Genomic DNA, 288,358 nt, shown 5'->3' on the forward strand with positions numbered 1-288,358 from the left:
ACTGATTGAAATGATGTTATGTATTTATTTTTGGCCTATATCTACGGTGGCCCTGAGAGGCCAAATGGACTGCAACTTAAGAAAACACCAGCAATAACAAAAACGCTGCAAAAGCATAAAAAACACAACTGAAATAGGAAAAAACGACAGCAGAAATGGGGAAAAAAAGACAAATGCAAAAAACAAAAACACAAATAGGAAAAAAGAAAACGGAAGTGTTTCTGGGGGAGACAATAGTAATTAGTAATAAACAGAGCCAGTGTGACTAAGTGGAGCTTGTGAGAGTGAGTGGATTGAAGAAAGTGAGGGACTCAGATGTGTCAGTTGGTTTGTCTTTGTTTGTGAGTGTGGAGGAGAGTTAGATTGGGTTGGTTTTAAAGCTAAGTTAAGAATATTCTGAATTTCAATTCAATTTTATTTATATAGCACCAAATCACAACAACAGTCGCCTCAAGGCGCTTTATATTGTACAGTTTAATTTCCAAAACTTGCATATGATCTTCAGTTTGCAGCTGGACTATCACATAGCAGCTGGAGCAGTCTCAAATGGAGGCCAGTCCACTGCTGCCACCTGTGGCCAAGTGCCATAGCCTACTACTAGATGAACTTGTGACACACATCTGCAGTAGAGGCTGAGTGGCTGCTCTCACACCTGGAGCATCCAAATCGACCCACAAACACGCTGAAAGATGCAATGCCATCAATGTGGATTGTCAAGACTGAGAGACCTCTTCCCTCTGACCCCTCCCCAAACCCTCCTACCCACCTCGGCATATAAACTCTGTGTGGCTTCACGTGTTCTGTTGATGTTTACATGATCGAAATAACTTGAACACAAACACAAACAAAGAGGAAGACCGCACCGGAAGGAAACAACTACAAGTCCCAGCATCCTCTGTGTTTAGGGAGCAGCAGTGAAAGTGAAAGTATTGAGCCTCCGTTCAGAGCAGCAGCAGGAGGAAGGTGGAGCTGAGGCAGGTGAGTGTTAACATGAATATGTTTCTTCTTATGACATAAAATAATTCCACGCTGTTCGTGTCTGTGGGTGAAATGTGAGGCCGGTCGGCTCCTCTGAGCGCTGGTTTCCTGTAAGTAGAGAGGAAGTGAGTTTAGCTGAGCCTCCGTTTAGTGTGAGAGAGCAGGAGGAGAGTGAGAGCTGTGCTGAGGCAGGGTGAGTGTTAACACCGCTCTGACATTACTGTGTCTCTGTGGCGGGAACAACAGGCTCCGTCAGTGGAGGCAAAAATAATCAGACTTTGGTTTTTCAAAGGAAACAACTTTATGTCGGAAGTTCCCGCACGCTCATTGGATAACGATGTGTCAATCTCAAGTTATTAGCCAATGAGCGTGCGGATTCACAGAAAGACCCGCCTTTATCACGGGACTTTAAAAACTACAATGGCGACAGAAACTCCGTGAGTGGAGTTCAGGGTGACGTCATGAAACTGTGACGTTTGAGCCACTTCCTGTTCTCAGTCCCAGCGTCCTGATCACCGAGGTTTCTGTTGCTCTGATATCTGATATTGATTATATTGGTAAACAGGCTGTAGCATAAACATCAGGTCTGTTCTGAAAACTGGCTTTATTTTTTCAAAGTAAGGGAATATCTATGGTCTCATTTAGGTGTTATTTTGGTACTTTACACATCACACAGTTTCAACAACTCCTTATATGGTACAAGTTCCTCTATTCTGTCTGGCTTCCTGTATTTATTAATATACTTGTATATTTCTACACTAACTTCCTGTTTTTCAGTCTGGCTGAGCACTTAGTTTGTGAGTCAAAAGTGGCCTTGCTTTACAAACCTTCATTATTAAAGTACATAAAACAATATAATCAGAAAATAAGCACTAAGAATATATTAATTACATGACAGTTCTCCCCCTTTTGGTGTTTTCTAAGAAACACACATAATTCCTAATTTATCCCATTAAGTTTACTTGCATGTTAAAAGGCTAAAATATAACAAAAGAGATTATTAAATTAAATGAAACCTTTCAATTGTTCAACCCTATCTGTCCCCTCAACAGGTTGTATGTTTTCAATGTTTCCTTATTATTTTGTCATAACTACTTCTATCCACAACAAATAAATCAAGCTCTAAGACAGCACCTGTGAAATGTAAAATGTCCTAAATCTACTTCCTACACCCCCTTTTTTACCCAGAATCCCAGTTTAAACCCACTCCTGACTTCTCTCAGTGCTCACTGTAAACTCCAAACAGATACAATTAGCTTTTTCTGGTAAAAGGTCCTAGATCAGTAGTTCCCAAACTACCGTACGCGTACCCTCGGGGGTACGCAAGTGGCTGTAGGGGGTACGCGTGGGTTGGGGTTGGAGTGGGGATCAAAAGTTTTAAAAGCCGAAATTTGCGCTAATGCAGTTTTTTTTGCCTGTCAAATACATGACTATATACCACCCTCTGGTGTTCAGCAAAAAAATAGCTCTGACAAAATACATGGGCGTGATTTGCCCAAATGACTGACACCTAACAGTTGAAGTTGCCTCCAAGCATTCAGTGCAGCGCGAAAATGGACAAGTGGTTAACAAGAAAAAAAGGCCCTACCACAGAGACACCGGCCACAACAACCAATAAGCTCATATCTGAAGATGCATTTTCCAGTGACCGCACAGGTGATTGTTCAACAACAATGTGTTCGTCAGATTTGGATGCTAGCAGTGCTAGCAGGGATGTATCTGTGGTTACTAGCCAAGTGGCTAGCATAGCTGGAGCCAGCCATGTGGAAAGTGATGAAGTGTCTGATGCGGAGCGTCAAAGTGGGAGAAAGCATGACAGCACGGACTGTAACACAACCTCATCAAAGAAGCGCAAATATGATGACAATTATATTTCGCTGGGGTTTACGTGTATAAATATCGGTGGATTTCCCCGGCCACAGTGTGTTATTTGTGCAAAAGTATTGTCTCAGAACTCAATGAAACCTTCACTTTTGCGCAGACATTTAGAGACAAATCATCCCCATTTGAAAAATAAACCAAGGGAATATTTTGAGCGACAGCTAAAATCACTTTCAACAAGTAAAACCTGCATTCAGGTGCCAGATCTTATGAATAAAAACAGACTACAAGCATCTTACATGGTCAGTTACAGAGTGGCTAAAAACAACAAACCCCACACTATTGTGGAGGACCTCATTCTCCCTGCTAGATATGGTAGGGACAATGTTGGGGGAAAAGGCAAAAAAGACGATACAGTCCATTCCATCATCAAACAATACTGTCTTACGGCGCATCAATGCAATGTCAGAAAATGTTTTACAGCAGCTACTTCTGCGCATACGCCACAGTGAATGTTATGCAATACAGCTAGATGAGTCCACGGATGTGGCTGGCCTGGCGCATCTTCTCGTATATGTGCGCTACATTCATGAAGGAACCATCAAGGAGGACATGCTGTTCTGTAAACCGCTGGAACAAAGGACAACTGCCGCAGATATTTTTCAAAAGCTGGACACATTCATGAACACACATGGACTCGTGTGGGACAGATGTGTTGGCATCTGTACTGATGGCGCACGGGCCATGACTGGGAGACACGGAGGTGTGGTTTCGCGTGTGCAAGCAGTCGCGCCAGATGCCTCCTGGGTACACTGCAGCATCCACCGAGAGGCTCTTGCTGCAAAGGGAATACCTGTCCGTTTGAAACATGTTTTGGACACGAGTGTAAAAATGGTTAACTTTGTGAAAGCCAGGCCGCTGAACTCCCGCTTATTTGCTGCGTTGTGCAATGAGATGGGCAGCGAGCATGAGACATTATTACTCCACACAGAGGTTCGCTGGCTATCTAGAGGGAAAGTGCTGACCCGTTTCTTTGAGTTGAGGGATGAACTTAAAGTTTTCTTCAGTAACCATCCCTTTGAGCTGTCTGAACATTTGCATGATGAAGAGTACCTTACCTGCCTGGCTTATCTGTGTGATATATTTTCTCGTCTGAACGAGCTCAATCTCGGATTACAAGGCGTTTCTGCAACTATATTCAATGTTCAAGATAAAGTTGAGGCCATGATAAAGAAGTTAAACCTTTGGAAGAACTGCTTGGATACAAACAACACTGAAGTCTTTCCTGTGCTGCATGATTTTCTGTGCTCTAATGATCTCACACTATCTAAAAGTGTAAAGCGCGAATGTAACGTGCACCTTGAGGAGCTGGCGGTGCAGTTACGCCGATACTTCCCAGAGACGGACGGCTCAAATGATTGGATACGTCACCCGTTCACCGCCGTGCCTACTTCGTTATCACCGTCTGACCAGGAGAGCCTAATTGAAATCGCCACAGATGGATCTCTAAAAGTTGAACACGCTCAAAAGAACCTGGCGGATTTCTGGATAGGGCTGCGCACTGAACAGCCCGCACTGGCTAAGCGCGCTGTCAAGACTCTGATGCCTTTCGCCACCACATACTTATGCGAAAAGGGATTTTCTGCTTTAACAAACATGAAAACAAAATACAGAGCAAGACTTTGTGTGGAAAACAATTTAAGACTCAGCCTTTCCCAAATTGAGCCAAACATTGAAGAGCTGTGTGCCTCTGCTCAAGCACATCCATCACATTAAATAAAGTTCTGTTTAATGAAAGTTCATGGCCTTTATGCTCTCGACAAAAAAGTGAATTCTAATAAATCCTTTGATACACTGCTAGTATTAAGTAGTAAAGTTTGTTATTAAAACTCTGTCATTACTAAAAAATATTGATAAATTCATTTGGTGGTGAGAAATAATCGACTGTGCAGTATTTATCTTTATGCATGCGATATTGCAATGTATTTATAGACACTAATTAAGAGTCGTTCGTAGTAGGGGGTATGCGGCTGAGGGTGACATGTCTCAAGGGGTACGTGGCTGGAAAAAGTTTGGGAAGCACTGTCCTAGATTATTTTGTCAAATCTTTGGAAACATCCTCTATAGAGTTAACCCATTTCATCTTCAAAACGTAGTCCTGGTTTCTTCGCCCCCTTTAACGGGTAGAGCATATCCGGCCTGAAGACTGTGTTTGGGCAATTTACATAACATAGAAATCCTACAACTATTCAATCTAAACAACAAATTTTCTGAATCTGGGCGATTCTCTGTGCTTCTTTTGAGTCCCCCTTTCTGATGGTTGGCTTCTGGATTCTCGCTCTGGTCCTGAAATCTTCTCCTGTAAAGGATAGAAAACAAAATGCCTCTCTCTGCTACGCCTCAATAATCTACTGTGTTCATCTATTGTTCTCTTAATTATTCAAAGTTGGTTCAAAATATCATGTTCTGGGCTCTACCCTTTATATTAACTTTACTTAATCTTTACTTAATCTCAATGTTCTTTATGTGTGTGAGCAACACTTTTAGTTTTATTAAACACACCCAGGGCCAGATATACACCATCACCATATCAGCATAAATCTCCGCTAGAAAGCACACTCCAAATTTTTGTCTATCAGGGTTTACGCTTCTTTTTGCTTCAAGCAGATACATAACATGCAAAAGTTACAGCTAATGACAGTTAGACAAGTTTCCATTATCTGCAACATTTTGTTTCAACCGTCTCACCCCCCCACGTTTCCTGTTGACTTATTCATGGCATACTTATCTTTAACACCTTCTGCATCACTAGTTGCTAAGCAAAGATAAAGCAAAATGTGTTTCACCTTTACCCTAGAAAATAAATCTATGTGATGTTTGTGTATGTAAACATGTTATGCATTCATTCACTACACTCGTCATCCCTGCAATATATCAGTTCAGACAGTCACGCTGAACGAAGCTTTTGACCTTCTTAGGGCTGAGTGCTTAACAACTCTTTATGAGCACACGTTGCAATATGTATAAGAAAATGATTATAACTGCTTATTCTAATAAAAATAGATCAAAGAGAAAACAAACATTTTCAATCAGTTAAGCTTAAGAATATAAACAATTACTTATGCCTAAGTTTTACCGTAGCTAAATGATCAAACACCCAGAAAGTCATAAAATGATCATAAAGCCCCTTATTTCAAATTAAACCCAAAATCCCCCCTTTGACACATTTTATGTGTCAAATAAGCTAAAGACCAGCTACTGAAACTGAAAATGCTTCACCACATCTTAGGAAATTAAAAGAAAAAGGTTAGTCATATTATTTCTCTAAAAACCTCAGCGATTCTCCTCTCGAGTATATTTGCTCCGGACCTGCAAACCTGTGTTTAAATAATAAAATCAGTTTAATTATCATGTTAGATCTTTTGAACTCCTGGCTCCATCCAGAGCCTGCATCCTCGGCACTTCCTAGAAAAAAACCCTGTGTGTTAACCTGAACTTCACATTTCATTACTCAGTTCCCCCCCTGTCCTTCTTTCACTGTGATCCACTCTGTGCTATAAGAAACAAAACTTGAGACAGAACAGTTATCAGTCATGTGCTTCATACAAAATTCATATTTTTAATTTCATGTTGCTCCTCTGAGTGTATGTAATGGTACTTCTTTTAATTTTGACTTTATCAGAGCTAACCAAAATGTGTTTTCTCTCTTTACTTTGCTCCTGTTTTCCTCCAGTACCAGCTAGTATCACCTACCCTTACCGATCGTGCTCTTTTTAATAATTTACTGTTTTAAAGGGAAAAAACCTCAGTCACTTGGACCAGTGTTTGTTATTCCATAACTGTATTTTCAATGTAAGAACTCTACCAATCCCCTATATACTTCCTAAATTTTGCTTTGGTTCTAACTATTTTCCTTCTATAAAATGTCATTGACTTCTACAGTGGCCTGCTTTGGTTAATGGTAACATCAGTAATATCAAACATTTTCTCCCCTTCAGCATTTGGCATTTTCCCAACAATATAATGTGATACCATCATCTAAACCCAGTCAATAAAACAACATTTTCTTAAAGCAAACATCAGCAACCCAAAATTAGCCGCCCAAGGGTCGAGTCTGCAGCTCCACTCTCATGTGAACCTTTCGGTCTCCCTCTCTCTCTTGTGCTCCTGCCAAAAGCAAAGCAAAGCAAAGCATCCACCCTTTTCTTACCGGCGTCGTGAACTGTTGGTCAACATCTACTCATCCTAACGTTGGTCCAGTCTTTGTCTCAGTGTCAAGTTAGTCAACACTTTAGTCCACATGGTCAGTCCAGTCACAGTCCAGTCACACACATCATGCACACGCATTCACACTAGATCTTGCTGATAGTGGAGCCTCACGCGCAAATAATCAGATTCTCCACCCTCATCAATATGAGCTCATTTATTTGTTCTTTCTTTTGTTTTTAGAAAAAGAGTTCTTTATAATCTTTAACTGGATTGACTCGCTGCAATCCTTTTAGACAGGAACTCAAACGCTCATCAGTTCCCACAGGTGACCTTTTCCTCAGCCCATTATAATCATAATCATTGTAATCTGGAAAAGCTCACCTTATATTTGCTCTCACAAAAATGTTTTACAGCGCTGTTAATTCAATCTTGCAGGCCTGCTTAGAACAAAAGATGAGAAATACGAGCTGATTATTAGCTCATCAGAGCACAAAACATCATCACCTGACAGGTTTTCTCTAAGTGCACTGTTACAACTTTAAAAGCCCATTGTAGACATGTCCATGTTTAACCCTTTAAAACCGGTCAGAGCGGGCACGCTCCGTTTTGCGTAACTATTTTTAAATCCCGGTAGCACTGCAACCACATGAGCTAGCGCAATATTTTTTTTTGCATATGAAACCGGAGGAGTTGTACTTACATCTTTTGCCATCAGCTTGTCCTAGGTCACAGTTTCCTTCCAAATATAGCTTTGCAAAAATTGCATAAAAAGCACTTGCAGCAACAAAAACATAATATTCCAGAAACAGGCTTTGCCGATCCGATCAGCTGTTCATAACACTTCCTATCGCATGTCCGCCATGACCTGCCCAAAACCGGAAGTGACGACATTTTTGCGGAAATGTAGTTTTTTACCACCAAGGCCTCATGAGCTTATACTGGTGCTTTTAAAAGTTATCTTTGACTTTATGACTTTCTGTGTCGTTTCTGGGATGCTTAGGACTCATATCGCACTGCTGGAAATAGTTTATTTTGATGCACATGCTGCTTTTTTGCAAATTTGCAGTATAATATTTATTTTCGTTTTTCCTGCAGTGTATAGAAATTGGTGTATTTCAAAAATAAAAGTATGAAGACACTCAAAATAAATTTCCTGTGGTGGGAAACTATTTTGTATTTACAGTTTTGAGGGATAAGCCTCTTAAATTTCTCTAACTAGAAATATATATTAAAAAACAAACTATTTTAAATGTTTTTGTAGTTTATTGCTCTTTTTTGCAATTTATGTAGTTACTATGCACTTAATGCATACATATTATTAAAATTTTGGCTATAATGGTTGTATTGATGTATAGTAACTTGAAATCCTCCCAAAAATGGCTCTACAACATGTAAAAATATAATATAAGCTCTGGCGGACTTGGTTCTATGGTAGGTCTTAAAGGGTTCATAAAACCCCCTCTATTAAAATAAGAAAAGAAGCCAAACCTGTCAGAATCAACCCATCACTCAAACAACAACCCCAAAAATCTCAATCACAGAAAAGTTTTGCCTCAGGTTCTTCAACGTCCTGACATAATGTTGCTTGTTTCTCCAAATGTAATTCAAATTAATTCGATTTATATTATTGATTAGACTATTGGAAACATAAAGTTTGTGATGGATAAATCAATCGAGAGATACCTTCTGTTTTAGTAAGCAAGATGCGTCCAAAGATGGAGAGGTGTCTTTGCAGCCAGCTATTTAAAATCTGTCAGGTTAGGGCTGTGTGCAGGCAGGAGTGGAAGTAGAAGGACCCAAAATGCAGACACTCGGAGGTGGAAAGTAACTCAAAACTCAGCTTTTATTGCTGGATGGCAAAAAGTGGCAAACATAACAAAAATCCAAATAAACTTACATGACCAGGCAGACAGAACACACAGCCTAAATGAGACTAGATCACAACACAGACACAGAGAAACACAGGGCTTAAATACACAGAGGGAGCAATCAGGGAATGGGTAACAGGAGGGACACACAGCTGGGGCAAATCAGTCCTAACGAGACAAGGGGAAGCAAAACCAGACACATTAACATCAGACATGGACTTTCAAAGTAAAACAGGAAACATAACACAGACTCACAGGCAGGCACTATAACAAAGGGAACAGAGACGTGGGACGAGGGCAGTCACAGACACTGACTGGACGTGGGGATACAGCAGACAGGGGAGACAGCAACTATGGAACACAGACAGAAAACCAGAACACTAAAACTCTAATCAAACCCCACCCAGAGAACCTAAACTAAGAATAATCTTAAAACGCATAAAGCAAAGCTAGAATATAATGAAATAACAAAATCAAAGAACCAAAAACACAAAACACTGGGTCAACGACCCAGGGACCCTGACAAAATCTTTTTATATTTCTGGGTAATATGCTCAAAATTGAGATTTTCTCTATTATTTGTGTTGTTTGACATTATAATACCCAAATATTTAATGTCAGTTTTAATAGCTATGTTAAGAGAGCTACTAGGTCACAATCATGAATAGTTAATAATTCGCATTTTCTAATATTCAGGTACAAACCAGAAGCCTTTGAGAAAAGTGAAATTTCATTCATGTTCTATAAAAACTGACGATTCCTCGTCTAACATTAAAGCGTTTAGATGTTCCAAAAGGTAAAGAAACAGAACTATTGAGTCAGAGTTTAATAAAGAAATTAAATCTATGAAGTTTTGTTTACCAAAACCAAAATAGGGTAGAGCTTTTAAAATAAAAGGATGTTCGACCGTATCAAATGCCTTATAAAAGTCTAAAAAAAGAATCACACCATCATCTTCAATTAAGTGATTAGAATCCAGTAGATCTACAACCAATCTAATATTATTGGTCGTAGATTATCGATTAGTCTTTTATCTTTACCAGGTTTGGGAATAAGGGAGATAAGACCCTGTTTCATTGTCGTTGCTAACATTTCATTACTAATGATTTCGCTAATAGTTTTGAAGAAAAACTATTTTATTTCTTTCCAGAAGAATTTATAAAAGATTGCAGTCAAGCCGTCCTGACCAGGAGCTTTGTCCATTTTCAGTTTGTTTAAGGCTTGATCTCAGTCATCCAGTGATATATCAGAATCACACATTTCTCTGAATACAGAATCGATTTTTGGAGTATAAGGTTCAATCTGATCAAAAAAACTTAATGAATCAGTAATTAAATATTTTGAGGAGAATAAATTTGAGTAAAATTTATGTTTTTCTTCCGCTATAGTCTTATGATTTGTGCATTCCTCCCCATTTACGATTAATGTATTAATAGATTTCTTTTCTTGCCTCCGTTTCTCCAAATTGTAGAAATATGAAGCACTTTTTCACCTTCTTCTATCCATTTTGCACGAGCTCTAATGTAAGCTCCATGAGCCTTTTTTCTTGTATAGATCATCTAATTGAGTAAAGACAACAGGGATTTCTTATCAGCAGTTCCTTCCTCAGCTGACTTTCAAATTCCTTCTGTTGTCTACTTTTCATTTTACTAAACGTAATTGAAAATTCTCTAACTTTAAATTTAAAAATTCCCATCTATGTATGTAATTGCCAATTGTTACATTGTTGTAAATGTTATGGAGGAGCTCTTTAACTATCTTAACATACCCGTCATCAATTAATAGATCTGCATTAAATTTCCAGTAATCTTTTTTAAATTGCATTTTATTTTCAGGGTTAAGTTTAAAAGTAATAATACTGTGATCTGTCAACGGGGCTGCTGAGATGGAAACATGTGAAACATCTATATAGTAAAGTCGACCCAACCACAGTATGGAACGCCAGGAGTGCCATAATGAATTAATGAAATGCACCATTAAATAATAAATTAAATGTGACAATAATAAATTTAAATTTAAAATAATTAATTAAAATGGGAAATAAATAATTAAATAAATATTTTTTGACATATGTAATTAATTAATTATTTATTTCATGCTTTAATTAATTATTGACACATTTAAATAATTATTTAATGGTGTATTTAATTAATTCATTTTGGCACAGTTGACTCCTTCAGGTCTCACCATAAATTTATTTTATCTGTCAACCTCACCCATCAAACCCAGGGGGCGGGGTTAACGCTGATCGAGTCAGAACCATTGCTTTGGCCTGGTGGCCATTGTTTTTAGAAGGCGTTTACTGCACACCAACAACTGCCATGTGGAAACTAACAGAACTGAACTTTGAAAAACCCTGTTTGTGTGTCACCAAATACCGTTTTAATATTTTTTAGCCGAGAATGTAGTGGTTTAATCTTCAGATGTCTGGTCGGTTTGTCAAGATACAGCCTCTTTGCAAAAGTGCTTCGATGATTTTGGAGATGTCTGCCCAGCCCAGTCTCACGGCAAAGCGTGGGACAGACCCGCTCGCCTCGCAAGCAATCGAGCTGTTATTACCATCAACAAAGCGCAGGCCCCGGTACACAGCTGTAATAACCCCCGCTGACACTGACTTCATTTACTGAGGTTATATTTATCGAGTTTTTATCTCCTGATGTTCGTATGTGTCATACGTGTTCCAGTCGCCAATTCTGAATTATAACTAACATTAAAAACATGTTTAAGGAGGAGAGAGAGCAAAAAGATTTGATTAACATCTGATGTTTGGGTTTTTGTTCAATAATCAGCATGACCTGATAAACGCATAAAAGAAATAACGTTGGTGTTTCCGTCATGTAGTAACTGTTAGGTTTAACTGTACAAAGGTGGTTCGACACTATGAAACACACACAGACTTCATGATGTTTGCCTCATTTTTTTATTGTGAATATTAATCATGAGGGTAAACGGCCCTGTACACCACGGAGCGAGGTCAGCATGTCCACCATATCTTCAGCTCTCTGAGTTAACCCATCAAACTAATCTAACGCTCATCTACGAATAATTCACGGCTCATATCAATATTATTTTACAGAAAATCATCCTTATTACTGCCAACTATTCCAGATACCATCAAATGTTAAAGGAAAATATCAGGATGAGTGTCTGTGAGCTGAGAAAGGACGTGAAGCGAGCAGTTTATCCCAGAGCTGAAGCTGCTCTGTGTGCAGAGATGAGCTCAGATTCCTGCTGTGATTGATCAACAGTCACAGAAATGTAGACTTGTAGTTATTACTGCAGTATGGTCACAGCAGATACTGATAAACATGTATTATGAGGATGGATGATCAAGTTTCTCACTCTCTCCTTTAAATCTCAGTTTTTTTCTTCTTCACAGTTTATCTGTTAATTTATTAATGAATAACACTGAAAGAGTTTCTGTTATATTTCCCCTTGAACATCACCTTATTAGGGCGGCATTAGGAAATAGCCCCCCTCCAAAGAATGAATAAATGAATGATGATAATAATAAAATGATTCAAAAGCAGAGCTCAGAGTGGTAGAATGGTCAAACATGGATCCACGGGTGGTTCAACTGCATTTGGTGACGTGACTAAAGCAAATCTTTCAAATAATCCCACCATCAACGGGATGTTGTCTCCTTTACTACGGTTACTTTACTTGGTCGCCGTGTGAATTTCTTTGAAATGAACCAAATTCTTTTATTTGTTGGTTGTTGCATATTTAACCTCTACAGTCAGGAAAGGAGGAGATGAGGCCTCAACAATGTTGGGTTGTAGCTGTGGTTCAGGTTAGAGTGAGTGTCCATGGACTAAATATAAGTCAGTGAACTGGAAACATGACTGTGTTCAAACTTTGTTTCCTTTTTATAATGAGTCTAATCAAAGGTGGACAGAAGTATCTCCACTGTGACTTTTCTGTGTCACCATCAGAGCTTCTGCACAGTGTTTCTGGGGCAGATAACATTGCAGCATTATGGAGACATTATGGAGACAAAAAGAAAAGCGTCTGGACTTCTTTAAGTTAAACTTAAAGAAGTCCAGACGCTTTTCTTGGACTGTTGGTTTCAGTGTTGAGTCTCATTCACACACTCCCTCAGACTCTTCACACACACTGATTTGCTGACATAAACACACTCCTGTGTGCTCTCTTGGCTTCACACACACACTGAGGACCATCTACAGACTGTGAGCTCCGTCTTCTTTGTCTTTGGAGACGAACTCTGACAAAGTTAGGAACAAAACTTTCTCCAGCGTGTGAACTTTCCTCCTAGACTCAGTCTGAGCAGTCAGACCACATATTTCTAAAGCAGCACATGAAGGAGTGGCTCACACACACACACAGGTGAAGGAAACAGCTGCAGTATTAAAAACTGCTTCACTGTCTACAAATATATGAACTGAATGTTTCTTTCAGGCTGTAAAAACCTTATTTATCCTCCATTACAGTCCTGCATTCAGAGCATTACTTCTGTTATATTAGTACATGTATTTTATTCCGATGAACACATGAAACTCTAAGCTGGATTGAATCCATTGAATCAGAGTCCAGGACTCAGACTAAACACACTGAATGTGTCCTGAGCTCGGCCGCTGTTCCACAGTAACTGCTGTCAGAGTCACTGTTACTGAGTTAGCTTAGCTAGCAGAGCAGCTAGCAGTTAGAGTATGAACTCTGTAAGCAGTCAGCTCGGTCCTGGACATGGTTACTGACATAAAGCTGCTCTCTGCAGCCATGTTTGACCTGCTGCTTTGTAGGACTACAGTAATGGAGGATTTGGAGGCTGAACTCGGCTCTGTGACACTTTTTGTAGTGAACTGATGAAAGCTGCGTCTCAGATGGATGTTAGTCCAACACATCAGACACAACCTCTGCAGCTCTCAGTTAATGTGCACATGAATGATTTGTGTTTCCTCTGCAGGTGAAGGTAGAAAGTGTGTGTGAGCTGATGTGAATTGAGCAGCATGGATCAGTGTGAGGACAGAGAGGAGGGAGTCCCTCCCTCTAAAAGCACTCTGTGTGGGGAACATGAGAGCCAGACCAAAGCTCAGAGGTGAGATGACCATCTCTAACTGTCCATGACTCTTCTCCATGTCACAGCTCAGCACTCACATCACTGCTCCATCATTATTCACAGGAACCCACCTGGACCTCCACCCAGCTCTGTGTCCTGTAAGAGTGACGTGTCTAAAGATGTCATCAATGATTTCAAAGTCTCTGCTGCAGAGAGGTGAGCTGTTAGTAACAAGAACTCTTTGAGTTAAATGATTTTGATGTTTCCTGGTTTCTAAAATGCATCTCTGTAGCAGAGCAGTGTCTCCAAGGACACACAGGCTCAGCTGTAACTGTCAGTTTATCTGGTTTAAGACACATTTGGACTCCATTGGCTGTTTTTAACTATGTATTTTAATCAGAGGTGTAAATCTAGACCTCACACATCTGGATCCTAAACTATGATAGAAACAGCTGCTAGCAGTGGGTAGTTTGACTTTGAGACGCTGCTCTAGAAAGCAAACAAAGGTTTGTGCAGCTCCTCTTCAGAAAAGTGTTCAGAGAGCAGCTGCTGTATTAGACAAAGGCTCGTCGTGTGAGCCCAGATGTGTGTAACAGCTGGATGAAGGAGAACCATCACAGTCGCGTCTCCATCCCGCCTTTATTAATGAACTTCCTGTTGCTTGCAGATGACAGGAACGCAAAGTGTTTGTGCCACGTGATGCTGCAGGATTTGTTAACATGTCCATGATGGTAACATCTCCTCGTCTAACTGCAAACACATGAGCGCTCCTAACGGCAGCTATCACAGCCACACAGGCAGACTGTGTCTCACTGTTGCATTCAGGGACATTTGTTTTCCTGTAAAAAGCTGAACTCTAATCTAAGAGGACTGTTACTGACAGCAAACAGCTGCATTATCTGCAGTCTGTGTGATCACAGCTGCTTCAATCACTTTATCAGATAATTTATCATTGAATAAAACATGTTTGTGTCTGCAGAGGTCAGAGGTCACAGTCTGCAGGATCCAGCTGTCCATCTGTGAGGAGTGATAAATCCAAACATCACCCTCTAAACTTCAGCGGTGAACCTGGACCAACGAGGTCAGAGAACTGTGATGACTCCTTTACATGTTTGTGTTTTCCTGGATAAATATGACCAAAGATTCATTAAAAAGATAAAAATATTAGACTTTGTCCTGTAGCGCTGTGTGGCAGGCAGGATTGGCCCCAAACACAACAGGATGAAGTCAAAGAGGCAGCTTTATTTCAGCTGTGAACATGCAAACAGCAGAAATAAGAAAACATAACTGTAGGTTTGCAGTGAATGAAGCCTCAGCTCGACGCTCCACTTTGTCCCTCTTTTCCTTCTCCAAACAGCCACATCAGGAGTCTCTCATGGAGTTTTAAAATATTTAATTACAAATGTCCAAAGATGGGTTCAGGATACCTGAATCCACAGTTATTAAAGCTAAAATAGTTCATAGGGTTTGGACTTTGTTAGGTGACGAGAGAACATCAAAGTGTTTTTTATCTTTAAACAGTATTTTTATCACTTCAGTTGCTCTCACAGCCCTGTTTGTAATTTTACCAGAGCTCTTATGTTTCACTCAGTGCTCCCACCAAACACCTTGGAGGACACATTAGTGTGATTTAGATTTCATTGGTGCAAACACCAGTCACACAAGCTAACCCATGGAGGCAGCAGCAGGCTTTGTGTTTGGTCTGTTGGCTTAAACTAAGAGAGTTTAGTTTGTTAGCACAAAGAGCTGTCAGCTAAAGCCCCGAATGCATTTTGAATACAGATGAACTGAGAAAAACACTTTAAAAACAGCAAACAGTCAAACTGACAACATGTTTTTCTGCTGATCATCCACAGCAGTACATTTAGCATTCATGCTAGCAGCAGGCTATGACTGTCCACTGAGCACCAACACAGGTAGGAGTGAGCAGTGATGAAGCAGGACTGTGGGCAAGTTTGAGCTACAATCCTATTGGCTTCTCAGTTTCTCCAAAGAAAAGGGGAAAAATTCTTGGTGTTGTGAAGATGTGAGTTGGTCTTGTTGTCGTGGGGCTGGAAGGATGCTGGCAGTGAGAGGCTTTTCATACAGTGTTGAGTAACAGAATGAGAAGAAAGCCACTGCACATGAAACAAGGTGCTCGTAGTGTTTGTTTACTGTGTTTGTGCCACAATGTCAGATCAGTTGTAGATTCACATGCAGACTTGTCCAGTGAAACCAATGCAAGTACTGCAGTACAGAGCAAAGACTAAGCAAGCCAGGAGAGCTCTCCAACTTTCTGAAAGTATCAGGATATTTGAGTGATAAGAAAAAGTGGATCATGCAACAATGTCCCTCAGCACACAAAACAATCAAAGCAGAATAAATATAATGTTTTAGATCAAACACTTACAGGGACCTGAAGAGAGAGAACCAACAAAATGTCATGGCTAACAGAGGAACTCAAGCACAGACTGAGTTCTGACAAACAAAAAGGTGACAGTTTATTTACCAAAGGGGTGAACCACAGTGCTCTATATATGTACAGTGAGTTGGGGAGGGGGTCCAGGGCTCCAGGGAAAAGAGGGAAGGGAGTCCACACTCGCTCCTCTTCAGTCACTCTTGTCCTGCTCTCCACTCACACAGCCACACACAGGAATCACAGGTAAGCGTCTGTAACCAGGTCCGGGGAAATATTTACTCAAAGTATACACAACGTTAACCCAACTGGTGAATTTAGAGAGAGATTTCTTAGCAAAGAGCTGAGATCATGAACACAGGAGGGTCAATGTCCCAGCGACAAACTGCTCCATGCCGCAGCGTTAAATGGTTCCCGGTAAGCCCAGGTGAATCAGCAACAGGTGGTGTAATCATCATAACTGTGTGGACCAAGAGCGAGAGGCCATTACAAGCTCCACCCAGGCAGGCAAAACGCTAGCAGGAGAGAGCAAAACATAAAACCTGAAAAGCCATCATGAGCCAGCCAGAGAGACACAGAGTTTTATACTAGAAAAGAAACCTGCTCATCTTCATCATGTTTATTTAATTAGAGAAAATCAGAAGTCTCTGTGTGTCAGACCACAGCTCTACACGGACACTTCTAAGCTGCTTCAGAGTGAACTGACCCAGATAATCTGCACACAGCGGCTGTAAAACAGTGAAAGTCATATCTGTCTCTCTCTGATGGAAAGCTTTTATTGTGAAGTCAGGAAGTCTGCAGGAAGTGTTGAGTTTGTATTCATCACTCAGTGTTTAATGAGACAGTCAGACAGGAAGAGCAGCTCATTAGTGTTGATGAAATCAAAGGAACTGTGAGGAACTGCAGTTTGGTCACATCTGGATGTTTTTCACTGACAGTAAATGTTTTAGTGATAAAGAAATGTGTTCACAGAGCGAGGAAGAGGAGTGGTGTTTGTGAGGAGGAGCAGCTGTCCTGCTGTGCTTTGTGTCAGGACGTCCTGAAGGATCCAGTCTCTACCAGCTGTGGACACTGGTTCTGCAGACAGTGCATCTCCTCATACTGGGACCAGTCTGCTTCATCAGGAGACTCCTCCTGTCCCCAGTGTGGAGAAAGATCCAGAAGCAGAGCTGGACTGCAGACAGCCAGTCAGAGCAGCTGTGTACAAAGTAAGACTGAACATCTGTCTGCTGATGGACTCATTTCTGAAAACTGGACTTCTTGTGTTGTTCAGACATTGAAGAGTTTTCTTTCTCTTTAGTCTCATTGTTTTTCTTTCTTTCAGCAGATGTTGGTCTGCAGGAGGTTTTAGATGAACATAAGATCAGTCTGAGGAGGAGATGTGAACGTGTGACTGAAGGAAGTGATGAAACAGGAAGTAGAACCCTCCTCAACAGGATCTACACTGAGCTCTACATCACAGAGGGACAGAGTGAAGAGGTTCATACCCAACATGAGGTGAGGCAGCTGGAGACAGCTTCCAAGATGGACGCCCTCCATGACGCTCCAATCAGGTGCCAGGACATCTTTAAAGCCTTACCTGACCAACAGAGACCCATCAGAGTGGTTCTGACCAACGGCGTGGCTGGTGTTGGAAAAACCTTCTCAGTGCAGAAGTTCACTCTGGACTGGGCAGAGGGCTTGGAGAACCAACATGTCAGTGTGGTGGTTCTGCTTTCATTCAGGGAGCTGAACCTGATCAGAGATGAGCAGTACAGTCTTCTGGAGCTGCTCCATGTTTTCCATCCAACATTACAGAAGGTCACAGCAGAGAAGCTGGCTGTCTCTCAGCTTTTGTTCATCTTTGACGGCCTGGATGAAAGCAGACTTTCATTGGATTTCACCAACAGGAAGCTGCTGTCTGATGTCACACAGAAGTCATCAGTCAGCCAGCTGCTGACAAACCTCATCCAGGGGAATCTGCTTCCCTCGGTTCTCGTCTGGATAACTTCCCGACCCGCAGCAGCCAATCAGATCCCTCCTACATGTGTTGACAGGCTAACAGAAGTACGAGGCTTCACTGACGCCCAGAAGGAGGAGTACTTCAGGAGGAGATTCAGTGATGAAGAGCTGTCCAGCAGAATCATCTCCCACATGAAGACATCCAGGAGCCTCCACATCATGTGTAGTATCCCAGTCTTCTGCTGGATCACTGCTACAGTTCTGGAACACATGTTGACTACAGAGCAGAGAGGAGAACTGCCCAAGACCCTGACTGACATGTACTCACACTTCCTGCTGGTTCAGACAAAGAGGAAGAAGAACAAGTACCATGAGGGACATGAGACGAGTCCACAGGAGCTGATGGAGGCTGACAGGAAAGTTCTTCTGAAGCTGGGGAGGCTGGCGTTTGAACACCTGGAGAAAGGAAACATCATGTTCTACCAAGAAGACCTGGAGCAGTGTGGTCTGGATGTGACAGAGGCCTCGGTGTACTCAGGAGTTTGTACAGAGATCTTCAAAAGAGAGTGTGTGATCTTCCAGAAACCAGTCTACTGCTTTGTTCATCTGAGCATTCAGGAGTTTCTGGCTGCTGTCTACATGTTCCACTGTCACACCAACAGGAAGACAGAGGTGCTGAAGAACTTTTTGGGAAAAGAATACAACGTGTCCTCTCTGGATGATTTACTTAAACGAGCCATGGAGAAATCCCTCCAGAGTAAAAATGGCCACCTGGACCTGTTTGTTCGCTTCCTTCATGGCCTCTGTCTGGAGTCCAACCAGAGACTCTTAGCAGGTCTGCTGGGCCAGACAGAGATCAGTCCAGGAACCATTCAGAGAGTCATCAACAACCTGAAGGAGATGAACAGTTATGGAATCTCTCCTGACAGAAGCATCAACATCTTCCACTGTCTGATGGAGATGAACCACCTCTCAGTACATCAGGAGATCCAAGAGTTCCTGAAGTCAGAGAACAGATCAGAGAAGGAACTCTCTGAGATCCAGTGCTCAGCTCTGGCCTTCATGCTGCAGATGTCAGAGGAGGTTCTGGATGAGTTGGACCTGCAGAAGTACAACGCATCAGTGCAGGGACAACAGAGACTGATTCCAGCTGTGAGGAACTGCAGAAAGGCTGGGTGAGTCCAGATGTGATCATTAACATCATTGATCAGTGTAGGTTAGTAGTTTAATTTTTGAAAATAAAATCAGATTGTAACCACAAAGTGTTTGTGTCCGTACGCTGCAACCTTCCACACCATTCCTTTATTGTACAGACTCAGCAGCAGCTCCATGGATCCCAAATCCAAGAGTGGAGAACAGATTTGAAGTGTGTCACATCCATGCAGTCACAGCTGTTTCCACCATGTTTCCACTGATATTAATCCCGTTCAATGACACGTTTCATATCAGTGAATATGTTCTTTAGGACGTCCACTGACATGTTTAAGTGTCCTGCTGGAAATCACTCAAATCATCCATGAAATCCATGAAAAATCCTTTTAGTGTTTCTAACTTCACCCTCTGTCCTCTCTCTCTCTCCATCCTCCTCACTGCTTCTTTCACTGATAATCACACAAACATCGTATTCAGCTACAAAATAACACAATAATATCATCTGATGATCATTATTATAAGAGCAGGATCCATATTTGATATCAGAGTAACACACTGCTTGGTTATGTGCAGTCATCATCAGTGACTGTGGGTCAAACAGAAGCTCTCTGATTGGTTGCTGACCTTGGTCACCTGTCCACTCTCACCTGTTTGTGTTTGCTCTCTCTTTGCTGTCTCCATCCTCTCTCTCCTTTCTCTCCCTCTCTGTCTTTGTACGTCACTCAGGTCCAATGGAAACAGTGACATTTACAAACCAATCAAAGACAAACTGATCCATGTCAGGTTATAACAATATTCAAAGTGAATACAGGCTGCTGCTGGACACAGACAGGTAACATCATTTTGACTTGCTGTCACCTGGATCTGGACTCATAAACACTGAAGCCCTGAACAGGAATACAAATCATTTTCTGCCAACTAGCGACACAGCAGCAGATAATGGCTCAGAAAGCTCAAATGAGCCAATCATTTCTGTGTTTAGTTCCCCTGAAATCAGATCTGATATCAGCAGCTCTGAGTTCATTCATCATTATTGTCCAGTGATGAGATTTCTGCTCCGTTTGGTAACAGTCAGCAGGTTTTTCCTGCGTGTGGACGTGAACAGTCGTACCTGACAGCAGGTAGCAAACAGAGATCATCTTTCCAGCTGGAACTCTTCACTGAGCTGAACTCATTCAAAATGTTCTGGAGTCAAAACAGGAAACAGTCCAAATGTGTGTCTTCACTCTGACTCTGGATCAGATCTCAGTGACAGACTGTGGACATTATGGAAGCCTAAATGTGACACCATCTTCCTCCTTCACCTGCAGATTAAAGCCAAACAAAGATTCTCATTAAAAGTCTGCAGGTCTGAGAGAGACTCAATCGTTGTGTCATGTCAAACACAGTAAGAGGAGCTGAAGCACAGATGTGAAGAGCAGATTCATCAGATTATGACCTCACTCTGTTTTCTCTTCATATACATTCAGTCTGTGTTTATAATGCAGATTTTCTGCTTTTATAATAACACATTTTATATTTTCTATCATCACAGACTGACTCAGTGTCGACTCTCAGAGTCTCACTGTGAAGTTGTGGCCTCAGCTCTGAAGTCCAACCCCTCCCATCTGACAGAGCTGGACATGAGTGGAAACTACAACCTGCAGGATTCAGGGGTGAAGCTTCTATGTGCTGGACTGGAGAGTCCAAACTGTCGACTGGAGACTCTGAGGTGAGTTCACTGACTGCGGCTGTTGTAGTTTTTCTATATTTCAGGTCTTTGATTGATGTTTGAAACTTTCTTTAGTTCCTAAATGTTCAGGATGTGTCTGAAGACAAATGTGAAGAAGTTTGAGTGCTTTCAGAAATGTTGTCTTTCCAAACGACTGAACAACAGTTTTTCCTTTTGGCTCCAAACAGAAGTGACAGACTTGAGCAGGGTTCATTTAAAGGCTGACAGAAGTGGAGTGGTGACGGGGAGATGTTTGACAGGACAGTGTTTCAGCCTCCACAGGTTCATGTTGTGCTCCATCAGTCAGTGAAGATGAAGTCAGTGCTGATGAGGCTGTAGAGTGTGTGAGGGATGTGAATGAGGATGATGAAGATCTGATGATAGCAGATAAAAACAGGCTGCAGAGACTTTGAGCCATACAGGGCACACAGTGTGTGTACAGAACAGCTGAAATCATTATGGAGGCCTCACTGGAATATGGAAGCATCACAGTACAGCTTCAGTGAAGCATTAAAGTCTCTGATATGAGATGAGAAATGAAGCAGCCAGAGCTTTTTCATGAGTGGAAATCCACTGTGACTGTGAGCTGCTGCTACAGCCTCCAGATTAGCCAGCAGCTCATCCTGCTCAACATTTCCTCACCAACTTTAATGGAAGTGTGATGTTTTCAGCTGGAGTGATGGTCAGGGTGGCCTCCCTCTCCTCTTCTTCTCCTCTTCCTCTTTCATTTGTAAAGCCACTTCTGCTGCTTTCATTCATTTGGAAGTCCTGTAGCTGAGTTTGGGAGAGACTAACAGCCTCGGCAGCAGAGGGGAGAAAGGCTGTAACACCACCACTTTACTCTGTTCTACCTGTCACATCATTTTATCAGGAAACAAATATGCTCATGTTTTTACTATGTTTGTCTTGAAGATGTAAGAAGATCACATGGTGCTTTTTATTATTGTGTTGGTTTGTTTCCTGTCTCTTGGATGGAGCCCAGCTGTGCGTGGCCCCTGGGCCTGTGGTCAGAGTGTGTGCTGGATAATCCGGCCCAGGATGAGGCCAAACTGACATGGGATGAAATGTCTGTCACATAATTGAGCTTAGTGTAGTTTCATTTCTGCACAATTTAAAAACAACCAAAACTTTTTTCTGTCTTTTCTATGTTATACTGTAGACTTTCTTTGATACTGTGTCCAAAAGGAGCAGCTTTTACTTTGAAGGGGAGCCGTCTCTGTTTCCTCTTCAGGTTGGATGATGGAAGCAAATTAGTGTGTGATGTTCTTTCAATGTTGCACTTTGTAGACGCTCCCTGAGCACTGGTCTCACAGCCAGCTGCACATAGAGACCAGTGTTGTTAGTCCAGGTCAGAAGATGACTTGTTGGAATGAAAATGAGCTTGTAGTTTGTCTGCTTTAATAATGTGACTGGAAAAAGGTGTTGGACTTCAAATATGTCCATTTCTTTCACACTTCACCTTTAAAAGTGAAGCCTTGTGGTTCCTGGAAGGAAAAACACGACTTTTTCAAGTCTTTGTCCTGTTTTTATGATAAATGTACGACTTTAATGTGAAACATTCAGAGTTTTTTCTCTTGTTGTGTTTGTTTGAAGCTGCTTCCTGTTGGCTTCAGCTGTTTGGAGTTTCCATTTTCTAAACTTCTACATTCTGAACCTTCTTCAGCTCTCAACAGATGATGAAACACTGAATGATTTCAAGCTCACACTTTGTCTAATAAACTTACATTTTCCATTCTTAATACAGATTGAAGGACTGTGGTTTGTCAAAGATCAGCTGTGATTATCTGGCAGCAGCACTGAAGTCCAACCCCTCCCATCTGAGACAGCTGGACCTGAGTAACAAGAACAAGCTGCAGGATTCAGGAGTGAAGCATCTGTGTGGATTTCTGGAGAGTCCAGGATGTGGACTTGAAACTCTGAGGTCAGTCAGCATGTTTTAGTTGTGCTGAGATGAATATGATGTGAAAGTTGTGCTGACACTAAACTGCAGACATCAGGCTGATATTATACTGATCCACACTGAGGATCTTCATGGTAAAGTCTGTTTTCCTCTTCTCTGGTTTAGTCCATTGACAGCAGCAGAACAATGTTCACATTTCAAACAGTGATACTCAACGTATGGCCCGCGGCCCACACGCAGCCTGCCCACCTTTCCTGATTCAGAGAGAGGGGACCCTGATTAACTGTGTAGTGTCCTTCCTCACAGTTCTAAGTATCAGAGACAACAATGAATAATCCACAGCTGACTGTCTTTAGCAGGTCAAAGGTCACGGCACACATCAGACAGTGGGAAATATTATAATTCTGATCATTTATCAGCACATATCCATATGTATAAAAACAAAGCTGACACTGTGAGACTTGATCAGAGGTGTGATCATCACAGCAGAGGCCTTTGTGTCAAAGTCACTGAGGATCAACCAGAAACACATGAAGCAGATTTTCCTGTTCTGGCTTTTTATAGCAGATAACCTTCAAAATATTCTGCAGTCGATCAAAAACTGAAGCAAACCATGAATCAACATGTGAACATGAGCTGATGCTGCTGAAGTGAAGCAAAGTTACAGAGGTTTAACAACCTTCGTCCGATTTCCAATCTACCCTTCATTTCTAAGATACTCGAAAAAGTGGTTGCAGCTCAACTTCATTTACACCTGGTTAATAATAACATCTACGAGAGATTTCAGTCTGGTTTTCGCTCATGTCACAGTACCGAAACTGCTCTACTTAAAGCCCCTAACGATCTTCTAATCGGAGCTGACTCTGGTCTTCTCACCATTCTCGTCCTTTTAGATCTGAGCTCAGCCTTTGACACCATTTCTCACTCTGTCCTTCTAAGCAGACTTTCCTCTCTCGGCATCTCTGACACACCCCTCGTCTGGTTTCAATCATATCTCCTCGACCGCTCCCAGTTTATTCAACTAAGATCATTTCGCTCTCGTCTATTTCCCGTCACCTCTGGTGTACCCCAAGTCTCAGTTTTAGGCCCTCTTCTCTTTATAATATGCATCCTCCCTCTAGGTACCATCTTCCGCAAATTTGATCTTCAGTTTCACTGTTTTGCTGATGACACCCAGTTATATCTCTCTTGCAAACCTGATTCCTCCCTCCCACCTTCTTCCCTTACAGAATGTCTATCCGAGTTAAAATCCTGGTTTACCTCTAATTTTCTAAAGCTCAATGAGGATAAAACTGAGATCCTCCTTATTGGCACCAAATCCAACCTTTTGAAGGCAAACCATTTCTCACTCACCATCGATAACTCCACAGTTTTCCCTTCTCCTCAGGTTAAGAGCCTTGGTGTCATCCTAGACAGTACACTTTCTTATAAATCACACATCAATAACCTCACCTGTTCTGCCTACTTCCATCTACGTAACATTAACAGATTGCTTCATTCTCTTTCCACCCAGTCTACGTCCATTCTTGTACATAGTCTTGTTACCTCCCGTATTGACTACTGCAATTCTCTTCTGCATGGTCTCCCCCAAAAATCCCTCCATAAGCTTCAACTGGTTCAGAACTCTGCTGCTCACATTATCACCAGAACCCCCTCCTACCAGCACATCACCCCTGTTCTTCAGGAACTTCACTGGCTCCCTGTGAAATTCCAGATAATTTTCAAACTTCTTCTGCTCACCTTCAAGGCCATTCATAACCTCGCTCCTTCATACCTTTCTGACCTGTTAACCACCACTTGTTCTGCCCGTTCACTTCGTTCTTCTTCTTCTATCCAGCTTACTGTACCTTACTTCCGCCTCACCACCATGGGAAGCAGAGCTTTCAGCTGCTCTGCTCCCAGGCTGTGGAACTCTCTGCCCCCTGAAATAAGAAATATTGGTTCTCTCCCCCAGTTTAAATCCCAACTCAAAACTCATCTGTTCAAATCTGCATATTCACTGTGAATCCACTGTTTGTTCATTTTATCTTGTGCTTGTATTTTATTGTTCTTATTCTCCCATTGTTTTACTAAGTGTTTCATTCTATTGTAAAGTGTCCTTGGGTGACTTGAAAGGCGCTCATAAATAAAATAATAATAATAATAATAATAATGGATACTTTATTGATCCCCATGGGGAAATTACTTGTTTTTCTCTGCATTTGACCCATTCACTCTGTGAAGCAGTGGGCAGCCCACTAAGCAGGCGCCCGGGGAGCAGTGTGTAGGGACGGTACCTTGCTCAGGGGTACCTCAGGGTAGCCGTTAAGTGGATTCGAACCGCCGACCTTCCGATCATGGGGCGACCACTTTACCTACTGAGCTATCCCTGCCCCAAAAATTATTATTATTATTATTATTATTGATTACAGACACAGCTGAGAGTTTGTAATCTGTCATCATTTTAAAAGGTTTAAATTTCTTCAGTATTGAACAGCAGAAATGAGGCTTTGTTTTGGGAGGCCGACAGCAGTGAACACAACAGCAGACTGGTGCGTAATAAGCAGTGAATAATGCAGGAAACAGATTTTTGAAGGTAAACTGTTCTTGAAGTACACTGAGAGAGAGAGAGCTGTGCAGGAAGTAAACGTCAAAGTCAAAGAGAATTCATGACGATGTTCATCAAACGTAAAGCGTAGTTTGGATCTTCTTCTGCTGCTGGTTCAGTCAGTTTTGGTTGGAGACAGATGAAACCTGCAGCTCCAGGATCTGTGAGCTGTCCACTTTCAGCCCCGACGGCGTGTCCGTGTACGTGCCGTCGAGTGAACGATCCACGCTCTGTGTTTCCATCTTTGTGTGTTTAGCTGCTCTCATTTACTGTTTTATCTGTTTGCTTGTTGTTGAAATACTTTTGGGAGCTTTAACCTGAGATTCTGGCAAAATACATTTATATTAAAAATCCATTCAGGATTGAATGAATCAACATCGCTTTATTCAAATTCAAACCATTTAAATAGGAAAATCCATTTTTTTACAGCCGCCTCTAATGCTGGGTAATGTCAGCTGGTCCATGTGCAGCTGGCTGTGAGGCTCAGGGAGCGTCTACAAAGTGCAACACTGAAAGAACATCATCCATAAATATTGAGTAATAACTGGACTCTCATACAGCGAGACTCAAATGCCTTTAAACATCATCTTATCCTGCTGATCCAAGTCCAACACTGAGTTTGTAAAAACATGTTTGTCAATCATTTTGTTTGGTTTCTTAGGAAAATGATTCAATAACTTGCTGCTAATACACAACATTTCATCATATTTCCTCATAACCCTCTTTTGTCTGACCATTTGATCCCATTTGAATTTGCGATAAAGGATCCACAGAGTTTGTTGAGAATAATGACAGTAGATGTTTGTGTGAAAGTGCTGGAAGCAAATTAGTGTGTGATGTTCTTTCAGTGTTGCACTTTGTAGACGCTCCCTGAGCACTGGTCTCACAGCCAGCTGCACATAGAGACCAGTGTTGTTAGTCCAGGTCAGAAGATGACTTGTTGGAATGAAAATGAGCTTGTAGTTTGTCTGCTTTGATATCGTGACTGGAAAAAGGTGTTGGACTTCAAATATGTCCATTTCTTTCACACTTCACCTTTAAAAGTGAAGCCTTGTGGTTCCTGGAAGGAAAAACACGACTTTTTCAAGTCTTTGTCCTGTTTTTATGAGAAATGTACAACTTTAATGTGAAACATTCAGAGTTTTTTCTCTTGTTGTGTTTGTTTGAAGCTGCTTCCTGTTGGCTTCAGCTGTTTGGAGTTTGCATTTTCTAAACTTCTACATTCTGAACCTTCTTCAGCTCTGAACAGATGATGAAACACTGAATGATTTCAAGCTCACACTTTGTCTAATAAACTTACATCTTTCATTCTTTATACAGATTGAGGAAGTGTGGTTTGTCAGAGATCAGCTGTGATTATCTGGCAGCAGCACTGAAGTCCAAACCCTCCCATCTGAGACAGCTGGACCTGAGTAACAACAACCCGCAGGATTCAGGAGTGAAGCATCTGTGTGGTTTTCTGGAGAGTCCAGGATGTGGACTTGAAACTCTGAGGTCAGTCAGCATGTTTTAGTTGTTCTGAGATGAATATGATGTGAAACACAAGTGTAACGTATAAATACATGTTCATACTTTTTGTCACGGCTGGCGGAGGGAGCTGTGTGGTGTGGAGGAAAAGGAGGACCCAAGATGCAGCAAACTGATGATACGAGTGATGTTTTATTTACAAGGTGGAGGTGGCAAAAACAGGCAACGCAGCTTGAGCAATTACAAACCTAAACTGGGAGAAACTAAAGAGCAAACCTGAGACCATACAAAGGGGGTGCGGGGCAGAGGGACGCAGAGACAGGACACCATGAAACGCAGATGAATGCAGAGATACGCAGAAATACACGGATGAATGCAGATAACGCAGAGGTAGACTGATGAATGCAGATAACGCAGTGATACATGGATGAAGGCAGACGAGTCGACAAAGAACACAGACCGACACCCACTAAATATACACACACACACAAGGTAATCAGGTAATCACACACAGGAGGGAAGAACAGCTGAACCTAATACACATGAGGACCGGAGGAGACACAGACTTTCAGAATAAGACAGGAACTCTAGGACACGAGCCTACAAAGTAAAGCAGGGAACACACAGACTGATTTACAACACAACACGGGGACAAGAACAGAGCACCAAGGACAGACACAGGTAGGGCGGGCTGAATATACACTAACTTCAGGGTCAACCCTAAACTAATACAAATCAGAATAAACACAAAACGCTGGGTCAACGACCCAGGACCATGACACTTTTATTCCACAATCAGAGAGAAAGAAACAGAGAGAGAGTGCAGGACAGACAGACAGGTGACAGTCTCAGGTGTATACATTGCTACAAAACAGCACAAAAGAAGGAGGATTTAGTGTTTGTGTTATTACGAGTGCTAAACAAGAAGAGTTCCCAGATGTTACAGTGGACACATGTGTGACTCCTGTGATTAAAGCAACTTTCTTTCAGCTTAACGAGTGAACCGTCAGCTCGTTCAAACACACGTTAAAGTCCGTTTGGCTCGACACCACCGAACAGAGGCAGCAATATAACATAGCTAACATTAACAGTGCAGTGAATCCTGCTTGTGCCGTGATATTCAGGACTGCAAACCGAGCAGCATCACTGACTTTCAGCTTGTTGTGTTTGTGGATATATGACTGACTTTAATTATCCACAAAATCATCAGATTCTCTGTAAGATTAAGGTCGACTATCGAACGACGTATAAAGTAAAGGCTTTAAAACAAAGTAAACGCTGAAAGTACAAACTTCGCTAATGTCACATAACTTGGCCGGCATGTGGCCAACAGTAATGTTTTAATGTTCTTCATTATTAAACATTTGCACATAAATAAGTGCAAGTGTTTTTCTTTTTGCAGCATTTTTCTTTTTGAAGCATTTTTCATTTTCCAAGTGTTTTCTGAAGTTGCAGTCCGTTTGGCCTCTCAGGGCCCACCTAAATATATTATCATGCTGTTTACAACTACATGAATGTGATTTATTACTATTACTGAAGGTCCGCGGCTTGTAGCCGAAAATTAGCTTTACTTTGTTGTCTGGGTCAAGTTTGCTAGCGAGAGAAAGAGAAAGGCTGTTCCAACGGAACTTATTGTTTCAGAGGAAAACACGAACACAGTGTACAGTCGAGTCTTAATAGCTTACTTACAACTGGGCTTATCAGGCACTCTTTTTGGCTGCAGTGGTTATTATTATATTTACATGCTTCCAGCTCCTGTTTCTGCTCGATGACAACTCATACTTTTCCTTTTTCTCCCTCCTCGCGCTCACAGACACATAACGGGTATGGCAGTCCATTCTCCCTGCAGCACGGACTACACTGCCAATGAGGCTACATTCTTTAGGGCTATGCCTGTAGCATTCTGCCTATTAGCTTAGCACAACAACAACAACAAAAAGGCGCTCTCTCACCCAGGAAACACACAGTCGCAGAGAGAGCGACACCGTGTAACCATGGCAACCGTAACGCTGCCGCCTGGAACAACGGAACATAACTGTCAAACAAAAGAGTCCTGACCCGCGACAATATGAATCAGGAAAATACCGCCGTGTAATCCATTTATTTCAACAAAGTAACTGTATTCTAAATACCACATGATACAGTTACGGTAACTGTAACGGAATACAGTTACTCTTATTTTGTATTTTAAATACATAACGGCGGTATATGTATTCCGTTACTCCCCAACACTGGGTGTTACCTCCTTTACACAGTATCACCTTAAAGCACTTGTTGCAGGCTGCTGAGTTTGGATCTTTTGCTGAGAAGTACAGCCAGACTTTTGACCGCTTCGTCTTGGGCATTTTTAATCTGTAGCTCTGCTCTAAAAGAACATATGTACCTGGGCCCGCCTACTATCCTTGGAAAGGTAAAATGATTGGCTAGAATCTAAAGTGTATGACATGTCAGGAAAAAAAAGCACCGAAATGTGTGCTGCATTTCGGTCTGGTTACTGCCGTTTATGTCAGAACTGGTGCCATAATGGCACCGGATACTGGTGCCCATCCCTACTGAGTGCCATAGGACACTTAACCTTTGTTTCCATATGCTGGGAACTTCCTATTTTTTCCAAGGAGGACGGGAAAATGTGTGAAAATCTCCCAGTCAGTTCCTCACAGCACACTTCAATCACTTCCCTCCCACAGCATCAGGACCAGGGCTTTTTCTCTCTTTGGTCCCACTAAGAGATTTCCACACAAACACCTCATCAGTGGGACTCTCAGAGCTACCAGCCCTTTGCTATAATCACAAAGCTCTTCATTGAAATCAATGATATCAAAGCTGGAATCAAATGAGTCCAAGTCTTCTGCTGATTCAGCATCACATTCATCTTTGCTCCTTGTTCTGCATCCCCACCATGGACTTCATTCCTTTCCAAGCCAGCCTTGAGTGTCCTTTATTCAGCTCATCCTCTGCTTTACTTTTACACCTGATTTTAGCTGCTTTTAGCTGTGCCTCAATCTTTTTCTTCTCTCCCTCATAACAATACAGCTTCTTCTGCCTGAGAGTGATTTACTAATCCAGGGCTGCTTATCACTTTTCAAAGTAATCCCCATTTTTCCCAGAAAGAAATGTAAGTAGAAATCGATGATCTAAGTGAGAACATGAGCCTTTTGACCAGGACATGTCCTTCAACGCACATATTAAACAAATATGTAAGACTGCGTTCTTCCATTTGCGCAACATCTCTAAAGTTAGAAAAATCCTGTCTCAGAGTGACGCTGAAAAACTAGTTCATGCATTTATTACTTCCAGGCTGGACTACTGCAATTCATTATTATCAGGATGTCCAAAAAACTCACTGAAAAGCCTTCAGCTAATCCAAAATGCTGCAGCAAGAGTACTGACAAGGACTAGAAAGAGAGAGCAGATTTCTCCTGTTTTGGCTTCCCTTCATTGGCTTCCTGTTAAATCCAGAATTGAATTCAAAATCCTGCTCCTCACATACAATGTCTTAAATTATCAGGCCCCATCTTATCTTAATGACCTTGTAGTACCATATCACCCTATTAGAGCACTTCGCTCTCGCTCTGCAGGCCTACTTGTTGTTCCTAGAGTATTTAAAAGTAGAATGGGAGGGAGAGCCTTCCGTTTTCAGGCCCCTCTTCTGTGGAACCAGCTTCCAGTTTGGATTCGGGAGACAGACACTATCTCTACTTTTAAGATTAGGCTTAAAACTTTCCTTTTTGCTAAAGCATATAGTTAGGGCTGGACCAGGTGACCCTGAATCCTCCCTTAGTTATGCTGCAATAGACGTAGGCTGCCGGGGGATTCCCATGATGCATTGAGTTTTTCCTTTCCAGTCACCTTTCTCACTCACTATGTATTAATAGACCTCTCTGCATTGAATCATATCTGTTATTAACCTCTGTCTCTCTTCCACAGCATGTCTTTATCCTGTCTTCCTTCTCTCACCCCAACTGGTGTCATGGTCCTGGGCCATGTGGGCCCAGTATTCTTAGTTTTCGTGTATTTTTGTATTTTGTTCTTTATTTAGGCCATGCTTCCTGGGTTGATCTGTTACGTTGTTCCTTATGTGTTTTCCCTTCGTGACTCTTACCCCCTGTGTGCCCCTCTGTGTATTTATGAGCCCTCGTCTCTCTTTGTGCTTTATTCTATGTTTTCCCCAGCCCGTTATGTCTGCGTTCTCCCCGTGCTCTCTCTCCTCCTGTTTGAACCTCTGTGTACTTCCTGCTTTACTTTGCCCATCTCCCATCAGTGTTACGTTCACTCCTGCCGTGTCTTGTTATGATTATCAGTGTCACCTGTGTTCCCCGTGTGCATCCACTTCCCCTGATCATCCCTCATGTGTATTTAGTCTCTGTGTTTCGTACAGTCTGTGTCGCGTCGTCTGTGTTCCCACCCTCCGTGTTTCCATGCCCGGTCTATTGTATTCCAAGTCATAGCCTTACTTTAGTTTATTCCCAGTTTAGGTTTCTGTTTAGTTATTGCTCTTGTGCTGCCCTCATGCCGTGTGTGGTTCTCCCCGTGTCTTCCGGTATATGTTACTTTAGCTTTTCCCAGTTTAGTGTAGTTTTGCATTGCTTTTGTATCATCGTTATTGTTTATCACCTGTCAGCAATAAAGCTGCATTTTGAGTTTATCCCCCGTGTCTGTGAGTTTGCGATTTGGGTCCTCATCCTGCCTGCCACACGGCCGAATCATGACAGTACGACGCGACCATGTCGGACTCAGCGGACATTTCGGAGGAGGTGGGAGAGGAGCTGAACAGGCTCTGCCGCGTTATGGATCGCATCATCGGATGCACGGATCCGAGAGTGGTTTCCACGGGATTGGCGGCCGTGGACGCCATTATGTTGCGGGAGCCGCGGTTGCGACAGCTCCCCCGCCTCGTCGAGGCATTTGACTCCCTGGGCCCCCTGAAGGAGGAGCTTCGTGCCCGTGTGCTGGCCCAGAGGGTCCTGGATGCCGCCTCAGCACCCACACCTCCACCCCGTAAATGGGTGTCGGCGCCGCTGCCTCATGAGCCAGAGGCTGCGACAGGGGGAACGCTGAGGCCCACTTCCACTCAGCCATCGCCTCACCGTGGATCGGCTTCCTCGTTTCCGCCACCGTCATGCTGCACTAACCGGCACACGGAGGCGGTGGAGGCCATAGACTTCGGGGACGATGAGCGTCAGCAGGTGTTACGGGCTTATCGGGAGGACGAGCTCCGGTGGAAACCCTGGCTCATCCCAGAGGAGGAACTCTCACCTGCTGCACCGCCTACCAGCCGCTCGCCGTCTCCAACCCGCTCAGACTTCGCTTCCCTTGCCTCGCCGTTAGCGAGGATATGGGCAGAGGAGGGTGTTGCCGCTACGCCACCCTCTGCAGTGGTGGCATCAGCGCCCATCGCGCCAGCTACCAGAAGGGGGCGGCGCCGGCGCCGCCGTTGCACCGCACTAACTCCGGTGAGTGACTGCTTTTTTGCGCCTCACGTCCCTTCTATGAAGCAGAGTGAGATGAGTGTTGATTTGCCGGGACCGGAGACTATAACGGAATTGGGCTCCAGAGCTGAAAGAACTGTGTGTAACTGTTTTGAAGGAGCACACAACGAAACCACAGACCATGTTCTTGTCTCTGTAGAATCCAGGACTTTTTCTAGCGTTGCTCTCATAGTCGTACCACATGAAGCCCAGGTTCATGAGACAGCGAAAGGGGTTCACACGTCGGCTGTACAGTTTGCTTCTGAGCCTGCTAGGAATGGCGTGAGCTTTCTCTCCGCCTCAGACTGCTTTCTGCCCCGGCCGCCTATCTCCGCTGGAGGGTCCGAGGGGCCCGTTCAGCCTCCTGTCTCCGCTGGAGGGTCCGAGGGGCCTGTCCAGCCTCACGCCTCGTCAGCTGGAGGGTCCGAGGGGCCCGTTCAGCCTCCTGTCTCCGCTGGAGGGTCCGAGGGGCCCGTTCAGCCTTCTGTCTCCGCTGGAGGGTCCGAGGGGCCCGTTCAGCCTTCTGTCTCCGCTGGAGGGTCCGAGGGGCCCGTTCAGCAACCTTCCTCGTCAGCTGGGGGTTCTGGAGAACCGCACCAGCCTCATGCCACGTCAGCTGGAGGGTCCGAGGGGCCCGTTCAGCCTTCTGTCTCCGCTGGAGGGTCCGAGGGGCCCGTTCAGCCTCCTGTCTCAGCTGGAGGGCCCGAGGAGCCCGTCCGGCCTCACGCCTCGTCTGCTGGAGGGCCCGAGGAGCCCGTCCAGCACCATGCCACATCAGCTGGAGGGCCCGAGGAGCCCATCCAGCCACCTTCTGCTACGCCTGGTCCAGCCTGTGCTTCGTCTGCTGCAGCTCCGGCCTGTGCTTCGTCTGCTGCAGCTCCGGCCTGTGCTTCGTCAGCTGCAGCTCCGGCCTGTGCTTCGTCAGCTGCAGCTCCGGCCTGTGCTTCGTCAGCTGCAGCTCCAGCCTGTGCTTCGTCAGCTGCAGCTCCAGCCTGTGCTTCGTCAGCTGCAGCCTCAGAGCCGTCATCCTCGCCTGGTCCGGCTCCGGCTTCAGCCTCAGAGTCTTCGTCTGCTGCAGCCTCAGAGTCTTCGTCTGCTGCAGCCTCAGCCTGTGCTTCGCCTGGTCCCGCCTCAGCCTGTGCTCCGCCTGGTCCCACCTCAGCCTGTGCTTCGCCTGGCCCCGCCTCAGCCTGTGCTTCGCCTGGTCCCGCCTCAGCCTGTGCTTCGTCTGGTCCCGCCTTGACTGGTCCCGCCTCGACTGGTCCTGTGCCCACCGGGCCTCGGCCAGTACGCCTGACACTGGAGAGCCGCCGCCGCTGCCTTGCGCACTGCCGGCCCCCTGAACTGCTTCGCTGCCGCCGCCGCCTTGCGCACTGCCGGCCCCCTGAACTGCTTCGCCGCCGCCGCTGCCTTGCGCACTGCCGGCCCCCTGAACTGCTTCGCCGCCGCCGCTGCCTTCCGCGCGGCCGGCCCCCTGAACTGCTCCGCCTTCGCCGCCGCCGCTGCCTTCCGCGCGGTCGGCCTCCGGATCTGTTCTGTCACCGTGGCCACCTTTCCCGTGGCCGGCCTCCGGAACGGTTGGACTGGACTTTTGTGTTGTCGCCTCTCGGGTTGGCCTTCGGGCCTCTTTGGACATTCGCCTTCCTGTTCTGGACTCTTTTGTGTATTTGTGGACTCAGTTTTGTTCTCGTGCTCCTTGTTTTTGGTTCGTTTTGTTCCCTCCGTCCTGGTCCCCCGCCTCCCGCCCTGGGTGGGGTGTTTTCTGTTTCGCTTGTGTTTTGTTTCTCGGGTTTGGGCTGTCGGGAGCCAGCCCTTTAGGGGGGGGTGGTGTCATGGTCCTGGGCCATGTGGGCCCAGTATTCTTAGTTTTCGTGTATTTTTGTATTTTGTTCTTTATTTAGGCCATGCTTCCTGGGTTGATCTGTTACGTTGTTCCTTATGTGTTTTCCCTTCGTGACTCTTACCCCCTGTGTGCCCCTCTGTGTATTTATGAGCCCTCGTCTCTCTTTGTGCTTTATTCTATGTTTTCCCCAGCCCGTTATGTCTGCGTTCTCCCCGTGCTCTCTCTCCTCCTGTTTGAACCTCTGTGTACTTCCTGCTTTACTTTGCCCATCTCCCATCAGTGTTACGTTCACTCCTGCCGTGTCTTGTTATGATTATCAGTGTCACCTGTGTTCCCCGTGTGCATCCACTTCCCCTGATCATCCCTCATGTGTATTTAGTCTCTGTGTTTCGTACAGTCTGTGTCGCGTCGTCTGTGTTCCCACCCTCCGTGTTTCCATGCCCGGTCTATTGTATTCCAAGTCATAGCCTTACTTTAGTTTATTCCCAGTTTAGGTTTCTGTTTAGTTATTGCTCTCGTGCTGCCCTCATGCCGTGTGTGGTTCTCCCCGTGTCTTCCGGTATATGTTACTTTAGCTTTTCCCAGTTTAGTGTAGTTTTGCATTGCTTTTGTATCATCGTTATTGTTTATCACCTGTCAGCAATAAAGCTGCATTTTGAGTTTATCCCCCGTGTCTGTGAGTTTGCAATTTGGGTCCTCATCCTGCCTGCCACACGGCCGAATCATGACAACTGGTCGCAGCAGATGGCCGCCCCTCCCTGAGCCTGGTTCTGCCGGAGGTTTCTTCCTGTTTAAAGGAAGTTTTTCCTTCCCACTGTCGCCAAAGTGCTTGCTCATAGGGGGTCATATGATTGTTGGGTTTTTCTCTGTATCTATGAAGCGCCTTGAGGCGACTTTTGTTGTGATTTGGCGCTATATAAATAAAATTGAATTGAATTGAATTGAGGGCAGCACGGTGGCATGGTGGTTAGCACTGTTGCCGCACAGCAAGAAGGTCCTGAGTTCAATTCCCCATCAGGCCGGGGTCTTTCTGTGTGGAGTTTGCATGTTCTCCCCGTGTTTGCGTGGGTTCTCTCCGGGTACTCCGGCTTCCTCCCACCGTCCAAAGACATGCAGCTTGTGGGGATAGGTTAATTGGATAATCCAAATTGCCACTAGGTGTGAATGTGAGTGCGAATGGTTGTCTGTCCCTGTGTGTTAGCCCTGCGACAGACTGGCGACCTGTCCAGGGTGTACCCTGCCTCTCGCCCTATGACAGCTGGGATAGGCTCCAGCTCCCCCCGCGACCCTGAAAAGGATAAGCGGAAGCCGATGGATGAATTGAATTGAATTTAAGACGTCCTAGTAAAGAGTCTTTGGTCCAGACTGGAACAACTGTGTGCCCAGTTTGAGCTCTCTTCAGTCCTGTGACCTGACAGACCCAGAGGGGCCATCACATCACATTTAGAAGCTCCCCTAATGGAGCCACAGCACATGTCCAATACTTAGTCTGTCTTGTTGGACAAACTGGAAGAAATGATTCAAGGACTTAGTCACAGAACAGAGATTCAAATCTCCAAAATCCAACTGGCTGCATCAGGACATATTGTCACGGCGGGGTGCGCCGGTGTGTTTTTGAAACAGGACCCAAAAGCAGATGTGGACGAGGTGTTGCAGGTTTAAACAGAAAGCAATCCTTTATTTGGATGATTACAGGGGTTAACCAAGGAACCCTAAGCAAACTAAAAAACACTAAGAAACAAATACTACAAAGTTCTATGACTATGACTCTGACGGGGATAACAGGCAAAGACTATGACTATGACTGAGGTGGCATAAACAGGCAAAGACTATGACTAACGTAGGATAACAGACATGACTATGACTGCGGTAAACAGACGACCCGACAATGACATGCAGAAAACAGAAGGCTTAAATACACACATGAGGTGATCAGGGGAAGTGGAGACACATGAGGAAACAGCTGACTGACATGAATCTAATGACAGGACCAGGAGGAGTGAAACTAAATACAATGACCAAAGAACACATGACACTGTCAGAATAAAACAGGAAACACTAAAACTAGACATGACAACACAAACTTAACATACCAAATACGTGATGAATAATGCAAGAACTCAAACATAGAAAACCCAGGAACAATAACTGCCTAAACTAAAGGCAAATAGGAAATAACACAAAAACTAACAACATCTCAAAAAATAAGAACAATACAAAGAAAACTCAAAGTGCTGGGTCGGAGACCCAGCCTGTGACACATATAGTCTGAAACTCTGCACAGTTTCCTGTTTGAAGCTGCGTCCCGTTGGCTTCAGCTGTTTGGAGTTTCCATTTTCTAAACTTCTACATTCTGAACCTTCTTCAGCTCTGAACAGATGATGAAACACTGAATGATTTCAAGCTCACACTTTGTCTAATAAACTTACATCTTTCATTCTTTATACAGATTGAGGGACTGTGGTTTGTCAGAGATCAGCTGTGATTATCTGGCAGCAGCACTGAAGTCCAACCCCTCCCATCTGAGACAGCTGGACCTGTGGGGAAACAACCTGAAGGATTCAGGAGTGAAGCATCTGTGTGGTTTCCTGGAGAGTCCAGGATGTGGACTTGAAACTCTGGGGTCAGTCAGCATGTTTTAGTTGTGCTGAGATGAAGATGATGTGAAAGTTGTACTGATTCTAAACTGCAGACATCAGACTGATATTATACTGATCCACACTGAGGATCTTCATGGTAAAGTCTGTTTTCTTCTTCTCTGGTTTAGTCCATTGACAGCAGCAGAACAATGTTCACATTTCAAACAGTGAGACTCAACGTATGGCCCGCGGCCCACACGCGGCCTGCCCACCTTTCCTGATTCAGAGAGAGGGGACCCTGATTATTCTTTCACCATGTAACCGTGTTCTGTTTAAATAGATTTTCCCTGAGAAAGTTACTCTTTAGTGCCCACTTCTGGCATGACCTGGTGTAACATGCGCAAATCTGTCTCTGTTCTATGATGTCATCAGAAAGTGCATGCTATAGGGCTTTGGAGTTGACGTCATGCCGCAATGCATTGTGGGAGCGCGGCGCCATTTTCGGGGTCTACGATCCAAACAAACTCACTGTTGGAACGGCGACGACGACAAGAAACATGCTTAAAAGCAGCTCAAAAGAAAACGGACGGTAAAGAGACCGATTGCGTCCAGAGGTGAAGCAGCGGTATTTGAAAAAAATAGAGTGCATCGCAAATCTGGACCCATACGACATACGGCAGTGGAGTAAAGACCCAGACGACTTACCGCCACTGTCCTACCTTGATATCTTCACGTATCTTGTTTGTGGAGTAAGCGCTTACACTGCAAACCAGTTTCGTAATTACAAGTCACTGGAGGCGCACATCCAATTTACAAATGGCTGGGTGCAAGATTTGGCTATTTTCAAGCCGCCAAACTCTGAGTACGTCGTCATTCATACCAAGGTAAGTCAGCTGGAGTGCATCAAGTGAAACAGCCATTTTCCACACCCCACCATAATTAATGTTATACATTTATTATTGAACTGCTAAAATATCGTTATCATATTATGTGCCCATAATTGTAAAGTAGATGAAAAGTAACACATTGATAATTGGGCAAATTATTAACGCCAATTTGTGTCCTCCCTGTCTCATTTCATTTATTGTCTTTACATCAACCTTGTCCTTGCATGTTACAGGTACTGCACTCCCAAAGATTGAATGTTTGTACAACACAGGTGCACAGTCCCTTGGCCTTACAGAGCTACAACTGCACTGCGTAAAGTACATAAACGCAGCAAAAGTTACTGAAGAACAGGCAGAAGCTATTGAGGTACGCACAAGACTGCAACACAAGAGCCCAGAATGGTATGTTTGGCGTGCTGGGAGGATCACAGCTTCAATGATGCACGCTGTGTTTGCCACCACTGTAGAAAAACCCGCCATTACTGTGGTTAATCGTGTTTGCTACCCTGTTAACTCAGTCTGTAATGTGCAAACAACTTGGGGACTGGAGCATGAACAGGACGCTCGACACGCCTACACCCAGAAAATGTCAGCATGTCACAAAAACCTACAGGTCCGTATGTGTGGTTTTCTTGTTAACATGGCTTTTCCTGAAGTAGGAGCATCTCCTGATGGACTAACCACATGTGAATGTTGTGGGAAGGGGTGCCTAGAAATTAAATGTCCATTTAAATACCGATGTGACAGCATTCAGCAAGCATTGGATGCACATGACAAAGACTTCTGCCTCGAGTTGACAGCAAATGGACTTAACTTGAAGAAGACACATCACTTTTACTCACAAGTGCAAACACAGGTCTTTGTGGCCAACGCAAAGCACTGTGACCTCGTGGTATGGACACAAAAAGACATGGCAGTTGTACGCATCTTCCCTGATGTGCACTTCTGGGAATCGCGTTTAAAGAAAGCTCAGGAGTTCTTTCAGAAGGTGTGCCTTCCTGAACTAGTAGGAAAACATTTCTCTAAGCGAAAGGCAGCCCCGAGTGTTCACAACGTTTTTCCTTCTGGTGTCTAGTTTTTTGGAAGAAGTGCATTGAAATATGTATAACTTGATTTCAAACGTGCAGCACTTACCATGTACCAATTGTCAAAGTGTGAAATAAAGAGTGCAATGCAGTTATTTGTTATCTTGCTTTTATTATAACGTAATTTTAGTTAAACAAAGAGTTCAAAGTGATGATAAATTTTCGATTATAGTATACAGGTACAGAAATGGTTACATAACGCTATGTCAATGTGTTCATACAATCACACATACCAAAAATTAAAAAGGTTTTCCTGGTTTAAACAATTATTAATTAACAAGTACAAGTCTCATGTGTGCCTGGTTTCACTACCACACTGGGGCACATGTTAACCAAAACACAACACACCCTCACAATTTTATCAAGGAAGGTAACGTCTTCACCCTCACATGGAAGAAGAGAACGGATTGGCATGGTAGTGTGTAGCATTTTGAACTTGTTGCGCAAACTGCCAATTACTCGCTCGACATGGATTCTTAGGTGTGCAATGGCTCGTGTATTTTCTATGTCCTTGGCATCTAGTTGACAGAAGCCCCTTGTAAATGCTGGGATCTTAACCTCTGCACACATCATTCCCACCGCATCTCTGATGTCAAAGCCTCTGTCAGCCAAAACTACATCCCCTGGTAACAGCTTGTTAAGTATGCCACATTGCTCTGTGATGTGTTTATCAGATGCACGGCCCCCCCACCCCTTAGAAATGAATGAAATTGCACCTTGTGGAGTAATCCCGATCAGATATTTCATGGTGTGTGTACCCTTGTAGTGTGAGTACGTTTGAGCACGAGCCTTTAAATTAGATGGTCGTTCTGTACGTATTTCAAAACAGTCTACAATGATGGCTACCCGATTTCCAAAAGTTTCCGTAAATTGTGGAGGCATTGTTGCTTGCAAACAGTGCCTCTCTGGCCAGTGTACAAGTACTCCAAAGCGGGCATACAAAACGTCAATTGTATCAGAAAAGACAGAAGAAAGAGTTTTGTGAGAGACATTGAATAGATAACTAAGATGCTGGACAGGAAGATCAAGTCTAAGTCACATAAGTGTGAGTAAAAGCATTTGGAAATGCGACAGTTTCTTTGATGCTGGTAGGAAAGCTTTTACATTCTCGAGCACGGACATGAAAATAGCAAAACAAGTAAAACCGGTGTAATATTTCACTTTTTTCCGTGTCACCCTTTAAAAAGTTTTCATTCAGCTCTGTCTTGTCCAACTTTGATTTAAGCTTTCTGTTCTCCTCCAGCAGCCGGTTTATTTCTGCTCTGCTCTGTACACAGCGCACACAATCACTTGTCAGTCTTTGATCTTCTGTCTGTTTCTCTCTGATATCAATGTTTTCTGCATCAGCACCCGTTACCTCTGCTTCTACTTGTCCAACACAAATTTGGCCCTCAGCCAAAATAACAAGGTTGTTATGGTGTTGCTCTTCTGTGGTGTCAATCGCTGGCTGCTCTTCTGTGGTAACTTCTGCTGAGGCTTCACCTTCACACTCTGCTGCTCCATTGTCAAAGCCTGTCCAATAAAAAGAGTGCAAATACACAAGGGAACTTTTAAATGGTTTATACATTAAGGCCGTATGAATACTCAAAAATGTTTGTGTTAATTGACAAAGATCAACTTTTAAAATAAGAGATTGTGGTTGGGGGTGCGGTTTTTGTTTACCTCCAACTAGTACTTTATTTTGTTGCCGTTGTGTTCGCCTCCTGTGACGGTCTGAATGTGATGTTCGGATTTCGGAGTGCCCCATGTGTAGCGTTGGTACCCAGTCTGGATTTGTTTGATCCATTTCATAGGCAGGCTTCCCTACAGTTGTGCGAAATAATTAGCGAATCTTTACATAGCACATATGTTTGCAAAGTCACTCCATTCGATGTTTGATCGCAATTTCTATAACTTCCGAGACCACCAACGATGACATTATTCAGCTATAAAGTGTGATAGGAACATATTTAGAACTTACCGGAATGAAAATGTCTTGAGCACACCAGCTGATATCTGGAGACGTAACAGAACTTGATATCAGCTCGTCTCACGGCTGCTATCCAGGCTAGACGCCTTCGTTTGGTAATGTCCGATACATGAGCTCCTTCATGTTGCTTCCAGGTTGGGAAAGCATAAAAAGACAATCCAAACTTATTCCCGTGCCGGTCGTAAGATCGAACATTGCAGCCGAGCACACAGCAAGTACGAACCATGGCTATGCTTTCGCTCCTTACTAAGACCCCCAAAATGGCGGATCGGGCCAAAATCCTTTCCACGCCCACCCCCGTGACATCACGCTCCAAAGCCCTATAGAGATTGAAAATGTGACGTCACTCAGGGGTAAAACCGCAAAGAATTCTGGGAACTCGTGGCAAGAGGTAATAGCGCACGCAGGCTTTCAATTGAAATCAGTTATACAGCGATAAAAAGAAACACAAAAAATGGCAAGAAGCTGTTGTATTATTAACTGCAATAGCCGGTCGCATGACAGCCACGGAAAGCCGACGGGTAAAGAGATCGGTTGTTATCGGATTACATCGTTGAAGAGAAATTGTTCGAGCCATGTTTCCGAAGTAACAAAGAGGCGACTGGATTGTAGCCATTCAAAGACCAAATATAACGTCCCAGAACACTCCAGCTCACAGGTTAGTCTGCTCCAAGCATTTCCACAAAGGTCAGTCTGCTGTTGTAGTTAATACGTAATTTTTCTTAACATAATTGGTGATATAGGTTACAAGCAAGTCTGGCGCTGAACAGAAATTGTCGCGCTATGCTCCTTTGTTTATTGTGCATAAATAGTGAATTGTCCTGACACAATATTGTGTTTCGCTTCTGTTATTACCATGGTACACTGACAAAAACATATACTTTTATTCACAGGATAAAACAGTTGTTTTGTATCACTAATTGCCCAGTGCGATTACAGCATACAATATTATTGTCACTGCTACATTTCTGTGATGGGTACCAGAAATTATTTCTACTACTAATTAATTACCATTGAGCTCAAAGGTCCTATTAATAAACGGTTAACGAATGTGTATTTATGAAGACGATTTGTGAGACTGGTAAACTTATGATATGTACGATGGTCTTTACTTTCTACACGTTGCATTTCAAGGTCCTGCACCCATCCGTCGGTAAATTGTACCTGGGCTTGTTGCAGTGACCTGAAGTTACTAAACTTCACGAGTGTATGCGCTCACTCAAAGAACCGTATAATTATAAATATGAGCGTGGTGAAGTTGGGCAGCACGCTAACGTATTTTGTCCACTCTGTGTGCTTGTAAGGATCTAACACTTTCACTGGTTTGATTTTTTTCCTCGTATCTTTTCTTTGACTTTTCATTAAGTCTGTCTTTGTACAGACCGGCATTGTTCTCCTTCGTTTTGTACATACCCTTTTGGGGGGCAAAGAAAAAGCAAGAATTTATTGGAACCGAAGAATGAACGTTTTGCGGTGCTGCAAATGCTTGCAATTGATGCAGGTACTTGGATTGTTTTGCCACGAGTTACCGGCATGCAATGCGCGAAAGTCACGTGGTCTGTCAATCTCTATTGTTTGGGGAAAAGACTTCTCCTGTTCTCCTGTTCTCTGCTGTAGTGGCAATTGTCTCCCTTAAGATGGTCTTTAAGGGCATTGTCGGTGTGTAATTCTGTTCCATCCTTACTAATGAACAAATCTACTTGAAGAAATGTGATTGCAGTGTTTACTTAATAGAAATGTTTGTAAAGAGAGGATTCGCTAACGCTTTTGGCTAAACAAGTCATTTGTACTGTTATTTCAACTGGCCTAAGTAAAGGGAGTGAAGTCAAACCCTCTTGCCTGCGTGGTCATTTTGAAGAGAAGTTTAGTCTGAATGTCGACTCTAGCAAGGCGTTAGAGGCAGAGGACATTACAGTAAAACGACAACCTCTCAAAGACCAGTCTCGTGAGGAACTGGACAGCAAATAGAGCTATCCTCCAGAAACAGCTCAGCTCTAACATTCAGCTGCAGATGTTGGAAAAATCCAATCGACAGCAACATGTCACCGAGAACCAGCGCATCAATGAAAACCAGATCTAATATATCTGACTCCTCCAGGCATTCCAGGAGTTCAGCTGCAAGTAAGGCAGCCGCCGCACAAGCACGTGCAGAAGCTCAGGCAGCTAAGGCTGAAGCAGCATTTGTGGATAAGGAGTATGCTGTCCTCGCCCTGAGTCTCTTAGTTTCACCAGCTAGACAGTGAGATAACGATGCTCCAATAACCAGACTTATTTTCCTTTTTGCGCTGATTTATTGAAGAATGGCCTCTGACCATTGCCTTCTCTTTGACCATCGTAAAACTGAAAGTACAAAATACTGTATTAGCTAACTAACATTGTAAACTAGCTTGTTACACTCTTACTGCAAGCTAACAAGATAAAACTTTCAAATGTACAAATTATCGTGCCATTTCTACACAAAACAAAAGACAATTATTTTATCGATACTCATACTTACAGACATATCTTGTCCAAGGCAACAACATTTTAAGGTCCGTATCAGCTTAGAACGATAACATTACGGTATCACTTTCCGCCATCTTTTATTTCTTCTTCACGTTCTCATTTTTTTTCCTTTCCCAAAGTAACCGAACCCAAAGCAGCCACTAGAGGGAGCTCTAGGGCAGCTTACAACTATAATATCCGATTTAAGTTATAAAAGGCAGAACAAGGAAAATGATCTGAAGTTGCAGCAAGCAGAACTGGAAGCTTCTATGTAGCTTCGAAAAATGCTTCTTGAAGTGTCATTGGATAAAGTACGCATGGAAAAAAAGGCTGCAGCTGCAGAGCAAAGGCAGAAGTTTTGGAGGCTGCAGTGATTCAAGATAAAAGCGAGGGTCTTAGTAAAATAGATGTTCCTGCTGATGACCCAGTAACACGCACAAGGGAATATGTCAAGGGTGCCACACATGGCAGCCAAACCATGCCCATTCTAGAAACCTCCAATGATAACACGGAGATGAAACTCCCTCAGCATTCACCGTAGACTCCTACCCCAAGATCTTTACGCCAGGATCTGATTTACATTTTCGACCAAGCCTCAAGCCAGTTGTGGCACCACACATCCAAACACAAACCACACCCATAGTAGCAAATCTAAAGGATCATTTCCCAGGCAAAGCTGACCAAAGTGAGACCTACACCCCTAAACAAGAACCAACGGTCAATTATGCACGACAGTCTCTGGACAGTGGCTACACCGGCACCGCCTATATCACAACCCCAGACAACTCCAGCCACCCACAGGAGACCACATACCAAGAAAGGGGCCCACTGTACACTCCACTAGAAATGGAGCAGAACATGTCAGACCTTGTTAGATTCATGGCTTGACGTGAACTGGTGTCTACAGGGCTCATTCACTTCAACGACCGTCCCGAATGCTATAGAGCCTGGAAAGCTTTGTTTATGAATACCATCAGGGGCCTCAACCTCTCACCAAGTGAACAGCTTGACCCCCTTGTGAAATGGCAAGGTAAGGACTCAGCTGAACATGCTAGACGAATACGATCTGTGTATGCGAACCAACCAGCAAATGGACTGAGAGCTATGTGGGATAGGCTCAATGAATGCTATGGTGCACCAGAGGTCATCGAGGGTGCTTTTTTGAAAAGATTAAACAACTTTCCCAAGATTCCAAACAGAGACGGTCACAAGCTAAGAGAGCTGGGAGACTTGCTGTTGGAAATACAGGCTGCCAAAGAAGACGGTGACCTGCCTGGCCTTAGTTTTTTGGATACTCTTCATGGTATTACACCTGTAGAAGCTGCCATTTTATCTCCAAGAAAAATGGCTTTCTCTAGGCTTCAAGTACAAAGAAGATCATGGGGCTCTCTACCCCCCATTCAGCTTCTTTGTGGACTTTGTGTGTCGGGAAGCACGGATGCGCAATGACCCTGGTCTCACACAGACAGCACTCAGCAGCGAGTTATCAGGCGCTAAGCAAACGTCTGAAGCCGAAGGTCACAAAGCCATGGCAGTCTTTAAAACGAGGTTCTCTCCGAACCCTCTGCCCCCTTCCAGTGGTACAAGGACTGTATCACTTGGCACCCGATTTGGAAGTGAGTCATCCACTAGAGAGGATCCAGCCCGCTACACAATAAACCCAACTCCTTACCAAGGTGTCGTGGGTTTAGAGAGACGCCAATAGAAGAAAGGAAAGCACTCCTAAAAAGGCACGGAATATGTTACAGGTGCTGCAGAGCCACACATTTGGTAAGGAATTATGAAGATGACATCTCCTGCTCAGAGTGTGGGAGCAGGAGCCACATTGCAGCCCTCTATCCTGGATTTGCCCTATGGTCCACCAACACAGCATGTTCCGCACCAGATCAGGGCGGGGAGGGAAACTCCAACCTGATTGAGACTGATGTTTCTCAGTGCACAGCATGCACTGAGGTCTGCAGAAACTATTCCGCAGGACATTCCTGCTCAAAAATATGTCTAACCAGGGTCTACCCGACTGGCTGCCCTGACGCTGCAGTTACATTATATGCAATATTAGATGATCAGAGTAACAGATCACTTGCATGTACTGAGTTTTTCCGATTTCAGGTTCTCCTTCACCATACACTTTGAAGACATGTGCTGGAACACAAGAGACAGAAGGCAGGCAAGCACATGGCTTTGTGATCAAACCCATCAACGGCAGTGTCACACTTTCTTTGCCAACACTGATCCCAAATAACCGTGCAGAAATACCAACACCAGAGGTAGCATTAAATCACAGTCATTTGAAGGCCCTTGCAAAACACATTCCAAAGCTGGACTCCCAAGCTTCCATTCTGCTCTTGTTAGGCAGAGATATCATTAGGGTTCATAAGGTCAGAAGACAAGGGAATGGCCCACAAAATGCACTCTATGCCCAGAAGTTGGACCTGGGTTGGGTTATTGTGGGAGATGTGTGCATTGGAGATGTCCACAGACCTACTGTTATCAGCTCTTGCTACACTAACGTACTGAAAAATGGACGCCCTTCTCTCTTTCAGCCATGCCCAAACAAGTACTCTGTAAAAGAGAAATACAGTAGTGGTGGGTCCCCTTCATTTCCCCTGACATGCAAACATCCCCTTGCCAGTGAGAAACGGGCCACTTTAGACTGTAATGTGTTCCAGACAACAAAGGACGATGACAAAGAAGCTCCTTCAATCGAGGACGGACAGTTCATCCACATCATGGAACAAGAGGTTTACAAGGATCAAGAAAACAGTTGGGTGGCTACCCTGCCTTTCAGATCTCCACGACCAAGGCTCCCTCATTACCATGAGCAAGTACTTGAACGTCTCAAATCTTTACAGCAGTCTTTCAGAAGGAAGCCTAAAATGAAAGAAGAGTTTGTCTCGTTCATGGCAAAGATCTTTCAGATTGGGCACGCTGAAGAAGCCCGACCTCTGAAGCCTAATGAGGAGCATTGGTACCTGCCTTGTTTTGGGGTTTACCATCCCAAGAAGCCCTCTCAAATAAGAGTCGTCTTCGACTCCAGTGCCCAGCACAAAGGTTTGTCTCTGAACCAAGTACTCCTAACGGGACCAGACCTCAACAACACCCTGGTAGGAGTCCTCTTTCGGTTTCGGAAAGAACAGATCGCCTTCACTGTAGATGTACAACAGATGTTTCATTGTTTCATGGTGCAACCTGAAGACTGGAACTTCCTCAGGTTCCTCTGGTTTAAAGAGAATAACCCAGAGAAAGAGATTATGGAGTTCCGTATGAACGTGCATGTCTTTGGAAATAGTCCTTCACCGGCTGTGGCTATTTACTGTCTTAGACGTGCAGCACAGGAAGGCCGGAAGGAGTATGGGGAGGATGCAGAACAGTTTGTCACTCGTGACTTTTACGTAGATGACGGGTTAAAGTCCTTGCCCACAGCAGATCCAGCTATTGATCTGCTCAAAAGAACTCAAAAAATGCTGGCTTGCTCTAACCTTTTTTTTTTTTTTTTCTTTCGCCTGTCCCGTTTGGCTCTTTTGCCATCAGAATTGTTGTCTAAAGGCAAAGAAAGATGCCCAACGGATTTACTTTACCAAATTGACCATCCCAGCCTTGCCGTAATGGTCCATTTGATTCACCTTTTATTGTTTATTTTATTTTCACTTACTGAATACGGGACAGACTTGACTGGGGGAAAGAAGGGGAGAAAGAAAGAGGGAAAGAGAAACAGCTGAGAAGAGGGACGGGGGAGAAGGGCAAAAAACAAAAACCAACAGAACGGGCAGAAAAAAAAAGAAAAAAGAAAAAAAATGCATCTATCAATCACCTGGATCACCTGCTGAGAAAGAAAAAAGAAAACAAGCAGAAGAGAACAAGAGTAATAGAATAAACAACATCACAATGATATATGGGAATATGACAGTAAATACTAAATATTAAACATTATTGTGCAGCACATAAGATCAACAGAACACAGTGTGCTTTGAGGTAGGAGCCAAAAAGGGTGTAGTTTGTGGGTGTGATCACCCGTGTGTACACCTGTGAGCATGGACGCGCTTGTTTTTAAAAGGTTCCTTCATGTAATGATCTGCTAGAGGGTGTGGGGAGCCACTGCCCCGTCCTCCAGGGCATGAAGCAGGTATGGAGGAGATCAAAACTCCAGACATCCAGAGGCCCCCAGAACACAAGAGACCAAGGAAGACCAACAGAGGGGCAGCCGCGCCACTGTCCCAGAAAGAGCTGAGGAGAGTCCCAGATGAGGGCTCACTCAGCAGCCGCGGAGCAGAAGCCAGGGGGGAGTTGCAGTGACGCGCCCATGAGCTCCACCGGCAGCCAGCCAGGCTTGCTCTAACCTTAGGCTGCATAAGCTGGCTTCGAACAGCAAGGAGGTCATGAAGGCCTTTCCCAGTTAAGATCATGCCACAGACCTGAAGGATTTGGACCTTACTGCTGACACTCTACCAATGCAGCGTACCCTTGGGCTGTACTGGGACTTGAATTCAGACTGTTTTACTTACCGTTTACAGGACGAGAAAAAGTCATTCACTCAACGTGGAGTTCTCTCAACGGTGAACAGCCTGTACGGTCCTCTAAGATTTGTTTCCCCTGTGACAATTCAAGGAAAACTGCTGCTTCGAGAACTAGCCTCACAGTCTTCAGACTGGGACACTCCATTGCCAGCAAAAAAAGGAAAAGGTGTGGGAAAGTTGGAGAGATTCTCTGCAGGAGTTAAGACATCTGAGGATACCCCGACCGTACTCAAACATGTCACCATCTACTGTCAAGTTAACAGAACTCTGTGTCTTTTCAGATGCTTCAGAGAAAGCAGTAGCTACTGTTGCCTACTTGAAGACTGTGGATGCAGATGGGGGATGCTGCACTAGATTGGTTGCAAGTAAAGCCAAACTGGCCCCACGTCCAGAGCATACTATACCTCGGTTGGAGCTTTGTGCTCCTCATGGCAGTAACTCTGTCTGAGGTCATCACCTCCGAAATAGACATTGTATTTGACGCAGTCACCTACTACACACCTACTACTGAGCAATCAAGTCCAGAGAATCAGACGAAGCACAATGCCACAGCAGTGGCGATATGTCTGCACAGAAGACAATCCCGCAGACATTGCCACACGGTCTATCACAGCAGACCGCCTTGAGAACACAATATGGTTCTCTGGACCGGCATTCTTGTCTCGACCTGAAGGGGTGTCACCTGTGGTACAGAGGTTTGACCTTTTGGAACCAGATCAAGACAGTGAAATCAGGCCTCAAGTCACAACACTGTCGGTCACAGTCCTCAAACATCTTGGCTCTGGGTGGTTCAATCGCTTCTCATGCTGGAGTTCCCTCATAAGGGCTCTTGGTACCCTTATTCACATTGTTCAGAGCTTTAAAAAAGGAAAGGAGTGTGTCGCTCAAAAATGTGAGGGTTGGCATTAGTGGCCCCCCCCCCCCACCCCCCCCCACCGGGGATATTCTTGAACAGAGTAAGCTAGTCATTATCAAAACAGTTCAACAAGAGGTCTATAGAAAAGAACTGGAGCGTCTTGCATCAAATGCCAACATTCCCAAGAGCAGCTCACTCGTTGCCCTGGATCCTTTCATTGACTCATACGCGCTATTAAGGATTGGGGGTCGTCTCATTGGGGCAAAAATAGGGTTCCACGAAAAACGGCCACTGGATCTGCCTAGACGGCATCACGTAACCACTCTCATAGTGCGCACTTTCATGAGCAGGTACGTCACCAAGGACGTCTCTTCACTGAAGGAGCTGTCCGATCTGCAGGTTACTGGATCGTTGGTGGCAGGAGATGCATTAATAGACTCGTTTTCGAGTGTGTCACTTGTTGAAGGCTGAGAGGGAGGTGTGAAGTTCAAAAGATGGCAGACTTGCCACCAGAAAGGCTCAGCATGGAACCACCTTTTAGCAACATCGGCATTGATGTGTTTGGGCCCTGGTCTGTATCAGCCCGTCACCAGAGCTTGCAAAGATATGTGGATTCCTTCAAATCTTGATGGGAAAGCCATGGAGAGGTTTCTGTCAGAACACGGATGTACTTGGACCTTCAACACACCACATTCCTCTCATATGGGAGGAGCATGGGAAAGGATGATCGGCATCACACGTCGTATCCTGGACTCGATGCTTCTTCAGATGGGCTCCTCCAAACTCACACATGAGGTACTCACAACATTCATGGCTGAGGTCTCAGCCATAGTGAACAGTCGACCACTGGTGCCTGTGTCAAATGATCCTACAGATCCTTTCATTCTTACACCGGCTTCATTGCTTACTCAGAAAGTAGGTCCATGCCCAGTACCAGAAGGAGATTTTGGACATAAAGAACTATTGAAGCAACAGTGGTGCAGGGTCCAAAGCTTGTCTAACACATTTTGGGACAGGTGGCGGAAACAGTATCTGTCAACACTACAGTGTCGAACAAAGTGGACTTCTGACCGGCCAAACCTTAAGCAAGGAAGTGTGGTGCTTCTTAAGAACAGTCAGTGCAGTAGGAACGACTGCGCATTAGGTATTATCGTTGATGTGTATCCCAGTAAAGACGGAAGGGTGCGCAAAGTGCAAGTAAAGGTCATTAAGAAAGAGGGATCAAAGCTTTACGTCCGACCTGTGAATGAGATGATCTTGCTCATTCCTCCAGATGACTGAAATGTGTTTGACCTTGTCAAATTAGTAGGTGAAACTTGCTGAATTTCAGACGGGGAGTGTTCTGTCACCATGAAACCGTGTTCTGTTTAAATAGATTTTCCCTGAGAAAGTTACTCTTTAGTGCCCCCTTCTGGCATGACCTGGTGTAACATGCGCAAATCTGTCTCTGTTCTATGATGTCATCAGAAAGTGCATGCTATTGTTTGGGGAAATGACTTCTCCTGTTCTCCTGTTCTCTGCTGTAGTGGCAATTTTCTCCCTTAAGATGGTCTTTAAGGGCATTGTTGGTATGTAATTCTGTTCCATCCTTACAAATCTACTTGTAGAAATGTGATTGCAGTGTTTACTTAATAAAAATGTTTGTAAAGAGAGGATTCGCTAACGCTTTTGGCTAAACAAGTCATTTGTACTGTTATTGTGTATTTGTCCTCATCTATGATTTCTACGAACATTTCATGTTGTTTCTCAGTTTTACCCTACTTCAACAGGCCTAAGTAAAGGGAGTGAAGTCAAACCCTCTTGTCTGCGTGGTCATTTTGAAGAGGAGTTTAGTCTGAAGGTCGACTCTGGCAAGGCGTTAGAGGCAGAGGACATTACACTGATTAACTGTGTAGTGTTCTTCCTTACATTTCTAAGTATCAGACACAACAATGAATAATCCACGGCTGACTCTCTTTAGCAGGTCAAAGGTCACGGCACACAGCAGACAGTGGGAAATATTATAACTCTGATCATTTATCAGCACATATCCATATGTATAAAAACAAAGCTGACACTGTGAGACTTGATCAGAGGTGTGATCATCACAGCAGAGGCCTTTGTGTCAAAGTCACTGAGGATCAAACAGAAACACATGAAGCAGATTTTCCTGTTCTGGCTTTTTATAGCAGATAACCTTCAAAATATTCTGTAGTCGATCAAAAACTGAAGAAAACCATGAATCAACATGTGAACATGAGCTGATGCTGCTGAAGTGAAGAAGTTACAGAGGTTTGATTACAGACACAGCTGAGAGTTTGTAATCTGTCATCATTTTAAAAGGTTTAAATTTCTTCAGTATTGAACAGCAGAAATGAGGCTTTGTTTTCAGAGGCTGACTGCAGTGAACACAACAGCAGACTGGTGCGTAATAAGCAGTGAATAATGCAGGAAACAGATTTTTGAAGGATTGAATGAATCAACATCGCTTTATTCAAATTAAAACCATTTAAATAGGAAAATCCATTTTTTTACAGCCGCCTCTAATGCTGGGTAATGTCAGCTGGTCCATGTGCAGCTGGCTGTGAGGCTCAGGGAGCGTCTACAAAGTGCAACACTGAAAGAACATCATCCATAAATATTGAGTAATAACTGGACTCTCATACAGCGAGACTCAAATGACTTTAAACATCAGCTTATCCTGCTGATCCAAGTCCAACACTGAGTTTGTAAAAACATGTTTGTCAATTATTTTATTTTGCTTCTGAGGAAAATGATTCAATAACTTGCTGCTAATACACAACATTTCATCATATTTCCTCATAACCCTCTTTTGTCTGAACATTTGATCCCACTGACTTTTATTGTGATTTGGCGCTATATAAATAAAATTGAATTGAATTGAATTTGAATTTGCGATAAAGGATCCACAGAGTTTGTTGACAATAATGACAGTAGATGTTTGTGTGAAAGTGCTGGAAGCAAATTAGTGTGTGATGTTCTTTCAGTGTTGCACTTTGTAGACGCTCCCTGAGCACTGGTCTCACAGCCAGCTGCACATAGAGACCAGTGTTGTTAGTCCAGGTCAGAAGATGACTTGTTGGAATGAAAATGAGCTTGTAGTTTGTCTGCTTTAATAATGTGACTGGAAAAAGGTGTTGGACTTCAAATATGTCCATTTCTTTCACACTTCACCTTTAAAAGTGAAGCCTTGTGGTTCCTGGAAGGAAAAACACGACTTTTTCAAGTCTTTGTCCTGTTTTTATGATAAATGTACAACTTTAATGTGAAACATTCAGTTTTTTCTCTTGTTGTGTTTGTTTGAAGCTGCTTCCTGTTGGCTTCAGCTGTTTGGAGTTTCCATTTTCTAAACTTCTACATTCTGAACCTTCTTCAGCTCTGAACAGATGATGAAACACTGAATGATTTCAAGCTCACACTTTGTCTAATAAACTTACATCTTTCATTCTTTATACAGATTGTGGGGCTGTGGTTTGTCAGAGATCAGCTGTGATTATCTGGCAGCAGCACTGAAGTCCAACCCCTCCCATCTGAGACAGCTGGACCTGAGCTCCAACAACAAGCTGCAGGATTCAGGAGTGAAGCATCTGTGTGGTTTCCTGGAGAGTCCAGGATGTGGACTTGAAACTCTGAGGTCAGTCAGCATGTTTTAGTTGTGCTGAGATGAATATGATGTGAAAGTTGTGCTGACACTAAACTGCAGACATCAGGCTGATATTATACTGATCCACACTGAGGATCTTCATGGTAAAGTCTGTTTTCTTCTTCTCTGGTTTAGTCCATTGACTGCAGCAGAACAATGTTCACATTTTAAACTTTCAAAGAAGAAGAAAAATCCTCCACTGGATAATTCACTGTGAAACTCTCAAACTCTTCATTCCACCTTAAAGTCTGTCTGACACTGAAATCCAAAGCAAAATGTCCATTTGCTTTACAGACAGCAGTCCAACACAAACATACACACATCATCCAAAACACAGTCCAACATCCAAATCTCCTCCACTGCCAGCATTAAAGATGGGAAAGAGAAGGAGGAACTGTGAGGAGAAAACTATTAGGAGGCAAAGAAACACAGACTCAAAGATTTTACATGTACATGGACGATGCCCCGTCACAGAGGGAATCGCGCGGGGCTTCCAGCACACTCTTTATTTATACTTCAAGTAAGCTTTCACAGCAGTAGGTGTGGCATGTTCAGAATCCAAAAACATTTCCATAAAAGGAAAGAGAGAGAGAGAGAGAGAGAGAGAGACCGTTAACTTGTCTGTTAACACAGGAAGCAGTATGGTATGTCACAGCACTCTTCTGCACATATGGTTTCCCTTTTCCTGTGGTTTCCAATTCCAATTCTTCTTCCTTTAACTGAAGCTACAACTAAACATAATCACAAAACTAAAAATCTTCCATCAGGAACGCTCTGACATTCAGGGTTAGAATGAGTTTCATAAAGCAGACTGTGAAGATCAAAGCTGCATTAGAAAGCTTACATGAATGAATGAGTGGACAGAAGTGGACAGAGATCATCTGAAGCACTTCAAAGGCTTTAAATCAGCACATTTCTCTTTATTCTTTATCAACTCTGTTAGTTTCTCTGTTTTCTGTGGAATGAAGCTAACAGCAGGCTAATAAGATGCTGACCAATAGGTTTCTATTAAAGGTTGTAATTTGCATATGAAAAAGTGCTTTGGCTCAGCAGGGATCAGCTTACTGGTAGGATACAGCTGCTGGATGGGATTAGCATGTCATAGCTATCTACCAAATTGCTAACTGGGGGATTTCAGGCCATCTATGAATCATTTTTGCTACTGTTTATTCAGCTTAGGCTCACAGGGCTGCAACCTGTGCCCTAGCTGTCATAGGGCAAGAGGCGTGGTCCACCTGCACAGGTGAGCAGTCCATCACAGGGCCAACAGAGAGACACAGAGAAGCACTCTCTCACATCCACACCTACAGCCAATTTAGAAGCACCAATGAACCTAAGCAGCATTTCATTGGACTGTGGGAGAACATCCAACCTCCACAGAAAGGCCAACAAGCTTCAACCTACAACCTTCTTGCTTTAATAAATAATAATAATGGATTGCATTTATATAGCGCTTTTCATGTGAAAATCTCCCAGTCAGTTCCTCACAGCACACTTCAATCATTTCCCTCCCACAGCATCAGGACCAGGGCTTTTTCTCTCTTTGGTCCCACTAAGAGATTTCCACTGTCCTGAATTCGACAAGTGGCACAAAAACAAACCAATGGAGGACCCAGTAGAGTGCAATCAGATAAAGAGTTTATTAAGAACACACGTACGGGAAGAAGTACACAGCATCACATCTGCGGACTTCTTCTGCCAAAAATACACAGGGAATGGTTTATATATCATCAGGGTTTGACGCCCCCTCTTGCGTTCTATAATTCTATAACATATTTTTGTATTTCTAAGAACATCATTTGCATCTTGTACAGACAATGAGACAATTTTAGAGCTACGGTCAGACACAGAAGTTCCTCTTTCTAACATCTTTTCCCAAATATGGCGATGATTACAGGCCCTGGAGATACCCGTGGACTTGTCCTCCTGTTTTATAAGGAAAAAAACATGAAATTAAAATAATAGCACATAGTAAGAAATTAAGAAAAAAAAATTCTTTTTTTTCTTTTTCTCCTGTCACCTGTTACTAAGTAAACTCAAATGCCACAGGTTGCAACAAGAAGCTGAATACATTCAGGCCTTCACTCAAGCTGGTTTCTAGATTATATGTATGTGTTTTGTAAGCGTGTATGCAGTTTTAACCTTCTTTAACTGACCACAAAATGCAATGTGTATAAAATGGTCTTAGCTGTACCTGTAATAAAAAGGTTAATGTAAAGTCAGCAGGTTTTAATAAACATCTTAATGCAGTATCAATACTATAGATTATATCATTAATGATGCAGAATGTATTGAAGCCATAAAATAATTTAGGACCATGACACTTTTATTCCACAATCAGAGAGAAAGAAACAGAGAGAGAGTGCAGGACAGACAGACAGGTGACAGTCTCAGGTGTATACATTGCTACAAAACAGCACAAAAGAAGGAGGATTTAGTGTTTGTGTTATTACGAGTGCTAAACAAGAAGAGTTCCCAGATGCTACAGTGGACACATGTGTGACTCCTGTGATTAAAGCAACTTTCTTTCAGCTTAACGAGTGAACCGTCAGCTCGTTCAAACACACGTTAAAGTCCGTTTGGCTCGACACCACCGAACAGAGGCAGCAATATAACATAGCTAACATTAACAGTGCAGTGAATCCTGCTTGTGCCGTGATATTCAGGACTGCAAACCGAGCAGCATCACTGACTTTCAGCTTGTTGTGTTTGTGGATATATGACTGACTTTAATTATCCACAAAATCATCAGATTCTCTGTAAGATTAAGGTCGACTATCGAACGGCGTATAAAGTATAGGCTTTAAAACAAAGTAAACGCTGAAAGTACAAACTTCGCTAATGTCACATAACTTGGCCGGCATGTGGCCAACAGTAATGTTTTAATGTTCTTCATTATTAAACATTTGCACATAAATAAGTGCAAGTGTTTTTCTTTTTGCAGCATTTTTCTTTTTGAAGCATTTTTCATTTTCCAAGTGTTTTCTGAAGTTGCAGTCCGTTTGGCCTCTCAGGGCCCACCTAAATATATTATCATGCTGTTTACAACTACATGAATGTGATTTATTACTATTACTGAAGGTCCGCGGCTTGTAGCCGAAAATTAGCTTTACTTTGTTGTCTGGGTCAAGTTTGCTAGCGAGAGAAAGAGAAAGGCTGTTCCAACGGAACTTATTGTTTCAGAGGAAAACACGAACACAGTGTACAGTCGAGTCTTAATAGCTTACTTACAACTGGGCTTATCAGGCACTCTTTTTGGCTGCAGTGGTTATTATTATATTTACATGCTTCCAGCTCCTGTTTCTGCTCGATGACAACTCATACTTTTCCTTTTTCTCCCTCCTCGCGCTCACAGACACATAACGGGTATGGCAGTCCATTCTCCCTGCAGCACGGACTACACTGCCAATGAGGCTACATTCTTTAGGGCTATGCCTGTAGCATTCTGCCTATTAGCTTAGCACAACAACAACAACAACAAAAAGGCGCTCTCTCACCCAGGAAACACACAGTCGCAGAGAGAGCGACACCGTGTAACCATGGCAACCGTAACGCTGCCGCCTGGAACAACGGAACATAACTGTCAAACAAAAGAGTCCTGACCCGCGACAATATGAATCAGGAAAATACCGCCGTGTAATCCATTTATTTCAACAAAGTAACTGTATTCTAAATACCACATGATACAGTTACGGTAACTGTAACGGAATACAGTTACTCTTATTTTGTATTTTAAATACATAACGGCGGTATATGTATTCCGTTACTCCCCAACACTGGGTGTTACCTCCTTTACACAGTATCACCTTAAAGCACTTGTTGCAGGCTGCTGAGTTTGGATCTTTTGCTGAGAAGTACAGCCAGACTTTTGACCGCTTCGTCTTGGGCATTTTTAATCTGTAGCTCTGCTCTAAAAGAACATATGTACCTGGGCCCGCCTACTATCCTTGGAAAGGTAAAATGATTGGCTAGAATCTAAAGTGTATGACATGTCAGGAAAAAAAAGCACCGAAATGTGTGCTGCATTTCGGTCTGGTTACTGCCGTTTATGTCAGAACTGGTGCCATAATGGCACCGGATACTGGTGCCCATCCCTACTGAGTGCCATAGGACACTTAACCTTTGTTTCCATATGCTGGGAACTTCCTATTTTTTCCAAGGAGGACGGGAAAATGTGTGAAAATCTCCCAGTCAGTTCCTCACAGCACACTTCAATCACTTCCCTCCCACAGCATCAGGACCAGGGCTTTTTCTCTCTTTGGTCCCACTAAGAGATTTCCACACAAACACCTCATCAGTGGGACTCTCAGAGCTACCAGCCCTTTGCTATAATCACAAAGCTCTTCATTGAAATCAATGATATCAAAGCTGGAATCAAATGAGTCCAAGTCTTCTGCTGATTCAGCATCACATTCATCTTTGCTCCTTGTTCTGCATCCCCACCATGGACTTCATTCCTTTCCAAGCCAGCCTTGAGTGTCCTTTATTCAGCTCATCCTCTGCTTTACTTTTACACCTGATTTTAGCTGCTTTATCTCTCTTTCAACAAGTTTCTGTGCCTCAATCTTTTTCTTCTCTCCCTCACAACAAGACAGCTTCTTCTGCCTGAGAACATGTTGGAGTGATTTACTAATCCAGGGCTGCTTATTGGGGGAAATACTTCCTGTTTCCAAAGTAATCCCCATTTTTCCCAGAAAGAAATGTAAGTAGAAATCGATGATCTAAGTGAGAACATGAGCCTTTAAAAAGTCCCAGTGGGTGCAGTCAAAGCAGTCCCTCAGTCCCAGTATAGAGTCTTTGGTCCAGACTGGAACAACTGTGTGCCCAGTTTGAGCTCTCTTCAGTCCTGTGACCTGACAGACCCAGAGGGGCCATCACATCACATTTAGAAGCTCCCCTAATGGAGCCACAACACATGTCCAACACTTAGTCTGTCTTGTTGGACCAACTGGAAGAAATGATTCAAGGACTTAGTCACAGAACAGAGATTCAAATCTCCAAAATCCAACTGGCTGCATCAGGACATATAGTCTGAAACTCTGCACAGTTTCCTGTTTGAAGCTGCTTCCTGTTGGCTTCAGCTGTTTGGAGTTTCCATTTTCTAAACTTCTACATTCTGAACCTTCTTCAGCTCTGAACAGATGATGAAACACTGAATGATTTCAAGCTCACACTTTGTCTAATAAACTTACATCTTTCATTCTTTATACAGATTGAAGGACTGTGGTTTGTCAGAGATCAGCTGTGATTATCTGGCAGCAGCACTGAAGTCCAACCCCTCCCATCTGAGACAGCTGGAGCTGCAAGGAAACAACCTGAAGGATCCAGATGTGAAGCAGCTGTCTGATCTTCAGCAGAGTCCAGACTACAGACTGGAGACTCTGGGGTCAGTAGAGTGATGGAGTGAGTGGGTGGTGCTGTCAGCAGTATTGTACTAAACACAGTCAGTATGAAACAAAGATCCAGTGTTTCCTGTAAACCTGCAGCTTCTCAGTGAAGCTGTGAGAGGAGAATGGTGACAGGCTTCAGGATTGGACACAAACACTTCCTGTTTCTGACCTTTATGGTCACCATAGTAACGGCTGACACGCTCTGATCAAACGCTGTCAACAGCCAATCAGCTCTCTGAACAAAGCAGCACGCAGACCAATGACTTCATTCATTTCCAAGTTTAAAGCAGTGAAGAACACAGTCTGTAGGTGAGGAAGAATTTAGTGAGAGCAGATGTTTGGATGGAATTCCTCCAGTTAACAGCTGGAACCGTCCATCTGGATTGTTGGGCTTGTTGTTGGGGTTCCTACAGAGCTCAGAGTGGACACACCAAGGTTCTTCTAATGAATGAAAGTCCAAACTCAAACTAGGAGGGAAAAACATTTTCATCAACTTCAATAAAAATCCAAAGATTAGAAAAAGTGAAGCAACAATGAGTCCTAGTACAGTCCCAGCACTGAAGTCCCTGCTGCTCTTTATACTGGATGTGCTGCATCACTGACTGACAGCTGATGAAGAGTCTCTGGAAACACTCGTTTATCTCCTCTGCTCTTCCTTCTTCTCTCTGCAGGTGGAGGCTATGATGGTAAACAGGACGGTGTGTGTGCTGAGAGAGGAGGAGCTGTGTCCTGATGATCCAGAGAGGTTGAAGCAGCAGCAGCTTGTGTGTAGAGACGCTCTGACTGGGCCATGTTACTGGGAGGTGGAGAGGAGAGCTTCATCCAGCAGTGACTGACAGAGGAATGAGAAGAAGTGCAGATGACTGTCAGTGCTGCAGAGTGAACTGCTCTGAGAACAGCTCCACTGTCAGACACAATGTAGAGTCCAGCATCATCCCTGTGTGTCCCTCTGGATCTGACAGAGGATCATCAGTGTATCTGGACTGCTCTGCTGCTGCTCTGTCCTTCTACAGTCTCTGCACAGTCTCTGTCTGACTCTGGCTTCAGACCCTCCTGGATCAAACTCGCCTGGAAAGACTTTCAAATTCAAATTCAAATTTTATTTGTCACACACACAACCATACCCAGTATGACATGAGGTGAAATGCTTGTAGCTGTGCAATGCCCGACCATTAAATGACAGTGGTTTTACACTATTTACAATTTACAGGTTATTACAAAATGTACAGATTTAACTTAGAAATTTACAGTAAAAATGTGCAAATAGCAGAAAGAGATTATAAGGAAGTGTACATGAAGAAAAACCAGAGTGCGTGTGGTGATGTGATGTGTGTGAGAGTCCAGTCTTATAGTGATGTGATGTGTGTGGGAGAGTTCGGTTCTAAACCTGGTTCACGCCGCAATGTATTGCGCCATTTTCCGGGTCCACAAATCAAAACAAACGCACTGTGTTGGAACGACGACGACAAGAAACATGTTTAAAAGCAGCTCAAAAGAAAACGGACGGTATAGAGACCGATTGCGTCCAGAGGCGAAGCAGCAGCACTTGGAAAAAATTAGAGTGCATCGCAAATCTGGACCCATATGAAATAGGGCTTTGGAGTTGACGTCATGCCGCAATGCATTGTGGGAGCGCGGCACCATTTTCGGGGTCTACGAATCAAAACAAACACACTGTGTTGGAACAACGATTACAAGATGCTTAAAAGCAGCTCAAAAGAGAATGGACTGTATAGAGACCGATTTCGTTCAGAGGTGAAGCGGTGGTACTTGCAGAAAATAGCGTGCATTGGAAATGTCGACCCGTATGAAATACGGCCGTGGAGTAGAAACCCTGAAGACCAACCGCTATTGACGTAGCCTGACATATTTTCGTACCTTGTCTGTGGAGTCAGCACATACAAGTCGTCATTCAAACAAAGGTAAGTCAGCTCGAGTACTGCGAGTGAAATGCGTTTGATTTCCCTGCAAACTTTCACATTAGTGCAGCATAAATTCATTCATGAGGGGAAATTACAGTGAGAACATGTGGAGGCTGTTAGGTGGATAACATAGTGAGTTCAGTGCATTGATGTGACATTGTCCTGAAGGATTTAGTTATTCTTTATGGTTAAAGAAATTGCACTAATTTATTCATATTTATTATAAATAATCCTAATTATACATCTTGCTTCCATGTTTGTATCCTGTGTCACTAAAAATACATTTTATTTTAGTTTTATACATTGATTATTACCTGCAGAATCTCCTTATCATATTAAGTGACTCATAATTGTCACTTTATGCTTTCTCCATCTCTAAAGTGATGACATCCTTGCATTACATACTTTAGGTTCATTTTCTGCAGGCAGGTTTCTGACAGAGAACAGGCAGATTTACACTATAACATGCAGCGTTCTATAGATGGACACATAAAGAAATGAAAAATTACATGTATGTGCTAACTTTCTAAACACTTTGTTACATTTAGTTTCATAACTACAAGTCACTGGAGGCGCACATCCAATTTACAAATGGCTGGGTGCAAGATTTTGCTATTTTCAAGCCGCCAAACTGTGAGTACGTCGTCATTCATACCAAGGTAAGTCAGCTGGAGGACATCGAGTGTAAGAGCCATTGTCCACCCCCCACCATAATTAATGTTATACATTTATCATTGAACTGCTAAAATATCGTTATCATATCATGTGCCCATAATTGTAAAGTAGATGCAAACTAACACATTGATAATCGGGCAAATTATTACTTATCGCCAATTTGTGTCCTCCCTGTCTCATTGAATTTATTGTCTTTACATCAACCTTGTCCTTGTATGTTCCAGGTACTGCACTCCCAAAGATTGAATGAACCTGCATTACGGCCATGAGTAATTGTAAGCACCACGGGGAAGGTCGAAGCCGCACACTGAACATGCTGAACATCCTACCTAAATAAATCCCAGCAGGAAGCATGTTTTAATAGTGTGATTGGGCCATCTGAACATGCTACCTATATAAATCCAAGCAGGAAGCATGTTTTAATAGTGTGATTGGGCCATCTGAAGATCCTACCTATATAAATCCAAGCAGGAAGCATGTTTTAATAGTGTGATTGGGCCATCTGAACATGCTACCTATATAAATCCAAGCAGGAAGCATGTTTTAATAGTGTGATTGGGCCATCTGAACATGCTACCTATATAAATCCAAGCAGGAAGCATGTTTTAATAGTGTGATTGGGCCATCTGAACATGCTACCTATATAAATCCAAGCAGGAAGCATGTTTTAATAGTGTGATTGGGCCATCTGAACATGCTACCTATATAAATCCAAGCAGGAAGCATGTTTTAATAGTGTGATTGGGTCATCTGAACACCCTACCTATATAAATCCAAGCAGGAAGCATGTTTTAATAGTGTGATTGGGCCATCTGAACACCCTACCTATATAAATCCAAGAAGGAAGCATGTTTTAATAGTGTGATTGGGCCATCTGAACATGCTACCTATATAAATCCAAGAAGGAAGCATGTTTTAATAGTGTGATTGGGCCATCTGAACATGCTACCTATATAAATCCCAGCAGGAAGCATGTTTTAATAGTGTGATTGGGTCATCTGAACATGCTACCTATATAAATCCAAGCAGGAAGCATGTTTTAATAGTGTGATTGGGTCATCTGAACATGCTACCTATATAAATCCAAGCAGGAAGCATGTTTTAATAGTGTGATTGGGTCATCTGAACATGCTACCTATATAAATCCCAGCAGGAAGCATGTTTTAATAGTGTGATTGGGTCATCTGAACGTGCTACCTATACGACAGAGCCATTATCCACGTAAGGTAGAATATTCTGATAAGTTAGCACGGATTGATAGACAAGACTATAAATTTACGCTACGGTAGGATGTTTTGACAGAACACCTTTTCTCGTCCCCAACATTTTTCTTTTGTTAAGCTTACTGTTATCAAGGCATGGTAAATGAACAGTAAACCTTGCCTGATGACTAATCTTCCCGTTTCCCTCTCATTGATTTATTTGGGTTGTCATGGCAGAAGTATTAAACGATGCCTTTTATTAGAACATAAGCATTTAAATGCAGTAATTGTATTTGAATTAGTTAAACATGAGTGGGCAACTCTGACCATGACAAGACTGCATTTGCTCTAAAGAATTAATAAAAAATTTAGACATATTGTTGTCATTATTTTTACTCTTCAATTTTATGTGTTTTTTCTTTAAGATGGTATCAGAAGTTGCTCCTCCACCATGAAAAAAACATCTGCATGTATTCTTTCACTACATCCACGATTCTCCTCTGTGGTCTTCCTCATTCATCCTGTTTGGAGCTTAATGTTCAACATCCTTTATCTGTTAAAATTACAGAAGGAGAAGAAAGTAATCATCAGAGCAGGAATCATGATAAATGATAAATAGATTACCAGTACATATTGTATTGTATTGTATTGTATCTTTATTTGTTTCAGACATATAAAACAAAAAACAATATATACACACTACATATATTTTCATTTACAGATACGAATATATATGTAGATATACACACACACACGTATGTGTTCAGATAAACAAAAAATATATAATGAAAAACAAAATCGTCTGACATAATGTAACAATGTTTGGTCTGAAAAGGAGTAGGAAGAAGTATGAACATACTTATTAATTCCTACCCCTGCTCAACATCTTATTGATCCCACATAATTCACCTAATTCCCATCATCACATACTCCACACGATACACGAGGAGAACCTATATAAACATGGCTACCGTGATTGATATAATTTGGATATAATTTGATATTTTTATACATACAATGGGTGATCATCTTTATCGGTATCATATTCTTCCAAAATCAGTTTTCGAAGTATTTTCATGAACTTACTAATTCCTGAGCATTGCTGTAGATCTATAGTAAAACTATTCCACAGTTTTACCCCATAAATAGTGACACAAAAGGTTTTAACCTTTGACCGTGCTTTAAGAATCCTTAGATTCAATTTCCCCCTCAATTCATAGTCTCCTTCTCTGTCATAGAACATCCTCTGTATATTTCCTGGTAACATATTGTATCTGGCCTTGTACATAATTTTTGCAGTTTTATATTTTATAAGAGCCATAAACTTCAGTATTTTTAATTTCAAAAACATGATGTTAGTATGGTCTCTAAATCCTGCTTTATTAATCATCCTGATTGCTTTTTTTTTTAATTTTACATATTGGTTGAAGTGCAGTTTTATATGTGTTTCCCCAAATTTCCACACAGTATTCCAAATATGGCAATATAAGTGAACAATAAAGCACCCGGAGTGATTTGGAAGGCAAAAAATATTTAACTTTACTTAGTACGGAGATGCTTCTTGACAGTTTGGCTTGTATATGCTTTATGTGAGGTTTCCAGCAGATTTTGTTATCTATTATCACACCCAGAAATTTTGTATCCGAAACTTGCTCTATTTCAACATTGTTTACTAATAATTTTGCTCCTGCATCTTTTTTACAATTTCCGAATAACATAAATGTAGTTTTTTCCAAATTTAATGATAACTTATTTCTATCAAACCATGTTTTCAGTTTAATCATTTCTTGTGTGACAATTTCCAAAAGCTGCTGTAAGTTCTCTCCAGTACAAAAAATATTTGTATCATCTGCAAATAGAATAAACTGTAGTATATCTGATGTTCTGCATATATCATTGATATAGAGGATAAACAGCTTTGGTCCCAATACTGACCCCTGCGGAACTCCACAAACAATGTCCATACACTCTGATTGATATTCCCCAATTTTCACAAATTGCTGCCTGTCTCTCAAATAACTCTTTACCCATTCTAACACCACTCCTCTAATGCCGTAGTACTCCAGTTTATCAAGTAATATGTCATGATTAATTGTGTCAAAAGCTTTTTTTAGGTCAATGAATACACTAACTATACATTGTCTTTTATCTATATTGTTGGTGATATTTTCGATCAGTTCCATTAATGCCAATGATGTTGATCTATTTGATCTGAAACCATACTGACTATCCATTATTATTTTGTGTTTATCTATAAATTTGTCAAGTCTATTACTAAAGACTTTTTCCAGTATTTTTGAAAATTGAGAAAGTAGAGAGACAGGCCTATAATTTGTGAATTGGTGTCTGTCACCATTTTTAAACAGTGGTGTTACTTTAGCTGTTTTCATTTGTTTTGGGAATGTACCAGTTTGTAAGGACAAATTGCAAATGTGTGTTAAGGGTTTGGAAATGCCCTCTATCACTCTCTGAACGATTTCCATATCAATGTCGTCAGAGTCTGTAGAGTTTTTTGTTTGTGATTTCCCAACAATATCAATGATTTCCATTTCTTCCACCACCGTTAAGAACATTGAATGAGGATTGCGGTCAATGAGTCTAGTTTCTTTCTCTACAGAATCTGTTATATCAGGAATTGTTTCAGCCAAGTCTGGCCCAACACTTACAAAGAATTTGTTGAAATCATTTACCACATCTCTCATATTAGTAATATTTCTATCATTATTTGCGAAATACGAAGGATAGTCTGCCTGCCCCGAGCCCTTTTTGATGATGGTATTTAATGTTTTCCAGATCCCTTTAATATTATTTTTATTCATAATCAGTAATTTTTCATAGTATTCCTTTTTACATGACCTTAAAATACTCGTTAATTTATTTTTATATTTCTTGTATTTATTTTCAGCTTCTGTACTTCTGTTCATTATAAATTCTCTGTATAAGGTATTTTTCTTCTTACATGCATTTTGCAATCCTTTTGTAATCCATGGGCACTCTGCATATTTTTGTTTTTTACTATATTTCTTTACTGGGCAATGACTATTATATAACAGTTTAAATTTTCCTAAAAAAAATCTCATAAGCTTTATCAATATTTTTTTCCTTATACAGCATCTCCCATTCTTGCTTGAGTAAATCACTTTTGAATGCGTTTATTGACTCTTCTGTTCTCACTCGTTTGTATTTGATTGTGTTTTGCTGTTTAACCTTCCTGTAATTGCTGTTATACACTATAAAAACAGGTAGATGATCACTGATGTCATTAATTAGGAGACCACTTATGGTTCTATTTTCTATTTCATTAGTAAATATATTGTCTATTAGGGTTGCCGACTGTGCTGTAATCCTGCTGGGCTTAGTGATCACTGGAAAAAGTCCCAAGCTATACATTGTATTAATAAATTCCTCTGTCGCTCTCTGCTTGTTTGGATTTAGTAGATCTATGTTAAAATCCCCACAAATGAACATGACTTTTTGATTTGTCCTAATGAATGTTTTATCTACCCACTCCTTAAAATTTTCAATATTAGAACCTGGTGTTCTGTATATACAGCTTACAATGACATTTTTCTCTTTTCCCATACTAATTTCTATTGTTACACACTCTAATATATTATCTACCGCCATCGTCATTTTTTCTACCACCTTGTATTTTAAATTTTTATCCACAAACAAGGCCACACCACCGCCATTCTTATTCTTTCTATTTGTAAGATTTAATTCATATCCATCTATTACAAAGTCCTCTCCTTTCTGTTTATTAATCCATGTTTCAGATACTGCAATCACACTGAATGGATGTGTAAATTTGCTTAAATATTCCCTTGTTTTGTGAAAATTTGCATATAAACTTCTACTATTAAAGTGGATTATAGATATTTTGCCGTCGACCTTGACAGTTTTGTTGAATTGTTCTTCAGTATGATAGTAGCAGGTATTTTTGATGTTAAAAAAGTTCAGTTCTGGATCAATGTCCTGCTCTGTGAAGTGTGTTTTGTATTCCGTGTTTACTGGTGAATTTATCTCCTGATTAGCAATCCTTTGTGGTAGCAATGTATAATTCCCAGATAATGAATTAATTGATTGTTTCATACTTGAATACGTTACGCTTTAGCTTCCGTTGTTGTCTTCTATTGCCTGCTTTGATGACTGTAGATTGTTTGTCCCGCTCCTTGCCTTTGTAGTCAAGTGACCTGTTAATATTTTTCCAGATCCTGGATGCATTTGATGACCAGCACCTTGGCTTCCTCCGGTGTACCGTTGAGCTTTATAAATATTTTACAGTTTGCAGTCCAGGTGTTCTGAATTTTACCAAGTTTCTTTAGGTATCGTGCTTTCTTCGCTATGTCAGCATTGGATTTGGTTAGATGGTCATTCATGTAGACGTTCGATCCTTTTAGTTTCCTCCCCTGCTTCAGCAGTGCATTCTTGTGTTTCCTGTTTACAAATCTTATGATGATAGCTGGTTTATCACTAGCATTTCTCCTGGGCAAGGGGTGGCATGCCTCGATGTTATTACAGTCCAGGTCGATCCCTTTCGACTGCAAGAAACCAGCTACTTGTTGCTCCGCAGAGCTCCCATCCAGATCTCCTTGCTCCTCTTTACTGCCAGCAGTCACAGCCCGAGCATATGACCGGGGTTTTATGTACAGCCCTGTGATGATCACGTCGTTCATTCTGGTATATTGCTCCAGGTCCGCGACCCTGCTCTCCAGATAGACGATCCGTTTCTCCTTCTCTGCATTCTGGTTACGTAGCGACCTTATTTCCTCGACTAAGTCTAGGATATATTTCTGTTGTAGCTTGATAGCCGATGTTTCCTCAGTTAGAAAGTCCAATGACTTTTTGATGTCCTCAATTTCATCGGCGTTCGGTGTTCTCTTAGGCCCCATTGAGCTTGTTGTCTTGCTCGCTCCGTTCACCGTCTTGTCACTGTTGATTTACTTGTTGGTGCCTTGGTAGAGGATCCTGGGCCCAGTGGCTGCTGGAGGATCCTGGGCCTGGTGGAGCAGTAGGATCCTGGGCCTAGTGGCTGCTGGAGGATCCTGGGCCTGGTGGAGCAGTAGGATCCTGGGCCTGGTGGCTGCTGGAGGATCCTGGGCCTGGTGGAGCAGTAGGATCCTGGGCCTGGTGGCTGCTGGAGGATCCTGGGCCTGGTGGAGCAGTAGGATCCTGGGCCTGGTGGAGCAGTAGGATCCTGGGCCTAGTGGCTGCTGGAGGATCCTGGGCCTGGTGGAGCAGTAGGATCCTGGGCCTAGTGGCTGCTGGAGGATCCTGGGCCTGGTGGAGCAGTAGGATCCTGGGCCTAGTGGCTGCTGTTGAGGCTTAGGGTCTGCCTGCTGGGCAGATGGCTTCTGTAGTCACTGACTACACTGTGTAGATTGTACTTACGCAGAAGTCAATATAATTGCAGTCTGCAAGCGATCTGCTGCGAATGAGACGTCAAACACACACTGTGGCATATATGCGAGTGGACTCCGATATGTTCGCATGCCCTAAAGTGAGGCTGGCGAGATAAGAATCACACCATCCCATCTGCTGTACTCCCTGTCACCAGATCTTGTTTTTACATACAAACATAACACATAATTTCTCTGATAACGCTGCATTGGATGGGTTTATTAATGGTGGGCTGAAATTGTACTACAGTCTGCTGGTGAGGAACTTTTTTGAGTGTTGAATAAAATGTCCTCCACAATCTGTATATGAATTGTCATTAAAACCACAGAGATTCTTACTTATAAAGGAAAGAAAAGTGGGACAAAGCCCATCAACATATAGTGTATATTTTCTGAAACATTACAAAGATGCAGGTAATTCTGGGTTCACCTGAATTACAGATTAGACTGGTGGACAAACAGAGATGTTGTGTACAACTGGTGACAGCATCAGTGACAACAAATTAATCAGCGAGGCTGGAAGCAGAATTAGGAGGCGTCAGAGTCAGCGAGGGTCAGAGATCGACGAACAAATTTCCCACCTTCATGGATAATGCATCACCCTCAAAAGGATTCAAAATTTGGGCCACGAAGAACAGTTCAGGAAACCTATTTTGTTTCGTCTGTGAAACTGTATAAATGAAATGTAAATTATGTTAAAGGCAAACACATTTGTAAGCCATAAGAAACAAACATGCTTTGCATTATACCTTCAAACATCTGTATAGATTTGATACAATATTTATTAACTGAATTTGCTAACATGTCTTACATAGTGAGAGTGTTTCTCTTACTGATGATATTTCAATGATATGTATTTTTATGACTAAATAATGCTCTATCGAACACCTGGCAATAACAGCAGGTGTGGCAATTTTGTAATTTGTTGTTTAAATTTGATATTATTTCAGGCAGTATATTTTCTTAGCCTTTGTCATACTCATGCTTAACCCTCACAGGCTCAAATTAAGTTTTTGTTGCTAATGCACAAAAGAATACCTGCAGTGGTGCTTCTGAGTAAAAAAAACTCATAAAATATGTATGTGGGGTGATCAGGTTGTTAGCTTTTAACTGTTGCAAATCTGCAACGCCTGCCTTGAGAGGGTTAACACAGCAATCTCAGAAACAGTACAGTAATTTGGGGTGTGGATCACAGGGTGAAGAGTGGGGGTCACCCAGAGTCAGAATCCAGTGAAATATCAGTGTCACCTCTTACAGTTTTCCTGTAATCTGAGCTCAAAGATGAGAAAATATATAGTACAGTACTGTAAATTGGGTAAAGTTTACTGTTGATTTTCTGGAAAACCGTACAGTAATTTTGGGTGTGGATCACAGGGTGAAAAGTGGAGATGAACCAAAACTGGGAGTGGATTGTGAAGTACAATAGTGTCAGGACACAAAAGACTGCTTTTCTAAGCCAGTCGGCACCCGTACCGTAATATGCATAAGAATAGTGCAACAACATTTTAGGTGCAGCTGGCTTGACTGTGTGGTCGTAAGTGAGGGCTCACTTGACCGCGGTCAAATATGGTGCTGGAGAAACAAACTACAGAGAACTTTGTAAAGAGAGTATTGAGTGCTTTGGCGATGTAAATGGACTGGTTCTTATATAGTACTCAAAGCACTTTAAAGAACTTGCCTCATTCAGGTGTACACAAGCACTTTTCTCTGTAAGCACTTTCTGTGTAATGTTCACACATTCGGAGAGCAACTCTGGGTTGGTATCTTGCCCAGGGATATTTGGCATGCAGACGGGGATTGAAGCACCTTCCTCTACTACCTGAGCAAAGCCACCCCATGTTCGTCTGTGCACAGATTTCTTTCAATACAGTATTATCACAATTGTGCAAAAATACAGGCATGAAAGCTTAAAGTGCGCGATCACAATAAAGGTGACGCTCAGAGACTGACTGAGTGATCTGAGAACTCATCAGCCCTCATCACTGCCTTCACTTACTTGCTGCTATGGGTGCAGGAATAACACAGTTATGCAGTTACTTTCTCAGTCTGCTAGAGCCTCCACTTGAACGCAAGAACCTTCATTTATCTTCTCAAACGGAATTCAAAATGTTTTTTACAAATTGAAGGATTAAGGGCAGCACGGTGGCACGGTGGTTAGCACTGTTGCCGCACAGCAAGAAGGTCCTGAGTTCAATTCCAACACCAGGCCGGGGTCTTTCTGTGTGGAGTTTGCATGTTCTCCCCGTGTTTGCGTGGGTTCTCTCCGGGTACTCCGGCTTCCTCCCACCGTCCAAAGACATGCAGCTTGTGGGGATAGGTTAATTGGATAATACAAATTGTCACTAGGTGTGAATGTGCGAGTGAATGTGAGTGTGAATGGTTGTCTGTCCCTGTGTGTTGGCCCTGCGACAGACTGGCGACCTGTCCAGGGTGTACCCCGCCTCTCGCCCTATGACAGCTGGGATAGGCTCCAGCGCCCCCCGCGACCCTGAAAAGGATAAGCGGAAGCGAATGGATGGATGAAGGATTAAGATATAAATCGCAGAAGCATCGATCCACACATTCAAAGAAGAACAACCCAACAAACTCTTCATAAAACTCCAAGAGATATGAAAATCTTTATTTCTGTCTATTCTGTGTTGTTAATAACATCACATCTTCACATAGTAGCAAAAACATATTAAACAAACATTAATCTCAACATGCATACTGTACTTCAAGTTTCTCTCATGGAAAGGCCAGTGTTACTTTTATAGTATCCTTTCCATAAATATCATAAATATCTTTACCCATGTAGTGGAATTATTTTATTTTTTCATTTTAGTTAACAAGTATAATGTGACCACATTCACTTTTTATCAGGACAAGCTACACCACCACGGTGGTTATCATACAATAACACTGCCTTGTTCTCAAAGCTTCTTGCTAACTGTACTTTTTTCTGAGATGTTCTCTTTAAGTAAGGATACTGAAAGTGTAAGCAGTGTATACGGTCACATCACGTGCTTAAGGTTGTGTTAGCACTGATAATTCCTTCACAGTTCTTTAAAGATGCTGAAGTCATCATATCAGCTGTAAATGCAGTGCTGCTGCTGTCCTTACGCTATACTTTCAAGCATCACACTTTCTTACTGACCAGTTTATTTCCACTTTTTATGCTCTAGTATGGTGTGACTGAATGAAGTCAGCAAACCAAATTCTGTCCATCTGAGGATGAGAAGAAACTTGCATGAAATGGGAAGCATGAGATGAAGATGGCTCCTATGCTTTAGACGTGGCACTGTTTCTGCCATTGTAAGTACGCTAATGCTTGAAAGATCCATTAAAAGTCTGACACTTCACTCTTCAGCTGGAGCGTCCATCAAGTTTTACATTCCAGGTTTCCTCGTTGGGATTACGACTCAGACGATGATGTGAAAAATTAGTTATTACATTAAACCCATAAAATCAACACTGGCAAAAAAGCCGTGCACTTCACAGAGCAGCTTTCTATGGCCGAGCAGCTCCTGCAGGTGTAAGGTGTAGGTGTCACAGCACTCTGGTCCAAAGAGGTTATGTGCAGCATGCAGACAGAAAATGGCTTTACAGAATATGACTGAATGTTGAGGCACCAAAACACACTCAGTCTGCCCCTCAGTCTGATCAAGAAGAAAACCTGACTGAGCGCTTCATAACATCAGTATGATGATGTCCCAGAGGCCATGTTCAGGTTATTCTCCCGTCCACACTGAGCGGGCGGATCAGTGGAGTCTGCATTAGCTTTAACAGAAAGGTCTGATTTAAGCAGGTAAGCTGAATAGACAAGAAAAGCTAGAAAGCTTTATCAACTATAACCCCAGCGAGGACCTTGACAGGTGTCTTGTGTACAGGTGAAGGCTGGACAGTCAGCAGGATACCTTCCTAACATTTGTCATTCCCAGCATTGAACCGTTTCCTGGCACAGCCTCAGTGAAACAGAGCATCGTTTCCACCCCACAGTTACAGACAGGCTGTGCTTTTCTTTGGTAACACCGTCGAAAGAGAAGCCCCGTGTCCTCTCTCAGTAGCTGCTTTCGTGTCCTGTCAGGATGTACAGGCTGCTCAGTGCTGACGGGTCATCAGTCGGTGTGCTCTGAAGGAGGATGTCTCTGCACATTGTCAGCAAATGAGAAGGAGATGAGTTGTAAAGGAGAACCAGAGAAAGGCAGTACTAACCTAAAGCCAGTGCCTCCACCTGCTTCTACTCCTCCCACCTCTAGTACTAACACTACTCTACTGATACTACAACCACTGTAGTTTGACTTTAATGCTACACACTGGTACAGTACTGGTACACTTACTGGAGTTTTACTCCTGTTCCTGCTCATCACCACGCCTACTACTTTTTTAAACTTTATGATAAGTGTGAACATTTACACACCAGCATACAAACAAGTTTAAAGTAGAAAAAAGGAAGCAAAGAGCTGAGAAATACATAAAACATAACACAGAAGAAAAAGAAACCTTTGCAGGGATTCCTTCTACACCCAGTTTGAGTAAAAACTAACTGAAACACAAGGAAAGAAGATAAGATCCACTAAAATAAGGGTTGTATAATAATACTTAGTACTGGCAGCCACCAGCGCTAAGCCTCAGCCTCCCAGTAGACACACCTATGGTACCGATTTAAAATCCTACATGTCTTTGTTCTCAGGTTATCACGTTCACAAACTTTGGTGTCCACGCTATTTGCCTGCCAGGCTGACAATGATTTAGATCACAGAAACATTTTTAAGCTGTTATTCCTGGTTTCACAGTGGAAAACTCCGGGTAACGTCCATTATCTTTGCTCCTGTATAAGACTTTCCTGAATGCTGAGGTTTGGTCTTCCACATGAAATTCAGTACTTTTGTTTCAGTTTCATTAATGATGCATTGATTTTGGACATCGATGTAATACATATGTGATACACGACAGTCTTTGAGTCCGTCCTTCTCATATATAATCCCACTGTTTTTGCACTTCAGATGATTCCAGTAATGACTGATTTAAAAAAGAAAAGTGAAATATTTCTAATGAACTCACCACGATTCTTATTTCAAACTTCATTAAGAGCTACTGGATCAACAGGGGTGTCCTGGATTTGTTAGTAATATAATATAGTAATATATTATTATTAGTTTTAATTATTTAGTCAAAAATCAATTCCAGACTGCTCTGAAAGAAATCAAAAAGAAAAGGACATTTTCTGAAGACTGAGCTTTATTGCCAGATATCTATACGATCCAAATGTGAACACACACTTGTAGTTACTGAAATGATTCATTTTCACAGGTTGTGTGTCAATTGTTTGAGAAAACCTGGTGTTAATGTCCCCTCCCCCCACAAAAATGATCAAATGATCTTATTTAGTCTCTAAAATCTTGTTGGGCTTGAATAAAAAGTATGCATATGGTCAAGGTGCTCAGGAACTTTTACTCGTGCACCATAGAGAGCATCCTAACGGGAAACATCTTAACCTGGTTCGGGAACAGCACCATGCAGGACAGACGAGCTCTACAGAGGGTTGTGCGGTCAGCTGAGCGCACCATCCGCTCCGAGCTCCCTGACCTGCACTCAATCTACAGCAGGCGGTGCCGGACCAAGGCCAGGAAGATCGTGAAGGACCTCAGCCATCCCAACAACAGACTGTTCTCTCTGTTGAGGTCAGGAAAGCGATTCCGCTCCCTGAAGACCAACACAGAGAGACTGAGGAGGAGCTTCTTCCCGCAGGCGATACGGTCTCTCAATCACAATCACACCACCACACAGTACTGACCCACACATATGGTTCTTACACACACACTGGACTTTCTGGACATTGTTTTCACTTCATCACTTAAATCACTTTAAGCATATTTGCACTGCACAAGACATAATGTGGATTGCACAACACTGGTCACTATATTCTTCATTTCCAGTTAATACTTGTACAGCTGCTGTTATTGTGTATATATATATTTATTTATATTTCTTCATACATTCTTATATAGTTCTATATTGTGTATTTTGTTGTACAGTTATTTTATTTTCAACTTTAATTTATATATTTTATCTTATTCTCCCAGTTAAATTTACCCTTCATTCTAATTTGTGTTGTACAGTTATTTCATTTTTAACCTTAATTTATATCTTATTCCCTCCTAGTTAAATTTACCCTTTTTAATTTTTCCTATTTATTTCCTATTTATTTCCTTTTTTTTTTTCTTTAGGTCACGAGCAGTTGTCCAAGCATTTCACTGCATATCGTACTGTGTATGACTGTGTGCGTGAAAAATAAAATTTGAATTTGAATTTGATTTGGGCCTTCTTATCTCTCAGATCTGCTTTTACCATATGAACCCTCGCAGACCTTGAGGTCCTCTGGTACTGGCCTTTTGACTGTTCCCAAAGTCAGGACACATACTCACGGAGAGGCAGCTTTTCAGTGGTATGGTCCTCGTCTGTGGAACAGCCTGCCGGAGGAGCTCAGGGCCGCAGAGAACGTACATGTTTGTAAGCACAGGCTCAAGACCCACCTTTTTAATTTAGCTTTCACCTAACGTTTATTTATTTTATGCTTATTTATTCTATCCTGTTATTCTATTTATTAATTTAGGTTTTACCTAATATTTATTGATTTTATTCTTACTCATTTTTTATCTTCTTACTCTATTTATATTTATATTTATATTGTATCCTGTTCTTATTTACTTCATCTTTTTACCCTGTATATATCCTATTGTGTCATATCTCCAGTGTTTCCTCGGAGGGGGCTCTCTGCACCGGGGCTGTGATCGACCGTGGCTGCTGGGGCTCTGGGGGTCCTCTCAGCCTGGCTGGAGGGGGGGGTGAATACATGTGTGTGATACACAATCATGTGTGTATTCATGATTGTTTATGTTAATGAGAGTGTGGGGGGTTAGTTGGAGGGCGGGGTGGGGTGGGCTGCTTTTAACCATGTAAAGCACTTTGTGCTACTTTTTTTGTATGAAAAGTGCTTTATAAATAAGGATTGAATGATTGATTGATTGATTGATTGATTGATTGATTGATTGATTGATTGATTGATTGATTGATTGATTGATTGCCCAGCATTGGTCATTATATCCTGTATTTTGCAGACAGAGAGTTACAGACTCTCTCCCAGACCACAGACTCATAATACAAGTCAGAGCTTTATAAAAAAAAAAAGTTGTGTTTTCGAAATTGGAGTTCAAGTTATTTTTGCTTCCAATAGTGTTAACATACTACACAGGTCATGAACAAGATTTCGTTTACATTTTCATTATAAATGGGCTGAAGCAGTTAATTAAAAGTAGTCTAACATAAATGTAAACGCTGTAATTTGATTCTTTTAATAAACCATGAAACTTGGATGGATTCGATGCCGGTGTGACCACAGTGCACACGTCTGCTGTCGCTCACAGTGGTCCAAGGAACCGCTCAGGGAGTTTGTGTGTTCGCTCAGACACCTGAAAAATTAGAGGGAACATTGGGCCTCTGACATTCAATACCCAGTTATTAAAATGTTAAGTGTAAATCATCCGCAGCCCACAATAGCAGCTGAATTTACTACGATTTCAGATCTTTTTACACGTCAATAAGAAACCACCGATGTGTAAAACAGGCTGACAACAGAATGACGTAAACCACACTGCTGCAACTGTGCAGCTCTCAGGTTTTATCTATTGTTTCTCTGTGTGGCCAGCAGGGGGAGGTGTTTTTTTTTTTTTTTAAATATTAATGAAAACATTTTTCATGAAAGTTGCAAATTTGTTATCTGTTTTTATGACATTTTTCACTGTGGATTACAACAACATCAGCATTAGAAAATGAAATACATTTATAGTAGGTGATCATTAATCAGTATTATTGGCACTATTAAAGGGCCCCAAAAATCAAACTTTGCTTAGGGCACCACGGAGGGCCAACCCTTTTTACACTTCAACGATTGTACACAAAATACAATCATCCATCCTTCTATCTATTTATTTTTGTCCACTTATATAATTCAGCATCACAGGGAAGCTGGATCCCAGTTGTTTTTCACAGAGGGCCAAGCAGTGGAGGGAGCTGCCGACCTCCCAGCAATACATGTAAAAGCTTTATTTTATGCTGACTCTGGTCATCTTTATCTATCATAAAAATTTGCTTCACGATCTGAAACACGTAAGTGTGGCAAATATGCAAATAGCTAAGAAATCAGGATGGGGTAAATCGTTTCTCACTGCACTTCTGTTAGGCGACTGAATAAAAACACAAAGTCAGCAGTCTGGCTATGAATGTCTTTAATGTTTCCAAGATCAGAATCACATCAGGGTGTACAACCTCACCCCTGGCGCCGTTGCCCACCTCTCAATTTTAAATACACGTAGACATTGAGGGCTACCAGGAGAGGCTATGCGCTTACCTGCTGCTGAGTAATTGCATATGAGAGCATGAGGGTGGGAATGGGTGTTTGTATCTGTATGTGCCTGTTTGTCTGTGTCCATATGTCAGGTCGGGTATCAGACGCCACCTCTCTGGGGACATCTCAGGCCCTCCAAGGTATGGAGGCCTATCTCCCCCCACCACTCCCCCTGCCAGTGGCAGACGCCTTCAGACATCGGTGCATTGGTGGTTCTTTGTGTCCGGGGATGGGCGTCCAGGTACTGCTTGTCGGGGCCTGGAGCCTGGGGCTCGCTCGGGCTCCTTTGGGGGTGGGGTGCCTTTGGCCTCTCAGCCTGGGGCTCGGTCACTCTGGCACAGCTGGCTGCCGGCGGAGCTCACGGGCATGTCACGTTTAAATCATGCTTTTTATCCATTTTTGTTTTTTAATGTTCTGTAAAGAACTTGGGATCACCTTGTTGTTGAATTGTGCGATATAAATAAACTTGGCTTGCATCTTGGCTGCTACCTCAAAGCACACTGTGTGCTGTCGATCTTACGTGCTGCACAATAATATTCAATATTTAGCATTTACAGTTATATTCACATAGATCATCGCGATGATGTTGTTTATTATATTGCTCTCTTTTGTTTGCTTGTTTTCTCTTTTTTCTTTCTCAACAGGTAATCCAGGTGATTGATAGATGGATTTTTTGTCTGTTTGTTTTGTTGGCTTGGACAACTTCCTACCAGACCCGTGGAAGTGGAAGCTTCAGTGAAGAAAGATTCCTGCTCCCAGCCGTTCATTGGCTCGGCATTTTAAACCCCTAAAGGGTCACCTGGCCTGTAAATAAACAGGGCCAATAAAAAAAATCACAAGAATAATACAAAGATTTCAGCCAGTTTAACTTAATACATTAACTTATTCTTGTGTACACAGTAATTCATAAATAAATAATGTATATTATCAATAAAGATTGATCTAAACAGTTTAACTGCTATGTGCAGATAAAGGTTGCATAGCTTTAAAACATTTGCTATCCAGCAAATATCAGTCAAACTCAACACAAAAGGAAACACAACAATCGTTCAAATTGTTTGGACCGGTGATCCAAATCAACTGGCGTTGGTCAAACAGATGTGTGGTAGACTTACTTTGAAGGAGATGCTACCGACAAACCAGCAAATAAACACCAAATATTTCATCTGTGACATTTGTGAGGTTTCCTCAAACACACTCCGTCAGTCTTGTTGCTGTTGAACGACAAACTATTTAAAAATGTCGCGGGTTTACCTGGTCATATTCTCATTCACGGGGCGCTCGCCAAAACAAAAGCAAACCATTAACACCACGCCGATGCTGTTCACAGGACAGCAAGAGTAACGATCAGGAGCATCTTGTCTTCGTTATCGTTCCCCTCGTACGTGTTATTACTGCGATTTCAGCGTTTTCGCTTCACAACTAAAGTGCGCAGTTTACTTTGTGCGCACTCAAATGGAGTCAAGTCAATTAGCGCCACCTGTGGTCAAGTGCCATAGCCTACAGCCAGATTAACTTGTGACACACATCTGAGCCACGTTTGAATTCCTGTTTCATGCACAATACATTTGTAACTTTTAATTTTTTCTGTTTTTGTGTCTTGCAAATAAACCTTTAAACTGATTGAAATGATGTTATGTATTTATTTTTGGCCTATAGCTACGGTGGCCCTGAGAGGCCAAACGGACTGCAACTTAAGAAAACACAGGCAATAAAAAAAACAAACGCTGCAAAAGCAAAAAAAACTGAAATACTGAAAAAAAAACTGAAATAGGAAAAAAGAAAACACAAATACAAAAAACGAAAACACAATTAGGAAAAAACAAAAAGGAAGTGTTTCTGGGGAGACAATAGTAATTAGTAATAAACAGAGCCAGTGTGACTAAGTGGAGCTTGTGAGAGTGAGTGGATTGAAGAAAGTGAGGGACTCAGATGTGTCAGTTGGTTTGTCTTTGTTTGTGAGTGTGGAGGAGAGTTAGATTGGGTTGGTTTTAAAGCTAAGTTAAGAATATTCTGAATTTCAATTCAATTTTATTTATATAGCACCAAATCACAACAACAGTCGCCTCAAGGCGCTTTATATTGTACAGTTTAATTTCCAAAACACATCTGCAGTAGAGGCTGAGTGGCTGCTCTCACACCTGGAGCATCCAAATCGACCCACAAACACGCTGAAAGATGCAATGCCATCAATGTGGATTGTCAAGACTGAGAGACCTCTTCCCTCTGACCCCTCCCCAAACCCTCCTACCCACCTCGACATATAAACTCTGTGTGGCTTCACGTGTTCTGTTGATGTTTACATGATCGAAATAACTTGAACACAAACACAAACAAAGAGGAAGACCGCACCGGAAGGAAACAACTACAAGTCCCAGCATCCTCTGTGTTTAGGGAGCAGCAGTGAAAGTGAAAGTATTGAGCCTCCGTTCAGAGCAGCAGCAGGAGGAAGGTGGAGCTGAGGCAGGTGAGTGTTTACATGAATATGTTTCTTCTTATGACATAAAATAATTCCACGCTGTTCGTGTCTGTGGGTGAAATGTGAGGCCGGTCGGCTCCTCTGAGCGCTGGTTTCCTGTAAGTAGAGAGGAAGTGAGTTTAGCTGAGCCTCCGTTTAGTGTGAGAGAGCAGGAGGAGAGTGAGAGCTGTGCTGAGGCAGGGTGAGTGTTAACACCGCTCTGACATTACTGTGTCTCTGTGGCGGGAACAACAGGCTCCGTCAGTGGAGGCAAAAATAATCAGACTTTGGTTTTTCAAAGGAAACAACTTTATGTCGGAAGTTCCCGCACGCTCATTGGATAACGAGGTGTCAATCTCAAGTTATTAGCCAATGAGCGTGCGGATTCACAGAAAGACCCGCCTTTATCACGGGACTTTAAAAACGACAGAAACTCTGTGAGTGGAGTTCAGGCTGACGTTATGAAACCGTGACGTTTGAGCCACTTCCTGTTCTCAGTCCTAGCGTCCTGATCACCGAGGTTTCTGTTGCTCTGATATCTGGGCCCTATTTCAGGAAGCCGGTTTAGAAAACTCAGAGTTAAAAATGATACACGGGGTTGAGTAACCCCGAACTGTCCAACTCGGAATATTCGGTTTCAGAAAGGCTGATAACAAGTAGTTCAGTCAACGCGGAGTTGCTTTAACCCCAAATTAAGCGCGCGCACGAGGATACATAAAGCCCTGATTAGTGGAGCACAGATTAAGCGAGTCACCATGGAGACGGAGGGAAAGAAGGCGCGGTCAATGTATTTTACAGCGCTTGAGGCCGAAATTCTGATGGCAGCATATGCCGATAACATGCAAATTCCGCGGAAAAAAAGTAACACAGCCTCAGCTGCAAAAGAAAGTGAGCATGCATGGCAAAACATAGCCGACAGAGTCAATGCGTGAGTGTTAATTTAAACACACATCTCCTCCACACATCACTCACTCACTTGGACACTAGAAGGGGGAATTATGTTAAAATGCTCTTCATAGACTACAGCTCTGCATTTAATACCATAATTCCCTCCACACTCACCACCAAGCTGGAGCATCTGGGACTCAGCTCATCTATGTGTCAGTGGATCTCCAACTTCCTAACTGGCAGACCACAGGCAGTAAGGATGGGCGGACATGTCTCAGCCTCCACCACTCTCAGCACTGGAGCCCCCCAGGGGTGTGTTCTGAGCCCCCTGCTGTACTCTTTGTACACATATGACTGTGTGGCCACTACCAGCTCCACCACCATCATCAAGTTTGCTGACGACACCGTCGTGGTGGGCCTGATCTCTGATAACAACGAGACGGCCTACCTGAAGGAGATTAGGAATCTGGAGAACTGGTGCCAGAGGAACAACCTCCTTCTAAACGTCAGTAAGACAAAGGAGCTGATAGTGGACTTCAGCACTAAGCAGGAGAGGAACTACCAGACCCCTGTCATCAACAAGTGCCCAGTGGAGAGAGTGGACAGCTTCAAATACCTCGGAGTTCACATCACGCAGGACCTGTCATGGTCCTGTCACATCAACACCGTGGTGAAAAAGGCCCGTCAGCGTCTCTACCACCTCAGACGCTTGAGAGACTTCCAACTGCCCTCCAAGGTGCTCAGGAACTTTTACTCGTGCACCATAGAGAGCATCCTGACGGGAAACATCTTAACCTGGTTCGGGAACAGCACCATGCAGGACAGACGAGCTCTACAGAGGGTTGTGCGATCAGCTGAGCGCACCATCCGCTCCGAGCTCCCTGACCTGCACTCAATCTACAGCAGGCGGTGCTGGACCAAGGCCAGGAAGATCGTGAAGGACCTCAGCCATCCCAACAACAGACTGTTCTCTCTGTTGAGGTCAGGAAAGCGATTCCGCTCCCTGAAGACCAATACAGAGAGACTGAGGAGGAGCTTCTTCCCGCAGGCGATACGGTCTCTCAATCACACCACCACACAGTACTGACCCACACATATGGTTCTTACACACACTGGACATTCTGGACATTGTTTTCACTTCATTACTTAAATCACGCTGCTGTTATTGTGTATATGCTGCTGTTATTGTGTATATATTTATTTATATTTCTTCATACATTCTTATATAGTTCTATATTGTGTATTTTGTTGTACAGTTATTTTATTTTCAACTTTAATTTATATATTTATCTTTATCTTATTCTTCCCAGTTAAATTTACCCTTCATTCTAATTTGTGTTGTACAGTTATTTCATTTTTAACCTTAATTTATATTTTATTCCTTCCTAGTTAAATTTACCCTTTTTAATTTTTCATATTTATTTCCTATCTTATTCATAGCCTTTTCCTTTTTTGTTTTCTTTAGGTCACGAGCAGTTGTCCAAGCATTTCACTACATATCGTACTGTGTATGACTGTGTACGTGACAAATAAAATTTGAATTTGATTTTGAATTTGAACATTGATCTAGGGATTTCCACCCATTTAACACGTTATTTTATTATATTTTATTTTATTTTTTATTTTATACATTTTATTTTGTGATGTGATGTGAGCGCAGGTGCAACCCAACAGGCCCCAAAACGTTCCTGGCAGCAAGTAAAAATGAAATATAAAAATATAGTCCAAACAGGTAAGGTGTAATTGTATTATGAGCCATAGTGCTTGGTCTGTTTGTCCGATGTAAATCAATTGCAGTTAGAGGCTACATTAATTTCCCCTCTGTAAGCACTTATTGAAATTATCTGAGCACATTACAAGTACATATTTGCTTACTCTGTATGCTCAAATGTGACCCGTTATAGCCAACAGAAAAAAAGCGGAGGTCCGAAAAACAGGTGGGGGTCCTCCACCACCACCACTCACAGAGGCTGAGCAGTTGGCTTCCACATTTGTGATAATGTTGGCAGCATCACAAATGATCTTCACAGTGCAGAGAACACAAATTAGCATCCATTACTATAATGAAATAATTTGTTAGTTTGAAATGCTACAGGGAACTATGTACCTGTACATTAATGCTGTGGAAAGACTTCCTGTTCACATAGTCTCCTTCATTTACTGAAGGAGCAATGATTGGAATGTGAGTGCCATCTGTACAGCCAATCACGCCTGGGAACCGTGAAAATAAATGTAAAATTTAAGTAGTAGTTCAAGTATCACCACATCATACATTAAGTTTCGTTCATCCTGATACCTGCAATTTTGTGGAATCCCTCTTTGATAAATCTTGTGGGTCTATGACCGGGGAACACCACAAACGAGTACAGGAGACGTTTCAGTGCAACTGTAACATTCCTGACTGCCCGACAGACGGTAGCCTTGGAAACGTGCTCAGCGTCACCAATATCATACAGAAAGCTCCCGTTTGCAAAAAACCGAAGTGCAATACAAATAATATGTACAGAACTGAGCGGATGTCTGCGATGTGTCACATGAACAATATTAGGCCTGAGGATGTTATTCAAATAAATTATAGATTGTGCTGAAAAACGGTAACGTTCACACAGGAAATCATCAGGAAATGATAAAATGTCCAAACGCGCTCTAATCACTCTCTCCCGGCGGAGAGCTCTGTGGAGAATTTGGGCTTCAACATCTACTGGCTCTTCAAGGAAGGGGCACGCCATTTCTGACACTTCCTACAGTCAGGTTTCCGACAAAGAGGCGGAGAAAGTCAGGGTTAGTTGAAGTAAACCTGCTAGGGGGCAGGTTAGCTTCACGGAGTGTGTCGTCATAGTAACTCACTCAGAATTAATCTAAACTCGCTTTGTGAAACCGAAAACGCAGAGTTTTCGTTAACTCAGGGTATACTTACTCAGAGTTTGCACTAAACCGGCTTCCTGAAATAGGGCCCTGATCACCGAGGTTTCTGTTGCTCTGATATCTGATATTGATTATATTGGTTTTCAGGCTGTAGCATAAACATCAAACACAGCTGAAGCAGTTTTTGGATGGTTGGCTTCAAATGATCCGTCGGTTTGAAAAGTAAAAACAATTCGATTAACATCTGATGTTTGGGTTTTTGTTCAATAATCAGCGTGACCTGATAAACGCATAAAAGAAATAACGTTGGTGTTTCCGTCATGTAGTAATTGTTAGGTTTAACTGTACAAAGGTGGTTCGACACTATGAAACACAGACTTCATGATGTTCGCCTCATTTTTTTATTGTGAATATTAATCATGAGGGTAAACGGCCCTGTACACCACGGAGCGAGGTCAGCATGTCCACCATATCTTCAGCTCTCTGAGTTAACCCATCAAACTAATCTAACGCTCATCTACGAATAATTCACGGCTCATATCAATATGATTTTACAGAAAATCATCCTTATTACTGCCAACTATTCCAGATACCATCAAATGTTAAAGGAAAATATCAGGATGAGTGTCTGTGAGCTGAGAAGGACGTGAAGCGAGCAGTTTATCCCAGAGCTGAAGCTGCTCTGTGTGCAGAGATGAGCTCAGATTCCTGCTGTGATTGATCAACAGTCACAGAAATGTAGACTTGTAGTTATTACTGCAGTATGGTCACAGCAGATACTGATAAACATGTATTATGAGGATGGATGATCAAGTTTCTCACTCTCTCCTTTAAATCTCAGTTTTTTTCTTCTTCACAGTTTATCTGTTAATTTATTAATGAATAACACTGAAAGAGTTTCTGTTATATTTCCCATTCTTTGGAGGGGGGCTAGGAAATAGCCCCCCTCCAAAGAATGAATAAATGAATGATGATAATAATAAAATGATTCAAAAGCAGAGCTCAGAGTGGTAGAATGGTCAAACATGGATCCACGGGTGGTTCAACTGCATTTGGTGACGTGACTAAAGCAAATCTTTCAAATAATCCCACCATCAACGGGATGTTGTCTCCTTTACTACGGTTACTTTACTTGGTCACCGTGTGAATTTCTTTGAAATGAACCAAATTCTTTTATTTGTTGGTTGTTGCATATTTAACCTCTACAGTCAGGAAAGGAGGAGATGAGGCCTCAACAATGTTGGGTTGTAGCTGTGGTTCAGGTTAGAGTGAGTGTCCATGGAATAAATGTAAGTCAGTGAACTGGAAACATGACTGTGTTCAAACTTTGTTTTCCTTTTTATAATGAGTCTAATCAAAGGTGGACAGAAGTATCTCCACTTTGACTTTTCTGTGTCACCATCAGAGCTTCTGCACAGTGTGTTTGTGGGGCAGATAACATTGCAGCATTATGGAGACATTATGGAGACAAAAAGAAAAGCGTCTGGACTTCTTTAAGTTAAACTTAAAGAAATCCAGACGCTTTTCTTGGACTGTTGGTTTGAGTGTTTAGTCTCATTCACACACTCCCTCAGACTCTTCACACACACTGATTTGCTTACATAAACACACTCCTGTGTGCTTTCTTGGCTTCACACACACACTGAGGACCATCTACAGACTGTGAGCTCCGTCTTCTTTGTCTTTGGAGCCGAACTCTGACAAAGTTAGGAACAAAACTTTCTCCAGCGTGTGAACTTTCCTCCTAGACTCAGTCTGAGCAGTCAGACCACATATTTCTAAAGCAGCACATGAAAGTGTGGCTCACACACACACAGCTGAAGGAAACAGCTGCAGTATTAAAAACTGCTTCACTGTCTACAAATATATGAACTGAATGTTTCTTTCAGGCTGTAAAAACCTTATTTGTCCTCCATTACAGTCCTGCATTCAGAGCATTACTTCTGTTATATTAGTACATGTATTTTATTCTGATGAACACATGAAACTCTGAGCTGGATTGAATCCATTGAATCAGAGTCCAGGACTCAGACTAAACACACTGAATGTGTCCTGAGCTCGGCCGCTGTTCCACAGTAACTGCTGTCAGAGTCACTGTTACTGAGTTAGCTTAGCTAGCAGAGCAGCTAGCAGTTAGAGTATGAACTCTGTAAGCAGTCAGCTCGGTCCTGGACATGGTTACTGACATAAAGCTGCTCTCTGCAGCCATGTTTGACCTGCTGCTTTGTAGGACTACAGTAATGGAGGATTTGGAGGCTGAACTGGGCTCTGTGACACTTTTTGTAGTGAACTGATGAAAGCTGCGTCTCAGATGGATGTTAGTCCAACACATCAGACACGACCTCTGCAGCTCTCAGTTGATGTGCACATGAATGATTTGTGTTTCCTCTGCAGGTGAAGGTAGAAAGTGTGTGTGAGCTGATGTGAATTGAGCAGCATGGATCAGTGTGAGGACAGAGAGGAGGGAGTCCCTCCCTCTAAAAGCACTCTGTGTGGGGAACATGAGAGCCAGACCAAAGCTCAGAGGTGAGATGACCACCTCTAACTGTCCATGACTCTTCTCCATGTCACAGCTCAGCACTCACATCACTGCTCCATCATTATTCACAGGAACCAACCTGAACCTCCACCCAGCTGTGTGTCCTTTCAGAGTGACCGCTCTAAAGATTTACCCATTCATTTTAAAGTCCAGCCTCGGTCTGCTGCTAATTTGACATTTTTTCTTAAATCAAAATATTCAGCTGTAACATCAAGTCATTAAATTAAAGAATTTTTTTTTTATCAGTTTACTGAAAAAAATTAAATATTCACAATTGTTTGTTTAATGCACTGGTGGGGAAGAACAGCCTAATTTTTAGACAATTGTATTATATGTTTTTGCCTGAAATAAATTACTGGACAATTATGTATATTCCATTGAATTCTGGTTTATTGTTATAATACCAGTTCAGCACGTGCATCACAAGGCACTTTATATTCTAAGATTAAGAGTTGAGAGAGAATGAAAACAGAACTAGCATCAAGGAGGAGCAGCAATCAGACAGGTCAAGTAAGAAGAATTTCTGTGGACATGGACTAAAAGGTGTTTGTTTCTCTCTTTGTATCTGGCAGAAACTATCAGAATCCCTGGAAGAGTCCTCCTGAGGATTCTGCATATTTATCTATGAGTAATCTGTCCATGAGTCCACTGGTGGCCTTTTCTTCAGACATGTAAGCTTTCGCAAAGTTCGGAATTTTATATTCCTGAGTTAATTTGTTTGTTTGTTTGTTTGTTTGTGTGTGTGTGTGTGTGTGTGTGTGTGCGTGCGTGCGTGCGTGCGTGCGTGTGTGTGTGTGTGAGAGAATCAATCAAAATCGCTGAAATATTTCTGTCAATGCAATTCGGGCAGTTTGTCCAGATAGAGTTACTGAACCAATCAACTCAATGTGGAAGATGATAAACGCACATTGGCCCTCTCGATGGGAATTAAAAAAATAACAAGACGGAATAGTCGACCGACAAAGTATTATGCACATTGTGCAAGATGGAATTTTCTTTTTACTGAAGCATTTCCAGCTTAAAATATCACAATGAGGTGAAGCATACGTTAGTTGGGGATGCTGCTAGCACTTTGGCTAACGCGTTACACAGCTTGCAACAAACCACTCAAACCACCTCACACCGTAATGCTAACCAAAGCCTACCTCAGATATGAGTGACACATAACTGAAACCATACCAAGGTGTTAACAAGGTCAGTGTCAGGTGTTGAAGAACCATAACACACTGATGAGAAGTAGGCTACTCGAAAAAGAAGGGCCAAGAGATAAGAAAAGGGTGCTGTTGGTATGCTACTACGCAAGTATGTGAGACCTGTGAAATCTTCTGTCGGAATCTTTGACATCCCGCATCCAGACTGATGAGGAAACAAGTAGTAGCTCAGTGTTTCAACATTTGGAAGAAGGAACTGCTCTCACAGTTGGAGAGAGACGAGATAATACAACATAAATGCTACGGCAAGGGGGCACCGGTTTGACAGGTCAGGGGAGAGATATCGTCACCCCCACCCAAGATTGGGTGCCAAGCCCCATGTACAATGAAAGATGCAAGTAGAATAGGATAAATATAGGAACGTGGAGAAGCTGGAAACCAGTTATGATGACTATGTGAAGTACCCTCTGAAGGTCTACTAGACGATGTGAATGCAGAACTACGGCCACTACAACCATCACCAAAATCCACCATATGATCTATACCGTGGCAGCAGTGAGATGCTTGGCTATAAGATGAGCCACAAGGAGCAGTAGACTTCATTAAGAAGAAGATTAGAGGCCAAGATCAAGGCACTACAGAGGGAAGTTAGCCAACTATTGGAGCTGTAGAAAGGTGTGATGAACAAGGTGCCTGAGAAGTATGTGGAGACTTGGAAACAGGCAAGCTAAGACTCACAACCTTGGCCTACCACTTGAAGAGGTACACCAAAGAGATAGAAGGCAGGAGAATAAACCAACTGTACTCCACGGAACCATCTAAGGTATGATCCCAGTGGCAGGGGAACGCCTGGAGATGGAGAAATATTGGAAGAGCACATGGGAAAAGGACACAACTCATAACCGGTAGCAGATCTAGGAAAACAGTCCAATACGCCTCACAGTGGAAGAAAGGGTCTCATCTATGACAAATTGGACACCACCGGGCCTGGACGTGAGTCACACCTACTGCACTCCATGGGTATCAGGGAGCACAAATGAACCAGCTGCTAATTGATGAGAGACACCCGGAATGGCTAAATGAAGAACAGACAATCCCAAAGATTTTTTTTGACATCACTGGATGTGTGACATGTGTTCTTATAATGAAATTGTGAAACCTTGAGAAATACTTTTTTAGCCAGGAACATTAATACCAGCAGGGCAAGGCTGAAAAAATTATTTTTAATCCACCAAGAGAGACCGAGCAAATTGCAAATATAACAATTCTGTTCCTGTTGATCAAGAGAAGCAGAAAATAAGCACTTTGTCTGGAGAAGAAAATATAGTCATTATCAATATTGCTATTATATTAAAAACACAAATAATAATATGGATTGTCATAGATGTTGGGGACATAATACATGTCCCCAACATCTATGACAATATACGGTTCTTTGCATGTATCTAGATGCTGAGAATGAAGATATGTACATTTGTTTAATTTTCCTGGCTCCTTAGTTGTGGATCCCAAGATGAAACATCATGTCTATCTCCATAGTTCACACAATCTGATGATAGAAGTCAGGAAACATTACAAATGACAATACAAGAATGTTACAGTGTTAAAAACACCAGATTTTTTCCTAGTGATAAAAATTATTGTATTAGAAAAATAGTTTGACAGAGAAAGAATCAAAGCTAGAAGATGTGCTTGTTACAAAAATGTACATAGAGTTAAAAAAAAATAGATTGTAATAAATAATTTTGAAACTTTTCACATCATTATTATGACCTGTAAAATTCACATGACAAACAAATCTTTGGGCAGCTGGTTGCATAAGTGTGCACACCCCTAAACTGTAGTTTGTTGAAGGTTTGTTTGATTTAATCACAACATTTAGTGGTCTTGGGTACTCTCTCATCAATTGAAGAGACTCTAATTAACCCCAAATATAGTTAAGCTAGTTTGCTTTGTATGATACAGTAATATCCATAGTTTGCAGAGAGCTTATAAAGCATCAAAAGGGATCTCATTATTAAAATCTATCAGTCAGGAGGGTGGTACAATTAATTTCCACAGCATTGGATATACCATTGGCTGGCTGTAGCTCAGGTGGCAGAGCAGGTCAGCCACTAATCAGAAGGTCGGTGGTTTGATCCCAGGTTGCCTCCGGGCTGCATGTCAAATATCCTTGGGCAAGATACTAACCCCATGTTTGCCTACTGGTGGTGGTCAGAGGGCCCGGTGGCGCCTGTGTCCGGCAGCCTCGCCTCTGTCAGTGCGCCCCAGGGCAGCTGTGGCTACAATGTAGCTTGCCATCGCCAGTGTGTGAATGTGTGTGTGAATGGGTGAATGACTGAATGTAGTGTAAAGCGCTTTGGGGTCCTATGGACTAGAAAAGCGCTATACAAATGCAGGCCATTTACCATTTACCATTGAATATAGTAAGTGAGTGGGACAACAGTGACATTGCAAAGAACTGGACATTCCCGCATATGATGAAAACTCCAACAGTCCAAGTAAATTAATATAAATGTTAAAGAAGGATGACTTTTGCAGCGAGGTAATCAGTATCTGAATGCTGGAACTGACTCAGTTTTTCTGAATGAATTTTCAAAAATGTTTGATATCAGTGCTGGTCTTTTTCAACACACACATTCATATGGTCGTAAACAGTAAAGTGTTGTGTGTTGCAGCAATGAAAGAGAAAAAATAACATACCTGAAATAGCAATATTTACAGGAATAAAACTATATAACCCAGCTATAAACCTTCAGAACACTTATTCAAAAAAAGCTACATTTAATTTCAAACAATTGTGTTTTTGTTTTTTGTTTTGGAAATTTTTAATTATTACTGTTAATTATTAAAAATATGCATTTGGAATTATATTAATGTAGCAAGAGATTTTTGTCAAATCTTCCACGAATCTTCTTCTGATCTTTTGTCTGGATCTATCAAAGACCACATTATCATGGACTTGAATCAAGACCTGAACCACACTGTGCATCCTTCAGGAGTGACCAGTCCAAAGATGGGCTCATTAATTTTAAAGGACAACAACCTGCTGCTGCAGACAGGTGAGTAGTATGCATTCCTTGAAAACTGATTTAACTGTTCAATGTGGGTCATAATCTGCAGCGAAACATATAGGGAACAAATTCACAATAAATTCAGTGTTTAAAAAAAAAAGAACAAAAAACTACATGCACTAAACCACTGGTCCACAAGTATATAGTTTTTTAAAAATTGTACTGAGAATAAATTTACACTATTGCCCTATAATCCAATAAAATGTTGTTGTTTTTTAATATTTGATTATCCATCATCATATTTTCTGCTACTTATCTGGGTTTGAGTTATGTGGGCAGCAGTGTAAGCAGAGACATCTGTCACCCTGGCCATTTCCTCAAGAATTCACACAGGGCAAGATGGGTTTGGATAACATTCTTCCGTTTCATAAATAACATCAATATTTAAAAACTGTATTTTATACTGCTACCGCAGAGAAAGCGAACACCAAGTGACCACATATTATTATTATTCTCTGTCTTTTATCCTAATTCCTTATCTTACCCCAACTGGTCGCTGTAGATGGCCCCTCCCTTCCCTGAGCCTGGTTCTGCCTGATGTTTCTTTCTGTTAAAAGGATGTTTTTCCTTCCCACTGTCGCCAAAATGCTTATTCATAGGGGGTAATATGATTTTTGAGTTTTTCTCTATATGTATTATTGTAGGGTCTACCTTACAATATAAAGCATGTGACAGCTGTTTTGATATGGCACTGTATAGATAACACCCCACTTTGCAGTTACAGTGGGGCAAAAAAGTATTTAGTCAGCCACCGATTGTGCAAGTTCCCCCACCTAAAATGATGACAGAGGTCAGTAATTTGCACCAGAGGTACACTTCAACTGTGAGAGACAGAATGTGAAAAAAAAATCCATGAATCCACATGGTAGAATTTGTAAAGAATTTATTCATAAATCAGGGTGGAAAATAAGTATTTGGTCAATAACAAAAATACAACTCAATACTTTGTAACATAACCTTTGTTGGCAATAACAGAGGTCAAACGTTTACTATAGGTCTTTACCAGGTTTGCACACACAGTAGCTGGTATTTTGGCCCATTCCTCCATGCAGATCTTCTCGAGAGCAGTGATGTTTTGGGGCTGTCGCCGAGCAACACGGACTTTCCACTCCCGCCACAGATTTTCTATGGGGTTGAGGTCTGGAGACTGGCTCGGCCACTCCAGGACTTTCAAATGCTTCTTACGGAGCCACTCCTTTGTTGCCCGGGCGGTGTGTTTTGGATCATTGTCATGTTGGAAGACCCAGCCTTGTTTCATCTTCAAAGTTCTCACTGATGGAAGGAGGTTTTGGCTCAAAATCTCACGATACATGGCCCCATTCATTCTGTCCTTAACACGGATCAGTTGTCCTGTCCCCTTGGCAGAAAAACAGCCCCATAGCATGATGTTTCCACCCCCATGCTTCACAGTAGGTATGGTGTTCTTGGGATGCAACTCAGTATTCTTCTTCCTCCAAACACGACGAGTTGAGTTTATACCAAAAAGTTCTACTTTGGTTTCATCTGACCACATGACATTCTCCCAATCCTCTGCTGTATCATCCATGTGCTCTCTGGCAAACTTCAGACGGGCCTGGACATGCACTGGCTTCAGCAGCGGAACACGTCTGGCACTGCGGGATTTGATTCCCTGCCGTTGTAGTGTGTTACTGATGGTGACCTTTGTTACTTTGGTCCCAGCTCTCTGCAGGTCATTCACCAGGTCCCCCCGTGTGGTTCTGGGATCTTTGCTCACCGTTCTCATGATCATTTTGACCCCACGGGATGAGATCTTGCGTGGAGCCCCAGATCGAGGGAGATTATCAGTGGTCTTGTATGTCTTCCATTTTCTGATGATTGCTCCCACAGTTGACTTTTTCACACCAAGCTGCTTGCCTATTGTAGATTCACTCTTCCCAGTCTGGTGCAGGTCTACAATACTTTTCCTGGTGTCCTTCGAAAGCTCTTTGGTCTTGGCCATGGCGGAGTTTGGAGTCTGACTGTTTGAGGCTGTGGACAGGTGTCTTTTATACAGATGATGAGTTCAAACAGGTGCCATTCATACAGGTAACGAGTGGGGGACAGAAAAGCGTCTTACAGAAGACGTTACAGGTCTGTGAGAGCCAGAGATTTTCCATGTTTGAGGTGACCAAATACTTATTTTCCACCCTAATTTACGAATAAATTCTTTACAAATCCTACCATGTGAATTCATGGATTTTTTTTTCACATTCTGTCTCTCACAGTTGAAGTGTACCTCTGGTGCAAATTACTGACCTCTGTCATCATTTTAAGTGGGGGAACTTGCACAATCGGTGGCTGACTAAATACTTTTTTGCCCCACTGTATTTATTTCTAAAAAATGTTTCGAATCATGTATGATTTTCGTTCCACTTCTCACGTGTACACCACCTTGTATTGGTCTTTCACTTGGAATTCCAATAAAATTGATTCATGTTTGTGGCTGTAATGTGAAAAAAAATGTGGGAAAGTTCAAGGGGGCCAAATACTTTTGCAAGCCACTGTAGAATTTAATTCAGTTGAATAGAATAGTAGCATTAGAAAAGTTGCAACTTATGTTTTGTGTTAGGTTTATGTTGGCACAAACCTATTGCTGGAACAGCCGAGTCAATTTTACTACAACTTGCAAAAGCATAAGGCACCAAACAGAACTCTTTGCGTGATCTCGTGCACAAGGGAGATGGCCGAGACGAGCGCTGATCCTGCTGCTCGAACCCCAGTCACTCTCAGTCAGCTCCCCCGTAGCACTGCTCTGTATTGTGGTTACATGAATATGCATAGGTTCATTAACATACAGGGAGTGCAGAATTATTAGGCAAATGAGTATTTTGTCCACATCATCCTCTTCATGCATGTTGTCTTACTCCAAGCTGTATAGGCTCGAAAGCCTACTACCAATTAAGCATATTAGGTGATGTGCATCTCTGTAATGAGAAGGGGTGTGGTCTAATGACATCAACACCCCATATCAGGTGTGCATAATTATTAGGCAACGTCCTTTCCTTTGGCAAAATGGGTCAAAAGAAGGACTTGACAGGCTCAGAAAAGTCAAAAATAGTGAGATATCTTGCAGAGGGATGCAGCAGTCTCAAAATTGCAAAGCTTCTGAAGCGTGATCATCGAACAATCAAGCGTTTCATTCAAAATAGTCAACAGGGTCGCAAGAAGCGTGTGGAAAAACCAAGGCGCAAAATAACTGCCCATGAACTGAGAAAAGTCAAGCGTGCAGCTGCCAAGATGCTACTTGCCACCAGTTTGGCCATATTTCAGAGCTGCAACATCACTGGAGCGCCCAAAAGCACAAGGTGTGCAATACTCAGAGACATGGCCAAGGTAAGAAAGGCTGAAAGACGACCACCACTGAACAAGACACACAAGCTGAAACGTCAAGACTGGGCCAAGAAATATCTCAAGACTGGTTTTTCTAAGGTTTTATGGACTGATGAAATGAGAGTGAGTCTTGATGGGCCAGATGGATTGGCCCGTGGCTGGATTGGTAAAGGGCAGAGAGCTCCAGTCCGACTCAGACGCCAGCAAGGTGGAGGTGGAGTACTGGTTTGGGCTGGTATCATCAAAGATGAGCTTGTGGGGCCTTTTCGGGTTGAGGATGGAGTCAAGCTCAACTCCCAGTCCTACTGCCAGTTTCTGGAAGAAAACTAATAACATGGCCTCCTTGTTCACCTGATCTGAACCCCATTGAGAACCTGTGGTCCATCATCAAATGTGAGATTTACAAGGAGGGAAAACAGTACACCTCTCTGAACAGTGTCTGGGAGGCTGTGGTTGCTGCTGCACGCAATGTTGATGGTGAACAGATCAAAACACTAACAGAATCCATGGATGGCAGGCTTTTGAGTGTCCTTGCAAAGAAAGGTGGCTATATTGGTCGCTGATTTGTTTTTGTTTTGTTTTTGAATGTCAGAAATGTATATTTGTGAATGTGGAGATGTTATATTGGTTTCACTGGTAAAAAAAAATAATTGAAATGGGTATATATTTGTTTTTTGTTAAGTTGCCTAATAATTATGCACAGTAATAGTCACCTGCACACACAGATATCCCCCTAAAATAGCTAAAACTAAAAACAAACTAAAAACTACTTCCAAAAACATTCAGCTTTGATATTAATGAGTTTTTTGGGTTCATTGAGAACATGGTTGTTGATCAATAATAAAATTATTCCTCAAAAATACAACTTGCCTAATAATTCTGCACTCCCTGTACTCACAGTTTGGCGGCTTGAAAATAGCCAAATCTTGCACCCAGCCATTTGTAAATTGGATGTGCGCCTCCAGCGACTTGTAATTACGAAACTGGTTCGCAGTGTAAGCGCTAACTCCACAAACAAGATACGTGAAGATAACGGGGTAGGACAGTGGGGGTAAGTCGTCGGGGTCTTTACTCCACTGCCGTATTTCATATCGGTCCAGATTTGCGATGCACTCTATTTTCTGCAAGTACCGCCGCTTCACCTCTGGATGCAATTGGTCTCTATACAGACCATTCTCTCTTTTTTTTTTTTTTTTTGTCAGTCAGGGAAAATGAAGAGAAATTCCCTAAGTTTAATAACCATAATTTCGTGAGTACAAGGTAAAAACTGCAGGTCAATAAAAAGCATCAGTGTTGTTTGTATGTTGTAGCGTTTCGGGAACCACATTGAGCCCAGCAATATTTTTTATTTGAACAAAGGATTACAGAGTTGGAATGGAATACAGAGCTGACAAGATGAAAAGGTGTCAGCATCACCAAATCCAAAACAATTTTGGATTTGGCAGTGTAACTTTCCCACTCATGTCCATAATTACTCTCGTCTGAAAACAGGAGGACAGTAAAACAGGACACTGTTTCTGTTTCATCCAGCGTTGTTAGATATTAAAGTTTTTTGTTGTTATATTATCCTTCAAATATCCAACTACTACAAATACATACATATAACCAGAAATTTGTACCAAACCTTCTAACAATATAGGGTAAAAAATTACCTAACAGCATTTTTCTTTTCTTTTTTCTTTTCTTTTTTTTTTTGCCTGTCCCGTTTGGCTCTTTTGCCATCAGAATTATTGTCTAAAGGCGAAGAAAGATGCCCAACGGATTTACTTTACCAAATTGACCATCCCAGCCTTGCCGTAATGTTCCATTTGATTCACCTTTTATTGTTTATTTTATTTTCACTTGCTGAATACGGGACAGACTTGACTGGGGGAAAGAAGGGGAGAAAGAAAGAGGGAGAGAAAAACAGCTGAGAAGAGGGATGGGGGAGAAGGGCAAAAAACAAAAACCAACAGAATGAGCAGAAAAAAAATACATATATCGATCACCTGGATCACCTGTTGAGAAAGAAAAAAGAAAACAAGCAGAAGAAAAGGAGAGTAATAGAATAAACAACATCACAATGATATATGGGAATATGACAGTAAATAATAAATATTAAACATTATTGTGCAGCACGTAAGATCGACAGCACACAGTGCGTTTTGAGGTAGGAGCCAAAAAGGGTGTAGTTTGTGTGTGTGAGCTCCCGTGTGTACACCTGTGAGCATGGACGCACTTGTTTTTAAAAGGTTCCTTCATGTAATGATCTGCTAGAGGGTGTGGGGGGGCCACTGCCCCGTCCTCCAGGGCATGAAGCAGGTATGGAGGAGATCAAGACTCCAGACATCCAGAGGCCCCCAGAACACAAGAGACCAAGGAAGACCAACAGAGGGGCAGCCGCGCCACTGTCCCAGAAAGAGCTGAGGAGAGTCCCAGATGAGGGCTCACTCAGCAGCCGCGGAGCAGAAGCCAGGGGGGGTTGCAGTGACGCACCCGTGAGCTCCGCCAGGGCCCAGTGCAGCAGCGCCGCCCTGCCCCACAGAGCCCAGGACAGTCCACCCAACCCCACCACAGAGAAAACTGCACCCACCACTCATCTTCCAGACTACATAAGACAATAGATGCCCAGGATGAGATCTTCCTCCACCTCTCCTGTATCTCCCCCTACTGCAGAGAGAGTTCCTGAAGAGAGGAAAGCTCCTACAAGATGTGACAACCTCCCCCACCAGTTGAAGAGCCCCCCAGGTGGCTCGACGCACCGGCGGCACCCTGCGCCAGGACTGGGCCCCCATGCACCCACCCGCCCACAACCCCGGCAACACACCAACCAGGACCCAAGCCCCCGAGGCCCGGCCAGGGCCCCAGCCCAGAGCCGGAGCGCCCCCAGAACCCCACGCCCATCCTAGACCCACCCAGGGCCAGCCAGACTACCAGGTCAGTAACCCACATCCATCAGCACAGACCCTCCCCTAGCCCTGCTGCACGCAGCCACGAGGAAACCGTCACCTAAGAGCCAACAGAGCCCCTAATTGGCCATGACCGCTACCCCGGGTTTAGCCCCCCAAGGAAGATGCTTCTGGGGAACCCCCGACGCCCTAAGCCTGTCCCTACTCCCACACCAATCACAACAGTGAAGGCGGGACCAAACTATGACCCCCCACCCCCACTAGGTGATGGAGCTGATCAAAGGAGCCCAGAGCAATTGATCTGATGTGGTGGCAGAGGCTGTATCAAGACTAATGTAATCTAATAGATAATTTCTATATTGGTTAGAATTAAGATTATTTTTATTTTTCCAGTTCATGAGGACTGTTTTCTTGGCTATGCATAGGGCAGTGAAAACCATATGGGCGATATTCTTTTCTGAAGTGACATTATCTAAGTTGCCCAACAAACACACTAAGGGGGAAGTTGGAATGTTACATTTCAGACACTTCGATAAGTCTTCACATATCTCGCGCCAAAACTTCTGAGCTGGTGGACAGAACCAAAGAGCGTGGATATAATTGTCCAGTGAATTGGTTTGGCAGTGTGAGCAGTTGTTGGTAGACATAAAGCCCATCTTGAACATCCGATGACCTGTATAGTGCACTCTATGTAATATTTTGTATTGAATTAATTGAAGACTGGGATTTCTGATTAGATGAAAGGTTTTTAAGCAAGTCTGAGACCAGAAGTTTTGGTCTAAGTTAACTGATAAATCCGCTTCCCATTTTGCAATAGGAAGTGATATTGATTCATCTGTTTTAGAAAGCATTCTGTATATTTTGGATAGTAATTTGGGGGTTTTAAGAGTAGGAAATTGAACAACACTTGGTGGTGTTTGTAGTTCAACTTGACCCGGTTTAAATTTCTTTTTTATTATGGATTTAATTTGTTGATATTCTAAAAAGCTTTTCTTGTTGATCCCATATTGTGTAACTAGTCTGTCAAATGAAATAAATTCTGTTCCTTCTAGTATATGTTCTACAAATTTGATTCCTTTACCACTCCAATCAGAAAAGTTTATCATATTATTGTTTTGTAATATGTCAGGGTTGTTCCAGATAGGTGTACGTTTGCATGGGATTAATGAAGACTCTGTCAACTTCAGAAACTCCCACCATGCTGTCAGAGAAGAGCTGATGTTGACGCTTTGGAAGCATTCATGTCGTTGGATGTTTGAGCTGATAAATGGTAGGTCTGAGATCTCTAGATTATTGCAAAGTCCTTGTTCTACATCTAGCCAAGGTTCATCTAAGAGGGTATGTTTTAGCCATCCTGAGATAAACTGAAGCCTGCTGGCTAAGAAGTAGTGCTGAAAGTTAGGTAGTTCTAATCCTCCTTTATCCTTGGTCTTTTGTAGTGTTTTTAAGCTTATACGTGGGGGCTTATTTTTCCAAAGGAATTTGGACATATTTCAATTTCAATTTCAATTTCAATTTTATTTCTATAGCACATTTAAAAGTCACAGGTACAACAAAGTGCTTCACAGACGAGCCATACTTGCAGGTTTACAGCAAAAGAAAACAATTAACAACAAAGAAATACAGTTATAGGATGGTAATATTGCAAACAAGCACGAACCAGGAAGAAATTAAGCTAAGTAGTTTGAAAGGCGAGCTTAAACAAATGGGTTTTTAACCGTGATTTGAAAGATTGAATAGTTTCCGACGCACGGACATCAACCGGCAGGCTGTTCCTGTCATGGTCCTGGGCCATGTTGGCCCAGTGTTCTTAGTTTCCTTGTATGTTTGTATTTTATTCCATGCTTCCCCTGCCCTTTATGTCTAAGTTCTCCCCGTGCTCTCTCTTCCCCCTGTGTGCCCTCTACGTATTTATGAGCCCTCGTCCCCTTTCGTGTTTATTCCATGTCTCCCCTGCCTGTTACGTTGGTGTTCTACGCGTGCTCTCTCTCCTCCTGTACTTCCTGTTTCACCTCTCCCGTCAGTGTTCAGTTCACCCCGCCCTGTCTCGTTATGATTATCAGTGTCACCTGTGTTCCCCGTGTGTTCCCACTTCCCTCGTTAACCCTCTGTGTATTTCTGTCTGCGTCTCCCTCTGTTCAGTGTGACGTCGTCCCTCATGCCGTGTGTGGATCTCCCTGTGTCTCTCTGTGAGTTCTTAGTTTGTGGTTTCCCAGTTTAGTTTAGTTTGTATATTTGTTCTGCCAGCGAATAAAGCTGAGTTTTGAGTTCATTCCCTCGTGCCTGTGAGTCCTGCATTTTGGGTCCTACTCCTGCCTGCCGCACGGCGATTCATGACAGTACGACGTCACCAGATATGGACCCAGCAGCACTCAACCCACCAGAAGAACTGCGTCTGGACATAATCTACTCCGTGGAAAGACTCCTGCATCTGTGGCTCGAACATGAGGGGAAGGAATTTCGCCGTGCTGTGGAAACCAAACTACAGCGCTTGTTCTCTGGTCTTCCCTGGCTACTCAGTGCGCTCCACCCACTCGAACAGGATTTAATCCGCAACGAGCTCCACCTTCATCCCCCAGCTGCTACTACCCACCTGCCTGAAGGGCCGGATGTGGAGCCGCTCGGCCCGTCAGAGCCATCATCAAAAAAGAAACGGCATTCACGCCGCCGACGCGCCACCCCACAGCCGGACATTCGGCCTTCTAATTCACCTTCTGTGCTGCCAGAAGCTCCGTCGGCTCCCTCGCTGCTACTTCCAGCTCAGTTAGCTCCCTCGCCGCCACCCGCAGCTCAGTTAGCTCCCTCGCCGCCACCCGCAGCTCAGTTAGCTCCCTCGCCGCCACCCGCAGCTCAGTTAGCTCCCTCGCCGCCACCCGCAGCTCAGTTAGCTCCCTCGCCGCCACCCGCAGCTCAGTCTCCTGTGTCCCCGCTAGCTCAGCCATTAACTCCACCACAAGCTCCATTTTCACCTCTACCATCGCTTCAGTCATCAGTTCGGTCTGCCACTCAGTCGCCCTTAGCTCCATCATCCACACTACCACCTGTTTCTCTTCCACCACAACCGTCACTACACCCAGCCACTCAGGCTGCTACTCAGTCAGTTATTCAACCCATAGCCCTGCCGTTAATATGCTCTGTAGCTGAGCCACTAGCCGCCCGACCCGCAGCCACTTCAGCCACTCCTCCACCCGTCACACCTCCACTACAACCATCACTGCAGTCTCTAGCACAGTCATCCACTCAATCACCAGCTCCACTTTCCCCTCAACTATCACTACCACCTCTAGCTCAGTCTCCTGTGCACTCACCTCTGGTTCATTCTCCTGTGAAGTCATCAACTCCCCTGCCTTCTCCACTCTCACCACCTCCGTTACAACAGACATCAGTTCAGTCCCCTGTGCCAGTGCAGACGCCCTCAGTTCAGTCTCCCGTGCAGTTATCTACTTCACCACCGTCAGTAGCTCAGCTCCCACTCTCACCCGTGTCTCCAGCAGCTCAGCTCCCGCTCTCACCCGTGTCTCCAGTAACTCAGTTAGCTGCCCAGCAGCCACTCTCCGCTCAGTCTCCTGTGTCGCCAGTTTTGCTCATTCACTCCATGCAGAGAGGTAACTGGATTTCTACTCAGGGTACTTTCCATGGTTTAGCCGCCGTTGGCACAGTTTGCCACTCCAGGGCTTCCCCAGAGGCTAGGTCTCAGTCACCAGCTGATTCTGGACCCCTGAAGTTTAAGCAGCCCCCTAAGAACTGCACCATGTTCGCATTGCCTGGGCAGAGTCAGTGCTCAGTGCAGCGCCAGTTGTCCTCATGTCGGCCGAAGGACTTCATGCCTGTTGGCGTTGTTTTGGCCTCCGCTGGAGGGTCCGAGGGGCCCGTTCAGCCTCCCGTCTCCGCTGGAGGGTCCGAGGGGCCCGTTCAGCCTCCCGTCTCCGCTGGAGGGTCCGAGGGGCCCGTTCAGCCTCCCGTCTCCGCTGGAGGGTCCGAGGGGCCCGTTCAGCCTCCTGTCTCCGCTGGAGGGTCCGAGGGGCCCGTTCAGCCTCCTGTCTCCGCTGGAGGGTCCGAGGGGCCCGTTCAGCCTCACGCCGCATCGGCTGGAGGGCCCGAGGAGCCTGTCCAGCCGCCATCTGCGACCGCCTCGTCGTCGCCTGGTCCAGCCGCATCCGAGTCTTCGTCATCGCCTGGGCCAGCCGCATCCGAGTCTTCGTCAACGCCTGGGCCAGCCTGTGCTTCTGCTACGCCTGGTCCAGTCTCAGCCTGTGCTTCTGCTACGCCTGGTCCAGTCTCAGCCTGTGCTTCTGCTACGCCTGGTCCAGTCTCAGCCTGTGCTTCTGGTCCAGCTTTGGCTTCTGCAGCTCCGTCTGGTCCGGCCTCCGAGTCTTCGTCCTCGTCTGGTCCGGCCTCCGAGTCTTCGTCCTCGTCTGGTCCGGCCTCCGAGTCTTCGTCTGCTGCAGCCTCCTCAGAGTCTTCGTCTGCTGCAGCCTCCTCAGAGTCTTCGTCTGCTGCAGCCTCCTCAGCCTGTGCTTCGCCTGGTCCCGCCTTGACTGGTCCCGTGCCCACCGGGCCTCGGCCAGTACGCCTGACACTGGAGAGCCGCCGCCGCTGCCTTCCGCGCGGCCGGCCCCCTGAACTGCACCGTCATCGCCTGAGTGGCCGCCGTCGCCTTCCGCACGGCCGGCCCCCGGACCAGCGCTGTCATCGTCGCCGCCGCCTCCCGCGCGGTCGGCCTCCTGAACTGCTCCGTCGTCTCCTTCACCGCCGCCGTTGCCTTGCGCACGGCCGGCCTCCGGAACTGTTTCCACGTCGCCTCCTTCACCGCCGCCGTTGCCTTGCGCACGGCCGGCCTCCGGAACTGTTTCCACGTCGCCGCCGTTGCCTTGCGCACGGCCGGCCTCCTGAACTGTTTCCACGTCTCCGCCGTTGCCTTGCGCACGGCCGGCCCCCTGAACTGCTCTGTGTTTGGGTTATTTTCTTGGGCTCCGGTGTTTGCTGTGCTCTTCTTTTGTTTTCTGTTCCGGGCCCTCCGTCCTGGGCCCCCGCCGCCCGCCCTGGGTTGTTTTCTGTTTGGTTTTGTTTTTCTGTGTTTGGGCTGTCTGGAGCCAGCCCTTGAGGGGGGGGTACTGTCATGGTCCTGGGCCATGTTGGCCCAGTGTTCTTAGTTTCCTTGTATGTTTGTATTTTATTCCATGCTTCCCCTGCCCTTTATGTCTAAGTTCTCCCCGTGCTCTCTCTTCCCCCTGTGTGCCCTCTACGTATTTATGAGCCCTCGTCCCCTTTCGTGTTTATTCCATGTCTCCCCTGCCTGTTACGTTGGTGTTCTACTCGTGCTCTCTCTCCTCCTGTACTTCCTGTTTCACCTCTCCCGTCAGTGTTCAGTTCACCCCGCCCTGTCTCGTTATGATTATCAGTGTCACCTGTGTTCCCCGTGTGTTCCCACTTCCCTCGTTAACCCTCTGTGTATTTCTGTCTGCGTCTCCCTCTGTTCAGTGTGACGTCGTCCCTCATGCCGTGTGTGGATCTCCCTGTGTCTCTCTGTGAGTTCTTAGTTTGTGGTTTCCCAGTTTAGTTTAGTTTGTATATTTGTTCTGCCAGCGAATAAAGCTGAGTTTTGAGTTCATTCCCTCGTGCCTGTGAGTCCTGCATTTTGGGTCCTACTCCTGCCTGCCGCACGGCGATTCATGACAGTTCCAGAGTTTTGGTGCAGCAAAAGCAAAGGCACGATCCCCCTTCGTCTTTAGTCGAGACATTGGTTGCATTAGGAGCCCCTGATTAGAGAATCTGAGTGCCCTTGTAGGGATATATAAATTAAGAAGGTCAATCAAATAACTGGGTGCCAAGTTATTTAAGATTTTAAAAGTGTATAGAAGAATTTTAAAAACAATACGGTATTTGACAGGAAGCCAGTGGAGGTTAGCTAGAATAGGAGTGATATGATCCTGTCTTCTAGTGCCGCTTAAAAGGCGTGCTGTGGCATTCTGGACTAATTGTAGGCGTTGGATGAGGGAGAGTTGGAGGCCTAAGTAAAGAGAATTACAATAGTCCAGTCTAGAGGTTATAAAAGCATGAATGAGCCTTTCAAGGTCCTTGTGTCGTAGGTAAGGCATTGCCTTCGAAATTTGGCGTAGTTGGTAGAAGCTGGTTTTTACCACTGCAGCCACTTGCTTATCCAATTTGAGGGAACTGTCCAGCACTACTCCAAGATTTCTGACAGTAGACGATAGGTGACTGGCATAAGAACCTAAGGTCCCCGATAGCTGTTTCAACGGCATGTGGCTACCAAAGACGATCATTTCTGTTTTATTTTCGTTGAGGGTGAGCGAATTATGCAGTAGCCAGTCTCTGACATCACACAGGCAGTTAAGCAACGGCAATAGCGGGGATTGGAGATCCAAATCCAGAGGGAAATAGATTTGGATATCATCCGCATAGCAGTGGAAAGAGATATTGTGATTTCTGAAAATTTTTCCCAGGGGTAGCAGATAGAGAGAGAACAGCGTGGGACTTAACACAGACCCCTGGGGCACATCACAACGGAGGGGTGTGGAGGAAGAAGAGTGATTTCCCATAGAGACAGAGAAAGACCTCTCAATTGGGTATGATTTAAACCATGAGAGTACTTTGCCTTTAAGACCAACTACATGTTCAAGCCTTGAAAGGAGAATATCATGGTCGACCGTATCAAAAGCAGAGGACAAGTCTAAAAGAACTAAAACCACAGGGCGCCCTGTATCAACAGTTACGAGGAGATCATTAAAAACTCTCAGTAAGGCTGTCTCGGTACTGTGGTGGGGTTTAAAACCAGACTGGAATTTTTCATTGATTCCATTTGCCTCTAAGAAAGATTGCAATTGCTTAAGAACAATTTTCTCTAAGACTTTAGCCATAAAAGGGAGTTTAGATACCGGCCTATAGTTTGAGAGGACATTAGGATCAAGATTGCTTTTCTTGATAACAGGTTGGATAACTGCATGTTTGAACACAGCAGGGACGCAGCCTGATAGCAGTGATGATTTCATTAAAAGTAAAATCCAGGGTCCTATAGTGTTCAGGGCGTTTTTGATAATGCGAGAAGGAAGCACATCATGACGGGAATTGGAGTTTTTCGTTTGGGCTATTATTTCCTTAAGGGTCGGAAAGGAAACAGATTCAAACTGTTCTAGTACCGACGGGGGTTCGGATGTTAAAGATGTGTCTTCAATGGGTAGATATGTGGATCTTAGTGCTATGGTTTTATCTGAAAAATAGTTTAGGAATTTTTCACATAAAGCTTGGGAGGTCTCGGTCTGAGTGGAGAGTGGATTTATTAACGAGTTAAAAATGCTAAAAAGGACCTGTGGCTTATGACTATTAATCGCAATGATCTCCGAAAGGAAGGAGGCTTTTGCAATTTTAACAGCCTTCTGATATTTCTTCAGACAATTATGGAGAATGTCAAAGGAGATCTGAAGTTTGTCTTTCTTCCATCTCCTCTCCGCTTGGCGGCATTCACATCTGAGGGTACGAGTATAGTCATTCATCCATGGTTGACGGGACGGTTTGAGGCGTTTGGTCTTTAAGGGAGCCACAGTGTCTAAGATAGAAGTACAGGTGGCGATGAAGGAGTCAGCGAGATCGTTAACCGATGTAGCTGTATCCCAGTTAACTTCGCAGAAGGCAGAGTTGGTCAGAGCCATAGAAAACTGAGCAATAGTCTCCGAATTAATCATGCGTATATTTTGCACAGGACCCTCACGTTTCAGCTCCAAATTGCACACATTGACATTAAACAGAGAGGGATTTTCCCCACGGGGACCAATAAAGTACACTTTCTTCTTCTAAACAAAACCGGGAAATGGTCCGAGATCCCAGGATTATAAATGTCCGTGATGCAGATGTCCAAACCGTAGGATAGTACCAAGTCAAGCGTGTGGCCTTTAATATGGGTTGGTTTACTGACCCACTGGGTAAGGTTAAAAGAGTCTATAAGGGCAAGGAAGTCCTTGACCAGTGGATCCGACTCACAACAAACATGAATATTGAAATCACCAGTAATGAGAGTACAGTCATAGTTAACCAAGAGGTTTCCTAAAAAGTCAGCGAACTCATGGATAAAATCCTTATTGACTTTTGGTGGGCGATATACCACCGCACAGAGGATCGGGGAGGGGCAGATCAGCTCAAGTAACTGCACCTCAAAGCTAGAGAATATGGCAAGGGGAAGCTGTCGCACACGAAATTTGTTTTTAAAAGCCGTGACTAGCCCTCCCCCTCTGCCCGAGGTCCTAGGAGTGCTGACAAAGGTGCATTCTGGTGGGAGAAATTCCGATAGGGAGACAGACTCACCGGGCCGGATCCAGGTTTCTGTCAGGAATAAGAAGTCCCGCTCGGAGGAAAGAAAAAAATCATTCAGGACGAAGGACTTGTTCGCCAGCGATCTGGTGTTCAGCACAGCCATCTGGATCGTAGTCATCTCATCGTTATTCGGAGCACGCCTCAGCGGACGTAGGTTGCTGTGGTTCACGCCACCACCACGAGCCCTTATCCAGCTTCTAGTGGGGTGGTGGACGACTGGTAGCTCCGGGTTAGCGAGTTGTCCGACTTGGCGGGTCCATCGATGACGGAGTAGTCTGATGGTGTGCTGGTCGTGAGAAGAGAATAAGGGTTGAAGGATATCCGAAATGGTGTGGTAGTTGGTTACACCATGTAGTTTCAAATAGGTTTTGATGCGAGTCCGGATGCCGCTCCGTTTTCCCCGTCGTCTGGGTCGTTTCTTGGCGGGGGGGGAAAAAAGGCAAGCAGTGTATGCATGTAGTCGTGTCTTTGGGAGACGGGATGTCGTTTCCCAGCTTCCAATACAGGTATGCTGGTTGATGTTTCAAAGGTCGGAGATCCAGCAGCGTTTGACGATCATAAACAATTAGTGTGGTTCCATCCAGAAAACATATGGAAAATAAAACAGCTAACAACAGAAAGAGCTCGGGGGAGCGGAGACGGCTTGCCGTACACACTGGTGCCATCTTGCTTCACCGGTGAATCTAGAGATCTGAACCAATCTTGCGGCGGTTTAGTTGGGATCATTGAGAATAAATAATTTATTTTTGGTAAGACCATCATTTTTATAGCGGCAACCCTTCCCATGAGTGATATGGGTAGACATTTAAATCTAGCCAGATCACCTTCTACTTTCTTTAAAAGTGGGATATGGTTTAATTTAGTTAGATCTGCAAGCTTGGGAGAAACATTAATACCTAAATATTTTATATTTCCCGATTGCAGTGGTGTAGAAGAGGAATTATGGAGGGAGCAATTAATCGGTAGGATTGTAGATTTTGACCAGTTAATTGAGTAATCTGATATTCTTGCAAAAGAGTTTATCAATTCAATCACCCCAGAGATATTGGTTTGTGAATTTTGGGGAAAGAGTAACACATCATCCGCATAAAGGCTGATTTTATGTTCCACGTTCTTGCATTTTATGCCCTTAATTGCTGAATTCTGTCTAATTGCCGCTGCTGGTGGTTCGATAAAAATTGCAAACAGTGAAGGGGAGAGTGGGCATCCCTGCCTGGTGCCCCTCAGGAGACAGAAGCTGGAGGATGTCTGGTCATTTGTTCTGACACAAGCTGTTGGGGAATTATATAATGTTTTTAACCAGTTTATGAAAGTGGATCCAAAACCAAATTTGTGTAAAGTTGCAAATAGAAATTTCCAGTTAACTCTGTCAAACGCTTTTTCTGCATCTAAAGAAAATATTGTAGTTTCAAGGTTTTTACTGTATGAGTAGTCTATCAAATTAAGTAATCTACGTGTATTTGTTGATGAGTGCCTACCTTTTATGAAACCAGTTTGGTCAGGATGAATTAAGAGGGGGGTTATTTTCTCTAGTCTCTTCGAGAGAGCTTTGCAGATTATTTTGAGGTCTACATTTATAAGGGATATTGGACGATAGCTTGAGGGATATACAGGGTCTTTGCCTGGTTTTAGCAGGAGATTAATGTTTGCAGAATTCATATTTGATGGAAGTCTGCCCTTTTCTTTGATTTCCAACAACGTTCTGTAGAAAACTGGTGCTAGAATCGTCCAGAATTCTTTGTAGAATTCTGCAGAAAAGCCGTCTGGACCTGGAGCCTTATTATTGGGCATACTTATCAGGGCTTCCTGGGGTTCACCTGATGTCAGTGGCGAATCCAGTGCTTGCTTGAGTGTCTAATAATTTTGGGAAAGTTATGTTGTCCAAAAACTGATCAATTTCCTTTTCAGATGGGTTTATTTGTGGTGAATACAACGTTTTATAGAAATCCCTGAAAATGTTTATTTGTTTTGGTTCATATATTGTGTTCCCAGATGAATCTTGAACAGCACATATAGTTGTTTTTTCTTTATTTATTTTTAGCTGGTTTGCTAGAAATTGACCGGATTTATTACCATGTTCATAATTTTGTAGGCGTAGTCTTTGTACTAAGAATTTTTTTTTTTATCAATTATCTCATTTAATTCTAGTTTTGTTTTGCGTATTTTGTTCAATGTTTCCTGATCTTGGTGGGACGCGTAGGCTTCTTCTAGTGATTTGATGTGATTTTTTCTAATTCCTGAATATTTTTTTTTCTTTTTATGTGATGAGAAAGAAATTATTTTACCTCTCATCACAGCTTTCCCTGCTTCCCATACAGTCCATTCTCTTTTTCACTGCTTTTAAGCATCTTTCTGTCATGATTCGGCTGTGTGGCAGGCAGGAGAGGACCCAAACGCAAACTCACGGAGACAAAACGTAAACTCAAAAACACAGCTTTAATGCTGGCAAAAAGTGAAACACAAAAACAGTACTAAACTAAACTGGGAAAGCTAAACATAAAGTATACCAGGAACCACGGGGAGAATCACACACAGCATGAGGGAGACTACGACACTGACAAAGAGAAACACAGAGCCTAAATACACAGAGGGATAACGAGGGAATGAGACACAGAAGGGGAGCACAGCTGGGAGTAATCAGGCTGGACGAGACAGACGCAAAACTAGAAACACTCACATGAGGCATGGACTTTCAAAGTAAAACAGGAAACACACTGACTGAATTCTAAAACACGCAAACTTAACAGCAACTGGGGAGACAGAACATAGGAACCTGAAACATGGTACAAAACATCACAGTGGACATAACATGGAACACAGGGAAGCCATATAACAAAGCCAAAGAGCTAAACCTAAGATAACCATAACTGAGATCCAGGGAAACAAGAAACAGTACATCAAAGGACTCAAAACATAATCCATGATATAAAAGCACAGGATCTCTTCCAAATAAAATAGGAAACATAATGAGACGCAGACATGATAACCGGAACTTGACAACGTAAGACACAGACATGAAACACATGAAGAGCAGGGGAGACTTAACATGGGTTGGAAACACAAGGGGGAACTAATAAGCAAATGAACATAGGAGGCCTAATGAGCTTAACATACTATACACATTAAGATGAACTAAAACTCAAAACACTGGGTCCTAAGACCCAGGATCGTGACAGAGCCCCCCCTTCAAGGGCGGATTCCAGACGCCCAAAACCTCGAAAAACAAAACAAAACCAAAAACAACCCACCCAGGGCGGGCGGCGGGGGTCCAGGACGGAGGGCCAGAAACAAGGCCACAAAAACAAAACGCCCATCAAAAGCACAGGAGCGCAGGGAACAGTTCATAACTCCTCAGGGGGCCGACCCGGAGGGTGACGGTCCAGAAATTTATAGTACATGTGATCAGGGGGCTGGCCCGGAGGCCGATGGCACAGGAGTTCATGGCCAAACAGTTCAGGTGGCCGACCTGGACGACAGCAGCACAAGAGTTCACATGGTTCAGGTGGCCGACCAGGAGGCCAACGGTCCAGTAGTCCATAGTTCACGAGCTCAGGGGGCCGACCCGGAGGTCGACAGCACAGCAGGTCAAAGTTCAAAGGTTCAGGGGGCCGACCCGGAGGTCGAGAGCACCACAGGTGCAACAGTTCAGGCGGCCGACCCCGATGGCGAGGCCGACATAGAAGCAGAGGCTGAAGCTTGACCCGGCGACGGTGAAGCAGGAGCTGAGGCCGAGGCTGGACCAGACGAGGCAGAAGCAGAGGCCGGACCAGACGAGGCAGAAGCAGGAGCTGATGCTGAGGCCGGACCAGGCGACGGCGAAGCAGGAGCTGAGGCTGAGGCTGAAGCCGGACCAGGCGAAGCAGAGGCAGAAGCCGGACCAGGCGTCGGCGACGACTCTGACGAGGCCGGACCAGGCGTCGTGCAGGATGAAGACCCTGATGAGGCCGGACCAGGCGTTGGCGTGGGCGGAGACAAGGAGGTCGCAGCTGGCGTGGATGAAGACACGGCTGCTGCGAACGTGGATGAGGCTGCTGGTGGAGCAGCTGGTGGCTGAACGGGCCCCTCGGACCCTCCAGCGGAGACGTGAGGTTGAACGGGCCCCTCGGGCCCTCCAGCGGAGACAGGAGGCTGAACGGGCCCCTCGGGCCCTCCAGCGGAGACAGGAGGCTGAACGGGCCCCTCGGGCCCTCCAGCGGAGACAGGAGGCTGAACGGGCCCCTCGGGCCCTCCAGCGGAGACAGGAGGCTGGTGCGGTTCTCCTGAACCCCCAGCTGACATGGCATGAGGCTGGACGGGCTCCTCGGGCCCTCCAGCAGACAAGGCATGAGGCTGGACGGGCTCCTCGGACCCTCCAGCTGACGTGGCATGAGGCTGGACAGGCTCCTCGGGCCCTCCAGCTGACGTGGCATGAGGCTGGACAGGCTCCTCGGGCCCTCCAGCTGAAGCAGTGGCAGGACCAGTAGGTGCAGAGACTACTGGCTGAACAGAAGGCTGAGCGGGTGATGGAACAAATAACTGAGCTGAACAATGGGGAGCTGGCTGAGCTACACAGTGGGCTAAGGGCTGAGCTAACGGAAGCACAGGAAAGTGAACTATGGACTGGGCTGCTAACAGAGCTAATGACTGAGCTATAGACTGAAAGGCATGCAGTAGTGATGGCGGTGTGGGTGGTAGACTGAATTCTCCTGAGCCCTCAGTAGAAACAGGGACGGGTGCAGGCACATGCCGGACACTAGCCACTCCCACCCGAGGAGTAGGTACGGGTGCGGAGACGGGCTGTATCCTGGCTGACCTCACCCTGGGGACCGGAACAGGCACCGGCAACGGCTGGGCAACTGCCCTTCCCACCCGAGGAGCTGGTACGGGTGCAGAAAGGGACAGAGCCTCAGCCGGCCTGGAAACCAGAGCGGGGACCAACGGGGCCTCAGCCTCCCCCACCCGAGGAACTGGTACGGGTGCAGAGGTACGCTGGGCCCGAGCTGCCCCGGGAGCAGGAACACGAGCAGGAAAAGGAGCAGGCTCAGAAAAAACAGTCCGAGAAACGGCAGGCTCAGGGTCGACAAAAATAGATCTATCAAAAATGAACCCGCCGTCCACTTCATGTTTTGCAGTCTTAGTATTAGCAGTCCTTGTTTTAATAGTTTTTGAAATCCTTGGGTTAACAGTTGTAGAGTGAGCTGACTTGGGGATGACTGAACCAGACTTAACAAAACCTGAACTGACAGAACGTGAACTGAGTGTTTGAGACCTGGTGGAGTGGTTCACAGTTTTTCCTTTAACCGCATGTGCAGATTTAGGCGAGCGGGTAGTGTCTTTCATCTCTCCCTGTGTAGAGGGAGCAAAGCAGAATAACTTTTCCCAGTCCGTGTCATCATCCATAAGGGAAGTTCCCCACGGATCAGAGGTGAGCTTATTGTTCTTTTTAGTTATGGCTTCAGGTGGGATGTGTGAAAGGCAGTCATTATAACTCACCACCGGGAGTTGCTCAGCAAATGAAAAGTGACGGCGGCGTGAGCGTCGCTTCCTCTGAGGTGAGGAAGCTGACGGGGCATACAGCTGAGCCTCTGACGTGCAGGACGACAATGCAGAGGCTGGAGCGTGAGCATCCGAAGCAAAACGGAGCACTCCCACCCGAAGCGGCCGAGGCTTGGGTGCGAGCGGGGCAACAGGCGGAGGCTTTTGGCAACTTCGGGGACCTCCAAAAGCCAGCCGAGTTCCGCGGAATAAGTGCTCAAAATCCGGAGCGCGCCACGGCTTCCAGCGGAGCTCCTCCTCCAGCTGGGTGAGGGCTGCCTCCTGGCGCTCATACAGCTGAGAGCGGTTTGCTGGGTCCATGTAATGGTCGTAGTCTTCTGTCAAGATTTGGCTGTGTGGCAGGCAGGAGAGGACCCAAACGCAAACTCACGGAGACAAAACGTAAACTCAAAAACACAGCTTTAATGCTGGCAAAAAGTGAAACACAAAAACAGTACTAAACTAAACTGGGAAAGCTAAACATAAAGTATACCAGGAACCACGGGGAGAATCACACACAGCATGAGGGAGACTACGACACTGACAAAGAGAAACACAGAGCCTAAATACACAGAGGGATAACGAGGGAATGAGACACAGAAGGGGAGCACAGCTGGGAGTAATCAGGCTGGACGAGACAGACGCAAAACTAGAAACACTCACATGAGGCATGGACTTTCAAAGTAAAACAGGAAACACACTGACTGAATTCTAAAACACGCAAACTTAACAGCAACTGGGGAGACAGAACATAGGAACCTGAAACATGGTACAAAACATCACAGTGGACATAACATGGAACACAGGGAAGCCATATAACAAAGCCAAAGAGCTAAACCTAAGATAACCATAACTGAGATCCAGGGAAACAAGAAACAGTACATCAAAGGACTCAAAACATAATCCATGATATAAAAGCACAGGATCTCTTCCAAATAAAATAGGAAACATAATGAGACGCAGACATGATAACCGGAACTTGACAACGTAAGACACAGACATGAAACACATGAAGAGCAGGGGAGACTTAACATGGGTTGGAAACACAAGGGGGAACTAATAAGCAAATGAACATAGGAGGCCTAATGAGCTTAACATACTATACACATTAAGATGAACTAAAACTCAAAACACTGGGTCCTAAGACCCAGGATCGTGACACTTTCTTGTAGTCGTTGTTCCAACACAGTGTGTTTGTTTTGATTCATAGACCCCTAAAATGGCGTCGCGCTCCCACAATGCATTGCGGTTTGACGTCAACTCCAAAGCCCTATACAGGAGAAATCTGCTCTCTCTTAATACTCCCTGTCAGTACTCTTGCTGCAGCATTTTGGATTAACTGAAGGCTTTTCAGGGAGTTTTTAGGACATGTCCTGGTCAAAAATGACTCCAAGGTTCCTCACAGTTTTACTGGAGGCCAAGGTAATGCCATCCACAGTAAGAATCTGGTTAGATACCATATTTCTAAGATTTTCAGGGTGAAGTACAATAACCTCAGTTTTATCTGAATTAAGAAGCAGAAAGTTAGAGGCCATCCAGTCTTTAGGTCTTTAAGACATTCCTGCAGTTTAACTAATTGGTGTGTGTTAAATCAAATCAAATCAAATCAAATCACTTTTATTGTCACATCACATGTGCAGGTACATTGGTACAGTACATGTGAGTGAAATTCTTGTGTGCGAGCTTCACAGGCAACAGAGTTGTGCAAAATACAATAACGTAAACAAGCAAAATACAAGAATGGCTAAATCTGAAACTAATAAATATATTGTTACGTTTCGGTGTTGTCAGTGTGTTGTTTTTGCCGTGACTGTTATGTGTTTCCTGTTTTACTTTGAAAGTCTGTGTTATCTTAGTGTTTTCAGTTTACGTTTCCCTGTCTCGTCAGTTCTGAGTTGCCCCAGCTGTGTTTCCCTCTTGTTGTCCATTTTTCTGATTGCTCCCTCTAGGTATTTAAACCCTGTGTTTCAGTGTGTCATGGTCGCGATCTCTCCCGTGTTGTAAATAGTTTGGTGTTTTGTTGTAAATAAATAGATTTGTCGATACTTTCGTTTTGGTGGTGAGCTTTAGTGGGGGTTTTTTGTGTGTTTTTTTTCTTTCTTTTTACTTTTTTTGTGTTGCACTCCGGTTGCCTAGGCCGGGGTGTAACATATGGGGGCTCGTCCGGGATTGCCTTCGCTGGGGGGTCCGGGGACCGCCCCAGCCTTTGTCGTCTGCTGGAGGGTCCGTGGGACCGCTCCAGCCTTCATTCACCTTCGCTGGAGGGTCCGAGGGACCACTCCAGCCTTCATCCGCCTTCGCTGGAGGGTCCGAGGGACCGCTCCAGCCTTCGTCATCTGCTGGAGGGTCAGTGGGACCGCTCCAGCCTTCATCAGCTTCGTCTGCCTTCGCTTCAGCCGTCCGTCTCCACTGGAGGGTCCGAGGGACCGCTCCAGCCTTCATCCGCCTTCGCTGGAGGGTCCGTGGGACCGCTCCAGCCTTCATCTGCCTTCGCTGGAGGGTCCGAGGGACCACTCCAGCCTTCATCCGCCTTCGCTGGAGCGGTCCCTTGGACCCTCCAGCGACGACAAAGGCTGGGGCATCCCACGGACCCTCCCCTCAGCGAAGGCCTGGACATGCACTGGCTTCAGCAGCGGAACACGTCTGGCACTGTGGGATTTGATTCCCTGCCGTTGTAGTGTGTTACTGATGGTGACCTTTGTTACTTTGGTCCCAGCTCTCTGCAGGTCATTCACCAGGTCCCCCCATGTGGTTCTGGGATCTTTGCTCACCGTTCTCATGATCATTTTGACCCCACGGGATGAGATCTTGCGTGGAGCCCCAGATCGTGGGAGATTATCAGTGGTCTTGTATGTCTTCCATTTTCTGATGATTGCTCCCACAGTTGATTTTTTCACACCAAGCTGCTTGCCTATTGTAGATTCACTCTTCCCAGTCTGGTGCAGGTCTACAATACTTTTCCTGGTGTCCTTCGAAAGCTCTTTGGTCTTGGCCATGGCAGAGTTTGGAGTCTGACTGTTTGAGGCTGTGGACAGGTGTCTTTTATACAGATGATGAGTTCAAACAGGTGCCATTCATACAGGTAACGAGTGGGGGACAGAAAAGCGTCTTACAGAAGACGTTACAGGTCTGTGAGAGCCAGAGATTTTCCATGTTTGAGGTGACCAAATACTTATTTTCCACCCTAATTTACGAATAAATTCTTTACAAATCCTACCATGTGAATTCATGGATTTTTTTTTTTTTCACATTCTGTCTCTCACAGTTGAAGTGTACCTCTGGTGCAAATTACTGACCTCTGTCATCATTTTAAGTGGGGGAACTTGCACAATCGGTGGCTGACTAAATAATTTTTTGCCCCACTGTATATGCATTTCTGGATGTGTATATACTAAATGTTTTCCACGTGTGTGTGTGTGTGTGTGTGTGTATACACATATTTTACAAATTAAATAGAGTAAACAATAAAATAAAATATATAAAAATATACAGAGTTGAGACATGTGCAAAACAGTGGCATTACTGTACAGTATGGAGTGCATAATGTTGAAGTTCCAGTAGTGAAGGTGAGGTGACTATGACGTGTTCAGCAGTCTGATGGCCTGGTGGAAGAAGCTGTCTCTCAGTCTGCTGGTTCGGGACCGGATGCTGCAGAACCTCCTTCCTGAGGGAAGTAGTCTGAACAGTTTATGGCTGGGGTCACTGGAGTCCTTGATGATCCTCCCCGCTTTCCTCAGGCAGCGCTTCCTGTAGATGTCTTGAAGGGAGGGAAGCTCACCTCCAATTATCCGTTCAGAGCACCGCACTACTCGCTGGAGAGCTTTGCAGTTGTAGGCGGTGCTGTTGCCATACCAGGTGGTGATGCATCCAGTGATAGAAGGTCCTGAGGATGCGGGGGTTCATGCCAAATCTTTTCAGTCTCCTGAGAAAGAAGAGGCGCTGCTGCGCCTTCTTCACTGTTTTGTTTGTGTATACTGACCACGTGAGATCCTCAGCCAGATGTACACCAAGGAACCGGAAGCTGCTCACTCTCTCCACAGCAGCGCCGTTGATGGTGGTGGGGGTGTGTACTTCTCTGCACCTCCGGAAGTCCACTATCAACTCCTTTGTCTTTGCGACAAAGTCTTGTCTTATCTGGCTTATCTGGCTTCATGGATAGATAGAGCTGGGTGTCATCAGCATAGCAGTGAAAATGTATGCTATGTCTTCTAATGATACTGCCTAAGGGAAGCATGTATAATGTAAACAGAATTGGTCCTAGCACTGAACCCTGTGGAACTCCATGATTAACCTCAGTGTGTGAAGAGGACTCTCCATTTATATGAACAAATTGGAGTTTATTAGATAGATATGATAGAAACCACTGCAGCGCAGTACCTGTAATACCTACAGCGTGCTCTAATCGCTCTAATAGGATATTATGGTCGACAGTATCGAACACTGCACTAAGGTCTAGCAGGACAAGCACAGAGATGAGTCCACTGTCAGAGGCCATAAGAAGGTCATTCGTAACCTTCACTAAAGCTATTTCTCTGCTGTAATGAGCTCTGAAACCTGACTGAAACTCTTCTAATAAGCCATTCCTCTGCAGATGATCTGTTAGCTCTTTGACAACTACCCCTTCAAGAATGTTTGATATGGCTTCTAAAAGACATGTTTATGGTTTGGAGGAAGTAATTACTGAAGTTAACTCAGAAAGATCAATTGGTGAAAAAGACTAAATGAATATCAATGGTACTGAAAGTAGCTGTAGATAATTTTACATCTGTGAGATGATTATGGGTATTTTTTTTTTCTCTAATGGTTAAAATTGTATTTGTAAAGAAATTCATGAAGCCATTAATAGTTAATGTTGAAGGAATGGTTGGCTCAACAGAGCTCTGACATTTTGTCAGCCTGGCTACAGTGCTGAAGAGAAACCTGGGGTTGTTCTTATTTTCTTCAATCAGTGATGAATAGTAAGATGTTCTGGCTTTGCGGAGGGCTTTCTTATAAAGCAGCAAACTATTTCTCCAGGCTAAATGATGATCTTCTAAATTTGTGACACGCCATTTCCTCTCCAGCTTATTATTTATCTGCTTTAGGCTACGTGATTGAGAATTATACCACGGAGTCAGGTACTTCTGATTTGAGACCTTAGTTTTCACCGGAGCTACAGTATCCATAGTCATACGTAGTGAGGAGGTAAAATTATTAACAAGATAATTTAGCTTTGTTGCAGTAGTGTTCAGGTAGCCGCTCTACTCTGTGTTGGTACAGGGTAGGGCTGGGCAATATATCGCGTTTTTAAATATATCAATATATTTTTATACGAGATGTGACAATATCGTTTATATCGATATAGTCTATGTTACGTTACAATTATAATTATTGAGCCGCAAATTTGCCTCTCTTTCGTCCACTTTTGTCTCTACGCAACGTTACTCTGCCTCACCTCTCTCCTTCACTGAACACAACTCCCCCTCCCCCATCGCTTCACCTGCAGGCAATGACAAGATGAACACAGCAGAAAACATTTGGAGATTACTATTTTATTGCTGCCAGCATTATCTTGTTAAAATGACGTTAATGCCATAACTGCATTAACGCGACAAAATGTCGTTAACGAGTTACTGCAGATCGTCCTGTGCATGGGGCTGCATGGGGTCAACGCGTTAACGAGCTAATCGTGCTAACGCGTTACAGTAGCATTACGGCTACCGTAGTTAGGAGCCTCGTGGAGTAATACCTACTCTGCTTCAACGTAATATTACTGTATTGTGTGTGTATAAGGACGACAAATGGCATATGTTAGGAGACACGGTTACAAACCAGATTTCAAACTCAAGACTGTCAGTCACGCAGTAGAACTTGGGATGCAAACTCAGCAGCCTGCAACTAGTGCTTTAACCTCCTAAGACCCGAACTCTTCCACGGCATGGGACCCAATGAATGTAAAAACAAACAATTACCAGTTTTTTTGTTTTTTTTTTACCTTATTTTTGTTTTTAAGAAAAATAAGAGCAATGAGGAAGAAAGAAGAAGCCCTGTGGTGGCCACCCCATTTAAGACAACTACAACAGGCTTTAAATATTTAGGCATTAGGATCACTCCAAGCCTCAAGGACATAACCTCAATAAATTATGATCCCCTTGTAGGAGAGGTCACGGAAATGCTAAACCGTTGGACAAACCTGCCTGTATCTATGATAGGCCGGATAAATATCCTAAAAATGACAATTTTACCCAAATTTTTATATTACTTCCAAACACTTCCGTTGCCTCTACCAACTTCATTTTTTGACAGTTTAAACAAACTATTTAACCAATTTATTTGGAATAATAAGAAGGCAAGGCTCCGCTTACAACTACTTTACTTGCCCTATGAAAGAGGAGGTCTCCAAGTCCCCAACCTCAGATGGTATTATATGGCTGCCCAACTAACATCAGCCACCCATTATTTCTGCCCAACAACACCTCCAGCCTGGGTTGACATCGAGCAAAAATCTGTTCCAGATCTTCCCTTACACACTTTTCTATATTCTTCAGACACTAAGATATTAAAAAAACTACAAGGAACCCTTTCTTGAAAAATACAATTATAATTTGGCACGCAGCTCATAAATATGTGGGCGATCCTCCATCGCTTTCGCAATTTACCCCTATTTGGGGAAATGAAAAGTTCACGCCTGGTAAAAGTGATGGGGGATTTAAAATATGGAAAAATAAAGGCATTCAAAAAATTAAAGACCTATATGCAGATGGCATACTGCTCACATTTGATCAGTTGTGTAAAAAATATTTAATACCCCCAAAACACTTTTTTAAATATTTACAATTGAAAAACTATTTGTCATCAAAACTGCAAAGGATTGCTGAACTTCCACCATTGACAAAAATAGAGGAGGTATGTGTTAAGAATACAAAAGGGAAAGGTTTTCTCTCTATATATTATAATTTACTGGTGCTTTCCTCCAAAGACTCAGCAGCAGATAAACTGGATGCTTGGAGAAGGGAGATCCAAGAGGACATAGATGAAAATGACTGGAACCAGGCTTGCTTAAAAGCACAAAAACAAACAATAAACACACGCTTTAAACTACTGCAATATAAATGGCTCATGAGAACCTATATAACACCTGTCAAGCTTCATCATATGTCCAATGATATTCCGGACATCTGTACTAAATGTCTAGTTGAAAAAGGAACTCTTCTTCATTGTCTATGGGAGTGTCCTAAAATCCAGGACTTTTGGAAAGATGTTATCAAATATCTGTCTGAAGTGTTTAAGGTAAAAATCCCTTTAATAGGAAAACTCTGTGTACTTGGAATATATCCAAGGGAATTTAAGCAATCGGGGAAAAAAACTAAATTACTGGACTACGGACTACTTCAAGCCAGAAGAGCCATTGCGCTATGTTGGAAGAGTATGGATGCTCCCTCCATGGGACTCTGGAAGAAGGAAATTGCAATCTCTCTAGGGCTGGAAAGACTGACATATATTGCCAAGGGCAAACAATGGGACTTTGTGAATATGTGGAAGCCATATATGACTATTTTAGGGAGTGGAGGTGAAGGACATTTATGAACAAAAAGGAAAAGAAGAAGGAAAGGAGGGGAGAATCTTGTCTATCCAAACCCATTGTATTTTTGTATTGCTGTGAGAACTATGCTCATTTCTACATTTGAATGTGATGTAGGCAGGTTTGATGTATGGATGGATGTGTGAATGTGAGGGTGTTCAACATTTGTTTGTATTGTACTATAAAAAATTTCAATAAAAATATATGGGAAAAAGAAAAAAGAAAAAAAAAAAAAGAAAAATAAGAGCCACATATAAGATATTTGTTTAAAATTTTGATAGAACAGTAGCAGTATAATGTCCTCGTAAGTGGATATCAGGCCCATGTAGAGCAAAATTGAGTATTTTGGTCTAAATAACCCAAAATGTGATGTCCACATATGTGGACGCCAGGTCCTAGGAGGTTAAGGTGATACTGTGCAGAAGAGGTAACACCTCGAATCTGATGACGAACCTGGCGAAGTATAGCGTTTTGTTAGAAGCCAAGAAATGCACCGTATTTGATAGCTTGCTGCGAGACCTCACACCGGCACATCTACTGCGGGTGTGTTGCCTGTTATCGGGCCCGGAGTAAGCAACATCCCCAAGAACCCGAAGAGGAGAGTCCCGACCCCAAGCCGTCAGTGTAGCAGAAATGATGACGGATGATGATGGCAGCAGCAGTCGTTCTTCTCTGGGCGAGTAGCTTAATGTTGTTCGTGTGTAATTTATGTTGAGTAGGCTAACCATGTTATTAAATTAATGCATGTAAGGTGAACTAGCAAACACCATCGTAGTTACATGCGGCAGTCTTCTTGTTTTATGGCAGATACTCCCTTCACCCTGGCCAAAAAGGCTAAAATGACCAAAGAAAAAGTGGAAAACAGCTAAACATGAGAGGTGGACAAAGTTTGTGCTTTTTCCATTGTTTAACACTGCTTCCAGCCAAGAGTGATACCATATATGCCCTATAGCTGCAGAAAAGGCTAACTTTGTTATTTTTTCACAAAAAAACAGCTAAACATGAGAGGTTTTTGGACAAAGTTTGTGTTCTCCATTCTTTAAGCACCGGTTCTAGAACCGTTTAAGCACCGGCACCGTTTCAAAAGTACTGGTTTGGCACTGGTATTGGATAAAACCTAAAGGATACCCATCCCTAGTCAGGTTAATCAGTTCTCTTCAGCACGCGGGTCATACACTGCCTCCTCACTATTGACTAACACTTCTGCTCGTGAAGTTAACATTACTTTTCTAAACTGAAACAGTTTCATAGTCACATACACCATCTTTATGAACTGCCTAAATCACCTAAATAAATCTTGCTGTATGCACAAAAACCATAGTAAACTGAGATTAGTTTTATCTTGTTTTTACTACTGTTTTAATCTATTTAATGTGTGTTATTAACTGCATTTGTATAACTAGATCCCTTTCAAATAAATGTTGTCTTTAACATACTTCTATAGCATTTGCTCTTACTGAACTGAAAATAAAGCAATTTACATTTTTGTTATTGTGCAAAACATATTAAGTGTGGCTTTAATCCAAAAATAATACCTGCAACAGGGTAGATGCGTATATAGGAATGTGAATCGCTTTATTGGCTGGACTATGGGATAAGGTGGCATCGTTCTAATCCCATATGGGAGCAGCCAGTCACTTACTGACTAACACTGCAAAACAGAATTGTTAACCTATTTACTTTAATTTCAATTCAGGTGGATTTTTTTTGTGTGCAGCGCAGATTTTCTGTGCGCAGAGACCGTGCCAGCAGTGCACAATTGCGCACGCGCGCAGCTTAGAGGGAACATTGGTTGTGTTCAAGTAATTTACTGCAATAAAACTGCCTCTTTTAATTTACCCCCTTTGAGTTTGGGTCCCGAATTTGAGTCCTGACACTGCCTCACATACAGCCATCCTTGAGTCGACAAAATGTTTCTGACTTGATTTTAGCACAATCCTATGTAATCAAGACTGAAAATATTTAGTGCTCTGTGTCCCATTCTTGCAAATTAAGACTTAAATTCTGATTCTATTCCTTCCTCTGATGCTCCATCCATTCCAGTTGTACTTTTAGGAGGTTTTCTAACTCCAGGAGACAGTGAGGGATATAATATCATTGTCAGGTTCTCAGATTTTGGTAAAGGTAGTGCTTACTTGTCTCATTCACTATAACTGTCCAAACATAACTTAATGAACCATTACCTTGTGTCTCTCTCTTTGTGTGGACATTCATAGCACAAACTAGTTGTTCCTGATTCCTCCACAGAGTGGACCAGGAGAGCTCAGAGGAGTTCACTGGTCAGTCTGCCCAGCAGCATCAAACACACCTGGACTACATATTTATGGTCTGTATATTTATAATAGCTATTTTAAAATCTATTCAATTCACAGTCATTTAAACTGGTGGGCTGTGAGTTTGTGTATAATGGATCTGATGTGGACCAATGTTTTCAATGTGATTTGGTCATTTGTAAACTATTTGGTTTCAGCTCTTAGAGGACAACATCATCACGTTTATGAAGAAAGAGCTAAAGAAAATGAAGAAGCTTTTGAGTTCAGATTATCCAGAAGGCTCAAACAATCAGAGTGAGGATGAGGAGATTTTAGAGGATTATCGGGGAGAGACGAGGCAAAGCAGTAAAGATGCTTTTTTGAAAATCACACTGCACTTCCTGAGGAAACAGAAGTGGGAGCAGATGGCTGACTACCTACAGAAAAGTATGTGGATTTAAATTGCTGGATTAATGAACCTTTAATAAAGTCTCAAGAGATGCAACAACAACAAGCAATATTATTCTTTAGGTGGCTGAAACATTAAGAAAAATTTCACTAGGCACTTTATAAAACATATATTAATATTCTTGTTTGGTTATTTGTCAGAATATACATCATTGCTTTGCCAGCAACGACTTAAGTCTAAGCTGAAGAAGAAGTTCCAGTGTGTGTTTGAGGGGATCGCTAAAGCAGGAAACCCAACCCTTCTGAATCAGATCTACACAGAGCTCTACATCACAGAGGGAGGGACTGCAGAGGTCAATGATGAACATGAGGTCAGACAGATTGAAACAGCATCCAGGAAACCAGACAGACCAGAAACAACAATCAGACAAGAAGACATCTTTAAAGCCTCACCTGGAAGAGATGAACCAATCAGAACATTGCTGACAAAGGGAGTGGCTGGCATTGGGAAAACAGTCTTAACACAGAAATACAGCCTGGACTGGGCTGAAGACAAAGCCAACCAGGACATCCAGTTCATATTTCCATTCACTTTCAGAGAGCTGAATGTGCTGAAAAGGAGAAGGTTCAGCTTGGTGGAACTTGTTCATCACTTCTTTAATCAAACTAACGAATCAGGAATCTGCAGCTTTGAAGACTTCCAGGTAGTGTTCATCTTTGATGGTCTGGATGAGTGTCGACTTCCTCTGGACTTCCACAAAACTAAAATCCTTACTGACCCTAGAAAGTCCACCTCAGTGGATGTGCTGCTGATAAACCTCATCAGGGGGAAACTGCTTCCCTCTGCTCGCATCTGGATAACCACACGACCAGCAGCAGCCAATCAGATCCCTCCTAAATGTGTTAGCATGGTGACAGAGGTCAGAGGGTTCACTGATCCACAGAAGGAGGAGTACTTCAGGAAGAGATTCAGAGACCATTGGAAAGCCAACAGGATCATCTCCCACATGAAGACATCGCGAAGCCTCCACATCATGTGTCACATCCCAGTCTTCTGCTGGATCACTGCTACAGTTCTGGAGGATGTGCTGAAAACCAGAGAGGGAGTACTGCTGCCCAAGACCCTCACTGAGATGTACATCCGCTTCCTGGTGGTTCAGACCAAAGTGAAGAAGGTCAAGTATGATGGAAAAGCTGATGCAATTCCACACTGGAGTCAAGAGAGCAGGAAGATGATTGAGTCCCTGGGAAAACTGGCATTTGATCATCTGCAGAAAGGAAACCTGATCTTCTATGAATCAGACCTGACAGAGTGTGGCATCAATATCAGAGCAGCCTCAGTGTACTCAGGAGTGTTCACACAGATCTTTAAAGAGGAGAGAGGACTGTACCAGGACAAGGTGTTCTGCTTCATCCATCTGAGTGTTCAGGAGTTTCTGGCTGCTCTTCATGTCCATCTGACCTTCATCAACTCTGGACTAAATCTGCTTGTAGACAAACAACAATTCTCCAATATGTCTAAGTCTTTCAAAAAAAAACACAAATCAAAACTAGATCATCTCTACCACAGTGCAGTGGACAAGGCCTTACAGAGTCCAAATGGACACCTTGACTTGTTCCTCCGCTTCCTCCTGGGTCTTTCACTGCAGACCAATCAGACTCTCCTACATGGCCTGCTGGTGGATACAGGAAGTAGGTCAAACACCAATAAGAAAACAGTCCAGTATATTAAGGGAAAGATCAATGAGAATCTGTCTGCAGAGAAAAGCATCAATCTGTTCCACTGTCTGAATGAACTGAATGATCGTTCTCTAGTGGAGGAGATCCAACAGTCCCTGAGATCAGGAGGTCTCTCCACAGATAAACTGTCTCCTGCTCAGTGGTCAGCTCTGGTCTTCATCTTACTGTCATCAGAAGATCTGGATGTGTTTGACCTGAAGAAATACTCTGCTTCAGAGGAGGCTATTCTGAGGCTGCTGCCAGTGGTCAAAGCCTCCACAAAAGCTATGTAAGTGCACAGAAAATAAAAAAATATAATAATAATAATAATGATGATAATAATAATACTACTACTAATAATAATAATAAATTCCATTGATTCAATCCATTTATAAATGCACTTCTGTCAGAATTAATTTTTTACTTTTTGCCTATTATTTTCTCTTTAGACTGAGGGCCTTTAATCTCTCAGAGAGAAGCTGTGAAGCTCTGTCCTCAGTTCTCAGCTCCCACTCCTCTCGTCTAAGAGAACTGGACCTGAGAAACAGTAACCTGCAGGATTCAGGAGTGAAGCTTTTGTTTGCTGGACTGGAGAGTCCACAGTGTAAACTGAAAAGTCTCAGGTCAGAGTTTGTCCTGTGATATAAACTTATATTTGTTGATGTTGTTTTTTCTTTTTTAAATATTTGCTGTTATCTTTTTTCATTATTTTTAGACCTTGACCTTGATTTGGTTATCAAACATTTTTTTTGTGCGATTAAACAAAAAACCAAAGCAAAGCGCAAAAAAAGTATTTGATTTGTCTTTTCGCCTGCTGTTGGTCCCAAAATGACATCACCCAGTGGTTCTAGGGAGTTTGGATTTTGGGTGGTTCTGACATCAACATAAGTTACAAAAAATGCCAGGCTGTGCTGAAAAAAACATCAAGTCCCGTAATTCCTCCCCTCAGCATGAATACACTTTATCATCAATGTTAATTGTACTCTGTTTCATAATCTTTTAGAATGAGTGGCTGTAACCTGTCAGACGGAAGCTGTGAAACACTGTCCTCAGTTCTCAGCTCCAAGTCCTGCAGTTTGAGAGAGCTTGACCTGAGTAATAAACACCTCCAGGACTCAGGAATGAAGCTGCTGAAGATTCCAAACTCTACAATTGTGAGGTCAGATGATATTTTTTTCTTTGTTGGTTTGTTTTTGTTAAATAATATTTAATAAGGGCTGAATAAGCAAGTAATCAGATTACAGGAGATGTAATCAAGTACACTGATCAGTACACTGATCACTAAAATTGGGAAACCATGCTGTGACTTTATGGATTTCTTGCTGTGACAACCAATCCAATATGAGATTGATGTAATGTCCATGTGTGCATGCTGAAAGAGACTGTGCTGCTCTAACCCCCCTCCTCCTTTCAGGGTGGAGCCTGCTGGAGTGCGATGGTTGAGACCAGGTCTGAGGAAGTGTAAGTGTGTTTTTAATGTGATTCATGAAAACAAAGCAGCACATATTCAACCGTCTTCAAACTGTCATATCATTCATTCATCAAAGTGTCAATCAATGAACAGATGATGGATCAATAACTGCAGCTGGATTGCGTTTTTTCTCTCCATCAGATTCCTGTCAACTCACAATCGACACAAACACAGTGAACACAAAGCTCCAACTGTCTGACAACAACAGGAAGGTGACATATGTGGAGGAGGTTCAATCGTATCCTGATCATCCAGACAGATTTGATCTTTGGCCTCAGCTGCTATGTAGAAATGGTCTGACTGGTTGCTGTTACTGGGAGGTCGAGTGGAGAGGAAACGTTTATATATCAGTGAGTTACAGGAGAATCAGAAGGAAAGGAAACAGTAATGATTTTGTGTTTGGATGCAATGATCAGTCCTGGAGTCTGAGCTGCTATGATGATGGTCCTCGTCATGTCTGGTACAATAACATAAAAACACCCATCTCTTCCTCCTCCTCCTCTGTCTCTAACAGAGTAGCAGTGTATGTGGACTGTCCTGCTGGCACTCTGTCCTTCTACAGAGTCTCTTCTGACACTCTGATCCACCTCCACACCTTCAACACCACATTCACTCAAACTCTTTATCCTGGACTTTTGATCAGTCCTGGTTCCTCAGTGTCCTTGTGCTGAGTGGAGTGTAAAGAGTGTCCTCCTGTTAGAGAAACACTCTGACTGTTGAACAGATAGTTCAGTCTGTACATGTCTGTCTCTTGCACTCACAAACACGTTTTCAGATTCATGGATTCAATCAATTGATGTTTGAAACTGTTCTAAATGATTCCTTGTAAACTTCTTCCTCTTCAGTCCTTTAAAGATGGAAGCTCCCATTATTCCAGGATCCACATGTTGTTTTCTGTCTTTTTCCACTCAAAGCTTCACAGTGAATCTCAGTATGTTGTGTTTCTCTGAAGCTCAGTTCTCAACCAGCTCCTCTGCATTTTCAACAAGTCTGAGCTCATTAAAATGAATCCAAATGTTTGATTTCTCTTTCTTAATGGGATGTTTCCATCATGGCTGAATAAATGGACATCCAATTGTACTCAGTGTATCAAATATTAAAGACATTCAGCATCTCTCATGTTTCTGTCATTCTATAAAAACAGCTGCTTTTAAAACTGATCCAATCAAAGAAACATGAGCTTCCATATTGATCAGATCAATACGTACAGCTCTGATGTCACTAACATCTACTTGAACTCTTCATTGATGGTGATTTATGGCCCTCTGCTGGTGAGAAGATGAACTGCATGATGTCGGTTTAATGAGCACAGATGACATGAAGTGCTTTTAAATCTGCTTTTTCTAATTGTTCAGGGTCCTGCTCCAGGAAACAGCTTCAACAAACTCTGGCTTTCAAAATAAGGCCCCAGTCTGAGTTTTTAAAAAAGCTCTTATTTTGGATGGAGCTGACATTTAATCTTCATGTTATCCGTCCGTCAATGGGCGTTATTAGCAGTTATTAGCCCCATAACTGTGGCTCAGATTGGCCCTCCTGCACCTGCTAGCAGGCTCAGTAGGTCGTTATCACCAATTGGTGAGCCAGATCGCTGTGTCGCTGTTGGAGGGATGACGATGAGTCCAGATCCAGTACAGACAGACTCCAGTTCACTTCACACGGAGACGGGCGCATAGCAGCTAACTACTGAAAAATGTCTATTTAATCAGTTTGAATATGATTTCCTGATGAACAGAAACAGATTTCATAATGAAAAGGCTTCTGAACATGACTCTTTTGCCACGAGCATCATCTGTATGATGGAAGTTCAGCCTGGAAATAGTTTTTTGTTAGTATATTACTTTAGCTGACGCTAACTTCAAAGCACACCATGAGAATGTTAATAAAGTTACTAATGATCAGTTAAACTTTACTAGGTTACATCTGTGACACACGTCACTTAAATAAAGAAGGAAATATTGGCTCTGTTTTATCTGCTGGGTTCAAAAGTGACTCCCTGTATTTAAACTGCTATGAATAACTTGTTGCTCTATCATGAGGTAGAAGCTGGAATCACTTTGTTGCAGAGGGACGTTTATATATCCGATATTTATCCAGTTAAAAATTCAAAAATGTCTTTTCAAGAGTCGTCTGTCCAAGAAGAGCAGAAACTGCAACAAATATAACAACAGTTATTTAAGGCTGTTTTAAATGGCCACAAAGGAGCAGATTGGTTATAATGCAGCTGCTTCAGAGGAATAAAGATGAAAAACTGTTTTTATTTTATGTATAACACCTTTCAATAATGTGTTGACTAAAGTCTATTGACCAGTACAAGTAAAGACATCACACACACACAAACACATGTAAACACTGAAACCTGTTTTTGGTGCAACAGCGGTCCCAGCTGCTCGCCTTTATCTAGACTGGGTCGGCTGCTTATCTCAATATAATCAGTGTTTAAAGTTTTGTTCTCAGTGTTTCTGTGTTGCTTCGTATAGGATCTCCCAGCATCATCACTGTGCTGTCCAATCATTGTGTGCTAGGTTACCCTTATAGTGCAATGTGTGTTTGCACAAAGAGAAGCATGTGTGTCAACTATAAATAAGCACAGAACAGTATAAGCTGCTCGTTTCTTCTATTTAGAGTCAAGTTAGTGTTTGTGTCTTTGTTTTAGGCCTGATGTCAAGCAGAGGTGTGTGTAACTGCACTGGTCTGTTATATGTGTGAAATGCGTGCTTCTCTTCAGCATCATCTTTGTCACTGCTGATTCCTTTGTGCCATCATTTGTTGAGAAGAGAGAACAGTTATAACGGAGGAGCAAAAGGAAGCCCTGAAATCTGCATCCAACAAGGAAGTGTTGGCTCACCAGTGATCCCAGCAGAGGCCACTGGTTTGGCTCCAGTTGTTATAGATGATGTTGTTCCTACAGATACATGTTAGCATCTTTATTGTAGTAAAGTCTTGTAATGTGAAGATAGAAACAAGGCAGAAAACAGCTCCATGATCTGATCTTAATGATGTTGTTTTTATTTCTGTCTTTCAGAACTGGATTGGAAACTATCAAAGGTCTAAAAACAGCCTCAACCCTCCCAAAGAGCAAACTTTACACACGTCATCTTTCAGCTACAATCTTTGTTGTAGGGATCTTCTGCCAAACAAGGCTGAGAGAAGATTTCTTATAGCTGTCACGTTGATGCTGTTTCAATCTTTGGGCAAACACACTCATATATTAGGGCTGATATCAGGGCTGCACAAGTTCTTTGTGTTTGTGATCATGAATAATAGAAGTGTGCCTGTTGAAGATCATGTTTGCTACATTATTATATGTCCTGTTATTGTTCTGTATTATATTCAGCTTTCAGCATCCTTTCCCAGCCCCCTGTTACACCATCCATACAAAGCCAATCTGACTGTGAGCCAATGTGTTTGGTAGTTTGTGTCGGATCAATAGATTTGACAGACTTGGTTCTCATCCAGAGGGAAACAGTCCAAATTCAGATCTAATGAAATGATGGAGGCTGTTTCCTACCACGGTGCTAATGTGTGACATGTTCATGTTCATCAGGATCATTTTCTAAAGAGCTGATATTTAGACCATTTACCGCACTGGCTGCACATCCTGTCTACATTTCTCTGTATGTGCTGTGTTTGTCTTTTCATATTTCTCCATATTGTGTGTGACAAATAAAATTTGAATTTGAATTTGAATTTGAAATTTGAATATTGACACAAACAGTGAACAGCAGTAGATCTACTCTTAATCTGTTTTAGGCCCAGTGAAAGATATGAAGCAGAAATGGTGTCAGTAGGAGAAGAAGTGAAGAACAAGTACGGTGAGGAGGCAGCAGCTCTTAAAGATGAAACACAGCAACTTGCCCTGAGCTCAGAGAGCTTCACATTAAAAAGATCCTCAAGCAGATCATGTCAGAGGTTTGTCATCAACAGGAGGAACTGTTAATATCATAGAATGAAGGATTCTTGTCAGCTGGATGAAGAAGGTTATTTAATGGCAAACGTTCACATTGAAGTCAAATTGTTGTCATGTTGAACAGATTCATGTACCGATTGTCTCCAGAATGTTAGAAGAGCTTCAATAAATCATTAGAAACAACTTACAGCTGCACAGTTGTGTCAAACCAATCTTTGTGTCATTGTGGGGTTTTTGTGTTTCTACATGTGACACACGTCTAAAACATGCACACAATTTGAACACAAAACAGGGACTCATGTGTTACCAGATGCTGAGAGCCATTTCCTTGTAGTTCTGTGTCTATATATATGTACCATTAGATGTTATTGGAATGATTGTCAGCTTTGATAGTTTCATGTGTGTTTAGCTGGACGGCTGTTTGATCCTCGACATGTTTAAAGGTGTCCAGTCCTGAGACACTGGGGGTGGAAACACCTGTGATGTCATTGGACTGTCACAAAGACAGAAGTGCATGAAGTGAGCAGCCAAGGAGCCGCTGATGTTTTGGATTCAACAGCATTTGAAAGGTTGACACAGACACATTTGCACATAGAAAGCTGAATTTGTCATATGCCACAGTGAACTCACTGTTCAGTGTTTTTCAGGAAGCTTCTTGACTGCCTCTGCTGCCAAACAAGCAGCTGATGTCCTTGAGAAGAAGCTGAAGAAGTCTTAAATAACAAATACAGGAAGTGGACTTTCAAATACTAGATTCACTTTAGACTCACAGAGAAATGACTCAACTAGCTGTGTTTGATTGACTCCTTTGACCATATGAAAGGTCAGTGTGTGTCTGTACACAGACTGTTGTGTTGGACTATTATTCAGTTGTCTGCTGTGTGATGAATGTTTTCAAGTGTCTGCATCTCAGTGTAGATGAGGCTGGAGGTCATGGGAGGCCACCATAGCAGTCTCTTCAAAATCATGACATCATCATAAATGCTGCTGGACTGTCTGATGGGCTGACGGTGAAAAAGCTGTCAGGAAAGAAACAGAAGACATTTCAGAGGCTGCAGGCAGATTTCTTTGATTTGGGGCCTTTTTCAGCTTTATTGGACAGAGCAGTGATGATAAGTGACAGCAAAGCAGAGGGAGAGAGAAAGGGGGCGTGGCCCGGGTCAGAATCAAACCCAGGCCAGCTGCTCTCCACCTCGTGGCACATGGTCACCTGCTCATCCTAGTGAGCTCCACCAGCAGCCCTTTCACACAGTTTACACTGTCAAACACTGTGTGTGGACCTCAGCTAACAATAGGCTACATTTAAGTCTGGACTACATGCTTTTATATTGAGGAGATTTTTCACTGTTTTTATTCCATCAGCAGCTCAACATCATGAGCAGCTTTGACATAAAGACATCAAACTCAAGCTGACTTTAAACTACTTTTAATACAGGGGCTCAAAAACAACTAACATCTTTATTATATATCAGGACAGAAAGTCATTTCATCTCAAATGGAAAACAGCTTTATTTGGAATAACCAGCACTATTAACTGGTTTGGGATCTCCACCAGTTTCATGTCTTTACAGCTTCTCCAACAAAGTTCCTGTAAAATCAGCATTTTTGTCTTTATTGGTTTGATAGTGATTGATTATTCAGTCCCAATCTGCTGTCATCTAAAGAACAAAATGATGTTTCTATGAGTCAAAAAGCTCCAGATGTTGTCGGCTTCACAAAGTAAACAAAGATTAGGAACTTAAACACAAAGTGTTTGGAGCCAAAATGTTACCAAGCTGCTCTTTTTGAAATGGCAGAGGTAGAGTGGTGTCTAACAGCACACTGTGGAAGGCAAACATGTTATTGTTGGATGAAACGTCATGAATCCTTTGTAGATTTGAGCTTTTGGAGCCTTTCTTTTCTCTTCAGGTGTACAGATGCTGAGGAGGCAGGTGAAGCAGGTGGAGCTGTTGTGATGCTGGCAGAGGGTGTGTCTTAGTAACTCTGTGAGGTGGAACTGGATCCAACATTGTGGATGTGTTGATGTTGGAGCCATTAAGATTCTCTGGCCACACTGTAGGATTTCCCTTTGATTCACTGCGGGGGCATTTTGGAGTCTGTCAGTGAAACTCTTCATGTTTGTGTTTGACTCCAGTTTATAGAAACAGAGAAATGTGTCATGCTTTTGTTCGGCCTCCACAAATATACACATTTGTTCATTGGTTGGACTTTTTGTAAGGAGACACATTGAAAACCATGTTAATAAGATCTTGTTGTTTCCTGTGGATCCGACACAGAGAGTGGACTTCAGACAGAAACCGTGGAAGAGATTTTAGAGGCCGTGTGTGGCAACAGGAGGTTTCTGTATGTTTGCTGATCTTACATGTGGAAAACAACACGTGATGTTTGTGAAGTTCTACAATGATTGCAGCTGCCGTCATAGGTAACTCTCGCATTTAAGTTCATTTTATTAGATAGTTAAGTTTGAAACAATAAGTAGTTGAAATATTAAGAAATAATACATAAGAAATATTTGTTTGTTGATTAGATTTATATGTTTAAATGTGTTATTTGTGCTAATTGTGCAATTATAGAGGAACCTTTTCTAAAATTGTGTTGTGGCTAAGAGGGCATTTTTTGGCTGTCACACTCAGCAAGCTAATTAAGAGACGAGCCACGAGGTTTGCACGTCTGCAGAAAGATAAATAAAGAGTGCCTTTTTTGGACGTCCCCACCACGTAAAAAAGAAAGTTTATTCCCTTTGAGTGAGGCCAATGAGGTAAATGTTTTGTTTATTATCGTTGTATGTAAATGCACGAGTGTTGCATGGTATTCAAGTGCAATAGCCGCAGTGTGAAGTGTAATGTGTACTTTATTGATCATTTTGTTGGAATGTTTCGTTGTATATAATGCTTAAGGACTTTAGTAAGAATATTCATTTAAGTTTGTATTTCCTTTTAATTCTGACGGCATTGTATCGGCTGTGGTTGGACATCATTACATGTTAAGACATGTGGAAGAATCCTCCTGTCCGAAATAAATGTCAGTTTAAACACAAAGAACAAGTTGAGCTTTATTAAGACTTCAGGGGAGTAACAATGATCATTGTTCTGACAGCATTTTGAGTGGGAACAGTTCAAAGTTATTTACTGATTGAAACAATCTGAATGTTTCTGTGCACGATGAAGAAGATCAGCAGCAGCAGCTCAGCTGATCAATGAATTGACATCTATCAGTCGTTTCATGAGATGAAGTCATCAGCAGACATTTGTTCTAACTGTGTGATGAATGTCAGAACGTCAGGGCTCTGCTTTAGTCACTACTTGATGATCATTGGCTCATTGTTGAATCCAGTGGCCCAGTCTGACCTCTGACCCTTTGCTGCAGGTCTTCTGTGTTATCTCCACTTTCATGTCTGATCTTCTGCTGTATCGTCCAAAATAAACATCTGAATCATTTCCAACACTTCAGCAGATGTTTAGTTTGGGCAGTACAGTACAAAATAACACATATTGTACTATACTGCCCACTTCCTGATCTTATTGGATCTGTGTGTGAGGTTGGTGAAGGAAACACATGTTTACTGAGTGAATCGCTGCCATTAGGAACTAGTTTTTATATCACAGCCTAGAAATCACACAGGACCATTTCTGCAAGTGAAAAGTCGTGATTGGAGGAAAATAATTGTAGAGTTTGTGCGACTGTTGTTTGTAAATGAAGAATTGTCCCAACTACATGTGCTGCTGACCTTTGACCTTTTCTTTAGGTGCACAGAGGCCAGAGGAGTCTGTGGAAACATCCAGATCTGAGGCAGTGCTACAGATGTCTTCAAATAAAGTGGTGTATTATCCATGGATGCGTTCCATTCCTGTTCAGACCTGCTCGCTGTCAATGGGCTTCATTCCCAGTGTTGGGGAGTAACGGAGTACATGTACCGCCGTTACGTATTTAAAATACAAAATATGAGTAACTGTATTCCGTTACAGTTACCGTCTAAAAAGGTGGTATTTAGAATACAGTTACTTTGTTGAAATAAATGGATTACACAGCGTTACTTCCCTGTTTCATATTGTGGTGGGTCAGGACTGTTTGGGTTTTGTTTGACAGCTCTGTTCTGTTGTTCCAGGCGGCAGCGTTACGGTTGCCATGGTTACAGGGTGAGGCTCTCTCTCTGCGACTGTGTGTTTCCTGGGTGAGAGAGCGCCTTTTTGTTGTTGTTGTTGTGCTAAGCTAACAGGCAGAATGCTACAGGCATAGCCCTAACGAATGTAGCCTCATGGGCAGTGTAGTCCGTGCTGCAGGGAGAATGGACTGCCATACCCGTCTGTGAGCGCGAGGAGGGAGAAAAAGGAGAGTGGAAAACTACGAGTTGTCATCGAGCAGAAACGGGAGCTGGAAGCATGTAAATATAATAATAACCACTGCAGCCAAGAAGAGTGCCTGACGAGCCCAGTTGTAATGAGCTATTAAGACTCGACTGTACGCTGTGTTCGTGTTTTCCTCCGAAACAATAAGCTCCGTTGGAGCAGCCTTTCAACGCCTCTCTCTGTCTCTCGCTAGCAAACTTGACCCAGACAACAAAGTAATTTTTCGGCTCCGAGCCGACACGGAACCCGACGTATTAGTCAGAGGTCCCTTTACTACGGTTCGGAGCTGCGGACCTTCAGTAATAGTAATAAATCACATTCATGTAGTTGTAAACAGCATGATAATATATTAAGTAATCCAAAGTATTCAGAATACGTTACTCTCATTGAGTAACGTAACGGAATACGTTACAAAATACATTTTGGGGCATGTATTCTGTAATCTGTAGTGGAATACATTTTAAAAGTAACCTTCCCAACACTGTTCATTCCATTTCAGACTGCCGGTGGTTGGCTGGAATCTAAACTCAACATGGCTCCTGTGTTAGAAGAGCCTCTGATTTTAAAATATGCACATTTAATAGTTTCTTTCCAACACTATGGAGCTACCAGCCCAGTATATGTAGCCCACAGTAGATGGAGTTATCAAGCTGGACTGACAAACATCATGACTCATGTAATCCCTACATGTGGACCTTTCACAGATGGATCCAAGTGCAGATTCAACTCTGCATTACATTTGACTTCAGCTGTTACACACTTTCATTTTCTAGCTGTGTCACTTCTTGCTTTTTGGATCAGATAGTTTATCCATGTCCGCAAATGTTTGGCTGCATATTTTTATCATCTCTATTTTCCAGTCTTCATACAGCCGATATTTCATGTGAACTCCAATCTGCCACCTGCCATCACGTTTTCAGGGTTCATTCAGTGTTGGAAATGTAGGACAAACAGCAGCACATGTTCTCTAAATGTTTGCAGTCATTTTAAATGAAGCTGATACTACATGAGACATTTTCCACATTTATTGTCTTTGAACAGAGAATAATAAAGCCATCAAACATATACAGGTTTGTGCAAATACAAACGTCTGTGGTGCATTTGATGACCTGCAGAGGAGAACAAGTCGGGCTTTTCAGCCCTAACACAACCTCTTTGTTCTCAATACTACAAAACCTTAAAAGGCTGATATGCAAGTTTGCATGAATCACCAACACAGTTGTATTTTTTCTACTATAGTTATATTTAAGGTGATCAAATATCTGCTGACTGATTAGATCCAGTATCTATTACAGATGAACTGGATATCACAGCGCATGCTGTTAATCCGTCATATCAAACTAAACAGTGTTGCTGGGGTAAATATCCTCCAATAAAGTCAGATGAGGGCTGCTGTTGCCAGGTAACTCATGATGTCACACTGGATCTTCTGATCTTTAGCATCGTAGCGCTCGGAGTCTGATGTTGGCTCATGTGTTGTCATGCACCAACATGACGTTCTACTAGTCAAGGCCTCACCTTCACCCACTGATGCTGATCACACAGACCCACTAATAGAACTGCTTTACCAGGGTTTATGCAGCGTCACCATCAATGTCACATTTAATCAGACCACATTTACATTACAAGCCCAGTACAACCATTATCAACATTTTAAATTACATTATACATCTGCACTGATTTAAAGCACCACTATTTTAACCTGATTCATTTCTCCACCTTAACAGTTCATTCCACAAATGAAGCAAAATATTTGACCCTCAAAACAATGTACCAACAAATAATTTAATATTTATTTTCCAACTTTTACAAGTGAAATCAAACAAGTGTATTTAACAGTGAAACCAGAGTGGAAGCAGCTCATATAGAGTCCAACCCAGGCTAAAAGTAAGTTGAGTATCATCATCATCATCATCATCATTTATTTATTTATATAGCACTTTAAAAACACACCTGGTAGACCAAAGTGCTGTACAATACTAATATGCACATAGTAATAGACATAGCAATAAAGTTAAAAAACAATAAAAAAAATAAAAAATAAAAATAAAAAATAAAAAAAAATAATAAAATAAAATAAAAATGTCAGTTACCCACAGAGTTAAAAGCCAGGGAATAAAAATAGGTTTTTAATAAAGACTTAAAAACTGGCACTGATGCAGCCTGTCTAATATGGAGAGGAAGGTTATTCCAAAGCATCGGCGTGGCAACAGAGAACGCTCGGTCTCCTCTAAGTTTCAGCCGTGACTTTGGGACCGAAAGCAGCAACTGCTCAGCTGACCGAAGGGAACGAGTGGGGACGTGGGGCTTCAACAAATCAGACAAATAAACAGGTGCCAGACCATTTAGAGATTTAAAAGCCAATAAAAGGACTTTAAAACGGATCCTGAATTCAATTGGAAGCCAGTGTAAAGAGGCCAAAATCGGAGTGATGTGATCAAATTTTCTTCTACCAGTTAAAAATCGTGCCGCAGCATTTTGCACTAATTGCAAGCGTGACAAAGTGCCCTGCCCAAATGAGTAGACCAGCATCATCAAAGTGTCGGCTCTCTGAACACGGTGCAAGATCGCCATCTGCAGGACAAAACTAGTTTTTCTCGTCCTCCCCGTCAACGTCAAGATGACGTCATCGTACAACAAAACATTCAGATCAGGTGATATGACTGTCTGAGAGGCGGAGTTAAACTGTGGCAGGTAAGCATGTGGAGGAGGAGCAACAACTGCAGCATGACGCTGGAACATCATCATTGCATTATACAGTTTCCTCTCTAACTGGATGATGCTGTGAACAAGAACAGCTGTGGAACCATTGGCCATTTGCCATAGTGTAGCTGAGTCAAAACAGCCCAAGTGCTGAGAGGGAAAACATGATGATTTATGTAAAGTCATAACTGGCTGCAGCAGCTGAGCTTTGACCTGTGAGCTGCAGCTTAAGCTTCTTTTATGGTTCAGTGTTTAATGTTTAAACTGTTTATGGCTGCACACACGCCCACAGTCAGGTTGTATACATATTGAAATGTTATATACAGTGTGGCAGCTGACCTTTGACCTTTAACCTGCGAGCTTCAGACTCATTGCTGGTGTGAGGTGTTTAATACTATTGAAGCTTGCAGACACACCCTCCTTACCTATCATTATTATCATTATTGTGATTATGCTTCATTTTTATGTACTGGGGTATCAATGACCCCCACGCTGCCGCAGCAGCTTCTGTGCGTGGCCCCCAAGTGCTACGTTTTCTTTCCCGATCCCCTGACGAACCCATTAGAATCGCTCTGGGGCACTCTTCGACCCCAAATGATCGTTCTGTTTTTTTCATTTTCATTCACCTGTCTCTACTGAGGGTGGGGTACTTTGGGACCCCCAGGGTCTGGGGCTGCCCCGAAGGGGAGCACAAGGGTTAACAGCGGCCTCCCATGGACGAACATGACAGAGCCTGCCTGAAACTAGGAGAAAAATTGAAACGGGAGTGGCATTCAGGGAGGGAAACGTGGGTGTACGGGGCGCAGGAGCCAACCCTGATGCGCGGCCTGTGAAATGCGACCCAGGGGTACTCTGGGACCCCCGGGGTCTGGGGCTGCCCCGAAGGGGAGCACAAGGGTTAAGGGGGCATATAAGTCTGTGGCCGGACCTGCGCTAGGTTCTTCGGATCACAATGTTATTCATCTCCTCCCTGCTTACAGATCTGTGATTAGGAGGGAGAAGGCCTGTGTGAAGCGGACTAATGTCTGGACAAAAGACAGTTGTGTTGCCCTTCAGGGGTGTTTTGATTGCACTGATTGGTCCTTGTTTCAAGAGAGCACTTCTGATTTGGATGAACTCACTGATGTGGTGTGTAGCAAAGACTCTGTGATTCCAGTCAGAGAATTTAAGACTTTCCCTAATAACAAACCGTGGCTCTCTAAAGATATTAAGGATCTGATACTTAAAAGGAAACTTGCTTTTAACAAGGGAGACGTTCCCACTATGAGAATATTGAGGAAGGAGGTGAGGGCTGCACCCTCTGTCAGAGTCAAAGTCTTTAGGTCTGTAAGGGATATAATACTCTTCATCTTTGCCTGACTGCCTCTTTTTCTTGGTCTTTGGTCGCTCTTCGCCATCTTCCTGCTGACCTCTTCTTTTACCACCTACCATCTCTGAAAACACCCCCTGGTGGAAATAGAAAGAATTACATGGTACAAAGTGACAAAACATGATACAGAGATCCTACTATCTTCCTCTTCTAGTTTGTATACAACATCATCTACATCAAAACTGCACTTTATTTTGCTTCTTCTTCATCAGACAGCACAAACAACTTTCTCATTTTGACTCAAATATTGGTTTTGAATGAAAATTATGCAACAATCCTGGGTGTTTATTCAACTTGTGAGCAGGTTTTCTAATCCACCGTACTATTATTATTGACACTAGTACATGTTCGTGCTGCTGGCAAACTAATAAACTCAAGAGCATATAGCAAAGCAAAAAAGTGAAAAGTAGGTCTTGCCTACATAAATAAACATAAGACAGTTGTGAGACTTTGACATAGTAACATGTGCAGTAATATTTACACCTGTGATGACATCTCACAAGCATTAGCCTTATTTTGAAACCAAGATTGTTTACACAGAGTTTGTAATTGCAGAGAAAGGCTCCATTTATTTTGGTCATTTCATTTTTGAGCAGGAAGCTCACCTTTTTTGTTATAGCCTTTAGCTGAATAGAGAGTTTTCCAATTAAATACATATTCTTTAAATAATGTTCCCTCTTATAAGAAGTAGGATAATTAAATTAAAAAAAAAAAAAAAACGTATTATACCTCTATCACTTAGAAAAAAACCCTGTTTTTTTTCTGTTGTCTGTTATATAACGTTAGTGATGCTCGTTTCAATTCATTTCTTAATCAGCTAAACAAGTCAGTTAAGAAACAGTCAAATATTAAGTTAAATTTGAAAACGGTTTAAAAAAAAAATATCCCCATTCCAAAATGTCACATGACAATCTCATTGGCTCACGGAGTTATGATGTCACTACACTTTGATCCTTTGAAGTTTTACCTTAAACAGGGGTGAGAAACAGCAGTTTTTTAGTTCGTGTCTTCGCAGCATTTGTGTTTGCAGCCTTCACACGTTCACCACAGAAACTTTTGGAAACCTTTGCAGAGTTGTCATGTACAACCTTCAACATGTATCCAACAAGACACCAACCAAGGCAAAAAGATTACGCCGCTTCTCCTTCCTGTCGTGGCCGGCCAAATGACCTGTTAGCCGTCCAAAGGGCATTACATGACAGTAAGAAGGAAAACTACCATCTCCAGAATAAAATTCAACAGATTGAAGATGAGAAACTTCAACTGGAGGAGAAGTGTAGACAGATGGAAGTGAAATATAAAAACCTGGAAGAAAGACAACAACGCCAGCCCGACATAAATATTATTAATGACGGTTGGGGAATCAAGTTTGGACAAGCCCGAGACCAGATTGTCTTCCTAATTAAGGAAAACAAGCAAAAGAGCGCGGAACTAAAGGAGATGTCCAACCAGCTTAAAGACAGCAAAGCTACGGTTGAGAAGACAGAATGGGATCTCCAATATATGGACCAAAAGAATCGGCTGCTCCAAACAAACTTTGATGAAGCTGTGAAAACAAATAAAGAAATCCTCCAACAGAAGGAAGAACAGGAGAAAAAGCAAAGAGACATGGAGCACAAACTCAAAGTCACGGAGGAAAAATACACAATGCTGAAAGAAAAGGTGGATGATACTCTGCGCCAAAATAAAGACCTTCTTCAAGAGAAAAAGCAACTAGAAGGGGAAAAAGAAAAACTGGACAAACAACGCTCACACATGCAGAAAAGGATGGATCAAATGGCGAGAAACAACTCCGAGCTCACTAAGGGGATATTGTTGGAATACAACAACTTGAAGCGCAAACACACTGAAATGCAGGCGCAAAAGCAAGAACAAGACAACATACATGACGACCTGCAGCGTACGCTCCAAGATATCCACAGAAGAAATGAGGAGCTACAAGACATGTACAAAGAAGTACAACAGAGCAACGCAGACATGCACAAGGACAAGATAATGCAGGAGGAAACATCCAAAGAGCTCAAGGAAAAGCTTGAAGAAAAACAAGCAACATTGGAAGAGGTGGAGAAAACATGCAAGAAGCTTGAGAAACAAAACATAGAAACCATCGATGAGTTGAGAACCCTCATCCTGGAAAAAAAAGCTCTTGTAGAAAATTGCATGAAAAAGAAGAACAAACGCTTCCGCTGGCCCTGGAGGAGGAACTCTACTGCTTCCTCACCTGGTGTAGCCTCGTCTTGCTCCACCTCTGTTCACCTCCCCAACCAGTCCCGGCAGTTGACTGTCCCCTCCTGAGCCTGGTTCTGCCGGAGGTTTCTGCCCGTTTAAAGGCAGTTTTTCCTCCCCACTGTCGCCTAGTGCGTGCTCAGAGGGGATTGTTGGGGATTTCTCTCCTCTACCTTGTTTCATTATTTACTTAACTTTTTGTTCTTACTTCATTTTACCTTGTTTCATTATTTACTTGTTAACTTTTTCTTTTTCAACTTATTCATAAAACAATAAACAATTGAATTTATCCTTTGAGTGTTTTTCATCTATAACTTTTTCAAACATTCATATCTGTCGTTTATCTTCTTCTTGAAACCTCATAAATGGTGAAGGAAAAATCCAACAGTTCATCTATATATAAAGAAGCACTTAAGCTAAAACTGACATAGCTACGTTAATCCTACCGTAAAACAATAAGACGAGGTACGACCTCTCTCATGCTCCTAGGATGTGGGGGTGAACGCCAGAACACCCTGGAATGTTACAGACCTCCTAGGATGAGACATTCTTTCAATATGCCACCAACTATATACTTCTACACACAAATGATTACATGCAGTATTCTACCATATCCAAACTTATATCATTAAAAGACTATACTGACTACTAAGTACAATTTTCCATTGACATACTTCATCATGAGAAGTATGGCTGCTGTGCCAACCTTGTTGTTGGTCAAAACTCCCTCACTTTCTATCTGCTGGATGAGTGTCCGTATACCAAGGTTCCATTTGAGCTTCTGGCTGGAGAAATAGTTAATAATCCTTCTGCCTTTGGTTATGAGGGCCTGACCTAAGCGCTCACTGATATCGATTCCTGTGAGTTTGTAAAAGTGGTTCAAAAGACCTTTCCGAGTAAACAAGAATGGCCACTGCTCCTGAATTTCAGCTACTGAAGGTGAGGGACAACTGTTGATAAGCTGCCGCTGAGAAATATATGTGAGGCACATGAAGTCATCCACATCAGGTCTCTCCACAGCTCCAGGTCCTTGTGAATTGAAAATTGTTAACAAGATGTGTTTCTTTTCCTCTAAAGAAGTTGGCGTTTCCCCCTCAGGAAGTTCAACTGGCTGCCAATTTATACAACCATAGCTATCAACAAGGCATCTCACTTTTTTAGGTGGGGTTGCACTACTGTTGGGACTGCAGTCTTCCTCATTCCTGGTTCTCTTTGTTTGACAAAGACGATTTGATGCTTCTTAGTAGTGAATAATGTCAACAACCCAGTCTTTCTCCCTTTTCAGTAAGATCTGCAGATGTTTGAGGGTATCTGTTTACAATGATTTTAGCAACTTCTTCACATGATGCACGTTTAGGGTTTCTGCAGTGAACTTGCATGGCCCCCCCAACAATTCTGACCATACTTCTCCTGTCCTCTGGATGAGCTCTGTCTCCTCTTGTGATTGCATGCGACAGTTGGAGTGGAAATCTTTCCCAAGGAATCTGTAAGTGTGAGATGCAAGAGCTGGAGTAATGGTTGTACATAGTGGTGGACGTGGAGGAGGAGGGGTGAGGTGGATGGCTTGATGTTTCAGCTGATGCAGCAGGGCAAGGCTCCAGAGTAATGGTGTCATTCAGGTTCTCTGGTCTGTTGCCATCTAAAAAAATAAATAAATAAAGATCATTGGAAAAGCTACCTTAAAAAGCTACTATGTCAACAAATATGTCCTCACTAAAAGATGAACCCTTCAATTAGGATTGAGTAGTAATGGCAAGGCAGTTTTGGGGACCTTGTCTGAAGATGAAAAGAAGCAATCCCAGGACTGCAAAAGAACTACAAACTCAAGGTCTTGCATTGAAAAGACCTTGAGTCAATATATTTTACAGCATGTCACAATTTCAAACCCTTAGTTGTACCACTACCAATGAAAGGTTAATGGTGTTAGATTTAGTGTCTACTTTTGTTTATGTTTTCCGTGTTAATTATCTACCGGACAATGTGAGCCCCAAAACGCTGTTCAATATTATACCGTCAAAGTACATGTGTAGTATGGTGAAGAGAAAAAAAAAAGCTAATCAAGCTAATCAGTGACATATGAGTCTATGAGTGACCTTCAAATCATAGACTCAAGTCTATGATTTATACAGAACCTACACAAACCTCCTTTAAATGCAAGAAGTAGTTTACGTATTTGAATTGGTGTGAGAAAGGGTTTGAGATCTTCTGCCTCCACAAACAAAAGATCACTTTTTTGTTGTACACCAATAACATCCGTCAGATGTTCTACAATGCAGATTATTTTCTCTCTGTCTAGTGCCGGCAGGAGCCTTGTGAGTTCCTCTTCAATTTCCATCCCTGAAAAAGAATTAAGAGGAAACTGAATGGTGTAGGGAGACAACAAAAAGGCCTGCCATGTTATAAAGTGGTAGTGGGTAATAATCCATCAGACTGTCAGCATATACACACACACTTCTTTCTGTAGGGCAACGCAAGCAGTGAAGTCCAAGGTCAATGAGAAGTACTGAGTGATGCAACTCGAGCACAAAGTACAATCCAGAATCATTAACAAGTATAACAGCTATCTTCCCAAAAACCAAGCCATCATCACTGTCATCTACAATGGAAACATAGCCTTTCACATACTTGGTACCTTTGTGGACAACTGCTGACACATCCAAAGTGGTCTGATTAGTGCAGCCGGCTTTTGCCACAGCTTCTTGAATGACAGCGTTGTAAAGATGATGATTGTAATCACTTGCTTCTCCAATGATTTGAACTGTAGGTGGAAACAATTGGCCCACTGAGAGGTAGGACTGCAGTAACTGATGCCGTTCTGTCAGAGTTGCATAAGTTGACGAAGTTGTGCACTGTTCTTGTACATGCTTTGAAATACGAGTGCTTGCTCTCAAACCTAAGGGTCCACAAACGAATGTGTGATCCAAAGTGAAGGATAAGCTCTGCATAATGTAACAAATAGTGAGTTCATAGTGACTAATAGTGACTTCAGTGCACGGTTGCAGGCATCAGCTGACACAGAATCGCTGGCACAGGCTGGTTAGTTATTTAATTGTTTCAGCTAAGTTTATTTGATCTAAAACTTCAGTCCACGGTTGCAGGGATCAGCTGAAACAGATCGCTGGCACAGGCTGGTTAGTTATTTAATGGTTTCAGCTAAGTTTATTTGATCTAAAACTTCAGTCCACGGTTGCAGGGATCAGCTGAAACAGATCGCTGGCACAGGCTGGTTAGTTATTTAGTGGTTTCAGCTTAGTTTATTTGATCTAAAACTTCAGTACACGTTCGCAGGGATCAGCTGACACAGATCTCTGGCACAGCCTGGTTGGTTATTTAATGGTTTCAGCTTAGTTTATTTGATCTAAAACTTCAGTGCACGGTTGCAGGGATCAGCTGACAAAGATCGCTTGCACAGGCTGGTTGGTTATTTAATGGTTTCAGGTTAGTTTATTTGATCTAAGACTTCAGTGCACGTTTGCAAAGATCAGCTGAAACAGATCGCTGGCACAGATCCCTTGCACAGGCTGGTTAGTTATTTAATGGTTTCAACTTAGTTTATTTTATCTTAAACTTCAGTGCACGGTCGCAGGGATCCGCTGACACAGATCGCTGGTTAGTTATTTAATGGTTTCAGCTTAGTTTATCTAAAACTTCAGTGCACGATTGCAGGGATCAGCTGACACAGATCCCTTGCACAGGCTGGTTAGTTATTGAATGGTTTCAGCTTAGTTTATTTGATCTAAAACTTCAGTGCACGGTTGCAGGGATCAGCTGACACAGATCACTGTCACAGGCTGGTTAGTTATTTAAATGGTTTCAGGTTAGTTTATTTGATCTAAGACTTCAGTGCATGGTCGCAAAGATCAGCTGACACAGATCCCTGACACACGCTGGTTAGTTATTTAATGGTTTCAACTTAGTTTATTTTCTCTAAAACTTCAGTGCACGGTTGCAGGGATCAGCTAACACAGATCCCTGACACACGCTGGTTAGTTATTTAATGGTTTCAACTTAGTTTATTTTCTCTAAAAATTCAGTGCACGGTTGCAGGGATCAGTTGACAAAGATTCCTGGCACAGGCTGGTTAGTTATTTAATGGTTTCAACTTAGTTTATTTTCTCTAAAACTTCAGTGCACGGTTGCAGGGATCAGCTGACACAGATCGCTGGCACAGGCTGGTTAGTTATTTAGTGGTTTCAGCTTAGTTTATTTGATCTAAAACTTCAGTGCACGGTTGCAGGGATCAGTTGACAAAGATTCCTGGCACAGGCTGGTTAGTTATTTAATGGTTTCAACTTAGTTTATTTTCTCTAAAACTTCAGTGCACGGTTGCAGGGATCAGCTGACACAGATCTCTGGCACAGGCTGGTTAGTTATTTAATGGTTTCAGGTTAGTTTATTTTCTCTAAAACTTCAGTGCACGGTTGCAGGGATCAGCTAACACAGATCCCTGACACACGCTGGTTAGTTATTTAATGGTTTCAACTTAGTTTATTTTCTCTAAAAATTCAGTGCACGGTTGCAGGGATCAGTTGACAAAGATTCCTGGCACAGGCTGGTTAGTTATTTAATGGTTTCAACTTAGTTTATTTTCTCTAAAACTTCAGTGCACGGTTGCAGGGATCAGCTGACACAGATCGCTGGCACAGGCTGGTTAGTTATTTAGTGGTTTCAGCTTAGTTTATTTGATCTAAAACTTCAGTCCACGTTCGCAGGGATCAGCTGACACAGATCGCTGGTTAGTTATTTAGTGGTTTCAGCTTAGTTTATTTGATCTAAGACTTCAGTGCATGGTCGCAAAGATCAGCTGACACAGATCCCTGACACACGCTGGTTAGTTATTTAATGGTTTCAACTTAGTTTATTTTCTCTAAAACTTCAGTCCACGTTCGCAGGGATCAGCTGACACAGATCTCTGGCACAGGCTGGTTAGTTATTTAATTGTTTCAGCTTACTTTATTTTCTGTAAAACTTCAGTGCACAGTTGCAGGGATCAGCTAACACAGATCCCTGACACACACTGGTTGGTTATTTAATGGTTTCAGCTTAGTTTATTTGATCTAAAACTTCAGTGCATGGTCGCAAAGATCAGCTGACACAGATCCCTGGCACAGGCTGGTTAGTTATTTAATTGTTTCAGCTTACTTTATTTTCTGTAAAACTTCAGTGCACAGTTGCAGGGATCAGCTAACACAGATCCCTGACACACACTGGTTAGTTATTTAATGGTTTCAACTTAGTTTATTTTCTCTAAAAATTCAGTGCACGGTTGCAGGGATCAGCTGACACAGATCGCTGGCACAGGCTGGTTAGTTATTTAGTGGTTTCAGCTTAGTTTATTTCATCTAAAACTTCAGTACACGTTCGCAGGGATCAGCTGACACAGATCTCTGGCACAGCCTGGTTGGTTATTTAATGGTTTCAGCTTAGTTTATTTGATCTAAAACTTCAGTGCACGGTTGCAGGGATCAGCTGACAAAGATCGTTCGCACAGGCTGGTTGGTTATTTAATGGTTTCAGGTTAGTTTATTTGATCTAAGACTTCAGTGCACGTTCGCAAAGATCAGCTGAAACAGATCCCTTGCACAGGCTGGTTAGTTATTTAATGGTTTCAACTTAGTTTATTTTATCTTAAACTTCAGTGCACGGTCGCAGGGATCCGCTGACACAGATCGCTGGTTAGTTATTTAATGGTTTCAGCTTAGTTTATCTAAAACTTCAGTGCACGATTGCAGGGATCAGCTGAAACAGATTGCTGGTACAGGCTGGTTAGTTATTTAATGGTTTCAGCCAAGTTTATCTAAAACTTCAGTGCACGTTCGCAGGGATCAGCTGACACAGATCCCTTGCACAGGCTGGTTAGTTATTTAATGGTTTCAACTTAGTTTATTTGATCTAAAACTTCAGTGCACGGTCGCAGGGATCCGCTGACACAGATCGCTGGCACAGCCTGGTTGGTTATTTAATGGTTTCAGCTTAGTTTATTTTCTCTAAAAATTCAGTGCACGGTTGCAGGGATCAGTTGACACAGAGCGCTGGCACAGGCTGGTTAGTTATTTAATGGTTTCAACTTAGTTTATTTTCTCTAAAAATTCAGTGCACGGTTGCAGGGATCAGCTGACACAGATCTCTGGCACAGGCTGGTTAGTTATTTAGTGGTTTCAGCTTAGTTTATTTGATCTAAAACTTCAGTCCACGTTCGCAGGGATCAGCTGACACAGATCTCTGGCACAGCCTGGTTAGTTATTTAATGGTTTCAGCTTAGTTTATTTGATCTAAAACTTCAGTGCACGGTCGCAGGGATCAGCTGACACAGATCGCTGGTTAGTTATTTAATGGTTTCAGCTTAGTTTATCTAAAACTTCAGTGCACGGTTGCAGGGATCAGCTGACACAGATCCCTGGCACAGGCTGGTTAGTTATTTAATGGTTTCAGCTTAGTTTATTTGATCTAAAACTTCAGTGCACGGTCGCAGGGATCAGCTGACACAGATCGCTGGTTAGTTATTTAATGGTTTCAGCTTTTTTTTATTTGATCTAAAACTTCAGTCCACGTTCGCAGGGATCAGCTGACACAGATCTCTGGCACAGCCTGGTTGGTTATTTAATGGTTTCAGCTTAGTTTATTTGATCTAAAACTTCAGTCCACGTTCGCAGGGATCAGCTGACACAGATCTCTGGCACAGCCTGGTTGGTTATTTAATGGTTTCAGCTTAGTTTATCTAAAACTTCAGTGCACGGTTGCAGGGATCAGCTGACACAGATCCCTGGCACAGGCTGGTTAGTTATTTAATGGTTTCAGCTTAGTTTATTTGATCTAAAACTTCAGTGCACGGTTGCAGGGATCAGCTGACACAGATCCCTGGCACAGGCTGGTTAGTTATTTAATGGTTTCAGCTTAGTTTATTTGATCTAAGACTTCAGTGCACGGTTGCAGGGATCAGCTCACACAGATCGCTGGCACAGGCTGGTTAGTTATTTAATGGTTTCAGCTTAGTTTATTTGATCTAAAACTTCAGTCCACGTTCGCAGGGATCAGCTGACACAGATCTCTGGCACAGCCTGGTTGGTTATTTAATGGTTTCAGCTTAGTTTATTTGATCTAAAACTTCAGTGCACGGTTGCAGGGATCAGCTGACACAGATCTCTCGCACAGGCTGGTTGGTTATTTAATGGTTTCAGGTTAGTTTATTTGATCTAAGACTTCAGTGCACGTTCGCAAAGATCGGCTGAAACAGATCTCTGGCACAGGCTGGTTAGTTATTTAATGGTTTCAACTTAGTTTATTTTATCTTAAACTTCAGTGCACGGTCGCAGGGATCCGCTGACACAGATCGCTGGTTAGTTATTTAATGGTTTCAGCTTAGTTTATTTTATCTAAAACTTCAGTGCACGGTTGCAGGGATCAGCTGACACAGATCGCTGGCACAGGCTGGTTAGTTATTTAATGGTTTCAGCTTAGTTTATTTGATCTAAAACTTCAGTCCACGTTCGCAGGGATCCGCTGACACAGATCGCTGGCACAGGCTGGTTAGTTATTTAATGGTTTCAGCTTAGTTTATTTGATCTAAAACTTCAGTCCACGTTCGCAGGGATCAGCTGACACAGATCGCTGTCACAGGCTGGTTAGTTATTTAAATGGTTTCAGGTTAGTTTATTTGATCTAAGACTTCAGTGCACGGTCGCAAAGATCAGCTGACACAGATCCCTGGCACAGGCTGGTTAGTTATTTAATGGTTTCAGCTTAGTTTATTTTATCTAAAACTTCAGTGCACGGTCGCAGGGATCAGCTGACACAGATCGCTGGTTAGTTATTTAATGGTTTCAGCTTATTTTATTTGATCTACAACTTCAGTCCACGTTCGCAGGGATCAGCTGACACAGATCGCTGTCACAGGCTGGTTAGTTATTTAAATGGTTTCAGGTTAGTTTATTTTATCTAAGACTTCAGTGCATGGTCGCAAAGATCAGCTGACACAGATCCCTGGCACAGGCTGGTTAGTTATTTAATGGTTTCAGCTTACTTTATTTTCTGTAAAACTTCAGTGCACGGTCGCAGGGATCAGCTGACACAGATCGCTGATTAGTTATTTAATGGTTTCAGCTTAGTTTATTTGATCTACAACTTCAGTCCACGTTCGCAAAGATCAGCTGACACAGATCGCTGGCACAGCCTGGTTGGTTATTTAATGGTTTCAGCTTTTTTTTATTTGATCTACAACTTCAGTCCACGTTCGCAGGGATCAGCTGACACAGATCTCTGGCACAGCCTGGTTGGTTATTTAATGGTTTCAGCTTAGTTTATTTTCTCTAAAAATTCAGTGCACGGTTGCAGGGATAAGCTGACACAGATCGCTGGCACAGGCTGTTTAGTTATTTAATGGTTTCAGCTTAGTTTATTTGATCTAAAACTTCAGTCCACGTTCGCAGGGATCAGCTGACACAGATCTCTGGCACAGCCTGGTTGGTTATTTAATGGTTTCAGCTTAGTTTATTTGATCTAAAACTTCAGTGCACGGTTGCAGGGATCAGCTGACACAGATCGCTCGCACAGGCTGGTTGGTTATTTAATGGTTTCAGGTTAGTTTATTTGATCTAAGACTTCAGTGCACGTTCGCAAAGATCGGCTGAAACAGATCGCTGGCACAGATCCCTTGCACAGGCTGGTTAGTTATTTAATGGTTTCAACTTAGTTTATTTTATCTTAAACTTCAGTGCACGGTTGCAGGGATAAGCTGACACAGATCGCTGGCACAGGCTGGTTAGTTATTTAATGGTTTCAGGTTAGTTTATTTGATCTAAGACTTCAGTGCACGGTCGCAGGGATCCGCTGACACAGATCGCTGGCACAGGCTGGTTAGTTATTTAATGGTTTCAGCTTAGTTTATTTGATCTAAAACTTCAGTCCACGTTCGCAGGGATCAGCTGACACAGATCGCTGGCACAGGCTGGTTAGTTATTTAATGGTTTCAACTTAGTTTATTTTATCTAAAACTTCAGTCCACGTTCGCAGGGATCCGCTGACACAGATCGCTGGCACAGGCTGGTTAGTTATTTAAATGGTTTCAGGTTAGTTTATTTGATCTAAGACTTCAGTGCATGGTCGCAAAGATCAGCTGACACAGATCCCTGGCACAGGCTGGTTAGTTATTTAATGGTTTCAGCTTAGTTTATTTTATCTAAAACTTCAGTGCACGGTCGCAGGGATCAGCTGACACAGATCACTGGTTAGTTATTTAATGGTTTCAGCTTAGTTTATTTTATCTAAAACTTCAGTGCACGGTCGCAGGGATCAGCTGACACAGATCACTGGTTAGTTATTTAATGGTTTCAGCTTAGTTTATTTTATCTAAAACTTCAGTGCACGGTCGCAGGGATCAGCTGACACAGATCACTGGTTAGTTATTTAATGGTTTCAGCTTAGTTTATTTGATCTACAACTTCAGTCCACGTTCGCAGGGATCAGCTGACACAGATCGCTGGCACAGCCTGGTTGGTTATTTAATGGTTTCAGCTTAGTTTATTTGATCTAAAACTTCAGTGCACGGTTGCAGGGATCAGCTGACACAGATCGCTCGCACAGGCTGGTTAGTTATTTAATGGTTTCAGGTTAGTTTATTTGATCTAATACTTCAGGGCATGGTCGCAAAGATCAGCTGACACAGATCGCTGGGACAGGCTGGTTAGTTATTTAATGGTTTCAGCTTAGTTTATCTAAAACTTCAGTGGACGATTGCAGGGATTAGCTGACACAGATCGCTGGCACAGGCTGGTTAGTTATTTAATGGTTTCAGCTTAGTTTATTTGATCTAAAACTTCAGTGCACGATTGCAGGGATCAGCTGAAACAGATCGCTAGTACAGGGTGGTTAGTTATTTAATGGTTTCAGCTTAGTTTATCTAAAACTTCAGTGCACGGTTGCAGGGATCAGATGAAAAAGATCGCTGGCACAGGTTGGCTAGTTATTTAATGGTTTCAGCTTAGTTTATCTAAAACTTCAGTGCACGGTTGCAGGGATCAGCTGACACAGATCCCTGGCACAGATTGGTTAGTTATTTAATGGTTTCAGCTTAGTTTATTTGATCTAAAACTTCAGTGTACGATTGCAGGGATCAGCTGAAACAGATCGCTAGTACAGGCTGGTTAGTTATTTAATGGTTTCAGCTTAGTTTATCTAAAACTTCAGTGCACGGTTGCAGGGATCAGCTGAAACAGATCGCTGGTACAGGCTGGTTAGTTATTTAATGGTTTCAGGTTAGTTTATTTGATCTAAGACTTCAGTGCACGTTCGCAAAGATCAGCTGAAACAGATCGCTGGCACAGATCCCTTGCACAGGCTGGTTAGTTATTTAATGGTTTTGTGACCAGGAGATATTTTATTTTGTATTCTTATGATCACAGTTATAATTAGAAGTATCAATCATTAATCATTTACCATTGTGGAATCTGAGGACAGTATAATCTTTGTTTTATATCTATGGTAATCTGAGTAAAGATTAATGTATGCAGGTTATCATCATTGTAATCAAGTTTCAAATGGTATCCACAGCATTGTATTCACCGTCCATAACTGGAGGGTCCAGCAGGACCTTGTTCTAATTCATTTGCAGGCCTACATCAGAACATGCACATAGAGAGTTATGTAAACACGCACGTTCACCCTTATTTACACAGGGAGGTCATGTCAGGACATTCTCTAGTTGGACACACAGGCTCACAGAACTGCACAACATGACATGTCACACACTTGTTTTTCTCTAAAGTATCATCTGATGTTTGTATAAGGAGAACTTTGGACTATGGGGAGACTGTTATCATTTCCAGTAAGGTCTGACTGTGTTACGTCATCATGGGTTATATAAGGATGGGGAACGGTCCACTCTTTGGAGATCTGTGGCTGTACGCTTGTCTTCCCATGCTTCTGTCTTAGAAGTATGTAATAAAATCACTATGTTTGTCACCTACACGGACTCGGCTGTTTTTCCTTCTTACCCAAACTGAACCAGACGTAACAACTTGGTGCCGAAACTCCGGTTGGGGAGGAGGGGAGCTTGCAGCTATCGTGTGGGTGACAAACAGGGGCGGAGGCCAGCAGCCTATCTGAGTGACGCCAGGCGACATAAGAAAGGTGAGTGCCACCTGTTGATTTTTATCCGAAGGCGCTATATTGGAAGTTAAAACTAAATTTAATTAAATAATATTCACTCGGTCTGGGCTTCTGGCGTTGGTCCATAGTGATCTTGTGTAATTAGTTTTAAAATAGGGCAAAGTAGTCTGACTAAATTCATTGCTGTTCATTTTGGGGGTGAATTTTGAGTTAAGAAGTTATGTGTTTAAGTTAATACGGTTTAAGGTGTGTGGAAACAAATAGATACGGTTTAAGAGGTTAAATGTGGGTTGACTGGGAATGCCAGCCAGTCAATCGGTAGTGTAGGGATAATTTGGTTTTAATAGGGTAGCAGAGACGGTCTCGGGCTTCAGATAATTAAACGGGGGGGCTGAGAGCTCACCGTGAGGCTTTTAAAAAAAAAAAAAAAAGTAAATTCGTTTAGGACTGAGAAGCTAGGCTCTCTAAGAATGCAGTTTGTTCAGCAGGTGGCGCTGACACCTGATCCCGGACGCGTGGTTAGGTTCTAGCCCGGTTTTGGCCTCCCGCTGGGGACTTGGGACTCCCGGTTAATTGGCCAGGTAATCTATGAGTGATTGCCTTCTACTGCATTGATTGATTAAGAAGGTTAGACCTGGCTGCATCCTATCTAAACGTTGGGCACACTGAGCTTTAAGTAAAGCCGAAAGCGTGAACTGTGATGTGTCACGTGGCCGGTGGAGCTCCGTGTTTTCCTGGCGGGGAAGTAGTTTTAAAAGTAAGTAGAATTTAGTAATTTGACTGTTTTTCAAGGCGGCGTACTTGAAACGGTAATTGATCAGCAAGAGCGAGGCTCTGGGCTGAAAGAGGCTTTTAAATTAGTTAAAAATTTAGGAACACCAGCAGAGAAATAGAGAAGTGAGATAAAGTTGTTCTGGCATATGGTGTTTTCTTAGGAATTCGAGCGCTATCGGGAGGGCGTTCCCGAGGTGTGTATTGACCAGCAAGGCTAGGCCTGGGCTATAGGTGCTTTTAAATTAGTCAAAAAAGTTAGGTGTAACCTCTTCTAGCATATGACGTCTATGCGGGCCCGTGTGTATATTGTATATAAATTACCCGTGTGTGTGGGTGCATTTAAAAGTGTAAATTGTATAAACTGTTTTGTGTTGTTGAATTTCTTCTGTGTGGATCCAGAGTGTGAAAAAACGATTTGATTTGAGAACTTTGTGTGATTGCTGGGAGATTTTTTAGTTGGGTCGTATTTCTTCTCTACCTGGAAAAGGCAGAGATCTGTGCTTCATTTGATGTTGTGTAAATAAAGCTTTTAAAAGTTGGTTGAGTCTCTCGTATAAGGAGGGAAAACGGTGCATGGTAGATTGTCTGGATTATTTTTCTATGTGAAAACTTTGTAGTTGTTAGGGAAGTGAATGTGAGAGTGAATTTTCGCTGGCTTTGCGTGCTTAAAACTGTTGCAGTGGACGTTTGTGAAGTTTTGTTGTGAAAGGACGATTAGAGTGTGTGTGTGTGTAGGTGTGTCTGTGAGAGAAAGACAAGGTGGGGGCCGAGTACTGTGTGTGTGTGACTTTCTGCATGACAGAAGAGGAAGGAGAAGTAGGTCAGTTGATTTTCTGTGAAATAATAATAGTCAAGAAAAAGGGAAAACAATAAAGTGTGGAAGTGTGAGTGAGATATTGTCTCTGACTGGGGAAGCAGTGAGAGTAGAGGTCACCTTATTCCCCTGCTGGACACAAGAGAGAACATGATTTGGAGTGTTGTGGAGGAAAATGATTAGTAATAACATCAAGCAGTTTTTGTGTTTGCAGTCAAGAACATATGAAATTTTTACTTGTGGGGTTTAAAGTTAGTAAAGAGTTAAATCTACCCTCCTCAAGACTAGGAGTGAGTGATAAATACGGGAAATGAAGCAGGATTTATAAGGTCTTCAACTGATCCTTGGTTCAGTTCAATAATTTAGGCAGTTATGTTTATACGAATACTAAATGTATGTTTAGTGTCCTCATACAGGTGTTTTTTCTTAACCTGGAAACCTGAGTACGGAAGCAGAAGACAGGCCAAGCTTTGGCTAAAAATTCACGGCTGGACACCAGAGTTGTCCCCACCCCTCCCGGAAAAAAAGAGAGAATATAGTTTTAGGCAGGTTTTTCTCGCTGAACTGCTCTGGGTGCTGTGTCCCTGAATCTCACCAGTGTTAACCTCTGGCGGAAGACATGGAGAAAAGGAAAAGATGTTCCTGGTAAATGACTGAAACAAATAAAACCACACACACCCAGAGAAAGGTATGAGAAGTGCGAGGAACAGACACATGTGCGTGTTAGAGAAATGCCTCATTTGAGAAAAAGTTAAATTAACCCATATACAGACGCACCCATACATGCAATGAAGAAACAGCTTACATACATGTGCACGTACATGCAAGGTTAAAGTAGCGACACTTAACATACACCTGTTTTTAAATGATATAGTTTATACACTACTGACAAAAGACTCTCTGGGTTGCAGGACGACAACTTAACGTTAAAAGACAAAGACACTGGTCTGATGATTAAGTGAGGATACGACAAATTTAGTGGTTAAAGTGGGATATGTTTTTGTTGAGTGTTTAAGACAAAGGACTACTGAATGGTAGAAAATTCCTTTTTAGGTTTCTAAACAGGATCTTAAGAATTTTAACACGTACCTGTGTTGTCCTGTCAACTTGGGGGGTTATGAGTTGATTATGTGGTGAGAAAAAACAAAAAAAAAAAAAAAAAAGGGGGGAAGGGAGATCTCGTTGTTTCTCCCCTCTCGGGATAACACAGCCAACACAACACAGCCAGCACAACATCATTTTCCTGTTCGCCTGTTTTGTTTTGTTTTTGGTTTTTTTTGAAAGCCGAAGCTGACCTGGACTCCTACCCTCCCCTCTACCATCGTTGCCCTCTCCGCGACCATCTTTGACCCTTTGACCCCTGAAGGCCACACCAGCTGGACTCATAACAACAACTTGAGGATGTCAACAGTGCTGCAGAAAACAATCTCATGCAGCGGAGATGGAGAACGCTAAAGCTTCAGCTGACAAAGCTGTGACGAGACGCGCATTAAGCCCGGAGGAAAAGGGAGGGTGAGCAAAAGAATGCTGACCTCTGAGAAGAGCCGAACAGCAGAGCTGCAGAAGGCCGTGGAGCAAAGTAAGGACAACATAAACAGACTCCAATCTGACGTGGAAGGAAAAGACTCTGAGGTTTTTGTCCTCAGTAAGAGCTCAAGGCATGAGAACAGAAATTGAGCATGGCTCCGGAGGAGCTGGCTGCTAATTGAACTCATCAGTCAGACTTGGAGTTTCACGTACAGGACTTGAAATCAGGCGGAAGCTTGCTGGAGCAGGAGGTCGCCAGACCTGATGCAAAGCTCCAACAGCAGGAGCAAGCCCGGAAGGAGCTACAGAAGCAAAAGGGTCAAGTTACAAGGAGAAGATGCAGGCAGCTGCAACAACGGATGCAAACAGACCCAAAGAGGAGGGCAGGACCTCAGGGCATGCTTCAGGCCGCTGGTTTACCCAAACAACAGAGCAGGAAGGTGATGAACACAAACACACAAACACACACTTCTGCATCCGCCGACTTAGAATGAAGAGAAACACACACATGAACACTTATGCACTCGTTGAGGGAGTGAAAACTGATACACACCCATGCACCAAAATCAAAATGTTGATTTAATTCACTAAGAAGTGACACACAATGCTCCAGCTGCTGCAATGAAGAATGCTTTATTAACAAAGGCTCAATGCTGCACACAACAAATCCAAATACAGAATCTGTTACAATAATAAGCCCAGAGGGCATTTGTGTGGTCTGGGGAGCAGAGTCCGGAGAGGTTTGGTTATGAAAACGATGCCCGTGCGAGATATCTGGGGCTTAAGGCCTCGACTCAATTGTTTACTGTACACTAAAAAGAAAAGAAAACAGCCTGAGCAGTGGTGCAGAGTGAAAACGATGAATTAACAGTGTGAGTCTTATTTCAGAGCGCCACATCATTGTGATGGAGATTTAATAAAAGGAGGAACACACGGACGAAGAAGAAGAGAAAGGGGGGCAGCCCTTGAACACGATTGCCTGAGGTATTAAAGTTCTGTACTAAATTCTGGTTTCCAGTGTGAGAAAAGTCACGCAGTGCCAGTAGTAGAGCTAGGTTGAGTGATGATTCTAAATTACTGTAAGTAAATCATCGTACACCCGTTCAAGTTTCATGATAACGGGGATCTAGACTTTGTTGAACCATAGGCAATTTGAACAGGTAAAATTTGAGTGACCAAGTAGCAGTTGAATAAAAGTCATTGAATAAGTGTTGAAATAAACTGGCAGAATTAAGAGAATTAAAACATTTCAAGAGCTCAAATTATTTAATATGGAAACGGTTCTATTTTGTTTCACGAATGCAAAACATATAGGTTTAGGAATAGGAAAAGGTTGAGGTGGTGTTGATTTGACTCTGTGTAGGTTTAGGTGGGTATTTTTATTGATGGGAGGAATATTCAGTGACAAGTCCTAAGACCCGGGCGTTGGTATTTTTGTTTTTGTTATCTTTTATTTTATTTTGTTTTATATTTTGAACAGTGCACTGATTTTTGTTTGTGAATCTTTTCTTTAAGCAGATCTGCACATCGGAAATTACAAGCATTACACGTCGGCGAGAAAATTGTTGCAAGTGAGTTTCTCCACATTAAAATGGGCACAGGAGAAAGCCACTTATATGGGGACAATTAGAAAATGAGAGTCCCTGCCCAAAAAAGGATTCAGCGAGGTAATCCGATCTCAAGTTCTTCTTTTTCTTTTGAAATGACGTCATTTTGCTGAGGGCGGAAATCTAAATGCGGCGATGGTTTCCGCTATCAGCAAAGAAAGAGAAATGAATGAATGGATGAATGGATGAAAGACTGGAAATAAAAACAAACGGACTGACTGGTAAAAGCTGACAAGACTTGACCATGACTCAAGGTTAACCACCTCCACCTAGATAGGATAAAAGGGTGGATGAATTTATGTGTGTTTCTTTTTACAGGAGTAGAAGGATGACAAAATATTCGAGGATGAGTGAACCTGTAAATGCCATTTTTGTGTCTTGTGTTGTTTACAGAGGTAACTGCGCAGCGTTACCATTTACATTTTCTTCCCTACAGGGTTACAGTTTTTAATGTTTTTCTATTACAGGATTTCTGGGCGGATGTGTGAAGAAACGGTGTTTATGGGTTAGGAGTTGGTGATGCTATTACACTGTATTCTGGTGAGAGTGTTGGGGGAGACACACCCTGTCTTGAAAACTGTGATTCTTTTACAGGAAATGTTTTTATAGCATCTATGGGATGTGGATGGCTGACTACGGTCAATATGCTGCTAATGTTTGCTTTGCTTTGGTGAGAAGGGTGCAGTAGAAAACAGACAAGTGACATGAAAACAAGTAATAATAACAAATAACTAATTTGGGGACAGTTTAACCTAGAGCCCACTAACTGGCCATTAGGGGCTCTCTCTCTCTCTCTCTCTCTCTCTCTCTCTCTCTCTCTCTCTCTCTCTCTCTCTCTCTCTCTCTCTCTCTCTCTCTCTCTCTCTCGGAGTAATATTGCCAAAGGGTGAATAAAGCAAATTGCGGCAATAATAGTGATTTAATGATTGGAGAAACCTGAACATGATACTTGTCTGTTGTGCTGAATCTTTTATTACTCTTATGATTTGCAGGTGGTTGTAAATAAGCTGTTTGCTTTAACAGGTTTGCTTTTTAGCTGAATTGCAAAATACAATTAGAACAATTAATTGAGACTAATCGCAACTAACCTGAAACTGAGGAGGTTCTATATAAGGAAGAATTAAAACAGGTATAAAGTGCATTTGATCTTTAATTGCAGGTGTGACCATGAAGATTTTTGGTACAGATTGCAGGTTGTTGCTCATTATTGAAGTGTGCTCATAAGGCAAAAAGCTATATAGGGGGTCTATGATTTGGTTTGTGTTTTAATAATTTAGGTATGGCAAAATTAAAGGTTTTTAGACAATTTAGGGGACCAGTGAGAAGCATAATTAGATGATCAGAAACTGAGTACTACACTCAAGTTAGAATTAAGAATGCCCAATTTGTTTGAGGTCTGTTGTTCATTTTTATACACACATTGCAAATGTGCTTATAAGGAGCTGGCACTTAGTCTGTGAAGGTCAAAAGCTTCATCCGACAACGGATCGGATTGATATATTGGAGCTATTGACTTCACGTGCAGAGGGTTAAGTGCATGCACGCTTACACACATAAGCATGGCATAGGATTGGAATAAACAAAGTCAACAACATTAGGTTAGGAGAGCCAGCGCAGGAGAGGTGTTGGCTTTCTGTCTCTTGCAGAGAAGGGAACAGACACCAGACGGGGACACGGAGATATGGGGACCCTTCACAGCAACTGGGGTCAAGTGTCATGGCCTTGGGGCTCCTTGAGAAGATGGATCCCATAACCACAGCGATAACCAGGAAGGGGTTGGCGAAAACTAGGAACACCAGAGACCAACGAGGTTCGAGAGGCTTTTGGCAAAAAGGGGGACACGGCGGTGACAACGGACAACAAACACACAGATCTTTGTTTGAATAATCCCCAGATCTGTGTAACGACTGAAGTCGAAGAAAGAAGAATCCGAGGGCGTTTCTTCACTCCAAGAGGAGGTGGTGAAGGGGCCTGAAGCGTGACAGGCTGAAACTCGAGTCTGAAGCTAAAAGAACAGCTGGGTTGTGGGAAAATTGGAAATTGGAAAACAACGGAGGTGTTGGGGTTGATAAGTGTCATAACGTGTTTGTTTGGTTTGGAGACAAATCCTGGTGTGAGTTGGGCTGGCAAGCCAGCCCAAAGAGGAGGAATGTGACCAGGAGATATTTTATTTTGTATTCTTATGATCACAGTTATAATTAGAAGTATCAATCATTAATCATTTACCATTGTGGAATCTGAGGACAGTATAATCTTTGTTTTATATCTATGGTAATCTGAGTAAAGATTAATGTATGCAGGTTATCATCATTGTAATCAAGTTTCAAATGGTATCCACAGCATTGTATTCACCGTCCATAACTGGAGGGTCCAGCAGGACCTTGTTCTAATTCATTTGCAGGCCTACATCAGAACATGCACATAGAGAGTTATGTAAACACGCACGTTCACCCTTATTTACACAGGGAGGTCATGTCAGGACATTCTCTAGTTGGACACACAGGCTCACAGAACTGCACAACATGACATGTCACACACTTGTTTTTCTCTAAAGTATCATCTGATGTTTGTATAAGGAGAACTTTGGACTATGGGGAGACTGTTATCATTTCCAGTAAGGTCTGACTGTGTTACGTCATCATGGGTTATATAAGGATGGGGAACGGTCCACTCTTTGGAGATCTGTGGCTGTACGCTTGTCTTCCCATGCTTCTGTCTTAGAAGTATGTAATAAAATCACTATGTTTGTCACCTACACGGACTCGGCTGTTTTTCCTTCTTACCCAAACTGAACCAGACGTAACAGTTTCAACTTAGTTTATTTTATCTAAAACTTCAGTGCACGGTCGCAGGGATCCGCTGACACAGATCGCTGGTTAGTTATTTAATGGTTTCAGCTTAGTTTATTTTATCTAAAACTTCAGTGCACGGTCGCAGGGATCAGCTGACACAGATCGCTGGCACAGGCTGGTTAGTTATTTAATGGTTTCAACTTAGTTTATTTGATCTAAAACTTCAGTGCACGGTCGCAGGGATCAGCTGACACAGATCGCTGGCACAGGCTGGTTAGTTATTTAATGGTTTCAACTTAGTTTATTTGATCTAAAACTTCAGTGCACAGTTGCAGGGATCAGCTGACACAGATCGCTGGCAAAGCCTGGTTGGTTATTTAATGGTTTCAACTTAGTTTATTTGATCTAAATCTTCAGTGCACGGTTGCAGGGATCAGCTGACACAGATCGCTCGCACAGGCTGGTTGGTTATTTAAATGGTTTCAGGTTAGTTTATTTGATCTAAGACTTCAGTGCACGGTCGCAGGGATCAGCTGACACAGCTCGCTGGTTAGTTATTTAATGGTTTCAGCTTTGTTTATTTGATCTAAAACTTCAGTCCACGTTCGCAGGGATCAGCTGACCCAGATCGCTGGCACAGGCTGGTTAGTTATTTAATGGTTTCAGCTTAGTTTATTTGATCTAAGACGTAAGTGCACGGTTGCAGGGATCAGCTGACACAGATCGCTGGCACAGGCTGGTTAGTTATTTAATGGTTTCAGCTTAGTTTATCTAAAACTTCAGTGCACGGTTGCAGGGATCAGCTGACACAGATCGTTGGCACAGGCTGGTTAGTTATTTAATGGTTTCAACTTAGTTTATCTAAAACTTCAGTGCACGGTTGCAGGAATCAGCTGACACAGATCGCTGGCACAGGCTGGTTAGTTATTTAATGGTTTCAGCTTAGTTTATCTAAAACTTCAGTGCACGGTTGCAGGGATCAGATGAAACAGATCGCTGGCACAGGCTGGTTAGTTATTTAATGGTTTCGGTTTGGTTTATTTTATCTAAAACTTCAGTGCACGGTTGCAGGGATCAGCTGACACAGATCGCTGGCACAGGCTGGTTAGTTATTTAATGGTTTCAGCTTAGTTTATCTAAAACTTCAGTGCACGGTTGCAGGGATCAGCTGACACAGATCCCTGGCACAGGCTGGTTAGTTATTTAATGGTTTTAACTTAGTTTATTTGATCTAAAACTTCAGTGCACGATTGCAGGGATCAGCTGAAACAGATCGCTGGCACAGGCTGGTTAGTTATTTAATGGTTTCAGCTTAGTTTATCTAAAACTTCAGTGCACGGTTGCAGGGATCAGCTGACACAGATCGTTGGCACAGGCTGGTTAGTTATTTAATGGTTTCAACTTAGTTTATCTAAAACTTCAGTGCACGGTTGCAGGGATCAGCTGACACAGATCGCTGGCACAGGCTGGTTAGTTATTTAATGGTTTCGGTTTGGTTTATTTTATCTAAAACTTCAGTGCACGGTTGCAGGGATCAGCTGACACAGATCGCTGGCACAGGCTGGTTAGTTATTTAATGGTTTCAGCTTAGTTTATGTAAAACTTCAGTGCACGGTTGCAGGGATCAGATGAAACAGATCGCTGGCACAGGCTGGCTAGTTATTTGATGGTTTCAGCTTAGTTTATCTAAAACTTCAGTGCACGGTTGCAGGGATCAGCTGACACAGATCCCTGGCACAGGCTGGTTAGTTATTTAATGGTTTTAACTTAGTTTATTTGATCTAAAACTTCAGTGCACGATTGCAGGGATCAGCTGAAACAGATCGCTGGTACAGGCTGGTTAGTTATTTAATGGTTTCAGCCAAGTTTATCTAAAACTTCAGTGCGCGGTTGCAGGGATCAGCTGACACAGATCCCTTGCACAGGCTGGTTAGTTATTTAATGGTTTCAACTTAGTTTATTTTATCTAAAACTTCAGTGCACGGTCGCAGGGATCAGCTGACACAGATCGCTTTCACAGGCTGGTTAGTTATTTAATGGTTTCAACTTAGTTTATTTTCTCTAAAACTTCAGTGCACGGTTGCAGGGATCAGCTGACACAGATCGCTGGCACAGGCTGGTTAGTTATTTAATGGTTTCAGCTTAGTTTATTTGATCTAAGACTTCAGTGCATGGTCGCAAAGATCAGCTGACACAGATCGCTGACACACGCTGGTTAGTTATTTAATGGTTTCAGCTTAGTTTATTTGATCTAAAACTTCAGTGCACGGTTGCAGGGATCAGCTGAAACAGTTAAAAGAGCAGTTACGTCACCATGAATCTGTGGACAGGTAATATCCATATTTTGATTTATGATGTTCTGGAGTTAAATGGGAACCAAAGCATATTTTCAAAGGTGTTATATGCTATAAAATACTTTGAAAAATTAGGTGAGGGAAATGAAAAAGACATTTTTCTATGTTTGAGTCACAGTAACTGTGACATAGTAACATCTGCAGTAATATTTACAGCTCTGATGACATCTCACCAGCGTTAGCTTTATTTTGACACCAAGACTGTTTACACAGAGTTTGTAATTGCAGAGAAATACATTTATTTTGGTCATTTCATTTTGGAGCAGGAAGCTCACCCTTCTTGTTATACCCTTTAGATGAATACAGAGTTTTTTAATTAAATACATATTCTTTAAATAATGTTCCCTTTTATAAAAAGTAGGATCATTAAAAAAACAAAACATTTATTATAGCTCTGTCACGCAGAAAAAAGCTGTCTTTTTTCTGTGGTCTGTTATATAACATTAGGGGTGTTCGTGGCAATTAACTTTTTAATCGACTAAGCAGGTCAAGTAAGAAACACTTAAATATTAAGTTAAATTTGAAAACTGTTTAAAAAAAAATATATATCCCCATTCCACATTCCAGAATGTCATGTGACAACCTGATTGGCTTAGGAGTGATGATGTCACAAGGAAGTTTTTCCTTAAATAGGGGTGACAAACAGCAATTTTTAGTTCGTTACTTCGCAGCCTTCGTGTTCGCAGCTTTCAAACGTTCACTACAGAAACATTCGGAAACCTCTCAGAGTCATCGGATACAAACGCCAGCATGTATCCAAGATTACGGCAACCGAGACAAAACGATTACGCCGCCTCTCCTTCCTTGCGTGGCCGGCCAACTTCTCCAAATGGCCTCTTATCCACCCAAAGGGCATTACAGGAGAGTAGGAGTGAAAACAACCATCTCCAGAACAAAATTCAACAACTTGAAAAAGAAAAAGTTCACCTGGAGAAGAAGTGCTTACAAATGGAAGCACAAAACAAACACCTGGAAGAAACACTACAGCGCCAGCCCGACATCAACATTATTAATGAGGGCTGGGGGATCAAGTTTGCTCAAGCCAGAGAGCAGATTGTATTCCTCATCAAAGAAAACAAGCAAAAGAGCGCTGAAGTGAAAGAAATGTCCGAGCAGCTTCAAGGCAGGAAAGCCACGATTGATAAGCTAGAGTGGGATCTCCAATACATGGACCAACAGAATCACCTGCTCCAAAGAAAGCTTGATGAAGCTGAAGAAAAAAATAAAGACCTTCTTCAAGAGAAGGAGCAACAGCAAGAAAGACTGTCAGAAGAAAAGTGCACTATCAAGGACTTTGAGAGTAAAAATCAAAAGTTGCAAGGATTCTGTAATGAACTGAAGGTCAAAACAAGTGAGCTGCAGGGAGAAAAGGAAACTCTGGAAAAACGATGCTCACAGATGCAGAAAAGGATCGATCAAATGGCCAAAAACAACTCAGAGCTCATTAAGGGGATATTGTTGGAATTCAACAACTTGAAGCGGGAAAACACAGAAATGCAGGCGCAAAAGCAAAAGCAAGACAAAATGCATGAAGACCTGCAGTGTACGCTCCGCGACACCCAGAAAAGAAATGAGCAGCTAGAAGGCCTGCACAAAGAAGATCAAGTGAGAAATGCAGACCTGCAGAAGGCAAAGCTGACACAGGAGGCAACATCCAAAGAGCTCAAAGAAAAGCTTGAAGAAACACGAGCAACATTAGAACAGGTGGAACAAACATGCAAGAAACTTGAGGAGCAAAACACCGAAACCATCCATGAGTTGAGAACCCTCATCCTGGAGAAAAAGGGGCTCGTGGAAAAGTCCATGAAAAAGAAGAAAAGATTCTTCAGCTTTTTCCGGAAGAGGGACAATACTGCTTCTTCAACTGATGTAGCCTCGTCTTGCTCCACCTCTGTTCACCCCCCCAACCAGTCCCGGCAGTTGACTGCCCCCTCCTGAGCCTGGTTCTGCCGGAGGTTTCTGCCCGTTTAAAGGCAGTTTTTCCTCCCCACTGTCGCCTAGTGCTTGCTCAGAGGGGATTGTTGGGGTTTCTCTCCTCTGCCTTGTTTCTTTATTTACTTGTTAACTTTTTGCTCTTACTTCATTTAACCTTGTTTCTTTATTTGCTTGTTAACTTTTTGTTCTTACCTCATTTAACCTTGTTTCTTTATTTACTTGTTAACTTTTTGTTCTTACCTCATTTAACCTTGTTTCTTTATTTACTTGTTAACTTTTTGTTCTTACCTCATTTAACCTTGTTTCTTTATTTGCTTGTTAACTTTTTGTTCTTACCTCATTTAACCTTGTTTCTTTATTTGCTTGTTAACTTTTTGTTCTTACCTCATTTAACCTTGTTTCTTTATTTGCTTGTTAACTTTTTGTTCTTACCTCATTTAACCTTGTTTCGTTATTTACTTGCTTGTTTAACTTTTTTTTCAACTTATCTAACAAAATAAAACAGTTGAATTTATCCTTTGAGTATTGTTCATCTAATCTTTACAGAGTTTTTCCAAAACACTTTCAAACATTCAGATCTGTCTTTCATTTTCTACTTGAAACCTCATGAACGGTGACCTAAAAACTCTGGAACATGGTTTGAAACACTGAAATTGTTTCAGCTGAAACTGGCAAAGTCATACGTGCGTGTGTGTGTGTCACAGGTGATATGGTGTCACTAGTCCGGTCATCATGTTTAGGCTCATTCACGCCAAAATGATTTAGGCTAAATCTTTAAAACAGTGTCATTGCACACACTTTTCAATCACACAAATGCAGGATTAACTATTTGCAGTATCTTATCTGATTTATTATGAGAATGTCATGCCTGATCATTTGTACCCACACCATCAAAAATGGGGGCAAAAGGGAGGAGATCGCGTTTAATCGATTATAACACGAGGTCAGAAATATAAGTGCTGACATGAGTAGTGTCCACAGAAACCTCTGAGTCTCAGCTAAAAGCTCATGTAAACCATTTCTACAAACACCAAACAAAGCAAAGACACCAAACAGTTAAAAGAGCAGTTACGTCACCATGAATCTGTGGACAGGTAATATCCATATTTTGATTTATGATGTTCTGGAGTTAAATGGGAACCAAAGCATATTTTCAAAGGTGTTATATGCTATAAAATACTTTGAAAAATTAGGTGAGGGAAATGAAAAAGACATTTTTCTATGTTTGAGTCACAGTAACTTTGACATAGTAACATCTGCAGTAATATTTACAGCTCTGATGACATCTCACCAGCGTTAGCTTTATTTTGACACCAAGACTGTTTACACAGAGTTTGTAATTGCAGAGAAATACATTTATTTTGGTCATTTCATTTTGGAGCAGGAAGCTCACCCTTCTTGTTATACCCTTTAGATGAATACAGAGTTTTTTAATTAAATACATATTCTTTAAATAATGTTCCCTTTTATAAAAAGTAGGATCATTAAAAAAACAAAACATTTATTATAGCTCTGTCACGCAGAAAAAAGCTGTCTTTTTTCTGTGGTCTGTTATATAACATTAGGGGTGTTCGTGGCAATTAACTTTTTAATCGACTAAGCAGGTCAAGTAAGAAACACTTAAATATTAAGTTAAATTTGAAAACTGTTTAAAAATATATATATATCCCCATTCCACATTCCAGAATGTCATGTGACAACCTGATTGGCTTAGGAGTGATGATGTCACAAGGAAGTTTTTCCTTAAATAGGGGTGACAAACAGCAATTTTTAGTTCGTTACTTCGCAGCCTTCGTGTTCGCAGCTTTCAAACGTTCACTACAGAAACATTCGGAAACCTCTCAGAGTCATCGGATACAAACGCCAGCATGTATCCAAGATTACGGCAACCGAGACAAAACGATTACGCCGCCTCTCCTTCCTTGCGTGGCCGGCCAACTTCTCCAAATGGCCTCTTATCCACCCAAAGGGCATTACAGGAGAGTAGGAGTGAAAACAACCATCTCCAGAACAAAATTCAACAACTTGAAAAAGAAAAAGTTCACCTGGAGAAGAAGTGCTTACAAATGGAAGCACAAAACAAACACCTGGAAGAAACACTACAGCGCCAGCCCGACATCAACATTATTAATGAGGGCTGGGGGATCAAGTTTGCTCAAGCCAGAGAGCAGATTGTATTCCTCATCAAAGAAAACAAGCAAAAGAGCGCTGAAGTGAAAGAAATGTCCGAGCAGCTTCAAGGCAGGAAAGCCACGATTGATAAGCTAGAGTGGGATCTCCAATACATGGAGCAACAGAATCACCTGCTCCAAAGAAAGCTTGATGAAGCTGAAGAAAAAAATAAAGACCTTCTTCAAGAGAAGGAGCAACAGCAAGAAAGACTGTCAGAAGAAAAGTGCACTATCAAGGACTTTGAGAGTAAAAATCAAAAGTTGCAAGGATTCTGTAATGAACTGAAGGTCAAAACAAGTGAGCTGCAGGGAGAAAAGGAAACTCTGGAAAAACGATGCTCACAGATGCAGAAAAGGATCGATCAAATGGCCAAAAACAACTCAGAGCTCATTAAGGGGATATTGTTGGAATTCAACAACTTGAAGCGGGAAAACACAGAAATGCAGGCGCAAAAGCAAAAGCAAGACAAAATGCATGAAGACCTGCAGTGTACGCTCCGCGACACCCAGAAAAGAAATGAGCAGCTAGAAGGCCTGCACAAAGAAGATCAAGTGAGAAATGCAGACCTGCAGAAGGCAAAGCTGACACAGGAGGCAACATCCAAAGAGCTCAAAGAACAGCTTGAAGAAACACGAGCAACATTAGAACAGGTGGAACAAACATGCAAGAAACTTGAGGAGCAAAACACCGAAACCATCCATGAGTTGAGAACCCTCATCCTGGAGAAAAAGGGGCTCGTGGAAAAGTCCATGAAAAAGAAGAAAAGATTCTTCAGCTTTTTCCGGAAGAGGGACAATACTGCTTCTTCAACTGATGTAGCCTCGTCTTGCTCCACCTCTGTTCACCCCCCCAACCAGTCCCGGCAGTTGACTGCCCCCTCCTGAGCCTGGTTCTGCCGGAGGTTTCTGCCCGTTTAAAGGCAGTTTTTCCTCCCCACTGTCGCCTAGTGCTTGCTCAGAGGGGATTGTTGGGGTTTCTCTCCTCTACCTTGTTTCTTTATTTACTTGTTAACTTTTTGTTCTTACCTCATTTAACCTTGTTTCTTTATTTACTTGTTAACTTTTTGTTCTTACCTCATTTAACCTTGTTTCTTTATTTACTTGTTAACTTTTTGCTCTTACTTCATTTAACCTTGTTTCTTTATTTACTTGTTAACTTTTTGTTCTTACCTCATTTAACCTTGTTTCTTTATTTACTTGTTAACTTTTTGTTCTTACCTCATTTAACCTTGTTTCTTTATTTACTTGTTAACTTTTTGCTCTTACTTCATTTAACCTTGTTTCGTCATTTGCTTGTTAACTTTTTGCTCTTACTTCATTTAACCTTGTTTCGTTATTTACTTGTTAACTTTTTGTTCTTACCTCATTTAACCTTGTTTCTTTATTTACTTGTTAACTTTTTGCTCTTACCTCATTTAACCTTGTTTCTTTATTTACTTGTTAACTTTTTGTTCTTACCTCATTTAACCTTGTTTCTTTATTTGCTTGTTAACTTTTTGTTCTTACCTCATTTAACCTTGTTTCTTTATTTACTTGTTAACTTTTTGCTCTTACCTCATTTAACCTTGTTTCTTTATTTACTTGTTAACTTTTTGTTCTTACCTCATTTAACCTTGTTTCTTTATTTGCTTGTTAACTTTTTGTTCTTACCTCATTTAACCTTGTTTCTTTATTTACTTGTTAACTTTTTGCTCTTACCTCATTTAACCTTGTTTCTTTATTTACTTGTTAACTTTTTGTTCTTACCTCATTTAACCTTGTTTCTTTATTTGCTTGTTAACTTTTTGTTCTTACCTCATTTAACCTTGTTTCTTTATTTACTTGTTAACTTTTTGCTCTTACCTCATTTAACCTTGTTTCTTTATTTACTTGTTAACTTTTTGCTCTTACCTCATTTAACCTTGTTTCTTTATTTGCTTGTTAACTTTTTGTTCTTACCTCATTTAACCTTGTTTCTTTATTTGCTTGTTAACTTTTTGTTCTTACCTCATTTAACCTTGTTTCTTTATTTACTTGTTAACTTTTTGCTCTTACCTCATTTAACCTTGTTTCTTTATTTACTTGTTAACTTTTTGTTCTTACCTCATTTAACCTTGTTTCTTTATTTGCTTGTTAACTTTTTGTTCTTACCTCATTTAACCTTGTTTCTTTATTTACTTGTTAACTTTTTGCTCTTACCTCATTTAACCTTGTTTCTTTATTTACTTGTTAACTTTTTGTTCTTACCTCATTTAACCTTGTTTCTTTATTTACTTGTTAACTTTTTGCTCTTACCTCATTTAACCTTGTTTCTTTATTTACTTGTTAACTTTTTGTTCTTACCTCATTTAACCTTGTTTCTTTATTTACTTGTTAACTTTTTGTTCTTACCTCATTTAACCTTGTTTCTTTATTTGCTTGTTAACTTTTTGTTCTTACCTCATTTAACCTTGTTTCTTTATTTACTTGTTAACTTTTTGCTCTTACCTCATTTAACCTTGTTTCTTTATTTACTTGTTAACTTTTTGTTCTTACCTCATTTAACCTTGTTTCTTTATTTACTTGTTAACTTTTTGTTCTTACCTCATTTAACCTTGTTTCTTTATTTGCTTGTTAACTTTTTGTTCTTACCTCATTTAACCTTGTTTCTTTATTTACTTGTTAACTTTTTGCTCTTACCTCATTTAACCTTGTTTCTTTATTTACTTGTTAACTTTTTGTTCTTACCTCATTTAACCTTGTTTCTTTATTTGCTTGTTAACTTTTTGTTCTTACCTCATTTAACCTTGTTTCGTTATTTACTTGCTCGTTTACCTCTTTTTTCAACTTATCTAACAAAATAAAACAGTTGAATTTATCCTTTGAGTATTGTTCATCTAATCTTTACAGAGTTTTTCCAAAACACTTTCAAACATTCAGATCTGTCTTTCATTTTCTTCTTGAAACCTCATGAACGGTGACCTAAAAACTCTGGAACATGGTTTGAAACACTGAAATTGTTTCAGCTGAAACTGGCAAAGTCATACGTGCGTGTGTGTGTGTCACAGGTGATATGGTGTCACTAGTCCGGTCATCATGTTTAGGCTCATTCACGCCAAAATGATTTAGGCTAAATCTTTAAAACAGTGTCATTGCACACACTTTTCAATCACACAAATGCAGGATTAACTATTTGCAGTATCTTATCTGATTTATTATGAGAATGTCATGCCTGATCATTTGTACCCACACCATCAAAAATGGGGGCAAAAGGGAGGAGATCGCGTTTAATCGATTATAACACGAGGTCAGAAATATAAGTGCTGACATGAGTAGTGTCCACAGAAACCTCTGAGTCTCAGCTAAAAGCTCATGTAAACCATTTCTACAAACACCAAACAAAGCAAAGACACCAAACAGTTAAAAGAGCAGTTACGTCACCATGAATCTGTGGACAGGTAATATCCATATTTTGATTTATGATGTTCTGGAGTTAAATGGGAACCAAAGCATATTTTCAAAGGTGTTATATGCTATAAAATACTTTGAAAAATTAGGTGAGGGAAATGAAAAAGACATTTTTCTATGTTTGAGTCACAGTAACTTTGACATAGTAACATCTGCAGTAATATTTACAGCTCTGATGACATCTCACCAGCGTTAGCTTTATTTTGACACCAAGACTGTTTACACAGAGTTTGTAATTGCAGAGAAATACATTTATTTTGGTCATTTCATTTTGGAGCAGGAAGCTCACCCTTCTTGTTATACCCTTTAGATGAATACAGAGTTTTTTAATTAAATACATATTCTTTAAATAATGTTCCCTTTTATAAAAAGTAGGATCATTAAAAAAACAAAACATTTATTATAGCTCTGTCACGCAGAAAAAAGCTGTCTTTTTTCTGTGGTCTGTTATATAACATTAGGGGTGTTCGTGGCAATTAACTTTTTAATCGACTAAGCAGGTCAAGTAAGAAACACTTAAATATTAAGTTAAATTTGAAAACTGTTTAAAAAAAAATATATATCCCCATTCCACATTCCAGAATGTCATGTGACAACCTGATTGGCTTAGGAGTGATGATGTCACAAGGAAGTTTTTCCTTAAATAGGGGTGACAAACAGCAATTTTTAGTTCGTTACTTCGCAGCCTTCGTGTTCGCAGCTTTCAAACGTTCACTACAGAAACATTCGGAAACCTCTCAGAGTCATCGGATACAAACGCCAGCATGTATCCAAGATTACGGCAACCGAGACAAAACGATTACGCCGCCTCTCCTTCCTTGCGTGGCCGGCCAACTTCTCCAAATGGCCTCTTATCCACCCAAAGGGCATTACAGGAGAGTAGGAGTGAAAACAACCATCTCCAGAACAAAATTCAACAACTTGAAAAAGAAAAAGTTCACCTGGAGAAGAAGTGCTTACAAATGGAAGCACAAAACAAACACCTGGAAGAAACACTACAGCGCCAGCCCGACATCAACATTATTAATGAGGGCTGGGGGATCAAGTTTGCTCAAGCCAGAGAGCAGATTGTATTCCTCATCAAAGAAAACAAGCAAAAGAGCGCTGAAGTGAAAGAAATGTCCGAGCAGCTTCAAGGCAGGACAGCCACGATTGATAAGCTAGAGTGGGATCTCCAATACATGGAGCAACAGAATCACCTGCTCCAAAGAAAGCTTGATGAAGCTGAAGAAAAAAATAAAGACCTTCTTCAAGAGAAGGAGCAACAGCAAGAAAGACTGTCAGAAGAAAAGTGCACTATCAAGGACTTTGAGAGTAAAAATCAAAAGTTGCAAGGATTCTGTAATGAACTGAAGGTCAAAACAAGTGAGCTGCAGGGAGAAAAGGAAACTCTGGAAAAACGATGCTCACAGATGCAGAAAAGGATCGATCAAATGGCCAAAAACAACTCAGAGCTCATTAAGGGGATATTGTTGGAATTCAACAACTTGAAGCGGGAAAACACAGAAATGCAGGCGCAAAAGCAAAAGCAAGACAAAATGCATGAAGACCTGCAGTGTACGCTCCGCGACACCCAGAAAAGAAATGAGCAGCTAGAAGGCCTGCACAAAGAAGATCAAGTGAGAAATGCAGACCTGCAGAAGGCAAAGCTGACACAGGAGGCAACATCCAAAGAGCTCAAAGAACAGCTTGAAGAAACACGAGCAACATTAGAACAGGTGGAACAAACATGCAAGAAACTTGAGGAGCAAAACACCGAAACCATCCATGAGTTGAGAACCCTCATCCTGGAGAAAAAGGGGCTCGTGGAAAAGTCCATGAAAAAGAAGAAAAGATTCTTCAGCTTTTTCCGGAAGAGGGACAATACTGCTTCTTCAACTGATGTAGCCTCGTCTTGCTCCACCTCTGTTCACCCCCCCAACCAGTCCCGGCAGTTGACTGCCCCCTCCTGAGCCTGGTTCTGCCGGAGGTTTCTGCCCGTTTAAAGGCAGTTTTTCCTCCCCACTGTCGCCTAGTGCTTGCTCAGAGGGGATTGTTGGGGTTTTCTCTCCTCTACCTTGTTTCTTTATTTAATTGTTAACTTTTTGCTCTTACTTCATTTAACCTTGTTTCTTTATTTGCTTGTTAACTTTTTGCTCTTACTTCATTTAACCTTGTTTCTTTATTTACTTGTTAACTTTTTGCTCTTACTTCATTTAACCTTGTTTCTTTATTTGCTTGTTAACTTTTTGTTCTTACCTCATTTAACCTTGTTTCGTTATTTACTTGCTTGTTTAACTTTTTTTTCAACTTATCTAACAAAATAAAACAGTTGAATTTATCCTTTGAGTATTGTTCATCTAATCTTTACAGAGTTTTTCCAAAACACTTTCAAACATTCAGATCTGTCTTTCATTTTCTTCTTGAAACCTCATGAACGGTGACCTAAAGACTCTGGAACATGGTTTGAAACACTGAAATTGTTTCAGCTGAAACTGGCAAAGTCATACGTGCGTGTGTGTGTGTCACAGGTGATATGGTGTCACTAGTCCGGTCATCATGTTTAGGCTCATTCACGCCAAAATGATTTAGGCTAAATCTTTAAAACAGTGTCATTGCACACACTTTTCAATCACACAAATGCAGGATTAACTATTTGCAGTATCTTATCTGATTTATTATGAGAATGTCATGCCTGATCATTTGTACCCACACCATCAAAAATGGGGGCAAAAGGGAGGAGATCGCGTTTAATCGATTATAACACGAGGTCAGAAATATAAGTGCTGACATGAGTAGTGTCCACAGAAACCTCTGAGTCTCAGCTAAAAGCTCATGTAAACCATTTCTACAAACACCAAACAAAGCAAAGACACCAAACAGTTAAAAGAGCAGTTACGTCACCATGAATCTGTGGACAGGTAATATCCATATTTTGATTTATGATGTTCTGGAGTTAAATGGGAACCAAAGCATATTTTCAAAGGTGTTATATGCTATAAAATACTTTGAAAAATTAGGTGAGGGAAATGAAAAAGACATTTTTCTATGTTTGAGTCACAGTAACTTTGACATAGTAACATCTGCAGTAATATTTACAGCTCTGATGACATCTCACCAGCGTTAGCTTTATTTTGACACCAAGACTGTTTACACAGAGTTTGTAATTGCAGAGAAATACATTTATTTTGGTCATTTCATTTTGGAGCAGGAAGCTCACCCTTCTTGTTATACCCTTTAGATGAATACAGAGTTTTTTAATTAAATACATATTCTTTAAATAATGTTCCCTTTTATAAAAAGTAGGATCATTAAAAAAACAAAACATTTATTATAGCTCTGTCACGCAGAAAAAAGCTGTCTTTTTTCTGTGATCTGTTATATAACATTAGGGGTGTTCGTGGCAATTACCTTTTTAATCGACTAAGCAGGTCAAGTAAGAAACACTTAAATATTAAGTTAAATTTGAAAACTGTTTAAAAAATATATATATATCCCCATTCCACATTCCAGAATGTCATGTGACAACCTGATTGGCTTAGGAGTGATGATGTCACAAGGAAGTTTTTCCTTAAATAGGGGTGACAAACAGCAATTTTTAGTTCGTTACTTCGCAGCCTTCGTGTTCGCAGCTTTCAAACGTTCACTACAGAAACATTCGGAAACCTCTCAGAGTCATCGGATACAAACGCCAGCATGTATCCAAGATTACGGCAACCGAGACAAAACGATTACGCCGCCTCTCCTTCCTTGCGTGGCCGGCCAACTTCTCCAAATGGCCTCTTATCCACCCAAAGGGCATTACAGGAGAGTAGGAGTGAAAACAACCATCTCCAGAACAAAATTCAACAACTTGAAAAAGAAAAAGTTCACCTGGAGAAGAAGTGCTTACAAATGGAAGCACAAAACAAACACCTGGAAGAAACACTACAGCGCCAGCCCGACATCAACATTATTAATGAGGGCTGGGGGATCAAGTTTGCTCAAGCCAGAGAGCAGATTGTATTCCTCATCAAAGAAAACAAGCAAAAGAGCGCTGAAGTGAAAGAAATGTCCGAGCAGCTTCAAGGCAGGAAAGCCACGATTGATAAGCTAGAGTGGGATCTCCAATACATGGACCAACAGAATCACCTGCTCCAAAGAAAGCTTGATGAAGCTGAAGAAAAAAATAAAGACCTTCTTCAAGAGAAGGCGCAACAGCAAGAAAGACTGTCAGAAGAAAAGTGCACTATCAAGGACTTTGAGAGTAAAAATCAAAAGTTGCAAGGATTCTGTAATGAACTGAAGGTCAAAACAAGTGAGCTGCAGGGAGAAAAGGAAACTCTGGAAAAACGATGCTCACAGATGCAGAAAAGGATCGATCAAATGGCCAAAAACAACTCAGAGCTCATTAAGGGGATATTGTTGGAATTCAACAACTTGAAGCGGGAAAACACAGAAATGCAGGCGCAAAAGCAAAAGCAAGACAAAATGCATGAAGACCTGCAGTGTACGCTCCGCGACACCCAGAAAAGAAATGAGCAGCTAGAAGGCCTGCACAAAGAAGATCAAGTGAGAAATGCAGACCTGCAGAAGGCAAAGCTGACACAGGAGGCAACATCCAAAGAGCTCAAAGAACAGCTTGAAGAAACACGAGCAACATTAGAACAGGTGGAACAAACATGCAAGAAACTTGAGGAGCAAAACACCGAAACCATCCATGAGTTGAGAACCCTCATCCTGGAGAAAAAGGGGCTCGTGGAAAAGTCCATGAAAAAGAAGAAAAGATTCTTCAGCTTTTTCCGGAAGAGGGACAATACTGCTTCTTCAACTGATGTAGCCTCGTCTTGCTCCACCTCTGTTCACCCCCCCAACCAGTCCCGGCAGTTGACTGCCCCCTCCTGAGCCTGGTTCTGCCGGAGGTTTCTGCCCGTTTAAAGGCAGTTTTTCCTCCCCACTGTCGCCTAGTGCTTGCTCAGAGGGGATTGTTGGGGTTTCTCTCCTCTACCTTGTTTCTTTATTTACTTGTTAACTTTTTGCTCTTACTTCATTTAACCTTGTTTCTTTATTTACTTGTTAACTTTTTGCTCTTACTTCATTTAACCTTGTTTCTTTATTTGGTTGTTAACTTTTTGCTCTTACTTCATTTAACCTTGTTTCTTTATTTACTTGTTAACTTTTTGCTCTTACTTCATTTAACCTTGTTTCTTTATTTACTTGTTAACTTTTTGTTCTTACCTCATTTAACCTTGTTTCGTTATTTACTTGCTTGTTTAACTTTTTTTTCAACTTATCTAACAAAATAAAACAGTTGAATTTATCCTTTGAGTATTGTTCATCTAATCTTTACAGAGTTTTTCCAAAACACTTTCAAACATTCAGATCTGTCTTTCATTTTCTTCTTGAAACCTCATGAACGGTGACCTAAAAACTCTGGAACATGGTTTGAAACACTGAAATTGTTTCAGCTGAAACTGGCAAAGTCATACGTGCGTGTGTGTGTGTCACAGGTGATATGGTGTCATTAGTCCGGTCATCATGTTTAGGCTCATTCACGCCAAAATGATTTAGGCTAAATCTTTAAAACAGTGTCATTGCACACACTTTTCAATCACACAAATGCAGGATTAACTATTTGCAGTATCTTATCTGATTTATTATGAGAATGTCATGCCTGATCATTTGTACCCACACCATCAAAAATGGGGGCAAAAGGGAGGAGATCGCGTTTAATCGATTATAACACGAGGTCAGAAATATAAGTGCTGACATGAGTAGTGTCCACAGAAACCTCTGAGTCTCAGCTAAAAGCTCATGTAAACCATTTCTACAAACACCAAACAAAGCAAAGACACCAAACAGTTAAAAGAGCAGTTACGTCACCATGAATCTGTGGACAGGTAATATCCATATTTTGATATATGATGTTCTGGAGTTAAATGGGAACCAAAGCATATTTTCAAAGGTGTTATATGCTATAAAATACTTTGAAAAATTAGGTGAGGGAAATGAAAAAGACATTTTTCTATGTTTGAGTCACAGTAACTGTGACATAGTAACATCTGCAGTAATATTTACAGCTCTGATGACATCTCACCAGCGTTAGCTTTATTTTGACACCAAGACTGTTTACACAGAGTTTGTAATTGCAGAGAAATACATTTATTTTGGTCATTTCATTTTGGAGCAGGAAGCTCACCCTTCTTGGTATACCCTTTAGATGAATACAGAGTTTTTTAATTAAATACATATTCTTTAAATAATGTTCCCTTTTATAAAAAGTAGGATCATTAAAAAAACAAAACATTTATTACAGCTCTGTCACGCAGAAAAAAGCTGTCTTTTTTCTGTGGTCTGTTATATAACATTAGGGGTGTTCGTGGCAATTAACTTTTTAATCGACTAAGCAGGTCAAGTAAGAAACACTTAAATATTAAGTTAAATTTGAAAACTGTTTAAAAAATATATATATATCCCCATTCCACATTCCAGAATGTCATGTGACAACCTGATTGGCTTAGGAGTGATGATGTCACAAGGAAGTTTTTCCTTAAATAGGGGTGACAAACAGCAATTTTTAGTTCGTTACTTCGCAGCCTTCGTGTTCGCAGCTTTCAAACGTTCACTACAGAAACATTCGGAAACCTCTCAGAGTCATCGGATACAAACGCCAGCATGTATCCAAGATTACGGCAACCGAGACAAAACGATTACGCCGCCTCTCCTTCCTTGCGTGGCCGGCCAACTTCTCCAAATGGCCTCTTATCCACCCAAAGGGCATTACAGGAGAGTAGGAGTGAAAACAACCATCTCCAGAACAAAATTCAACAACTTGAAAAAGAAAAAGTTCACCTGGAGAAGAAGTGCTTACAAATGGAAGCACAAAACAAACACCTGGAAGAAACACTACAGCGCCAGCCCGACATCAACATTATTAATGAGGGCTGGGGGATCAAGTTTGCTCAAGCCAGAGAGCAGATTGTATTCCTCATCAAAGAAAACAAGCAAAAGAGCGCTGAAGTGAAAGAAATGTCCGAGCAGCTTCAAGGCAGGAAAGCCACGATTGATAAGCTAGAGTGGGATCTCCAATACATGGACCAACAGAATCACCTGCTCCAAAGAAAGCTTGATGAAGCTGAAGAAAAAAATAAAGACCTTCTTCAAGAGAAGGCGCAACAGCAAGAAAGACTGTCAGAAGAAAAGTGCACTATCAAGGACTTTGAGAGTAAAAATCAAAAGTTGCAAGGATTCTGTAATGAACTGAAGGTCAAAACAAGTGAGCTGCAGGGAGAAAAGGAAACTCTGGAAAAACGATGCTCACAGATGCAGAAAAGGATCGATCAAATGGCCAAAAACAACTCAGAGCTCATTAAGGGGATATTGTTGGAATTCAACAACTTGAAGCGGGAAAACACAGAAATGCAGGCGCAAAAGCAAAAGCAAGACAAAATGCATGAAGACCTGCAGTGTACGCTCCGCGACACCCAGAAAAGAAATGAGCAGCTAGAAGGCCTGCACAAAGAAGATCAAGTGAGAAATGCAGACCTGCAGAAGGCAAAGCTGACACAGGAGGCAACATCCAAAGAGCTCAAAGAACAGCTTGAAGAAACACGAGCAACATTAGAACAGGTGGAACAAACATGCAAGAAACTTGAGGAGCAAAACACCGAAACCATCCATGAGTTGAGAACCCTCATCCTGGAGAAAAAGGGGCTCGTGGAAAAGTCCATGAAAAAGAAGAAAAGATTCTTCAGCTTTTTCCGGAAGAGGGACAATACTGCTTCTTCAACTGATGTAGCCTCGTCTTGCTCCACCTCTGTTCACCCCCCCAACCAGTCCCGGCAGTTGACTGCCCCCTCCTGAGCCTGGTTCTGCCGGAGGTTTCTGCCCGTTTAAAGGCAGTTTTTCCTCCCCACTGTCGCCTAGTGCTTGCTCAGAGGGGATTGTTGGGGTTTCTCTCCTCTACCTTGTTTCTTTATTTACTTGTTAACTTTTTGCTCTTACTTCATTTAACCTTGTTTCTTTATTTACTTGTTAACTTTTTGCTCTTACTTCATTTAACCTTGTTTCTTTATTTGGTTGTTAACTTTTTGCTCTTACTTCATTTAACCTTGTTTCTTTATTTACTTGTTAACTTTTTGCTCTTACTTCATTTAACCTTGTTTCTTTATTTACTTGTTAACTTTTTGTTCTTACCTCATTTAACCTTGTTTCGTTATTTACTTGCTTGTTTAACTTTTTTTTCAACTTATCTAACAAAATAAAACAGTTGAATTTATCCTTTGAGTATTGTTCATCTAATCTTTACAGAGTTTTTCCAAAACACTTTCAAACATTCAGATCTGTCTTTCATTTTCTTCTTGAAACCTCATGAACGGTGACCTAAAAACTCTGGAACATGGTTTGAAACACTGAAATTGTTTCAGCTGAAACTGGCAAAGTCATACGTGCGTGTGTGTGTGTCACAGGTGATATGGTGTCATTAGTCCGGTCATCATGTTTAGGCTCATTCACGCCAAAATGATTTAGGCTAAATCTTTAAAACAGTGTCATTGCACACACTTTTCAATCACACAAATGCAGGATTAACTATTTGCAGTATCTTATCTGATTTATTATGAGAATGTCATGCCTGATCATTTGTACCCACACCATCAAAAATGGGGGCAAAAGGGAGGAGATCGCGTTTAATCGATTATAACACGAGGTCAGAAATATAAGTGCTGACATGAGTAGTGTCCACAGAAACCTCTGAGTCTCAGCTAAAAGCTCATGTAAACCATTTCTACAAACACCAAACAAAGCAAAGACACCAAACAGTTAAAAGAGCAGTTACGTCACCATGAATCTGTGGACAGGTAATATCCATATTTTGATATATGATGTTCTGGAGTTAAATGGGAACCAAAGCATATTTTCAAAGGTGTTATATGCTATAAAATACTTTGAAAAATTAGGTGAGGGAAATGAAAAAGACATTTTTCTATGTTTGAGTCACAGTAACTGTGACATAGTAACATCTGCAGTAATATTTACAGCTCTGATGACATCTCACCAGCGTTAGCTTTATTTTGACACCAAGACTGTTTACACAGAGTTTGTAATTGCAGAGAAATACATTTATTTTGGTCATTTCATTTTGGAGCAGGAAGCTCACCCTTCTTGGTATACCCTTTAGATGAATACAGAGTTTTTTAATTAAATACATATTCTTTAAATAATGTTCCCTTTTATAAAAAGTAGGATCATTAAAAAAACAAAACATTTATTACAGCTCTGTCACGCAGAAAAAAGCTGTCTTTTTTCTGTGGTCTGTTATATAACATTAGGGGTGTTCGTGGCAATTAACTTTTTAATCGACTAAGCAGGTCAAGTAAGAAACACTTAAATATTAAGTTACATTTGAAAACTGTTTAAAAAAATATATATATCCCCATTCCACATTCCAGAATGTCATGTGACAACCTGATTGGCTTAGGAGTGATGATGTCACAAGGAAGTTTTTCCTTAAATAGGGGTGACAAACAGCAATTTTTAGTTCGTTACTTCGCAGCCTTCGTGTTCGCAGCTTTCAAACGTTCACTACAGAAACATTCGGAAACCTCTCAGAGTCATCGGATACAAATGCCAGCATGTATCCAAGATTACGGCAACCGAGACAAAACGATTACGCCGCCTCTCCTTCCTTGCGTGGCCGGCCAACTTCTCCAAATGGCCTCTTATCCACCCAAAGGGCATTACAGGAGAGTAGGAGTGAAAACAACCATCTCCAGAACAAAATTCAACAACTTGAAAAAGAAAAAGTTCACCTGGAGAAGAAGTGCTTACAAATGGAAGCACAAAACAAACACCTGGAAGAAACACTACAGCGCCAGCCCGACATCAACATTATTAATGAGGGCTGGGGGATCAAGTTTGCTCAAGCCAGAGAGCAGATTGTATTCCTCATCAAAGAAAACAAGCAAAAGAGCGCTGAAGTGAAAGAAATGTCCGAGCAGCTTCAAGGCAGGAAAGCCACGATTGATAAGCTAGAGTGGGATCTCCAATACATGGACCAACAGAATCACCTGCTCCAAAGAAAGCTTGATGAAGCTGAAGAAAAAAATAAAGACCTTCTTCAAGAGAAGGCGCAACAGCAAGAAAGACTGTCAGAAGAAAAGTGCACTATCAAGGACTTTGAGAGTAAAAATCAAAAGTTGCAAGGATTCTGTAATGAACTGAAGGTCAAAACAAGTGAGCTGCAGGGAGAAAAGGAAACTCTGGAAAAACGATGCTCACAGATGCAGAAAAGGATCGATCAAATGGCCAAAAACAACTCAGAGCTCATTAAGGGGATATTGTTGGAATTCAACAACTTGAAGCGGGAAAACACAGAAATGCAGGCGCAAAAGCAAAAACAAGACAAAACGCATGAAGACCTGCAGTGTACGCTCCGCGACACCCAGAAAAGAAATGAGCAGCTAGAAGGCCTGCACAAAGAAGATCAAGTGAGAAATGCAGACCTGCAGAAGGCAAAGCTGACACAGGAGGCAACATCCAAAGAGCTCAAAGAACAGCTTGAAGAAACACGAGCAACATTAGAACAGGTGGAACAAACATGCAAGAAACTTGAGGAGCAAAACACCGAAACCATCCATGAGTTGAGAACCCTCATCCTGGAGAAAAAGGGGCTCGTGGAAAAGTCCATGAAAAAGAAGAAAAGATTCTTCAGCTTTTTCCGGAAGAGGGACAATACTGCTTCTTCAACTGATGTAGCCTCGTCTTGCTCCACCTCTGTTCACCCCCCCAACCAGTCCCGGCAGTTGACTGCCCCCTCCTGAGCCTGGTTCTGCCGGAGGTTTCTGCCCATTTAAAGGCAGTTTTTCCTCCCCACTGTCGCCTAGTGCTTGCTCAGAGGGGATTGTTGGGGTTTCTCTCCTCTGCCTTGTTTCTTTATTTACTTGTTAACTTTTTGCTCTTACTTCATTTAACCTTGTTTCTTTATTTACTTATTAACTTTTTGTTCTTACCTCATTTAACCTTGTTTCTTTATTTGCTTGTTAACTTTTTGCTCTTACTTCATTTAACCTTGTTTCTTTATTTGCTTGTTAACTTTTTGTTCTTACCTCATTTAACCTTGTTTCTTTATTTACTTGTTAACTTTTTGCTCTTACTTCATTTAACCTTGTTTCTTTATTTGCTTGTTAACTTTTTGTTCTTACTTCATTTAACCTTGTTTCTTTATTTACTTGTTAACTTTTTGTTCTTACCTCATTTAACCTTGTTTCTTTATTTACTTGTTAACTTTTTGCTCTTACTTCATTTAACCTTGTTTCTTTATTTGCTTGTTAACTTTTTGTTCTTACCTCATTTAACCTTGTTTCTTTATTTACTTGTTAACTTTTTGCTCTTACTTCATTTAACCTTGTTTCTTTATTTACTTGTTAACTTTTTGTTCTTACCTCATTTAACCTTGTTTCGTTATTTACTTGCTTGTTTAACTTTTTTTTCAACTTATCTAACAAAATAAAACAGTTGAATTTATCCTTTGAGTATTGTTCATCTAATCTTTACAGAGTTTTTCCAAAACACTTTCAAACATTCAGATCTGTCTTTCATTTTCTTCTTGAAACCTCATGAACGGTGACCTAAAAACTCTGGAACATGGTTTGAAACACTGAAATTGTTTCAGCTGAAACTGGAAAAGTCATACGTGCGTGTGTGTGTGTCACAGGTGATATGGTGTCACTAGTCCGGTCATCATGTTTAGGCTCATTCACGCCAAAATGATTTAGGCTAAATCTTTAAAACAGTGTCATTGCACACACTTTTCAATCACACAAATGCAGGATTAACTATTTGCAGTATCTTATCTGATTTATTATGAGAATGTCATGCCTGATCATTTGTACCCACACCATCAAAAATGGGGGCAAAAGGGAGGAGATCGCGTTTAATCGATTATAACACGAGGTCAGAAATATAAGTGCTGACATGAGTAGTGTCCACAGAAACCTCTGAGTCTCAGCTAAAAGCTCATGTAAACCATTTCTACAAACACCAAACAAAGCAAAGACACCAAACAGTTAAAAGAGCAGTTACGTCACCATGAATCTGTGGACAGGTAATATCCATATTTTGATTTATGATGTTCTGGAGTTAAATGGGAACCAAAGCATATTTTCAAAGGTGTTATATGCTATAAAATACTTTGAAAAATTAGGTGAGGGAAATGAAAAAGACATTTTTCTATGTTTGAGTCACAGTAACTTTGACATAGTAACATCTGCAGTAATATTTACAGCTCTGATGACATCTCACCAGCGTTAGCTTTATTTTGACACCAAGACTGTTTACACAGAGTTTGTAATTGCAGAGAAATACATTTATTTTGGTCATTTCATTTTGGAGCAGGAAGCTCACCCTTCTTGGTATACCCTTTAGATGAATACAGAGTTTTTTAATTAAATACATATTCTTTAAATAATGTTCCCTTTTATAAAAAGTAGGATCATTAAAAAAACAAAACATTTATTATAGCTCTGTCACGCAGAAAAAAGCTGTCTTTTTTCTGTGATCTGTTATATAACATTAGGGGTGTTCGTGGCAATTACCTTTTTAATCGACTAAGCAGGTCAAGTAAGAAACACTTAAATATTAAGTTAAATTTGAAAACTGTTTAAAAAATATATATATCCCCATTCCACATTCCAAAATGTCATGTGACAATCTGATTGGCTTAGGAGTGATGATGTCACAAGGAAGTTTTTCCTTAAATAGGGGTGACAAACAGCAATTTTTAGTTCGTTACTTCGCAGCCTTCGTGTTCGCAGCTTTCAAACGTTCACTACAGAAACATTCGGAAACCTCTCAGAGTCATCGGATACAAACGCCAGCATGTATCCAAGATTACGGCAACCGAGACAAAACGATTACGCCGCCTCTCCTTCCTTGCGTGGCCGGCCAACTTCTCCAAATGGCCTCTTATCCACCCAAAGGGCATTACAGGAGAGTAGGAGTGAAAACAACCATCTCCAGAACAAAATTCAACAACTTGAAAAAGAAAAAGTTCACCTGGAGAAGAAGTGCTTACAAATGGAAGCACAAAACAAACACCTGGAAGAAACACTACAGCGCCAGCCCGACATCAACATTATTAATGAGGGCTGGGGGATCAAGTTTGCTCAAGCCAGAGAGCAGATTGTATTCCTCATCAAAGAAAACAAGCAAAAGAGCGCTGAAGTGAAAGAAATGTCCGAGCAGCTTCAAGGCAGGAAAGCCACGATTGATAAGCTAGAGTGGGATCTCCAATACATGGACCAACAGAATCACCTGCTCCAAAGAAAGCTTGATGAAGCTGAAGAAAAAAATAAAGACCTTCTTCAAGAGAAGGAGCAACAGCAAGAAAGACTGTCAGAAGAAAAGTGCACTATCAAGGACTTTGAGAGTAAAAATCAAAAGTTGCAAGGATTCTGTAATGAACTGAAGGTCAAAACAAGTGAGCTGCAGGGAGAAAAGGAAACTCTGGAAAAACGATGCTCACAGATGCAGAAAAGGATCGATCAAATGGCCAAAAACAACTCAGAGCTCATTAAGGGGATATTGTTGGAATTCAACAACTTGAAGCGGGAAAACACAGAAATGCAGGCGCAAAAGCAAAAGCAAGACAAAATGCATGAAGACCTGCAGTGTACGCTCCACGACACCCAGAAAAGAAATGAGCAGCTAGAAGGCCTGCACAAAGAAGATCAAGTGAAAAATGCAGACCTGCAGAAGGCAAAGCTGACACAGGAGGCAACATCCAAAGAGCTCAAAGAACAGCTTGAAGAAACACGAGCAACATTAGAACAGGTGGAACAAACATGCAAGAAACTTGAGGAGCAAAACACCGAAACCATCCATGAGTTGAGAACCCTCATCCTGGAGAAAAAGGGGCTCGTGGAAAAGTCCATGAAAAAGAAGAAAAGATTCTTCAGCTTTTTCCGGAAGAGGGACAATACTGCTTCTTCAACTGATGTAGCCTCGTCTTGCTCCACCTCTGTTCACCCCCCCAACCAGTCCCGGCAGTTGACTGCCCCCTCCTGAGCCTGGTTCTGCCGGAGGTTTCTGCCCGTTTAAAGGCAGTTTTTCCTCCCCACTGTCGCCTAGTGCTTGCTCAGAGGGGATTGTTGGGGTTTCTCTCCTCTGCCTTGTTTCTTTATTTACTTGTTAACTTTTTGCTCTTACTTCATTTAACCTTGTTTCTTTATTTGCTTGTTAACGTTTTGTTCTTACCTCATTTAACCTTGTTTCTTTATTTACTTGTTAACTTTTTGCTCTTACTTCATTTAACCTTGTTTCTTTATTTGCTTGTTAACTTTTTGTTCTTACCTCATTTAACCTTGTTTCTTTATTTACTTGTTAACTTTTTGTTCTTACCTCATTTAACCTTGTTTCTTTATTTGCTTGTTAACTTTTTGTTCTTACCTCATTTAACCTTGTTTCTTTATTTACTTGTTAACTTTTTGCTCTTACTTCATTTAACCTTGTTTCTTTATTTGCTTGTTAACTTTTTGTTCATACTTCATTTAACCTTGTTTCTTTATTTACTTGTTAACTTTTTGTTCTTACCTCATTTAACCTTGTTTCTTTATTTACTTGTTAACTTTTTGTTCTTACCTCATTTAACCTTGTTTCTTTATTTGCTTGTTAACTTTTTGTTCTTACCTCATTTAACCTTGTTTCGTTATTTACTTGCTTGTTTAACTTTTTTTTCAACTTATCTAACAAAATAAAACAGTTGAATTTATCCTTTGAGTATTGTTCATCTAATCTTTACAGAGTTTTTCCAAAACACTTTCAAACATTCAGATCTGTCTTTCATTTTCTTCTTGAAACCTCATGAACGGTGACCTAAAAACTCTGGAACATGGTTTGAAACACTGAAATTGTTTCAGCTGAAACTGGCAAAGTCATACGTGCGTGTGTGTGTGTCACAGGTGATATGGTGTCACTAGTCCGGTCATCATGTTTAGGCTCATTCACGCCAAAATGATTTAGGCTAAATCTTTAAAACAGTGTCATTGCACACACTTTTCAATCACACAAATGCAGGATTAACTATTTGCAGTATCTTATCTGATTTATTATGAGAATGTCATGCCTGATCATTTGTACCCACACCATCAAAAATGGGGGCAAAAGGGAGGAGATCGCGTTTAATCGATTATAACACGAGGTCAGAAATATAAGTGCTGACATGAGTAGTGTCCACAGAAACCTCTGAGTCTCAGCTAAAAGCTCATGTAAACCATTTCTACAAACACCAAACAAAGCAAAGACACCAAACAGTTAAAAGAGCAGTTACGTCACCATGAATCTGTGGACAGGTAATATCCATATTTTGATTTATGATGTTCTGGAGTTAAATGGGAACCAAAGCATATTTTCAAAGGTGTTATATGCTATAAAATACTTTGAAAAATTAGGTGAGGGAAATGAAAAAGACATTTTTCTATGTTTGAGTCACAGTAACTTTGACATAGTAACATCTGCAGTAATATTTACAGCTCTGATGACATCTCACCAGCGTTAGCTTTATTTTGACACCAAGACTGTTTACACAGAGTTTGTAATTGCAGAGAAATACATTTATTTTGGTCATTTCATTTTGGAGCAGGAAGCTCACCCTTCTTGTTATACCCTTTAGATGAATACAGAGTTTTTTAATTAAATACATATTCTTTAAATAATGTTCCCTTTTATAAAAAGTAGGATCATTAAAAAGAACAAAACATTTATTACAGCTCTGTCACGCAGAAAAAAGCTGTCTTTTTTCTGTGGTCTGTTATATAACATTAGGGGTGTTCGTGGCAATTAACTTTTTAATCGACTAAGCAGGTCAAGTAAGAAACACTTAAATATTAAGTTAAATTTGAAAACTGTTTAAAAATATATATATATCCCCATTCCACATTCCAGAATGTCACGTGACAATCTGATTGGCTTAGGAATGATGATGTCACAAGGAAGTTTTTCCTTAAATAGGGGTGACAAACAGCAATTTTTAGTTCGTTACTTCGCAGCCTTCGTGTTCGCAGCTTTCAAACGTAATCAAACGTAACTACACGTTCATGGAGCTGCATTTCCACCTGCTGGACATCACTGCCTGACAGGTTTAATTGTCTTCAGAACATTGCAGAGGCCTTATTGACAGTATTCGGCTCTACATATCTGTGTGAGCAGATTTTCTCTCACATGAAGAGAGTCCTCAGGTCTGAATGCTGGACACTCGGAGACCTGTGTCTCTGAGTGGGAGACCAGAGATCACATTAACATGTGTATCTCTGTATTAACAAACATGCCATATTGGCCCAGTTTATTTTATTTTTCATTGTTGTGAGGAGACCATGAATAGCATTTGTATTTTCTGTTGTACAGTTCATTTGCTGTTATGGATAAAAAGTCTTTTTTTTGTTTCAAAATAGCTGATAAATATTCGTTGATAGCTGCAAACATCTGCGCACAAATATAATCCTATGAAGTGGTTCTATATAGTGTGTAATTTATTGCTAATGCAATCATATGGCACATTGACTTCTGAGGAAATTTTAGATGCACTCGTCATCAGAAAGTTTGCCGACCTAAACCAGGGGGTTTAGAGCATCTTGGAGTTTTTGTGGTTTGTTTTCTTTAAGTCATTTCACAGATTTTCTCTATAATTTCAATTCCTTGAATAAAACAAATTTAGGGGATGATTTTGTAATCCAACTTTATGTATGAAAGATTTGACTAAACATAAAACAATCTTCCAACTCAGTCGTCATTCTTATCTTGTGAAATCAAACCAAATGTTCTGTTGTCTCTAAATCAGGGATTGATGAAATCTTTGGTTGCATCCATTTATGAACATGTTCTCATTCATATTAAATCGTAGTCTAAGTCCTTCTTTAGAGGGATAAATGTCATTCATTATCTTCAAATGTGTTTCTGTTGTTTTGGGGGGAAGTTTGAAGTCCATTGTTCAAAGTCTGTTAATGAAACTTTATGAAGTTTATGTAGGATGTTTTTCCTATTTTGTATTTGTTTGAATTATTGTGTATTTCTGACTCTTTCTGCCATGATGCCAGGTCTCTCTTGAAAACAACATTTTTAATCTCAATTAAATTTTCACCTGGAGAAATAAAGATGATAATAATTTTGTCTTCGGGGAATCATTTCTCTGTAAAACAGCTTCTTCTGAAACTCTTGTTACATTTCTTGTTTATTGTTTGCTGGTTTTAGAAAAATGTCATCGTCTCTGTGTGAACTTAAACTCTACATGTGGTGTCAGCTATAAACGAGCTCTAGAGTCTAATAACGATGCTTTTATTATTGTCTGGTATCCAACCTAACCCTGGGCCTCTGGCTGAATGTGAAACACCAGCAGATGTTAAAAACTGTCTGGGTTACACGTGCATCACGTCGTGTGCTTCCTGACATGGATATAATTGGAATCTGGGCCTGTTCAACCAGTGCTGGTATCATTGTTGTTTCTGAGACTTTCCAAATCTTTACTGGATAAAACCGTAGCAACTGATGGATTTAACATTTAGCTCTCAGACTGTCCCAGAAAAGGCGGAGGTCTGGAAGTTTATGTGAAGCTCTGTCTTGCTGCTCAAGTCTTGTTCTCTCCATCTGCACCTCAGCCATTTGAAATCTTGGCCTTAACTATTGATCTGTTTGGAAATCAGACTGTTGTTGGCTGCTATCAGCCTCCACCTGCTTCCCCCAGCACATCACCGTCTCTGGTTCAACTTTTATCTGAGCTGCATTTTAATGACGTCTTTCAGATGGATGATTTTCATTGGGACTGGCTTTCTTCTGTGTCTGATGATTTTAAGGCACGCTGCTTGTTTTTAAAACTGACTCAAATTATTTAAAGCCTCACACGCCTTGATCCTAAACACCCAGATAAATCTGCTCTTTTTGACCTTTTTTAACTAATATGCTGCGTAAGTTTTCCACATCTGCAGTTTTTCCAACGACCTGAGTGATCACTGCATAGTTGGTGCTGTGAGAAACACTAAAATCTCACGCTCCGAGCCCGCATCAGTTTGAACTGGGGTCGTATTAAACAGGCTGACAATGTCAGTTTGGGAACATTTACAGGAGAGTTGTGTCTACTTTGTGGACAGACACGCCCCTTTTTGCCAGGTCAGGGTGAAAGGTCGGGACAGGCCAGGTTTGGTTCAGTACCGGCCGATCTCCTACATGAGAGAAACCAGGCCTGGGCAGGAAGTCTGGCTCTGATGCTGATTGGCTACGTTTTCATTAGCTGTGTAATCGGATTACTGCCTCCATCATCAAGATGTAACTATTTTTTACTTTAACGACTGACAGTCCAAACGACCGTAGGAGGTTTTGGCAAACTATAAAGTGTCTCTGCCAGCTGTGACTCCTCAGAGCTTCCTCCTCACTTAAATATCGACTCCACTCCTGTGTCAGACAAAACTGAAATGTTGCTTTAACAAACACTTTGTTGCTTCTTGCTCTTTGTTCAGCACAGTATCTGATGGTAAACCTCTTGCACACAACTCTGCTCGTAGTTCCTGCTTACTGATACCTTTTCCTTCACACCTGTCACAGTAGAAGAGGTTTGTAAGGCTTTGAATAGCCCCAACACCAGAAACTCGTCCTCACAATCGTTCTCCTTCCTTCTTGCACTTGGCTGCAAATATCATAGCTGAGCCAGTGTCTTATATTTTTAATCTTTCTCTACAACAGAAGGCTTTACCACAGATGTGGAAGTGTGCCTCTGTACTCCCCCACTGAAAGCTGGTGATTCTTCAAAAGTTAATGATTACAGGCCAATTTCAAAACTCTGTGTCTTATCTAAGGTTCTTCAAAGGCTGGTAAATAATCAACTTTAGTTATCTGGATGAAAATATGATTTTATCTCCCTTCCAGTCTGGTTTTAGGAAACTGCACAGTACTGGAACTGCTTCGATAAAAGTTCTCAAAGACATCTATTGTGCAGCTCTTTTTATTGATCTATCAAAAGCCTTTGACACTGTTGACCACAACAAAAACTCTTCTGGCACAACTTCACCTACTTCCAAGCTGCGTGGAGAGGATGAGGATCTAACAGCACAGGAACTCCAGCAACACTCAGTAGCAGCTGCTCCCAGTCCCTTGGTTTATGAGCTGAGCTGCTGACCACAGCATTTTATGTCATGGATTACTGGAAATAGGCCTTTCAGACCGAGCAGCTGGCTGCTTCTCTAATGTTCTTTTGGACATCAGCAGTGCGTTCAGCTCAATGGTCTCTCTTCCAGCTTTTTAAATGTCACTAAACGAGTGCACAGGGTTCTGTCCTGGGCTACTTATGTCAACGGTGTGGCACAAAATCTAGATGCATCTGTTCATTTTATACCATCAACATAGTTTTCAAACCATTACAGCAGCTGTTGATAGTATTCAGTCTCAGCTGGCTCAGACTGGCTTTAAATGTAGAAAAAAACAAAGTCATGTTGTTCACAAACAGAAAGAGGGTCCGGCTTTATTTCCTTCTCCTGTATCTGCTCAAAGTATTTCTATTGAAACTGTGGCCTCGTACACAGACCTCGGTATTGTGGTTGATGACAGTCGTTCCTATAAGCCACACATTGAACATCTAATAAAGACACTGAGGCTGAAGTTGGGCTTCTCTTCCAGGAACAGATCATGTTTCACAGGAAAAAGTTTGTTGCTGCCACCTTTTTTTTACCTGCCCTGGATTACAGTGACATGATTTATATGAATGACTCTGCTCGCTCTCTTCATCTGTTGGATTTTGTCCATCATGGGGCATTAAGATTTATAACTGTCTGTAAACCTTTAACACACCACTGTACTCTGTGTTCTCTGGTTAACTGGTCCTCATTGGTCTTACACAGGATGGTCCATTAGTATCATTTTCTCTATAAATCTGTTTCTGGTTTACTGCCTCCTATTTATCAGAGTACATGTTAGGCAAACAGTTTAGTCACAGCCTGCAGTCTCAGGACATCATTACATCCACTGTTCCATCAGTTCATGCAGAGCTTGGGAAGAAGGCGTTCTCCTTTTCTGCTCCGTCTTCATGGAAAACATAACCGAAGGATTTAAGGCTCTCAGTTGATTTCACTTGCAGACTTCAAAAGACGTACACATGTTTTTGTGAAACCATCTCTGGGAACTTGTTCTCGTTTTTAATATGACTGAGTACATTACACAAACTTTTCTTTTATTGTTGTAATTTTAATATGTTTGTCTGGAACAGGTCTCTCTTGTAAATGAGACATTGAGTCTCAATGAGCCGACCTGTATAAATAAAGCTTAAATTACAAAGTCCTTTGTTTAAAAGTTCCTTCAGCTGCCAGTGGGACGTGCTGTGGCTCTATCGGTTGCTGAGCCTTTATATTGTTAGTTAGAAACTACAAATATAATGGCTCACTGTATTTCAGAATCAGAAAACTTTATTAATCCAGGAGGGAAACGGAGTTGTCATAGCAGCAAAAATACAAGAAACAACAAGCACTCATATAAAGTGAGTGTAGAAACAGTTATGATAGATAAATATTCAGATAAACAGAGAAATACAGAAATATAGGTATAAATATGCATACCAGTATAAAAGGATAAGTATGTGTGCAAATATATTGTGGTGTACAAAGTGACAGGCTGCACTGAGGTGTGATTGTTTCTGTTCCACATGTGTGGATCTGACCCAAGCGGATGAATTGAAGAGTCTGAAGGCAGCAGAAGGAACGATCTCCTGTAACGTTCCCTCAGACAGCGGGGTTGAAGGAACCTGTTGCTGAAACTGTTTTGCAGATTGTCCAGTGTATCATGGAGGGGTGAGAGTCATTGTCCATGATTGACAGCAGTGTGTCACAGATCACCTCCTCCAGGTGGTCCATTTACCATCTGAGCCTTCATAGAAAGTAAAGCTGGCTCAGACCCTTTTTGTAGGCAGCGTCCATGTTGGCAGACCACTCCAACTTGTGATCCAGATGAACTCCCAGATACTTAAAGGATGTGACTATTTCAACATCATTCCCACCAGTGCAGACGGAGAAGGGATCTGTTTCTGCCAAAGTGCACCACCAGCACCTTTGTTTTGGCCACAGTCAGTTTCAGGTGATTCTCCTCACACCACCTCACGAACCGGCCAATCAGCCCTCTGTATTCCTCTTCCCTTCCCATTCCCTCTTTAATCCAGGATCTCAACCAGTTTGTTATGTTCTCTCTTATAACTTAACTGGTAAAGTAACAACACCTGTTTGGTTGTTAGAAACTTACTTTATTAACCTTGTTGTGGAAAGGCACAGGCATATCAATGCGCACATACACCACACTTGGTGTTCTTTACTTTACACAGAAAGTAGTACCACAAAAATATAATCTGATTTTACATAACAGCTCCTCCCATCCAGCTTTGATGAACATAAGTATCAAACAACCGAGATATTTTCAGGTAAACGCCGTAACCCAATAATTGTACTTAAACTGAAATATGACACCTACTCAGTGATTTACAACATAGAGGTAGGTTGTTCCCTCTTAAACATTTTAACTGCTTTCCTTACAAAATGAAGTGGAAACCTATAAGTTCAGTAAGTAAACTTACGTTTGAAAAGTGGTTAATCAGTTAAGTCATGATGAGGTGAAAGGAGTGGTTTTTCATTTTTGAGAAATACTGATGTCATCAAGAGGATCTGAGGATCTGGAAGAGAAGTAAGAGTAAAAGCCAGGAGATGGCAGTAGTGCAACATCTTTGGATGCAAGCTGCTGTTAAAAATGACAGAAGAAGAAGTTTGCTTGATCGTTCCTCAGCTCGTCTGTGTGAAGCTGAGTGTAAAGAGGCTCCTGCTGTTAGAGAAACACTCTGACTGTTTCACAGAGTCAGACATGTTCAGACTGAATTTCAGTCAGAAACTCAGCATCACATTGATGAAGCTGCAGATTAATTGTGGTTAATTTCTGATTAATTTCTTTGCTGCCAGCTGAAATTTAAATGTAATTTAAAAGAAGGATTCAAGGTTATTGGGTTTGTTGAACCCAAAGATATCACATGAACGTATATGAATTGATGTTGATGTTGATGTTGATTGTGATTGGGTTTTATTTCTTCAGTGGTTGTAGTGTTTTAATATTTAGTCATTTTCCCATTATTGTAATTGTGTATAAAGTTTAATTTGAATGAAATTTACACTCAAATGCTTTCAGTGTTGCTGTGCTGAGTGTTTGTTAACATTTGTATGGAAGACACATAAAGACACGTGACTAAAGAAATCTGTGCTATAGTGACTTTTTAAATAAATAGTAGAAAACAAAACAGATGTTGAATTCTTTAGATAATTTTCTAGAAATCTTTTTCTTTCTAAACAGAATTCAGAATATTGATGTTTGAGATGGAAGGTGTTTCTACAGGATCCTGATGGACACTCAAAGCTTTTATAAAATGTTCTCATTAGTTGTTTACAGCAGAATATCAATGTATGTGAACCAAAACAAAAAATAAAGAAAGAAAAAAAAGGAGGGCGTGTTGTTCAGGAACTACAGACTGTAGCTCAGCAGGTAGAATTACTAACTGGAAGGTTGGAGGTTTGATCCCTGGCTGCTCCAGTCTGCACGCCACGGTATCCTTGGGCAAGATATGGAACCCTGACTTCCTCCCCGATGCATCCCTCATAGTGTCATTGTTAGAAAAAGAAGTGCTTGTGTGAATGAAGCACGCTGTATAAAATGCTTTGACTGCTCATATTGAAAAGCAGCTCATAAGAACTGGTTCATTTTCCAGATAATTCTACTATTAAGACAACAGACATTTGGGAGGCTTTCTCTGAGAGTAACACTGAAAGTCTTGCTGCTCCTCCACAAAATGAACTCTTCAGTTTAGATTTGATTACAGACACAGCTCAGCTAAACACAACTCAAACTAATCTACACTATTTTTCTTTATTATGCAGCATTTTTATAACTATTTCCAGATGTTTCTAAAGATGAAAACAGAATTAAACTCCAGCCTGATGCGTTTCTGAGGTTCCTGACTCTGACCGTCCCTCAAACGCTTCTCTGGGCGTTTCCTTCCGTCGCTTTTACTTTCGCTTTCGTGAATGTTGTGGCGCAGTTGATCGTCTCGAAGTTAAGGTAACGTTAGCAGTCTGTACTGTTTTCCTGGCTGACATCAGCTGTGTGCAGCTTAGTTTCAGCATAAATCTGCTTCGTTTTATGTGAGATCAGAGTCTGGGAACGAGACAGAAACAGTTAGTTGATTATCAGCAGCTGAACTCAGAGTCGATGTTACTGTGGATCCACTGACTGATGACTGTAGGCAGCTTCTGCCTCCATCAGTCTGTTACGGAAGCCTGTTTCCGCCACAAAAAAGGATCCATTCTCGAAATTTCGACTTATTAACTCGAAATTTTGAGAAAAGTTGCTCGAAATTTTGAGTTAGTTCTGCCAATCAGTAATCTACGTACAATGCGCACTCAAACCCGCATCGCAACAAATCGGCTTTCGAGAGTACGTTTGCTGATATTAACGCCATGTGATTCAGCTAATAACAGAAGGATTTCATCATTTGTGAAGCCACACAGACAATAATCAGCAATTTGTGCATTTATGACTGGCTGTAATTCTGGTGTCTTAGCTGTAGCATTTGTAGCTGAGGGCTTCAGCTTCCGGGTAACAAAGAAATTACGTCATTCACGTAAATTACTGATTGACAGTTGGTTTTCTCAAAATTCCAAGTTAATAAGTCGAAATTACGAGAAAATAACTCGAAATTACGAAAGAGTTGCTTTTCAGAAGTCGCTCCCAACACTTCATCTATAAAATGCATTTCTCTGCTTGTTCGCTATAGTCTGCTGTCGTATTTGTATGCAGGTTTTTTCCTTTTTCAGTTTAACTGGTGATGTTCATTCGTGTATTGTAGGTGAATGCGCTGATGTTAGTTCATGAATTCCACAGAGTTTGTAAACTGTCCGTTTTTGCTCAATAATTCCTGTTTCATGTTCAAACCGTCAGACAGAAACTCTGCGTTTGTTTTTATGTTCTTCAGCCTGTTGTTCTTGAGGTAATCTGTGATGCGTTTAATGACCCTCCACATGCTCTGAGGCTCATTTGAAGAGAAATAGAACTGAATCTTTAGAGCATAAGTGGGTTTTTGCCCTCTTTATGCCCGCGGTCAGGCTCTGTTTATTGTAGTATAACACTCATAGGACACGGTGTCCCGCTGCACACACACTGCACACACACTGCACACAATGACAGCTGCAGAGTTTGTGTCTGATGTATTAAGTATGAAACACTGTTGGGCTAAAATCTGGTCAGAATGAATCCAGGTGCAGGTGTGTCAGTTTAGGACCACTGGACTAACATCCAAGTGCTCACAATATAAAGTGTATTCTGTAGTAACATCCTGGTGTTGCAGCAACAGTCCCACATGGAAACGTCAACAGTCAAACTCAAAATCTCTTTTTGTCAACAATAAAATGACAGCAGACCAATTTGAACAAAGTTGGTAAAAAGCTTCAGAAATTAGTAAAATATTAAAAAGTGTCTTGATGCTCAATCATCCAGTAAATCCCCAAAAAGTTGATTCTGTTCATCTGGACGTTTTCAGCAGCATGGATCAGTGTGAGGACAGAGAGGAGGGAGTCCCTCCCTCTAAAAGCACTCTGTGTGGGGAACATGAGAGCCAGACCAAAGCTCAGAGGTGAGATGACCATCTCTAACTGTCCATGACTCTTCTCCATGTCACAGCTCAGCACTCACATCACTGCTCCATCATTATTCACACTCATACCTCTGTGTGTGTTGTTTTAAAGCCCAGAGCTGTGGGGCGTACCAGGCTCAGCTGGACATAACCCTGAAACTAATCCAGAGCCTGGACCTGAACCCAGCTGTGTTTCCTTAAAGAGCAACGTGTCGAAGGATATTGGTGAAGACTTTAACAAAAGACTGTTATGTGACAAAGAGTAAGTACATTATTTTTATGAGTTTCAGATTGTTCATCATGTCTTTAATTTAATGTTTCCAGTTTTTCCTTCCTATCTCATGAAGCTGTTACATTTATTGTTTTTCTTTTAGGATCAATAAGAGGCCAGAATCTCCTGGACCTGAACCCAGCTGTGTTTCCTTAAAGAGCAACGTGTCGAAGGATATTGGTGAAGACTTTAAAGGATGTTCTTCTGCTGCTGAGAGGTAATGTGTGTCTAGATGTTGTTCCTGACTCTGTATTTTTGAATAAATCCTCATGTTTAATATCAGCTCAGCTCTTTTTCACACACATTTCTATGTTGGTGTGTGAAGCGGTGTGTGTTGGAGTGTTTCCACAAACACAGCAGTCAGAGTGGAAAGAGTGGATGTTGTAGGAGGTGTTTGTGTAGTGAAGAGGCTGAGTGTCTGTAGGACTCCAGCTGCTCCAGCAGGTGTCTCCTTTGTGCTTTGCTTCAAACACAGTGTAGGGAGGAGCTTCCACTCAGGTGTTTCAGGTGTTGCTGGATGGAGGAGGACAAATAGTTTTTCCCTTCAGTGACACTTCAGCAGCTCAATGTTCTGGGAGATGTTTGTCTTTATGAAGGTTTATGGATTCTTGTTCTTACTTTGGTTAAACTGAGCAATACATTTTCCATCTAACATTTAAAGTAAATTTCCAGGTGAATAAAAGATCTGCAGCTGCAGCCTCTGTGATGTTTCACAGTCTGAAAGTAACAAATTCAACCAGAGTTCAAACAAAGGCTTAATATACGTGTGTGTTTGATATAATGGCAACAAGTACAAATAGGTGTTCTTACAGGTCTTAATCACAGAGGTCTGATAAGTCTGGTGACTTTCACACTCAGCAATTTTGCTGCCTTTTATTTTATATTGGCCTTTTTAAAGCCCTTCAAAGTCTCCCACATTCATACAGAGCTTTTAACACCAAACTGCTTTACAGTCCTTCTCCTCTCACACACGATCACACGACTGATTTGTCTGCAGCAGCTGTGTTACTGCTAGTATTTTATTATGTGTGTAATCTCCTCATATTGTTCCTGTGGTTTAGTTTGACTTCCTTCTGCAAACTCAGCTGCTCTGTTGCTGATACACGTCTCCATGAATATGATTGATCAGATGCTGCCAACACGATGTGTTTCATGTGAGCGCTCAGCTGAAAGCCTGGGTTGACTTATCGAGTTAATAACAAGCTTCACGTGACTGTGAATGCTAAAGTGAATCCAGATAAAGGAAAGAGACCCTGCTAATGTTGGACTCACTTCTTAGTGTAGATCCCAGGAGGAAGTTCAACATAGCCATTCTTTGTGCTAGCTCGACCAAACCTGAGACCACAGTGCAGGATAATGATCATCATCTGTCTCTGTCAAGGACATTTAAAATCCACAAATAACAAACATAATTATATTTGATCATTAAAAATATGTTTTCAATTAAAAATGCATGAGCACACTGGTGGATTACAGAAACATGAAAACTTGTTAACAGTAAAGTTAATTTAGGCGTAAACAAAGTGTCAAACATACTGAAGTAGAAGGACTGATGTTTGTGTTAAAATACCCTCTTAAAGCTGAAATACTGATTCAACTTTCTCCAAAAGTTGATTCTGTTCATCTGTTCGTAGCGTTTAGTGGGAGAAACGTTTCGTCATCATCCAGGTGACTCCTTCAGTCTCAGCTGACTGCAGGATTCAATCTTATAAACAGGACATTTGCATAATGACTGAAACCAGCCCACTGAAGGAACAATGGGCTGGGAGGTCAGTTCCTTAATCTTAATTATGCAATTCTCATGACCATTGATCAACAACCACTGATCAATGGTCATGAGTACCATTCACAGAGAGTTGGGGAACGGCTGCAATCACAGCATGTAAGATGGTGACAGATGTACCCTTAGGCCCCTCCTCGATTCAGAGATGGTCTTTCCCTTTTCACGTAAATGGCCTCCTTGACTCCGCCCTCAAACCAGCGTTCCTCCCTGTCCAGGATGTTACATCCTCATCATTGAAAGAGTGTCCACTGGCCTGTAGGTGTAAATAGACTGCAGAGTCCTGGCCTGACGAGGTGGCTCTTCTGTGTTGTAGCCAGAGGTTGTTTGGTTTCCTCGATGTATAAATCCTGCCAATCCTCCTGCACTTAACAGCGTACACTATGTTACTCTGTTTGTGTCGGGGGACCCGATCCTTGGGGTGGACCAGTTTTTGGCGCAGCGTGTTTTGGGGATTAAAAGCCACAGAGACCCGGTGTTTAGAAAAATGCGTCTCAGCTGCTCCGATACTCCTGACACATATGGGATCACTACAGGTTTTCTCTTAGGCAGCGGTTGTCCTTCTCTCCTGGATCGGCTGGAGCTTTCTTTAGGAGCCTTTCCAGCTTTGACAAAAGTCCAGCTGGGACACATTTATGTACGTCCAGATGAACAGAATCCACTTTTGGAGATTTACTTTCCTGGATGATTGAGAATGCATCAAGACGTTCCTCCTAAAGTGTTATTCAGTGTTGTGACAGTCAGCTGCTTCAGCTGCTGCTGGGATGGGCTGTGGCAAAGAGAACAGAGAAAATCAAAATCAGAGTTTTTCTCTGAATTAAAAGCAAGGAAACAACAATATATTCTACATGGTGAAACTGATGGTTTCTGGTGTTTGGGTCTGTTTTTCTGTATTTATAAAGTGTAAACTCAGATGAATTATACCATCAAATGTTAAAGGAAAATATCAGGATGAGTGTCTGTGAGCTGAGAAGGACGTGAAGCGAGCAGTTTATCCCAGAGCTGAAGCTGCTCTGTGTGCAGAGATGAGCTCAGATTCCTGCTGTGATTGATCAACAGTCACAGAAATGTAGACTTGTAGTTATTACTGCAGTATGGTCACAGCAGATACTGATAAACATGTATTATGAGGATGGATGATCAAGTTTCTCACTCTCTCCTTTAAATCTCAGTTTTTTTCTTCTTCACAGTTTATCTGTTAATTTATTAATGAATAACACTGAAAGAGTTTCTGTTATATTTCCCCTTGAACATCAGCTTATTAGGGCGGCATTAGGAAATAGCCCCCCTCCAAAGAATGAATAAATGAATGATGATAATAATAAAATGATTAAAAAGCAGAGCTCAGAGTGGTAGAATGGTCAAACATGGATCCACGGGTGGTTCAACTGCATTTGGTGACGTGACTAAAGCAAATCTTTCAAATAATCCCACCATCAACGGGATGTTGTCTCCTTTACTACGGTTACTTTACTTGGTCACCGTGTGAATTTCTTTGAAATGAACCAAATTCTTTTATTTGTTGGTTGTTGCATATTTAACCTCTACAGTCAGGAAAGGAGGAGATGAGGCCTCAACAATGTTGGGTTGTAGCTGTGGTTCAGGTTAGAGTGAGTGTCCATGGAATAAATGTAAGTCAGTGAACTGGAAACATGACTGTGTTCAAACTTTGTTTTCCTTTTTATAATGAGTCTAATCAAAGGTGGACAGAAGTATCTCCACTTTGACTTTTCTGTGTCACCATCAGAGCTTCTGCACAGTGTGGAGAAAGATCCAGGACCACAGCTGGACTGCAGACAGCCAGTCAGAGCAGCTGTGTACAAAGTAAGACTGAACATCTGTCTGCTGATGGACTCATTTCTGAAAACTGGACTTCTTGTGTTGTTCAGACATTGAAGAGTTTTCTTTCTCTTTAGTCTCATTGTTTTTCTTTCTTTCAGCAGATGTTGGTCTGCAGGAGGTTTTAGATGAACATAAGATCAGTCTGAGGAGGAGATGTGAACGTGTGACTGAAGGAAGTGATGAAACAGGAAGTAGAACCCTCCTCAACAGGATCTACACTGAGCTCTACATCACAGAGGGACAGAGTGAAGAGGTTCATACCCAACATGAGGTGAGGCAGCTGGAGACAGCTTCCAAGATGGACGCCCTCCATGACGCTCCAATCAGGTGCCAGGACATCTTTAAAGCCTTACCTGACCAACAGAGACCCATCAGAGTGGTTCTGACCAACGGCGTGGCTGGTGTTGGAAAAACCTTCTCAGTGCAGAAGTTCACTCTGGACTGGGCAGAGGGCTTGGAGAACCAACATGTCAGTGTGGTGGTTCTGCTTTCATTCAGGGAGCTGAACCTGATCAGAGATGAGCAGTACAGTCTTCTGGAGCTGCTCCATGTTTTCCATCCAACATTACAGAAGGTCACAGCAGAGAAGCTGGCTGTCTCTCAGCTTTTGTTCATCTTTGACGGCCTGGATGAAAGCAGACTTTCATTGGATTTCACCAACAGGAAGCTGCTGTCTGATGTCACACAGAAGTCATCAGTCAGCCAGCTGCTGACAAACCTCATCCAGGGGAATCTGCTTCCCTCGGTTCTCGTCTGGATAACTTCCCGACCCGCAGCAGCCAATCAGATCCCTCCTACATGTGTTGACAGGCTAACAGAAGTACGAGGCTTCACTGACGCCCAGAAGGAGGAGTACTTCAGGAGGAGATTCAGTGATGAAGAGCTGTCCAGCAGAATCATCTCCCACATGAAGACATCCAGAAGCCTCCACATCATGTGTAGTATCCCAGTCTTCTGCTGGATCACTGCTACAGTTCTGGAGCACATGTTGACTACAGAGCAGAGAGGAGAGCTGCCCAAGACCCTGACTGACATGTACTCACACTTCCTGCTGGTTCAGACAAAGAGGAAGAAGAACAAGTACCACGAGGGACATGAGACGAGTCCACAGGAGCTGACGGAGGCTGACAGGGAAGTTCTTCTGAAGCTGGGGAGGCTGGCGTTTGAACACCTGGAGAAAGGAAACATCATGTTCTACCAAGAAGACCTGGAGCAGTGTGGTCTGGATGTGACAGAGGCCTCGGTGTACTCAGGAGTTTGTACAGAGATCTTCAAAAGAGAGTGTGTGATCTTCCAGAAACCAGTCTACTGCTTTGTTCATCTGAGCATTCAGGAGTTTCTGGCTGCTGTCTACATGTTCCACTGTCACACCAACAGGAAGACAGAGGTGCAGAGGGACTTTTTGGGAAAAGAATACAACGAGTCCTCTCTGGATGATTTCCTTAAACAAGCCATGGAGAAATCCCTCCAGAGTAAAAATGGCCACCTGGACCTGTTTGTTCGCTTCCTTCATGGCCTCTGTCTGGAGTCCAACCAGAGACTCTTAGGAGGTCTGCTGGGCCAGACAGAGATCAGTCCAGGAACCATCCAGAGAGTCATCAACAACCTGAAGGAGATGAACAGTTATGGAATCTCTCCTGACAGAACCATCAACATCTTCCACTGTCTGATGGAGATGAACGACCTCTCATTATTTCCGGAGATCCAAGAGTTCCTGAAGTCAGAGAACAGATCAGAGAAGAAACTCTCTGAGATCCAGTGCTCAGCTCTGGCCTTCATGCTGCAGATGTCAGAGGAGGTTCTGGATGAGTTGGACCTGCAGAAGTACAACACATCAGAGCAGGGACGACAGAGACTGATTCCAGCTGTGAGGACCTGCAGAAAGGCTGGGTGAGTCCAGATGTGATCATTAACATCATTGATCAGTGTAGGTTAGTAGTTTAATGTTGAAAATAAAATCAGATTGTAACCACAAAGTGTTTGTGTCCGTACGCTGCAACCTTCCACACCATTCCTTTATTGTACAGACTCAGCAGCAGCTCCATGGATCCCAAATCCAAGAGTGGAGAACAGATTTGAAGTGTGTCACATCCATGCAGTCACAGCTGTTTCCACCATGTTTCCACTGATATTAATCCTGTTCAATGACACGTTTCATATCAGTGAATATGTTCTTTAGGACGTCCACTGACATGTTTAAGTGTCCTGCTGGAAATCACTCAAATCATCCATGAAATCCATGAAAAATCCTTTTAGTGTTTCTAACTTCACCCTCTGTCCTCTCTCTCTCTCCATCCTCCTCACTGCTTCTTTCACTGATAATCACACAAACATCGTATTCAGCTACAAAATAACACAATAATATCATCTGATGATCATTATTATAAGAGCAGGATCCATATTTGATATCAGAGTAACACACTGCTTGGTTATGTGCAGTCATCATCAGTGACTGTGGGTCAAACAGAAGCTCTCTGATTGGTTGCTGACCTTGGTCACCTGTCCACTCTCACCTGTTTGTGTTTGCTCTCTCTTTGCTGTCTCCATCCTCTCTCTCCTTTCTCTCCCTCTCTGTCTTTGTACGTCACTCAGGTCCAATGGAAACAGTGACATTTACAAACCAATCAAAGACAAACTGATCCATGTCAGGTTATAACAATATTCAAAGTGAATACAGGCTGCTGCTGGACACAGACAGGTAACATCATTTTGACTTGCTGTCACCTGGATCTGGACTCATAAACACTGAAGCCCTGAACAGGAATACAAATCATTTTCTGCCAACTAGCGACACACCAGCAGATAATGGCTCAGAAAGCTAAAATGAGCCAATCATTTCTGTGTTTAGTTCCCCTGAAATCAGATCTGATATCAGCAGCTCTGAGTTCATTCATCATTATTGTCCAGTGATGAGATTTCTGCTCCGTTTGGTAACAGTCAGCAGGTTTTTCCTGCGTGTGGACGTGAACAGTCGTACCTGACAGCAGGTAGCAAACAGAGATCATCTTTCCAGCTGGAACTCTTCACTGAGCTGAACTCATTCAAAATGTTCTGGAGTCAAAACAGGAAACAGTCCAAATGTGTGTCTTCACTCTGACTCTGGATCAGATCTCAGTGACAGACTGTGGACATTATGGAAGCCTAAATGTGACACCATCTTCCTCCTTCATCTGCAGATTAAAGCCAAACAAAGATGCTCATTAAAAGTCTGCAGGTCTGAGAGAGACTCAATCGTTGTGTCATGTCTAACACAGTAAGAGGAGCTGAAGCACAGATGTGAAGAGCAGATTCATCAGATTATGACCTCACTCTGTTTTGTCTTCATATACATTCAGTCTGTGTTTATAATGCAGATTTTCTGCTTTTATAATAACACATTTTATATTTTCTATCATCACAGACTGACTCAGTGTCGACTCTCAGAGTCTCACTTTGAAGTTGTGGCCTCAGCTCTGAAGTCCAGCCCCTCCCATCTGACAGAGCTGGACATGAGTAACAACTACAACCTGCAGGATTCAGCATTGAAGCTTCTGTGTGCTGGACTGGAGAGTCCAAACTGTCGACTGGAGACTCTGAGGTGAGTTCACTGACTGCGGCTGTTGTTGTTTTTCTATATTTCAGGTCTTTGATTGATGTTTGAAACTTTCTTTAGTTCCTAAATGTTCAGGATGTGTCTGAAGACAAATGTGAAGAAGTTTGAGTGCTTTCAGAATCAGAATCAGAATCAGAAAGGGTTTTATTGCCAAATGTTGAGCAGGTTAACAACATTAGGAAATTGCTGCGGTGCTTCAGTGCAAACATACTGTCATAAAAATTGCGCTTAAATAGACATGAAAAAATAAAAGTAAGAATAAGAATTAAAGTGCTACGTAGAAAGATATATGCATGAGATATACATGAGATATATACATGAGAATAAGAATTAAAAGTGCTACGTAGAAAGATATATACATGAGTGCAGGTGGTGATCAGTGCCAAACATGGAATGATGCAGAAATGTTGTCTTTCCAAACGACTGAACAACACTTTTTCCTTTTGGCTCCAAACAGAAGTGACAGACTTGAGCAGGGTTCATTTAAAGGCTGACAGAAGTGGAGTGGTGACGGGGAGATGTTTGACAGGACAGTGTTTCAGCCTCCGCAGGTTCATGTTGTGCTCCATCAGTCAGTGAAGATGAAGTCAGTGCTGATGAGGCTGTAGAGTGTGTGAGGGATGTGAATGAGGATGATGAAGATCTGATGATAGCAGATAAAAACAGGCTGCAGAGACTTTGAGCCATACAGGGCACACAGTGTGTGTACAGAACAGCTGAAATCATTATGGAGGCCTCACTGGGATATGGAAGCATCACAGTACAGCTTCAGTGAAGCATTAAAGTCTCTGATATGAGATGAGAAATGAAGCAGCCAGAGCTTTTTCATGAGTGGAAATCCACTGTGACTGTGAGCTGCTGCTACAGCCTCCAGATTAGCCAGCAGCTCATCCTGCTCAACATTTTCTCACCAACTTTAATGGAAGTGTGATGTTTTCAGCTGGAGTGATGGTCAGGGTGGCCTCCCTCTCCTCTTCTTCTCCTCTTCCTCTTTCATTTGTAAAGCCACTTCTGCTGCTTTCATTCATTTGGAAGTCCTGTAGCTGAGTTTGGGAGAGACTAACAGCCTCGGCAGCAGAGGGGAGAAAGGCTGTAACACCACCACTTTACTCTGTTCTACCTGTCACATCATTTTATCAGGAAACAAATATGCTCATGTTTTTACTATGTTTGTCTTGAAGATGTAAGAAGATCACATGGTGCTTTTTATTATTGTGTTGGTTTGTTTGCTGTCTCTTGGATGGAGCCCAGCTGTGCGTGGCCCCTGGGCCTGTGGTCAGAGTGTGTGCTGGATAATCCGGCCCAGGATGAGGCCAAACTGACATGGGATGAAATGTCTGTCACATAATTGAGCTTAGTGTAGTTTCATTTCTGCACAATTTAAAAACAACCAAAACTTTTTTCTGTCTTTTCTATGTTATACTGTAGACTTTCTTTGATACTGTGTCCAAAAGGAGCAGCTTTTACTTTGAAGGGGAGCCGACTCTGTTTCCTCATCAGGTTGGATGATGGAAGCAAATGAGTGTGTGATGTTCTTTCAGTGTTGCACTTTGTAGACGCTCCCTGAGCACTGGTCTCACAGCCAGCTGCACATAGAGACCAGTGTTGTTAGTCCAGGTCAGAAGATGACTTGTTGGAATGAAAATGAGCTTGTAGTTTGTCTGCTTTAATAATGTGACTGGAAAAAGGTGTTGGACTTCAAATATGTCCATTTCTTTCACACTTCACCTTTAAAAGTGAAGCCTTGTGGTTCCTGGAACGAAAAACACGACTTTTTCAAGTCTTTGTCCTGTTTTTATGAGAAATGTACGACTTTAATGGGAAACATTCAGAGTTTTTTCTCTTGTTGTGTTTGTTTGAAGCTGCTTCCTGTTGGCTTCAGCTGTTTGGAGTTTCCATTTTCTAAACTTCTACATTCTGAACCTTCTTCAGCTCTGAACAGATGATGAAACACTGAATGATTTCAAGCTCACACTTTGTCTAATAAACTTACATCTTTCATTCTTTATACAGATTGAGGGGCTGTGATTTGTCAGAGATCAGCTGTGATTATCTGGCAGCGGCACTGAAGTCCAACCCCTCCCATCTGAGAGAGCTTGACTTGACCTACAGCGACAACCTGCAGGATTCAGGAGTGAAGCATCTGTGTGGTTTTCTGGAGAGTCCAGGATGTGGACTTAAAGTTCTGAGGTCAGTCAGCATGTTTCAGTTGTGCTGAGATGAATATGATGTGAAAGTTGTGCTGACACTAAACTGCAGACATCAGGCTGATATTATACTGATCCACACTGAGGATCTTCATGGTAAAGTCTGTTTTCTTCTTCTCTGGTTTAGTCCATTGACTGCAGCAGAACAATGTTCACATTTCAAACAGTGATACTCAACGTATGGCCCGCGGCCCACACGCGGCCTGCCCACCTTTCCTGATTCAGAGAGAGGGGACCCTGATTAACCTTCAAAATATTCTGCAGTCCATCAAAAACTGAAGCAAACCATGAATCAACATGTGAACATGACCTGATGCTGCTGAAGTGAAGCAAAGTTACAGAGGTTTGATTACAGACACAGCTGAGAGTTTGTAATCTGTCATCATTTTAAAAGGTTTACATTTCTTCAGTATTGAACAGCAGAAATGAGGCTTTGTTTTGGGAGGCCGACAGCAGTGAACACAACAGCAGACTGGTGCGTAATAAGCAGTGAATAATGCAGGAAACAGATTTTTGAAGGTAAACTGTTCTTGAAGTACACTGAGAGAGAGAGAGCTGTGCAGGAAGTAAACGTCAAAGTCAGAGAGAATTCATGACGATGTTCATCAAACGTAAAGCGTAGTTTGGATCTTCTTTTGCTGCTGCTTCACTCAGTTTTGGTTGGAGACAGATGAAACCTGCAGCTTCAGGATCTGTGAGCTGTCCACTTTCAGCCCCGACGGCGTGTCCGTGTACGTGCCGTCGAGTGAACGATCCGCGCTCTGTGTTTCCATCTTTGTGTGTTTAGCTGCTCTCATTTACTGTTTTATCTGTTTGCTTGTTGTTGAAATACTTTTGGGAGCTTTAACCTGAGATTCTGGCAAAATACATTTATATTAAAAATCGATTCAGGATTGAATGAATCAACATCGCTTTATTCAAATTAAAACCATTTAAATAGGAAAATCCATTTTTTTACACCCGCCTCTAATGCTGGGTAATGTCAGCTGGTCCATGTGCAGCTGGCTGTGAGGCTCAGGGAGCGTCTACAAAGTGCAACACAGAAAGAACATCATCCATAAATATTGAGTAATAACTGGACTCTCATACAGCGAGACTCAACTGCCTTTAAACATCAGCTTATCCTGCTGATCCAAGTCCAACACTGAGTTTGTAAAAACATGTTTGTCAATCATTTTGTTTGGTTTCTGAGGAAAATGATTCAATAACTTGCTGCTAATACACAACATTTCATCATATTTCCTCATAACCCTCTTTTGTCTGACCATTTGATCCCATTTGAATTTGCAATAAAGGATCCACAGAGTTTGGTGACAATAATGACAGTAGATGTTTGTGTGAAAGTGCAGGAAGCAAATGAGTGTGTGATGTTCTTTCAGTGTTGCACTTTGTAGACGCTCCCTGAGCACTGGTCTCACAGCCAGCTGCACATAGAGACCAGTGTTGTTAGTCCAGGTCAGAAGATGACTTGTTGGAATGAAAAGGAGCTTGTAGTTTGTCTGCTTTAATAATGTGACTGGAAAAAGGTGTTGGACTTCAAATATGTCCATTTCTTTCACACTTCACCTTTAAAAGTGAAGCCTTGTGGTTCCTGGAAGGAAAAACACGACTTTTTCAAGTCTTTGTCCTGTTTTTATGATAAATGTACGACTTTAATGTGAAACATTCAGAGTTTTTTCTCTTGTTGTGTTTGTTTGAAGCTGCTTCCTGTTGGCTTCAGCTGTTTGGAGTTTCCATTTTCTAAACTTCTACATTCTGAACCTTCTTCAGCTCTGAACAGATGATGAAACACTGAATGATTTCAAGAACTTTGTCTAATAAACTTACATCTTTCATTCTTTATACAGATTGAAGGGCTGTGATTTGTCAGAGATCAGCTGTGATTATCTGGCAGCAGCACTGAAGTCCAACCCCTCCCATCTGAGAGATCTGGACCTGAGCTGGAACAGCAACCTGCAGGATTCAGGAGTGAAGCATCTGTGTGGTTTCCTGGAGAGTCCAGGATGTGGACTTGAAACTCTGAGGTCAGTCAGCATGTTTTAGTTGTGCTGAGATGAATATGATGTGAAAGTTGTGCTGACACTAAACTGCAGACATCAGGCTGATATTATACTGATCCACACTGAGGATCTTCATGGTAAAGTCTGTTTTCTTCTTCTCTGGTTTAGTCCATTGACTGCAGCAGAACAATGTTCACATTTCAAACAGTGAGACTCAACGTATGGCCCGCGGCCCACACGCGGCCTGCCCACCTTTCCTGATTCAGAGAGAGGGGACCCTGATTAACTGTGTAGTGTTCTTCCTCACAGTTCTAAGTATCAGACACAACAATGAAAAATCCACAGCTGACTGTCTTTAGCAGGTCAAAGGTCACGGCACACAGCAGACAGTGGGAAATATTATAACTCTGATCATTTATCAGCACATATCCATATGTATAAAAACAAAGCTGACACTGTGAGACTTGATCAGAGGTCTGATCATCACAGCAGAGGCCTTTGTGTCAAAGTCACTGAGGATCAAACAGAAACACATGAAGCAGATTTTCCTGTTCTGGCTTTTTATAGCAGATAACCTTCAAAATATTCTGCAGTCCATCAAAAACTGAAGCAAACCATGAATCAACATGTGAACATGAGCTGATGCTGCTGAAGGGAAGCAAAGTTACAGAGGTTTGATTACAGACACAGCTGAGAGTTTGTAATCTGTCATCATTTTAAAAGGTTTAAATTTCTTCAGTATTGAACAGCAGAAATGAGGCTTTGTTTTGGGAGGCCGACACCAGTGAACACAACAGCAGACTGGTGCGTAATAAGCAGTGAATAATGCAGGAAACAGATTTTTGAAGGTAAACTGTTCTTGAAGTACACTGAGAGAGAGAGAGCTGTGCAGGAAGTAAACGTCAAAGTCAGAGAGAATTCATGACGATGTTCATCAAACGTAAAGCGTAGTTTGGATCTTCTTTTGCTGCTGGTTCAGTCAGTTTTGGTTGGAGACAGATGAAACCTGCAGCTTCAGGATCTGTGAGCTGTCCACTTTCAGCCCCGACGGCGAGTCCGTGTACGTGCCGTCGAGTGAACGATCCACGCTCTGTGTTTCCATCTTTGTGTGTTTAGCTGCTCTCATTTACTGTTTTATCTGTTTGCTTGTTGTTGAAATACTTTTGGGAGCTTTAACCTGAGATTCTGGCAAAATACATTTATATTAAAAATCGATTCAGGATTGAATGAATCAACATCGCTTTATTCAAATTAAAACCATTTAAATAGGAAAATCCATTTTTTTACAGCCGCCTCTAATGCTGGGTAATGTCAGCTGGTCCATGTGCAGCTGGCTGTGAGGCTCAGGGAGCGTCTACAAAGTGCAACACTGAAAGGACATCATCCATAAATATTGAGTAATAACTGGACTCTCATACAGCGAGACTCAAATGCCTTTAAACATCAGCTTATCCTGCTGATCCAAGTCCAACACTGAGTTTGTAAAAACATGTTTGTCAATCATTTTGTTTGGTTTCTGAGGAAAATGATTCAATAACTTGCTGCTAATACACAACATTTCATCATATGTCCTCATAACCCTCTTTTGTCTGACCATTTGATCCCATTTGAATTTGCAATAAAGGATCCACAGAGTTTGGTGACAATAATGACAGTAGATGTTTGTGTGAAAGTGCTGGAAGCAAATGAGTGTGTGATGTTCTTTCAGTGTTGCACTTTGTAGACGCTACCTAAGCACTGGTCTCACAGCCAGCTGCACATAGAGACCAGTGTTGTTAGTCCAGGTCAGAAGATGACTTGTTGGAATGAAAATGAGCTTGTAGTTTGTCTGCTTTAATAATGTGACTGGAAAAAGGTGTTGGACTTCAAATATGTCCATTTCTTTCACACTTCACCTTTAAAAGTGAAGCCTTGTGGTTCCTGGAACGAAAAACACGACTTTTTCAAGTCTTTGTCCTGTTTTTATGAGAAATGTACGACTTTAATGTGAAACATTCAGAGTTTTTTCTCTTGTTGTGTTTGTTTGAAGCTGCTTCCTGTTGGCTTCAGCTGTTTGGAGTTTCCATTTTCTAAACTTCTACATTCTGAACCTTCTTCAGCTCTGAACAGATGATGAAACACTGAATAATTTCAAGCTCACACTTTGTCTAATAAACTTACATCTTTCATTCTTTATACAGATTGAGGAGCTGTGGTTTGTCAGAGATCAGCTGTGATTATCTGGCAGCAGCACTGAAGTCCAACCCCTCCCATCTGAGAGAGCTGGACCTGAGTAATGACTACTGGTCTTCAACTAAAGAAAACAAGCTGCAGGATTCAGGAGTGAAGCATCTGTGTGGTTTTCTGGACAGTCCAGGATGTGGACTTGAAACTCTGGGGTCAGTCAGCATGTTTTAGTTGTGCTGAGATGAATATGATGTGAAAGTTGTGCTGACACTAAACTGCAGACATCAGGCTGATATTATACTGATCCACACTGAGGATCTTCATGGTAAAGTCTGTTTTCTTCTTCTCTGGTTTAGTCCATTGACTGCAGCAGAACAATGTTCACATTTCAAACAGTGAGACTCAACGTATGGCCCGCGGCCCACACGCGGCCTGCCCACCTTTCCTGATTCAGAGAGAGGGGACCCTGATTAACGGTGTAGTGTTCTTCCTCACAGTTCTAAGTATCAGACACAACAATGAATAATCCACAGCTGACTGTCTTTAGCAGGTCAAAGGTCACGGCACACAGCAGACAGTGGGAAATATTATAATTCTGATCATTTATCAGCACATATCCATATGTATAAAAACAAAGCTGACACTGTGAGACTTGATCAGAGGTGTGATTATCACAGCAGAGGCCTTTGTGTCAAAGTCACTGAGGATCAAACAGAAACACATGAAGCAGATTTTCCTGTTCTGGCTTTTTATAGCAGATAACCTTCAAAATATTCTGCAGTCCATCAAAAACTGAAGCAAACCATGAATCAACATGTGAACATTACCTGATGCTGCTGAAGTGAAGCAAAGTTACAGAGGTTTGATTACAGACACAGCTGAGAGTTTGTAATCTGTCATCATTTTAAAAGGTTTACATTTCTTCAGTATTGAACAGCAGAAATGAGGCTTTGTTTTGGGAGGCCGACAGCAGTGAACACAACAGCAGACTGGTGCGTAATAAGCAGTGAATAATGCAGGAAACAGATTTTTGAAGGTAAACTGTTCTTGAAGTACACTGAGAGAGAGAGAGCTGTGCAGGAAGTAAACGTCAAAGTCAGAGAGAATTCATGACGATGTTCATCAAACGTAAAGCGTAGTTTGGATCTTCTTTTGCTGCTGCTTCACTCAGTTTTGGTTGGAGACAGATGAAACCTGCAGCTTCAGGATCTGTGAGCTGTCCACTTTCAGCCCCGACGGCGTGTCCGTGTACGTGCCGTCGAGTGAACGATCCACGCTCTGTGTTTCCATCTTTGTGTGTTTAGCTGCTCTCATTTACTGTTTTATCTGTTTGCTTGTTGTTGAAATACTTTTGGGAGCTTTAAAAGTGAAGCCTTGTGGTTCCTGGAAGGAAAAACACGACTTTTTCAAGTCTTTGTCCTGTTTTTATGAGAAATGTACGACTTTAATGTGAAACATTCAGAGTTTTTTCTCTTGTTGTGTTTGTTTGAAGCTGCTTCCTGTTGGCTTCAGCTGTTTGGAGTTTCCATTTTCTAAACTTCTACATTCTGAACCTTCTTCAGCTCTGAACAGATGATGAAACACTGAATGATTTCAAGAACTTTGTCTAATAAACTTACATCTTTCATTCTTTATACAGATTGAAGGGCTGTGATTTGTCAGAGATCAGCTGTGATTATCTGGCAGCAGCACTGAAGTCCAACCCCTCCCATCTGAGAGAGCTGGACCTGAGTGACAACAACAACCTGCGTGATTCAGGAGTGAAGCTTCTGTGTGGTTTCCTGGAGAGTCCAGGATGTGGACTTAAAGTTCTGAGGTCAGTCAGCATGTTTTAGTTGTGCTGAGATGAATATGATGTGAAAGTTGTGCTGACACTAAACTGCAGACATCAGGCTGATATTATACTGATCCACACTGAGGATCTTCATGGTAAAGTCTGTTTTCTTCTTCTCTGGTTTAGTCCATTGACTGCAGCAGAACAATGTTCGCATTTCAAACAGTGATACTCAACGTATGGTCCGCGGCCCGCACGCGGCCTGCCCACCTTTCCTGATGGCAGTGGCAAAAACAGGCAATGAAGCATGAGTAATTACAAACGGAAACCTAAACTGGGAGAAACTAAGTGACAAACCTGAGACCATACAAAAGGGGTGCGGGGCAGAGAGACGCAGAGACAGGAACACCATAGAACGCAGAGATAGACGGAAGAATGCAGACGAGCCGACAACGAACACAGACCGACACCCACTAAATATACACACACACACACACACACACACACACACACACACACACACACACAAGGTAATCAGGTAATCACACACAGGAGGGAAGAACAGCTGAACGTAATACACATGAGGACCGGAGGAGACAAGCTGAACACAATGACAACAGAAACAGACTTTCAGAACAAAACAGGAAATCTAGAACACGAGCCTTCAAAGTAAAGCAGGAAACACAGACTGATTTGCAACACAACACGGGGACATGAACAGGGCACCAAGGACAGACACAGGTAGGGTTGAATATACATCAACTTCAGGTTCAACCCTAAACTAATACAAATCAGAATAAACACAAAACGCTGGGTCAACGACCCAGGACCATGACAGTACCCCTCCACCAAGGGCTGGCTCCAGACAGCCCACAACAAAAACAGACGACCAACCCAGGGCGGGCGGCGGGGGCCCAGGACGGAGGGACCAACACCGAACAAAACAAGCTCCAGCGAACCGAGGGAATTGTCCAAAACAAAAACACACATGCTGGAGTACGAGAACAAAACACAGTTCAGGAGGCCGGCCCGGAGGCTGACAACTCAGAAGTCCAGGACAGTTCATCTTCTGAGGCCGGCCACGTCGGCGACGCAGATCCAAAAGCCGACCGAGCTGAAGGCAGCGGTGGCGGAGTGGAGGCAGTTCAGGGGGCCGACCGTGCACACGGCAGCGGCGGCGACAGGGAAACCGTTCAGGCGGCCGACCATGCGGACAGCAACGGCGGCGATGACAAAAGTCTGGAGGCCGACCGCGCGGAAGGCAGCGGCGGCGTCTACGAGTTAGTCCATATCGACGATGATGCTCCACCAGCGGCCTGACAGACGACCGCTGATGTCGAGGCAGCAGTCCGGGACCCGATGGCGGCGTGGCCTTCATAGCACCAGACGAGACCGAAGCAGAGGCTGGACCAGGCGAGGCTGAAGACACGGAGGCTGGACCGGGCGAGGATGATGAGACTGCAGCGGGCGAGGATGATGAGGCTGCAGCGGGCGAGGATGATGAGGCTGCAGCGGGCGAGGATGATGAGGCTGCAGCGGGCGAGGATGATGAGGCAGAAGGCTGGACGGGCTCCTCGTGCCCCCCAGCTGACAAGTCTTGTGGCTGGACGGGCTCCTCGGGCCCTCCAGCAGGCGAAGCAGGAGGCTGGACGGGCTCCTCGGGCCCCCCAGCGAAAACAGTCTCTGGACCAGTGGGCACCGGGGCCCCTGGAACACACAGGTCAGAACCAGCAGGCGCACGGGCCTCTGGCAGGGACAGATCAGAACCAGCAGGTGCACGGGCCTCTGGCAGGGACAGATCAGAACCAGCAGGCGCACGGGCCTCTGGCGAACACAAAGCGGACTGCGGCTGCACAGAGCAGTGACTCAGCTCAGGCAGCGACAGCCGAATGCAGTCCTCAGCTGGCTTCTTAACCTCCAGGGGTCCAGAGTCGGCTGGGGGCTGGAACCCAGCCTCTGGGGAGGCCCTGGAGTGCGTCACAGTCTCTGTACTGGCCAGCTGTTGCGGACTGACTACTGCGTTATGTGGTGTGTCTCTCTGCTTGACATGAACAGGTGAAAAACAGTGCTTTCCGGGTCGGATGGACTCAACTTGTAGTACCGGAGGAGTAGGTGAAGATGACGGCTGAGCTGATAATAAGGCTGATGAGTCTCTTGCCAACTGAGCTATTGACCGGGCTATGGACTGTAACATAGTGTCTAATAGGTCTGGCTGTGACTGTAATGGAGGTGACGAGTGAGCGGCTAACTGAGTTAGCGACTGCTGGGCAGCTAACCGAGCTACCGGCTGGGCAGCTGACTCAACAAACACAGCCCCGGAATAAACAGTCATACGAGCTGGTGAAACAGACGGAGTGTCTTTCCCACTCACCACAGCCGGCAGTTCCGAAGTCCTAATCTCCGGCTGTGGGGCGACGCGCCGACGGCGCGATCGTCGCTTCCTCCCAGGCAAAACCTCCGGCGGGCCGGGCAAAGCCTCCGGCGGGCCGGGCAAAATCCTCACCGCCGGGCTGGGTTGGGAAGCGGTAGCGGCTGGTGGGTGAAGGTGCAGTTCGTTAAGGATGAAGTCCTGTGCGAGCGGGTGAAGAGAGTCCAGCAGCCAGGAGTGAGCAGAGATGAGCTGCTGTAGCCTGGCTTCTACAGCGCGGAGACACTCTTCCCCCTCATGCTCGAGCCATAGGTTAACCAACCTGGAAACAGAGTCAATTAGTTCCTCCCGAAGCTCCTCGGGAGGTGCGGATGCCGCTGGGTCAATGTCTGGTCGGCTCGTACTGTCACGGCTGGCGGAGTGAGCCGTGTGGAGTGGAGGAAAAGGAGGACCCAAAATGCAGCAAACTGATGATACGAGTGAAGTTTATTTACACGGTGGCAGTGGCAAAAACAGGCAATGAAGCATGAGTAATTACAAACGGAAACCTAAACTGGGAGAAACTAAGTGACAAACCTGAGACCATACAAAAGGGGTGCAGGGCAGAGAGACGCAGAGACAGGAACACCATAGAACGCAGAGATAGACGGAAGAATGCAGACGAGCCGACAACGAACAAAGACCGACACCCACTAAATATACACACACACACACACACACAAGGTAATCAGGTAATCACACACAGGAGGGAAGAACAGCTGAACGTAATACACATGAGGACCGGAGGAGACAAGCTGAACACAATGACAACAGAAACAGACTTTCAGAACAAAACAGGAAATCTAGAACACGAGCCTTCAAAGTAAAGCAGGAAACACAGACTGATTTGCAACACAACACGGGGACATGAACAGGGCACCAAGGACAGACACAGGTAGGGCTGAACATACATCAACTTCAGGTTCAACCCTAAACTAATACAAATCAGAATAAACACAAAACGCTGGGTCAACGACCCAGGACCATGACAGATTAACTGTGTAGTGTTCTTCCTCACAGTTCTAAGTATCAGACACAACAATGAATAATCCACAGCTGACTGTCTTTAGCAGGTCAAAGGTCACGGCACACAGCAGACATATTATAATTCTGATCATTTATCAGCACATATCCATATGTATAAAAACAAAGCTGAAACTGTGAGACTTGATCAGAGGTGTGATCATCACAGCAGAGGCCTTTGTGTCAAAGTCACTGAGGATCAAATAGAAACACATGAAGCAGATTTTCCTGGTCTCACAGCCAGCTGCACAAAGAGACCAGTGTTGTTAGTCCAGGTCAGAAGATGACTTGTTGGAGTGAAAATGAGCTTGTAGTATGTCTTCTTTAATAATATGACTGGAAAAAGGTGTTGGACTTCAAATATGTCCATTTCTTTCACACTTCACCTTTAAAAGTGAAGCCTTGTGGTTCCTGGAAGGAAAAACACGACTTTTTCAAGTCTTTGTCCTGTTGTTATGAGAAATGTACGACTTTAATGTGAAACATTCAGAGTTTTTTCTCTTGTTGTGTTTGTTTGAAGCTGCTTCCTGTTGGCTTCAGCTGTTTGGAGTTTCCATTTTCTAAACTTCTACATTCTGAACCTTCTTCAGCTCTGAACAGATGATGAAACACTGAATGATTTCAAGCTCACACTTTGTCTAATAAACTTACATCTTTCATTCTTTATACAGATTGAGTCTCTGTGATTTGTCAGAGATCAGCTGTGATTATCTGGCAGCAGCACTGAAGTCCAACCCCTCCCATCTGAGAGAGCTGGACCTGAGCTGCAACAACAACCTGCAGGATTCAGGAGTGAAGCATCTGTGTGGTTTCCTGGAGAGTCCAGGATGTGGACTTGAAACTCTGAGGTCAGTCAGCATGTTTTAGTTGTGCTGAGATGAATATGATGTGAAAGTTGTGCTGACACTAAACTGCAGACATCAGGCTGATATTATACTGATCCACACTGAGGATCTTCATGGTAAAGTCTGTTTTCTTCTTCTCTGGTTTAGTCCATTGACTGCAGCAGAACAATGTTCACATTTCAAACCTTCAAAGAAGAAGAAAAATCCTCCACTGGATAATTCACTGTGAAACTCTCCAACTCTTCATTCCACCTTAAAGTCTGTCTGACACTGAAATCCAAAGCAAAATGTGCGTTTGCTTTACAGACAGCAGTCCAACACAAACATACACACATCATCCAAAACACAGTCCAACATCCAAATCTCCTCCACTGCCAGCATGAATGATGGGAAAGAGAAGGAGGAACACTCTGACATTCAGGGTTAGAATGAGTTTCATGAAGCAGACTGTGAAGATCAAAGCTGCATTAGAAAGCTTACATGAATGAATGAGTGGACAGAAGTGGACAGAGATCATCTGAAGCACTTCAAACGCTTTAAATCAGCACATTTCTCTTTATTCTTTATCAACTCTGTTAGTTTCTCTCAGTTTTCTGTGGAATGAAGCTAACAGCAGGCTAATAAGATGCTGACCAATAGGTTTCTATTAAAGGTTGTAATTTGTATATGAAAAAGTGCTTTGGCTCAGCAGGGATCAGCTTACAGGTAGAATACAGCTGCTGGATGGGATTAGCATGTCATAGCTATCTACCAAACTGCTAACTGGGGGATTTCAGGCCATCTATGGATCATTTTTGCTAACTGTTTATTCAGCTTAGGCTCACAGGGCTGGAGCCTGTGCCCTAGCTGTCATAGGGCAAGAGGCGTGGTCCACCTGCACAGGTGAGCAGTCCATCACAGGGCCAACAGAGAGAGACAGAGAAGCACTCTCTCACATCCACACCTACAGCCAATTTAGAAGCACCAATGAACCTAAGCAGCACTTCATTGGACTCCACAGCCTCCACAGAAAGGCCAACAAGCTTCAACCTACAACCTTCTTGCTTTAATCTTCATTGAAATCAATGATATAAAAGCTGGAATCAAATGAGTCCAAGTCTTCTGCTGATTCAGCATCACATTCATCTTTGCTCCTTGTTCTGCATCCCCACCATGGATTTCATTCCTTTCCAAGCCAGCCTTGAGTGTCCTTTATTCAGCTCATCCTCTGCTTTACTTTTACACCTGATTTTAGCTGCTTTATCTCTCTTTCAACAAATTTCTGTGCCTCAATCTTTTTCTTCTCTCCCTCATAACAAGACAGCTTCTTCTGCCTGAGAACATGTTGGAGTGATTTACTAATCCAGGGCTGCTTATTGGGGAAAATACTTCCTGTTTTCAAAGTAATCCCCATTTTTCCCAGAAAGAAATGTAAGTAGAAATCTATGATCTAAGTGATGTTGGGAAATCAGTTTTACCCCGGTTCTTTTTATTCTTCGGGCCTCCAGAGATGCACCGGACTCAGTAGTTATTTTCACAAAAAACTTTATTCATCTTCATTTAAGTATGCATCTTCTAGAAGGGAGACTTGTCTTTGTCTGTGAAACACAGTTTTATAGGAGCGACCCTATCATAAAACCTCCCATGGTGTGCTGCAAACTCTGTGTGTCTGTGTGTATGCACGAGCACGTGAGTGCCTGTGTGTGCACGTACCCGTATGCCTATGTGAGTGCACGTGAGTGAGTGTGCGTGTGGATGTGTGAGTGTAACAGTTTAAGCACTGTGTGTGTCTCTGCGTACGTGACTTCCTGGGGGTCATAAAAGTAACCTCACCCAAGCTACACCAAATTCCTTTAGACCACATACAAAACAGAGTTAAGATATTACAAATATTGGGACCACCACTCTGCTTCCAGTGGGTCGATGGCCTCTTGTTGTCTTACATTTACAGATCAGGTGGAGAGTCTCCTGCAAACCTACTTCTAAGTTATAACAATTAGGAGTTTTTAATTAAAGGTACAAGCATCAGCATCAGTAACCCCCATCTGTAGCTTCCTGACTTCTTTTATTTGTGACACCAAACCCCCAGTGTCCTTTCTCTCTAAACAATTACACACACTCTCAGGCCACAGCTAAACCAAACTGAAACGCAGACCAATCCTTCCTTATTACTGTGATCTATACAAATTTAACACATTATATTCTAATAATTATTTTCTTGTACTCACAGTGAGAACATGAGCCTTTAAAAAGTCCCAGTGGGTGCAGTCAAAGCAGTCCCTCAGTCCCAGTATAGAGTCTTTGGTCCAGACTGGAACAACTGTGTGCCCAGTTTGAGCTCTCTTCAGTGCTGTGACCTGACAGACCCAGAGGGGCCATCACATCACATTTAGAAGCTCCCCTAATGGAGCCACAACACATGTCCAACACTTAGTCTGTCTTGTTGGACCAACTGGAAGAAATGATTCAAGGACTTAGTCACAGAACTGTCAGGGCTAATGAGCGGTATGGATTCAGGCACGGAGCTCTGGGTTGAAGCCGACAGTGCGTTTATTTACAGTGCTTGAAATACAGTCTTCAAACAGTGAGATATCCAACAATGTCCTTTCTCTAAATTCCCAAAAGTGGTGAAGGTGAGTTTCCCCATGAGGTCGGTGTGCACTCCTTCCGTGTGAATTCCTCCTCCCGAAAACACCAGTGAATCCCTTTTCTCCACTCCTCCGTCCGGTACTTCTCCACCTGAGAGACGAGCAAACACAACAGCGGATAAGAAGGCTTGCCTTGCTATGCGGGTTATAAGATCACAAGCACACTTATCTACCGAGCTCCGAGTACAATCCAGCGTCGACTGCCGTCTGGACACACCGTTAAATACCGTGAGGAATGATTAGCGGCAGCTGGAGCTGAAGATTACTCTTCCGGGTCAGAGGTCGGCCTTTCTCGCTCTCTCGGAGACGCCGCCCCTAGGCATAGCCCGACCCGCAGAATAGGGAGGAAGACAGAAAGAGAGGAAGGCACACACACATCACAAATAAACAAGCAGGTCGTCCGGGGAGGACCGTCCGACCGTGACAAGAACAGAGATTCAAATCTCCAAAATCCAACTGGCTGCATCAGGACATATAGTCTGAAACTCTGCACAGTTTCCTGTTTGAAGCTGCTTCCTGTTGGCTTCAGCTGTTTGGAGTTTCCATTTTCTAAACTTCTACATTCTGAACCTTCTTCAGCTCTGAACAGATGATGAAACACTGAATGATTTCAAGCTCACACTTTGTCTAATAAACTTACATCTTTCATTCTTTATACAGATTGGAGAGCTGTGGTTTGTCAGAGATCAGCTGTGATTATCTGGCAGCAGCACTGAAGTCCAACCCCTCCCATCTGAGACAGCTGGACCTGAGAGGAAAGCTGTATGGAAACTACCTGAAGAGTCCAGATGTGAAGCAGCTGTCTGATCTTCAGCAGAGTCCAAACTACAGACTGGAGACTCTGCTGTAAGTAGAGTGATGGAGTGAGTGGGTGGTGCTGTCAGCAGTATTGTACTAAACACAGTCAGTATGAAACAAAGATCCAGTGTTTCCTGTAAAGCTGCAGCTTCTCAGTGAAGCTGTGAGAGGAGAATGCTGACAGGCTTCAGGATTGGACACAAACACTTCCTGTTTCTGACCTTTATGGTCACCATAGTAACGGCTGACACGCTCTGATCAAACGCTGTCAACAGCCAATCAGCTCTCTGAACAAAGCAGCACCCAGACCAATGACTGCATTCATTTCCAAGTTTAAAGCAGTGAAGAACACAGTCTGTAGGTGAGGAAGAATTTAGTGAGAGCAGATGTTTGGATGGAATTCCTCCAGTTAACAGCTGGAACCGTCCATCTGGATTGTTGGGCTTGTTGTTGGGGTTCCTACAGAGCTCAGAATGGACACACCAAGGTTCTTCTAATGAATGAAAGTCCAAACTCAAACTAGGAGGGAAAAACATTTTCATCAACTTCAATAAAAATCCAAAGATTAGAAAAAGTGAAGCAACAATGAGTCCTAGTACAGTCCCAGCACTGAAGTCCCTGCTGCTCTTTATACTGGATGTGCTGCATCACTGACTGACAGCTGATGAAGAGTCTCTGGAAACACTCGTTTATCTCCTCTGCTCTTCCTTCTTCTCTCTGCAGGTGGAGGCCATGATGGTAAACAGGACGGTGTGTGTGCTGAGAGAGGAGGAGCTGTGTCCTGATGATCCAGAGAGGTTGAAGCAGCAGCAGCTTGTGTGTAGAGACGCTCTGACTGGGCCATGTTACTGGGAGGTGGAGAGGAGAGCTTCATCCAGCAGTGACTGACAGAGGAATGAGAAGAAGTGCAGATGACTGTCAGTGCTGCAGAGTGAACTGCTCTGAGAACAGCTCCACTGTCAGACACAATGTAGAGTCCAGCATCATCCCTGTGTGTCCCTCTGGATCTGACAGAGGATCATCAGTGTATCTGGACTGCTCTGCTGCTGCTCTGTCCTTCTACAGTCTCTGCACAGTCTCTGTCTGACTCTGGCTTCAGACCCTCCTGGATCAAACTCACCTGGAAAGACTTTCAAATTCAAATTTTATTTGTCACACACACAACCATACCCAGTATGACATGAGGTGAAATGCTTGTAGCTGTGCAATGCCCGACCATTAAATGACAGTGGTTTTACAGTATTTACAATTTACAGGTTATTACAAAATTTACAGATTTAACTTAGAAATTTACAGTAAAAATGTGCAAATAGCAGAAAGAGATTATAAGGAAGTGCACATGAAGAAAAACCAGAGTGTGTGTGGTGATGTGATGTGTGTGAGAGTCCAGTCTTATAGTGATGTGATGTGTGTGAGAGTCCAGTCTTATAGTGATGTGATGTGTGTGGGAGAGTTCAGTCCTACACCTGCTTCATGCCGCAATGTATTGCGCCATTTTCCGGGTCCACAAATCAAAACAAACGCATCGTGTTGGAACGACGACGACAAGAAACATGCTTAAAAGCAGCTCAAAAGAAAACGGACGGTATAGAGACCGATTGCGTCCAGAGGCGAAGCAGCAGCACTTGAAAACATTAGAGTGCATCGCAAATCTGGACCCATATGAAATACGGCAGTGGAGTAAAGACCCAGACGACTTACCACCACTGTCCTACCCTGATATCTTCACGTATCTTGTTTGTGGAGTAAGCGCTCACACTGCGAACCAGTTTCGTAATTACAAGTCAATGGAGGCGCACATCCAATTTACAAATGGCTGGGTGCAAGATTTGGCTATTTTCAAGCCGCCAAACTGTGAGTACGTCGTCATTCATACCAAGGTAAGTCAGCTGGAGGACATCGAGTGTAATAGCCATTGTCCACCCCCCACCATAATTAATGTTATACATTTATCATTGAACTGCTAAAATATCGTTATCATATCATGTGCCCATAATTGTAAAGTAGATGCAAACTAACACATTGATAATCGGGCAAATTATTACTCAACGCCAATTTGTGTCCTCCCTGTCTCATTGAATTTATTGTCTTTACATCAACCTTGTCCTTGTATGTTCCAGGTACTGCACTCCCAAAGATTGAATGAACCTGCATTACGGCCATGGGTAATTGTAAGCACCACGGGGAAGGTCGAAGCCGCACACTGAACATGCTGAACATGCAACCTATATAAATCCCAGCAGGAAGCATGTTTTAATAGTGTGATTGGACCATCTGAACATGCTACCTATATAAATCCCAGCAGGAAGCATGTTTTAATAGTGTGATTGGGTCATCTGAACACGCTACCTATACGACAGAGCCATTAACCACGTAAGGTAGCATATTCTGATAAGTTAGCACGGATTGATAGACAAGACTATAAATTTACGCTACGGTAGGATGTTTTGACAGAACACCTTTTCTCGTCGCCAACATTTTTCTTTTGTTAAGCTTACTGTTATCAAGGCATGGTAAATGAACAGTAAACCTTGCCTGATGACTAATCTTCCCGTTTCCCTCTCATTGATTTATTTGGGTTGTCATGGCAGAAGTATTAAACGATGCCTTTTATTAGAACATAAGCATTTAAATGCAGTAATTGTATTTGAATTAGTTAAATATGAGTGGGCATCTCTGACCATGACAAGACTGCATTTGCGCTAAAAAATTAATAAAAAATTTAGACATATTGTTGTCATTATTTTTACTCTTCAATTTTATGTGTTTTTTTCTTTAAGATGGTATCAGAAGTTGCTCCTCCACCATGAAAAAAACCATCTGCATATATTCTTTCACTACATCCACGATTCTCCTCTGTGGTCTTCCTCATTCATCCTGTTTGGAGCTTAATGTTCAACATCCTTTATCTATTAAAATTACAGAAGGAGAAGAAAGTAATCATCAGAGCAGGAATCATGATAAATGATAAATAGATTACCAGTACATACAAACATAACACTTGCATAATTTCTCTGATAACGCTGCATTGGATGGGTTTATTAACTGTGGGCTGAAATTGTACTTCAGTCTGCTGGTGAGGAACTTTTTTGAGTGTTGAATAAAATGTCCTCCACAATCTGTATATGAATTGTCATTAAAACCACAGAGATTCTTACTTATAAAGGAAAGAAAAGTGGGACAATGCCCATCAACATATAGTGTATATTTTCTGAAACATTACAAAGATGCAGGTAATTCTGGGTTCACCTGAATTACAGATTAGACTGGTGGACAAACAGAGATGTTGTGTACAACTGGTGACAGCATCAGTGACAACAAATTAATCAGCGAGGCTGGAAGCAGAATTAGGAGGCGTCAGAGTCAGCGAGGGTCAGAGATCGACGAACAAATTGCCCACCTTCATGGATAATGCATCACCCTCAAAAGGATTCAAAATTTGGGCCACGAAGAACAGTTCAGGAAACCTATTTTATTGTTTCGTCTGTGAAACTGTATAAATGAAATGTAAATTATGTTAAAGGCAAACACATTTGTAAGCCATAAGAAACAAACATGCTTTTACATTATACCTTCAAACATCTGTATAGATTTGATACATTATTTATTAACTGAATTTGCTAACATGTCTTACATAGTGAGAGTATTTCTTTTACTGATGATATTTCAATGATATGTATTTTTTATGACTAAATAATGCTCTATCGAACACCTGGCAATAACAGCAGGTGTGGCAATTTTGTAATTTGTTGTTTAAATTTGATATTATTTCAGGCAGTATATTTTCTTAGCCTTTGTCATACTCATGCTTAACCCTCTCAGGCTCAAATTAAGTTTTTGTTGCTAATGCACAAAAGAATACCTGCAGTGGTGCTTCTGAGTAAAAAACTCATGAAATATGTATGTGGGGTAATCAGGTTGTTAGCTTTTAACTGTTGCAAATCTGCAACGCCTGCCTTGAGAGGGTTAACACAGCAATCTCAGAAACAGTACAGTAATTTTTGGTGTGGATCACAGGGTGAAGAGTGGGGGTCACCCAGAGTCAGAATGCAGTGAAATATCAGTGTCACCTCTTACAGTTTTCCTGTAATCTGAGCTCAAAGATGAGAAAATATATAGTACAGTACTGTAAATTGGGTAAATTTTACTGTTGATTTTCCGGAAAACCGTACAGTAATTTGGGCTGTGGATCACAGGGTGAAAAGTGGAGATGAACCAAAACTGGGAGTGGATTGTGAAGCACAATAGTGTCAGGACACAAAAGACTGCGTTTCTAAGCCAGTCGGCACCCGTACCGTAATATGCATAAGAATAGTGCAACAACATTTTAGGTGCGGCTGGCTTGACTGTGTCGTCGTAAGTGAGGGCTCACTTGACCGCGGTCAAATATGGTGCTGGAGAAACAAACTACAGAGAACTTTGTAAAGAGAGTATTGAGTGCTTTGGCGATGTAAATGGACTGGTTCTTATATAGTACTCAAAGCACTTTAAAGAACTTGCCTCATTCAGGTGTACGCAAGCACTTTTCTCTGTAAGCACTTTCTGTGTAATGTTCACACACATTCGGAGAGCAACTCTGCGTTGGTATCTTGCCCAGGGATATTTGGCATGCAGACGGGGATTGAAGCACCTTCCTCTACTACCTGAGCAAAGCCGCCCCATGTTCGTCTGTGCACAGATTTCTTTCAATACAGTATTATCACAATTGTGCAAAAATACAGGCATGAAAGCTTAAAGTGCGCGATCACAATAAAGGTGACGCTCAGAGACTGACTGAGTGATCTGAGAACTCATCAGCCCTCATCACTGCCTTCACTTACTTGCTGCTATGGGTGCAGGAATAACACAGTTATGCAGTTACTTTCTCAGTCTGCTAGAGCCTCCACTTGAACGCAAGAACCTTCATTTATCTTCTCAAACGGAATTCAAAATGTTTTTTACAAATTGAAGGATTAAGATATAAATCGCAGAAGCATCGATCCACACATTCAAAGAAGAACAACCCAACAAACTCTTCATAAAACTCCAAGAGTATGAAAATCTTTATTTCTGTCTATTCTGTGTTGTTAATAACATCACATCTTCACATAGTAGCAAAAACATATTAAAAAACATTAATCTCAACATGCATACTGTACTTCAACTTTCTCTCATGGAAAGGCCAGTGTTACTTTTATAGTATCCTTTCCATAAATATCATAAATATCTTTACCCATGTAGTGGAATTATTTTATTTTTTCATTTTAGTTAACAAGTATAATGTGACCACATTCACTTTTTATCAGGACATGCTACACCACCACGGTGGTTAGCATACAATAACACTGCCTTGTTCTCAAAGCTTCTTGCTAACTGTACTTTTTTCTGAGATGTTCTCTTTAAGTAAGGATACTGAAAGTGTAAGCAGTGTATACGGTCACATCACGTGCTTAAGGTTGTGTTAGCACTGATAATTCCTTCACAGTTCTTTAAAGATGCTGAAGTCATCATATCAGCTGTAAATGCAGTGCTGCTGCTGTCCTTACGCTATACTTTCAAGCATCACACTTTCTTACTGACCAGTTTATTTCCACTTTTTATGCTCTAGTATGGTGTGACTGAATCAAGTCAGCAAACCAAATTCTGTCCATCTGAGGATGAGAAGAAACTTGCATGAAATGGGAAGAATGAGATGAAGATGGCTCCTATGCTTTAGACGTGGCACTGTTTCTGCCATTGTAAGTACGCTAATGCTTGAAAGATCCATTAAAAGTCTGACACTTCACTCTTCAGCTGGAGCGTCCATCAAGTTTTACATTCCAGGTTTCCTCGTTGGGATTACGACTCAGACGATGATGTGAAAAATTAGTTATTACATTAAACCCATAAGATCAACACTGGCAAAAAAGCCGTGCACTTCACAGAGCAGCTTTCTATGGCCGAGCAGCTCCTGCAGGTGTAAGGTGTAGGTGTCACAGCACTCTGGTCCAAAGAGGTTATGTGCAGCATGCAGACAGAAAATGGCTTTACAGAATATGACTGAATGTTGAGGCACCAAAACACACTCAGTCTGCCCCTCAGTCTGATCAAGAAGAAAACCTGACTGAGCGCTTCATAACATCAGTACGATGATGTCCCAGAGGCCATGTTCAGGTTATTCTCCCGTCCACACTGAGCGGGCGGATCAGTGGAGTCTGCATTAGCTTTAACAGAAAGGTCTGATTTAAGCAGTTAAGCTGAATAGACAAGAAAAGCTAGAAAGCTTTATCAACTATAACCCCAGCGAGGACCTTGACAGGTGTCTTGTGTACAGGTGAAGGCTGGACAGTCAGCAGGATACCTTCCTAACATTTGTCATTCCCAGCATTGAACCGTTTCCTGGCACAGCCTCAGTGAAACAGAGCATCGTTTCCACCCCACAGTTACAGACAGGCTGTGCTTTTCTTTGGTAACACCGTCGAAAGAGAAGCCCCGTGTCCTCTCTCAGTAGCTGCTTTCGTGTCCTGTCAGGATGTACAGGCTGCTCAGTGCTGACGGGTCATCAGTCGGTGTGCTCTGAAGGATGATGGCTCTGCACATTGTCAGCAAATGAGAAGGAGATGAGTTGTAAAGGAGAACCAGAGAAAGGCAGTACTAACCTAAAGCCAGTGCCTCCACCTGCTTCTACTCCTCCCACCTCTAGTACTAACACTACTCTACTGATACTACAACCACTGTAGTTTGACTTTAATGCTACACACTGGTACAGTACTGGTACACTTACTGGAGTTTTACTCCTGTTCCTGCTCATCACCACGCCTACTACTTTTTTAAACTTTATGATAAGTGTGAACATTTACACAACAGCATACAAACAAGTTTAAAGTAAAGGAAGCAAAGAGCTGAGAAATACATAAACCATAACACAGAAGAAAAAGAAACCTTTGCGAGGATTCCTTCTACACCCAGTTTGAGTAAAAACTAACTGAAGCACAAGGAAAGAAGATAAGATCCACTAAATAAGGGTTGGCACAGTTGTATAATAATACTTAGTACTGGCAGCCAGCAGCGCTAAGCCTCAGCCTCCCAGTAGACACACCTATGGTACCGATTTAAAATCCTACATGTCTTTGTTCTCAGGTTATCACGTTCACAAACTTTGGTGTCCACGCTATTTGCCTGCCAGGCTGACAATGATTTAGATCAGTGGTCCCCAACCCCCGGGCCTCGGACCGGTACCGGTCCGTGAGTCGTTTGGTACAGGTAAAGTCGTTTGGTACAGGTAAAGTCGTTTGGTACAGGTAAAGGTTGGAGACCGCTGAACTGAACTGTTCAGGGTCTGAGTACAGGTTTCCTGGAACTGCAAAAGCATCTCATCTGGGGTGGGCCCAATAAGTAATCTCAGGGTCGGTAAAGATTTTCTTTATAAAAGTGGAGCAGAAGAGAGCAGCGGTGGGGTGGAGCGCGAGCTTTAAACTCATGCGCAAGAGAAACAGGTTTGTGATGAGAGAACACTGAATCCCCAATTTCCAAATTAAAAACAGATAAACCATATGATAACACCAGGTCAAGAGTGACTGATGAACACTGAGAAAACCTCCAACCATCAAACCAATTTGAGCTTAAACAGAAACACATGAAAGGTAATCTTGTTTCTTACATTAATCACCAGAGGTTGTTGCATCAAAAGAGACGACGTCTGTCAAAGTCAGGGGTTAAAAGTGGGACGGTGTTTTTGTTTTGCTAACTCTCCACGACACTCTAAACTTCAGGCTGCTCACCTACAGTCAGCCTCCATTGCCCCTTGATGCCCACTCACACTAGTCAGCTTCTACGACAGTGGGTGGGGGTAACTGCAGAGTTACTCTAGTTTTGCATTTGCATTTTCTTCGTTTGTTTTTAATTTAGAACGCGTTACAAATGCAAATACAGTATGATCCACAAATAAAACTTCCCTACAGGACATTTACACCAGATGTTGGTCCAGAGCATCTCAGATATTACAGTTTTTGCCCGTTGCTTGAACACTATAAACCCATGCTCAGACTAAAGTAACACAACGTGAAGCTTTTGTTACCATACCTCAAACACATGTACCCATACCTTAAACAAAAGCGCTGCTTTGCACCCCAGTACCAATTATGCAACACTCCTACTCCTTTATGCAACACACCTACCCCTTTATGCAACACACATGGTCCTGCATGCTACACTCTATTTCATACATAAGACACTTCGCTCACAAAATGAAATTTCAGGGTGCCATTCGGAAAACACATGTATCCAAAATACAAAACACATCGGATAATTGCAACCACTCAAATACACACCTGAAGGCACTTACTTGCAAAACCGAACACCAATTAGCCAACTACAAAAAGCCCTCAGCGTAGCCATTTCAAGAACTTTGCAAGCATGGATGGAGGGAGAGCAAGAGGAAGAGGAAGAGGTAGAGGAGGAGGAGGAAGAGGAGGAGAAGGCCGAAGAGGCCATGAACGGACCCATATTTCTGATGAAATAAGAGCAACTTTGGTGGACCATGTCATCAACCATGGCCTGACTATGAGGGAAGCTGGACAGAGAGTCCACCCACATCTAAGCCGCTTCACAGTGGCATCTGTAATACGAACATTCCGACTAGAAAACAGGTATGTCTTCACCTCCATACCTTCTGCTCTACTCAGATGGTTTCATAGCACTGTTCTACAGTATATCACATTACCATATCAAGTGTACGGGGTGCTAATGCTCCTTTTGCAGCCAAAGTGGCTGATTCCTTATATTGAAGTACAGTGTTGTACAGTGGATGACACAGTACATACAGTAAAGTACTGTAAGAAAAATAAGCAAACCGATGACAATATGTGGTTGTATTTCTCTAGAATGACTCGAAGACCTTCTGGGGGAGGACGCCAACGCCTGTTCACACAACAGCAGGAACTTGCCGTTGTGGACCTAGTGAGGGCAGACAATGCCATCCGTCTCCACCAGCTACGACGGAAAATACTTGCAGACAGGCGAGTGTTCAGCAACATAAACCATGTGAGCATCACCACCATCAGACGCATCTTGGGTAAACACAGCATCACCATGAAGCAGCTCTACAGAGTCCCATTCGAGAGGAACAGTGACAGGGTCAAAGGACTTCGAGCTGAATATGTACGGGTACGTGTAACTGTCCCTTACATTTACAATAGAGTATTGGTGAAGTCCAGTAGCAGCTGAATATGTACCATATCAGTACCACATGGATCTATTCTGAGAGCTACACAGGTACCTGTGTGATGGGGTGAGGGTGCCGTATGTGTAGCACTGTAGTACAGTGACATGTTCCCCTTTTTTTCAGAGAATCTCGGCCATGGATGGAGCTGCACAGCCTCATGAATACATTTTCATTGATGAAGCTGGATTCGACCTGAGCAAAACAAGACGACGGGGTCGTAATGTAATTGGCCAAAGGGCAATTGTGCACGTCCCAGGGCAGCGCGGGGGAAACATCACATTATGTGCCGCCATATGCCTTCGAGGGCTTCTGCACCATCATGCAATACTAGGTCCATACAATAGCCAACACATACTCACATTTCTAGATGCTCTCCATGATATAGTTGTACAGAACAGAGCAGATCAGCCCAGGTTTGTGGTGATATGGGATCATGTCAGTTTCCATCGGGCTGCTCTGGTCCAGGCCTGGTTCTCCAACCACAATCAATTTGAAATGGTATACTTGCCCCCTTACTCACCATTTTTAAACCCTATTGAGGATTTTTTTAGGCTTGGAGATGACGTGTATATGACCGCCAACCACATGCCCGCATGCCTCTTCTGCAGGCAATGGAACAGGCCTGCGGCGACATTCAGGTGACAGCAATCCATGGATGGTTTCGACATGCAAGAGGATATTTTCCCCGGTGCCCAGCGGGAGAGGACACTGCTTGCGATGTTGATGAGGTCCTGTGGCCAGACCCCAACAGACGGCGGGATCCATGAGCCCACTTATGCACAATTGTCATGGTTTTTTGTGTTTACAGTATAGTGTTTTTTCTATTGCAGTATTATTGTGTTGTGGGTTTTTTTTTTTTTTTTTTGCTTTATCTGAATTCATGGTACTGCGATGTACACTATTGAGTAGGTCTATTTGCGTTTTTGGTTGTTTGGAAATGTGTCTCCTGTAAATGTGCCTTCTGAATACACAATGGAAATCAAGGACTGCAGTGTTTTATGTAAAGAAGACTAGTGTGTTCCCCCTGATCTGTAAGTGTTTGCATATGATGCAAGTATGTGTCATTTTGTCAACAGAGTTACATTTTGACAGAGGAATGTTAGGTTTTGACAGCAGAGTTTAGGTTTTGGGAGTGGAGTTTCATTTTGGCACAGATGTGTATGGTATATTTCCCAGTGTTGTGTCGTGTTTACTTGTGTTTAGAGTTTTGGCACAATGAGCGACGTTTTGCCAAATGTGTTCAAGCAACGGGCAAAAACTGTAAAGGACTGGTCCCATCCCAGTAACAAAATGCTTCGACTTCTGCAATCAGGCAGAAGTTTCCACACCATCGGGGCCAAAACAGAGACTCAAGGAGGAGCTTCTCTCCTCAGGCCATACGAGTCCTAAATCAGAACATGCCCCCACTCCCCTCATAGCATCAATAAGTGACTGAAACAGGACCTTATATCAATCTGTTCACACTTCTCTGGTCACTCAGTTGAATTACTCTGTTTATATTACTCTGGTCACTTGTTTACTTGCACTGCTCTGTCAATACGTTGCTGTGCTAATATGGCACAAGACACGTTAACACTCCATTTGCACAATGTACATTTTCAGATTTTTGATTTAAAATTTCCAGACTTTTACAATTTATTTACTTATTGTATATAATGTCTTTTTTTGTACAGTCAAAGGAGCAGTTCACTGTTTTTTTTGTAATTTAATGACTATGCATGTGACAAATAAAAAATCTCGAGTCTTGAACGTTATGCTCTCTCTTTCTAGGCCCTGCCAGTACTCTCGCTCCAGCATTTTGGATCAGCTGAAGGCTTTTGAGGGAGTTTTTATGACATCTGAAAATAGCAAATTGCAGTTGCCCAGGACTTGCATGAACAGTTCAACAGCAAAGCCCCAAATACCAAACAGGCTCATCAGGGATTTGAACCCAGGACCGTTTACACCCAAAGTGAAAAGGGAAAAGCTTCCTTAGGCATTTTCCAGGTCACAGCAGAGGTGTGCTTGCAGGCCGAGGAGGAGTGAGGTGCTGAGGCTGCTCCTGCTGCTCTCCAGCGAAGCTCAGGTGGCGGTAGGTTTGTAGCATAAACCTATTCGCTGGAACGTTAAGGACAATCTGCCACGCAGCAAAAAGCAAGACTCAAGGCACCAAAGTTCTCTGGTTTACTCATGCATGAGGGAGACCTGGCTGGAGCCAAGTGTCGTTCCACCACTTGACCTCTGTCAGACTCTCAGCCAGGCTCCCCATCGCACTCCTTTTATTGTGGTTACATGAATATGCATAGGGTCATTAACATATAGCATCTTACATAGGTATACATGTAAACAAAGAATACTGTGTGTGTGTGTGTGTGTGTGTGTGTGTGTGTGTGTGTGTGTGTGTGTGTGTGTGTGTGTTACTGCTGATCAAAGGGTCATATAACATGAAGGCAAACATCCTTGGTCAGGAAGAGGGTAGACCCCCCCCCGGTGAGGAAGTCCAGCAGTTCATCTAAACAGAAAAGCACTTAGACTAGAACAGACGTAGCTACGTTAATCCTACCATAAAACGATTAAGACAAGATGCGACCTCTTCCCATGCTCCCAGGATGTAGGTGTGCATTCTAGTGTGGAATACACACCAAACCTCTGTAGCCTGTTAAAGATCACACAACCTATCACTACACAATTGATTATACACCTCTAAGCATATATGGTTAAATGTTTCCTAATACAAATGACAATAATAAAATCTAAACCCAACATCTCTCACATCTCAAACACGCCGTCACTCCTAAAACTTCCCCCTCCCTAAACAACTGTTGCAATATCATTTTCACCTATGAAGCGCCTTGAGGCGACTTTTGTTGTGATTTGGCGCTATACAAATAAAATTGACTTGAATTGAATTTTTTGATTGGTTGACATGGTACATCTTTCGACCAATAGGAAAGGGTGGGGTTTTTGGGGTTTTTGTTTTTTTTGCTCACAGGCTTTCGAGCGTTTTCCTTATAAAACGCCGTTTTTACCGTTTTTTCCCGCAGTAAATATAAACAACGATAGTATTCAGGAAGAAAACCAAACATTACAAATATTTTTATCATAACTCTGGTTTTACGTGGCCTATCAACACAATTTAAAAACTGGTAGAAAGTCCACACATTTTCCGTCAGTTGTTCCGTCTGTCCTGCTCACATCTCCAATGGTTGTACACGTTGTCATTAACGTGGCTTCACTCCTCATCAGCCGCTTTGCTCGCTAAAACACCGGCACATAAGGACGCTGTCATAGCCTGTCAACCACGTTGATTAGCTGCGTATATACGAATGTGAATCGCATTACTGGCTGGACTATGGGATAAGGTGGCATCGTTCTGATCCCATACAGGAGCAGCCAGTCACTGACTAACACTGCAAAACAGGATTGTTAAAGTTTTAATTTTAATTTCAATTCAGGTTGGATTTTTTTGTGCGCAACACAGATGTGCTGTGCGCAGAGACCGTGACTGCAGTGCGCAATTGCTCACGCCTGCAGCTTAGAGGGAACATTGGTCAGGCGTCAGTGTAGGAGAGCAGAGTGGAAGTGGAAGAAAGACAAATTGCAGGTTTCTTTTGAAATGTTAAAAGAATGTTGGAAATTTGATCAGAATACAGTGAAAGTGAGAGAAACAGATATTTTTCTCAGATCATTGTGTTAAATTGTCATAATCCCCATGTTCTTTAAGACTATCAGCTCTACTCTAAACAACCCTGAAAGCCTCTGCTGACACATGTAATCAGTTCCTTTCTTTCTTTGTAAACAAGGTCGAGTCTGTCAGGTCAGCAATAGTTCTTCCTGCAGATGACCCATCAGTGTTTATTCCATGACTGTAAACATGTTTCCATTTGTCACTTCAGTCTTTACTCTGAAATACAGGAAATGACATCATGGCTCAAAATCTTTGTTGTTAAACCAATTCTTTATTTAACTTTTTTTTTGCTTTATTTAACAAAATACATTCAATAAAAACTTGAACAACAGGAAACTGATTTTTCATCCAACCACTCCAGAGAATTCCCAGAAGTTAGGAACAGAGCAGCTGTGACATCTGTCTATGTTGTTACGCTCAGCGTCTTTTAGTTTACATTTTGACTGCACAATTGTGAGCTCTTTGTTATGCACAATCACGTAGCACAACATTATATACGACATTATATACATTATATACCAGGTAGTCCAACTTCAGTAACCCCTCAAACGCCACTGCTGTTTAGTTTTCTGTCTTCATTTATGTTGGTAGTGGTAGCAGAGCTGTACGTTTGAATTAGTTTCAAAAATCTCTCAGTCAGAACATGGTATGAAATGTTTAGGTGGAAACTAGCGAGCTAACTTCCTGTTAACTTGTAACTCCGTTAAATTGAACAACTTCTGTTTTCATGGATGCCTGGATGTTAAACTTAATTGTTACACCTGGTAAAGCAGCAACGCTGATGATTTTATTAAAGATGAAAGAATTAGACCGTTTTTAACTCTCAGTGTTCGTTTGACTTTGGGACCTGAAGGGAACAGAGTTTTGGACCCAGATTACTCCGTGAAGCTCCTCACCACAGCAGCCGTAATGCTCTGACAATCCACCAAAACATTTTCTAACAGATTTCTGCACACCAAAATCGGTTCGAGGTCAGTAAGCACAACCAGAATTCATACATAAAGCACACTCTTGATTTTTGAGAAAATTAAAGGATTTTAAGTGTGCCTTATAGTGTAGAAAATACGTTATACAGAAGAAAAGAATATATCGCGATATATATCGTTACGCACGTGCTTCAAATTATACTGCGATATGGATTTTAGGCCACATCGCCCAGCCCTAATACATAGTGTATAAACTCAAAATACACATTTCACTTAAAAATTAAGATGTGAAAATGTGAACAAATCAACTTCATGGACAGATAGAGCTGGGTGTCATCAGCATAGCAGTGAAAATGTATGCTATGTCTTCTAATGATGCTGCCTAAGGGAAGCATGTATAATGTAAACAGAATTGGTCCTAGCACTGAACCCTGTGGAACTCCATAATTAACCTCAGTGTGTGAAGAGGACTCTCCATTTACATGCACAAACTGGAGTCTATTAGATAGATATGATACAAGCCACTGCAGCGCAGTACCTGTAATACCTACAGCATGTTCTAATCGCTCTAATAGGATATTATGGTCGACAGTATCGAACGCTGCACTGAGGTCGAGCAGGACAAGCACAGAGATGAGTCCACTGTCAGAGGCCATAAGAAGATCATTTGTAACCTTCACTAAAGCTGTTTCTGTGCTGTGATGAGCTCTGAAACCTGACTGAAACTCTTCAAATAAACCATTCCTCTGCAGATGATCTGTTAGCTGTTTGACAACTACTCTTTCAAGGATGTTTGATATAAAGGAAGGTTGAAGATTGGCCTATAATTAGCTAAGACTGCTGGGTCTAGAGATGCTTTTTGAGTAAAGGTTTAACTACAGCCAGCTTGAAGGCCTGTGGTACATAGCCGATTATTAGAGATAGGTTGATCATATTTAAGATCGAAGAATTAATTAATGGCAGGACTTCTTTGAGCAGTTTTGTAGGAATGGGGTCTAAAAGACACGTTGATGGTTTGGAGGAAGTAATTATAGAAGTTAACTCAGAAAGATCAATTGGAGAAAAAGAGTCTAACGTAACATCAATGGTACTAAGAGTAGCTGTAGATAATATTACATCTGTGGGATGATTATTGGTAATTTTTTCTCTAATGATAAAAATTTTATTTGTGAAGAAGTTCATGAAGTCATTACTAGTTAACGTTAAAGGGATTGTTGGCTCAACAGAGCTCTGACTGTTTGTCAGCCTGGCTACAGTGCTGAAGAGAAACCTGGGGTTGTTCTTATTTTCTCCAATCAGTGATGAATAGTAAGATGTTCTGGCTTTGCGGAGGGCTTTCTTATAAAGCAGCAAACTATTTCTCCAGGCTAAATGATGATCCTCTAAATTTGTGACACGCCATTTCCTCTCCAGATTACGAGTCATCTGCTTTGGGCTACGTGTTTGAGAATTATACCACGGAGTCAGGTACTTCTGATTTGAGCCCTTAGTTTTCACAGGAGCTACAGTATCCAGAGTCGTACGTAGTGAGGAGGTAAAATTATTAATAACAAGATAATCGACCTCTGTAGCATTCAGATAGCTGCTCTGCTCTGTGTTGGTACAGGGCATTGAAGATGATAACAGTGGGAGGATTATATTCTTAAAGTCTAAAGTGTTGAATTGAACTGAGTATGTCATCTGTTCAAAGCCTCTCCCAGTCAGTGCTGTTCTCTATGCCTGTCTTACTGTACGTGATGTTATTAGCACAAACACTTTAGAGGTGATAATTTAGGACTTCAACAACACAGACTGCAATGTAGTTAAGCGTCTTACAGTTAGTTTTGAATGAACTTAAAAAACAACACAAGCCAAGATCTGTCTCCTCCTATTTTTTGTGTCACATAAGAAAGAAGCATCAATATCTGATGAGAAGACTTATTAATTTGGCCTTTGACATGGTCTTACTGAGGTGATGAAGTGAAATATGCATCCTTTTTTTGGTAATGTGCTGGAAAAGTTTGAACTTGGACATTGAACGTGCTCACAAAGTGCTTGAATTTGACCCTGAAAAAGGTTTATGAACCCAGAAAAAGTCAGACTTGGAGTAAAAACCTCTCATAGCAAGTTAATCATTAAAATGATTTGATGCTTTCAGCACAGAATTTAGTCACACAGTCAGGACAGCATCTGGTTTACCTTCATCGGTAAACATGCTTATGCAGCGGGGGAGCTGGCCCCAGGGAGGGGTCACTTGCCCCTCCCTTCCTTCCCTCCCCCTCTCCAGCTGCCTCCCTCTTCCCGCTCCACCACAATCATCCACACATGCAGGGCCTTGGGGTAAGGGTGTGTCACCAGGGTGCAGGGGAGGCATCCCCCCCTCTGTCCCCTTCTGGCTGCCTGTGCCTCAATTTTATCTCACAACTTAGACATTCACATTACTCACACTCTCATAACACATACATATAGGACCTTGGGGGTGGGCACGCTATACGGACTTCAAAAGACCATCAGGATGTACAACCTCACCCCTGGCGTCGTTGCCCACCTCTCAATTTTAAATACACGTAGACACTGAAGGCTATCAGGAGGGGCTATGCGCTTACCTGCTGCTCTCTGGCAGGTAGCTCCATGCCCTCCTGGGTTTTAAATGCACCTTAGAACACACATGCATCAACACTACATATGAGCGGGCGGAGGGAAGTTTGGAGTCTTCTCTCACCCCCGTTCTCTACGACCTGCTGGAGCGGGGGGCCAGGAAGAGGAGTTGGCCGTCCGACTGGGGTCTGGAATGTGGGGCCTCCCAGCTGCTGCGGAGTTGGGGCGGTCTGCTTCTCCCCACCGCAGGGAAAAGGGTAACACCACCTGGGTCTGGGTGCAGTTTCCCCCTCCAGGGGCAAGGGTACCTAGACCCGGTTCTTAGAGTACGCTTGGGGAGTGTGATTGTGTGTACAGTGTCTCTCTATGTCTGTCTCCACGTTGGTTGAGTGTTGAGTAATTGCATATGAGAGCATGAGGGTGGGAATGGATGTTTGTGTCTGTGTGTGCCTGTATGTCTGTGTCTATATGTCAGGTTGGGTATCAGATGCCACCTCTCTGGGGACATCTCAGGCCCTCCAAGGTATGGAGGCCTATCTCCCCCCACCACTCCCCCTGCCAGTGGCAGACGCCCTCAGACATCGGTGCGTTGGTGGTTCTTTGTGTCCGGGGTTGGGCGCCCAGGTACACACCAGCTCACTCCTTGGTGGCTGCTTGTTGGGACTTGGAGCCTGGGGCTTGCTCGGGCCACTTCGGGGGTGGGGTGTCCTCGGCCTCTCGGCCTGGGGCTCGGTCACTCTGGCCGAGCTGGCTGCCGGCGGAGCTCACGGGCACGTCACTGCAACCCCCCCTGGCTTCTGCTCCGCGGCTGCTGAGTGACCCCTCATCTGGGACTCTCCTCAGCTCTTTCTGGGACAGTGGCGCGGGTGCCCCTCTGTTGGTCTTCCTTGGTCTCTTGTGTTCTGGGGGCCTCTGGATGTCTGGAGTCTTGATCTCCTCCATACCTGCTTCATGCCCTGGTGGACGGAGCTGTGGCCCCCCCACACCCTCTAGCAGATCATTACATGAAGGAACCTTTTAAAAACAAGCGCGTCCATGCTCACAGGTGTACACACGGGTGCTCACACACACACAAACTACACCCTTGTTGGCTCCTACCTCAAAGCACACTGCGCTGTCGATATTACGTGCTGCACAATAATGTTTAATATTTGGTATTTACTGTTATATTCCCATATATCATCGTGATGTTGTTTATTGTATTGCTCTCGTTTTCTTCTGCTTGTTTTCTTTTCTCTTTCTCAACAGGTGATCCAGGTGATTGATATATGTATTTTTTTTTGTCTGCTTATTTAGTTGGTTTTTGTTTTTTTGCCCTTTATCCCCGTCCCTCTTCTCCGCTGTTTTTTCCCCCTCTTCCTTTCTCCCTTTTCTTTTCCTCATTCAAGTCTGTCCCGTATCTAGCAAGTGAAAATAAATAAATAAATAAAATAAACAATAAAAGGTGAATCAAATAGACCATTACGGCAAGGCTGGGATGGTCAATTTGATAAAGTATATCCGTTGGGCATCTTTCCTCGCCTTTAGACAATAATTCTGATGGCAAAAGAACCAAACGGGACAGGCAAAAAAACCAAAAACCCAAAAACAACATGTTTATGCAGTACATAGTAACAGTGTGGCTGAGTCCTCTGGTTCAAATCAGTTCCACTACATTTGGAGATGTAAGTCTTAACCTTTCACATGTGTCGGGAAGGAAAATACAACCAACATTTAAATGTCTTAATTAGATTGATTTGAAGTATCTTAATGAGCTGCTGAATGTGAAAGTTAGCAAATGTGGATTTTTACTGGCCAACAGTTACAGTGTTAGCTAATTACTCTTTACTCTGAGTTGTTGAAACAAATCTTGGCTGTTGTCTGTTGTTGGTTAATCTGATTCCTGAGCGCTTGTGTTTGTGCTCAGCCAAAGACGTTGTTTTCTTTGTTTTGTTTTTTAAATGATGAAGCAGCTCCGCTCTCTATAGTATGTATTTGTTGGAGGAAACGCATTTTGATCATCCTCATGTTCATTTTCAACATGATATTCTTATTCTTGGACTCTACTAGAGTAGCTTTGCACGATTCACAGTTAAAAAAAAATGCTTCTTTATCTTACACCGAGCCCCTCTTTTTCTCCTCTGCCTGAAAAACAGGGTGTCACGAACCGGGCCATATGGTCATGACAAAGAAAAGCCCAGACATGGTTAGGAATGTATTCCAAGCTGCTTTATTCTTTTAAAACAAATAAAACAGAAAAGAAACCCTACTGTCAAAAACAAACAGTGGCGTGTGTAATCAGTACCATTAATAGTGTGTGAAGGAATGGATGAGTGGAAGATGATGTATGTAGTAGTGCCAAAAGTAAACCAAAGCTAACACAGCCAAAGTCAAACCTGGTGTCTCGGAGCCAATTAAAACTATGCCCTAAAGGCTTTTCATATAGAGTCCTGGCACACTGGCCCAGGTGTTGCCAGTGTCACTGATTGTAAACGGGAACTCCGCCTCTCCATTACCTGCAAACAAGACACACATGAGCCAAAAGGAAGGCAGGGTGCAGTGGGTCGTCACGCAGGGGTTTTGGCTTCTTTGTAGTGATGGTGAGATGAAGCCTCATGATGAACTGAAGCTTTCCACTCAATTGGTCGACTCATGGTTCGAAGCATTGTGATGATTCATTTGCTCTACTGCGCCATCAAGTGGACAATTCAAGTGAAGCGGGCTCTGTGATTATAATGATGTGTAAACCTCTAAACTGAATAAATAAATTGTTTTCATGGTTATTTAACCCCAATATTGTCTCAGTATGTGTGATACAAAAGAGAAAGTGGAAACTATCAGGACAGAGTTTTGGTGTAACTGTTAGCCTCAGACAGTCAGTCAATAGTATAATTCAGATCATAGATCAGTACATTTGCATATTTTTATAACTATAAAAAGAAAGCTGACACTTTCGAGACTTTATCTAATGTGTAAGCATCACACCAGATGCCTTTGTGTCAACATAGCTGAGGCTAAAACAGAAAAACGATTTTATAAAAATATTCAGCAGTAGATCAAAACCGAAAGAAAACCATTAATCAACAAATGAACATTACCTGATGCTGCTGAATGGAAGCAGAGCAAATTACAGAGGTTTTATTAGAGACACACCTAAGCGTTTTGCAATTTTGCATAATGTTAAAAAGTTTAAATCATTTTAGTAGCCTATTGAACGGCAGAAATTAGGTTTTCTTTTCGGAAGTATTTAAAGGGAAAAATCAGCGGCTGACAGCGCTGTAAACAACGGAGGTCTTAGGCGTAACGAACAAGCGAATAATGCAGAAAACAGATTTTTAGACGGGAAACTGTTCTTGAAGTACACTGTGTGTGTGTGTGTGTGTGTGTGTGTGTGTGTGTGTGTGTGTGTGTGTGTGTGTGTGTGTGTGTGTGTGTGTGACAGGGTATCACTAGTTAGGTCATCATGTTTAGACTCATTCACTCCAAAATTATTTAGGCCAAATCTTTAAAACAGTGTCATTTCATACACATTTTCAATTCACTTCAATCGCACAAATGCAGAAATAATTATTTGCAGTATCTTATTTATTATGAGAATGTCATGCCTGATCATTTGTACCTACACCACCAAAAATGGGGGCAAAAGGGAGGAGATGATGTTTAATCGGTTATAAGAAAAGGTCAGAAATATAAGTGGCGACATGAGCAGTGTCCACAGAAACCTCTGACTCTCAGCTCAAAGCTCATATAAACCATTTCTACAACCAGCAAACAAACAAAGACACCGAACAGTTAAAAGAGCAGTGACGTCACCACGAATCTGTGGTCAGGTAATATCCATGTTTTGATTGATGATTTTCTGGAGTTAAATGTGAACCGAAGCATATTTTGGGTGTTATATGCTATTAAATACTTTTAAATAAATGAGGTGTGGAAATAAAAAAATCAAAATTTCCTCTGTTTGAGTCACAGTAACTTTGACATAGTAACATTTGCAGTAAGTCCTAAATGTTCACCTTTAAAGTGTTTGTGCTAATAACACCATGTGCAGTAAGACAGGCATGGACAGCAGCACTGACTGGGAGAGGCTTTGAACAGCTGACACACTCAGTTCAGTTCAACATATCAGACTTTAAGAATGCACAAGCATCTACCTAAAATCTATTCATTGAGTCTATCATCTGTGATATTATCATGTAAAATTATGATGTATTGTTCACCTCCATTATTTAAACAAGTAGCCCTTAAGTATTTAATATTCATATGTTAAAACACTGAAATTTGTCTGTTGTCTCAGTGGCTGATAGTGCCCCACAGGCCTCAGTAATAATAATAATAATAATACATTTTATTTGAGGGCGCCTTTCAGAAACCCAAGGTCACCTTACAAAAAACACAATTAATAAAAGGAACAGTAGTCATAAAATACATAAAATAAGTTAAAATTACAAAACAGAGCGTGACAACAGATAAAATCAGCATTAAAGCAAATAAGCCAGTTTAAACAGATGTGTTTTGAGCTGTGTCTTAAATACGGAGAGGGAGTCAATATTTCTTAGTGCAGGAGGAAGAGAGTTCCAGAGCCTCCCAGTGTTCAGGGAGGAATGAATAATATTGGTTATGAGAGGTGCTAACGAGGGAAGACAGGCTTTAACTAACACAGTAGGGAGAGGGTCAAGTTGACAGGTGGATGACTTAGATTTTTTAATGAGATTAGATACGTCAGTTATGGAGGGAAGAGTAAAGCTTGAAAATAACTGACAGGAAGACAGTGGGGGAACCAGGAAGTCTACTTCAGAGTCAGGAGCTCCTAAAGAGTTAAGTTGACGGTGAATGTCTGAGATTTTACAAGTGAAAAAAGAGATAAGAGAATTGCAAAAATCAACAGAATACATCTGGGAGGGGAATGTGTCTGGAGGTTTTGTAATTTTACTGAACAATGAATAGAGGGACCTGGAGTTACCTTCATTAGAACTAATTAAACCAGAGTAGTGAACAGATTTGGCTGAGGCAATGCAGTCCTTATAGAACAAAACATGATCTTTGTGCATTTCTTTATGTACAGTAAGTCCGGTTTTCTTGAATAGACGTTCGAGTTGGCGTCCTTTAGCTTTAAGGTGACGCAGGTCGGAGGTAAACCATGGAGCTGAACGGGAAAATGAGAGTTCGATGTTTAAGGGGAGCAAATATGTTAAGAAGGTTATGAAGGTTGACATTATAATGACAAACGAGTTCATGAGGGGTTGAGGAGCAGTGGATAGATGGAAGGTCATGGACGGCAGATGAAAAAACAGCTGGGTTGATATTACTAATTTTCCTAAAAGTGATATTACGAGAGATACAGGTTTTGGAAGCGGTTATGTTTGCATCAAAAGAAATAAACATATGATCAGACTGGGGAAACAATGTGGCTTTACAATGGGTGGGGGTAATGCCAGAACAACAGACCAAATCCAGGATATGACCTTTGGAATGGGTAGGAAATTTTATGTACTGTAGAAGCCCAAAACTTTCCAGGCAGGAGGTAAAATCTCTGGAAAGAGGGATTTTATTATTGTCCATGTGAATATTGAAGTCACCAGTAATGATCAGATTTGGAGAAAGTACAGAAAAATGAGTGAGAAGAGCAGAAAATTCATTTAAAAACTCCTTGTTTGGCTTAGGTGGCCGATAAATATGATGGTGGGGGTAGATCCAGGGAGCTGTAGTGCAGTGTATTCAAATGAATGGGAGGGAGGGGCAGAGACAGGGAGCACTTTCCAGTGCCTCCAGTGAATTATCGCGAGACCTCTGCCCCTCCCCGAGATGCGAGGTTGACAGGTGTAAACAAACTCAGATGGAGTGGAGTCGTTGAGAGAAACAAAGTCATTAGGCAGTTGCCATGTTTCAGTCAAACAAAGAAAGTCTAACTTACGATCACAGAGGAGATCATGGACGAGATGTCCCTTACCAGTGAGAGAGCAGATGTTTAATAGACCAAACTTGATGCTGGAGTTACCATGCCTGACAGTAGGCTTAGTTGATCTAGCCAGGTAGGCCAGCACACTGTGGTCAACAGCCCGGTCAGTCTTGCAGGGAGGACGACGAGTTTTTGACCAGATGGAAAATATTGAGTTAGTGTCACTGATGTTGAACTTCCGCCGAAGCCCTCGGTGGATATACCTGCGGCGGGGCTGGAAGGCGATGTCCGGGTAGAAGTATAGAGCCACCGGTGGAGAGACTGCCAGTCAAAAACGGAGCCGCAAAAGATCCGTAGCAGAGTACTGGAGAAGAGCTGTCGCCGGGTGATGAATGATGGATAAAAAACCCCAGGTGAGCACGAGCCACACCAACACCCTGTGGATCCGCATCTTAATCAGGGCCGAGCACTGAACACAAACCGAGGGACCGAACAACCAGCTGACAGCTGCAGCGCAAGCAATAGAAGCCCGTAAATATTGCGAAAACAAGTCAAAACAGAGTCGCGTCTTAGGTACTTGATTTAAATTGTCGTCAGCAACTTAAAAAATAAGATAATAATAACCGGTGAGCAGCGGCAGCCAAGCGCGCCAGTGTTCACTCGACCGGTGTTCCAGATCTACTGGCGTTTAGATCAACTGCCGTTGGTCGAACAGATGTGTGTCAGTCTTGCGTTTCAGGAGCTGCTACCGACAAACCAGCAAAAAAACGCCAAATGTGTCATCTGTGACATTTGTGAGGTTGTCTCAAACACACTCCGTCAGTCTTGATGCTGTTGAACAACAAAATGCTTAAAAATGTGGCGAGTTTACCTGGTGATATCCTCATGCGCGACGCGATCGCGAAAACAGCAAACAAGTAACACCACGCCGTTGTTGTTCACAGGACACAAAGAGTAAACGATCGGGAGACTCTTGTCGTCGTCATCGTTCCCCTCGCACGGTTTATTTCTCCGAATTCAGCGTTTTTGCTTCACAACTACAGCGTGCTGTTTACTTTGTGCACTAACATGGAGTCGAGTCAACCAGCGCCACCTCTGGCCAAGTGCCACAGCCTACAGCCAGATCAACCTGTGACACACATCTGCACCACGTTTGAATTCGTGTCATGCACATTTGTACCTTTCAATTGTGTCTGGAATAGATCTGGAACACCGGAAGTAACATGTCGGCATCATTGCGTGAGCTTGAAGCCATTATAATGTTACAGTTGTTTAATGTGTAGGTGTTCATGATATAGACCACAGGGTCTGGGTAGATACAGGTGGGACACAACAAAAAAACTTGTCACTAACATATGCTCCTCTCTCGTGATCAGTAACATCAGTTTTCACTGCAGTGCAATGTTCCCTCTAAGCTGCGCAATTGCGCACTGCTGGCACAGTCTCTGCACACAGAAATTCTGCGTTGCGCACAAAAAAAATCTAACCTGAATTGAAATTCTGTTTTGCAGTGTTAGTCAGTAAGTGACTGGCTGCTCCCATATGGGAACGATGCCACCTTATCCCATAGTCCAGCCAATAATGCGTATATGCGCAGCCAATCAAAGTTGTTGACAGGCTATGACAGCGTCCTTATGTGCCGACACCGGTGTTTTAGCTGGCAAAGCGGCGTGGCTGATGTGGAGTGAAGCCACGTTAATGACAACGTGTACAACCATTGGAGATGTGAGCAGGACAGACGGAACAATTGACGGAAAAATTGGGGACTTTACACCAGTTTTTAAATTGTGTTGATAGGCCACTGTGGCGGAGGCGTGGCCCCGGGCGCAGCTGCCGGGGAGGAGTGGAGCAGAAGGCTCAACAGGGCGGCGCTGCGAGGCCGGTAAGAACAGCTGATGGTGTTTATGTACCGATGATGGTCTCCCTCCGCTGTGTTTATAGTGAGACGGGGAGGAGCGGCGGAGAGATCAGCTGGGCTCGTGAGCTGTCAGGCTGTGCGACTGAGTCAGCTGTCAAAACAAACAAACAAATCAATAAATGTGGAAATTGGCAGTACATACCTGCGTGTGCGTGTATTTGTGCCTGGTGTATTCCACAGCCACGTAAAACCAGAGTTGTAATAAAAAAAATATGCAATGTTTGGTTTTCTTCCTGAATACTGGTTGTTTATATTTACTGCAGGAAGAAATGGTTAAATAGGCGTTTTATAAGAAAAAAGTCTCGAAAGCGCTCTCCACCTCTGAGCAAAGACAAACATCTCCTGCTGTCAGGCCTGCAGGTATCAGGCTGTTGTTCTCCTTTATCTCATAGTGGACAGAAATAAATTTTTGGAGTGACACAAATAATTTGTGTGGCATCAGATTTGATGCAGAACAGCTGATTGTTCTGTAAATAGTTTGAAATGTTTATTTAAAAATGCCTTGGCTGCATTTAAAAAAATACCTGCAAAAAACTTTGTTTGCCAAACTGAGTTACTTTTTTGAAGAAGTAACTATATAATTAATTGCTCCTCTTAGATCCATAAAATGACATGTGGTGTGCCCCAAGGGTCGGTTTTAGGCCCTGTACTTTTTAATTTGTATATGCTCCCTCTTGGCGGTGTCATCAGGAGGCATGGAGTGAACTTCCACAGTTTCGCGGATGACACTCAGCTGTACATCTCCGTGTCTCCCGATGACACCAGACCAATGGATGCCCTTTTTAACTGTATTTTAGATATAAGATCTTGGATGGCAGAAAACGTTTTACAGCTTAACCAGGACAAAACTGAAGTTTTAATCATCGGTCCTGAGGCTCAGAGAGAGAAACTCTTGTCTAAATTACAGGCATTTTCACTATGTCCTTCACTACAAGTGAAAAACCTGGGTGTTATTTTTATCTCTGAGCTTGGTTTTATCCCACATATTAAACATGTAACCAAAATGGGATTTTATCATTTAAAAAATATAGCCAGAGTCCGCCCTATTCTCTCTCGGGCCAACACGGAGATGTTGATGCATGCTTTTATTACCGGTCGCATTGATTACTGTAACGCCCTGCTCTCTGGTCTCCCCAAAAAGAATATATCACCCTTACAACTTTTACAAAACTGCAGCTCGTGTGCTGACGAAGACCAGAGGGCGGGCCCACAGTACACCGGTTTTAGAATCGCTGCATTGTCTCCCCGTGTGTTTCAGGATCGATTTTAAAGTTCTTTTATTGGTTTTTAAATGTCTTAATGGTCTTGGGCTTATCTCTCAGATCTGCTTTTACCATATGAACCCTCGCGGACCTTGAGGTCCTCTGGCACTGGCCTTTTGACTGTTCCCAAAGTCAGGACACATACTCACGGAGAGGCAGCTTTTCAGTGGTATGGTCCTCGTCTGTGGAACAGCCTGCCAGAGGAGCTCAGGGCCGCAGAGAACGTACATGTTTTTAAGAACAGGCTCAAGACCCACCTTTTTAATTTAGCTTTTACTTAGCGTTTATTTATTTTATGCTTATTTATTCTATCCTGTTATTTTATTATTAATTTAGGTTTTACCCAATATTTATTGATTTTATTCTTATTCATTTTTTATCTTCTTACCCTATTTATATTTCTATTTATATTGTATCCCGTTCTTATTTACTTCATCTTTTTACCCTGTATATATCCTATTGTGTCATATCTCCAGTGTTTCCTCGGAGGGGGCTCTCTGCACCGGGGCTGTGATCGACCGTGGCTGCTGGGGCTCTGGGGGTCCTCTCAGCCTGGCTGGGGGGCTTCTTTGCCTCCCTCCTGCTGTGTGCCCAGCCTGGAGGCTCCCGGTGCAGACGGCTCCCTGTGATAGTGTTTCCTCACTTGGCTCATGCATACCCAGCCCAATTTTACTCTTTAAGTGTGCGTGTGTGTGTGTGTGTGTGTGTGTGTGTGTGTGTGTGTGTGTGTGTGTGTGTGTGTGTGTGTGTGTGTTGGAGGGCGGGTTGGGATGGGCTGCTTTTAACCATGTAAAGCACTTTGTGCTACTTTTTTTGTATGAAAAGTGCTTTATAAATGAAGATTGATTGATTGATTGATTGATTGATTGATTGATTGATTGATTGATTGATTGATTGATTGATTGATTGATTTCCCAGCTTTGGTCATTATATCCTGTATTTTGGAGACAGAGAGTTACAGACTCTCTCCCAGACCACGGACTCATAATACAAGTCAGAGCTTTATTAAAAAAAAAAGTTGTGTTTTCTAAATTGGAGTTCAAGTTATTTGTACTTCCAATAGTGTTAATATACTACACAGGTCATGAACAAGATTTCTTTTACATTTTCATTGTAAATGGGCTGAAGCAGTTCATTAAAAGTAGTCTAACATAAATGTAAACGCTGTAATTTGATTATTTTAATAAACCATGAAACTTGGATGGATTCGATGCCGGCGTGACCACAGTGCACACGTCTGATGTGGCTCACAGTGGTCCAAGGAACCGCTCAGGGAGTTTGTGTGTTCGCTCAGACACGTGAAAAATTAGAGGGAACATTGGGCCTATGACATTCAATACCCAGTTATTAAAATGTTAAGTGTAAATCATCCCCAGCCCACAATAGCAGCTGAATTTACTACGATTTCAGATCTTTTTACACGTCAATAAGAAACCACCGATGTGTAAAACAGGCTGACAACAGGCTGACGTAAACCACACTGCTGCAACTGTGCAGCTCTCAGGTTTTATCTATTGTTTCTCTGTGTGGCCAGCAGGGGGAGGTGTTTTGTTTTTTTTTTTTAAATATTAATGAAAACATTTTTCATGAAAGTTGCAAATTTGTTATCTGTTTTTATGACATTTTTCACTGTGGATTACAACAACATCAACATTAGAAAATGAAATACGTTTATAGTAGGTGATCATTAATCACTATTATTGGCACTATTAAAGGGCCCCAAAAATCAAACTTTGCTTAGGGCACCACGGAGGGCCAACCCTTTTTACACTTCAACGATTGTACACAAAATACAATCATCCATCCTTCTATCTATTTATTTTTGTCCACTTATATAATTCAGCATCACAGGGAAGCTGGATCCCAGTTGTTTTTCACAGAGGGCCAAGCAGTGGAGGGAGCTGCCGACCTCCCAGCAATACATGTAAAAGCTTTATTTTATGCTGACTCTGGTCATCTTTATCTATCATAAAAATTTGCTTCACGATCTGAAACACGTAAGTGTGGCAAATATGCAAATAGCTAAGAAATCAGGATGGGGTAAATCGTTTCTCACTGCACTTCTGTTAGGCAACTGAATAAAAACACAAAGTCAGCAGTCTGGCTATGAATGTCTTTAATGTTTCCAAGATCAGAATCACATCAGGGTGTACAACCTCACCCCTGGTGCCGTTGCCCACCTCTCAATTTTAAATACACGTAGACATTGAGGGCTACCAGGAGGGGCTATGCGCTTACCTGCTGCTGAGTAATTGCATATGAGAGCATGAGGGTGGGAATGGATGTTTGTATCTGTGTGTGCCTGTTTGTCTGTGTCCATATGTCAGGTCGGGTATCAGACGCCACCTCTCTGGGGACATCTCAGGCCCTCCAAGGTATGGAGGCCTATCTCCCCCCAGCACTCCCCCTGCCAGTGGCAGACGCCTTCAGACATCGGTGCATTGGTGGTTCTTTGTGTCCGGGGATGGGCGTCCAGGTACTGCTTGTCGGGGCCTGGAGCCTGGGGCTCGCTCGGGCTCCTTCGGGGGTGGGGTGCCTTTGGCCTCTCAGCCTGGGGCTCGGTCACTCTGGCACAGCTGGCTGCCGGCGGAGCTCACGGGCACGTCACGTTTAAATCATGCTTTTTATCTGTTTTTGTTTTTTAATGTTCTGTAAAGAACTTGGGATCACCTTGTTGTTGAATTGTGCGATATAAATAAACTTGCCTTGCATTTTGGCTGCTACCTCAAAGCACACTGTGTGCTGTCGATCTTACGTGCTGCACAATAATATTCAATATTTAGTATTTACAGTTATATTCACATAGATCATCGCGGTGATGTTGTTTATTATATTGCTCTCTTTTGTTTGCTTGTTTTCTCTTTTTTCTTTCTCAACAGGTGATCCAGGTGATTGATAGATGGATTTTTTGTCTGTTTGTTTTGTTGGCTTGGACAACTTCCTACCAGACCCGTGGAAGTGGAAGCTTCAGTGAAGAAAGATTCCTGCTCCCAGCCGTTCATTGGCTCGGCATTTTAAACCCCTAAAGGGTCACCTGGCCTGTAAATAAACAGGGCCAATAAAAAAAATCACAAGAAGAATACAAAAATTTCAGCCAGTTTATCTTAATACATTAACTTATTCTTGTGTACACAGTAATTCATAAATAAATAATGTATCAATAAAGATTGATCTAAACAGTTTAACTGCTATGTGCAGATAAAGGTTGCATAGCTTTAAAACATTTGCTATCCAGCAAATATCAGTCAAACTCAACACAAAAGGTAACACAACAATCGTTCAAATTGTTTGGACCGGTGATCCAAATCAACTGGCGTTGGTCAAACAGATGTGTGGTAGACTTACTTTGAAGGAGCTGCTACCGACAAACCAACAAATAAACACCAAATATTTCATCTGTGACATTTGTGAGGTTTCCTCAAACACACTCCGTCAGTCTTGTTGCTGTTGAACGACAAACTATTTAAAAATGTCGCGGGTTTACCTGGTCATATTCTCATTCACGGGGCGATCGCCAAAACAAAAGCAAACCATTAACACCACGCCGATGCTGTTCACAGGACAGCAAGAGTAACGATCAGGAGCATCTTGTCTTCGTTATCGTTCCCCTCGTGCGTGTTATTACTGCGATTTCAGCGTTTTCGCTTCACAACTAAAGTGTGCAGTTTACTTTGTGCGCACTCAAATGGAGTCAAGTCAATTAGCGCCACCTGTGGTCAAGTGCCATAGCCTACAGCCAGATGAACTTGTGACACACATCTGAGCCACGTTTGAATTCCTGTTTCATGCACAATACATTTGGAACTTCTAATTTTTTTCTGTTTTTGTGTCTTGCAAATAAACCTTTAAACTGATTGAAATGATGTTATGTATTTATTTTTGGCCTATAGCTACGGTGGCCCTGAGAGGCCAAACGGACTGCAACTTAAGAAAACACCAGCAATAAAAAAAACCGCTGCAAAAGCACAAAAAACACAACTGAAATACAAAAAACGAAAACACAAATAGGAAAAAACAAAACTGAAGCGTTTCTGGGGAGACAATAGTAATTAGTAATAAACAGAGCCAGTGTGACTAAGTGGAGCTTGTGAGAGTGAGTGGATTGAAGAAAGTGAGGGACTCAGATGTGTCAGTTGGTTTGTCTTTGTTTGTGAGTGTGGAGGAGAGATTGGGTTGGTTTTAAAGCTAAGTTAAGAATATTCTGAATTTCAATTCAATTTTATTTATATAGCACCAAATCACAACAACAGTCGCCTCAAGGCGCTTTATATTGTACAGTTTAATTTCCAAAACTTGCATATGATCTTCAGTTTGCAGCTGGACTATCACATAGCAGCTGGAGCAGTCTCACATGGAGGCCAGTCCACTGCTGCCACCTGTGGCCAAGTGCCATAGCCTACTACTAGATGAACTTGTGACACACATCTGCAGCAGAGGCTGAGTGGCTGCTCTCACACCTGGAGCATCCAAATCGACCCACAAACACGTTGAAAGATGCAATGTCATCAATGTGGATTGTCAAGACTGAGAGACCTCTTCCCTCTGACCCCTCCCCAAACCCTCAAACCCTCCTACCCACCTCGACATACAAACTCTGTGTGGCTTCACGTGTTCTGTTGATGTTTACATGATCGAAAGAACTTGAACACAAACACAAACAAACAAAGATGAAGACCGCACCGGAAGGAAAAAACTACAAGTCCCAGCATCCTCTGTGTTTAGGGAGCAGCAGTGAAAGTGAAAGTATTGAGCCTCCGTTCAGAGCAGCAGGAGGAGGAAGGTGGAGCTGAGGCAGGTGAGTGTTAACATGAATATGTTTCTTCTTATGACATAAAATAATTCCACGCTGTTCGTGTCTGTGGGTGAAATGTGAGGCCGGTCGGCTCCTCTGAGCGCTGGTTTCCTGTAAGTAGAGAGGAAGTGAGTTTAGCTGAGCCTCTGTTTAGTGTGAGAGAGCAGGAGGAGAGTGAGAGCTGTGCTGAGGCAGGGTGAGTGTTAACACCGCTCTGACATTACTGTGTCTCTGTGGCGGGAACAACAGGCTCCGTCAGTGGAGGCAAAAATAATCAGACTTTGGTTTTTCAAAGGAAACAACTTTATGTCGGAAGTTCCCGCACGCTCATTGGATAACGATGTGTCAATCTCGAGCTATTAGCCAATGAGCGTGCGGATTCACAGAAAGACCCGCCTTTATCACGGGACTTTAAAAACTACAATGGCGACAGAAACTCCGTGAGTGGCAAGGGTGTAGATTTGGTTGTGGCATTGGTGGGGACGGATGATTCAACCATCGACCCCTGCCCCGTTTCTTAGTTTTTCCTTTTTGTTTTTGCTTCTTGATAAAAAGAGGAGAAATATACTTGCCTACATGTGCTATTCTACATGCTTTTAAACCGTTTAAAATTACAATTCATAGTTTTATATGTGAATTATATAATGTTAAATTACTATTAAACAAATGACTGACTAAGTATTTCAGGCTTTAGTTTACTTCAGCCATATTCCATATAAATCAGGTATCATACAAAAGTAAAAATGGCTTCAAATGCAGTCAAGACAATAAAAGAATATGACTTTAAGGACTTAACAACATTACTTCAGTTATAGTACGCCAACATCTCTGATACATTAGCACTAAGGGAACACTGAATGATCTGGTGGGTTTTGTCCATAAAACTACTCATCTAAGATTACCACAAAGTAAATGATCTCTCAGCAACATTATGCAACATTTTAGGCACTACTGCCCTCTATCAAATCAGTGAGCTGGGATGTTTAATTCTAAACATGAACTACTGTTACAGCAACAGATATGGACTACATGCCCACACAACAAACACATGCCTGCTCCTCTCGTTAGCTGAAATGAACTGCTGGCATATTTGTTTTACATCTATACTGTCCAGTCTCTCCTGGTGGACATGGAATCACATTATTCATGGTTACATACAATTTTAGACTGATGTGGACCAAGCCTAGCACCTACTTGCCAACCTTGAGACCTCAGAATTAGGGAGACATTGGTTGTGTCCAAATTCATGGGCTGCATCCTCCTGAGGACCCGGCCTTCGCGGTCTACGTGGGCCGGGTCCTCAGAAGGTCGGGTAGGCCGGAAGTAAACGGCTGGGGAAATTGGACGGTCGAGCCTTCTGATTAGTGTCCCCGTTGTCTCGGTGGAGTTTAATAAACTCGGCCGTCTGCTCCTTGCTATCTAAAATATAACAGGACACTGGCGTAAATTCTCGACCGTCTCACACTTCTGTTTAATCAGTTTTCTGTTTGACGTTTATTCAGCTGTGTGAAAAACCAAGGAGGAACCCACCCGGGGGATTAATAAAGTTTTATTTAATCTAATCTAATAACTTTAATCTCAGCCAAACCGATTTACTCACGAACAAACAAAACACTGAAAAAAGCCCAACAATAACATTTTTAGGTTGTCTAAGTGACTTATATATTACGTTTAACCCGAGTAGCGAAAGTCCGCGGTGATCTGAAAATGATGTGCCGGGAGTTGTGCCGTTCTCGGCCACATCAGTAATCCTCGAGCTCTCGGCTAGCTATCGAGCTGGTGGGTAGCAGACGTCTCTGAAAACGTCGAAGCACTTTTGCAAATATGCGATATCTTGATAAACCGAGCAGATATTTGATGTTTACACAGCTACTTTCTCACCTGAAAATATGTTAAAAGTTTATTTTGCGACCCAGAAAGATTAGTATGAGTAATTTTAAAACTTAGTAGCGGCCGCCATTGTTGGAAACTGGAGTTTGGCTGGGCCGCGCTATGAATTCTGGGATATGGTAGGCCACGAAGGACACACCCGACCCATCCTTCAAATTCGGGGAAAAGGAGGATGCATTTGTCGGCTGCATTCGGAGGAGTCTACAAATTTGGACAGCCTTTGGCGCGTCGCTGTGACGTAATCGATCTACAAATGCGGCCTCAGGAGGATGCAGCCCATGAATTTGGACATGACCATTCAAAGGGGCTGAGGGGGGGATACATGTACATATATATATATATATACAAAAAACTTGAAACTTACAGTGTTTATTTATCGGATAAAATAAGTTAAATGTCACTGTTATTATTGTCCAGCCGGAAACAGGCCGGCGGAGTCCAACTTCAGAGGCTGCGTCCACCTGAGGACGCGGCCTTAGTGGTCTAAGTGGGCCGGGTCCTCCGAAAGCCGGGTAGACCGGAAATGAGCAACTGTGAAATTGGACGGTCTAGCCTTCAGAATTACGTCACCTGCCGTCTGTTCCTTGCTGTCTAAAATATAACCGGACGCTGGCGTAGATGGTCGAATAAACTGCTGTTTTCACACAGCAGTTTATTCAGCTGTGTGAGAACCCCGGCATAGCCTGTAACGTTATTGTGACGGACACATTATATGAGTGAACTTGACTTTAAGTGACTTACAGGTTTCTTTGAAAAACAATTTCTTATATGCAGGTTCTTCCTTTGCGCTGCCATCCTCCTCTCCTCCTCGCAGCGCAGGTTTGCCGCTGCTGAAACTAAACAGAGCTCCCTGAAAGGCTCAGCCAATCACATTGGCCATATTTGTCACATGACGTAGGACTCCAGTAGAGAACGTAATTTAACTTTTTCTGCTCCGCTCGCTGAACGAGACGCTGACAGATCGTTTTTTTCTTACTATCGGGTTTGTTTTTCTTTACTCGAAGAGATCAAATTATTGGTGGGGACACGTCCCTTCCGTCCATGCCAAATCTACGCCCTTGGTGAGTGGAGTTCAGGGTGACGTTATGAAACTGTGACGTTTGAGCCACTTCCTGTTCTCAGTCCCAGCGTCCTGATCACCGAGGTTTCTGTTGCTCTGATATCTGATATTGATTATATTGGTAAACAGGCTGTAGCATAAACATCAGGTCTGTTCTGAAAACTGGCTTTATTTTTTCAAAGTAAGGGAATATCTGTGGTCTGATACCGCGGACTCATGGGCTAAGGACTTGGATTGACAAGTCAAGCGCAGATGATTGTGTTGTTTCTTATAAAGGCTTGTGTGTGTGTGCGCCTTCCTGTGTGTGTCCTTGTGTCAGTGGAACTGAATCAGTGTGTTAGAGAAAGTGCTCCTCTGCTGTGCCGTCATCGTGTGGATGCTTCTTTTAAAGTTGGAACTCATGTCTTTATGATCTGCTTCATTTCATTGAACCTTTATTTCTAACCATGAAGTCCCTTTGAGGTTACAGCCTCCTGGTTAGGTTTAGGCTGTTATTGTGCTTCAGGCTGAAATATGAGGAGTAAGGAGTGGGGCTGGTTAGCCCTCATGACCCTCACCATAACACATACGTCACAGGACAGTGTTTACCACAGAAACTCCATGAAATGATCAATGAGAACTTTAGAAACCCGTCAGTGTGATGCTTCCAGTACAACAGCACCTCTGAGTGTGTGTGTTTGCCTCTCAGACTAACTCCACCCTGACATCAAGAAGATGGAGGAAAAGGATGGAGCAGGATCTGCAGCATCCAGCTGTGTGTCTGTGAGGAGTGACCGGTCCAAAGGATTACTTCCAGACTTCAGTAATGAACCTGCAGCAACAATGTAAGAGAGCTGCTGACTCATTTATTCAGTGTAAATAATGATTTTTGATGCAATGGGAGAAGAAAAATGACAAAAACTGTTTTAAAAAATTAGGATTATAATATTAAAAACTATGTTTTTGAGTTTCCTGATGTAGCACAAAAATATATGAACATAACTGTATATAGGACAGATATTTTACGGTTCTTTTAGGCAGCACCAAAAAACAAAAAGACTTTTTTAAGCTGTCTGAGGTAGTGAGTCAACATGTCACACTGGGTCAAAGGTCAGGGAGTAAAAGTGTGTTTTAAAGGAGGTTTAAAAGCAGCGAGTGAAGGAGCCTGTCGAGGTAAATCGTTCCATAACTGATCAAAGTCAGTTGGTGGACCTCTGTGTGAAATCAAGCATCTGGTTCACAGAGAGGATAACCCTCACATGGGCTGTACAACATTATATAGGGAGACAAAAACAGAGATTATCGTAGCCATCGCTCTCTCGCATGGATGTGGCAGTCTTGCTGTCTGCTGCGAATCCTCCCCGTACCTCCGTGACCTCGTCTGGTATCTGCTCCCTCCTCTGTGAGAGACAGTAAAGGAAAACACGTCTCTGCCTAGTCTTGAAAATCTAATCTTATCATCCATTGTTCTTCTAGGGCCTCTTCTTCTTGTGGCCTCAGCTAACTGCTAATATTTAAATGGCTAACATTAACATGTGTGCCATTAAAGTAACAAAAGGTACTTTAATGGCACATTTTTTTTTCGAAAACTTACTCAAGTAAACGTAACGGAGTAAATGTAACTCGTTACTACCCACCTCTGGACTTGACTGCGGTAGTTTGTAACCAAAGATCATCACACTGCCCCTCTGATTGTCTCCCCCCAACTACTCTTTCAAGGATTGTCAGGTTGGAGATTGGCCTATAATTAGCTAAGACAGCTGGGTCTAGGGATGCTTTTTAAGTAAAGGTTTAACTACAGCCAGCTAGGGATGGGTACCGTTTAGATTTGAAAACCTGCTAAATCAGAATCAGTTGCTGATGATGGCTTTTTTCTTTTACATCAATCACGTATAATCTTAACTCAAAGTGAACATAGACTTGATTGAAGTAACTCAGATCAGCCAATTCAAAATGCTAATTCAATCAACTCTGAGTTTATTTCTAGACTCAGTTTGTTGGCCCTGCACCTTAAAACTATTTCCTGTTTGTCCCTCATGTTTTTTGGATATTGTTTTCACATCTTATGTCACGGCTAGCGGGGCGAGCCATGTTGAATTTAATAAAGGACCCAAGATGCCGACACTGCTGTGAAGTGAGTGAGCTTTATTGAAACGGTGAAGTGCAGTGGAGATGGCCTGTGCAGAAGCTAAGATAACCTCTACTGAAAAAACTAACCTGAAACCTTAAACGGAGACACGGGGAGACAACACAGACGAACCAGCAACAAGCAGGAGAAAACAAAGGGCTCATATACACAAAAGAGCAATCAGGGAAGGAGAAAAGGGAGACACAGCAGGATTCATTGGACATAACCAGACAAGGGGAAGCAAAAGTAGACACACTAACATAGGACATGGCACTGTCAAAATAAAACAGGAAGTGAACACAGAGACACAATACTAACACAGTACAGAGGGAACACAGAAACCAAAACCTCAGAACTAGAAAATCTTAATCAGAATGAAATTGTAACAAAAGACAAGAACAATCAACACAAAACTACTGAGTCCACAGACTCGGGACATACATCGGCTCAAACTGTGGTCATAAATATTTTGTACTTGTAAATCAGACTGTGTAGTTGTGAACTGAGTTTTGTAACATTGTAAAACAAAATATCTGGAAAGTTCATGTTTTTGCGTTCATTGATTTGTGTGTGTAAAAATGTAAAAAATGTAAGAAATGTAAGAAACATTAGAACTACTTTTGCTGACACAAAGTTTGGCGAGCACTGCAAGTTGTCCCTTTAAACCAGTCACTGATATAAAGAGAGCACCTTGTTCCAGGGCATCTGAGCATGGAGGGAAAGCTTTATGCAGGAGATGGTAAGAGCTGTTGGGACTAAAGAAACTGAGCAGAAAACTACAGACATCTGGAAACTGAGTTGTTAATTCTCAGTGGGATCAGCAGGACTAGCAAAGCTTCACCATGACAGTCATCTGATTGACTGAACCCATCCAAACATCACTTCATGGACCTTTAGCTTGTGTCTGTGTGTGGACAGACATAACATGAGCTAATTATACATTACTCCTCCACAGAGTGGACCAGCAGAGAGCAGAGGTTTCCACTGGTCAGTCTGCACAGCAACATCAAACACACCTGGACTCTGTGGTTATGGTTTGTAGTACTACGTTTACATTTGTTCTTTTCAGTCACCTCTATGCTGCACTTTGTGGACCAGAGGATTGTCAGTGTGTCCAACATAAATCAGAGTTTGGGCTCCATGATTTCAGTCAGATTGGGGTGACTGTAGCTCAGGAGGGGAGCAGGTCAGCTACTAGTCAGAAGGTTTGTGAATCAAACCCTGGCTGGCAAATGTACTGGGTAACGTACTAAACCCAAGCTGCCCTCTGATGCATCCATCAGAGTGTGAAAGAAAGTATTTAAGCATAGAACAATGTGCTTGGTTGAATGAGGCATGTTGTATAAATGCTTTGTGTGCACAGAGTATCAAAGAGAGCTATATAAGAACCAGTCCATTTACCACTGGGTAATTCATATAGTCTTCTTTTCCAGCGGCTGGAGGACAACATCACCATGTTTGTGAAGAACGAGCTGAAGAAGATCCAGAAGGTTCTGAGTCCAGATCACCCAGAAACTTTAAAGAGCCAGATGGAGGATGAGGAGATGTTTGAAGGTGAGGATGAAGATGAAAGAAAGAGCTGCAGAGAAGCATTTCTGAAGATCACACTCCACTTCTTGAGGAGACTTAAGCAGCATGAGATGGCTGACCATCTGCAGAGCAGTAAGAGAATTTCTCTAAAGACTGAATATTGATCTTTCCTAATAGCTCAAGAAATGGACCAATAGACATTCATCCTTTCAGGGTACTGAAAGGCTATGATATTTATTATATAATATTTTTTTTCTAAATTTCTTACCTTCAGAAAAATTTGCTCCACTCTGTAAACATGAACTTAAAGCCCAACTGAAGAAGAAGTTCCAGTGTGTGTTTGAGGGGATTGCTAAAGCAGGAAGCCCAACCCTCCTGAATCAGATCTACACAGAGCTCTACATCACAGAGGGAGGGACTGCAGAGGTCAATGATGAACATGAGGTCAGACAGATTGAAACAGCATCCAGGAAACCAGACAGACCAGAAACAACAATCAGACAAGAAGACATCTTTAAAGCCTCACCTGGAAGAGACGAACCAATCAGAACAGTGCTGACAAAGGGAGTGGCTGGCATTGGGAAAACAGTCTTAACACAGAAATACAGCCTGGACTGGGCTGAAGACAAAGCCAACCAGGACATCCAGTTCATATTTCCATTCACTTTCAGAGAGCTGAATGTGCTGAAAGAGGAAAAGTTCAGCTTGGTGGAACTTGTTCATCACTTCTTTAATCAAACTAACGAATCAGGAATCTGCAGGCTTGAAGACTTCCAGGTTGTGTTCATACTTGATGGTCTGGATGAGTGTCGACTTAATTTGGACTTCAACAAAACTAAAATCCTGACTGAAACAAGAAAGTCCACCTCATTGGATGAGCTGCTGACAAACCTCATCAGAGGGAACCTGCTCCCATCTGCTCGCCTCTGGATAACAACACGACCTGCAGCAGCCAATCAGATCCCCCCTGAGTGTGTTGGCATGGTGACAGAGGTCAGAGGGTTCACTGACCCACAGAAGGAGGAGTACTTCAGGAAGAGATTCAGAGATAAGAAGCAGGCCAGCAGGATCATCTCCCACATCAAGAAAGCTCGAAGCCTCCACATCATGTGTCACATCCCAGTCTTCTGCTGGATCACTGCTACAGTTCTGGAGGATGTGCTGGAAACCAGAGAGGGAAGAGAGCTGCCCAAGAACCTGACTGAGATGTACATCCACTTCCTGGTGGTTCAGGCCAAAGTCAAGAGGATCAAATATGATGGAGGAGCTGAGACAGATCCACACTGGAGTCCAGAGAGCAGGAAGATGATTGAGTCACTGGGAAAACTGGCTTTTGATCAGCTGCAGAAAGGAAACCTGATCTTCTATGAACCAGACCTGACAGAGTGTGGCATCGATATCAGAGCAGCCTCAGTGTACTCAGGAGTGTTCACACAGATCTTTAAAGAGGAGAAACAACTGTACCAGAACAAGGTGTTCTGCTTTGTTCATCTCAGTGTTCAGGAGTTTCTGGCTGCTCTTCATGTCCACCTGACCTTCATCAACTCTGGAATCAATCTGCTGGAAGAACAACAAACAACATCAATGTGGTCTAAATTATTTGATAAACCAAAACTCCAATCTCTCCACCAGTGTGCTGTGGACAAGGCCTTACAGAGCACCAATGGACACCTGGACTTGTTCCTTCGTTTTCTCTTGGGTCTGAAGACTAATCAAACTTGTTTGCAAGGCCTGATGACACAAACAGGAAGTAGCTCACAGACCAAACAAGAAGCAGTTCAGTACATCAAGGAGAAACTCAGTGAGAATCTGTCTGCAGAGAAAAGCATCAATCTGTTTCACTGTCTGAATGAACTGAATGATCGTTCTCTACTGGAGGAGATCCAAAAGTCCCTGAGTTCAGGACGTCTCTCCACAGATAAACTGTCTCCTGCTCAGTGGTCAGCTCTGGTCTTCATCTTACTGTCATCAGAAAAAGATCTGGATGTGTTTGACCTGAATGAATACTTTGCTTCAGAGGAGGCTCTTCTGAGGCTGCTGCCAGTGGTCAAAGTCTCTAAAAAAGCTCTGTAAGTTATGAAGTTTTTATTATTTATTTTGGTTGGTATGTTATTGAAAAACACACTGCCATCAACTTCTGTTTTGTTTTTGTCAAAATCACTGTAATATAATCACTATACCTTTATATACACGCGACTTGTATTAATGTTGCTGCCCTCTTGTGGCTAAAGTGTAATTGTGTGGATGCCTGAAAGGGCATCCACACTATTGAGTTCCGGTTTCTCTTTATTCTTTAGTGTGGGAGGGCATCCACACTATTGAGTTCCTGTTTCTCTTTATTCTTTATTCCACTATTTTATTGTAGTTGCTTCCGTACACTTTTTGGCGCTTAACTACTCCCACAGTTTTTGTGCTATTTTCACCGTTCAAATCTTAAAAAATTCTGCTCTTTCTGCTAATGCGGGCTATGACTTTTGGTGCTCATAACTTCTATACTTTTTGAGATACTGAATATTTTTTTGCAATAATTTTTGCCAATTTCTGCCATATTATCAGAGGCCTCACTGATTTTCCTTGCCGGGTTGACCTGTGTTTTAGCTCAGTGAGATAAGCATCCGTTCTCAGACTGGGATGCCTGGGTTCAAATCCCGCTTAAGGCAACATTTCTTTCAGTTAACAGTTAAACTTTTTTAACTCTTTTCAACACAAATTTCAGCTTTTTCACCCCTTTTCAGCAGAATTTTCAGTTTTTTCATCACTTTTCAGCACAAATCCCAGCTTTTTCAGCTGTTTTCAGCAAAAACCTCTTTTTAGCAGAATTCTGCTCATTCAACTCTTTTCAGCAGAAATTCTGCTGATTGAACTCTTTTCAGCAGAATTTTTAGAATTTTCACCTCTTTTCTGCCCAAATTCTGCTTATTCACCTCTTCTGAAAATTTTTCAGCCTTTTCACCTCTTATTAGACCAAATCTTTGCTGTTTTCAGAAAAAACTCTTTTGAGCAGAAATTCTGCTGATTCATCTCTTTTCAGCGCATCTTTTTGCTTCTTTACCTCTTTTCAGCAGAAATTCTGCTGATTCACCTCTTTTCTGCAAAGTTTTCAGCCTTTTCACCTCTTATTAGCACAATTCTCAGCCGCTTCTGCTCATTTCAGCAAAATTGTCAGTCTCTCCACCTCTTCTTTGTGAGAATCAGGTTGGCTCAGTGAGATGAGTAGCTGCGTTGAGACCAGAAGGGCCAGGTTCAAATCCTGCTCAGGGCAGTGTTTTTTTCAACTTTCAATTTTTTCAGCTTTTTTCAACAGACATCTTCAGCGTTAAGGCATCCACACTGCATTTTCGCAGGAAATGCAAATTTTTCTAGTTGTGTGAATGCTTGAAAGCGCATTCACACTATTGAGTTCCTGTTTCTCTTTATTGTGTGGATGCCCTCACAGGGCATTTAAAATATTACACTTTTTTCCTTTTTTTTTGTCCCATTGAAATGAATGGAGAACTTCCACAATTCTGCTAAAACTTGCTTGTCTTTGAAACTTAACTACATGCTCATACTTTCACGTAGAAACTCCATTCAAACTTTAAAATGTTCTCAAATGATTGGGCTATTCCTGTGTGATTCAGCTTTTTCAGATCTTCTACCGTTTTAATCTTATCCCTCTCTAAGTTTTCAGTTGCAAAATTGGGATTTTTCACAAAATACATGCGTTGTTATGGTTGCTATGCAATTAACTCAGAGTGAGTGCTGGTCCGTTCTGAATTTTCTCTTCATGTATGAATAACTTCTTGCTACTAGTTCAATTTCCACTCAAGCCCCACAAATTATACATCAAAACGTAGGTGTTTTTGCTGGCTTTCAGAAAATGTCACTATCATTGTTGTGGGACTTATAGATTTTTGCAAATCTCCTCAGAGTAACACAAAGTGTGAAAACTCTCCATATGAACTCAATGGAGAGTTTGTTCAAAATCACCGCTTGATTTCTGTAATGAGAGGCATATTCGAATCGTCATATCTCCTTAACGAAGCGAAGTTAAAACATGAGGCTTGTCCCCGTATATCTTCAGACACTCCTGACACTCACAATTCAAGAATTTTTTTCTCACCTATTACCGTTCTGAGATGAGTTAGACTTGTTTGAGGGTAGGAAATTCGTCCTTCGCTCAGATTTCTTCAGATTTCAAACTCTGGAAATTAACCACTTTTTTCTCTCGTCATATTTTTTTAACGGATTTCCAGAGAGACCTGAAAATTTCCATGACTGTTCACCAAAGCCTGCTGTCTCTTACGGTGAAAGAATGATTTTGATGCTCCATAGAGATTTAGAGTTACAAAACGTTGTTTGAGGGCAAGTCAAGGTAGTTTTTGCTTCGCCTCTTCTCAGTTACAGTGTATTACAAGTCATATATCTTTGATAATTTATATTTTATCTCTGATTTATGAAGACCCAAAGATTCCCCCATCTGTTCTGAACAAAACGATGTCTGAATGAACATTCTAACCCCTACGGTTAGGAAATTATGGCCATTTGTTCGAGGGGAATCCTGAATGTCAGAAATACACTGAAGAAAACTCACACCTCTCTCTGTGTCTGTGTGTGTAAGGGCTGACTACAGCAGGTGCAGCTAATTTAACTGACCTACATATACCAAGCCCAGACTCTCCACAGCTCCTGTTCCCTTTACTGTCTGTGTATGTGTGTCTGTGTATCAATATTTCTCCTATGTTTAAGTATTACTCCTCAATCATAGTATTTCTGCTAAAGCAAAGTACTTCTGCTACATCTTAGTACTTCTGCTAAATCATAGTATTTCTGCTAAATCATAGTATATTTGCCAAATCATGGTATTTGTGCAAAATCATGGTTTTCGGGCCAAATCATAATATTTCTGTTATGTTATAGTATTACTACTAAGAGGAGGAATTTCTGTTATGTTATAGTATATGTGCTGAATATAGTATATGTGCCAATTCATAGTATTTATCCCAAATTATAGTATTGATGCCAAATTACAGTATTTCTGCTAAAAAGCAGAAATAGTACCTTTTAGCTGATTTTCTAACACTGGAATATTTCTAACATTTTGAGTTATTTTCCAGTGTTAGAAAATCAGCACTGCTCAGTGTTAGCCATTGTTAATCTTCAAAACTGACTAGGTTACTTTTAAACATATAACACTGTCAAAAGTGTTAATTTAACACTCAACAGTGTTGTATTTAACACTCAGAGGTGTGGACCCATATAGACACTCTCCAGTGTTAATTTAACACTGGAGATTTTGCTGTGATTCCTTCAAAATCATAGTACTACTGCAATTTCATAGTATTTGAGCGAAATCATAGTATATGTGCAAAAACATACTATGTCTGCAAAATCATAGTATATCTGTCATTTTATAGTATTACTACTAAGTCACAGTATTTCTGCCAATTCGTAGTATTTGTACTAAATCATAGTACTTGTGCCAAATCATAATATTTGTTGCCCATCATAGTATTGGAACCAAAACATAGTATTTGTCCCAAAGCATCGTATTTGTATGGAGTCATAGTATTTCTTCTAAATCATAGTATTTCAGTCAAATCTAAGTAGTTGTGCTAAAACGCAGTATTTCTGCGGAATCATCGTATTTGTGCCAAATCATGGTATTTTTGCCAAATTATAGCATTTTGGCCCAATTAATAATTCTGTTATGTTATAGTATTACTACTAAGTCGTAGAATATCTGTTATGTTATAGTGTATCTGCGGAATATAGTTTATGTGCCAAATCATAGTATTTATACCAAATCACAGTATTTGTGCTAAAACATAGTATTTCTGCCATATTGTGTTATTTGTGCAAGAACATTGAACTGTTATGTTATAGTATTACTACTAAGTCATAGTATTTCTGCTTTGTTATAGTATTTGTGCTAAAACGTAGAATCTCTGCCAAGTCATAGAATTACTGCAATTTCATAGTATTTTGAGGAAATCTGTTATGTTATAGTATTACTACTAAGTCATAGTATTTCTGCCAAATCACAGTATTTGTGCTAAAAAGTAGTATTTCTGCCAAATCATAGTATTACTGCTATTTCATACTATTTAAGCGAAATTACAGTGTTTCTGCAAAAACATTGCATTTCTGCTAAATCATAGTATTTCTGTAATCTTATAGTACTTGTACTCAATTATAGTGTTTGTGACAAAGTTTAGTATTTCTGCCAAATCATATTATCTCTGCTGAATCATAGTGTCTGCCAAATCATAGTATTTGTGCCAAAGCATAGTATTTCTTCCAAATCATAGTATAACTGCACAATAAAGGTTCTTGAGCCACATCAGTGTTTGTGCTAAAACAAAGTATTTGTGCCAAATCATAGTATTTCTTCTAAATCCTAGTAATTCTGCTCAATGATAGAATTTCTGCTATGCTGTAGTACTTTTTGCTAGATTGTAGTACTTCTGCTAAGTCAAAGTATTTCATGTAAATCATAGTATTTCTACCAAGTCCCAGTATTTCTGCTAAATCATAAATCATAAATAATGTTTTAGCACAAATTGTATGATTTGGCTCAAATACTATGATTTGGCAGAATTTTCTGTGTTTCAGCACAAATGCTATGATTTGGTAGGAAAAAATTATTATCTGGTATAAATACTAAGTTTTAGCAGAAATACTATGTTTAAACTTTAAAAAATTCTGCTATTTCTGCTAATGTGTGTTATGACTTTTGACCATTGAAATGAATGGAACACATTATCAATGTGGTCACTGATTTTGCATGCCGGGTTGAGCTGTGTTTTAGCTCAGTGAGATGAGAAGGCGTTCTCGGAGTGGGAGGCCCGGGTTCAAATCCCGCTTGTGGCAATAATATTTTCAGTTTACAGTTGAACTTTTTTAACTCTTTTCAACACAGATTTTAGCTTCTTCACCATTTTTAACACAAATTCCAGCTCTTTCAGCAAAAACCTATTTTCAGCAGAAATTCTGCTGATTCACCTCTTTTCTGCAAAGTTTTCAGCCTTTTCACCTCTTATCAGCACAATTCTCAGCAGCTTCTGCTCATTTTAGCAGAATTGTCAGTCTCTCCACCTTTTCTTTGTGAGCATGAGTTTGGCTCAGGGAGACGAGAAGCTGCCTTCAGACCAAGAGGGCCAGGTTCGAATCCTGCTCACGGCAACATTTTTTTTTCACCACTTTTGAGGAAAAATTTCTCCGTCTTTACCCCTTTCCATATAATTTTTTGCTTTTCACCACTTTTCAGCAAAAAATGTCTGCTTCTTCACCTGTTTTCAGCAGAATTTTCAGTTTCTTCACCGCCATACAACTTTTTGCAACTTTTCAACTTTTTCAGCTTTTTTCAGCAGACATCTTCAGCGTTAAGGCATCCACACAGCATTTTCGCAGGAAATGCAAATTTTTCTAGTTATGTTATTGTTATTAGGGAGGATTTGAGAGTAACATCCCATATGGAAAAGATATATATAAATCTTATAAAGTTTGTATCTGTCTTGTGTGAAACTTGTATGAAAAGCATATAAGAGTGAAAACAGATATAAGATCCCTTGAAAAATTATATAATGAAACTTGTATGTTTCGGATATCTACTAAAACAATATATGAAAGTAATGAGAAAGTGGCCACTTTCATGAGTAATCACATATAAGTTTTTACTATTTCTTTTCCATATGGGATGCCAAGTGAGGCAGCACCTTCGCTTTAGCTTAAAAAAATCCAAATTCTTATGTCATCAGTTATAGTTGCATGTATTCATTATCATAATTTAACCTTTAATATTGATATCTTAAAATTATTTTGAGTAAACTAGCAATAATTTTATGGTTGTATTAAATACATACATCACTAATGAATTATTTATTTCAGTAATTCATTAAAATTATAAAAGCCCTCTCAGCCTGGCTGGGGGGCTCCTTTGCCTCCCTCCTGCTGTGTGCCCAGCCTGGAGGCTGCGGTCTGTGACCGGCTCTCGGTGCAGACGGCTCCCTGTTATAGTGTTTCCTCACTTGGCTCATGTGAACCCAGCCCAATTTTTACTCTTTAAGTGTGCGCGTGTGTGTGTGTGTGTGTGGGGGGGGGGGATATGTGTGTATTCACATCATTTATGTTAATGTGAGTGTGGGGAGTGAGTTGGAGGGTGGGGTGGGCTGCTTTTAACTATGTAAAGCACTTTGTGCTACATTTTTTGTATGAAAAGTGCTTTATAAATAAAGATTGATTGATTGATTGAAAAATGTACATAATTAATTTCATTTAAAATAATTCATTATTTATTTATGTACAATTCAAATTAGTTAATTACATATTTTGTTGGTTTGTTTTCTATTTTAATTATTTTACTGACACATTTAATGAATTATTTAATGATGTATTTATTTAATTCACGTTGCTACTCCTGGCCCTGCATCGCTGTTCATAAATACATTTTATTTGTCAGCTTCACCCATCAAAGTCAGGGGGCGGGGTTAATGCTGATCAAGTCAAAACCATTGCTTTGGTCTGGTGGGCGTTCTTTTAGTGGGCTTTTCTCAATACTAAGTAGGCCTACACACCAGGGTTTGGACATGTGTGGACCCAAACTATACTTAAACTTTACCCTTTTTTGTGTGTCACCAAATACACTTTTAATATTTTCCAGACAAGAATGTAGTGACACAATCTTTAACCTCTTTTGGCTCCAAACAGAAGTGACAGACTTGAGCAGGGTTCATTTAAAGGCTGACAGAAGTGGAGTGGTGACGGGGAGATGTTTGACAGGACAGTGTTTCAGCCTCCACAGGTTCATGTTGTGCTCCATCAGTCAGTGAAGATGAAGTCAGTGCTGATGAGGCTGTAGAGTGCGTGAGGGATGTGAATGAGGATGATGAAGATCTGATGATAGCAGATAAAAACAGGCTGCAGAGCTGCTGCTACAGCCTCCAGATTAGCCAGCAGCTCATCCTGCTCAACATTTCCTCACCAACTTTAATGGAAGTGTGATGTTTTCAGCTGGAGTGATGGTCAGGGTGGCCTCCCTCTCCTCTTCTTCTCCTCTTCCTCTTTCATTTGTAAAGCCACTTCTGCTGCTTTCATTCATTTGGAAGTCCTGTAGCTGAGTTTGGGAGAAACTAACAGCCTCGGCAGCAGAGGGGAGAAAGGCTGTAACACCACCACTTTACTCTGTTCTACCTGTCACATCATTTTATCAGGAAACAAATATGCTCATGTTTTTACTATGTTTGTCTTGAAGATGTAAGAAGATCACATGGTGCTTTTTATTGTGTTGGTTTGTTTCCTGTCTCTTGGATGGAGCCAGCTGTGCGTGGCCCCTGGGCCTGTGGTCAGAGTGTGTGCTGGATAATCCGGCCCAGGATGAGGCCAAACTGACATGGGATGAAATGTCTGTCACATAATTGAGCTTAGTGTAGTTTCATTTCTGCACAATTTAAAAACAACCAAAACTTTGTTCTGTCTTTTCTATGTTATACTGTAGACTTTCTTTGATACTGTGTCCAAAAGGAGCAGCTTTTACTTTGAAGGGGAGGCGTCTCTGTTTCCTCTTCAGGTTGGATGATGGAAGCAAATGAGTGTGTGATGTTCTTTCAGTGTTGCACTTTGTAGACGCTCCCTGAGCACTGGTCTCACAGCCAGCTGCACATAGAGACCAGTGTTGTTAGTCCAGGTCAGAAGATGACTTGTTGGAATGAAAATGAGCTTGTAGTTTGTCTGCTTTAATAATGTGACTGGAAAAAGGTGTTGGACTTCAAATATGTCCATTTCTTTCACACTTCACCTTTAAAAGTGAAGCCTTGTGGTTCCTGGAAGGAAAAACACGACTTTTTCAAGTCTTTGTCCTGTTTTTATGATAAATGTACGACTTTAATGTGAAACATTCAGAGTTTTTTCTCTTGTTGTGTTTGTTTGAAGCTGCTTCCTGTTGGCTTCAGCTGTTTGGAGTTTCCATTTTCTGAACTTCTACATTCTGAACCTTCTTCAGCTCTGAACAGATGATGAAACACTGAATGATTTCAAGCTCACACTTTGTCTAATAAACTTACATCTTTCATTCTTTATACAGATTGAGGGGCTGTGGTTTGTCAGAGATCCGCTGTGATTATCTGGCAGCAGCACTGAAGTCCAACCCCTCCCATCTGAGACAGCTGGACCTGAGCCTGAACAACAAGCTGCAGGATTCAGGAGTGAAGCATCTGTGTGGTTTTCTGGAGAGTCCAGGATGTGGACTTGAAACTCTGAGGTCAGTCAGCATGTTTTAGTTGTGCTGAGATGAATATGATGTGAAAGTTGTGCTGACACTAAACTGCAGACATCAGGCTGATATTATACTGATCCACACTGAGGATCTTCATGGTAAAGTCTGTTTTCTTCTTCTCTGGTTTAGTCCATTGACTGCAGCAGAACAATGTTCACATTTCAAACAGTGAGACTCAACGTATGGCCCGCGGCCCACACGCGGCCTGCCCACCTTTCCTGATTCAGAGAGAGGGGACCCTGATTAACTGTGTAGTGTTCTTCCTCACAGTTCTAAGTATCAGACACAACAATGAATAATCCACAGCTGACTGTCTTTAGCAGGTCAAAGGTCACGGCACACAGCAGACAGTGGGAAATATTATAATTCTGATCATTTATCAGCACATATCCATATGTATAAAAACAAAGCTGACACTGTGAGACTTGATCAGAGGTCTGATCATCACAGCAGAGGCCTTTGTGTCAAAGTCACTGAGGATCAAACAGAAACACATGAAGCAGATTTTCCTGTTCTGGCTTTTTATAGCAGATAACCTTCAAAATATTCTGCAGTCCATCAAAAACTGAAGCAAACCATGAATCAACATGTGAACATGAGCTGATGCTGCTGAAGTGAAGCAAAGTTACAGAGGTTTGATTACAGACACAGCTGAGAGTTTGTAATCTGTCATCATTTTAAAAGGTTTACATTTCTTCAGTATTGAACAGCAGAAATGAGGCTTTGTTTTCGGAGGCCGACAGCAGTGAACACAACAGCAGACTGGTGCGTAATAAGCAGTGAATAATGCAGGAAACAGATTTTTGAAGGTAAACTGTTCTTGAAGTACACTGAGAGAGAGAGAGCTGTGCAGGAAGTAAACGTCAAAGTCAGAGAGAATTCATGACGATGTTCATCAAACGTAAAGCGTAGTTTGGATCTTCTTTTGCTGCTGGTTCAGTCAGTTTTGGTTGGAGACAGATGAAACCTGCAGCTTCAGGATCTGTGAGCTGTCCACTTTCAGCCCCGACGGCGTGTCCGTGTACGTGCCGTCGAGTGAACGATCCACGCTCTGTGTTTCCATCTTTGTGTGTTTAGCTGCTCTCATTTACTGTTTTATCTGTTTGCTTGTTGTTGAAATACTTTTGGGAGCTTTAACCTGAGATTCTGGCAAAATACATTTATATTAAAAATCGATTCAGGATTGAATGAATCAACATCGCTTTATTCAAATTAAAACCATTTAAATAGGAAAATCCATTTTTTTACAGCCGCCTCTAATGCTGGGTAATGTCAGCTGGTCCGTGTGCAGCTGGCTGTGAGGCTCAGGGAGCGTCTACAAAGTGCAACACTGAAAGAACATCATCCATAAATATTGAGTAATAACTGGACTCTCATACAGCGAGACTCAAATGCCTTTAAACATCAGCTTATCCTGCTGATCCAAGTCCAACACTGAGTTTGTAAAAACATGTTTGTCAATCATTTTGTTTGGTTTCTGAGGAAAATGATTCAATAACTTGCTGCTAATACACAACATTTCATCATATTTCCTCATAACCCTCTTTTGTCTGACCATTTGATCCCATTTGAATTTGCACTAAAGGATCCACAGAGTTTGGTGACAATAATGACAGTAGATGTTTGTGTGAAAGTGCTGGAAGCAAATGAGTGTGTGATGTTCTGTCAGTGTTGCACTTTGTAGACGCTCCCTGAGCACTGGTCTCACAGCCAGCTGCACATAGAGACCAGTGTTGTTAGTCCAGGTCAGAAGATGACTTGTTGGAATGAAAATGAGCTTGTAGTTTGTCTGCTTTAATAATGTGACTGGAAAAAGGTGTTGGACTTCAAATATGTCCATTTCTTTCACACTTCACCTTTAAAAGTGAAGCCTTGTGGTTCCTGGAAGGAAAAACACGACTTTTTCAAGTCTTTGTCCTGTTTTTATGAGAAACGTACGACTTTAATTTGAAACATTCAGAGTTTTTTCTCTTGTTGTGTTTGTTTGAAGCTGCTTCCTGTTGGCTTCAGCTGTTTGGAGTTTCCATTTTCTAAACTTCTACATTCTGAACCTTCTTCAGCTCTGAACAGATGATGAAACACTGAATGATTTAAAGCTCACACTTTGTCTAATAAACTTACATCTTTCATTCTTTATACAGATTGAGTTACTGTGGTTTGTCAGAGATCAGCTGTGATTATCTGGCAGCAGCACTGAAGTCCAACCCCTCCCATCTGAGACAGCTGGACCTGAGCAGGAACAACAAGCTGCAGGATTCAGGAGTGAAGCATCTGTGTGGTTTCCTGGAGAGTCCAGGATGTGGACTTGAAACTCTGAGGTCAGTCAGCATGTTTTAGTTGTGCTGAGATGAATATGATGTGAAAGTTGTGCTGACACTAAACTGCAGACATCAGGCTGATATTATACTGATCCACACTGAGGATCTTCATGGTAAAGTCTGTTTTCTTCTTCTCTGGTTTAGTCCATTGACTGCAGCAGAACAATGTTCACATTTCAAACCTTCAAAGAAGAAGAAAAATCCTCCACTGGATAATTCACTGTGAAACTCTCCAACTCTTCATTCCACCTTAAAGTCTGTCTGACACTGAAATCCAAAGCAAAATGTGCGTTTGCTTTACAGACAGCAGTCCAACACAAACATACACACATCATCCAAAACACAGTCCAACATCCAAATCTCCTCCACTGCCAGCATGAATGATGGGAAAGAGAAGGAGGAACACTCTGACATTCAGGGTTAGAATGAGTTTCATGAAGCAGACTGTGAAGATCAAAGCTGCATTAGAAAGCTTACATGAATGAATGAGTGGACAGAAGTGGACAGAGATCATCTGAAGTACTTCAAAGGCTTTAAATCAGCACATTTCTCTTTATTCTTTATCAACTCTGTTAGTTTCTCTCAGTTTTCTGTGGAATGAAGCTAACAGCAGGCTAATAAGATGCTGACCAATAGGTTTCTATTAAAGGTTGTAATTTGTATATGAAAAAGTGCTTTGGCTCAGCAGGGATCAGCTTACAGGTAGAATACAGCTGCTGGATGGGATTAGCATGTCATAGCTATCTACCAAACTGCTAACTGGGGGATTTCAGGCCATCTATGGATCATTTTTGCTAACTGTTTATTCAGCTTAGGCTCACAGGGCTGCAGCCTGTGCCCTAGCTGTCATAGGGCAAGAGGCGTGGTCCACCTGCACAGGTGAGCAGTCCATCACAGGGCCAACAGAGAGAGACAGAGAAGCACTCTCTCACATCCACACCTACAGCCAATTTAGAAGCACCAATGAACCTAAGCAGCATTTCATTGGACTGTGGGAGAACATCCAACCTCCACAGAAAGGCCAACAAGCTTCAACCTACAACCTTCTTGCTTTAAGGCACTAGTGCCAACCACTTTTCCCCATTTCAGCCCAAATCCTGCATCTTCCTGTTTCTGACTCCAGGCCAGCTCCACTAACACTTTCTCATCAGACACTGCCACCTAGTGGAGGAAGTCTTAGTTCCATTTGAAGCTTCAGATTACAGTTAGTTCCTTTACAAAGAGGTGGAGGTGGTGGGGCCACAGCACCATCATCACTGAGTGCCATAGGACACTTAACCTTTGTTTCCATGTGCTGGGAACTTCCTGTTGTTCCAAGGAGGACTGGAAAATGTGTGAAAATCTCCCAGTCAGTTCCTCACAGCACACTTCAATCATTTCCCTCCCACAGCATCAGGACCAGGGCTTTTTCTCTCTTTGGTCCCACTAAGAGATTTCCACACAAACACCTCATCAGTGGGACTCTCAGAGCTACCAGCCCTTTGCTACAATCACAAAGCTCTTCATTGAAATCAATGATATCAAAGCTGGAATCAAATGAGTCCAAGTCTTCTGCTGATTCAGCATCACATTCATCTTTGCTGCTTGTTCTGCATCCCCACCATGGACTTCATTCCTTTCCAAGCCAGCCTTGAGTGTCCTTTATTCAGCTCATCCTCTGCTTTACTTTTACACCTGATTTTAGCTGCTTTATCTCTCTTTCAACAAGTTTCTGTGCCTCAATCTTTTTCTTCTCTCCCTCATAACAAGACAGCTTCTTCTGCCTGAGAACATGTTGGAGTGATTTACTAATCCAGGGCTGCTTATTGGGGAAAATACTTCCTGTTTCCAAAGTAATCCCCATTTTTCCCAGAAAGAAATGTAAGTAGAAATCGATGATCTAAGTGAGAACATGAGCCTTTAAAAAGTCCCAGTGGGTGCAGTCAAAGCAGTCCCTCAGTCCCAGTATAGAGTCTTTGGTCCAGACTGGAACAACTGTGTGCCCAGTTTGAGCTCTCTTCAGTCCTGTGACCTGACAGACCCAGAGGGGCCATCACATCACATTTAGAAGCTCCCCTAATGGAGCCACAACACATGTCCAACACTTAGTCTGTCTTGTTGGACCAACTGGAAGAAATGATTCAAGGACTTAGTCACAGAACAGAGATTCAAATCTCCAAAATCCAACTGGCTGCATCAGGACATATAGTCTGAAACTCTGCACAGTTTCCTGTTTGAAGCTGCTTCCTGTTGGCTTCAGCTGTTTGGAGTTTCCATTTTCTAAACTTCTACATTCTGAACCTTCTTCAGCTCTGAACAGATGATGAAACACTGAATGATTTCAAGCTCACACTTTGTCTAATAAACTTACATCTTTCATTCTTTATACAGATTGTGGAGCTGTGGTTTGTCAGAGATCAGCTGTGATTATCTGGCAGCAGCGCTGAAGTCCAACCCCTCCCATCTGAAAGAGCTGGAGCTGTGGGGAAACAACCTGAAGGATCCAGATGTGAAGCAGCTGTCTGATCTTCAGCAGAGTCCAGACTACAGACTGGAGACTCTGAGGTCAGTAGAGTGATGGAGTGAGTGGGTGGTGCTGTCAGCAGTATTGTACTAAACACAGTCAGTATGAAACAAAGATCCAGTGTTTCCTGTAAAGCTGCAGCTTCTCAGTGAAGCTGTGAGAGGAGAATGGTGACAGGCTTCAGGATTGGACACAAACACTTCCTGTTTCTGACCTTTATGGTCACCATGGTAACGGCTGACACGCTCTGATCAAACGCTGTCAACAGCCAATCAGCTCTCTGAACAAAGCAGCACGCAGACCAATGACTGCATTCATTTCCAAGTTTAAAGCAGTGAAGAACACAGTCTGTAGGTGAGGAAGAATTTAGTGAGAGCAGATGTTTGGATGGAATTCCTCCAGTTAACAGCTGGAACCGTCCATCTGGATTGTTGGGCTTGTTGTTGGGGTTCCTACAGAGCTCAGAGTGGACACACCAAGGTTCTTCTAATGAATGAAAGTCCAAACTCAAACTAGGAGGGAAAAACATTTTCATCAATTTCAATAAAAATCCAAAGATTAGAAAAAGTGAAGCAACAATGAGTCCTAGTACAGTCCCAGCACTGAAGTCCCTGCTGCTCTTTATACTGGATGTGCTGCATCACTGACTGACAGCTGATGAAGAGTCTCTGGAAACACTCGTTTATCTCCTCTGCTCTTCCTTCTTCTCTCTGCAGGTGGAGGTCATGGTAAACAGGACAGTGTGTGTGCTGAGAGAGGAGGAGCTGTGTCCTGATGATCCAGAGAGGTTGAAGCAGCAGCAGCTTGTGTGTAGAGACGCTCTGACTGGGCCATGTTACTGGGAGGTGGAGAGGAGAGCTTCATCCAGCAGTGACTGACAGAGGAATGAGAAGAAGTGCAGATGACTGTCAGTGCTGCAGAGTGAACTGCTCTGAGAACAGCTCCACTGTCAGACACAATGTAGAGTCCAGCATCATCCCTGTGTGTCCCTCTGGATCTGACAGAGGATCATCAGTGTATCTGGACTGCTCTGCTGCTGCTCTGTCCTTCTACAGTCTCTGCACAGTCTCTGTCTGACTCTGGCTTCAGACCCCCCTGGATCAAACTCACCTGGAAAAACTTTCAAATTCAAATTCAAATTTTATTTGTCACACACACAACCATACCCAGTATGACCTGAGGTGAAATGCTTGTAGCTGTGCAATGCCATTAAATGACAGTGGTTTTACAGTATTTACAATTTACAGGTTATTACAAAATGTACAGATTTAACTTAGAAATTTACAGTAAAAATGTGCAAATAGCAGAAAGAGATTATAAGGAAGTGTACATGAAGAAAAACCAGTGTGTGTGGTGATGTGATGTGTGTGAGAGTCCAGTCTTATAGTGATGTGGTGTGTGTGAGAGTTCAGTCTTATAGTGATGTGATGTGTGTGAGAGTCCAGTCTTATAGTGATGTGATGTGTGTGGGAGAGTTCAGTCCTACACCTGGTTCACGCCGCAATGTATTGCGCCATTTTCCGGGTCCACAAATCAAAACAAACGCACTGTGTTGGAACGACGACGACAAGAAACACGCTTAAAAGCAGCTCAAAAGAAAACGGACGGTATAGAGACCGATTGCGTCCAGAGGCGAAGCAGCAGCACTTGAAAAAATTAGAGTGCATTGCAAATCTGGACCCATATGAAATACGGCAGTGGAGTAAAGACCCAGACGACTTACCGCCACTGTCCTACCCTGATATCTTCACGTATCTTGTTTGTGGAGTAAGCGCTTACACTGGGAACCAGTTTCATAACTACAAGTCACTGGAGGCGCACATCCAATTTACAAGTGCAAAATTTGGCTATTTTCAAGCCGCCAAACTGTGAGTACGTCGTCATTCATACCAAGGTAAGTCAGCTGGAGTGCATCGAGTGTAATAGCCATTGTCCACCCCCCACCTTAATTAATGTTATACATTTATCATTGAACTGCTAAAATATCGTTATCATATCATGTGCCCATAATTGTAAAGTAGATGCAAACTAACACATTGATAATCGGGCAAATTATTACTTAACGCCAATTTGTGTCCTCCCTGTCTCATTGAATTTATTGTCTTTACATCAACCTTGTCCTTGTATGTTCCAGGTACTGCACTCCCAAAGATTGAATGAACCTGCATTACGGCCATGGGTAATTGTAAGCACCACGGGGAAGGTCGAAGCCGCACACTGAACATGCTGAACATGCTACCTATATAAATCCCAGCAGGAAGCATGTTTTAATAGTGTGATTGGACCATCTGAACATGCTACCTATACGACAGAGCCATTTACCATGTAAGGTAGCATATTCTGATAAGTTAGCACGGATTGATAGACAAGACTATAAATTTACGCTACGGTAGGATGTTTTGACAGAACACCTTTTCTCGTCGCCAACATTTTTCTTTTGTTAAGCTTACTGTTATCAAGGCATGGTAAATGAACAGTAAACCTTGCCTGATGACTAATCTTCCCGTTTCCCTCTCATTGATTTATTTGGGTTGTCATGGCAGAAGTATTAAACGATGCCTTTTATTAGAACATAAGCATTTAAATGCAGTAATTGTATTTGAATTAGTTAAATATGAGTGGGCAACTCTGACCATGACAAGACTGCATTTGCTCTAAAGAATTAATAAAAAATTTAGACATATTGTTGTCATTATTTTTACTCTTCAATTTTATGTGTTTTTTCTTTAAGATGGTATCAGAAGTTGCTCCTCCACCATGAAAAAAACCATCTGCATGTATTCTTTCACTACATCCACGATTCTCCTCTGTGGTCTTCCTCATTCATCCTGTTTGGAGCTTAATGTTCAACATCCTTTATCTATTAAAATTACAGAAGGAGAAGAAAGTAATCATCAGAGCAGGAATCATGATAAATGATAAATAGATTACCAGCACATACAAACATAACACTTGCATAATTTCTCTGATAACGCTGCATTGGATGGGTTTATTAACTGTGGGCTGAAATTGTACTACAGTCTGCTGGTGAGGAACTTTTTTGAGTGTTGAATAAAATGTCCTCCACAATCTGTATATGAATTGTCATTAAAACCACAGAGATTCTTACTTATAAAGGAAAGAAAAGTGGGACAATGCCCATCAACATATATTGTATATTTTCTGAAACATTACAAAGATGCAGGTAATTCTGGGTTCACCTGAATTACAGATTAGACTGGTGGACAAACAGAGATGTTGTGTACAACTGGTGACAGCATCAGTGACAACAAATTAATCAGCGAGGCTGGAAGCAGAATTAGGAGGCGTCAGAGTCAGCGAGGGTCAGTGATCAATGAACAAATTGCCCACCTTCATGGATAATGCATCCCCCTCAAAAGGATTCAAAATTTGGGCCACGAAGAACAGTTCAGGAAACCTATTTTATTGTTTCGTCTGTGAAACTGTATAAATGAAATGTAAATTATGTTAAAGGCAAACACATTTGTAAGCCATAAGAAACAAACATGCTTTGCATTATACCTTCAAACATCTGTATAGATTTGATACATTATTTATTAACTGAATTTGCTAACATGTCTTACATAGTGAGAGTGTTTCTTTTACTGATGATATTTCAATGATATGTATTTTTTATGACTAAATAATGCTCTATCGAACACCTGGCAATAACAGCAGGTGTGGCAATTTTGTAATTTGTTGTTTAAATTTGATATTATTTCAGGCAGTATATTTTCTTAGCCTTTGTCATACTCATACTTAACCCTCTCAGGCTCAAATTACGTTTTTGTTGCTAATGCACAAAAGAATACCTGCAGTGGTGCTTCTGAGTAAAAAAAACTCATAAAATATGTATGTGGGGTAATCAGGTTGTTAGCTTTTAACTGTTGCAAATCTGCAACGCCTGCCTTGAGAGGGTTAACACAGCAATCTCAGAAACAGTACAGTAAGTTTGGGTGTGGATCACAGGGTGAAGAGTGGGGGTCACCCAGAGTCAGAATGCAGTGAAATATCAGTGTCACCTCTTACAGTTTTCCTGTAATCTGAGCTCAAAGATGAGAAAATATATAGTACAGTACTGTAAATTGGGTAAAGTTTACTGTTGATTTTCCGGAAAACCGTACAGTAATTTGGGCTGTGGATCACAGGGTGAAAAGTGGAGATGAACCAAAACTGGGAGTGGATTGTGAAGCACAATAGTGTCAGGACACAAAAGACTGCGTTTCTAAGCCAGTCGGCACCCGTACCGTAATATGCATAAGAATAGTGCAACAACATTTTAGGTGCGGCTGGCTTGACTGTGTGGTCGTAAGTGAGGGCTCACTTGACCGCGGTCAAATATGGTGCTGGAGAAACAAACTACAGAGAACTTTGTAAAGAGAGTATTGAGTGCTTTGGCGATGTAAATGGACTGGTTCTTATATAGTACTCAAAGCACTTTAAAGAACTTGCCTCATTCAGGTGTACGCAAGCACTTTTCTCTGTAAGCACTTTCTGTGTAATGTTCACACATTCGGAGAGCAACTCTGCGTTGGTATCTTGCCCAGGGATATTTGGCATGCAGACGGGGATTGAAGCACCTTCCTCTACTACCTGAGCAAAGCCGCCCCATGTTCGTCTGTGCACAGATTTCTTTCAATACAGTATTATCACAATTGTGCAAAAATACAGGCATGAAAGCTTAAAGTGCGCGATCACAATAAAGGTGACGTTCAGAGACTGACTGAGTGATCTGAGAACTCATCAGCGCTCATCACTGCCTTCACTTACTTGCTGCTATGGGTGCAGGAATAACACAGTTATGCAGTTACTTTCTCAGTCTGGTAGAGCCTCCACTTGAACGCAAGAACCTTCATTTATCTTCTCAAACGGAATTCAAAATGTTTTTTACAAATTGAAGGATTAAGATATAAATCGTAGAAGCATCGATCCACACATTCAAAGAAGAACAACCCAACAAACTCTTCATAAAACTCCAAGAGATATGAAAATCTTTATTTCTGTCTATTCTGTGTTGTTAATAACATCACATCTTCACATAGTAGCAAAAACATATTAAACAAACATTAATCTCAACATGCATACTGTACTTCAAGTTTCTCTCATGGAAAGGCCAGTGTTACTTTTATAGTATCCTTTCCATAAATATCATAAATATCTTTACCCATGTAGTGGAATTATTTTATTTTTTCATTTTAGTTAACAAGTATAATGTGACCACATTCACTTTTTATCAGGACAAGCTACACCACCACGGTGGTTAGCATACAATAACACTGCCTTGTTCTCAAAGCTTCTTGCTAACTGTACTTTTTTCTGAGATGTTCTCTTTAAGTAAGGATACTGAAAGTGTAAGCAGTGTATGCGGTCACATCACGTGCTTAAGGTTGTGTTAGCACTGATAATTCCTTCACAGTTCTTTAAAGATGCTGAAGTCATCATATCAGCTGTAAATGCAGTGCTGCTGCTGTCCTTACGCTATACTTTCAAGCATCACACTTTCTTACTGACCAGTTTATTTCCACTTTTTATGCTCTAGTATGGTGTGACTGAATGAAGTCAGCAAACCAAATTCTGTCCATCTGAGGATGAGAAGAAACTTGCATGAAATGGGAAGAATGAGATGAAGATGGCTCCTATGCTTTAGACGTGGCACTGTTTCTGCCATTGTAAGTACGCTAATGCTTGAAAGATCCATTAAAAGTCTGACACTTCACTCTTCAGCTGGAGCGTCCATCAAGTTTTACATTCCAGGTTTCCTCGTTGGGATTACGACTCAGACGATGATGTGAAAAATTAGTTATTACATTAAACCCATAAAATCAACACTGGCAAAAAAGCCGTGCACTTCACAGAGCAGCTTTCTATGGCCGAGCAGCTCCTGCAGGTGTAAGGTGTAGGTGTCACAGCACTCTGGTCCAAAGAGTTTATGTGCAGCATGCAGACAGAAAATGGCTTTACAGAATATGACTGAATGTTGAGGCACCAAAACACACTCAGTCTGCCCCTCAGTCTGATCAAGAAGAAAACCTGACTGAGCGCTTCATAACATCAGTACGATGATGTCCCAGAGGCCATGTTCAGGTTATTCTCCCGTCCACACTGAGCGGGCGGATCAGTGGAGTCTGCATTAGCTTTAACAGAAAGGTCTGATTTAAGCAGGTAAGCTGAATAGACAAGAAAAGCTAGAAAGCTTTATCAACTATAACCCCAGCGAGGACCTTGACAGGTGTCTTGTGTACAGGTGAAGGCTGGACAGTCAGCAGGATACCTTCCTAACATTTGTCATTCCCAGCATTGAACCGTTTCCTGGCACAGCCTCAGTGAAACAGAGCATCGTTTCCACCCCACAGTTACAGACAGGCTGTGCTTTTCTTTGGTAACACCGTCGAATGAGCCCCGTGTCCTCTCTCAGTAGCTGCTTTCGTGTCCTGTCAGGATGTACAGGCTGCTCAGTGCTGACGGGTCATCAGTCGGTGTGCTCTGAAGGATGATGTCTCTGCACATTGTCAGCAAATGAGAAGGAGATGAGTTGTAAAGGAGAGCCAGAGAAAGGCAGTACTAACCTAAAGCCAGTGCCTCCACCTGCTTCTACTCCTCCCACCTCTAGTACTAACACTACTCTACTGATACTACAACCACTGTAGTTTGACTTTAATGCTACACACTGGTACAGTACTGGTACACTTACTGGAGTTTTACTCCTGTTCCTGCTCATCACCATGCCTACTACTTTTTTAAACTTTATGATAAGTGTGAACATTTACACACCAGCATACAAACAAGTTTAAAGTAGAAAAAAGGAAGCAAAGATCTGAGAAATACATAAAACATAACACAGAAGAAAGAGAAACCTTTGCAGGGATTCCTTCTACACCCAGTTTGAGTAAAAACGAACTGAAACACAAGGAAAGAAGATAAGATCCACTAAATAAGGGTTGGCACAGTTGTATAATAATACTTAGTACTGGCAGCCAGCAGCGCTAAGCCTCAGCCTCCCAGTAGACACACCTATGGTACCGATTTAAAATCCTACATGTCTTTGTTCTCAGGTTATCACGTTCACAAACTTTGGTGTCCACGCTATTTGCCTGCCAGGCTGACAATGATTTAGATCAGTGGTCCCCAACCCCCGGGCCTCGGACCGGTACCGGTCCGTGAGTCGTTTGGTACAGGTAAAGGTTGGAGACCGCTGAACTGAACTGTTCAGGGTCTGAGTACAGGTTTCCTGGAACTGCAAAAGCAGCTCATCTGGGGTGGGCCCAATAAGTAATCTCAGGGTCGGTAAAGATTTTCTTTATAAAAGTGGAGCAGAAGAGAGCAGCGGTGGGGTGGAGCGCGAGCTTTAAACTCATGCGCAAGAGAAACAGGTTTGTGATGAGAGAACACTGAATCCCCAATTTCCAAATTAAAAACAGATAAACCATATGATAACACCAGGTCAAGAGTGACTGATGAACACTGAGAAAACCTCCAACCATCAAACCAATTTGAGCTTAAACAGAAACACATGAAAGGTAATCTTGTTTCTTACATTAATCACCAGAGGTTGTTGCATCAAAAGAGACGACGTCTGTCAAAGTCAGGGGTTAAAAGTGGGACGGTGTTTTTGTTTTGCCAACTCTCCACGACACTCTAAACTTCAGGCTGCTCACCTACAGTCAGCCTCCATTGCCCCTTGATGCCCACTCACACTAGTCAGCTTCTACGACAGTGGGTGGGGGTAACTGCAGAGTTACTCTAGTTTTGCATTTTCATTTTCTTCGTTTGCTTTTAATTTAGTTTAGTTTCACTTACGTTCTATTGTGAGTTTATGTATTTCAGTTTAGTTTAGAGAGCAAGAGAGTAATAATAAGTAACTGAGGAATAAAAGTAAAACCCTTCAAAGTGCTGCAGAGAAAGAAAAGATTTCACTCTTGTCAGTCACCTTAAATGATAAAAACTGGACTTCACCACTGCTCTAACTTGGCTGTCCAATTTAAAATCACTGTCCAACTTAAAACCAAGGTCAGTAATAAAAGGTTTAAGATAAACTTCCAGGGGACCCAAACCAACAGAGGAGGACTCACAAGGACCACTAGTTCAAAACGCCAACATCTCTGTTTTCTTATCATTAGAATTTAAGAAGTTTAACCCTTTAAAGCCGATCGGAGCGGGCACGCTCTGTTTTGCGTAACTATTTTTAAATCCCGGTAGCACTGCAACCACGTAAGCTAGCGCAAAAATTTTTTTTGCATATGAAACCGGAGGAGTTGTACTTACATCTTATGCCATCAGCTTGTCCTAGGTCACGGTTTCCTTCCACATATAGCTTTGCAAAAACTGCATAAAAACCACTTGCAGCAACACAAACATAATATTCCAGAAACACGCTTTGCCGATCTGATCAGCTGTTCATAACACTTCCTATGTTGGAATAGACGTCAGCGCGAACTTTCACATGTCCGCCATACCTGCCCGAAACCGGAAGTGACGTCGTTTTCGCAGAAATGTAGTGTTTTGTTTTTTTTACCATCAGGGCCTCATGAGCCTATAATTGTGTTTTTAAAAGTTATCTTTGACTTTATGACTTTCTGTGTCGTTTGTGGGATGCTTAGGACTCATATTGCACTGCTGGAAATAGTTTATTTTGATGCACATGCTGCTTTTTTGCAAATTTGCATTATGATATTTATTTTCGTTTTTCATGCAGTATATAAAAATTGGTGTATTACAAAAATAAAACTATGAAGACACTCAAAATAAATTTCCTGTGGTGGGAAACTAGTTTGTGCAACTTTTTTGTATTTACAGTTTTGAGGGATAAGCCTCTTAAATTTCTCTAACTAGAAATATATGTTAAAAAAACAAAAACGATTTTAAATTTTTTTTGTAGTTTATTGCACTTTTTTGCAATTTATGTAATTACTATGCACTTAATGCATACATATTATTAAAATCTGGGCTATAATGGTTGTATTGATGTAAAGCAACTTGAAATGCTCCCAAAAATGGCTCCACAGCATGTAAAAATATAATATAAGCTCTGGCGGACTTGGTTCTATGGTAGGTCTTAAAGGGTTAAAGCCAACCAAGCTTTAATGTTATTTAGACATGTCAAGAGAGGTTTTATGGAGATGCCATCCTTCTGCTTTAGTGGCAAATACATTTAACAGTCATCAGTGGAACAATGAAAAGAGATCCCATGCCTTTTAAGGGTGAAACCCAAAGGCAATATATACAGTAAAAAGAGCCCTAAACTTGACCCCTGTGGGACGCCACATGACAGAGAAGCAGAAGATGATTTGGAACCGAGAAGCTGACAGAGAAAGTTCTGTTTGCCAAATAAGACTAAACCAATTAAGTTCAGTGCCACCAATAACCACTACATCCTTTAACCAAGATAATAAGATGTTGTCGTCTACTGTGTCAAAAGCAGCAGTCAGGTCAAGCAAGACCAGAACAACGTGGGTACCAGAATAAAGACCTTTAAGAATGCAGATTCTGTGCTATAAAGGGTTTTAAATCCTGATTGAAAAACCTCAAGGATGCCATTACATCTATAAAATATTTCAGTTGACACAAAACATTTTTCTCTAACACTTGGAAAGAAAATGCAGCTTGGAAATCGGTCTATAATTAGCTAAAACTGTGTGATCAAGGCCAGGTTTCTTAAGCAGTGGCTGCCCTACTGCATGTTTGAAAATTGCAGGAACCACACCAGAGGACAGACTGCTGTTAATAATGTCAAGGACAGACTGCCCTATACTAGGAAAGATTTCTTTTAAAAATCGTGGAGGGAAAGGATCCTGGGGGGAACCTGCGGGGTTAATATGACACCCCCCAGGGCAGCTGTGGCTACAACCGTAGCTTGCCTCCACCAGTGTGTGAATGCGAGAGTGAATGAATAGTGGCATTGTAAAGTGCTTTGGGTGCCTTGAAAAGCGCTATATAAATCCAATCCATTATTATTATTAAAATCAGCAGTGCAAGGGACAGAGACAGAGGGGTCAGAGTCAGGAGCTGTGATAAGAGGCCTGGTGGTGCCGACCTTTTTAATAAAAGATGATCATCATGTCTGGCAATTATACCTCAGCAGAGACTTTGTTTGGTGAATGACACAGGTCAGAAATAATAGAAACAAACTTCAGAGTGACAGACGAGCAACCACGCACACCAGCGCCATCTTGTTACCAGTCAGGTGTGAAGAACAGTTGGACCAAAGGTTCATTCAAGACTTTTTATGTGAAGGGAAGGAGTTTAAACTGGATTCTGGATTTATCAGAAAATCAGTTCAGTTCGGTCTGTTTCAGGATGGCTGAGTGGTCTAAGGTGCTGTGTTTAGTGCTCACTCTCCCCTGGAGGTGTGGGTTTGAAGCCCACTTTTAGCAGTTTCTGCTTCATTGTCTTTCTCGGTGTTCACATCTCCTCATTCCTGAAATGGTCTGCTCACATTCACGTCCAGTCCAAAAAGGCTAGGCAAGCGCCTGTACTGTCTCTGACAACTCAGGAAATTAGCAGGTTTTTCCAGTGGTCCTCAGAACTTTCTATTCAGGCGCTGTGGAGAGCATCCTCACACAGAACATCACTTCCTGGTGTGTCCAGGACACTGACTGTGTCCAGGATTGAAAAGCAGAGTGATCCGTGCGTCAGAACGCGTTACAAATGCTGTGTCATTCTCACTCCCCTGTAAATGTGTTTGTGGTGTAGTATGTGTCACCCATCCCAGCTTTTTATGAAAGATGTTGTGCTGCACATCTGTCTCCCAACCCCCTCCAGCTTGCTGCCACATTCCAACACTCTCCCCCTGTCTCACCAAAGATGCTAAGTCTGTCCACTCAGCTGTGCCACTCTTTGTCAGTGAAATATGTGGTGTTTGCCCTGTAAAGAGTTGTTGTGCAGCTTCAGAAAGGATCACACTGCATCCAGCCATGTTTTCACCATCAGTATATATTGCTTTTATGGTGATTCTCTGTGGCCCTAATTTCAGCACTTTATCTGTGTAGGCCTCATCAGGCCCAGGCATGGTCTTAAATCTCAGTGTGACATGCAAATCTTCTGGTGGCTGTATGTCATGGCTAGTTGTCAACATTTCCTCAGCTGCAGCTTACAGTTTACAGTTTATTTGATCAGGTCTGGAGGCCGACAGGTCAAGTGTCCAGTAATAATGCACATCCCCACTGTCCTGATGAACCATTGTCTCAGCAGTTTCACCTTTTCCTGCAGCTATCATCCCAATGGATGTTGGAATTATTGAAATTCCAAGTTTCATCATCATATCTCTTCCCAAGAGGTTCACCGGACAGGTTGGGCACATTACAACTGAACCCTGAGCTGCCTCTCCTGTGGTAGGATCTCTAATCCACACTGGTTTAGAGATTCTATGCCGATTTAACTGACCATTTGCAGACTTCACATAAATTGTGCCATTTGAAGGATCGACTCCTGACACATGATCTTTTAAAACAGTTTTATCTGCCCCTGAATCACACAGAAATTGAACAGTTTTGCCTTGCACAGTTAACGTGCGAACTGGTTTTACTTCTTTCCCTGACAAATTTAACAATACTTGAGTCAAATCTAAAGTCTGAAACACAGGCTGTTGTAAATTCTGGCAAAGTAAGGGATCATTTGTACATGTATGTGTGTTAGCAGTGTCAACGGGTGCTAGTCATTTATTATATGATGGATTTTGTGAATACGGCTGTCTATACTCCTCAGGTTTGTTCTCGGGGCATTCTCTGGCAAAGTGGCCCCTCTTCCCGCATTGATAACACCTCTCATCTCTTCTACGGTTATCCTGGGGTCGCCATGGGCCCCTACCTCTCCTACTTCTGCCTCTATTTTGCTCTCTTCCAGCCTGTCCCTGAAACAAAATTTCACCTGCTAAAAAAGCAGCGGCCTCAGAGCTTTGTGACTTTTTATTTTTATTTTTAATGACTTCCTGTGCATGGCGGGCCCAGTTCATGCATTCAACGGACCCATCAGTGTTCTGATTGACATTTTGTTTTCTGATAAGAGCAGCAATGCGTGGATGGAAGCCATTCATCAGAGCATGTTTTAACTGCTGCTGATATGGGCTGGCCTTCTCTGCACTCTCTTCAAGGCCGCTATGTTCTTTGAATACTTCCTCTAATCTTGCCCTGAACTCATGAACATCCTCTCCTTCTTTCTGAATGCATTGGGCAATTTTGTTGTAATCTACAGAAGCTTTAAAAGTATTTCTAAGACGCTCATAAACCCCGTCAACTTGGCCTCTTAAATTTGCATGGCCATAGGGTAGGACGGTATTACCATCCCTCCCTGTGTAGGTGCCTCGCACCCGAGCCCAGTTATATGTGAGACACTTCCTAAAAGTGGCTTCTGTTTCCTGACCGTTTAAGCGGTAGGAGGAGCAGAGTTGCTTGTGTCGGGCGATAAATTCATCAACATTAGTCAACGGGTTTCCTAAATCTTTACATGCCTCTGCACATTCAGATTCAGTCCATGGCCTGTAAACACAAATAACACGGCTTCGGTCATCCTCAACACCAAAATGGGGATTCGCGACCTCCACCATGGGAAAGGTATCATGGAAAGGGGAGGCAGGCATAGCAGATGCACTCGCCTCATGGCTTTTAGATTTGGATCTAGTGTTATAAGGACTTAAATATTCTGCTGCGGCATCCCCAAACTCCAGCCGTACTCTGTCCTCCTCCTCTCTCTCTCTCTTCTCCTGCTCCCGCTTTTCTTCCTCCTTTCTGACCTCTCTCTCTCTCTAATGCTGCTCTACGCTGTTGGTCCCTTAACGTCAGCACCACTGAAGTAGACCGCACCGTCTCATCTTCAGGTTTCACAGCTAATGCCTGCAAAGCTGCTCTCTTCGCATTCACTGCCTCCTGTCTTTTCTGCGCCTGCTCTAACCACAATTTAGCGGACGCCAGTTGTAACTCTCGCTCCTGTTTCAATTTCCCTGTCGCACAAGCTGCTTTCACTGTCAACTGGTCTACTAACATTTGACATTGTCCTACAACCAATTTACCTTCAAAATCATATTTCTTGCGCCAACGTCCTAAATACTTTGTGCTACCGGGAGCAAATTTCACCATAAACTTCTCATCGCCCTCTGACACACTCTTGGTTGCTTGGGAACCCATAATAACAACAACAGCTGCTGACGTCACAGACCACGCGGTCTGCTCCGCACCCACTCACACAAACACACTCACACAACAACAACAACAACAACAACAACACAAAATAGGCCTACTCCGGACTTGCACCGGACCGCTCGGGACCCTGACCCAGTTGTGGGACGCTCACCCAGTCGCGCGACAAAACCCAATGAAGGGACGCTCGGGACACACACCCAGGGCGTTTTCAAAACCCAATGAAGGGACGCTCGGGACACACACCCAGGGCGTTTTCAAAACCCAATGAAGGGACGCTCGGGACACACACCCATTTCCGCGGTTATAAAATCACTCTCCAACTTACTTGGTGTTGCTCATTGCGTGTAGCATCAGTCAGAATCCCGTCAATCGCCATCCATCGAGGAGAAAAAACACAGACGGCTAATCCACCGGCCCGATGACGAATTCTCACGCCTCGGGACTTTGCTGCAGGACCTCTATAAGTCCTGGCTGACGTCAGTCTGTCGGCGTGTCTCTTTTCCCCTCGGTGAATGTCGACTCCAGGGCTCCGGCTCTCGAAGGACCAATTAATGATAGGTTTGTAGCATAAACCTATTCGCTGGAACGTTAAGGACAATCTGCCACGCAGCAAAAAGCAAGACTCAAGGCACCAAAGTTCTCTGGTTTACTCATGCATGAGGGAGACCTGGCTGGAGCCAAGTGTCGTTCCACCACTTGACCTCTGTCAGACTCTCAGCCAGGCTCCCCATAGCACTCCTTTTATTGTGGTTACATGAATATGCATAGGGTCATTAACATATAGCATCTTACATAGGTATACATGTAAACAAAGAATACTGTGTGTGTGTGTGTGTGTGTGTGTGTGTGTGTGTGTGTGTGTGTGTGTGTGTGTGTGTGTGTGTGTGTGTGTCAGGGTATCACTAGTTAGGTCATCATGTTTAGACTCATTCACTCCAAAATTATTTAGGCCAAATCTTTAAAACAGTGTCATTTCATACACATTTTCAATTCACTTCAATCGCACAAATGCAGAAATAACTATTTGCAGTATCTTATTTATTATGAGAATGTCATGCCTGATCATTTGTACCTACACCACCAAAAATGGGGGCAAAAGGGAGGAGATCATGTTTAATCGGTTATAAGAAAAGGTCAGAAATATAAGTGCCGACATGAGCAGCGTCCACAGAAACCTCTGACTCTCAGCTCAAAGCTCATATAAACCATTTCTACAACCAGCAAACAAACAAAGACACCGAACAGTTAAAAGAGCAGTGACGTCACCACGAATCTGTGGTCAGGTAATATCCATGTTTTGATTGATGATTTTCTGGAGTTAAATGTGAACCGAAGCATATTTTGGGTGTTATATGCTATTAAATACTTTTAAATAAATGAGGTGTGGAAATAAAAAAATCAAAATTTCCTCTGTTTGAGTCACAGTAACTTTGACATAGTAACATTTGCAGTAAGTCCTAAATGTTCACCTTTAAAGTGTTTGTGCTAATAACACCATGTGCAGTAAGACAGGCATGGACAGCAGCACTGACTGGGAGAGGCTTTGAACAGCTGACACACTCAGTTCAGTTCAACATATCAGACTTTAAGAATGCACAAGCATCTACCTAAAATCTATTCATTGAGTCTATCATCTGTGATATTATCATGTAAAATTATGATGTATCGTTCACCTCCATTATTTAAACAAGTAGCCCTTAAGTATTTAATATTCATATGTTAAAACACTGAAATTTGTCTGTTGTCTCAGTGGCTGATAGTGCCCCACAGGCCTCAGTAATAACAATAATAATAATAATACATTTTATTTGAGGGCGCCTTTCAGAAACCCAAGGTCACCTTACAAAAAACACAATTAATAAAAGGAACAGTAGTCATAAAATACATAAAATAAGTTAAAATTACAAAACAGAGCGTGACAACAGATAAAATCAGCATTAAAGCAAATAAGCCAGTTTAAACAGATGTGTTTTGAGCTGTGTCTTAAATACGGAGAGGGAGTCAATATTTCTTAGTGCAGGAGGAAGAGAGTTCCAGAGCCGAGGAGCAGAGCGACTGAAAGCTCTGTTCCCCACAGTAATAAGGTGTGAGGACGGAACAGTAAGATGAATAGCAGATGATGATCTGAGAGGGCGGGAAACAGTGGTGATATGGAGCAGCTCACACAAATATGAAGGAGCAGATTTATGGAGACACTTGTATGTAAGAAGTAAGATTTTAAAATTTATCCTGGCTTCTATGGGCGACCAGTGAAGCTGCTGAAGAACTGGGGTAATATGAGCACTTAACGGAGTGCAAGTTATGACCCGAGCTGCAGAGTTTTGAAGAAGTTGGAGTTTATGAAGGGACCTTTTAGGGAGACCAAATAGGAGGGAATTACAGTAATCAATACGGGACGTAATAAGACGATGGACAAGGATGGCAGCAGCATGGGGAGTAAGGAAAGGACGGAGTCGGTGAATATTACGTAAATGGAAGGAAGCAGACCGGGTTATGTAATTAATGTGAGACTGGAATGAAAGAGTATTATCAAGTATGACACCCAAACTCTTAACCTGAGGGGAGGGAAGGGTGGGAGAATTTTCAATGTTAATGGAAAAACTGTGGGATTTGGTTAAGATAGATGGTGTACCAACACCATCTCCGTGTCTCCCGATGACACCAGACCAATGGATGCCCTTTTTAACTGTATTTTAGATATAAGATCTTGGATGGCAGAAAACTTTTTACAGCTTAACCAGGACAAAACTGAAGTTTTAATCATCGGTCCCGAGGCTCAGAGAGAGAAACTCTTGTCTAAATTACAGGCATTTTCACTATGTCCTTCACTACAAGTGAAAAACCTGGGTGTTATTTTTATCTCTGAGCTTGGTTTTATCCCACATATTAAACATGTAACCAAAATGGGATTTTATCATTTAAAAAATATAGCCAGAGTCCGCCCTATTCTCTCTCGGGCCAACACGGAGATGTTGATGCATGCTTTTATTACCAGTTGCATTGATTACTGTAACGCCCTGCTCTCTGGTCTCCCCAAAAAGAATATATCACCCTTACAACTTTTACAAAACTGCAGCTCGTGTGCTGACGAAGACCAGAGGGCGGGCCCACAGTACACCGGTTTTAGAATCGCTGCATTGTCTCCCCGTGTGTTTCAGGATCGATTTTAAAGTTCTTTTATTGGTTTTTAAATGTCTTAATGGTCTTGGGCCTTCTTATCTCTCAGATCTGCTTTTAACATATGAACCCTCGTGGACCTTGAGGTCCTCTGGCACTGGCCTTTTGATTGTCCCTAAAGTCAGGACACATACTCACGGAGAGGCAGCTTTTCAGTGGTATGGTCCTCGTCTGTGGAACAGCCTGCCAGAGGAGCTCAGGGCCGCAGAGAACGTACATGTTTTTAAGAACAGGCTCAAGACCACCTTTTTAATTTAGCTTTCACCTAACGTTTATTTATTTTATGCTTATTTATTCTATCCTGTTATTCTATTTATTAATTTAGGTTTTACCCAATATTTATTGATTTTATTCTTATTCATTTTTTATCTTCTTACTCTATTTATATTTCTATTTTTATTGTATCCTGTTCTTATTTACTTTATCTTTTTACCCTGTATATATCCTATTGTGTCATATCTCCAGTGTTTCCTCGGAGGGGGCTCTCTGCACCGGGGCTGTGATCGACCGTGGCTGCTGGGGCTCTGGGGGTCCTCTCAGCCTGGCTGGGGGGCTTCTTTGCCTCCCTCCTGCTGTGTGCCCAGCCTGGAGGCTCCCGGTGCAGACGGCTCCCTGTGATAGTGTTTCCTCACTTGGCTCATGCATACCCAGCCCAATTTTACTCTTTAAGTGTGCGTGTGTGTGTGCGTGTGTGCGTGTGTGTGTGTGTGTGTGTGGGAGGGGGGGAGAGAGATGTGTGTATTCATGATCGTTTATGTTAATGAGAGTGTGGGGGTTTAGTTGGAGGGTGGGGTGGGGTATGAAAAGTGCTTTATAAATGAAGATTGATTGATTGATTGACTGATTGATTGATTAATTGCCCAGCTTTGGTCATTATATACTGTATTTTGGAGACAGAGAGTTACAGACTCTCTCCCAGACCACAGACTCATAATACAAGTCAGAGCTTTATGAAAAAAAAAAAAAAAGAAAGTTGTGTTTTCGAAATTGGAGTTCAAGTTATTTTTACTTCCAACAGTGTTAACATACTACACAGGTCATGAACAAGATTTCTTTTACATTTTCATTGTAAATGGGCTGAAGCAGTTCATTAAAAGTAGTCTAACATAAATGTAAACGCTGTAATTTGATTATTTTAATAAACCATGAAACTTGGATGGATTCGATGCCGGCGTGACCACAGTGCACACGTCTGCTGTCGCTCACAGTGGTCCAAGGAACCGCTCAGGGAGTTTGTGTGTTCGCTCAGACACGTGAAAAATTAGAGGGAACATTGGGCCTATGACATTCAATACCCAGTTATTAAAATGTTAAGTGTAAATCATCCCCAGCCCACAATAGCAGCTGAATTTACTACGATTTCAGATCTTTTTACACGTCAATAAGAAACCACCGATGTGTAAAACAGGCTGACAACAGAATGACGTAAACCACACTGCTGCAACTGTGCAGCTCTCAGGTTTTATCTATTGTTTCTCTGTGTGGCCAGCAGGGGGAGGTGTTTTTTTTTTTTTTTTTTTAATATTAATGAAAACATTTTTCATGAAAGTTGCAAATTTGTTATCTGTTTTTATGACATTTTTCACTGTGGATTACAACAACATCAACATTAGAAAATGAAATACATTTATAGTAGGTGATCATTAATCACTATTATTGGCACTATTAAAGGGCCCCAAAAATCAAACTTTGCTTAGGGCACCACGGAGGGCCAACCCTTTTTACACTTCAATGATTGTACACAAAATACAATCATCCATCCTTCTATCTATTTATTTTTGTCCACTTATATAATTCAGCATCACAGGGAAGCTGGATCCCAGTTGTTTTTCACAGAGGGCCAAGCAGTGGAGGGAGCTGCCGACCTCCCAGCAATACATGTAAAAGCTTTATTTTATGCTGACTCTGGTCATCTTTATCTATCATAAAAATTTGCTTCACGATCTGAAACACGTAAGTGTGGCAAATATGCAAATAGCTAAGAAATCAGGATGGGGTAAATCGTTTCTCACTGCACTTCTGTTAGGCGACTGAATAAAAACACAAAGTCAGCAGTCTGGCTATGAATGTCTTTAATGTTTCCAAGATCAGAATCACATCAGGGTGTACAACCTCACCCCTGGCGCCGTTGCCCACCTCTCAATTTTAAATACACGTAGACATTGAGGGCTACCAGGAGGGGCTATGCGCTTACCTGCTGCTGAGTAACTGCATATGAGAGCATGAGGGTGGGAATGGATGTTTGTATCTGTGTGTGCCTGTTTGTCTGTGTCCATATGTCAGGTTGGGTATCAGACGCCACCTCTCTGGGGACATCTCAGGCCCTCCAAGGTATGGAGGCCTATCTCCCCCCACCACTCCCCCTGCCAGTGGCAGACGCCCTCAGACATCGGTGCATTGGTGGTTCTTTGTGTCCGGGGATGGGCGTCCAGGTACTGCTTGTCGGGGCCTGGAGCCTGGGACTCGCTCGGGCTCCTTCGGGGGTGGGGTGCCTTTGGCCTCTCAGCCTGGGGCTCGGTCACTCTGGCACAGCTGGCTGCCGGCGGAGCTCACGGGCATGTCACGTTTAAATCATGCTTTTTATCTGTTTTTGTTTTTTAATGTTCTGTAAAGAACTTGGGATCACCTTGTTGTTGAATTGTGCGATATAAATAAACTTGCCTTGCATTTTGGCTGCTACCTCAAAGCACACTGTGTGCTGTCGATCTTACGTGCTGCACAATAATATTCAATATTTAGTATTTACAGTTATATTCACATAGATCATCGCGATGATGTTGTTTATTATATTGCTCTCTTTTGTTTGCTTGTTTTCTCTTTTTTCTTTCTCAACAGGTGATCCAGGTGATTGATAGATGGATTTTTTGTCTGTTTGTTTTGTTGGCTTGGACAACTTCCTACCAGACCCGTGGAAGTGGAAGCTTCAGTGAAGAAAGATTCCTGCTCCCAGCCGTTCATTGGCTCGGCATTTTAAACCCCTAAAGGGTCACCTGGCCTGTAAATAAACAGGGCCAATAAAAAAAAAAATCACAAGAATAATACAAAAACTTCAGCCAGTTTATCTTAATACATTAACTTATTCTTGTGTACACAGTAATTCATAAATAAATAATGTATCAATAAAGATTGATCTAAACAGTTTAACTGCTATGTGCAGATAAAGGTTGCATAGCTTTAAAACATTTGCTATCCAGCAAATATCAGTCAAACTCAACACAAAAGGTAACACAACAATCGTTCAAATTGTTTGGACCGGTGATCCAAATCAACTGGCGTTGGTCAAACAGATGTGTGGTAGACTTACTTTGAAGGAGCTGCTACCGACAAACCAGCAAATAAACACCAAATATTTCATCTGTGACATTTGTGAGGTTTCCTCAAACACACTCCGTCAGTCTTGTTGCTGTTGAACGACAAACTATTTAAAAATGTCGCGGGTTTACCTGGTCATATTCTCATTCACGGGGCGATCGCCAAAACAAAAGCAAACCATTAACACCACGCCGATGCTGTTCACAGGACAGCAAGAGTAACGATCAGGAGCATCTTGTCTTCGTTATCGTTCCCCTCGTACGTGTTATTACTGCGATTTCAGTGTTTTCGCTTCACAACTAAAGTGTGCAGTTTACTTTGTGCGCACTCAAATGGAGTCAAGTCAATTAGCGCCACCTGTGGTCAAGTGCCATAGCCTACAGCCAGATTAACTTGTGACACACATCTGAGCCACGTTTGAATTCCTGTTTCATGCACAATACATTTGTAACTTTTAATTTTTTCTGTTTTTGTGTCTTGCAAATAAACCTTTAAACTGATTGAAATGATGTCATGTATTTATTTTTGGCCTATAGCTACGGTGGCCCTGAGAGGCCAAACGGACTGCAACTTAAGAAAACACCAGCAATAAAAAAAAAACGCTGCAAAAGCACAAAAAACAAAAACACAAATAGGAAAAAAGAAAACGGAAGTGTTTCTGGGGAGACAATAGTAATTAGTAATAAACAGAGCCAGTGTGACTAAGTGGAGCTTGTGAGAGTGAGTGGATTGAAGAAAGTGAGGGACTCAGATGTGTCAGTTGGTTTGTCTTTGTTTGTGAGTGTGGAGGAGAGTTAGATTGGGTTGGTTTTAAAGCTAAGTTAAGAATATTCTGAATTTCAATTCAATTTTATTTATATAGCACCAAATCACAACAACAGTCGCCTCAAGGCGCTTTATATTGTACAGTTTGTGACAAAGTGGAGGAGCAGTTGCAATTCTCTCCATTTGTCCCATATGTGTTTACCTTTTCTTGCACATTGTACACATTATTCTGTTTCTATGTATTTGCTATGATTTGCATTTGTCAAGTAACATTGCTTCACTCACTATCCCGGGTTTGTTTGTGTAAGCGTTTTGTTGCCGGCAAATCAAACACTCTGCAAATTAAGACAAATACTAAGTTATGTTTCTTTATACTTTATTATGTTACAGATTAAGTCATTTGTTCATACTTTGTTTGTCTTTTCAGTCATCATGAGTGTCAGGTGTGGGGAAACGCCCGCTTGGCATTTCCTCATTTTAAAGTCCTGATCATGTCACACATGACATCATCAGGTCAAACCATGTGGAGGGGTTTCTTTTTCCAGAGAGATGCTTCCTTTTGTTTGTGTTAATGTTTAAAGGGATTTGTTGAATGTTTTTCCTTTTGTTAATACTGCCATTTAGTTGTGTAAATGTGCATATTAGAAGTGTGTAGAGGTTTTGTGTTTTTAGATAACCTGAGTAGAGTTTTAGATCCCTCAGTTGAGTGAGTGGTACTGGCTGGGCAATTGGAGGGAAATTGATGGCCCTATTTAAAGCCAGTCTCTACCAGATGCAGGAGAGAGGAGAGGTGAGCTGTGTCACCAGAGCCATGTTATGTTGAGTTTTGTTAAATGAATTGATTTGGGGAAAGTTTTGTTAAGTTATACATTAAATTAAGTTCACTGCAAATAAATTGCTCACCTTGGAAACCCAAAATGTCTGCATAGTCTGCTTCCCTACCACCTTCCTTGACGTTCGAGTCTGACTACTTCACACAGTTTAATTTCCAAAACTTGCATATGATCTTCAGTTTGCAGCTGGACTATCACATAGCAGCTGGAGCAGTCTCACATGGAGGCCAGTCCACTGCTGCCACCTGTGGCCAAGTGCCATAGCCTACAGCCAGATGAACTTGTGACACACATCTGCAGCAGAGGCTGAGTGGCTGCTCTCACACCTGGAGCATCCAAATCGACCCACAAACACGCTGAAAGATGCAATGCCATCAATGTGGATTGTCAAGACTGAGAGACCTCTTCCCTCTGACCCCTCCCCAAACCCTCAAACCCTCCTACCCACCTCGACATACAAACTCTGTGTGGCTTCACGTGTTCTGTTGATGTTTACATGATCGAAATAACTTGAACACAAACACAAACAAACAAAGAGGAAGACCGCACCGGAAGGAAAAAACTACAAGTCCCAGCATCCTCTGTGTTTAGGGAGCAGCAGTGAAAGTGAAAGTATTGAGCCTCCTTTCAGAGCAGCAGGAGGAGGAAGGTGGAGCTGAGGCAGGTGAGTGTTTACATGAATATGTTTCTTCTTATGACATAAAATAATTCCACGCTGTTCGTGTCTGTGGGTGAAATGTGAGGCCGGTCGGCTCCTCTGAGCGCTGGTTTCCTGTAAGTAGAGAGGAAGTGAGTTTAGCTGAGCCTCCGTTTAGTGTGAGAGAGCAGGAGGAGAGTGAGAGCTGTGCTGAGGCAGGGTGAGTGTTAACACCGCTCTGACATTACTGTGTCTCTGTGGCGGGAACAACAGGCTCCGTCAGTGGAGGCAAAAATAATCAGACTTTGGTTTTTCAAAGGAAACAACTTTATGTCGGAAGTTCCCGCACGCTCATTGGATAACGATGTGTCAATCTCGAGCTATTAGCCAATGAGCGTGCGGATTCACAGAAAGACCCGCCTTTATCACGGGACTTTAAAAACTACAATGGCGACAGAAACTCCGTGAGTGGCAAGGGTGTAGATTTGGTTGTGGCATTGGTGGGGACGGATGATTCAACCATCGACCCCTGCCCCGTTTCTTAGTTTTTCCTTTTTGTTTTTGCTTCTTGATAAAAAGAGGAGAAATATACTTGCCTACATGTGCTATTCTACATGCTTTTAAACCGTTTAAAATTACAATTCATAGTTTTATATGTGAATTATGTGATGTTAAATTACTATTAAGCAAATGACTGACTAAGTATTTCAGGCTTTAGTTTACTTCAGCCATATTCCATATAAATCAGGTATCATACAAAAGTAAAAATGGCTTCAAATGCAGTCAAGACAATAAAAGAATATGACTTTAAGGACTTAACAACATTACTTCAGTTATAGTACGCCAACATCTCTGATACATTAGCACTAAGGGAACACTGAATGATCTGGTGGGTTTTGTCCATAAAACTACTCATCTAAGATTACCACAAAGTAAATGATCTCTCAGCAACATTATGCAACATTTCAGGCACTACTGCCCTCTATCAAATCAGTGAGCTGGGATGTTTAATTCTAAACATGAACTACTGTTACAGCAACAGATATGGACTACATGCCCACACAACAAACACATGCCTGCTCCTCTCGTTAGCTGAAATGAACTGCTGGCATATTTGTTTTACATCTATACTGTCCAGTCTCTCCTGGTGGACATGGAATCACATTATTCGTGGTTACATACAATTTTAGACTGATTTGGACCAAGCCTAGCACCTACTTGCCAACCATAAGACCTCAGAATTAGGGAGACCTAAAGGGGCTGGGGGGGGAGGGGGGGGGATACATGTACATATATATATACAAAAAACTTGAAACTTACAGTGTTTATTTATCGGATAAAATAAGTTAAATGTCACTGTTATTATTGTCCAGCCGGAAACAGGCCGGGGGTGTCCAACTTCAGAGGCTGCGTCCACCTGAGGACGCGGCCTTAGTGGTCTAAGTGGGCCGGGTCCTCCGAAAGCCGGGTAGACCGGAAATGAGCGACTGTGAAATTGGACGGTCTAGCCTTCAGAATTACGTCACCTGCCGTCTGTTCCTTGCTGTCTAAAATATAACCGGACGCTGGCGTAGATGGTCGAATAAACTGCTGTTTTCACACAGCAGTTTATTCAGCTGTGTGAGAACCCCGGCATAGCCTGTAACGTTATTGTGACGGACACATTATATGAGTGAACTTGACTTTAAGTGACTTACAGGTTTCTTTGAAAAACAATTTCTTATATGCAGGTTCTTCCTTTGCGCTGCCATCCTCCTCTCCTCCTCGCAGCGCAGGTTTGCCGCTGCTGAAACTAAACAGAGCTCCCTGAAAGGCTCAGCCAATCA

General features: G+C 42.2%; 5 protein-coding genes and 2 pseudogenes across 7 annotated transcripts in view; 4 read left to right on the forward strand and 3 right to left on the reverse strand.

Annotated features, from left to right (window-relative positions):
- Positions 1-944: 944 nt before the first annotated feature.
- Positions 945-122,462, forward strand: LOC146637675 (protein NLRC3-like). Of its 2 annotated transcripts, XM_085349761.1 has the most exons (13): positions 945-978; positions 13,801-13,932; positions 14,017-14,109; positions 14,873-14,974; positions 17,261-17,496; positions 17,613-19,404; positions 20,916-21,092; positions 22,837-23,013; positions 26,900-27,073; positions 36,807-36,980; positions 52,189-52,365; positions 121,735-121,781; positions 121,933-122,462. In XM_085349761.1, the coding sequence occupies exons 2-13, from the start codon at positions 13,844-13,846 to the stop codon at positions 122,460-122,462; spliced, it is 3,768 nt and encodes a 1,255-aa protein (XP_085205887.1). In that variant the 5' UTR covers positions 945-978; positions 13,801-13,843. The 2 variants fall into 2 exon arrangements, with proteins under 2 accessions (XP_085205887.1, XP_085205888.1); XM_085349762.1 differs by lacking the exons at positions 945-978; positions 13,801-13,932; positions 14,017-14,109; ... (6 more) ...; positions 36,807-36,980; positions 52,189-52,365 and adding exons at positions 83,950-84,085; positions 84,671-84,769; positions 88,195-88,311; ... (3 more) ...; positions 120,770-120,943; positions 121,324-121,479.
- Positions 39,182-41,103, reverse strand: LOC146637676 (uncharacterized; annotated as a pseudogene).
- On the reverse strand, positions 65,720-66,476 carry LOC146637677 (uncharacterized). Its single transcript, XM_085349786.1, has one exon. The coding sequence runs from the start codon at positions 66,453-66,455 to the stop codon at positions 65,760-65,762; it is 696 nt and encodes a 231-aa protein (XP_085205912.1). The 5' UTR covers positions 66,456-66,476; the 3' UTR covers positions 65,720-65,759.
- Positions 122,463-136,970: 14,508 nt separating the features above from the next.
- Positions 136,971-137,745, reverse strand: LOC146637678 (uncharacterized; annotated as a pseudogene).
- A 50,137-nt stretch (positions 137,746-187,882) lies between these two features.
- On the forward strand, positions 187,883-214,044 carry LOC146637679 (NACHT, LRR and PYD domains-containing protein 12-like). The gene is made up of 13 exons (XM_085349791.1): positions 187,883-187,915; positions 189,393-189,485; positions 189,598-189,747; positions 189,860-189,973; positions 193,284-193,360; positions 193,477-195,268; positions 196,779-196,955; positions 198,984-199,160; positions 201,025-201,201; positions 204,983-205,159; positions 209,219-209,395; positions 212,680-212,865; positions 213,541-214,044. Exons 2-13 carry the CDS (start codon positions 189,397-189,399, stop codon positions 213,551-213,553), a joined length of 3,306 nt encoding a protein of 1,101 aa, XP_085205917.1. The 5' UTR covers positions 187,883-187,915; positions 189,393-189,396; the 3' UTR covers positions 213,554-214,044.
- Positions 214,045-246,736: 32,692 nt separating this feature from the next.
- On the forward strand, positions 246,737-259,903 carry LOC146637680 (protein NLRC3-like). The gene is made up of 5 exons (XM_085349771.1): positions 246,737-246,792; positions 249,031-249,109; positions 249,509-249,737; positions 249,880-251,674; positions 259,666-259,903. Exons 2-5 carry the CDS (start codon positions 249,107-249,109, stop codon positions 259,859-259,861), a joined length of 2,223 nt encoding a protein of 740 aa, XP_085205897.1. The 5' UTR covers positions 246,737-246,792; positions 249,031-249,106; the 3' UTR covers positions 259,862-259,903.
- Positions 259,904-286,519: 26,616 nt separating this feature from the next.
- Positions 286,520-288,358, forward strand: part of LOC146637681 (protein NLRC3-like) — a 16,367-nt gene continuing 14,528 nt past the window's right edge. For both annotated transcript variants that reach the window (XM_085349764.1, XM_085349765.1), the window contains exon 1: positions 286,520-286,559. The gene's annotated coding sequence lies outside the window, so the exon portion shown is untranslated. The remainder of the gene's footprint in view (positions 286,560-288,358) is intronic.

This window comes from Diplotaxodon limnothrissa, linkage group LG3, assembly GCF_057381915.1.
Source record: "Diplotaxodon limnothrissa isolate DT_005_m linkage group LG3, D_limnothrissa_male_GT1.1, whole genome shotgun sequence".
NCBI classification, from domain to species: domain Eukaryota; kingdom Metazoa; phylum Chordata; class Actinopteri; order Cichliformes; family Cichlidae; genus Diplotaxodon; species Diplotaxodon limnothrissa.

Coding starts and splice junctions, on each gene's coding strand:
- LOC146637675 (XM_085349761.1), top strand. CDS start 13,844: ATGGATCAGTGTGAGGACAGAGAGGAGGGAGTCCCTCCCTCTAAAAGC. Junction 14,975..17,260: donor GGTGAACCTGGACCAACGAG/GTCAGAGAACTG, acceptor ATGTGTTCACAG/AGCGAGGAAGAGGAGTGGTG. Junction 19,405..20,915: donor AGGAACTGCAGAAAGGCTGG/GTGAGTCCAGAT, acceptor CTATCATCACAG/ACTGACTCAGTGTCGACTCT.
- LOC146637677 (XM_085349786.1), bottom strand. CDS start 66,455: ATGGGGCCTAAGAGAACACCGAACGCCGATGAAATTGAGGACATCAAA.
- LOC146637679 (XM_085349791.1), top strand. CDS start 189,397: ATGGATCAGTGTGAGGACAGAGAGGAGGGAGTCCCTCCCTCTAAAAGC. Junction 199,161..201,024: donor TGTGGACTTAAAGTTCTGAG/GTCAGTCAGCAT, acceptor TTCTTTATACAG/ATTGAAGGGCTGTGATTTGT. Junction 205,160..209,218: donor TGTGGACTTAAAGTTCTGAG/GTCAGTCAGCAT, acceptor TTCTTTATACAG/ATTGAGTCTCTGTGATTTGT.
- LOC146637680 (XM_085349771.1), top strand. Junction 249,738..249,879: donor GGCTGACCATCTGCAGAGCA/GTAAGAGAATTT, acceptor TCTTACCTTCAG/AAAAATTTGCTCCACTCTGT. Junction 251,675..259,665: donor AAAGTCTCTAAAAAAGCTCT/GTAAGTTATGAA, acceptor TTCTTTATACAG/ATTGAGGGGCTGTGGTTTGT.